The 288,358-nt window shown below is 41.5% G+C and overlaps 1 protein-coding gene across 4 annotated transcripts; it reads left to right on the top strand.

Annotated features, from left to right (window-relative positions):
- Nucleotides 1-99,238: 99,238 nt before the first annotated feature.
- On the top strand, nt 99,239-277,407 carry LOC126108760 (zinc finger protein 99-like). Of its 4 annotated transcripts, none has more exons than XM_049914110.1 (6): nt 99,239-99,367; nt 100,747-100,835; nt 154,358-154,450; nt 155,439-155,528; nt 190,569-190,606; nt 277,276-277,407. In XM_049914110.1, the coding sequence occupies exons 2-6, from the start codon at nt 100,764-100,766 to the stop codon at nt 277,289-277,291; spliced, it is 309 nt and encodes a 102-aa protein (XP_049770067.1). In that variant the 5' UTR covers nt 99,239-99,367; nt 100,747-100,763; the 3' UTR covers nt 277,292-277,407. The 4 variants fall into 4 exon arrangements, with proteins under 4 accessions (XP_049770067.1, XP_049770064.1, XP_049770065.1 ...); XM_049914107.1 differs by lacking the exon at nt 277,276-277,407 and adding an exon at nt 221,784-224,038; XM_049914108.1 differs by lacking the exons at nt 155,439-155,528; nt 277,276-277,407 and adding an exon at nt 221,784-224,038.
- Nucleotides 277,408-288,358: the final 10,951 nt, after the last annotated feature.

Here is a 288,358-nt window from a genome sequence, read left to right as displayed (position 1 = left end):
TCCACCAGGAAGCGTGCTGCAGTTGCTTCTGCCATGCTGCGTTGAGCCTGCGTCGCTTTGCTGCTCAGTCCCAGGACCGGGTTACCTGTGCTGTGGTTGCCGCTGAATCCGGCCTGTTCTTGTGGGATTATGTTGCTTTATTCCTTGAATTTTTTTAGTCTGTCTCGAAAGTTTTCCCTAAGAGCACGGGAATCTATGAGTTGAGGTTGTTTTTTGGTCTATCAGATTTGGAATCACCTTCATTTTGCGTTGCTTCTATTTTAGAGATACTGTTTTCAATTTCTTGGCTGGGATGAAGAAACTTTTTAATGTGTTTGAGGCAAGTGTCTTGTGAAAGGTGCGATTTACGTAGTTATCTTCCAGTGCCTCTAGTTCCTCAGCTGCTTTTCTTCCACTTTAGATTCCTTAATCTTACGAAGTAGCGGATGTTAAGCGGCTGCTCTCGGTTTTTGAGTGTCGTTTCTTCGTGAGTTTTGTCGAATTTTGAATACTATGGATGATTGTGACTCTTTTTCTCTAGCTCTTTGAGGAACTTTCTTGTGGTGGTCGGTAATGGTACGCTATAGCTCGTTTGAATTTTTTCCCAAAAACGACTGGCATTATGGGGCCTAAGTCTTGTGATTTCCTCGCCCATAAATTGGTGGGTTTCTCTTCTTATTAGGTCATTGAGATTATTCAAGCCGGTCTTAGGACCTCTGTTTGGTTAGCGCTGTATTGTCCGCAAAATTTTCATTTTATTTAATTTCGTTTATTATGCATGTAAGGTGTGTTTCTCTGTGTTATGTTTTTCCTTCTTAGGGCCGTTTTCAGCTATACCATGTTATATTGCTTCCACTATTTGTTGTTGTAATTGTTACAATAAGTGGTTTCAATAGTTGATACGTTAGGTTTTGTGTGCCTGACCCTCTCAATCTGAATTTTTCGATGATCCGATTTCATGAGTCTATGATTCTTTAATTTTTTCCTCTTTTTTGTGGTTAATAGCTGAAGTTCATATGACAAATGGCAGGTACTCATTAGCTAGGCTGTCACCAAATTCAGTCTAGCTTCAGCATCTTGGTGCTTATGGTGTACATATTATGTGATCTAAGATGGAAGTGCCATAGTGATTGATAGTAGCTGGGGGCGAGCCATTTCTGAGTTTGGTGAGATTCAAACTGGCTACAAGAAGTTTACCATTTTTATTGTTCGATTCTGTCAGCAAATATCATGGATTTAGCACTGAGTCTCCCGTGACTTTAGCTGGGGCGAGAGAGGGTATATAAATAATGAGGTCAATTGGCAGTTCCTCGATACGAGGTACATATATACTGCGCTCTAATTTTTTTAACTCGATCGCGTGGTGAATGTTTAGATTTTACTGTAGGTTGAATTGTATTGCAGCTAGGTGTTTAATATGAAACACTGCAACGCATCTATTTGAACTTCTATCATGGCATGGTTTGGTTTCGTCAAGTCGGTGACAGAAGTAGCTATGCAGATTGATTTCTTTGCCTGGGCATCAGGTATGTGCTACGACTACAATGCTATCTTCATTTTCTCTTACTAAGTGTTCAAGCGGTTTGTTTTCCGCACAGAAACCAAATGCATTCACAAAGCAGACAATGGCAATATCTTTCCTAGGCTTGAATTTGAGAGTTGAATCGTGTTTCCTGGTGTCTAATGTAAGGATAGGTCCGTCGGCTTGGCGATATAGATGTGGATCCGTGTTCGCCAAAGAACGTCGTAGGAACTTTTCTGAAACTGTTGTTATTCTTTGCCTCCTTTCAGATATAACGTTGAGGAGGGCTCTAGTGAAAGCTCAGAGAAAGTTTTCCGTTTGATTGCTTCCTCATGCTCTGGGTCAAAGATTATAGTGGTTTCAAATGACTCTGAGCACTATGGGACTTAACTGCTGAGGTCATCAGTCCCCTAGAGCTTAGAACTACTTAAACCTAACTAACCTAAGGGCATCACACACATCCAAGCCCGAGGCAGGATTCGCACCTGCGACCGTAGCGATTGCGCGGTTCCAGACTGTAGCGCCTAGAACCGCTCGGCTGCACAGGCCGGCATAGTGGTTTCGTCAATCCACTTAACATTCTTTGTTTCGTTATTGAGAAAGGCTTTTTTGGTCCTTCTTTGCAACTCTCATCGTTATTAAAGTTATCAGTGTAGCTGCTGCTGCATTTTGGTGCTTCTTTTTTCGGGTATAACTTGCAATTAAAAATTCGATGCGGTCGACTTCATTTTCCACATTTCGGTTTATTACGGCTGTTTTTTGTGACGTATTGGAAAGTCTTGCAACTTCGACCTCGCTGCTATTGAGGAGGTAGTGTTTTGGATGGTTTAACCTTGTGAGGTGTACAGTGCATTCTGAAATGGTCAGCAAGTTGGCTGTTCTGACTACGTGACTCGAATTTCTTAATAGATCTTGGACTGATGTCTGAAATTATAGCACGGTGTTTGGTTTTAGTCTCCCGGTACTTCTAGGTTCTATTCAGTTTTTTTCGTTTGTTATATCACAGTAAACCTCGGTTATCACAATGGTGAGCGTGACTCCATGTGGTTTCTCTTTTTCTTCCTGTTTGGCGTGCTGTGCGATTTTTGTTATGGTTGCCTGTGATTAGTAAGTAAGTCAGACTGTTTTCTGGGGTTTCGAAATGGGTGTGCTGTGATGGTGGAAAAGTTTTTTCGGAATTTTTGGTGAACGACTTGGTGGACGGCAACTGTTTTAGTGTAGGTTACAGCGATTTTGCGGTTCCTTTGCTTATTTTAACGTTTGTTAAATTGGCATAAGGTGTGTTAGATGTGCTGGAATTCCAGCTGCATCTAACCGGTTGTAAACCCTGTTCTTTGTGAGAGTAGGAGGTTGATGTAGTGGAACGTCGTTTGTTTAAAAGTTGTTGACGGGTTGTAGATGAATGAGTGTGAACTTTTTGTAATTCGAGTGTCATGTTTGTGGCTGCTTTGGCTGTTTACTTCGGATTTCTTGTCGGAGTTCTCGGCTAGTTGCATTTTTGCAGATCTGGTGCAAATGGAGTTCTTTGTTTCTGTTTGGTTTGTGGAAAGTTGTTGCATATCGGAAACAGGACGAGCCATACTCCCCACGGCCTACTTGCAAACCAAACCCTCGCACTCACCCTTGAGTTCTGCTTAGTCAGCCTCGCCAGATGCGGGTTGGTCGCCCCTCCCTGCCTGTCGCCGAGTGTGGCGGCTGTGCAGACTGCTGACCCCAAATCTGAAGGGCTCTGGCAATGCACGAGGCGGAGCCGCATTTCACGGCAATGGAACGAGTTACGCACGATGTAGTTGGCAGCAGTTCTGTCTGAGTGACACGCGCGATGTCGAACAACTACGTACATGTAACAACAGTTCAAGCATTTTCGGCTGCGAGAATGCTTGTCTCCAGATATATCAGAGGAAAGGCCTTAATAGGTATATTGGTTCCAGAAGTTAATGTTTGATACGCCACGAGTGAATGCGTTGTAACAGGTGATTTCCTGAGCACCCGTGTCTGCTAGCTGGTTCGCCTTTTTGAAGATCAGAACGTGACAGAAGCGGCTGTAAGCAGCAGCTGGGAGTGGCCAGGGGTGGGGCTTCCAGTTCTCTCCTGGTCTAGACTCGCTGAGAGGCCCACGTGTAGAATGATTTCGTGGAGAGGCTCGGAGCTCGGGAAGTCGACAAGTTGGCCGTCGGCGCCCGTGTGGCTGACGTGGCGGGTCGCGGCTTCTCTGGAGCGGAGTTTTGTGTCGTGACGCGGTTACCACACCAGAGTTCTGGACTTTCAGAACGCGTTCTCGTTTGCGCGCAGCGATTACCGCTCAAGGACTTTCCTGTCGTTCTCTGCGAACATTGCAGAGCAATGAGTGCGGGTGTTTTCGGCGAGTTGTAACTTGATGATATTAGCTAAGTGACAGTGGTGGTTCGGTTCAAAGTAATTGACTTGCCTGGGGTAATCGTCTCAGAAACGCAATAACTCTAATCTCATATAACTCTGTCATTCGACACTTTGCGTTCACTTCAAGCCACATTTCACAAAAGAAGTTATTTATTACTTTTTTACCATACCTGTTTGAGCCACTCTATGGAATCGAACCACTAATAAGCTCAACAAACCCATTTACACGTTCATCCACATACTGCTTCCATTGGATTCTCTTTTGATTTTGTGAGGATCTGACTGTCTCTCCTCATGGTACTTAAATTTCAAATCACATAAAAGTACAATTTTCTTGCACATATAGAAAATTTCCTTGTTTGAGAAAACATATGTTACATACATGTATTATACATTGTACATTAATAAAACCGACAAACTGCAAAGACAGAGCCCGGGCTGAAAACGGAGAAAAAAAACATCCTCTGAACATGTGCCACAGTAAACTTTCGAGTAGGGGAGGAAACGCCCAGGACAATGCCGAGGTGTGTGGCAGTGGGAAGGGGAGCCAGGCTCATCAACCGCTGTTGGCAGGGAGGAAGGGATGCCCGAGGTATCCATGACAGCCGATCCAGAGTCCAGGGTGGGGGAGGGAGCCACCGATCCACCCGGAGGCCCTCAGGGAGATGGCAACCGGGGCAGGGATGGTGACTCGAGGACCACTACCTGAAGGAGGTAGGGAAAGAGGCGGCAGCGCGAGTCCCGTGGGGGCACACAGGCACAGCTGATTTTGATGGCGGCGCTGCAACTCTTTTGACGTTTGCACCGACGTCACCCGCCACCCATGGGCTGAGACGACCGTGGCGCGAGTCCAACCCACCTTGCACCTGTACTCGTGGGCCCACATTGCCATGCCAGGGGCCTACCGCTGCGAGGGTTGGGAGTGGGGACGGGAGGAGGAGGGCATCAGCAAATGGAGCAGGGTCCACGGCTGTCGCCCATTAACGAGCTCTGCCGGTGTCCATCAATTGTCGTAGTTCAATAGATGCTCAAAAACAGGGTGAGGGCCGACGTGGTCGGAGATGTGTCGACTGCCTTAGTCAACAGTTGTTTAAAAGTGTGGACAAGCCTCTCCGCTGCGCCACTGGACGAAGGATGGAATGGGGGGCTACAGATATGTTTGATACTGTTGGCCCAACAGAAGTCGTGGGGGAGGGCGCCGTGAACTGGGGACCATTATCGGAGACCAATGTGCATGGCAGACACTCGATGGCGAAAACTTGGGCCAGGGCCGTGAGTGTAGCCTCTGTGGTGTTGGATGCCATTCGGACAACATATGGGTATTTGGAGTAGGCGTCAATAATGAGTAACCGCATGGACCCCAAAAACGGGCCTGCAAAATCGATATGGATGCGATCCCAGGGCTGGCGAGGCACAGGCCAGGGTGCAAATGACTGAGGAGGACTCGCCTGGTGATGTGCACAGACTGTGCACCCATTGACCATGCGCTCAATATCGCCATTGATACACATGCCGGCGACCCAAGACTTTCATACAAGACCCCAGTGCCCGCCGTGTAACAAACCAAGCACCCGAAGCCATAATTCTGGAGGGATGACCGCCCGATGGGCATCCGACTCTGTGGTCAATAGAAGGACATCATCGACCACGGAGAGCCTGTGGGACAGGTGGCGCCAGGGGCTGAAATCAGACTGCATCCAATGAGTAATGGAGGATAGCCACCGGTCGACTACGTAGTTGAGAACCTGTCACAAAACAGGGTCGCCAGCGGGTAGCAGCAGCAATGTGAGCAGCCCTAAGAGGCAGTCCGTCCAGCGCATCCTGGCAGGCGGAATCAATGCAACAGCAGAGGACCTGCTGTTGGTCAAAGGCAGGATTGGGGCCCACTGGGAGACGTGACAAAGCGTCAGCGTTAGCATGGTGGGTGGTGGGCTTATACCAGGTGGTGTAAGCGTAATTATATAAAAAAATGCCCAGCACTGGAGATGTTGAGCCGTCTGGTCTGGAAGGTGAGAGTGGGGTCCGAAAAGTCTAACCAAGGGTTTATGGTCCATCAGGAGGGTGAACTTTGCCCCCAAAGAGATAGATGTGAAATTCTTGGACAGCGAACACTATCGCCAGAGCCTCCTTTTCAATCTGGGAGTAGTTCCGTTGTGCTGGGGTCAATGTCTTAGAGGCATAAGCTATGGGCTGTGCGGAGCCATCAGCATCCCAGTGTGCAAGGATGGCCCTTGACATATGCTGCCACATCAGCTGCCACAACCTAGTGGCAGTCTGGAGAAAAGGGAGTAAGACAAGGGGCGGACTTTTGCATTATCTTTAAATGGAGGAAAGCCTGGTCACAGGCAGGAGTCCAATCAAAAGGTACATGCAGGTGATTGAGGGGCTGAGCAACGGAGGCAACGTGGGGCAAGAACTTCAAGTAATAAGTAACCTTGCCCAAAAACACCTGGATTTCAGGTAAGTTTTTGGGATGAGGAAGGGCCTCAATGGCCACGACATTACGACCTGAAGGGTGAATGCCATCTTAGCTAAGCCAGTGGCCTATGTATTCCACCTCTGGTTGAAAAAAAACAACACTTGTCCAGCTCGCAGCATAAACCAGGAGACTGCAGAGCGTGAAGGAAGGTGCTGAGGTTTTGCAAATGTTATAGAGAGAATAATTCTTGATTTTTGAGACTTTATCTCAATAGATAATGAATTTTCAGTATATGATATGCGGGAACGCACGGTGACCAAGATGTGATCCAGATAATTCACACAGGCAGGGATAGGCTGTGTAAGCTGTTCCAGGTATCGCTGGAAAACGGCCGGCGCCAAAGAGACACCAAAGGGAAGGCGCTTGTACTTATACAATCACAAAGGCGTGTTGATAACCATGATGTTCTGAGATTCGGCATCCCAGGGCAACTGGTGGTATGCCTCAGCCAGGTCGATCTTGGAAAAATACTCTCCCCTGGCAAGCTTGGCAAGAAGGTCTTCCTGTCAGGGAATGGGGTAAGTGTCAATGAGCATTGACTGTAGCGCCGAAGTCCCCACACAGCCAATGGGACACATTGGGTTTCCATATGACCACCAGTGGTGTCGCCCATGCACTGTAAGTTCCAGGCTCCAGTACGCCTGTGGCCTGGAGCCGATCAAGTTCCTGCTTGACTGCAGGCCGGAAGGGGCTGGGCCTGGACAAAGCGAGGTTGTGCATCCAGCCGTAGTGTGGTGTGCGCCTGAAAGCTGGAAGCACATCCAAGATCCGGTGCAAACAACGACGCAAAAGCGGAGCACAGATCATCCAAGTCCTGAAAGGGAACAGCTGTGGAAACGACCTTAACTTCATCGGAAATTGAAAAGCCAAACAGTTGAAACGCATCCAGGCCAAACATATTCGTAGCCGACGGATGGTCGATGACAAAGAGGGTAAGGAGCTGGGGAACACGCTTGTATGTCGCCTGGACGACGAACCGCCCACGACGGGGAATGGAACCATCTCTGTAGGCGACCAAACGGCGAGGGCGACAGGGAGGCAATAATGCAGGATATCCCAACTGGGTATATGGTCGCCACAGTAATCAGGGAGATGGTGGTCCCAGTGTCGAGCTGAAAACTGGCATCCTCTGCGAAAATGCGGAGCGTGAGGTAAAGCTTCCACACTGATGGGTCATCTTGTGGGACGACTCATTGCAGAGCATGGACTGTATCTTGAGGCCCTGGAAGGGCAGTATTGGAGCTAGTCGAGTGACTACGACAAACCGATCAGATGTGGCCTTCCTTGTTACACAGCGCGCACGTTTTCCAGTGGTGGGGACAATCAGCCCCCGAATGGGCAGTAAAGCACTGTGGGCAAGATGGAAGTGGGCCGCGCGACCGGCGACGAGGGGCGACCGAAGGCGCCGACCCCATAGAGACGTCGGAACACGAGGAGTCCCGACGGCGCCAGACTCTGTCGGCCAGGCCACGTCGACGTCGCGAGGGCGGAACCCGCCGTGACGCCACGATCGCCGTCACCTGCGGTCGCGCCATAAGTTGCTCGTTAGCTGCTTGAGCATTTTCAAAGGAGTGGGCAATGCGGAGAATCACTTCCAAGGAGGGGTTGTTCAGTTTCAACGCCGCAGTACGGACCTCAGGATCGAGAGCCAGCTGAACCAAAACATCCCAGATCAGGGAATCTGCATACAAAGCCTTACACTGATGATTGGTGCTCATAAAATCGCATCGACGGCTGAGACCCTGCAAGTCCATGACCCAGGAACGATAAGATTGACCAGGCTGTTTATGGTACTGGTTGAACTCCAGCCGAGAGGCGACCACATGGTAGCACTGTGAATAATAGTTTGTCAGCAAAAGGCAGCTCTCCTGGAAAGAGAGAGCCACAGGATCGGACAACGGTGCCAACTTGCGGAGAAGAAAGATCTGGGGAGTCCCAAGACAAAAACAACGACCGCTGCAAGGAGTCTTCCATGACTGGAAAAGCAGTGACATGTTGTTTCAGCCGACGTAAGTAGGTTTCCCAGTCCTCGTTAGCGTCATTAAAGGGTGGAAACGACGGCGGACGTGGGAAAGCATCGGACACCCAAAGACTCTGAAGCTGTTGTGGTAATGCATCCCGGGCATCGACTTTGTCCGTTAGTAACTGCAGCGACTTTTGTAAGATGTCTAACTGGAGCTGCTGCTGCTGCTGCATGAGCTGCTGCTGTTGCTCCAGCAGACAGACCAACTTCGCCTCCATACCAACAACGACCACCTTTTACGTCGTCGTCCAAACGTTGTAACGGCGACCGGAACAGTCGCGGGGTTGAAGTGACGGAAAATGCGGCGGGACCCGTGGAGCGGCCCGCGAAGACAACACAAAGGGAGAGGACGAACACGATCGACGAAGGACCTTACGACAACAGGAAGAACAAGACGACAGAGTCAAGAAAACCTAACTAAACAACCACGTCCACTCGTAAACAAAACACGAAACTAAATACGCTGTCTAAGGCGAGGCGATATGTCCAGAGATGTTAGACTGGCTGGCTGAGCGAGAGGCAGGCGCTTAAATACTCTATCGAGGACGCCGCTATTGGCCGGTGCAGCCACGTGTTCCACTGTGGCGCCCTCACGCTAAATGCGGGCCACGGGGCGAGCGCCGCCACAGCTTATGGCGCGATGGTGCAGAGACCTCTAGGGGTCTTCGACGTCCATGACGTCTGGCGGGGATTCAAATTCCGCGGTGCACGGTACCAGATATTTTTGGGTACACAAAGCGTTTCCCAACAATTTTAGTAAGTAATCTCAGTGCGTTAGAATGTGTAGACAGAGGTTACCACTTGCAAACAAGCGTGCAGTTATAAAGGAAGAAGACATAAGGAAAGAGAAGTACTGGCTGTACTATATCACATTTAATGAGTTTAATATTGTCATATCAGGTAGATTCAATTTTTATTGCTGGCTTTAATGCAGACTACTGTCAAGACAGTTACTTGAGAAAAATACTGAAGGAGGCTACAGAGAGGATTCTGCAACCAGAGACTGTTCATTGTTTCTCCTGGCTAGATTCCTCTCAGCTGCTGAACACAGCTCTTGCCCAGCAGGGATGCTATTTGGGTTCCACCATGCCAGTACCCTGTTCTTCAGTATGGGGAGCGTCGTTCCATTACAAACGAAACAGACGAAGAGCACTGGTCCTTGCACCATTATAGCTAGATGTACATAATACACAAACTGCGCTATCCCTTGAGCCTGGTGGAATCCAATTCTAATAATAATTCCTATTCCACTTAAAATAACGGTCTTAACTGACATAAAAACACATTCCTTCTTTGAGGCAAATTTAGTGTTATCAACAATTTTGAGCTGCCGCAATGAATACCGAGTACGTAGGTACATGTATCCAACCAGGCCGAGAAAAACCAAATTGAAAGCCACTGATAGTGAAGTCCCCGCAAGGACTAACACACGACTGTGGATCAGGTAATATTTACTCGTCTTTTCCAAAGCAACAGCTGCCACACATACTATACTCCACGGTATTAACGCATACAGCAGTTGACGACAGAGTAACTTGCTTACTTCAGCAGCTAGCAGGTCGTTAGGAAGCCTGAGATGACGAACACAGGCATACATGTGGTAGCAGAATGAGTTTAGCCAGATACAGCTGAGAAGAGTGAGGGCGCTATCTATCAGCACTGCTGTAGGTAAGTCAGGGACGCCTGCCAAACGATACACGACCTCAGAACACAGGATCTGGATAATGCACGTGATCTGAAAGGACAAGAGTATCTTTCCAGGCAAGTTACGTAACTGGGGAAGGTACATGTATACTCCGGCAGTCGAAAAACGGAAAATAATGTTTACCATTATAAATGAGATTTCTAAAGGCTTCAAGCTGTCGATTTTGAAATCCTTGTATTTTAAGGTAGCGTTATTTAAACTGCTTTTGTAGTTCAGTGTTTCTTCTGTTACCTTTTGATGCAGTATGTTGCTAGTGCGATTGCTCGATAGAAATTGGAAATAAATGAGCGTACAATTATGGAAATGCTTAAAGGAGGAAAAATCGCGACACTTCAGCAACAGAATAGCTCTGGAAACAGAGCAGATGGCATCTGTAATGTTCGATTGCAGACACGATTGATCGTCAGGTCTATCGAAATAGCAACGAGCATCATGCACGGACTGCATCATACTAAATGGGACGCCCTGACAAATGCTGTACGAGTTGACTGCCATCCAGGCCAGGAGACAGAGGTTGACGTTCACCCTCTGCGTGTAGGCCAGGTAGCTGGTCACGGGTATGTGGGGCCACGTCTGCACCACGTCGTCCCACAGCTGCACACGGCACTGCTCGCGCTGCTTAAGGGCTTCCAGCGGCAGGTCTTCCAGCGGACACGTGGGGTGGTCCAGGGCGTTCGCCAACAGCTGCACGCAGTCAGTGTCCAATGAGACCATAGTGTGGCTTCTGTCCTCCAACTGCCACTCCTCGTCTGCAAAAAACAAAACAAAAAAAAAAAGAAAAAAGAAAGGCAGCAACTAAGTGGAGCCCATACGCTGCAGGTAGATGAATCCAAGGCCTTCTCTGGATGAGAAAAAATTGGACGTTGTTTTCCTACATTATCCTGGAGCATTTACCCAGAATTATGTAAGGCGACAAGCCAACACAAGTTAAGAGTATTGACAAAGACAGACATCATTGTTAAGTATGCAAGTCTATTTCATCTACAGGGTGTCCAAAAAGTCCTTGTAACGCTCTTAATAAATATGAGGAAGTAAATAGGTTTCATTGATATTCCTGCTTTGAAGATGGTCAAAAAACCAATGTTATGAGAATTATACTTTTGTTTCAGCGCTGCAGGCTATGAGTTCCGAATCCATGGAGCAGCAGTTATATTGTAAAGGAGAGATTAGTGGCGGAGTTGTGGGTGCATGAACACCTGCATTAGTAAAAGCTATGAAAGACGTGATGAGACCGTTTGCCACGGTCCACCTCGTAAAGCAGCCCCTCCTGATTGAGATAAATGTCCTGTATTTTCAAGCTGTCTCAAAGACAGACCACGTATTTGAAGCAATAAAAGGTGAGAGGAATCATGTGTCACGTCTCTTAATCAGATGAGCAGTCTCCAATGAAATACATTTGCGAAAGAGTAGTTCGACTTCAGGCATCTTGCTGAACAATGCACAACCACACTGAAAAAATTTGAATACGAAAGGATTTAGGGCGGTGTTTGTTACGGAATTAGCTGACAAAGATATGGAGTAACAATTTGTAGCCTACAGTTCTTCGTTGTGACAACTTCTGCCATGCCTCGCTCAAGAGTGTTGCTTACTGATAAATGTGCCATATATAACAGTTTGCTCAGGAAAAATATTGTTTTCTTGTCTAAGGGAAATACTCATTATCAGCAAGAGTTGCTAAGGAACCCACCTCACCTTGTGTAGGCCATGATGTGATTACAATACCTGTTAGGACCACATTATTTTGAAGCTTACATGAATGGGAACTTTCATTTCTCTGTACAACAGAAAAGCATGGTACCTCAGCTCCATGACAATGCAGTCACGGATCGTGTGTGGTTGTAGCAGGAAGGAGCTTGAGTCATGTTTTGCTATTGAGGCGTGTGGGTTCCTTAATCAACAATTTGGCCTCGGATTGTGTGCTGTTCTGCAACATTTGAAGCACATTAAACAAGTGTCCACGATATCCCAATATTACCACCTCAACAACCCTTGGAAATGGGCATGACAGATTTCAGATCTTACCACGCCAGTAACTCAATATGATGATTAATTAAGTCCCATGTGGCTCAACGTTAAAAGATCAATGGAAAATTCATGCAAGTGTTGAGGAAGTCTTTCTAAGCAGAAATACAAGGACGGTCCACAATAAAGCAGAGGGGACAGCGATACACATAGATCTCTGTGTAAGGTGTGCCCGTCCATATACCGATCCGCTGCATACGTATTTTTTATATCTAAGTATGTCAATATAGAACATACTCTTTTGACATAACTCTATGGGCATGCTGTACAAAGAAAGAGGGCGCAGGCTGATTTCTCGTCTTTCTGATATTTCGCTTTCCTCCGTGAACTTAGTGACCCCATCACGCAGCGTAAAGAAAAGTGATGGAGCAGATTTGTCACCAGTTTGTTTCGCTAACGCGAGAATGTCGAGGAAAAGCCCTACAATATAAAGTAGCTGACGATTTAGGGAGTACCTTTACCACAATGAACGGTTACTCTTGGGTATTCTGTTAGCATAAATTCAAAGACACCCAGAAAAATGTAATTACGTCGTCTCACCTGTCTCTTGTGTGACGATAATAATGCAGCAATAAACGCAATTGGGACATATATGCCTCGGCTGCTGAGTGGATGAATGTGGGATAACAACTCCAGAGACTTGGGATTCAGGCATTGCTTCCGAGATTCCTTTTGTCACTTATCACTTCTTTCAGCTCTGACACTGCTTTATCGAAATTGAAAGTGTTGGAACTGCAGAATTGTTCGGAGACCCAATAATCAACTGTGTCCCACAATTATTAACTGGGATAGTTAGTTCAAAAGTAGGAAGACGGCGAGAGACCACAGCCTGCAGTAGAACAATGGCTCGCAACGCACTGTGGTGACCAAACCAGGCCTCAGCTTGAGGACAGCTTTATCGACTGCCATCTGGGAAGTCCCGATAGTTGTTTTCCTCGAGCACTATTCATGTTCAGAGTACAAATCAAAGAAGAATGATACAGATACGGTATACATCATCCCATGTATATACACTCCTGGAAATTGAAATAAGAACACCGTGAATTCATTGTCCCAGGAAGGGGAAACTTTATTGACACATTCCTGGGGTCAGATACATCACATGATCACACTGACAGAACCACAGGCACATAGACACAGGCAACAGAGCATGCACAATGTCGGCGCTAGTACAGTGTATATCCACCTTTCGCAGCAATGCAGGCTACTATTCTCCCATGGAGACGATCGTAGAGATGCTGGATGTAGTCCTGTGGAACGGCTTGCCATGCCATTTCCACCTGGCGCCTCAGTTGGACCTGCGTTCGTGCTGGACGTGCAGACCGCGTGAGACGACGCTTCATCCAGTCCCAAACATGCTCAATGGGGGACAGATCCGGAGATCTTGCTGGCCAGAATAGTTGACTTACACCTTCTAGAGCACGTTGGGTGGCACGGGATACATGCGGACGTGCATTGTCCTGTTGGAACAGCAAGTTCCCTTGCCGGTCTAGGAATGGTAGAACGATGGGTTCGATGACGGTTTGGATGTACCGTGTACTATTCAGTGTCCCCTCGACAATGGAGAGAAGTCTTCCGAAGTAAGAGTAATTTCAGGTGTGCCGCAGGGGAGTGTCATAGGACCGTTGCTATTCACAATATACATAAATGACCTGGTGGATGACATCGGAAGTTCACTGAGGCTTTTTGCAGATGATGCTGTGGTGTATCGAGAGGTTGTAACAATGGAAAATTGTACTGAAATGCAGGAGGATCTGCAGCGAATTGACGCATGGTGCAGGGAATGGCAACTGAATCTCAATGTAGACAAGTGTAATGTGCTGCGAATACACAGAAAGATAGATCTTATATCATTTAGCTACAAAATAGCAGGTCAGCAACTGGAAGCAGTTAATACCATAAATTATCTGGGAGTACGCATTAGGAGTGATTTAAAATGGAATGATCATATAATGTTGCTTGTCGGTAAAGCAGATGCCAGACTGAGATTCATTGGAAGAATCCTAAGGAAATGCAATCCGAAAACAAAGGAAGTAGGTTACAGTACGCTTGTTCGCCCACTGCTTGAATACTGCTCAGCAGTGTGGGATCCGTACCAGATAGGGTTGATACAAGACATAGAGAAGATCCAACGGAGAGCAGCGCGCTTCGTTACAGGATCATTTAGTAATCGTGAAAGCGTTACGGAGATGATAGATAAACTCCAGTGGAAGACTCTACAGGAGAGACGCTCAGTAGCTCGGTACGGGCTTTTGTCAAAGTTTCGAGAACATACCTTCACCGAAGAGTCAAGCAGTATATTGCTCCCTCCTACGTATATCTCGCGAAGAGACCATGAGGATAAAATCAGAGAGATTAGAGCCCACACAGAGGCATACCGACAATCCTTCTTTCCAAGAACAATACGAGACTGGAATAGAAGGGAGAACCGATAGAGGTACTGAAGGTACCCTCCGCCACACACCGTCAGGTGGCTTGCGGAGTATGGATGTAGATGTAGATGTAGACGATCACCAGTGGTGTACGGCCAGTGTAGGAGATCGCTCCCCACACCATGATGCCGGGTGTTGGCCCTGTGTGCCTCGGTCGTATGCAGTCCTGATTGTGGCGCTCACCTGCACGGCGCCAAACAGGCATACGACCATCATTGGCACCAAGGCAGAAGCGACTCTCATCGCTGAAGACGACACGTCTCCATTCGTCCCTCCATTCACGCCTGTCGCGACACCACTGGAGGCGGGCTGCACGATGTTGGGGCGTGAACGGAAGTCGGCCTAACGGTGTGCGGGACCGTAGCCCAGCTTCATGGAGACGGTTGCGAATGGTCCTCGCCGATACTCCAGGAGCAACAGTGTCCCTTATTTGCTGGGAAGTGGCGGTGCGGTCCCCTACGGCACTGCGTAGGATCCTACGGTCTTGGCGTGCATCCGTGCGTCGCTGCGGTCCGGTCCCAGGTCGACGGGCACGTGCACCTTCCGCCGACCACTGGCGACAACATCGATGTACTGTGGAGACCTCACGCCCCACGTGTTGAGCAATTCGGCGGTACGTCCACCCGGCCTCCCGCATGCCCACTATACGCCCTCGCTCAAAGTCCGTCAACTGCACATACGGTTCACGTCCACGCTGTCGCGGCATGCTACCAGTGTTAAAGACTGCGATGGAGCTCCGTATGCCACGGCAAACTGGCTGACACTGACGGCGGCGGTGCACAAATGCTGCGCAGCTAGCGCCATTCGACGGCCAACACCGCGGTTCCTGGTGTGTCCGCTGTGCCGTGCGTGTGATCATTGCTTGTACAGCCCTCTCGCAGTGTCCGGAGCAAGTATGGTGGGTCTGACACACCGGTGTCAATGTGTTCTTTTTTCCATTTCCAGGAGTGTAGTTCATTGGAATGTTGAGCGCAAATGTAGACCCAGTAAGACGAATATGTTCCGAAAGATTCTTATACACAGGCCGATTCTGTGAAAGGCCGAATATACGACTTTGATGTAGACACTTAACTTTTTTTTTTACTTACTTCACTCCCACCACATGGTTGGGAGGTGGGCGAGCTGCAGACACGTTGCTGCTCTTCAGCCTATCCAGGTTAGAAATGCCTGTATAGTTTTTACGGTTAGAATGAATAAAATGATAGGTTTAAAAAAAAGGCATAGCGTCTCTAAAAAAACACGTACATTGAAGTTGATGATGGTGCTGTGGTGAGGATAAAGCTAGTGCGTCTGGTAAGTCATTGGGTGTCAGTTCCCAATAACTACTATGAGGGCAATACAGTATGAAGCTGGTGCAGGTAGGAAAGGGTGTATATATTTCAATGTGTTTGAGTGGGCCGGGAAGTATGATTGACAAGTTGATGTGGGTAGAGTGAGGTGTGAGGCAGAGATTACGGTGGTCAGGAGGCTGTAAGCGGGAAAATCTACATACTGAAGAGACATAGACGCTAGGATTATAGCTGGTTGGATGAGTAATTGTCTACATACTGTTCTGGTACAGGAAGGAACAGCCAGCTGACGTTTCACTGGAATAGGATACAGAAGGGGGGCAAATGGAGGGTAGGTATGACACGTCGGTATAGGCGCAGCAGAAGCCTAGGTATGCAGAGGATAGGCGAGAACAATCTGCTTTTGATCCCCAAGTTTATGGAACGTATACAATTTGTGACAAAGGTTGAGGAACTTCAGAAGAGAGGGCAATCTAATCAGCTGGTAGAGGTTGTGTGTGAGACGCAAAAGACGATACAGAATGCAAAGGTGTTCTAAGACTCTAAGGAATGGTAAAATTTTGAGAGTGCTGAGATCGAAGCTCTATTGGTGGAAGTAACACTGGGGCAGTTAAGGCTTTTGGAAAGACGAAGCAAGAAACAAGATAAGGGGTTAACATCCTGTTGATGAAACAGGTATTAGAGACAGAGCATAACCCAGAATTGGGAAGAATGGGGAAGGAGGACAGCTGTGTTCATCCAAAGGAACCGTCGTGTCATTCACCTTAAGCTGTGAAGGGACATCACAGAGAAACTAATCTTGGTCGAAAATCAAGTTTGGAGACACCAGCTTACCATAGCATTGCCTCAACCAGTGGGTTTTTCCAAGTACAGAGGATGGTTGAATGATGGAATCCCCACATTGTCGAGTTTGCTGTTTTCTTGATTTGAGTTTGTTGTAGGCTGGGGATGCATGATTATTCCAAGATACGAGAAAGAAAGTGAGAGTCCTCTGCCCATGTCAGCAAAGAGAACTGGAGCAGCAGGTCCGCCGCCTTACTGTAAACGCTTATCTTCCTCCACGTAATTGGGCACTGTTCTTGTATTGTGAGAGGACTGTGACTCTAATTTATCCTTTTAGTATAGGTGTGGATGCGTTAATAGCTTAATATCCACATCTGACACGCATGTTGTTGTGTATGCTTTTAATAAATTTACAAGTAGATAAATGAAACAGTCAATGAACAGAACGCCTTATTGTTTGGAAAGCAATACACTTATCTTTATCCCATTTTGGCTGTGGCTGTATGAGCATGTGTGGTATTAATTGGGGTTGAAATACTCAGGAGCTGCAAAAACACTGAGCGGCATTACAGCGCGAGTCTGCAGATGATGAACACTGAACGTTTACTGCAGCTGGGACAAGTATGTGTCTATTGTTGGCCCTCGACTCTCTGTACATGCATGCCTGGTCTAGGCTTGACTGAGTGACGTTACACCATCACTGCACTCTGAAGGCAGAAGTTGAACTTTGTCACTTCTCTGCTGTCATCATGGAACTGTTGATACTCTCATAGACAGAACTCAGGCTGGTCTCTGACAGAACTCGTACCAGGCGCTGGCAGGGCTGCAAATACTTGTCGTGTGTGATGCCTCAAAAGTACAGGAGGACTGGCTTACTGTTTCTTTCTCACTGGTGCCTGGTGATGCTGCTTAGGCGTACAGCAACTCTGTGATGATCGATTGACGATTAGCTGCAGGCGATTATCGTGGATACCACAGGTGTCACCTTCAACAGTGTCTCAGGCACACATGCCATGATACACTGAGGAGAGGTAATTTAATGTAGAACACTGAAGCAAGGCCCGGTGATGAGAAACTTTATGCTTGCAACCCCCCTCCCATTACTGGTGTTAGACCGTCAGCGAGAGAGTACCCTGAGTTCCTGCTACTAATAAGGGAAGTGCACCATCGGCTTGTTACATATTTTTACGAGCTTCAAACAGGAGCGACTTATTTTCAGTTATCTGTGTAGTTACTAGTTTACTTTTGTAATTTCTTGTGTGTTCGAGTGCTTACAAGGTGCAGCCTTTTATTTCAATAACAGTGTAGTGTACAGTACCGCCGTTGCTATCGACCCTTGTATCGTACATGCTTTTGTTTGTTTGGTTAGAACAGCTGAGTGTCAGTTACACCGCAAGTGAGAGAGCACTTCGATTTCCCGCTGCTAATAAGGCGAGTACACCGTTCGTCTGTTGCATATTTTTACGAGCTTCAAACAGGAGTGACTGCAGTAATGGACAGGAACTGTGATTGTTCTGTACAGATGCGAGCTGAGTTGGCGACCCTTTGCTCACAGCTCCAGGCTGTGTTGGCTTCCATCACACAGCTTGATGCTGCTGCCAAGGGGCGCCACTGTGGGGGACCAAACACGGGGATGCGAGGGATGTTGAGCACGTCTCACGTGTCCTCCGATCGGTCCACTGCAGTGACCACCCTGGGTACTGCCTGTACTGAGGTTGATCCCTCACCCATGGACGAGTGGAAGATCATTCCAAAGTCTGGCAGGCAGCGAAAAACATTCCGAGGGGCCGATCGTAGGGCTCCCCGGTTCGTTTGACAAGCAGGTTTCGGGTGTTATCTGTGGCTGACGATGTCTGGGCATTCACAGAGGGTGGGTTTGCTGGTAGTTGGGGGCTCCAACGTTAGGCGCGTAATGAGGCCCCTTAGGAACATGGCTGCCAAGGAGGGGAAGGAAGCTAGTGTGCACTTCGTGTGCATTCCGGGGGGATTCATTTCGGATGTGGAAAGGGTGCTTCCGAATGCCATGAAGAGTACAGGGTGCTGCCAACTGCAGGTGATGGCTCATGTCGGTCCCAGTGATGTGTGTCGCTTTGGATCGGAGCAGATTCTGTCTCGTTTTGGGCAGCTAGCTGAAATGGTAAAGACTGGCAGTCTTGCTTCCCAGATTAAGGCGGAGCTCAGCATCTGCAGCATCGTCGATAGAACCGACTGTGGTCCTTTGGTACAGAGCCGAGTGGAGGGTCTGAATCAGAGGCTCAGGCCGTTCTGTGACTGTGTAGGCTGCAGATTCCTTGACTTGCGCCATCGGGTGGTGGGTTTCTGGGTTCCATTTAATAGGTCAGGAGTTCACTACACACAGGAGGTGGCTACACGGGTAGCGGGAGCTGTGTGGAAGAGACTGGTCGGTTTTTTAGATTAGAATGTCTCAGGGAACCACAGAATGGGCGTCCATCTAAAAGTGAGCAGGTAAAACACAGTAAGGTAGGTGTAGAAACGATTGGTATTGTAGTTGTAAATTGTCATAGCTGTGTTGGGGAAAGAACCACAGATCCAAGCCCTAATAGAAGCACTGAACCTCAAACAGTTGTAGGGACAGAGAGCTGGTTAAAGCCGGAAATAAGTTCAGCCGATTTTTTTTTCAAATGATCTAACAGTGTTCAGCAAAGACAGATTAAATACAGTTGGTGGTCGAGTATTTATTGCTGTCAGAGGTAGTTGGCCTCGTAGCGCAATTGAAGTAGATAGCTCATGTGAAATAGTGTGGGTAGAGGTTATACTTGACAATCAGATTAAACTATTAATTGGATTGTCTTACCGACCCCCCGACTCAGAAGATATAGTTGCTGAACAGTTCAAAGAAAACGTGAGTCTCATTTCAAATAAGTACCCCGCTCATACAGTTATAGTCTGTGGTGACTTTAATCTACCCTCGATATGCTGGAAAAATTATACGATTAAAGCCGGCGGAAGGCATAAAACGTCATCCGAAATTGTACTGAATGCAGTATCAGAAAATTATTTTGAACAATTAGTTCATGAGCCCACTCGAAGCGTAAATGGTTGCGACAGCATACTTGACCTTTTAGCAACACCTACGACCATCAAAAAGAAACGCAAAGTATATCTATTCGAAAAAGCTGATAAAAATGCTCTTAACGCATTTTTAAGAGACAGTCTTCACTCCTTCAGATCTGATCATGTAAGTGTAGAAAAGTTATGAAATGTTTTCAAAGAGATAGTATCGACAGGAATTGAGAGATATAAACCACATATTTAATAAGTGATGGTACTGATCCCCCATGGTACACAATACGGGTTTGATCGTTGTTGCAGAAGCAACGAAAAAAGCATGCCAAATTTAAAAGAACGCAAAATATTCTAGATTTGCAAAGTTTAACCGAAGTTAGAAATATAGCGCGTACTTCAGTGCGAGATGCATTTAATAATTTCCACAACGAAATTCTGTCTTGAAATCTGGCAGAAAACCCATAGAGATTCTGGTCATACATAAAGCACACCACTGGCAAGACGCAATCAGTACCTTCACTGCGCGATAACAACGGTGAAGTCACTGATGACAGTGCCACTAAAGCAGAGTTATTAAACACGGTTTTCCGAAACTCTTTCACCAAAGAAGACGAAGTAAATATTCCTGAACTCCAATCAAGAACAACTGCCAAGACGAGAAACATAGAAGTAGATATCCTCGGTATAACAAAGCAGCTTAAATCACTTAATAGAGGCAAGACCTCCGGTCCAGATTGTATACCAGTCAGGTTCCTCTCAGACCATGCTGATAAAATAGCTCCATATTTAGCAATTATATACAACCACTTACTCACAGAAAGATCCGTACCTAAAGACTGGAAAATTACTCAAGTCACACCAATATCCAAAAAGGGAAGTTGGAGTAATCCGCTGAATTACAGGCCTATATCACTAACGTTGATTTGCAGTAAGGTTTTGGAACATATACTGTATTCGAACATTATGAAGTACCTCGAAGAAAACGATTTACTGACACATAGCATGGACACAGGAAATGTCGTTCTCGTGAAACACAACTAGCTCTTTATACTCATGAAATAATGAGTGATATCGACAGGGGATGTCAAATTAATTCCACATTTTTAGATTTCCAGAAGGCTTTCGACACCGTTCCTCACAAGCGTCTTCTAACCAAACTGCGTGCCTACGGAGTATCGCCTCAGTTGTGCGACTGGATTCGTGCTTTCCTGTCAAAAAGGTCACAGTTCGTAGTAAAAGACGGAAAGTCATCGAGTAAAACAGAAGTAATATCCGGCGTTCCCCAAGGAAGGGTTATAGGCCCTCTATTGTTCCTAATCTATATTAACGACATAGGAGACAATCTGAGTAGCCGTCTTAGATTGTTTGCAGATGATGCTGTCATTTACCGTATTGTAAAGTTATCAGATGATCAAAACGACTTGCAAAATTATTTAGGTAAGATTCTGTATAGTGCGAAAAGTGGGAATTGCCCCTGAATAAAGAAAAGTGTGAAGTTATTCACACGAGTACTAAAAGAAATTAGCTAAATTTCGATTGCGCAATAACTCACGCAGATCTGAAGACTGTAAATTCAGCTAAATACTTAGAGATTACAATTACAAATAACCTAAATTGGAACGATCACATAGATAATATTGTGGGTAGAGCCAACCAAAGACAGCGATTCATTGGCAGAACACTTAGAAGGTGCTACAGGTCTACTGCTTACACCATGCTTGTCCGCCCTATTCCTGAGTATTGCTGTGTGGTGTGGGATCCGCATCAGGTGGGACTGACGGATGACATGGAAAAAGTTCAAAGAAGGGCAGCTCGTTTTGTACTATCACGAAATAGGGGAAATAGTGTCACAGACATGATACGTGAATTGGAGTGGCAATCACGAAAACAAAGGCGTTTTCCGTTGCGACGGGATCTTCTCATGAAATTTCAATCATCAGTTTTCTCCTCCGATTGCGAAAACACTCTGTTGGCACCCACCTATATAGGGAGAAATGATCACCACGATAAAATTTGAGAACTCAGGGCTCGCACAGAAATATTTAAGTGCTCATTTTTCCCGCGTGCCGTTCGAGAGTGGAACGGTAGAGAGACAGCTTGAAGGTGGTTCACTGAACCCTCTGCCCGCCACTTTATTGTGAATAGCAGAGTAATCACGTAGATGTAGATGTAGAAAAAATACTAGGGACGGAAATTTCTTCCATCATCTGGATTGGAACCATCTTACCTCCGATGCGAGTGCCACCCCACAACCGTGTTTATGTGTGCCATGGTTGAAGTTAAGGAGATAGAAATGATTGGTGGTATTTATTGTAATAATTCCTTGGGTTTTTAACATAATTGATTTTGATGTAGCAGGGGGTACACCATGAGCTGAAGTTATTGAAGCAGATGAAGATATGCTGTTGAGTAAGATTTACAGTGACAAAAGAAGCGTGATGTGTAGGACAAGGAGATATACAGCAAACATAATTCAGTGGGATCCCTCCATTTCGCCAATGGAGGGGTCATCACAACACTTTTCAATTACAGGCCACATGTCCTGTGGATACATATCAGTGGTTCCCATTACCTTCTGCCTTTGAACACTGCTGACTCTTCAGGCTTTTAGGAGCAGTTACCCATGCCAAGGGAAAAAGAGCGTCCTGGAGCTCTGTCCGCTCCTGCACCACAACTGACTTACTGATGATTCTCTTCTAAATTTAAGCAGTAGCAATGTTCGAATCTTTGTCCAGGAGGTTTTGATTAGTATCCAGAGACGCTACCGCTACGGTCGTGCCGGCCGAAGTGGCCGTGCGGTTAACGGCGCTGCAGTCTGGAACCGCAAGACCGCTACGGTCGCAGGTTCGAATCCTGCCTCGGGCATGGATGTTTGTGATGTCCTTAGGTTAGTTAGGTTTAACTAGTTCTAAGTTCTAGGGGACTAATGACCTCAGCAGTTGAGTCCCATAGTGCTCAGAGCCATTTGAACCTACGGTCGCAGGTTCGAATCCTGCCTCGGGCATGGATGTGTGTCATGTCCTTAGGTTGGTTAGGTTTAAGTAGCTCTAAGTTCTAGGGGACTGATGACCTCAGATGTTAAGTCCCATAGTGGTCAGGGCCAGAGCCACTAGCAAGTGGCGACAAGATATTAATGAGTGAGCAGCGACAAGAGCTTACAGACTTGTGGACAACTAGCCGTTTGCCTGGAAGCTAAGTTTAAGCCCGATATTGAAGATATCGTCAGGGGAAAGTTGTCGTGATAATCCAGAGACGCTACCCTTAAGTCATAGGGATAGAAAATTGCATACAGAATGACATCACACAACTTTACTAGAGCTAGTAAGAAATTAGAGTTTTTTAAAGATGGTTGAAAGTAATGGAGTCATGAGCAGCGTCTCATCAGCATTTTTTGGAATGTGTCGTTTTAGTCTTTTGTTGTAAATGATATACTTAATTCGCTTTGTGGCGTTATCGACAGGTACTTTAAACTGCGAGCAAAAGATGTGGTAGTCGTATTTGTGCGACACTGTATGTACCGAATTGTCGTGCAGTCATTAGGAACAATGAGGATCAATGAAGATATCTTTAAGATACGAGGAACTGGGTCTGGCTTGTTGAGGTTGTTTCGCAACATGTGGTTGTTATGGACGAGAGGATAATGAACAGAATGAATCCTTTTCAATGCATTGCTCAGATTTTGCAAAATGTGGTAGTGGTTTTCTTCATGTGTGCCACCAATCCCATGGATTTTTTGGTCTGTAGAATGAAGTGCTGGTATCAAGATATCTCACAAGCACCCATTGGCAACATCATCTGATGGTATGTTGTAGCAATTACCTGTGCTTTGTAGAGTGTAGAGTGACAATGGGATTGTGTTATGTGATTGTAACAATTTTCATTAAGGTATAGTTGTAGCATTGAGATAACATGCGAGTGATGATGGTCTCGCTGGAGCTGATGGAACAGACATATGAATGGAATGCTACGCTACTGCTTTGTCTTGATGTGTTATGTGGTGAAATAAGGTTAGGTATAGGTTTTAAGCTAATGTTTTGGGGTGGCTGAAGATAAAGTAGGATTCGTTTTTAGAGTAGGTGACTTAGATGTTAAAATGAAAGGTGAATGGGGATGTTATCATTATCTGTTAGACTATATGTGGATGTTCAAAGAGACTGAATGTTGTGGAGAACAGAGGTTCTAAACTGAATGTCTTTCATGTTAGGGATGCGACACAAGAAACTGTTTGGATGATGACAGTGAGTTCGACTGATGGTGTGGAAAATTGTGGTTCTGAACTCGATATATTTAATGGTGGGGATGCAATGCATGGAGTTGTTGGGACCAAGATGGTAAGTTTAGTGTAGTGAATAATGCCTTTACTTTGCATTTATTAGAACATGCGAGTTAAGGCTGTGTAGATGATGCAGTTGTGCAAGGATTGTACATTTGGGCACAGTTAACATGGGTGGTTTTACTAACTTCCAGCATACTGCAGTAGTTGGGTGAGCAATTTCTGTTAATCAGTGAACGAAAAACAGGTCCAATTTTTTGTTCATTCGATGAGTTATCTGTATGTGCTGTAAATGTTCATTGCAAGTTTTTGACATCTTCGCAAATGCCATTTTCGACTATGTTATGACGATTTGAAAATGGGTCTCGGTCCGAAACAAGCCATCAAATGAATAAAAAATAAAAATTTGCAACTTTGACTGGTTTTTCGTTCTACTGATGGGTGGTCCTGTTTGTAATTGGGATAGGTCAGGTGGTTCTGCCATTCTGGGATAGATATTCGTCACACTGGAAGTATTTTTGACATCTGTAGGCTTGCATGGGCGATTTAGTTGATTCTACACAATGGCAGCGACAGCAAATAACGGATCTGTTCTTGATATGTTGGTCTGTTGTGGGCGAGGTTCTAGTTCTGCTGGACACCACATGCTTAAAGAAGCCGACTTTAAAGCGTCACGGTTTTAATGGTGGCGAGGGCAACTCTTTCAGACAGGGGCGTTGTAGCAGCCTGCTGGACGGTGCAAGGCATCTCCAACATCGCCACGTGCTCGGAAGAGATTCGCACCCGTTCCTTCTTACCCCACCCCCCTCGTTTGCTATCTCGACGGAACTGCCACAATCTGTCTGGATTATCACGACAACTTTCCCCTGACGATATCTTCAATATCGGGCTTAAACTTAGCTTCCAGGCAAACGGCTAGTTGTCCAAAAGTCTGTAAGCTCTTCTCGCTGCTCACTCATTAATATCTTGTCGCCACTCGCTAGTGGCTCTGGCCCTGAGCACTGTGGGACTTAACATCTGAGGTCATCAGTCCCCTAGAACTTAGAACTACTTAAACCTAACCAACCGAAGGACATCACACGCATCCATGCCCGAGGCAGGATTCGAACCTGCGACCGTAGCGGTAGCGCGGTTCCAGACTGAAGCGCCTAGAACCGCTCGGCCACACCGGCCGGCCACTCGCTAGTATTTTAAGGAATTGAAACATTAACTTCAGCTAACACGTTTGTCTCCGCGTCCATTACAGTTTCAGTCATAATTATAGACACGCTGCAGAGAGCAGCACAGTCTAGCAACAGATGGCATAAGGGTCTCTCATTCGCCAAACGTCTACTCGTTTACTAACTCGCTAACAATGCCTATTTCCGTTTATGTGCCAGTATTATGCTTATAAGTGTCTGCAGAGAATTATTGGCAACATCCGAAATTTTGTAAAGGCCCTTCTTTGCAGTATTAGAGTTCTGGGTTCTAATATACGCATATTATTATGATAACTTACTTCTTTATCTGTTGTAACCCATTTCGACCACCTTAGTTTCTTAATTAGTCGCTTTACTACCAATTAAAACCCTGCAAGTTCGATAGTCTGAAGCGGTCAAGAGGGACATTCTCACTCACTCACTCACTGGTCATACTGGACTCGGGAGTCCATTACCGCAGCAACGTATTTTCGCCAGCTGTCCCTGTCTTGGGCTATTGCCTTCCATTCACCTTCAATACCTAGGTTTCTCAAATCAGCCTTCACATTGTCCTCCCATCTACGCCTCAGTCTCCCCACAGGACGTTTTCCCTGTAAGTGCCCTACCAGTACTCTGCTCGCTGCCCTGCCCTCATCCATTCGAGCTACGTGACCCGCCCATAGCAGCCTACGTGATTTCATTATACTGATTACGTCAGGTCTTGAATAGAGTTCGTGAACCTCTTCGTTGTGCGAATTTCGTCACTCTCCGCTAATGTCATCCCTTTTTGATCCGAAAATTTTCCTCAAAATTTTGTTTTCAAATACTCGAAACGGCTTTTCATTTTGCACAGTGAGAGACCAAGTCTCACATCCATACAGCATAACTGGTAGAATAATAGTTTTGTATATTCTAATCTTTAAATTCCTAGACAATATCCGTGATGAAAGTAATCTATTCAGTGAGAAGTAGCACGCATTTCCACCCGTAATCTCTTCTTCAGTTCGGATTCAATCTCATTTCTCGAAGTGATGTCTACGCCTAGATACTTAAATGTGTTCACTTTTTCAAACTGCATGTCTCCAACTCTTAACATATCCTGATCTACTGCTGTTGGTATTCTAGTAGTAACCAGGTATTTAGTTTTGGCTTCACTTATGCTTAGACCTATATTTTTACTAGCCTTGATTAACGCATTCGCATTTGATGTTACAGATTCTTTCCTATAGCTAATGATGTTTAGATCATCTGCATACCCTAATATCTTAATATTTCGATTTAACTCCGCACCCTCTCAATTATCTGCTGCCATTCGTACAATATATTCTACGGCTAAATTAAAAAGTAGCGGAGACAGGGCATCTCCTTGCTTAAGCCCATTCTTTATTACAAATTATTCTGCCTCCAATTTCCCGAAACGTTCTCTACCTTTTGTGTTTTTCAAACTCACTTCTATAAGTCTAACATACTTCTTTGGTATTCCAAGTTCCAACAGAATTCTGTACAATTTTGATCGCAATACTGAATCATATGCTTTTGTAAAATCTATGAAAATATTATGAACTGGTTTATTGTATTCCCATTTCTTTTCCAAAATTTGACGCAGGGTGAATATTTGGTCTATAGTTGAGCTGTTCCTCCGAAAGCCAGCTTGGTAATCCCCCACAATTTCATCTGCATATGGTGTAAGCCTGCTCAGCAGAATATTCGGGAAAATTTTGGAACAATCTGGTAATAGCGATATCCCTCTATAATTACTACAATCCATTCTGTCGCCCTTCTTAAACATTGGGATCACAATCGACTCCTGCCACTCTTCAGGTATCATCTTTGAGTTCCATACTTTAGTTATCATTTTGTGAACTACTTCCACCAATTTCTGTCCCCCATTTTTAACTAATTCTGCAGTTATGCAGTGGAGCTTTATAGTTTTTCAATTTGTATCTCTTACTTCCTTTAACGTAGGCTTAGGTATCTGGGGTTCTGCTCATTCCCTGCTTCCTGGTGTACATTTAATAGATCCTCAAATTAAGCCCTCCATTTACTTAATGTAGCACTGGGGTCTGTCAGTATTCCCCCGGCATCCACTTGAAGTGCATTTATCCTAGCCTTGAACCCCTTCCTGTACCCATTTATGTCTAGGTAAAGTTCCCTAATGTTTTTTGTTTTACTGTTTGTTTCAATTTTTTTAATTTGGTTGTTCAAATAATCCCTCTTCTTTGCCCGTAGCCTACGACCAACTTCCCCTCTCATGTTTTCTGCCTCCAATTCTATCCCAATCTAATCGTGCTTTTCTCCTTTCCTCTACCAATTTCTTGCATTCCTAATCAAACCACGGTTTCCTCCTGTTCTTCTTAATTGTACCTATTGTGACCTTCGCTGCCTCTTTGGTATTATTCCTCACAGTGATCCACTGTTTAGTTACATCCTCGTCTTGATCTTCGTGTGTCCTGAGAGCATCAAACCTATTTGAAATTTCTATCATGTACCTTCTTCTAAAGTTTTCATCATTTAGCTTGTCAGTGTCGAACCTAACAAGTTCTGCATTGTGACACCTTGATGTTGCTGTAGATAGCCGTTGGTGAACTTTGGCAACTACAACAAAATTATCAGAATCGCAGTCTGCTCCCCTGAAAGTCCTAACATTTTCTATACTAGTGTGCCATTTCCGATCTACAAGAACATAATCAATTTGGTTTCGGGTGTGTCCATCCGGAGAGACCCAAGTTGCTTTATGAATGTCCTTCCTTTTGAAATATGTGCGCTCAACAATCATTTCTTTTGAAACAGCAAAATTAACCACCCTTGTGCCATTATCATTCGAAATGTTATGCAAACTTTCTCTCCCAATTGTAGGCCGGAATACTTCCTCCTTCCCTATCTTCACATTAAAATCACCTGTGATTAATTTTTTATCGTATGAGGAGAACTCATCCCACAGTTGGTCTACTTCTTCATTAAAGCTGTCTTTAACAACATCTTCCGTGTCATCAGTTGGTGCGTGTACATTAATTACTACTAGTCTATTCCACCTGCCGGACAACACTATAACTGATAGTCGGCCACTAATGAACCTTATATCTCTGATTGCGTGAAGCACTTTTCTCTGTACTGCGAAACCCCTTCTGAAACTGTGAGCTTCCGCACCTCCATAGGAAAATGTATAGTTACCCCCCGCTATGCTACCCTCCCCCTGCCACCGTGTTTGTCGAATAGCTGTAATGTCTACATCGTATCTATCTAATTCGTCTAATAATGTCTGGAACGTTCCTGGCCTGTTCAAAGTTTTAACGTTCCATGTTCCCAACCTGAAAGTTCCTTTTGGCCTGAATCTCTGCGAAGTAGGTTCCGCCCGGAGATCCGAATGGGAACCTAGTTTGCCTCCGGAATATTTTACTTCAAAGGGACCCATGCCCATTTGTGTTTCTGATTCTTGATGAATAGATTTGATAGTAAGAGAAGAAGAAACAGGGATGGTTCATCACGCCATCGCCTGCTCCCCACCGGCTGTCCGCGACTGCTTATTTCTTGTATTCGCAGCTACCCTTCATATCTGAAGGCCGTAACCCCTATCCGCAACCTGGGAATGCGCTGTGCCGTGGTGGTAGGGGCCCACAAGACAGCAAGAGCGACACTGGCAGGCACAATTAATTTTCCCGCGGAGAGAGCACAAGCTCTCTGTCCTCCCCTTTTCTCATTTAAATGGAGTTACTCCCTACCGAGCAGGAAGCTATCAGGCAGTTACAAAGTGAGAAATGAACGATTAAAATTACTTTCAAATCTGGTGCACGACAGACAGATGGAATGATCGAGTAAGAGATAAAGTCCAGCAACGAGAATAAAATAATTAATTAAAATTGTAAGTAGGCTGTTTAGGTTCTTATATTGGTAACGCCGCCGCCACGTAGCGCTCTGTATGAAAATCACTGGCTGTGCTGTGTGCTGTCTGTGGCTAGTTTGCATTGTTGTCTGCCATTGTAGTGTTGGGCAGCTGGATGTGAACAGCGCGTAGCGTTGCGCAGTTAGAGGTGAGCCGCCAGCAGTGGTGGATGTGGGGAGAGAAATGGCGGAGTTTTGAAATTTGTGAAAATGGATGTCATGAGCTGCTGTATATATTATGACTTTTGATGACTATTAAGGTAAATACATTCTTTGTTCTCTATTAAAATCTTTCATTTGCTAACTATGCCTACTAGTAGTTAGTGCCTTCCGTAGTTTGAATCTGTTATTTAGCTGGCAGTAGTGGCGCTCGCTGTATTGCTGTAGCTTGAGTAACGAAGATTTTTGTGAGGTAAGTGATTTGTGAAAGGTATAGGTTAATGTTAGTCAGGGCAATTCTTTTGTAGGGATTTTTGAAAGTCAGATTGCGTTGCGCTAAAAATATTGTGTGTCAGTTTAAGGACAGTCAGGTATAATTGTTCTAAGAGGACGTTTCATAAAATGTATAGTGATTTGAACAAATAGAATTGTTTAACAGACAGGTGCCACTGCTGAAATTGCCGGCCGCGGTGGTCTAGCGGTTCTGGCGCTGCAGTCCGGAACCGCGGGACTGCTGCGGTCGCAGGTTCGAATCCTGCCTCGGGCATGGGTGTGTGTGATGTCCTTAGGTTAGTTAGGTTTAAGTAGTTCTAAGTTCAAGGGGACTTATGACCTAAGATGTTGAGTCCCATAGTGCTCAGAGCCATTTGCACTGCTGAAATTAGTACTTACGAACTGATGGAAAAAATAAATCACAGACGCAACTTCCCGAAATCGATTCACAAAATTTGCGTCGTGCTTCAGGCATATTTTATGAGTGTTTTGTGGAGCGGACACTGTCTCCTGAGGCTTCTGTTGCTCAGTGATCGTCTCAGTAAACTAGAAAGTTGTCTACAAATGCTTCAAGCTTTGTCTCGACAGAACACACGTAAATTATAGCTTTTGAATCTCGTAGATGTTACGAATTTTCTTGTTCCCTAACATCACCGATTTAGGGAAAAATGGAGGAAGACAGTGTGAGTGGATAGGTCACATAGTGCACCACAACGGGACCCTTGTGAAATTCTAGAAGTAACTGTACAAGCAAGCAAAGGGCGAAGAAGACTTGGAACAGAACGGCAACTAGATAATGTAATACAAGTAATATCAACTACATCAGTGTTCTGTACTGAAATCGTCGTTCGGAATTTTTTTAACTTTTACTTATGCATGTTATATGGTTTTCTAGTAGCTCTTAAAATGTGATGATTGATCAGGACAGAGTAATTATGTGTTGTAATTGGTTAGTCTGTACTCTCAAAGTAGAACTGGTTTTATATTTGTATACACATCAAAAAGAGTTTTGCATCACCTCGGTTCCGAGAGTTCCGGAACCTGTACAGAAAATTGGAATAGAGACCAACATAAACATTATTTCGGCCCTTGTTATTGCTCATGAAAGTCACACATTGCACCTTGTACCACCATACACCAGGCCCTTCAGAGGTGGTGGTCCAGATTGCTGTACACACCGGTACCTCTAATACCCAATAGCACGTCCTCTCGCATTGATGCATACCTATAGTCGTCATGGAATATTATCCACAAGTTCATCGAGTCACTCTTGGTCCAGATTGACCCACCCCTTAACGGCGATTCGGCGTAGATCCCTTAGAGTGCTTGATGGGTCACGTGTCCATAAACAGCCCTTTTCAATGTATCCCAGGCCTGTTCGATAGGGTTCATGTCTGGAGAGCATGCTGGCCACTCTATTCGAGCGATGTCGTTATCCTGAAGGAAGTTATTCAGAAGATGTGGGCGCGAGCTGTCGTCCATGAAGACGAATGCCTTGCCAATATTATTGCACTATCGGTAGGAGGATGGCATTCACGTATCGACAACCGTTACGGCGCCTGCAGTGAATACCAGCGTAGTACGTCGGCCCCACATAATGCCACACCAAAACATCAGGGAACCTCCACCTTCAAGCACTCACTGGAGAGTGTCTCTATGGCGTTCAGCCTGACCAGGTTGCCTCCAAACACGTCTCCGAAGATTCTCTGGCTGAAGGCATATGCGACACTCATTAGTGAAGAGAATGTGATGCCAATCCTGAGCAATACATTCGGCATGTTGCTGGGTCCATCTGTACCATGCTCCATGGTGTCGTGGTTGCAGATGTCGAGTGGTACTTAAGTAAATAAATTAGTGAAATCAAAGTGAAGTAGAAATTAGAATATAAATGAAAAACTCGGTTTAGTTTAGAGAGTTATATATTGGCATTCAGCGGGCCGAACAGCAGAACAGAAGAGACAATGACCGTGAAGTCAGCAACTTCCACATAAGCGGGCGCTGTCGATTCAGCCGTCAGGGCATCGCCCGACCGGCTCACGTGTTTCTCAGTTGCCGCATGTGAGCAAAGGCCCTCGCCTACATCCCAAGAGCCAATGACCGACGTTAAGAAGATTCTTCGAGAATATTTTCAACGTGACAGAAAAGGCAATGGCCGTGGAGTCGTTCACCTCCAGTGAACTGAAGTGAATAAATACGCGAGACGCGGTGGGCCCGGAGATGAAGACGAAGACGGAAGACGAAGACGGAGACGGAGACGAAGAAGACGAAGAAGTGAAGAAGCGTAGCAGTTGTTTTAAGTCAGTTTCGGTGCTGAAGACCGTCTTCCAAGAAGAGACTACATCATGCACAGACGCACCAAGTCCGCCGCTGTAATGGAATAGCAAGCAGCAGCCTCAGCGCCAGAAGACAGAAGTTAAAAGGTATTTGAAGTCTGATTTTACGCACCCGGGTGACTCGTGAGGACGGGAATGAGACGGCCTCACATTAGCGGTCACCTGTGAGCTGGGATGAAGACCTGACAGCCGAAGACTGGCAAGCGGGAGTCCGTGGTTCGAGTCCGGGACACTGGCCTTCCCCCGCCGCGCCGCCCCGCTGGTCGACGCACAACACACGCGGCCGCTTAGAGAAGAGAAACACTGGGACGCCACATTCAAGGTATCACCATCCGATGCACGACGTCGCTCGCAATAATTAAACGGGCCACCTCGCGCTGCGCGTCTCCGGTCAGCTGGGCGAGACGGCGACACGAGATACACACCGCTACGCGTAATCAGACGCCGCCGCCGCCGCCGCCGCTGCCGCAGCAGAAGGCTACGCAAACGACACAGCTGCCGCTCTCCGAACCAGAAATCCCGTAAGATACAGTTATACAAATCTTCAATAAAAGTTATCTTATGTAAAAATGATGTTTCATTCGACCTCATACCCGAGCCAAGGAAGAACCCACCCTGCCCACATGTTGTTAAGAGAGAAAAGTTAATTTATTTAATATTTTCACCCTGACAGAATGCTTTAGAATGCTCATCCTGACAATTGACAGCATCAAAAGAGAAAACCCAGTTACATTGAGTGACAGAAGTGTCTCATTTAGTAACACAACTGTTACACAGAGACGGACCTCACCATGGACGTCGGGAGTGAAGTTGCGCAGCATGCAGCCTATTGCGCACAGTTTGAGTCGTAAGACGATGTCCTGTGGCTGCACGAAAAGCATTATTCAACATGGTGGCGTCGCTGTCAGGGTTCCCCCGAGCCATAATCTGTAGGTAGCGTCATCCGCTGCAGTAGTAACCCTTGTGCGGCCTGAGTGAGACGTGTCATCGACAGTTTCTGACTCTCTGTATATCCTCTATGTCTGAACAACATCGCTTTGGTTCACTCCAAGACGCCTGGACACTTCCCTTGTTGAGAGACCTTCCTGGCGCAAAGTAACAATGCAGAAGTGATGGAACCGCGGTATTGACTGTCTAGGCAGGGTTGAACTACAGGCAACACGAGCTGTGTACCTCCTTCCAGGTACTGATCGGCTGTCGAACCCCCTCCGTCTAATAGGTACTGCTCATGCATGGTAGTTTACATCTTTGGGTGGGTTTAGTGACATCTGTGAACAGCTAAATATCCACAGTCAACGTCTTTCTTCAGGAGTTCTGGGAACTGGCATAATGCAAAACTTTTTTTGATGTGTGTATATTACCTTATATACAGTGTGGTCCATTCAGAGTGACTGGGCCAAATACCTCACGAAATAAGCATCAAACGAAAAAACTACAAAGAACGAAACTCGTCTAGCTTGAAGGAGGAAACCAGATGCCGCAACGTTTGGCACGCTAGATGGCGCTGCCATAGGTCAAACGGATATCAACTGCGATTTTTAAAGTAGGAACCCCCATTTTTTATTACATATTCGTGTAGTACGTCAAGAAATATGAATGTTTTAGTTGTACCACTTTTTTCGCTTTGTGATAGACGGGCTGTAATAGTCACAGACGTATAAGTACGTGGTATCACGCAATATTCCGCCAGTGAGGACGGTATTTGCTTCGTGATACATTACCCGTGTTAAAATGGACCATTTACCAATTGCGGAAAAGATCGATATCGTGGTGATGTATGGCTATTGTGATGAAAATGACCAACATGCGTGTGCTATGTATGGTGCTCGGTATCTTGGACGACATCATCCAAGTGTCCGGACCGTTCGCCGGATAGTTACGTTATTTAAGGAAACAGGAAGTGTTCAGCCACATGTGAAACGTCAACCACAACCTGCAACAAATGATGATGCCCAAGTAGGTGTTTTAGCTCCTGTCGCTGCTAATCCGCACATCAGTAGCAGACAAATTGCGCGAGAATCGGGAATCTCAAAAACGTCGGTGTTGAGAATGCTACACCAACATCGATTGCACCCATACCATATTTCTATGCACCAGTAATTGCATGGTTACGACTTTGAACGTCGTATACAGTTCTGCCACTAAGCACAAGAGAAATTACGGGACGATGACAGATTTTTTGCACGCGTTCTATTTAGCGACGAAGCGTCTTTCACCAGCAGCGGTAACTTAAACCGGCATAATATGCACTACTGGGCTACGGAAAATCCACGATGGCTGCGACAAGTGGAGCATCACCGACCTTGGTGAGTTAATGTATGGTGCGGCATTATGGGAGGAAGGATAACTGGCCCCCATTTTATCGATGGCAATCTAAATGGTGCCATGTATGCTGATTTCCTACGTAATGTTTTACCGATGTTACTACAAGATGTTTCAGTGCATGACAGAATGGCGATGTACTTCCAACATGATGGATGTCCGGCACATAGCTTGCGTGCGGTTGAAGCGGTATGGAATAGCATATTTCATGACAGGTGGATTGGTCGTTGAAGCACTATACCACGGCCCGCACGTCCACCGGATCTGACGTCCCCAGATTTCTTTCTGTGGGGCAAGTTGAAGGATATTTGCTATAGCGATCCACCGAATATGCCTGACAACATGCGTCAGCGCGTTGTCAATGCAGGAAGGTGAACTATTCGTTGTTGAGAGGAATGTCGTTACACGTAGTGCCAAATGCATTGAGGTTGGCGGACATCATTTTGAGCATTTATTGCATTAATGTGGTATTTACAGGTAATCACGCTGTAACAGCATGCGTTCTTGGAAATGATAAGTTCACATGTATGAGATTGGAAAAACTGAAATGAAATGTTCAAACGTACCTACGTTCTGTATTTTAATTTACAAAACCTACCTGTTATAACCGTTCGTCTAAAATTGTGAGCCATATGTTTGTGACTATTACAGCGGCATCTATCACAAAGCGAAAAAAGTGCTCCAACTAAAATATTCATATTTCTTGACGTACTACACGAATATGTTATAGAAAATAGGGGTTTACGAATGTCGCCATCTGGTTTCCCCCTTCAAGCTAGACAAGTTTCGTTTTTTGTAGTTTTTTCATTTGACGCTAATTTCGTGAGATATTGGGCCCGGTCACGATCAATGGACCAGCCTGTATATATGTTTCAGCCTTTGTGAACAAGATGAGTGACCAAGTTTACAATTCAAATCTTATCATTGTAGTGGAACCAGTTTGGGGAGGGCACATCAGCGGAATGTTGGATTGAGGAAACCATACAGTCAGATTTGTTGAATGTGTGCCAACCTCTGCCTCCTCACACCCCCACCACCATCTGACTGATTTCGCCCATGCCGGCCCCCTCCCCCCCTCTCTCCCCCCAGGCAGGCGAGCAGCCAAGTCAGCAGCATGCCCCCCCCCCCCCCCCCCCCAGAGCCACCGCTGCGAGCGCGACCACAGCGCCGACCCCCCCTCCCCCCTCCCTCACCTTTCCACCCATGAGTGCTCACTGTAGCGACTCGCGCCCGACTATCTCATTGGACCGGCCGGTGTGGCCGAGCAGTTCTAGGCGCTTCAATCTGGAACCACGCGACAGCTACGGTAGCAGGTTCGAATCCTGCCTTGGGCCTGGATGTTTGTGATGTCCTTAGGTTAGTTAGGTTTAAGTAGTTCTAAGTTCTAGGGGACTGATGACCTCAGATGTTAAGTCCCATAGTGCTCAGAGCCATATCTCGCTGGTGTGCAGCGCTTTAAGAGGAACTTTTTACAACGATTCTCCATCACGATTACAGATTCGTACAGAGTTTTCTCAGACCTACTATACATCCTAGTGTAGCAAGAGTAATATTAACACTATATCTTGTCCAATTAACTGTTCAATTACAAATCTAAATATTATTCGTCAAAGAAAATTAGTAAATACGAACAGTACAATACCATTATCGTACATAAGAAATTTAGAACACTACAACAGTTACAGTATTGACAAAAAGTTTGTTTGTTGCAGTATCCAGTCGTCATTTTTAAAACAAGCCTTATACTGGGTCTGAAAAAAACTAGAGGTACAGAATTTTAGAGTGTTTATAGAAGATAAAGAGGAACAGTTTTTATATGAAGCAAGTGTCGCAGATGTATGAAGGTCTTGCCTCCACTGATGTTCAGAGACGGTGTTCAAAGTGCTGTGGGATGGACACTCTTTTAGAGATGTTGCGGGCCTCCTACGAGAGGGAGAAAGTTGTTTGGTGTACCAGACACTCGCAGACACCCCATTTGCGCTGGTTGCCTGTTAGGCTGAGGCTACAACCATTATTTGTGGAACATCCACTTGTTTCGAGTGTGTTAGACAATCAGTAGCGCCCAGCTCGTACTTGAGTAACTTCCCTAAAACATCACACACTCTCTGTACATCACTGACGTCAGAACCTTCACGGACCACTACCAGGTATAGGGTGCACCTGTGAAATGTGTGTTACATATAAATTGGTTCTTTTTTAATCTTCCCTAAACACTCGAAAATTTTGTTTACGTAGTCTTCTTTACTCCCTGTATAATTAAAGAGTCAATAATACATCTAAATGAAGTAGTTTGGTTGTAAGAGGTCCAGATGCAGAGTTGCGAAGCAGTCGAAAAACTGACTTTGGAAAGAGCACCAGTGATTATCTTGCGTAGCAAGCAGAATCATGTAAGATCTAAAAGTAGATATTCAGAACGGTATTTGAACCTCTTTCCTCAAATAATTAGACAGTCGTCAGCGCATAACCGTAAAGTGGACGGGTCCCGGTACTAAACTTACCTACAGTCTTGAATTCATCTTCGTAGAACATATCGATGTACACAGCTACAGTGTACCAGTTGAAACGATAGGCGGCGTACAGTGAGGCAGCGAGGCTGAACACCTGCGACGCCTCTGGCTGCCGCTCCTCGCACAGCGCACTGAAGTCGTCGTGAGAGGAAAGGTTCCACGGCTGGTAGGGCAGTAGGCGTTCACTCAACAGCGGCCGCCTGTAACACACAATTTGCGAGGATAAAAGTTAAAAACCAACTACTTACAGCGTATGCAAGAATGTAAAAGTATCCAGACTGGATTTCCACTCAGCAGTGGACTAGAAACTTCCTGCCAGACTGGCACTCAAATCGCTCAAATGGCTCTGAGCACTGTGGGACTTAACTTCTGAGGTCATCAGTCCCCTAGAACTTAGAACTACTTAAACCTAACTAACCTAAGGACATCACAAACATCCATGCCCGAGGCAGGATTCGAAACTGCGACCATAGCGGTCGCGCGGTTCCAGACTGAAGCGCCTAGAACCGCTCGGTCACATCGGCCGGCACTGGAATTCAAACCTGTAACTTTTGCATTCTTTAAAAGAAAGCATAGAAACACAGCAAACAATCGCTAACCCATTGGTTTTTTTTGGTATTCCAGCATATCGACATTTCAGCTTTAGATTCCAGAGCATTTGAGTGAGATACTGATTTTAACTATTTCTTGCACAACATTCGCTCCGTTCTGTGCTTTTATATCGTGTGAACTGGTTTTAGATGTAAATTAGACACATTAAATAGCAGACCCGAACCGCTGCTGCAGCATACGTCTTTCCTTTAAAGAAAAATTTTCGACTTCTCCATTCCCTTTTAGCTAATCCAAGGCTTAAGGACAGCATGATATGAGGATTTAAGGTATTTCAAATCCATATTTGCAACTACCAAAAGCGTGTGTTTATTTTACAATACGTTTTTTGTTTTACTCATTGAAAACAGTATCAGTCGTGGCACTTTTATAATGTTTCTGCGTACATCCGAAAATGCGCAGTCGAGCGTCTCACACTGCTACGTCTGATCTACGCGCAGCTTGACGTGTAGAAGTTCATGTTTTCTGACGTGACTCGACAAAAGTTTGTTCACTTGGATCTGCACTATTCGCTGGGTCCCACTTCGTGGGTGGTTGGTGTCTCTTTTGACAGAGCGAGTTATCATACAGCAACCGTTGGCCGTAAAAGGTGGTCCTAGAGTTCTGTACATTGTTTCGAAGCATCTGTATTAGGTACAGAATCGATCTTGGCGTATGAGAGTTTTTTTCCTAAATAAGCTGCGACTTCATTCCTTATAGCCCCATTAAGGATGGAACGTTTACATACAAAGCAAAACAACCTGCACTCCTTGTAGCATGGTCCTTGGTTATCACTGTTACTTGAGAACAACACTGTCAATTAAAGCACGAAGCTGCATGGTGATGAGTTCCGTGTGACGTCTGGGTCCCCAGTTTCACCGTAAAGCAGTCCCTCCCAAGACATGTGGTGCCATGCTGCTAAGGCTCGCAAATCATTTCCGTGCGAAGTATCTCAGCACGTTGTTCTGCTTGGATGTACTGTAGCACACCGACTCCAGTAACAAGTTGAGACTCAGAATCCGTGGAGTAATGAAGTTCATCATCTGCACACCACAAATGGAAGAAGTAGTGCGTACTGACAATGGTCTGAATAATTATTATTCCATAAGGCAACGAAAGAACGGATTTAAGTGCAGGAAGGAGGTGAACGTACAATCTCCACTAAAACAAAGTGAAATGAAAGCCTGGAAACTTCTGAAGAATTTTCCAGTGTACCACACAGCAGCAACGATAAAATACTGACTACCATATTCAGTTTATGGTCGCGTGCATTGGCACACCAAGTGGCAAATCAACATATGACGCAATAAATACTTGCCACATGGAGCTTGAGTGTCGACCAGCGAGGCAAACTACTATCATGGAAGACATCGTCGTCAATTTGCGGACAGATGTAGGGGTCAATGTGCGATCCACGATTTGGCTTGTAGTGCTGGAATCATTACTGAAGATGTCATGCGACTCCTGTAATTAAGTGGACTGGCGGAATTTAGAGATGACCCACTGTAAATAGTGATATGTGAACTATAGAAGATACACGAAATGGTACACTACCTAAACTAGAAGCGCGGTATCAAATCTCCACCACGGCCATTGGAGCTCTGTGCCCCCTGAAGCATCTCTGGTTTTCGACTTTGTACTGCTGACACCCAACAGACAATAAACACACTGGGTCGTATGAATATACAAGAGGTCTTTCTCTTGAGAGGATTCTCAGAAGAAAAGAACATTCTCCGAGCAAGTTCGTATGAGTAAAAAATTCGAAACCATATACTCTGATGAGGTTGTTCCTTCTCACTGCGCCGCGTCAGGTAGCCACGCGGTCTCAGGCGCCTCGCCACGGTTCGCGCGGCTCCCCCCATCGGAGGTTCGAGTCCTCCCCCCAGGCAAGGGTGTGTGGGTTTTGTCCTTAGCCTAAGTTAGTTTAAGTTGGATTAAGTAGTGTGTAAGCCTTGGGACTTTTGATCTCAGCAGTTTGGTCCCATAAGAGTTTACCACCACCCCTTCTCTCTGCGTCCCTCCCCCCCGCCCCCCACTCCTTATTGAGTCCTCGGTGTGTGTCGTCTGTCGTGTCCGGCACAGAAAGCACGCGTAATGTTACATTTCATTCGGCTCGCTCAAACAGGCAAGCTATTCGGTGTACATATATGGAACTGGCATCAGTTTGTTCCCGAAGATTTGCACTCAATTTTACACATTTTATGTACGACAGCAAATTGATATTACCGAATTTTCATCATGCGGAAATCTTTTCTACTACTGAAATTAGGTGAACACATTATGCGAACGAAATGTTGAGATTACATGACATTTTATCTACTCCAAACCGGAACTCTGTCAGCGTTTTCTAACACGCGATAATTTTGGTTAATTACCGTGCGCAATGGTCTGCTTGCGTGCTAAGTACATAAGCGGTCGCCCATGCAGTGCGTTACGAGAAACAGATCCCTGTGTTTGTAATGAACCAGTTACTGATTTTTCTGATCCTCCTATTTATTTCTAACAGAACAAAATATAAGACTTATGCTGTGAGAAGGCATTACAATGAACATCTGGAAAAATCAGTGATACGGTTGTCTGCTGTAGGCCTACACCTAAATCTTCTCGTACATCAGTCTGAAAACATGGGTCTACTAAATAGCAACACATATGTTTTGATTTTCACTTCGTATGAAAGGTCGCCCCCTCTTCTTTTGTGATTTTCTAGAAGGAAGGCCGCCTAGCAAATAATGTTCCTGTTGCCAAACCTGTATAAACTTCTACACTTTCTCTCTTCAGCATTTCGTTGAGCTACATATATATTTTTTTGCCTTCCAAGCAACATGAATTCTGCTGTTACGGCCAAAAAGTCAGTAAAACTTAACCTCAACAGAACTTACTCAGCTCGAGAATGCTACTCCAACGTTTCCCGGTTGTGAGAAGCTCCTCTAGTTTTTTCCGTACGAAATCGGGGAAAGTTCTTTGTTTTGAGCAACATCCGTCACCATGTTACTGACGTTGAGAACATTTTGTTTGAAGTATATTCCCCTACTCGCTTTACTCATGCGAACCTGAACATGTTCTCCCAATATTTCCAGTATAAAATACAGGATAGTCAAAATAATGTGGAGACGTGTACTTACTTAGGGATGGTTGATTAATAAAGTGTGGGCTGCTCATTCGCCTGTAGTACAGCTATGATTCTTCTTGGAATACTGACATATAACGATTGTATGGTCTCCAGTGGAGTGTTATGCCACTTTTCAACCAGAACCCACAAGGGTTCGACAGTGTTTAAGTCTGGAGTCTGTGCTAGCCAGGGAACGCGCTGCAGTTCAGCTGCACGTTCCTCACACGACGACTGTACTGTCCTGGCTTGTGAATGGATGCATAATGGTCCTAAAATATGGCATCACTGAATCATGGAGCGCACCTGATCACCTAAAATGTTCACATAAAAGTTGGCTGTAACACGGTATTCGAGAGTAACGATGGGACCAGCAGATTATCATGATATGGGTGCCCACAACATCACACTTCCGCCTCCATGCTTAGCCACTGGAATCAAGCAATCAGGATTGTAGGCTTCTTTTGGCGTTCTCCAGACATAAACGTGGCCCATTGCAGGAAATAACGAAAACGTTGACTCGTCGGACCATATGACACGTTTCCAGTGATCAGTCGTCCGGGATTTATGCTCCTGACACCGTGTTTTGCGCTTCTTTGCGTTGGTTGTCGTCACTGATCTTTTCGGTAGAGCAGCTCGTCCACGAAAATTCGCTTTATGGAGTTCTCGTCAGACAGTGTCGATAGATACAGGGTCTCGAAGATGGCTATTGAGTCCTGCAGTTACTTTAGCCACCGTGTAAGAGGTCCATGACTAAGCAATTTATTGCTAGTGCACTCGAGCAGATGTAATTTCGATGGATTGTTCACGCGCTGCCTGCGATATGTAAGCTATAAGAGAATCTCAGACCAGAGAGCAGTGTTGTATGCAGTAGGAACTGTGTAGCAGTAGGAGTAAGTAGTTGCTAGCAGTCTGGTGTATCGAGTTGGCTGGGCTGGTCGTGGGGAGCGATGGCGGTGCCTGAGCGTTGTAGTATAAGGTAAAAGCAGCCTCGCGCATATGTAGTATTGTTATATCAAGTCCCATGTAAATGTTTTTAAAAAGAAATCACTTAATAATAATCTTTCTTATAAAAATTAACCTTTGACAGTTATTCATCTCAATTTAAAGAATTTACTAATTCCTCCAATCCATGATCATCCCGATTATTGTAAAGAAAAATCTGTTGTTTCTTTTTATACATGACAAATCTATCGGCCAGCATCGCACTGTGCCAGAAAAATTTCTTATAGGGGCAGATATATACGCGTTATCCAGCGACATAATTGAGGTAAGATTTTTCAATTTATTCAGAATGAATTTTCAGGGCCATGACGCAGCACTGCTGTCGTCCAAATTTACCAGTTTAGATTCACAGTCACTTATTGAAAGGTTATAAGCGAGCCACAATTTTATTGAGAGATTAGTCACATTTTTATTATTGGTAGTTTACGGAATTTATCTGTTGGTAGGTTACGCTGAATGTGAATGCTATAATTATATTTTTTATTGGGAGGCTACGCTGAATCTTATATACTTATATTTTTACTGTTGGCAGGTTACAACCGTAGTTTTGTGTTGTTTTGACACAATTCGTGTAACCGACGATCTCTGTCATTTAGTTTTGATTTGTGCCCAGTATTACGTTTACACGATGATGATCTTCCATGTTTTGTGTTGGCTGTCATGACTGTTGAAACAGTTGCTTCGAAACATAAAATATGTTGGTTGCCTTGGTTACTGATGCTCCATGTAATCGGGCCACTCTTTGCAACTCTGTTAGGGTTTTCGTTGTACGTCGATCTCGGGCTCTCAATGCAAAACTGCCTTGCTGTCACCGGTTCCTCTACTTAGGTATCAGCTGCGGGATTCGAACACACAGTCGCTTTCGGCCTATGAGTGTATTCTTTTCCGATGGATGCCACTTAATTATGTCTATGTTAGGGAGCTTGCTGCGTGCTACACGTCGTTAGCGCATAGCAACGCTACACAGTCACAGACACGGGCAGAGCTCGGCCAGACTACACTGCAAGTCGTTTTCCCAACCCTTCTTGTCCCCCAGATGCGTCCACATATTCCAATCCACATGAGAACTCTCGTGGGCCCCTACTTCCCGACGTTCTGGCCACAGATGGCTTCTTTCCCACGCGAGCACATCCTCTAGGCCGCACTGCTGCCACACTGCTGTGGGTGGCAGTCCCACCCGAGCCACCACTGCCGTCCTCACATCTTACACCTACATATGAGAGTTCCAGAGAACACCGTGGATCGATGCACATTTCTAAGAGTCCTGGTCATCGTCCATGCGGTCGACGTGCCGTTATTGTCGTCGATGCCGCCGCAGTCAACGTCGCCACCGGCGTACACTTCCCTGTCGAAAAATTAAAGTAAGTCCTACTAGCTACATGTGCTTATACTCTGTCGCTGCTTCTCTGCGAGAATACTTTGACACATTTTTTGTAAAGTTATGCGGTTTTTAAGTAACTGTTTCTTCCTGTTTTATAACCAACCCATATACACATTCTGGAGCGATTCGAGTGAAGAGTGACGGAAGTAGCCGCTGCTGGGAATGCCAGATGAACAAGTTAATATACTTACCTTTAAGTTATAATTACAGGAACAGTGTGGAGAATAGGCGCGAAGGCAAGAAACTGAGCATAAAGCCTGTAGGAGTGCGGCAAGCTTCTTAATAGGAAACCCTACAGCTAGTTCTGCAGCATTTGTAGCAAGCAGTTTCCCTGCAGCCTCCTATATACCTACTTTTCGGGAAAGCCAAATGGAAATGTTACAACTTTCTTACAGTATGCTTGTGATGTGCGGCATGTTTGGAGTTGGCCAGATGGAATTCTGCTAAGTAGGGAGGTTTAAAGTTGTCAGGTGTCAGATGTCAGATGTAAGTATGTCAAATACACTCCTGGAAATTGAAATAAGAACACCGTGAATTCATTGTCCCAGGAAGGGGAAACTTTATTGACACATTCCTGGGGTCAGATACATCACATGATCACACTGACAGAACCACAGGCACATAGACACAGGCAACAGAGCATGCACAATGTCGGCACTAGTACAGTGTATATCCACCTTTCGCAGCAATGCAGGCTGCTATTCTCCCATGGAGACGATCGTAGAGATGCTGGATGTAGTCCTGTGGAACGGCTTGCCATGCCATTTCCACCTGGCGCCTCAGTTGGACCAGCGTTCGTGCTGGACGTGCAGACCGCGTGAGACGACGCTTCATCCAGTCCCAAACATGCTCAATGGGGGACAGATCTGGAGATCTTGCTGGCCAGGGTAGTTGACTTACACCTTCTAGAGCACGTTGGGTGGCACGGGATACATGCGGACGTGCATTGTCCTGTTGGAACAGCAAGTTCCCTTGCCGGTCTAGGAATGGCAGAACGATGGGTTCGATGACGGTTTGGATGTACCGTGCACTATTCAGTGTCCCCTCGACGATCACCAGTGGTGTATGGCCAGTGTAGGAGATCGCTCCCCACACCATGATGCCGGGTGTTGGCCCTGTGTGCCTCGGTCGTATGCAGTCCTGATTGTGGCGCTCACCTGCACGGCGCCAAACACGCATACGACCATCATTGGCACCAAGGCAGAAGCGACTCTCATCGCTGAAGACGACACGTGTCCATTCGTCCCTCCATTCACGCCTGTCGCGACACCACTGGAGGCGGGCTGCACGATGTTGGGGCGTGAGCGGAAGACGGCCTAATGGTGTGCGGGACTGTAGCCCAGCTTCATGGAGACGGTTGCGAATGGTCCTCGCCGATATCCCAGGAGCAACAGTGTCCCTAATTTGCTGGGAAGTGGTGGTGCGGTCCCCTATGGCACTGCGTAGGATCCTACGGTCTTGGCGTGCATCCGTGCGTCGCTGCGGTCCGGTCCCAGGTCGACGGGCACGTCCACCTTCCGCCGACCACTGGCGACAACATCGATGTACTGTGGAGACCTCACGCCCCACATGTTGAGCAATTCGGCGGTACGTCCACCCGGCCTCCCGCATGCCCACTATACGCCCTCGTTCAAAGTCCGTCAACTGCACATACGGTTCACGTCCACACTGTCGCGGCATGCTACCAGTGTTAAAGACTGCGATGGAGCTCTGTATGCCACGGAAAACTGGCTGACACTGACGGCGGCGGTGCACAAATGCTGCGCAGCTAGCGCCATTCGACGGCCAACACCGCGGTTCCTGGTGTGTCCGCTGTGCCGTGCGTGTGATCATTGTTTGTACAGCCCTCTCGCAGTGTCCGGAGCAAGTATGGTGGGTCTGACACACCGGTGTCAATGTGTTCTTTTTTCCATTTCCAGGAGTGTATGTCGATGCATGAAAAGATGGAGTACATTTTAAGCAATCCAATTTAAATTTATTGCAACGAATTTTAGATGTGTTATCTGGAAACTCTAAACAGGTTATACATATTCGTTAACCATACTGACATACAAAGTTTCATATCATGCATGTAGTAGTAAATCATGTTAACAGCAACCATTGGTAATATTAATGCAGAAATAAAAGAGAACATTTGAAAACTAAAAATGAATTTAAAAAATAACAAAATAAGTCGAATTAATTCCAGTTCCAAGTGAGTAACTTCCATCTTACATTACTAGATATGTTACTTGCAGCCTTGGAAGAACTCGATACTTGCGATCTAATGCCAACTACACCTACTTCTAACTTATTGTTGCTACACCATTCTACATCACCCACTCTGGAATGTGCACACCTTGACAATCACACACATATCAACACATATCAGTGTGGGTGATCATAGAAGTCTTTCCTTTTACTTCTTTCCTATATATGTTTGACGTTTCTCTTAATTAAAAGTATATTTGCCTATCATTATCTATAATTGGGGAAACGATTCTTGTGACCTGTTGATATTATTTTGATACTCAGAGCGTCTACTTGATCTTACAAACTGAAACTTCAAAGGTTTCCTTTTAGATATCTGCTGTGCTATCATATGGACTTTAGTTCACAGGTTTTGGTCACTTACAATTGTTTACACATCGCAGTCTAATTGACTGCAGTCTCTCTCAACCAGAAAAAGGGGCATCTGACACATAAAACCCCCCACCTTTGGTACCGGTTTGCCAGAAACCCATGTATTTTCTGAAGGTTTATGTCACAAGTACAAAAACTATGAAATCTTAGGTGCAGAGGGACAAGCGTTTAGGAACTATACGACCCACAAAGTATCAGTAAAGCGTTGGAAACATGACACCAAAAGTCGCTATAATGCTTATTTCCCGTATTTACATAAACCATACATGGTAAGAAGTTGGATATCTCAATATAAAGGAAGAAACAACTCACTGAAAAGAAACAATATACAATGGGATGTTAAACATGTGTGTGACTTGGTACTTACTTCAAACAAAATGTATTACAAGAGATAATCAATGTGCAATTCATCAAACAAACAGTGAGATGAGCAGAAAGACTGTTTACAATGGGCACAGTATCTCACCTTCCACTGAAATAACAGGCATAATCATGAAACTGTGCTGTGTTTGCAGAGACTGGTCCAACAACAGTGCAAACAACTGTCATTGCTGTAGTTCACATGACCAATCTGGTCATAGCACTCACTTCTGATTCATCTTCGTACTATGGTCTTTCTACCATCTTTCATCTTGCTGTTATACAAAAACATACATGCCTCACTTGCAGATGGAGAACTACAGTGCCTCAATAAGGGTTGTAGTGTATTTTGACTCATTCTGTTTTACCCACCACTGACACTGCCTTGAACACTATGTGTATACAGCCAATAATGTTCCACATTGTTTAAACTGTGAACACTGATCTGCCTGTGAGTATCTGTCTGTTCAGGATGTTTTTATAATAATACTGGAGCCTCCTTGTCCTACATTACTCATTGCCTGTCATTTGTTGTGCAAAACAGGACCTCAGACATTATCTACACTGAATCGAATGTGGCACTCAGCAGTACAGTATCACTTTTATGAAACAGTTTCCAGCTGATGCACCTGCACTGCATCAATTGCAACATCGCCTTCTTATTCAGGAAAAATATGAATAATGATATATTTTTCCAATTTGTCCACCACCAATGTTACCAGTTGTGTTCATACACTCACCAGCCCATAATTTTGTGCACTTTTCCCTCCAGTAACGTGTTTTACCCGCCAGTCAGGTACTGTTATTTTGAGTATGTTAATGCAAACTCGTCTGATGTTGACCATTCTGTTCATGGGAAAATTTACCATGCTTTATGTAATCTGTTCAATTTCTGCGTGCTTCCCCATCTGTCAATATGCAGACACTACTGATACAGGTTACTTCTCAGTCCCTTTTATTTCCACTGATACGTACAGCATTTTGCACTCACACGTAGTACACTATAAACAGTTATACAGCTGGACACAATGTGTTTTATACACATACAAAATTAATGTGCTGCTTGCTAGAACTGCATCACTGAGCAAAACTGTAAATTTTTGACTCTTTTAAGACATTTTCTAAACTCACTTATTTATGGGAATTTCTGCTCAGTTTCTCATTGCTTTAGCTGTTACGTACTCTTATAGCAGCAGAATAAATATATATATAACTTCAAAGCACAAATCATGTATAGCAGTAGCACACTCACTTCAATTCGTACCACTCATAGAATTCTTACAACTTGACATGCTGATGAAATGACGAAAAACGTTGGATTCATCTAGCAACAAACCCCTGTCGTTCCTTTTACATCCATTTATGATTATATGTAAGCTGCAGTAACGATAGTGCATGGTGTCATCTCTTTTCCTATTTCTGTATTTCTATTTGTCACTTGATTTTGTCATGTTCTGCCAACTGTTCTTTTCGTTTAATTTAATTAGTGATGGCATGGACCAGTTAGGTCCCTGAGTAGCTACAATACCACAGTCCATTTCAAAAAGTGACTAATGTGAACGCCTGTCTTTAGCTCGTCACATAGCTGGCTACCCCATGTAGTGTACCACATGCCAGTTTGCTTGTGAGGTTAAGTGCTTGGACAGTTGATCACATCTGCCTTCCTAGCTCACCTCCTTCCTTATTGCACCTTCCTATATATTTTAACACATTATATACATTTAACCAATACCCTCAACTTTACCTTCGTTACAGACAATTTGAAATTGGTTTTGCCATTTATTGTGACAACTATGGTCTCTATTGTTTCCCATAGTACACTCAGCCGGCTATCAGTACCGGGTGAGCCTACTGGCTCCTGTTGTGCTATCCTTCTCCTAAGCCCAACATCTCCATATTAATGCTATATTATATGATGGATACTTCCAAAATATGGTTCCATTTTCATTAGATTTTCCTAAGAGTGGGAATAGAATCTCACTGTGGGTTTCCCATAAAGTACAGAATCAGCACAACCATGGTAAATCATTCACAATTGTTGACTGTCGAGTTAATTCTGCCATATGTCTGGCCACTAGTTCTTCTATTCTTTCAAAAATATGCAAAATGACTATCACTACCACCTCCACCAGTTTCACCATTAGCTCAGAATGTAGTAGTCTGAGTATTCAGCCCCATTTAATATAAATATTCACTTTCGAAAGTACGGTTCAAAAAAACTAGCATCTGCCAACACACTAGAAACACTGATGATCAATCATCTTGATTGCAAAGCAATCTAACCTTGGTAACATGTTGCAACTACCTCCACTTTAGTGCTGACACTTGCAACCTGCAAGCAGAAACGACCACATCATGTTTCCTACCTCCTCTACCCTTTAACACTGACTTAGTTCTCCTTCACTGCATTCATCCTGTGAACATCCTGTCCCAATACCTCTCTGCTGTTGTATGTGAGTTTGGTTAATATGGAAGCGGCCGTGTTCAAGACAAATTTTGTACTCCTGATCAGGTTGATGCAGATTACTGGGATAAAACTCTCCACAAGGCGACATTCTTTGTTACCAACAACCATGAAATCCTAGTATGCCAACATGTGCAGTTCACTCACACTGATGAAAACTTTTTGGTTACCAATTGACAAATCCATGGTATGGCCACTGAGAACGTCTGCAATATTAGGAACTTACAAACCCAATCCTGTGTGACTTAATAACTGTACACAGGGATTTGTGAAAACTGACCACTACTTTGGAATTAACCAAAGCCATACAGCTCTTTTTGTATAGCACCCACGCAACACAGCAGCATGCTATCATTTAGATAGGATGACATTTCATGTATCATCACTCAAGTAAATAATTTACACCACACGGGATTCAACCGTGCTGTATTATTACACTACTGCTAGGGACGACTGTCATGATCTGTAGATATATTAAATGTACAGATATCTCTGTTCATAACTTGAAGCAGTTGGAAGTACCTTCCCTTTACCAGTTGCCAGGGCAGCTGCTTATGAATGTGTCTGGCAAACAAAGGATATTCTGATTGTTAGCAAGGATCATCAAACAGGATCTGTCATGTAGCTCAAGTTTCAACTGCGCATTCCACTAATTATTTCATTGTCCTACCTTATTACTCTGCAGTAGTGTTGCGAATTGTGAAACTAAAGCATTCCCTTGCTTTCAGGCAGCCAATTGCAGAAGCTGTTCTTTGTTATGATCATGCATTTATGTCACAAACTAATTGGGTTTCTCTGATGGTGGACTTCAATTAAACAGTTCTCATTATGATGTATCATACCCACCATTACGCTATCGGCTCTCTTAGCTTACAACATAATAGCTTTTAACCTTTTCTGCTATATTTGCCTCAGACACCTTTTGTTGACAATTGACAGCATGCCCACACAACCAAATAAATTGGACACTCGTCTTCTGCAATCCATTGATGAATTATTAGCTTGGGAATATGGCAAGTTGTTGTTGTTGTTGTGATCTTCAGTCCTGAGACTTGTTTGATGCAGCTCTCCATGCTACTCTATCCTGTGCAAGCTTCTTCATCTCCCAGTACCTACTGCAACCTACATCCTTCTGAATCTGCTTAGTGTAGTCATTTCTTGGTCTCCCCCTACGATTTTTACCCTCAACGCTGCCCTCCAATACTAAATTGGTGATCCCTTGATGCCTCAGAACATGTCCTACCAACCGATCCCTTCTTCTGGTCAAGTTGTGCCACAGGCTCCTCTTCTCCCCAATCCTATTCAATACTTCCTCATTAGTTATGTGATCTACCCATCTAATCTTCAGCATTCTTCTGTAGCACCACATTTCGAAAGCTTCTATTCTCTTCTTGTCCAAACTATTTACCGTCCATGTTTCACTTCCATACAAGGCTACACTCCATACAAATACTTTCATAAATGACTTCCTGACACTTAAATCTATAATCGATGTTAACAAATTTCTCTTCTTCAGAAACGCTTTCCTTGCCATTGCCAGTCTACATTTTATATCCTCTCTACTTCGACCATCATCAGTTATTTTGCTCCCCAAATAGTAAAACTCCTTTACTACTTTAAGTGTCTCATTTCCTAATCTAATACCCTCAACATCACCCGACTTAATTCGGCTACATTCCATTATTCTCGTTTTGTTTTTGTTGATGTTCATCTTATATCCTCCCTTCAAGACACCGTCCATTCAGTTCAACTGCTCTTCCATGTCCTTTGCTGTCTCTGACAGAATTACAATGTCATCGGCGAACCTCAAAGTTTTTATTTCTTCTCCATGGATTTTAATACCTACCCCGAATTTTTCTTTTGTTTCCTTTACTGCTTGCTCAATATACAGATTGAATAACATCGGGGAGAGGCTACAACCCTGTCTTACTCCCTTCCCAACCACTGCTTCCCTTTCATGCCCCTCGACTCTTATAACTGCCATCTGGTTTCTGTACAAATTGTAAATAGCCTTTCGCTCCCTGTATTTTACCCCTGCCACCTTCAGAATTTGAGAGAGAGTATTCCAGTCAACATTGTCAAAAGCTTTCTCTAAGTCTACAAATGCTAGAAACGTAGGTTTGCCTTTCCTTAATCTTTCTTCTAAGATAAGTCGTAAGGTCACTATTGCCTCACGTGTTCCAGTATATCTACGGAATCCAAACTGATCTTCCCCGAGTTCGGCTTCTACTAGTTTTTCCATTCGTCTGTAAAGGATTCGTGTTAGTATTTTGCAGCTGTGGCTTATTAAACTGATTGTTCGGTAATTTTCACATCTGTCAACACCTGCTTTCTTTGGTATTGGAATTATTATATTCTTCTTGAAGTCTGAGGGTATTTCGCCTGTTTCATCCATCTTGCTCACCATATGGTAGAGTTTTGTCAGGACTGGCTCTCCCAAGGCCGTCAGTAGTTCCAATGGAATGTTGTCTACTCCGGGGGCCTTGTTTCGACTCAGGTCTTTCAGTGCTCTGTCAAACTCTTCACGCAGTATCGTATCTCCCATTTCATCTTCATCTACATCCTCTTCCATTTCCATAATATTGTCCTCAAGTGCATCGCCCTTGTATAGACCTTCTATATACTCCTTCCACCTTTCTGCTTTCCCTTCTTTGCTTAGAACTGGGTTTCCATCTGAGCTCTTGATGTTCATACAAGTGGTTCTCTTACCTCCAAAAGTCTCTTTAATTTTCCTGTAGGCAGTATCTATCTTACCCCTAGTGAGATACGCCTCTACATCCTTACATTTGTCCTCTAGCCATCCATGCTTAGCCATTTTGCACTTCCTGTCGATCTCATTTTTGAGACGTTTGTATTCCTTTTTGCCTACTTCATTTACTGCATTTTTATATTTTCTCCTTTCATCAATTAAATTCAATATTTCTTCTGTTACCCAAGGATTTCTACTAGCCCTCGTCTTTTTACCTACTTGATCCTCTGCTGCCTTCACTACTTCCTCCCTCAAAGCTAACCATTCTTCTTCTACTGTATTTCTTTCCCCCATTCCTGTCAATTTTTCCCTTATGCTCTCCCTGAAACTCTGTACAACCTCTGGTTCTTTCAGTTTATCCAGGTCCCATCTCCTTAAGTTCCCACCTTTTTGCAGTTTCTTCAGTTTTAATCTACAGGTCATAACCAATAGATTGTGGTCAGAGTCCACATCTGCCCCTGGAAATGTCTTACAATTTAAAACCTGGTTCCTAAATCTCTGTCTTACCATTATATAATCTATCTGATACCTTTTAGTGTCTCCAGGGTTCTTCCATGTATACAACCTTCTATCATGTTTCTTAAACCAAGTGTTAGCTATGATTAAGTTGTGCTCTGTGCAAAATTCTACCAGGCAGCTTCCTCTTTCATTTCTTAGCTCCAATCCATATTCACCTACTACGTTTCCTTCTCTCCCTTTTCCTACGCTCGAATTCCAGTCACCAATGACTATTAAATTTTCGTCTCCCTTCACTATCTGAATAATTTCTTTTATTTCATCATATATTTCTTCAATTTCTTCGTCATCTGCAGAGCTAGTTGGCATATAAACTTGTACTACTGTAGTAGTTGTGGGCTTCGTATCTATCTTGGTCACAATAATGCGTTCACTATGCTGTTTGTAGTAGCTCACCCGCATTCCTATTTTCCTATTCATTATTAAACCTACTCCTGCATTACCCCTATTTGACTTTGTGTTTATAACCCTGTAGTCACCTGACCAGAAGTCTTGTTCCTCCTGCCACCGAACTTCACTAATTCCCACTATATCTAACTTTAACCTATCCATTTGCCTTTTTAAATTTTCTAACCTACCTGCCCGATTAAGGGATCTGACATTCCACGCTCCGATCCGTAGAACGCCAGTTTTCATTCTGCTGATAACGACATCCTCTTGAGTAGTCCCCGCCCGGAGATCCGAATGGGGTACTATTTTACCTCCGGAATATTTTACCCAAGAGGACGCCATCAGCATTTAATCATACAGTAAAGCTGCATGCCCTCGGGAAAAATTACGGCCGTAGTTTCGCCTTGCTTTCAGCCGTTCGCAGTACCAGCACAGCAAGGCCGTTTTGGTTATTGTTACAAGGCCAGATCAGTCAATCATCCAGACTGTTGCCCTTGCAACTACTGAAAAGGCTGCTGCCCCTCTTCAGGAACCACACGTTTGTCTGGTCTCACAACAGATACTCCTCCGTTGTGGTTGTACCTACGGTACGGCTATCTGTATTGCTGAGGCACGCAAGCCTCCCCACCAACGGCAAGGTCCATGGTTCATGGGGGGGAAGTTACCCTTTTGAAAACTCCACTCCACACATCACTGAATGGAATAAGCTGGAATACCTGCATGGAGTGGTTGTCCCCAGTGTCGTCTCTCGTCCAGTAACTGTAGCTGTCCTCAGAATCGTTAAATGAACCATGTGCAATCAAGGAAACTATGAATTATTCAAATCACCAAACGCAGCTATGCTTGAACAGCAGCTGTTGTGATTATCATATTTACTGGCAGTTTGGAACCTGGTGCAATTCAGTCATGACTCTTCCTTATGACTAAGCATTAGGAGATGAGATGCTGGCATACATCAGTTTGTTTTTGCTGTATAATTTTGTCTTTCTGCGTATTTTGTAATATTAAAGAGCATTATATTCTACTTCGTTAAGGATCAAACCAATGACTTACGATTTAACAATCAATATTACTAGGTCTACAACTTTGCTTCTGCCGTTTTTGGCCAAAGTTCGAGGCTTTACTGTGAAAAACGTACAAAAAATGTACGATTCAAAGTATTGGCCATCGTTGGCCTAGCTTTCGGGCAGCATACGAATCCCACAGTGTATAAACTGGGCATCTTTTGAGGGGAGCCATGAATCGATCCAATTTTGCACTTGTTCATATGACCGCAAGTGCTAGTCAGTTAGGTCGTGTGTCATAGATCGAGAAATGTGGCAGTCAGAGGAAGGAATATCTGGAGAATACAGCAGGTGGGGTATAGCTTCCCATTTAAACGCTTCCAAGTATGTTTTGACGGGATTTTCGACATGCGGTCGTCCACTGTCATGCAGCAAAATCATTTTTTCATGTCTATCGCTGTAGCGTGGCCGTTTGTTTTTCAGTGCTCGTCTCAAACAAATCAATTGCTTTCGATAACGATCTCCTGTGATTTTTCCCGATGGTTGCATTAGCATCTAAACCGTTCTCTCGTTCACAACCATGCCGGTCTTCAATGTCAAAATAACCATTCTTGAAGCATAGAAACTATTTTCTGCGAAGTTCTGTCACTAATAGGCGTCTCATCATAGGTCTTACCCAGCATTTTATGAGACTCAGCCGCAGATATCTTCAAATCAAAGCAGAAAATTAAAAGCTCCCGCAGATGACGAGAATTGGGCTTATAAGTTGATGTTTTCAGTCGAGAATAACTTTATGATGCAATCAAAAATCGACTGATATTTTGATGGCGTTATGTTCTCAAATGCCTAAGTTTACTGTATGACACTTATGGCGAACGATTTGCACCACTTCTTTCCACTGCCGTCTATTGCAAAACGGCGGAAGGAAAGTTGTAGACCTAATAGTTTTACTGAGACGCATATGAATCAAAATTTAATAAAACAGTTATATAGTGTTACTGCAGACAGCTGTAAATAGTCACATGGGTCCCCACAGCAAAACTGGAACCAATCTGACTTGCTCTTGGTTACCAGGTTTCAAACTGATGTGACATGCCTTCCATCCCACTCTCGGGCAGTATGCCTCTCAGTGTGTTAGTGGCCTCTTAGGCAGGTCGACTACAAAAGTAAACACCAGTCAGTTGTCTTGAATAACAATCCTTCGTTCTCTTTTAAAGAATATGCTCCATTTTGATGCATTTCTGGATCCCACATCCTAAATTCCCTTGTCCGTGACAGTTATTATACAATGGATTGTTCGTTTATGATTTCATTAGATGCAGATACGCTCATGAATTTATGAGTAACTATTTGGTTTCCGCAGGTCAAATTCTTTGAATGGTTTTCGACACAACCACAAAATATGATGTACATTTTCTGTTTACACTTCACATACCAGATAAACACTATATCACCAATCTTTAACTAACACAGATGGATATTCAGTACTTACTGTGGTGCCCTTTTTATGTCACTACAAATTTCATTGTTTTTCTTGCACATTCATAATGTATAGTCGGCACATTTAGTAGGACATTTTCAGTTGCAACTGAAGAAGGGCCTGTTATCCTTAAACCTTGTTGTGCTTTCCTTTTATCGAAAAATAAAATTGAATAAAAATGTATGTGGTGTTACCAATTACGAATAATCTACACAGCAGTTGTGGATGTCCTAGCAAGAGAAAGACGGGATAAAACACAATCACTTCACTACCAAGTGTCACAGATGAAGTGTAGCAAATCTTATCAATACCAATCACTTAATGATAACTGTCTCAAGTTGTTACAGGTGTGATGAAATACACCAAACCATTTTCACTAATAACAAATACATAGGATATGAAAAACAAAAATAATCATTCTGAATTTAAAAACAAAGCTCAACACTTTCGCTGCAACATCGGTGCAGGCGCGCAGCTCTGGATTGTTGAGCATATGCCATATTTATTACGTTTGCTTTTTATGTATTGTGTAAATGACAATCTTCCCCTCCAAAGAATCATTGATTCATCTATTAATAAATCTCTTCCCGGGTAATACACTTTAGACATTCTCGTGTTAAAATAATCCAATGTAGGTCATATCCTATATAAACGATAGTCTGGTTTCGGGCTTCCTGTAAGTGGATTTTTTGCAAAATGCAGAGATCGTAACATGATCAGATACCAGTCTCTACTTATATTTATCACTATTACTCTATTCTCAAACAGCGGTTATTCCTTCCAGTAGTCTTGCAATCGCCGACATTTAACGTTGGTAACGAAAGACCCTGGAAAACTAGTAATTTGCCTATACTTAGAGTTTTCCATTTATCCTAGTTCCCTCTTTTGTATTTTCGCTCAGCAATATGTTGACTGCGTTATCGTTCATTTCGTCAACTGCAAGTTGCAGCTATTCGTCTGTTACCAATAATCTGAAGAAATCCACAGGAGAATTGCCAGCAGGACGAATTTGCAAAACTTCTTCCTTTGTAAATAGGCGATATTGCATATTATGTGGTTCTATATGCCAGGACTCATCTGGATTATCTCTGTGTGACTCTTTTTTGTTGTCGATTTCCACACAATCGTCGTGATCCGTATCGTCCGATTCGGAACTGTCGCGAAACAGATTCGAAAGCTGTGCTTCCACGCTATCATCACCCTGCAATTCTTCTGCAGCCTCTAAATGACAATCTCCATGGTATGCCTCGTCCTCACTATACAGAAAATCACTGTTGTCTAGTACACTAAGTAACTGTTCCTCTGTCAATGTAACACTTTTCCTACTCCTTTTCACATTGGAAGGTCCAGGTGTCGGTTCATTATCCGCCATTACGAACAATATACGTTCGATAACTGACCACACAAAACAAAAGTTTACACGCTTTGATGCTAGCTTAGATGCTACAACTAGACTGAGTAATACGACAGTGAGCGCAGACTCTTATAAGCGTCAGCCGCAGCGAAAGTGTTAAGTACAGAACTCCAAAAACATCATGTTTACGTGTTTATTTACAGAAAGTATAAAAATAACCACAATGAAGAATTTTTAAACAACACAAGAAAAAACAAAAAAGAATGCTCATTTGAAGCATTTATTTACTAGCATAAATATTATTCACTTGGATTAAATTAATGTAATTAATAATCACATTCTGAGCTGTCTGAAGTGTTGTTCTTATGTATACCAATACCTTGAACCAAACTATATCATTAAACATTTACCTGTTTAATTTTGTATAGTGCTTACACAGTATTAAATGCTGAATATGTAATTAAGAGCTTTGGTGCATAACACATGTCTACATTATATCTTAATCATGTACAAAGCCTTGTGAAACCCAAAAAGTATTTCACAGAAAGTGTAGCTGCTCTGCATTGGTGTGAAGGGCAACCAAAGATGACGAATTTGTTAGACCACACACTTTACCAACTGCCTCATTTATTTGATTATGCATGAATAAACAAAACGTTTATGAACACTGTCCACCAGGAGACTGAACGCCACATGTTGAAAGCACAAGACACGGTAAGGAGAGTGTGAGTATATAAGCAGACCACAGGTCAACAAGGAATTATTCTAGCAATGATATGGGTTACCAACATGTAACACTAATGATATAAGTGACTTTAACAAGGAGCAAATTGTTCCAGCTTGGCAGCTGGGAACTAGTGTCAAAGTGAAGCTGGTCTGATGGTAGTATGCTACCACTGCAAACGTCTGTGGAAAGTAGCTGAAGGCTGATAAATACACAACCTGATGAAAAGGTGAAGAACACAACACCTCATAACAAAACATAGAGGTCAGGCGCTTTACTGCTCTATGAAGATGGACAGGTGGCAATATGTGGCATATATAATGACAAAAAGCAATGATGGTGCAGGCACACACATTTTGCAACACAACATTCAGAGCACATTGTTCAACATGGGGCTCCACAACATATGGCCACTGTGTGTTCAATACTGATAAAACAAAATTTTCAATCACAATTGCAGTTGGCAAGGGATCATTGTGACCGGAATGTAAGTCAATGTAAATGTCACCCACCAGGATGAGTGACATTTCCTGTTACACCAGGTCAGCAGTCACATTTAGTTATGCCATCATCTAGGTGAATGGCACCACTTGCAGGCATTCACTTGGGCCCCCATGGGACACCTGTTAGCAAACGAATGCATCATTGTAGCTGCAGAGTAGATGACAGTTATTGCAACTGATTATATTCTTTCATTCATGAAGTGCTCTCAGATGGTGAAGGCATCTTACAGCAGAGTAACTGCCTATGTCAAGTGACTATGATCGCTCCACAGTGATGTCTCGCCCACGTAATTTATCCGAACTGAAGCTGATAGAATACATCTACAATACTGTCAGGCCATAGGGCTGCACTCACAAACCACCTGATGGAAATTTACAAGAAGTAAGAAAACTATGTACAGCCATCTCGTGCAACATACTTCCAGTAACCTGTCAACAACTGGTCAAGTTCATGCCATGCAGAATTGTTGTTGTATTGTATTCCAAAAGTGGACCAACGTGCTATTAAGGAAGTGCTCATAATATTTTGGCTTATAAGCATATATATGTCATTATAATATTACTATTGATGGAGAATTAGTATTAAAACAACACAGATTGCACATACTATTAATTACATAAAACATACATCTCTTGACAAAGCATACATGAATAAAATAATTGCCACAATCATCTTTGGTTGGCTGGTTTAAGGAGTAAAGAGAGCAAACTACAGTCATCAGTCCCAATTATCTACCTCCACAGTTTAGTTTACTAGCCTGAATTTAGGATGTGCCATAAATATATTTTGGCTGTCACTGTATCTATAATGCAGTACTGCATGTATTATATGATGACTATCTTTCGACTAATAAGAAGGAAACCATCACACTTTCTTACCCATACACTGAATACTGCATGGTGCTTCCGATTACTGACATAGGTGAAGGATTAATCCAATACAAAAAATAGCAGCGTAAATGACAAAAACACATTTGATTCACTTTTCAGTAAAATTTAGTACTACAATTTCATGACGTTTCACAATATATATTTTTATATTGTCACACTATCTATGAATCCTCTATAATACACATTTTTGCCTCTTTTTTCAAAATTCTGGCATATTTTAATGTTATTTCACAAGCAGCACCAATTTAATATGTCTCTGCAATATCCATTATTCTATAGAACTTGTGGGTACCAACTGGACAAACCTAATAGCTTAAAGAAACACTTTTTTGTGGCTTCTTCCTGATGTGAAGTAATGAATGTGTCTTAAGAGTACACAACACAGCAAAGGATTTGCCACAAATATCTCATCTGTATGATTCTGTTCTAGCGTGAATTAATGTGTGTCTTTTGAGAGTAGCCATCACACTAAAAGATTTGCCATGAATATCACATCTGTGAGATTTCTTTCCAGTGTGACTTAATGCTGTCTCTAGAGATTACCCACCGCAGTAAAACATTTGCCACAAGTATCACACCTGTGAGATTTCGTTCCTGTGTGAATTAAAACATGTTTCTTGAGATTACCCAGCACAGCAAAAGATTTGCCACAAATATCACACCTGTGAGATTTCTTTCCAGTGTGAAATAATAGAGGTGTCTTGAGATAATGTGACCAAGCAAAAGATTTGCCACAAATATTACATTTGTGTGGTCTCTCTGTGGTGTGCATTAACAAATGATTCTTCAGATAACCTGCACTACGAAACGATTTGCCACATATCTCACATTTGTGAGTTTTCTTTGCAGTATGAATTAATGTCTGTTGCTTGAGATATTCTGGCCTAGCAATAGACTTGTCACAAGTATCACGTTTGTGAGATTTCTGTGCAGTGTGAATTACTGAAGGTCTCTTGATTTCTGTACCTTCTCCATCTCCTCTACAAAGTTGAAATGCACCAGTCAGCTAATCTGTCTCCTCCATATATGCCGGCAACATTCCCTTTTATGCCCCCAACTCCAAGCTTCCTAACATTTCCTCTGCATCTACCTCAATAACTTATAAATGCTACCAATCGTTTTTCTCTTCCTCATATAAACGTGCCTGCGTGGTGGCAGTCGATTTGGAGGTAATCTGGTTCGAATCCAGGCAGGTGGAAGAAATTACCACCCTAGTGTTTTCTCAGTAACGGTAGAGGGGATGGAACATGAAGTTCCTCATCATTAGACCTTGCGTCAGTGTCCTACATTAAATGAACTCTGTTCAGTATCTCTCGGAACCAGGGCCTGTGACACTGTTGAAGCTGACAAGTGCTGTGTCGTTGATAACCGCCTGGGGTAAATCGTCAGTCGGCCTCCCCAGAGACGCCGTGTGTCGAAGCAGCACCGCCAGGCGCCAGTGAGGAAGAAGCTGTAAGCCACACCTCCCATAGTTACGAGGCACCACACGGGACAAGTGTTTCCAGTTCTGTCAGTATTTGCCAGCAGGTCTGTCGGAGTCCAGCCTGAGTTCTGTTCTGTCTATGAGGGTATCAACAGTTCCATCACGAGTGCAGACAGGCGACGGAGTTCCGCATGTGCCTCAGAGGGCAGTGTCGGAACACCGTCACTCGGTGAAGCCTAGTTCGGGCTGACATGTACAGTTTCGAGGGCCTCCAGCGGACACGTATTTGTCGTAGCTGCAATAAGCGTTCGTGTTCACTATCTGCAGACAAGTGCGCTAATGGAGCTCACTGTCTTCAGCCGCTCTACCGCATCTGAACCTCAATTAACGTGACATGCACTCACATAGCTGCAGCAGCACAGAGCAAAAGATAAGTGTATTGCTTTTGCATCAGTAAGGCGTTCTGTTCGTTGACTGTTTCATTTATCTGCTTTTAAATGTGTGCAAAGCAGGACACAGCTTGTCTGTCAGATGTCTTCGTCCATCTATTATCGCATGCATTACAGTCACCTACACTCAAGAAGTGCATTCAAGTCGCAGTGCTCTCACAATTCAAGGATAGTGGCCTCTGTACATGGAGGAAGATAAATATTTGCATTTAGGTGGAGAACATCCCCCTCCAGTTCTCTCAGCTGACATGGACAGACGACTCTCACTTTCCTTCTCCTATCTTGGACTAACCATGCACCCCCACCCATCAACAGACTCAAATTAAGAAAACAGCAAACTGGCCATATCTGGAGGTTCCATCATTCACTCATCCTCTGTACTTGGAAAAACTCACCAAATGAGGCGATGCTGTTGTAAGACGGTGGTTGAAAACCTAATTTCTCTGTGATGCACCTGAACACCTTAAGTTGAATGATAGGATGATTCCTTTGGAGGGACACAGCTGTCCCACTTCCCCATACACACCAGATCTAACTCACACTCTGTCTCTAATGGCTGTGTCATCAACAGGACGTTAAACCGTAATCTTGTTCTCTCCTTTGTTTTTCAAAACGCCTTAACTTCTCCAGCCCGATTAGATTGCTCCTCTTCTGAAGCTCCGCCAAATACCTCAGCTTTTGCTATGCCTGTAGCGACATGTCATACCATCTGCCCTCCTTCCTGTTCCACGGAAACTTCAGATGGCTGATTCTTCCTACCCCAGAACAGTGCTGTCTGCTGCTTGTGGTCTCGCGGTCTAGTTCTCGCTTCCCGAGCACGGGGTCACGGGTTCGATTCCCAGCGGGAACAGGAATTCTCACCTTTCTCGAGATCACTGGATGTTTGTGTTGTCCTCATCATTTCATTATCAATCATGAAAGTGGTGAGATCAGACTGAGCAATTGTTATGGATTTGTATGGGTGCTGATAACCGCGCAGTTGAGTGCTCCACAAAACCGAACATTATCATCACCATCATAACAGTGCTGCCACTTACCTGACCAACCACTTGTTATCCTAGCGCGTATATCTCCTTCCCATGTCAAGGTTCCCACCTCCAGACTCCTGACCACTATAATCCGTCCCTCCACCTACCCCTTCCTGCACCAACTCGTCAGTCACACATCTCAGCTCAATCCCACACCTTATAACACAAACACCGTTTTTGGTGCTCAGGTCCATCATACTAGATTACCCTTATAGCAGTTACTGGGATCTTACCCCGAACCATGTGCCAGAATTAGTAGCTTTATTTTCACCAAAGTCGCGTCATCAAATGGTTCAAATGGCTCTGAGCACTATAGGACTTAACTGCTGCGGTCATCAGTCCCCTAGAACTTAGAACTACTTAAACCTAACTAACCTAAGGACAGCACACACATCCATGCCCGAGGCAGAATTCGAACCTGCAACCGTAGGGGTCGCGCTGTTCCAGACTGTAGCGCCTAGAACCGCTAGGCCACTCTGGCCGGCTGGCATCATCAGCATCAAAGATCTGTGTTTTTTTAGTTTATTTGAATTCTGTTATGTTATTCATTCTATATGTAAAAGCCAACAAGTATTTCTAACGTCAGTGCGATGAAGAGCAGTAACACGTCTGCAGCTTGTCCACCACCACATCAAGTGGTGAGTGTGGAAAAGAAGTCGTAATCCCCCCCTCCTTCCCAATTCCAATTATTGTCCACCATAAGCAAAGTCTTTTACGAAAAATTTTGGAGGATCGAACATTACGGTAAACTTTATAGTTTACTTAGCTTTTGATGTACAGTTGGCTCCAGCTCTTCTTGTCTATGTGTCTCATTCTTGAAGTTGAAGTTCTCACAATTTAGATCCTCATGGTGGAACTGACCTAAATAAATTTGAAGATTCTTGTTACAGAAGTTTTTGTTACTTTAATATGTTTTGTCACATTTAGTATATCATACAGTCTTTTGAATTTTCACATTAACGGAGCCGAAATTACATTGTTCGCCCAAAATCCAAAAATACGTCGGATCACATCAGAGGCATGCTTACTACTACCTCACTCTACGGTAAAGACCATATTGCAAAGGGTTTAAAATTTTTCGTGAAAAGTGAATTTCTATTAATTTCGATTATTATTTCATAAATGAATCCAGAAATAAACACAATAAGCAGTAGTAGATTGCGTAATTAATAGTAGAACTTTTAAGAGTGCCAGATAATTCGTAATTTCAAATGTTAATAGAAAAATTATTTTAACTGTACATTCGGAACTAGTATTTATTGATTATAACATCCAAAATAAAGTAATTCCTTTTTACAAATTTTAGCTTCTAATGTAACATATGGTATATAAAATTATATGAAAGTTTTCAGAAAAGCTGTTGAGATATGGTTGACTTGTCCAAAATTTTAAAAATGATACTGGTATCGACAGCTACTGTTGAGGAAGAGTAATGCTAGAGGAGGGTGCCCCGTCATAAAGTGGCAACGTCAAAGTTCGGCCTTTCACAGAATCTGCCCATGTATAAGAATCTTTTGAAAGATATTCTTACTGGGTGTACACTTGCGCTCAACACACCAATGAACTATCTACGTTGATGTATAGCATATCTGTATAATTTTCCTTTAATTCGTATTTAGAACGTGAATGGTGTTTGAGGAAAACGCTGTCAGCACTTCTCAGTATATATGCTTTTACGGTTTGTGCATCCAAACATTAGATGCATGATAGAAATATATTAAACTTTTTTTTTAAAAAAAAAAGCTATTAGTATCTTCTAAAAGATATTTTGGTTGCCGCATTAGCTGTAAGTAGTTGCTTTATTACCGGTTCAAACACATCTGATTTCGCGATGATCCAACCGTATCCTCAGGTGTACACACCTGTGAAAAAATCTAATATAAATAACTATAATAATGTTCAATTGGGGCAGTTAATCAGAAGACACGGGAACAAATACTCATGTAGATAAATTAACGTTGATTCACTACAAGTACACGGTCTCCCAGCATTCAAAAGATGTTGGTATAGCCAGAACTGTCTACGTTGGATGCTTACAAGACGAAATATCAAAAATTCCAGTGGATAGGAGGCGCAGGCAGAGTACATGAGCACTGCGTATTTTGATTGCCTATACCCAACCCTGTCACCATGATCCGCACCATAAGTTGTCCCACCAGGTACCGTTTCCCTTTCTCTTTGTGCATATTGGTTCTTGCAGTTTATGATCCATTTGTCAGTCCATTTCTGTATATATAGCACTATGTACGTCTGGTATTAAGTTACTTGTCTACACTTAAATGTTCTCCTAAAGGAATTTGTTACAATTTTAAGCACTTATACTGATCACTCTGTAACTCCACACTGTTCATGTTTTACTACAGTAAGTTTATGTTCCATTTGACAGTGAACTTATCTATGTATTTGTACTACCTAGGCTTAGTATTAATTTGTGACTATGGGACGATTACATGTCTCTATTTAACCGTCCTCCTAATGGGTTTTGTTACAGTTTTAAACATTTTACATATCACTTACCAATTTCATGTTATAATACAGGAAGTTTTAGTCCCCCTCCACAGCCTACCCACATATGAATTTGTACCACATATGTCTAGTATTATTTTATGACTATGGAAAGGATACTTGTCTCCATTTAATGTGCTCCAATCATTGATTTTCCTTCAACTTAAATCATTTTTATGGATCATCTGTAATATTTATATTACTAACGTTTTGTCACATGAAGTTTTTGTGTAGTACTTTTAGTTTTAATTTTATCTTAGAGGCTCTTACCGTGCGTCCTGTAATTGCTCTCTATCTGTTTGTTGAATTACTCACTGCAGTTTCAGTCCTTAATTGATTTTGTAACGGTGCCCAGCCTTCGGCTGTTACATATTCCTGGTTCTTCCATGTCTATCTTTGCACACTCTAGTGGTGTATTCTCATATTTCTTGTTGGCTTGTTCTCTTGGGCACGCTGCTTGCCAGTAGTTTTAATAGCATTACATCAACTGGGCCGTTAGTTGGGCTGGCCTTTCGATTTCAGGTATTGTCACGGCCTCCACCATGTGGCTTCTCCAGGCATCTGTTAATTTTTCATCACCAACGGCCTTGCCACAGTGGTAACAACAGTTCCCGTCAGATCGCCTAAGATAAGCGCTGTTGGGCTGGGCTAGCACATGGATGGATGACCATCCGGTCTGTCGAGCGCAGCTGGCAAGCGGGGTGCACTCAGCCCTCGTGAGGCAAACTGAGGAGCTACCTGGCTGAGAAGTAGCGTCTCCGGTAACGAAAACTGACATACGGCAGGGAGAGCGGTGTGCTGACCACATGGCCCTCCATATCCGCATCCAGTGACGCCTATGGGCTGAGGATGACACGGCGGCCGGTCAGTACCTTGGGTCTTCTTGGCCTGTTCGGGAGGAGCTTTTTTAATCAGTCTTTATATTTTTCTACACATAGACACGTAAATTCCGTGTAGTTTTCCTGTGCGTTGTTGTTTCAACTCCTTTTTTAGCTCCATAACCGTGACCACCAGCGCTCACGTACAATGCCTGCGGCTGCTACACATTAAAATTTTTAGTTTTTTTTTCTTTTAACCATCAAATTTAGGAGATTCTGGTGTTTCGAACGCCTTCTGGGCTTTGACAGACCGCGTATTAAATTAGTTAAGCGAGTATATGTTCCCTTGTCTTCTGGTTAATTGCCTTATTTTTTTACCATTGTTGTAGCTTCTAATTTATATACAGATATATAAACCAGACGATGCGATTAAATCATCGGGGCCGGCGCTGGTGGCCAAGCGGTTCTAGGCGCTACAGTCTGGAACCACGCGACCGCTATGGTTGCAAGTTCGAATCCTGCCTCGGGCATGGAAGTGTGTGATGTCCTTAGGTTAGTTAGGTTTAAGTAGTTCTAAGTTTTAGGGGACTGATGACCTCAGCAGTTAAGTCCCATAGTGCTCAGAGCCATTTGAACCATTTTTTTAAATCATTGGGAAACTGGCTGTGCTTGATCCTGTAATGAAGAAACCACTAACATCTAATGTGGCAACCTAAAAGATTTTTACAACCATTTGAACAGATTTTTTAAAATTTAAATACAAGGTGTTTCAAGAAGAATATACGTACTACATATTATTATACTATACGTACTATACGTACTATACTATACGTACTACAAACTATCGATCGCTGCACCTCAGCTTGGCTATTGTAAAAACGAATACATAGTCTAGTTCATATAAATAGCCGCTAGATCTCAGTTGGCTCCTGTTTTGCTTGGCAATCGTCATATGTTTAAAATGGTTACTCCGCAGCAGAAATCATTTTGTGTTCTCGAGTTTGTGAAGTGCAATTCCGTGATTACAGTGCAAAGACGTTTCTGATTGAGGTACCAAATTGATCTTCCGAATGGATGGAACATTCGTTGGTGGTATCGACAGTTTCTAGATACAGGATGTGTATGTAAAGGAAAGAGTCCTGAGGGAAATATTGCACGAATTCAAACTGCTTTCCTAGTCCTTCAAAATCAACTTGTCGAGCCAGTCGGGAGTTGCAGCTGCCTACAACAACAATTTGCCGTGTTTTGAGACGTCGGTTGGTTACGAAGCCGTACATGTTACAGCTGTTACAAGCTCTGCGTCCTGATGACAAAGGCAAACGTGTGGCATTTTGTAACGAGATTCTTGATGCTACTGATAGGGATAACACTTTCGCACAACGCATCGAGTTCACTGATCAAGCGACTTTCCATGCTAGTGGTCAGGTAAACAGACACAATGTTCGAATTTGGGGCCTATAAATCCCACATGCAGCCATTGAAAATGTACGAGATTCGCCCAAAATCAATGTGTTTTGTGCGATATCCCGATCATCTGTTTACGGTCCATGCTTCTTTCACGGAAACACGGTTAACGGCAGCAGTATCTCGCTATGTTACAAAGCTGGTTGTTTCCGACGCTGCAGGAAGACCATTTTTCAACGATACGGGGCACCCCGTCACTGGAGTCTTCAAGTGCGTGAATATCTGAATGAAACTCTACCGAACCGTTGGATTGGTCCTCAAGCAGATGGCGACATGGTATTTCTCAGCTGGGCTCCACGGTCACCGGATTTGAGGCCCTCTGACTTCTTCCAGTGGGGTTTCCTTAAAGACAACGTTTATGTGGAACCACTCCCACAGAACCTTGGAGAGTTGAAGAACCGGATCCGTAATGCCATAACATCAGTGACGAAGGACATGCTTGCCCGAGTATGTGAGGAATTTGAGTATCGATGTGATATTGTTCGAGTCACTGATGGAGGACATACTGAACACCTGTAATCTGAACTTGAGAGGTTCGTAAACAAGTGCGTAGAGTTTCATATTCGTATGTCTTAAGGTTTAATAAATATATGCATTCGAAATACATATAAATACATATATTCTTTTTGAAACACCCTGTATTTGTCTCAGTTCTCAGAATGAGGTGAGTAAAGCTCTCCGCAAGTTGAAGGTCGGTTTTAAGACTTGGAAGAAGAACGAAAAACCTAAAAGCTGCCGTATCGAATACAACTATTCAGGTTCTGGGGAAGAAAAGGAAATACAGGAAATGTAGAGGAGTAAGGATTTCGATGCCAGAAATGCAAAAAGCAATTACAGAAGAATGAGTAGCTTTCAAGACCAACATAAATAATCCCACTAATGAAAGTATAATGAATATAAAAAAAGAGGAAGAATGCGAAATTCATAGCTCGGGAGATGCACGCAGTATCATAGGACCGCTTTATTACCAAAGTAGACAGACGGTCACTTGTAAAGTGATGAAATCAGTCAACAGAGAAGAAAATGGTCGTATGCGCGTTAATATTATAGGATAGTATGAATGGAATTATAGAAGATTTTGATACGATCATACTTTAATTCAGAAATTACCTGCACTAAATGACACGAAAAAGCCTGGACGAAAATGATGTGAGAGAACTGACGGAAGCTATAAAAGCTAGGAAATATAGGAAAGCTACAGGAAATACAGGAAAGCCACTGTTTAGATGGCGTTAATACGGAACTGTGGCAGTGTGGAAGACTAGTCCAGCCTCTAAGACTTCTCCACGTATTTAATCAACGTTGGAGAAATATGAATGCCCAAAAAGACTGCCTGAGAGCCAAAGTAATATCTATCTTTTGAAAAAGGGCGATAAAAATAAATGTAGTAACTATCGAGGTAAAAGCTTCCTGGATTCACACTGTATATTATGTGCTAAAATCCTAAATGCAAGACAAAAATATCGTGGAGAAGTTAACGTCTGAAGAACAATCACGTTTTAGAAAACGACGATCAACTATTGACAAAGGTTGTAGAAAAGAGACGAGGGTCCAATACGGTTCCATCCTCCTTTTGTTGAGTCTGTTAAAGGTTTCGCTAATACATAAAGGTTTCGATAATACATAAATGCTATGGAATATCACGGCTGAACGAGGTTATCCATCACATATCATAAGTGCTATGCTATTAAGAGTCTACACACAAACACCAAAAAGTTACACTTATGGGAAGTGTAGCAACAAAACCAATGAACACAAACAAAGGAGTAAAACAAGGGTACTGTATTTCTCCAAAGTTCTCATCAGCAAATGAAAAAGGTTGAATATAAATGGAGCTCTTTTAGACCGTGACACTAGAAAAAATGTAATTTTATGTGCAGGTGACCTACCTCTGATTACAGAGAATGAAGATGATCTTCAAATGGGTGTCTATAAGTTGCAGCAGATAGCCTCAAATTACAACCTAACATAGTCAGTAGATAAAACGAAAGTGATGGCATTTCGGGGCAGACAAGCAGCCATGTCTAAAATAGTCTTCAATAACAAAATCTTGGCACAAGTAAAATTTCTTAAATATCTAGGATGAGCCATCACGAATATAACCATGATGTGGTCAAAAAATTAAATAAACTAGCTTCCATGTGTGGAACCATCGTAAAAAGTTTGCAGAATAAAGCAAGGAAAGAAACCCAACTGAAGTTCTATGGGACAATAGCAGTACCAATCCTTACTTGTGGAAGTGAAGCATGGACAACAACAAGACATCAGCAAAGTTGAACAGGGGCTCAAGGAATGAAATTTCTAAAAAAAAAAATGGCTCTATGGGACTTAACATCTGCGGTCATCAGTCCCCTAGAACTACTCAAACCTAACTATCCTAAGGAAATAACAGACATCCATGCTCGAGGCAAGATTCGAACCTGCGACCGTAGCAGTCGCGCGGTTACCGACTGAAGCACCTAGAACCGCTCGGTCACACCCGCCCGCCTGAAATTTCTAAGAAGAGTGGAAGAATGTACAGGTAAGATGTAAAAAGAAATGAAGATATAAGGAAACATTTAGGAATGTATAACATAAATGAGAGAATAAAGGAAAATAGAAGAAAGTGGAAGTAATGTGTAGACCACATTGGTACAGAAAGGTTCCAAATTACGAACGTTGTGGAAAAGAAATCAGGGAAGTCCATGGAAGAGGTCTGTACCGTAACAGGCAATGTGCCTCATTTGTGAAGTGAAGGAGAAGAGGAAGAAGACATAGTTAATTACTGGGTCTCTGAACCATGCTGAAGTTCCAGCGTTTTCGACTTCGACAAATCATTGTCAGAGGTAAATGAAGACATAAGTGACAGAGGAAATTCCAGGAGTAATTCCTGGATCCCAGAGGTCTGGAGTTGTAATCCCACATTCATCCACTCAGCAACCGACATTATATGTCCCAGTAGCACTTGCTGTTGTATTATTCTCATGAAGTAGTATGATTTTTACATTTCTGTGTATGTTTTCTAAGTTATGGTAAACCGTTCATTGTAGCCAATGATATTTCCTAATTTTTCCGCTACTGGAGTTTGTTGTGCCCTCCCTGGAATCCCTCCTGCTAACGAGACAGACTGGTGACAAATCTGCTCCATCACTTCTGTTACCACTGCTTGATGAGGTCACTAGATTGAGGGACAAAACTGTGGTATCAGGAAGACGAAAATTCAAATTGCATTCTCTTCCTTTGCACAGCACGTCTGAAAATTCCAGTGCTCTTAGGTCGAAACATTATGTTCTATGTTGGGGGACTTATATATAAAAAAATACGTAACCAGAAAACAGTATACGGATGATCACGCCTTACACAGAGATCTATGTGTCTCCATGTCCCCCTTGCGGTCTTGCGACTCGTCCCAGTAATTATGCTTGGAAAGGCTATTTCAGAACTTAACGTTCAATTTTCCGTTATTCATGTGACGTTGAGTTACGTGGGACTCAATTATACCTCATACTGAGTTGGGGGCGTGGTAAGATCGGGAATTTGTCGTGGCCATTTCCAAGGGCTGCTGGAGTGGTGACGTTTGGAATTCGTGATGGCCACTTTCAGTGTGACTGGAGACGTGCCGACATTGCTCATTCAGGAACTCACACACATGAATAGCAAAGAGTGCTCAAGCTCCGTCCTACTGTAACCACACTCGATCCATGTCTGCCTCGCCAGCGAGCTGAGATATTAAACACTTCCGTTGTACGGCCAAATGATAGATTCTATTCATGTACGCTTCCAAAAATTGTGGTCCAAACAGGTATCGTGAGCACACGCTGGGTAGTGTAACATGAGGTGGATTCTTTTCCACCGCTCGCAGATAATGGGAATTTTCCCTACACCGTGAAACAACATTTCTCCTATGTAAACTGCAATACACCGCACATTCGCTAGAAAACAACATTCTTGATCTAGGCATGGCAGAAATTGTGACAACAAAGTAAGATTGGGTGGAAGTCATCGTTCCATGTCATTGTCAGATAAATCAGTAGCAAACATCAGCCTAAACCTTTTCGTTTTCTAATGTTTTTCAATGTGGTCGCGCATTCTTGACCACGATGCTTGAAGTTCAACTTTTTTTTTTTTTTTGAAAACCTGAAAATGGATTTCATTGGCCACTGCTCAGTTGATTGAGGGATAGGTAAACACGTTTTATTGATTCCAATACGCGGCCTGGCTTTGAGACAGCCTGAGAGAACAGTAGTTTTCTCTCGATCTCGCATGGCTACTTCACGAGGTGGACCATGGCAAATGATCTCATCCGCTCTCTCATAGTTTATCCTCGTGCACCCACACAGGCGCCATTAATAGTTCCTTTGAAGTGTAACTATCACATGGATTCGCAACCCATGGACCACAGTAGTTGTATGTGCCGAAATAAACAACAACCAGTTGCTTTGAAGAAATTTAATTTCTTTAACCGATTTCAAGCACTTAGTGCCCTTCTTCAAAAGGCTGTACAGAAAAATACACCATAAACAAGTAGAACTTAGATAAAAGTATTAAAATTAAGCATGAAAAGTGAGAATTTCAAATAATTTAAACATAAAAATGGTGCTTATTTATAACTATTACATTATTTGGAAGTGTCAACAATAACATACATGCAGCATATTGCTATGGTCCTAAAAATATACAAGTGCAATAATTAATACAATAATGAATCTTTTAATGCAAAAAGAGCTCGTAAAGGGTTATGTGTGGTTCGTAGCGCCTGTACAGAAATAGTATAAAGAAACCAAACACGAAGCTCAAACATAATGCTGGAAGTAGAGCTAACCAGCTAATGACATCTATATGTTGAGGTTGGTCTCGGGGTGGGGATAGAAGTACGACGAAATAATAAAAGGAAATCTTACACAGCTACAGTTGCCATAAGGCATAAACGAAAAATATAATTACGCATAAGCAGAGTAATGAGTAATATATAAAAAGCTAGTAATAAATAAAATAAATTAATAACAATGACAATTATTGCTGGGGACGTGACATTTGGGAACTAACCTCTTAACAGTTGTAGTGGGGTCAGTAGCATGCCAGCAGGGAACCAATCAGCAAAAAAAGAAAGGAAAGCGTATCGTGTGGTTGGAAACTCTACTTACAGCAAGTGAGTAAACAATTCTCAATCATTGGCTAATATTAAGTGACTATAGGCGAAAATAAGCGTGGTCATAATTATAATATAGCTAAACAATTAGTACTGGAGTATATGCAGTTCAAAGCACGTTATGAAGAAAAATTGTATCTTGCGGCATTCATACCAATTGCATTGCAGTGCAAGTTTTAGAACACATGCATGAACTAGTGTAGAGATTTCAGTAGCGTGGTAGCAGAAAATATGGCCGCTCAAACATGGCGGGAGATGCACTAAAGGGGCGATAAGCTACAGCTGGAGTAAATGGAGAAATAATTCATAGTTAGTAACTAAAACTAAGTGTTAAACATAACTATAGGAGAAAGCAAAGGTGAACATCGTTGTACGGTGGAATAACTAGTCGAGAAATTATAAAGTCCTAAAGACGCCTCATGAAGTAAATATAACCAGCCATATTGACATAAGCTGCATAAAATAAGTACAACAGGTTTGACTTCCTGACTGTGAATGACTAAGGTGCTTATTAACCGTAAATATTAAATGTACTATAAAGTGGAGCATCTTTAGCTAGAAATAGAATGCCATTAGATCATTGTTCACATATAGCTGACCAACTGTAGCAAAAGTAAATCACCACCTGTAGGTTGTACATGGTTTAGCATGTGCAATAATAAATGGTCAACTACCTTGCAATGTAAGTGGCTAAGCACTTAGAACTGAAAGCGCTTCCCTACTTAGAACTATAGATGACTAACAGCCTGTAATTATATATGACCAGCTTACTAAAATATGTGTAGTTAAAAAACTAACTACATGTAACAAATGCAGCCACAGTAAAAGGCTGATTAACTGTAGTTGTGCACTGTGTGTAGGTAACTAACAATAACTAAATGCAACAGAGTATGGGGAACTTATAGAGTGTAAAATAGTATCAAAGAATTATTGGTTATAAATAAGAAATTAGTGACCCTCTGAGCATAGCCAATTACTACAAATTATTGAAAATAGCCTACTGATTACAACCTGCTGACTGCAACTTACTGAATATAACTGCAAACAAGTAGTTTCAGTAACGAGTGTAACAGATAAAATAGCAATATTCTGCCCACGAAAATTAACAGCTTCTTATAATTAACTATCTACATCTACAAAATCCAATTACATACCAGAGTCTGGTTGTACACCTACGCAATCGTAATAGATCAGCCCTAACAGAAATGTCAGGGAGAGGGGTGTTGGGGATATTGGGAGGATGCGTAGGAGCAGTTTTAAATACACAGGGTTGAGTGAGTGAGAGAGAAGTTAAACTATACACACAAAACGGTGTGTGAAAAACTTACAGTGTGTGTGTGTGTGTGTGTGTGTGTGTGTGTGTGTGAGAGTTTGTGTGTAGGTGTGGTTGGGTGAGTGGGTGGGTGCAGGTGGGTGTGTATGTGTGTGGGGGGGGGGGGGGGGTTGTGGTGGAGGGTTGGGGAAGGGAGAGATGTGATAAGGTGGTGACCCAGGTGGGAAGGAATTGGTGGAATAGGATGGTGGGTGTGGGAGGGACAGATAGGACAGATGTGATAAATAGGAACAAAACAGGCTTACAAGAGCAACAATCTTGCAACTGATAAGGCGAAGCAATTATGATAATTAGTTGCTATTTGATTATGCCAACATTCTGCAAACTATTGAAAATAATAAACTAATTAAACCTTGTGGACTGTACTGATTATGACTGTAATGAAATGATTTTGGCACTAATTGGGGTTTACTTAGTAATCACATTCTAGCTGTCAAGGCTGAGAAGCTCCTTTAACTAGGTATATGTAAGAGAGGAACTAATTTATATCAGGAACTGATAATAAATCACTGCAATTACAGTAAACTAATTATGAAAGAAAAATAATGAGAGAGAAAAATAGGGGGATTGGTGGGTGATGATGTGAAAAGGGTTTAAAGAAACAGAAGGAAATGGACACAAAACTAATAAACTAATAAGTGAAATTGTGTGAGAAAAACATGGCACAGAGGGCAGTGTGGATTGACAGTGGCGGGTTGAGGGGAATGGAGGAGAGAGGACGAAGTGTGGTGATGTGGTAAACTGAGTGGGGAGGGAGGGGAAGTGTTTGGGATGGCTGGGGCAGAAGGAATAGAAGGGAGAGCAGTGATAAGCAGGAACAAGTGAAGAAAATTGGTTTATAAGCAGCTAGTTTATTATGACTGATAAGGTGTAGCTATCACAGTAATTAGTTGTACCCGATTATACCAACGTTCAGCCAACTATTGAAGCTAATATAGTAATTGCAAAATACTGAGTATGACCTTTTAATTATAACTGTACCCCAATGGCTATAGTATTAATTGTGACCTACTGAATGATAATGTTGTACCCATGAAAATTAATAGATACTTATAAATAGTTATCTGTATCTTAGAAAAAAAGTCGGGTATACATCAGAGTCAGACTATGAAGCACTGTAATCATAGCAGGCCTACTGAGAGACATTGAAATGGGGGGGGGGGGGCAGTTGGAAGGGGAAAAGTAGGCAAATGTCTTAAATAAACAGGAATGTTTGGAGGGGTAAGGGGAAGGACAATGGTAAACGCTCAACTACATGAGCAAACCTGCATGAGTAGACCATACCACATCGTGGGGGGAGGTGGAGAAGAGATAGGAGGCATTTCGGTGGGGTAGGTGAAATTATGTAAATAACTAGGGGAAATACATCGCCAGAAAAAAATTAAAACACCTGGAAAGATTACGTCAATTTTGATCCGAAGACAACCTGTTAATGGTTTCAACGTCATCCTCCAACAGATAGCGCAATGTCATGGCAGAAATTGTTACAACAAAGTACATAGGGGGCAAGTCGTAGCTTCATGTCGTTGGCAGATAACTCAGTAACAAACATCATCATCCTAAATCCTTTCCATACTCTTTGTATGTGGTCGCGTATTGTTGACTGTAGTGCTTAAAGTTCAGCTGCTCTTTTGCAAATGGATTGCATTGGAGACTTCTCATTTGATTCAGGTACAGGGGCACACGTTTCCTCTCGGGTTTTATTACTTCCAATACGTGACCAGTGTGTGACACACTCTGGGAAAAAAACAGCACATTTCTGTAAATCAGGAAGGACTGTTTTACGAGGTGAACCATGGCAAATGATGTGATTCTCTCTCTCATAGTTTTTCCCATCTGTGGACGCTTGTGCACGCACACACGCACCCATGATCGCTCCTTTAAAGTGTAAATGTGTCGCCTTGGAATCACAGCTCAAAGACTGCAGTACCGAAACAAAGCACTACGACACTGACCACAATGTTTTTTGTCAGCTTCAGAGCTGGGATATCGCTACAACCTGTTTATTTTGTCAGTTGTTCTAAGTGAAGAGCGATACAGGGATATACTGGACACTCTACAGATGAAGTAGACTTGCATAGTACTCACTGAATGAAACTGTGATATCTGGCTTTCTGAATACTTTTCTTTGTGTTGACATTCCGCCTTATCTCATTCTGGGTAATTACGACTAGGTATTCGTTGGTTGTGGGCAGTTCTAAAGACTGATCCCCTATGATTTTTGTAAACAAGGTCAAACCTTATCATCCACAGCAGACTTGGTGCTCAACTAGCTGGAGTGTGTGAGCACCACCTACTTACTGCCATTGTTTTCCAGACGAGGAGTGGCAGCTGGAGGACAGAAGCAACGCTACGCTTTCCATAGACACTGACTGCATACAGCTGTTGGTGGACGCCCTGGACCACCCCACGTGTCCGCTGGAAGACCTGCCACAGGAGACCACCGAGCAGCGAGAGCAGTGCCGTGTGCAGCTGTGGGACGACCTGGTTCAGGGGTCGCCGCCCCACATACCCGTCACCAGCTACCTGGCCTACACGCAGAGGGCCAACGTCAACCTCTGCCTCTTGGCGTGGATGGCAGTCAACTCGCACAGCATTTGTCAGGACGTCCCCTTCAGTGTGATACAGTCTGTGCATGATGCTGCCTGCTATTTCAATAGACCTGATGACCAGTCGTGTCTGGAACCGAACGCAACACATGCCATTTGCTCTGTTTCCAGAGCTATTCTGTTGATGAAGTGTCGAGATTTTTCATCCCATAAGCCTCAGAAGATGTATAGCGTCACACTTTACCCAAATGGATCGTACTCAACAGTGTCGGAAGATATATTGCTAACAGGTTTCTACAGACAGTATGAAAAGGATTTACAAAGTGCTCTGATCGACAAAGACAGTTTAAACAGTGCCACATTGAAATACAAAGATCTAAAAATCGACAGCTTAAAACCTTTAGAAATTTCTTTTATAGCAGTAAATATTTTTTTCCGCTCTTTGACTGCAGCAGTATATATGTACCTTCCCCAGCTACGCAATTTGCCTGGAAAGATATTCTTGTCCTTTCAGATCACAGGTATATTCCAGATCCTGTGTTCTGAGGTCGTGTATCGTATGGCTGGTGTCCCCGACCTGTCCAATGCAGTGCTGGTAGATAGCGCCCTCACACTCCTCGGCTGTATCTGGCTGAACTCCTTCTGCTACCAGATGTACGCCTGTGTCCGCCATCTCAGGCTTCCTAACGACCTGCTACCTGCCGAAGCAAGAAAGCTATTCCGTCGCCAGGCGCTGTATGCACTAATACCCTGGGGTATAGTATGTACATCAACTGTTGTTTTGGAAAAGACTAGCAAATATTATTTGTTCCACAGTCGGATAATATTCCTCATCGCGATTTTACTGTCAGTAACTTTCAATTTGGTATGTCTTGGATTGGTGGGCTACATGTTCCTGCTCACTAAGAAATCTATGACTCATCTCAAAATTTACAGCAAAGATACATTTGCATCAAAGAAAGAAATCCTTTTTTCGTCAGTGAAGACTGTCTTCTTAAGCGGGCTAGGAGTGATTATTAGAATTGGGTTTCAGCAGGCACAAGGTGTGGCACAGTTTGTTTACTACTTACATATATCTACGATGATGCAGGGACCACTGTTGTTCGTTTTTTTCATTTGCAACGGAACAACGTTCCCTACACTCAAGAACAGGATACTAGCGTGTCTCAACCCAGACATAATCATTCCAGGGGAAGAGCTGTGTTCAGCAGCCGAGAGAAATCTAGCGAGGAGAAACAATGAACAACCCGTGGTAGCAGAATCCTCGTTGTAATCTCCGTGAGTTTTCTTCTCAGACGATCGTATCGACTGTGGACCATTCTAAAGCGTGTGTTCAGTTACAGAGTCTAGCAGATGAGACAAAATTAACTATGACCGATTTCACAAAACAATTGCACCAGTTTCATAATTTATTCCTTATTTACGATCACACACTTATTGTACTTGGTAGCATAAAATATTCTAGTAATTAATGATAGGTATGGAAAGTAATGTGAAGTGAACGAAAACATGTTAACGGACAGTATTACACTGGACTGGACTAACGTGATATTGTTAGCAGCAGTGTTGACTTGTTGAGCTAGAGATATGTGAAAGTACTATAGAGGGCGTTAAAAAGTTATATGCAGCCTGTGTGATAATCTTCACTAAGGATAATCATTATTTAAGAAGTGATGTATACAGACACTATTGTGGTTCGAAAGACATGTGTCAGAAGATAAACTGAAAGGACACAGGTTTTTCCAAAAGTACAGCACCACAGTATTTACTGTTTAGTGTGACAGTTAGTTAGTTAGTTAGTTATGTCTTCCATAGATCAATCTCACATTACCCGTTACGATGTGGAACATGTAAAGTGGATAAGAAATGTACACATGACTCTATGTTTTCTTTTAAGCTTAAAATTTTTATTACCTACCCCGTTGCCTTAAATGGCACAAAATGCATATCTTATACCTATACATTTATTTATTCCTATTCAAGTATTCATCTATGGTATAGAAGGAGTTGTTTAGGAGATATGATTCCAATTTATTTCTGAAACCATTACTGCTGTTTGTGAGACATTTTATTTCATCTGGTAATTTACCAAAAATTTCTACAGCAGCATATATTACCCTTTTCCGTGCCAAAGATATGTTAAGTGCAGTGTAAGTCTTTCTTTCTTGTGGTATTATAATCATGAATGTCATTGTTGTTTCTAACTGGTCCATATTGTTCAGAACAAATTTCATTACTGAGTAAATGTACTGTGAGGCTGTTGTAAGAATCCCTAACCTTTTAAACAGACGACTACAAGACCTTTGAAACAGATGACCACAAAATGTGCGACTATGGGCCCCACACATTATTCTAACCACATTCCTTTGAGCAATGAATACTTTTTGCATAAGTGTGTGTTAGCTTACTAACTATCCTGAAAATTGGCCATTATTCTGATTGCAAAAGTTGCTGAATCTAGTCGCTTTAGGGGATACAAAATATGAGTTTTTCAATTAAGATTTAAGATTCTCATATATATAAATATACGCCCAAAAATTAGTATGCTCTACCTTGGATACTGACTTCTGTTGATGTATTATATTTATTGAAGGAACTGTACTCCTTGCAGCGGAAAAGTGGATGTACCGTGGTTTTTAAAAGTCCTGAGCAAGCCCATTCGCAGAAAACCAATTCGTTAATAACTTTTTCAAAAACATCATTTGTATTATTTTCTATTGGAGTTTCTTTTACTGGATTAATAATGATGCTTGTATCATCAGCAAACAGTGTCAGCTTAGCTTCTTGTTTCAGATAAGAAGGGAGGTCATTCACATGTATCAAGAACACAAGGGGGCCCATGATCGAACCCTGTGTAACACCTAATGTGATTCCCCACCAGTTAGATGAAGTGGCAAACTGCCTTATCACTTAAACTACACAAAGAAACTTTTTGCTTCCTGATCTGCACGTATGACTTAAACTACTGATATGCTGTTCCATTTATACCATTGAATTGTAATTTCTGTAACCAAATGTCATGGTTCACACAATCAAATCCTTGGATAAGGCACAGAAAATTCCTGTTGATGACGTTTAACTATATTAACTTTCTATTACGTGGGCAGCGAAATTGTATTTTGCTGTCCCAGTGGGACAGCATTTTTGAAATGTGAAGTATGGTTTACTGAGTATTCCATTACTGTTGAGATGGCTAACTGCTCTTGAGTACATTACATTCTCGACAATTTTTGAAAATGCTGTAAGCAAGGATACTGGCCGATAATTATTAACATCTTCTGTGTCCCCTGTTTTGTACAGGGGCTTGACAATGGCATATTTTAACCTATCTGGGAAAATACCTTGACTTAGTGATGCATTATATATGTGACTCACAACGTCAGCTGTAGCTGGTCCAAATTGTTGTAATATCTTGTTAAAGATGTCATGTACTGCAAGAGTGAATTTATTTTTCACAGATATGATATCAATAAAAGTCTGGCCATTTGTTGAAATAAAAACTAAGTGAATGATCAATGGAAATGAAACTGCTATCTGTGTGAATTTAATATGAACACCTTGCCGTAAGCGATAAAATGTTGATGTGATTTTTAGAATCTGTCAAGTTACAGCGATCACCACTCATTTAGCGATCATCCGTAATCCTAAGAGCGAATATCGAGAAGGAAGGGTTGTCAGATTGGATACAGCAGAACTGGAGATTGCAGCGTGATTCACCATCTTGGTATGTTACGAGGTAGGTACCAAGTGCGGCTTCCACGCCCACACCTCAATTGTCAGAGAGGCGCTGACAGCAGGGGTAATCTGCACTGCCGAGGGTGCCACCACCTCCCTTCTCCCCCCACCCTTCCACCCCCTCCCCTCCCCCCACCACCGTCCAGTCACGGGAGCACCCAGACTCCGCACCACTGGTGTGTGTGCGCAAAACGCCAGACACGTTACGTGGTAACGTTTATTGACGGAACAGCATAAATTTCCAATACTGCTATGCATGTTAGATCAGTCTCACATAAGGATCGCCAACCCCGCTTCGACCCGTGGGACGGGGTTAAACTTCACCAACGGTAAGTAATACCCCTTTTTCTACATAGCTTCCGTCTAGTAAGAATCTGTGATTCGTTCACAGTGATTCTGCCTAAACTCAATAAATCATCTTAAGCTGGCTCTACGCAAAACACAGTTGAAACTGAATAGAGAAACAGTCACTGACTCATGATCAGCCTCAAATTTCCACGATAAAACAGTTTAAGATTAGTGGTATAAAGTAAGCATAGCCTAGTCAGTCATGTTATACCTAACCACCATTTCCACGTTACCTCTGAGCTCTCAATGTTTGTAAACCAATTCCGTAAAGTATTCACTGACTGGCTGCAACACTGCACATTCCTTCCCTCTTCCAGAGGAGTGGTGACCCACATTATTTACGTAAGAGCGTTATCTACTCCCTGGCATAACCATTTGCCCTGGTGTGGGCCATAATGCAATGGGAGGGGGTCTGTTACAACATTTCATTTGGTCGAAGTGGGAGGGTACTTCCAAGTAGTCAAGTTCATCTACTTTCACGAGGTAATAAATAGAAAAGTATTAAACTCTAAAATTTTGTGCAAGGTTGTAATAATCATCGTAATCATCATACTCAAAATTATAAAAGAATGGTTATAGTACAATAATGGAATGAATTTTGATAAACCGAAAAATTTCCTTTAACTGTTTACGGTGTGCAGTGCTAAATTCGGTGTAGTGAAGGAATAGATATTTACCAAACTTAATCGGCACTGATCTTTTAAAGGTTTACAGGTGCTCCTAGAAATGTGTAGACCCTTGCGTTGTCTGCCATCAGTGCTACATACTGAACCAATACTGATATATAGAATGTATCATCAGCATGACAGAATACTTAGCTATCTAAAGTCAATGCCTTTAGGCGACAAACATAATAACCAAACCTACTGCAAAAGTTAACGTGGGACTTGGATTAGAACTGGATTAAGCACATTTGCAAAGGAGAAATAACAAATGTAAAATCTTACTACATCCTCCGTATATTAGTTACTAGTAATAGTTGCACAAAGTTCGACAGGCAATAATATAAAAAGGCAGTTTCACTAAAATGTAGAATTCAGCTGGTAAATGCAAGAGGTGGTGTACCATAAAACACTTTGAAACCTCATCTATGTTAACACATGTTAGAACCCAGCACTAAAAAATATTTTCTTGTATCGACAAGGGAATAAAATCATGGGGTAACAAAGGCTTTTCAACAAAACCTACGAATTTGTAATACTAAAATTCCAACGACTGACTTTAAGACACCAGTTTCTTCACAGAGCAACAGTCCTTCAAAACGTGGCACACTGTGGCATACTTAGTACTCAGTAAGAAAGACACATTAAACATTACCTAGATAAAAATGTACCTCTACATCCACATACACATCTACAAAATATGGATACTCTGCAAATCGCACTTAAGTGCCTGGGAGAGGATTCATCGAACCACCTTCACAATAATTCTCTTTCATTCCAATCTCGAACAGCTCGCCGAAAAAGCGAACACCTATATCTTTGAGTGCGACCTATGATTTCCCTTATTTTCTAATGATGATCGTTTATCCCTACGTAGGTCGCTGTCAGCAAAATATTTTCTCCTTCGGAGGAGAAAGTTGGTGATTGAAATTTCGTGTGAAGATTCCGCCGCAACGGAAAACGCCTTTGTTTTAACGATGTCCACCTCAAATCCTGTGCCAATTTCGTGACACTCTCTCCCCTATTTCGCTATAATACAAAGTTTTTTGAACTTTCTCGATGTACTCAATTAATAAGGATTCCAGATCGCGCAGCAGTAGTCCAAAAAAGGACGGACAAGCGTGATGTAGCCAGTCTATTTAGTAGATTTGCTGCATTTTCTGAGTGTTTTGCCAATAAAACACAGTCTTTGGTTTGCCTTCCCCACAACATTTTCTCTGTGTTCTTTCCAATTTAAGTTGATTGTGATTGTAATTCCTAGGTATTTAGTTCAGATTACACTGATTTATTGTGTAACCGAAGCTTAACGGATTCCATTCAGTACTCATGTGGAAGACCTCACACTTTTCATTATTTAGGGTCAATTGCCAATTTTAGCACCATTCAGATATCTTTTGTAAATCATTTTGCAATTTGTTTTGATCTTCTGATGAATTTACTTTATTAGTCGATAAGCGACAGCATCATCTGTAAACAACCTAAGACGGCTGCTCAGATTGTCTCCTAAATCATTTATATAAATAAGGAACATCAGAGGGCCTATAACACTACCTTGGGGAACGCCAGAAACCCATTATGATTTACTAGGCGACTTTTCGTCAGTTACTACGAACTGTGACATCTCTGACAGGAAATCACGAATCAAGCCACATAACTGAGACGATATTCCATAACCACGCAATTTCACTAGAAGCCACTTGTGTGGTACAGTATGAAAAGCCTTTTGGAAATCTATAAATAAGGAATTAATCTGGAATCCCTTGCCTATAGCACTCAACAATACATGCATGTAAAGAGGTCGTTATGTTTCACAAGAGCGATGTTTTCTAAATCCGTGTTGACTCTGTGTCAATAGACCATACTCTTCGAGATAATTCATAATGTTCGAACACAATATATGTTCCGAAGGCCTGCTGAGTATCAACATTAATGATACGGGACTCTAATTTAGTGGATTACTCCTATTAACTTTCTTGAATATCAGTGTGACATGTGCACCTTTCCGGTCTTTGGGCATGGATCTCTCGTCCAGCGAGCTGTTTTATGTGATTTTTAAGTTTCAACTGAAAAAATGGTAGCATAAACTAGCTAGAGCATGTGATAAACCCTCCTCGTCTGTACTCGAGTACACAACTGGGGATGGGCAATACAGCCAAATAATAATGAAGATTTCAGAAAAGCAAAAGAAAGATATAGCCATTCACTTAAAACACCTTAAAGTACCTCATGTGGTAATAGTCATAATATAGATCACTTTGTTAAAACGATACATTTAGATTTACATATAGAGTACTGGGAGATGAAGAAGCTTGCACAGAATAGAGTAGCATGGAGAGCTGCATCAAACCAGTCTCAGGACTGAAGACCACAACAACAACAACATAGAGTAAATAGACATAATTGAAGCAAGTGAAAATTAACAAGGTTGAAATTGTGGTCAGAATGGTTATTGGTTTGCACAACAAGGAATACAGTTTTCCCAAGTAGTGTAAGTAGGCTGTTTAGGTTTTCTTATTGGTAACGCCACGTAGCGCTCTGTATGAAAATCACTGGCTGTGCTGAGTGCAGTCTGTGGCTAGTTTGCATTGTTGTCTGCCATTGTACTGTTGGGCAGTTGGCTGTTAACAGCGCATAGCGTTGCGCAGTTGGAGGTGAGCCGCCAGCAATGGTGGATGTGGGGAGAGAAATGGCGGAGTTTTGAAATTTGTAAGACTGGATGTCATGAACTGCTATGTATATTATGATTTTTCAACACTTTTAAGGTAAATACATTGTTTTTTCTCTATTAAAATCTTTCATTTGCTAACTATGCCTATCAGTAGTTAGTGCCTTCCGTAGTTTGACTCTTTTATTTAGCTGGCAGTAGTGACGCTCGCTGTATTGCAGTAGTTCGAGTAACGAAGATTTTTGTGAGGTAAGTGATTTGTGAAAGGTATAGGTTAATGTTAGTCAGGGCCATTCTTTTGTAGGGATTTTTTGAAAGTCAGATTGCGTTGCGCTAAAAATATTGTGTGTCAGTTTAAACACAGTCATGTATAAATTGTACTAAGGGGACATTTTATATGTCGACCCTTAGCCGAGGATACCTCACTGGAATCTTCTGATTTTTTCTTGTAGTTTGTGTAATTAGTGTAGATTTTGTTTATTGCTAGCGCGTAATTGTAGAGAGAATCTCCTTTGTAGTTGCAGTCTTTCATTGTTGTACAGTAAAACAGATGTGGCACGCATGTAAATTTGCACCAAGTATTTCGCAGCTGCGCTTGCAATTAACTATATATTATTTTCAACGCTATGTTAATGTGTTTTCTTATTTTTGCTCTTCAAACTGCACTTTTCTGTGTTATCGTGTGAAATATTGTGACAATAATGGCGTGTGAAAAACGTAACACTAGTCTCCAAAGTAAACTGAGAAATGATAGTGACGACGACCGTAGCTTACCACCACCACTGTGTAATAAATTAACAGACATTCAAAGTAGTAATTTGGTAACTGTGCATAGGGAAATGGAGCGGGCGTCAAATAATGGTGTAGACAGTGAAACAGGTAGTGAACAGGGAAGCATTATCGATCGATCGGTCGGCAACAGCGCGCCTAAGGAATCGGGAATGACAGAACACAATATTGCAAATACTGTAGACTCAGGTTTTTGGTTCTCACCGTTTTCTCAAATGAGTCAAGACACATTTTCCGCTTGTCAAAATGTGAATGTTGCCGGTGCAAATTCACTGCCGAAAAGCATAGAGGAACAGATTCCAGACACAAAGACATCATTATTGCAATTAATGCAACAAATGAAACAAAATCAGAGACAAACACAGCAACAGTTAGACACAGTGGAACAAAATCTTAAAAAGTTAGACACAATGGAACAAAATCTTCAAAAGTTAGACACCACGCTTGAACAAACACGTGAAGATTTAACTACTGAGTTACACAACATTGAATCGAAATGTCAAAAAGTCTGTAATGACGTAAAAACACAAATTTGTGAGCATTTCAAACCTATTTTTTCGCGTCATGAAACTGCATTACAGAATCACGAAGCAGCCATAAAAGAACTGAAAACTATTGTTCATGAAATTCACGACACCTTACAAGCTAAAATTGGCTCAGTTGCATCTACCAATACGGTTACGCAACTTGGAAAAACTCAGGAAAACTTAAAGGACACAGTAGATACGATTTCAACACAAATGGACACTCTGAAACTTGGTTCAGAAAAACACACAGAGGAAATAATTTCACTATCGGATAAAGTAGCCGAACATTCAGATCAGTTCACTAACTTATCTACAAAAGTAGCTGATGATCTGAATGACACAAGACCTGTAGCCTTCACGGACACTGAAGAGTATGAACAAATTAGAAAATTCAAACAAAATCAAAATCAAATCAATACACAGTACAAAAGAGAAATCCGGGAAGTACAAGATCAGTTGGCACAAGTAATACAAGAATTACATATTTCAGAGGAGACTTGCTCTCCAGTACGGGAAGAGGGACATAGAAATACGGAACAACCACAAAATAATAACACAGGACATTTCGGAAATTGTGAAAGAAATTGGCAAGGTGCACCGAATTTTGAAATGGAACCGCTGAAACGACATAATAATGACCGACATGCGACTCGCCGACATGATGAATTTGACCATAAGCTGTTTACTACTACACGTAAATTCAAAACATTTAAGAATTCCGGCAACAACATTCATCCACAAGCATGGCTTCATCAATTCTCTCATTGTTTTCCTCCCAACTGGTCATTGCAGCACAGGTTAGAATTTATGTGTGGCTACTTGGAGAATGAACCAGCTGTAAGAATGCGATCGGTCATTCACAATCGCCACAGTGAAGGAGAATTTTATCATGCCTTCCTCTCAGCATATTGGTCTCAAGCTACACAAGACCGAGTAAAACATAGCATCATGATGATGAAACACTTTGAACAATCTGAATTTTCCCGTCTTGTCAACTATTTTGAAGACATGTTGCACAAGAATCAATATCTTTCAAACCCATACAGCCCCTCAGAACTCATCCGCATTTGCTTAATCAAACTACCTGAACATTTACAACTTTCAGGGACTGTTACAAGAACTGGAAATCGACACTGACAATCGCGGAATGTGGAAACAGGAACACAACAATTACAGGTCACATCTGTCGCAATTCCGCGATGAAAGAAATAATAACTGGACACGACAAGGCTATTCTCATAACACAAATCGTGACCAAAACAGACACCACCCGTATGAGTATGGCAGAGTAATAATAGTTACATAGAAAGATCGCATTTCCGTAGTAAGGAATATGACAGAGATAACCATAGAAACAGACAATATGGCAACCAGAACTATTATTATCACGGGAGACAGAATAACTTCAGACACAACGGTCCACCGTGCAGTGATAATTCAGGGAGAAATTCTCCACCACTTAACCGACAAGAAAGAAACTACCGGAACTACCGACATGACGACAGACGATATAATCATAATGCCAGACGTGAATTTCATCAGAACTGACGGGATTATAACAAGGCTGGGCCCTCTCGGCAAGGCGAATTTGTAGAAGTTAGGTCTCCTAATCCCAGTAACGACGCGCGCCAACAAAGAAACAGACAATGACTCACACCGCAGGCAGCCACGTGCGCCCGCTGGCTCAAGGAAAAATAACATAGACGCTAACCTTGAGAAAAATTCCAGTATTCTTTACCGATGTATACCACATGATAATTGCGTCGAAGTTGAAACACTGCGTACTAGGAAGACTAAAGGTTTACACCACATTTCACATGTAAAACCGTTTATTGAAAGATAATCTGCTTTTTAACTTTGCTTTTGACATAAAACTTTTCACTTCACGTTACTAGTATGCTTTGTCAGACTTAGAAACTGTTAACATGCAACAATGTTTTGTAGTTCACTATCCAGTCTAGAACCTAGGGAACGTATTTAGACAGTATTTACAAGTGCATTGTTATAGTGAACAGACGACACAGTGTTATTGTGTGTGTAAATTCTTGCTTGTTAGTTGCACGATTACGTAACGACTATAAGGCTCACATACTTAGAACATATACTGGTACTTCTAATGAGATTTTAATGCAACATTTTGGTTTACTTGAAAATACATTCAGGATTTAAAGTACTTTCTGTGAGATACCAGATGACACAGTAGTTAGTTTATGTGACAGCTACACGATTTTATCACGACACTACTAAGGAGTGACAATTTACAATGTTGCTTTTGCGGTGTATCTGTTTTATATCTGCACAGTTTTTCTGAATTCTTCTGTAAAGTAAAACATGTTTTAGTAGTAACTTTTGTGGTATAGCTACAAGGAGACAGCCTTTTCCGTAGGACAACAATACGTTACAGCACAGTACTTTCTTCATCATGGCAATAAGCGTAATAACTAAGATATCTATACGCAAAGCATTTCACTTTTGTTTATCATGAGATAAGTACATTGGCTTCTGCAGAGCTTAGCTTTCGGAGGACAATAACTACGACACTTCCACTGAGATTATCTTACAGCAAGCCGCACATTTAGCGCTGCGGGACACGTATTTGAGTGATTAAGTTTGCACTTAAATCATTTGTTTTTAAAGATATTTGAAGTACAACGATACAAAAGTTTTCCGTGATACATTTCATTCCATTGTTGTAATCTGTAACACCTGAGGGTATAATTACATTAATCCTCAGGGTGGTACACACTTACTTTGTGTACCATGTGTCTGGCAAGCACAAGGAGCCCTAGCTAATATAGTATTTGCTTATACAACTTTACACATCGGTACCATATTTCTGTAACACATAAATTACACAGCTATCTGATCATTTAACTAAGAGATAAACATTTTTTTTACTACATCAGTGACACATGTTTACACAATTACACAGTTGGATAACTTCACACTTATGAAACCGTATTTTGTCTGTAATGTGTGAATTGTTCATATTTTTTCGGAACCATTGTGATACTATGAGAGCTTTGAATGATGTATTTGGTATGAGATCATGATTTTTAAAGTACGTTTGAGGTAGATGACACTATTGAAATGAGCAGAGAATTTTTTTTAGGTTTTTAAATTATTGCAGAAAGCTATGACGATTTTTAGATTTGACTGAGCTGTTATGTTGTTATTATTACAATGAAAATGTGTATTATGCTGTTGAGGTATGTTTATGATCAATAAGCTGATGCTATATGAGGAATTTGATTATGCTACGTATCTGTTATGATGAAATATTGAAGGAGTGTCGACGAATATGTATATGTGTAATAAGGTAAGCAATAATGAATAGTGGTTAGGGACTCTGACTTGTGAAAAAGGATGTTGGAAACCGAGAATCGTACTTTAAGAGTTATGAAATGTGTGTATATGCGTGAATGTATCACTATGCTGGCGAAAATTTTTTTAACACTGTTATATTTACAGGATTTTGTTTCTACAGATTTGTAACGCAAATTCTTGACCTGTGAAATATTTTTATATGAGACTGTCACTGTAGCGGAAACTGCTGTCGTAAATATTTCGGTAAGAAAGTTAAGTAACCACCTTCACATAATGCGTCATGGGCACCCAGCTGCGCGACAGATGCCTGGAAAAAAGCCATTAGTGTGTGCCTTTCAGAGGCACAGGTGGAGAAAAAAGGAGGCCATTATCCTCGCTATTGACATTCCTTTGTAGAAAGCATCGTAAATACGACACCCTCAAACTTGAAAACATGATTACACTGTAGAGTTCTTAATTTATGATATTTACTGAAATTAAATGATAAGAAACATTTCGTGTCTATTGCCTTGCTAGTTGAAGGATTGTTTACTGCATTATGAAATGCCATATGGTTAGTGAATGACGTTCCACGCCTTGCTTTGCCTATTTTGTTTAATATCTAGTTTCTAGCTGCACTGCAGCATTGGTTAAAATAAAATTTAATAGATGTACTAATATAGATATTTTATGCCTACAGATCCAGTCAATAACTATTTTATAATCTACTTCAAAAAAACGAGGGAGCACAAAAAGACATTTCCCTTCACAGGAATTGCATACATAATTTTTGTCAATGACTGGGTAACTTATTTAGTAGTGTAAGATAAGGTATGCATCACCCTAGTGTTAAGATGTGACATAGGTATTAAACATGGCCATTTTTACTGTAATATTTTTTCTGCTTGAGCATTTGCTGCTGATGTTTGCCAGGCATAGTGCTGTTAAATTTCACTTTACATTACTCTGTTAAGCCAGTTTTACTGCTGATTTATTTTTCTTGTTGCTGCACATTGGCTCATATTAGTTGTAATTTTGCATTTTATCTGTTAATGTAGATTTACTGCTGCTTGCTTTGCCAATCCCTTAGTTTAGTATCTGAGCTCAGTAGATTTAGGTTAGCTTAAGATGGGGTAGGCCATATAAGAGAACAAGTTGTGATGAATTGGAAGAAATGCATTGAGAAGCTATAAGAAAATGGTTTGGCCAAAAAGTATTTAGAAACAGGATATGAACAAAACAGTAGGGTTTAGGGACAACAGGTATAGATAGGACTTTTTGGGAATAATGATGAATGAAGGGCGATCTCCAAGAACTAAAGAAAGTTTTGTTTGCAAAATACTGCAGTAAAACAAACCCTGTCCTGTCCTTTTGTATTATTCCGCTATGTGTCTGTGTACCTTGTGTATTTATGTTCTTCCTGTCTTTATATGTTTATCTGATAAGACTTATGATGTAGAATTTTTCTAATACTCAGCTACATTAACTATGATGAGGAATACTGTTATCCTCAAATATAATTTGCATTTATAATATGTTATTTACTTTGTAAAGATCTTAGACATTATTACTTCTGTTGTGTTTTAATGCTCATGTGTGAAGTTGATGCTTCAAAAGTTATTCAGATCTTTTAGGTATTTACTTATGTCATAATTCCTGTAACACTGATGTATATGTTAGTTCGATTCTTTTGTAAAGCCCATATTACTACAAATGTTATCTGTATTGTTATGTTCTTTAATGATGTATTTTGTACCTTTGTTAATGTATTCTTATGTTATAAAATTGTATAGACACCAGTTCTTCAAATTAAGTATCATTTCACTGCACACGTTTCTGTTGGTCATAATATATGCACAGTATGTAAAAAAAAAGAAAAGAGGACTGTTAGTGCTCCCACGTGTGTTGATAATTCAGCAAGGGACTGGTTAACAGCATTGCTGGTTCTAAGGACAATTCCAAAAACTTTGTTAGTGCACAAGTGGTGGCTTATGGACTTGCTATATTGTCCACAAGACTCTTCGATGATGATTGTGCACCTGCACAGTCGCAACAGATGGCTGCTGGCCATCTCTACAAGGACTGCAGTGGGTCTGCATCTTTGATGACACACCAATACCATTCTTTCTACAAGGACTACAGTGGGTCTACACCTTTCCTGACTAACCAGTACCATTATTTCTACAAGGACTGCAGTGGGTCTGCACCTTTCCTGACTCACCAGTACCATTATTTCTACAAGGACTGCAGTGGGTCTGCACCTCTGGTGACCCACCAATACCACAATCTCTACCAGGACTACAGTGGGTCTGCGCCTCTGGTGGCCCACCAATACCGAAATCTCTACCAGGACTACAGTGGGTCTACTCTGTGACGACCTACCTACCAATATTCTTGAAAACTTCGACTGACTCTGCTGTGGGTTTGCTCTGTTGTGGCCCATTACCTGTCTGCATGTCAAGAGTCAGCACTGTCTTTCCGTTGGAAGGGCAACACTACTCCTTCAAGACTGCATGGAAATCTACTACTTCCGTGTGCATTTTCTTTACTGCTCAGACTTTGAAAAAAATAAAAAAACACTGCAATTTTACTGTGATGGATGATCAGGACTGTCTTTATGGACTGTGAGAAAATTTTAGCTTTTGACCAACATTGCATCAATAAGTGTGTGCATTTGACATCTTTGTTATTGTCATTATGAAAAATTTTATCAAATCATTATCGGCCACTGCCCAAAACAATTTGTAAAGTTTTTTGTGGGGAACATGGGGGCTATGTAAGTAGGCTGTTTAGGTTTTCTTATTGGTAACGCCACATAGCGCTCTGTATGAAAATCACTGGCTGTGCTGTGTGCAGTCTGTGGCTAGTTTGCATTATTGTCTGCCATTGTACTGTTGGGCAGTTGGCTGTTAACAGCGCATAGCGTTGCGCAGTTGGAGGTGAGCCGCCAGCAGTGGTGGATGTGGGGAGAGAAATGGCGGAGTTTTGAAATTTGTAAGACTGGATGTCATGAACTGCTATGTATATTATGATTTTTCAACACTATTAAGGTAAATACATTGTTTGTTCTCTATTAAAATCTTTCATTTGCTAACTATGCCTATCAGTAGTTAGTGCCTTCCGTAGTTTGTATCTTTTATTTAGCTGGCAGTAGTGGCGCTCGCTGTATTGCAGTAGTTCGAGTAACGAAGATTTTTGTGAGGTAAGTGATTTGTGAAAGGTATAGGTTAATGTTAGTCAGGGCCATTCTTTTGTAGGGATTTTTTGAAAGTCAGATTGCGTTGCGCTAAAAGTATTGTGTGTCAGTTTAAACACAGTCATGTATAAATTGTACTAAGGGGACGTTTCAGTAGGTAACAAGTTACTGCTCAAGAATCAACATACCACAATTTTGTCCAACTGCAAAATGAGGAGCGGGTATGGCCTTAATTATCTGTAGAGGGGATTCACATAGTGCAGGGACTTCCTAGACATTAGACAGTTTCAACTTAAACTCATTAAATTACTCATTAACTTTAAAAAACACTCAGTTCTCTGAATGCTTATCAAATTCCCAAAACTACAAAACAGAATCATTAACACGTATTACCTCATTACATCGGAGTTATAAAAGGAACATAAGGCGAAAGTGTATCTGAGGAATCAGATCTGCAGTAAATCGTTACTGTTCATCCCATCAAACACTGCTACTTTCATTCCACATCAACTACATTATGTAAGAACGCTGTTCACCACATCATCATCAGTCATCACTACGGTAAACTACAATCCACTGGTTCAGTAGGATTCTAAGTCACTTTGGCAGGAAAACACACGAAAAATTATTTATTCCCTTTAAACTGAAAACTTACAATGTGAAAATACTACAAGAAAGTGCAAGATCTAGCGCTTAGTGTAAAAGGCAGACTTACTATTTTTCTCAATAGCGTCACTTAACCAAATTTATCTCGATAGCGTCACTTAACCACAATATTCTACAAACCTCTTATAAAAATTACTAAGAAACTGCTCACTGTAACTAAAATTATAACTAGAAAACCTGAAGGGCAAGATTAGAAACTGCGCTTGTTGGATTATCAATTGAAAATTAAGATCGGTTACTTCCTTGTTTTTTTTTTTTTTTTTTTTTTTTTTTTTTTTTTTTTTTTTTTTTTTTTTTTTTTTTTGGTCTGTGACGACGGGGTTCAAGAAAAGTATCCACCTTGGCAGCTACTCCTAGAGTCTACAACTTTCAGATTACCAGAATACCTTGATATGGCTTAAAACAGGCTGGTCACTGGAAACCTAAATTGGCACAGTACCTGTTACAGAACCAGCCCGAAACATCAGGAAAGTACAAAATTGCAAGTTATTGGCATGCAGAAACAAAACTCTAGAAAAGATAAATACAAGGATCCACAACTCCAAAACAACTGAATATACTCTCTATAAAAAGTCAAATCAAAACCCCATCTAGCCTTATAAATTTCCAATTGTTTCTTTTATTTTAGCAGTCAGTTTCGGCGCTATACTACGCCATCTTCAGGACCCCTGGCGGACTTGATGGTATTTGTAGAGGTTTGACACAGCGATCCCTTCGATCATCTCTTGCCGACTTGGCCCCTGATTTAACATTACCTGAGATGGGATTCTTCCTACATGTCGGCCAGGGGCCCTGAAGACGGCGTAGTATAGCGCAGAAACTGATTGTTCAAATAAAAAAAAACTGGAAATTTAGATGGCTGGATCGTATCTTGATTCGAGTTTTTATATTGAACAGTCGAGGTCCCGCTGCCATCTGAGTAAAAGTGGACTTACACAGGAAAATATTCTCGTCCTGTTCATACAGAATGGGAGAAGAATGCAGTGAGTTTATAACCAGTTAATTAAGTACAAAATGATTCACAGCTAGAGTGTGGTTTGGCGCATCGGAAGCGCACGTTTGTAAACAAACTCCCAAGTGACAGGAGAAGAGCACATGACTTGCATGGTGGAGAAGGAGAGATATGCATGTGTGACGTCGGCGAACTTTAATGGGGGCTCAAACGCGTGAGGGGCAGGAGGGATAGCACAAAGGGAGGAAAAGGCGGTAGCGCTTGGAAGAGGCGTGTAGGCGGGAAGAGGAGGAGGAACGGTGTGAAGAGAGACAGAGGACTGGTTAATACCGCACAGCCACGTGCTAAACATGTGCTTCAGCTGACCGAAACGGCCTCAGAGAAGATTTGTGTTTTAACGCGCAGCTGTCGGCTCGGACCGGCTTCGTGTCCTCAATATTGCTACCAACAACATGTAAAACAGAGTATGGCTATGCTATCTGGCATAGAGTTAAATGTAGATAACAATTAATACAGAGCGGCAAAAAAAAAAAAAAAATGCTCTTATCAAGGTACAAAGATTTAAGGCACCAAGTCCTTATCTAGGACTAATTACACATTCAACATACCTCACAGTAACCATACAAAAATTTAAAACTTCAGATCGTACTTCTATGTAAAGGCGTCTCCTAGCGAAAGACAATAACTGCATTAGATGCAAAATTTAATTCTGTACATTGCACTTCCATGTAGTCTGTCACAAGATATGTTGTGACCTTCTACGAAAATACCGGTTGCTTGTAATTAAACTTCCCTGTTTAACACGTTATAATGGGGAAACAACTTACTGTATCAGTACCAAACTTGGTAGAATTAATGTCAATGACATGGGGAAGAAAAATAATGAAGAATCAATTCAACTGAAACAATTTTAATGTGCTGCTACGGTACATCATACCATCACATACCGGTACCATTACTGCTACAAAAGAGGCTCCATATAGCACCCATCAGTGTCCACAAGAGTCTGCATAGCAGAACGAACCATGTCCGTGGGTATGCTGGATACCTCTCTTGATATGCTGCCCTTCAGATCAGCACATGTGTGAATATTCCCCTGGTAACTCTGTCCTTCAGGTAGCCCTACAACCAGAAATCACAGGGATTGAGATCCGGTGATCGTCCCAGCCAAGCATGTGAGAACGATCGGCTGATAACTCGATCGATGTACTCAATCCCCCCTGTCACATCTTGGGTGTAAAATCTAGACTTCAGCGTCATAACTAAGTCGGCGATAGGTGCTTGCAAGGCAGTGCATTCCCCATACACACATTTACCTGGCAGGTGTGCTGTTTACAGAGTTAGTGACGGAATGACTGCTAATTTTCAATGTCGGACGCTACTGCTATGCGTTTATCTGTTTCCTTGTAAGAGGTATTCGCCATTCCTAACGATCATTTTATAGAGGGCTGATGCGGGCATAGTATAATTTCCGAACCGTGGTCGGATGTGAACAGTGGGCGCTATACATCTCCGGAAAGCTATATTGTACCCGTATCACACAGAGCCAATGTTTTAAGGAAGTAGTTTTTTGATTTTACGATTCGATAACATAGTTTATCATAGAGAAATTGGGAAGAAGGCTGTGTGTCCTGCGCTTGAATATATTTTTTACATTGGAATATTAACAGCGCTACATTCCACACGACTGATAGGATAGAAACGCAGGCGGTCTAACATTATAGCCCGTTTTAAGTGCTGAACGTTGTAGCCCTAGGAGTAGGTGTGTTTATGTTCTCTATTACCAGTACCTTCTGGGTACCAACCCTATACTCTAGTACAATACTTAACAGTATGCTCTGTGACTCTCTTAGGAAGAGAGATAGATCATAAATTAAGCACTCTGGTCCAGGTGTTAGAAATATGTAGAGCGCTGTCTGGTATACTTTGATGATTTATGTGTTCGAGAATTAACACTGAATGGACGTACTGCGCAGTCATCTGTCTACATTCGAAATTATACTCACGAAGTAGAGAAGGGGCAGTTTAGCTATGATACTGAAGTTGGGGGGAAACATGCTGTCACATCAAGGGCCGGCGTTGAAATTACTGTAAAATTGCTAAAATTGTTCTCGCAATCAACTCTGATGCTTATTATTACAGTATATCGGCGGAGTATTTTCCATCCCATCGATGCATTGGCATGCTGTTGGTTACCACATAATGATTGACTGACAGCGCTTGATTGAGTTGGGGGAATGAGTTTTGTGGGTGGGTGACACCTTCCAGGGATTGCTAGCACCGAAACAGTGGTCAAATACATGAGTACAATATGAGGAAGCAGTCTTAAGAGAATGCAGAGCCATCATCTATTCCATCACTGTTGCAAATTAGTTTCAATGTAGATGTCGTCAGTCATTTTCGTACATCATTTTGGAAACTCTCCACAACACAGCCAAACTCTTCTAGTTTCCTTATGTTGTAACTATCTTTTATTTAAAATCTCCCACCGTGTGTGTCGCGTATTATGGTAGCTGCAGTAACAAAATTATTTACGCCGTGCAATGTCTAGTTTTCAGCGAGAGGCAGTGGATTAGAGCATCTTACTGTCTGTTTAGGACCTGACACAGACCTCGAAGTAGTGTCAGAAAAATAAAATGTATGGCAGCGTACAAAGCGTGTTGGAAAACAATGTTTCAAACAACGACACAGGGTCACAAGGAGCGTCTCTTGCTCCTTAGTCTGTGGGATATGGTCATCATCCTACAGTACAGGTGATGTAACCTTAAACTGGTCTGTGCAGTTGATCAATACCAGTATATTTAATTGGATCGTCACATGTGCTCGATGCCTGCATGCATGTGGTATTTAGTTTCGATATATGGAAGGAGAGATATGCGTTAAAAATCTTATCTTGTTCTCTATCAGATGAAGTTAGTTGAGTTTTTATAGTTCATAATTTTTCTCTGGATGATGGAATAGAATAACGAAGACAGAATGTTGGGGTGATGGACGTGAATGGACCCTGAGGACATGGATCTGTAGGTCGTGCTTGTAGTCTGGAGAAGCACCACAATCCAGCAGCAAAATCCACATCCTTCCGCGAGCTCCCGTATTGTCTTTTATGCTACCTCGTGTTGCAGGATCAGGCTTCGTTTCCGTCGAATGACCCAAACACAGTTCTGTCACAGTAACTCTGCTTCGCCAAAGGTGGTAGATGTAGCTTTCTCCGACTTCTATTCAGTTCCGACTTACATTGGAACAATCACATGCGCAAAGCTGTAAGGGTGGTAGCGCAGAGTCTGAAGGGTAGTTGCAAGATGCATAGGGGCTACCTGAAACCACGTTGGAATTTTACTGTGGCAGATAGGTGCGAGAAAGGTGGCTCGTTTTCGACATATGTGAATGCCAGAAGTATGATATGACATCGAGGCAGAATGCATTACAAATAATGGGGAAATATCTAGTGGTGGTGGGGTGAAAAGGTTGTACATATCTGTTTCATACTACGCTCCTTAGCCGAATCACTTTCAAAATTCAGCAATTTTATCACGAGGTTGATCGTGGGCTAAGTGTAAGTGCACTGCTGGTGTGATAATATACACTCCGGCGATCAACGTCTCGGTATTTGCCAGGATAGAAAAACCATGTTATTTGTATCACATGCCATTTATAAAGACGGTATACCTTTTTACATGGATACTTGTGTACATCTGTAGAACCAAGACCGCTTGTGACAGTAACATACCGAAGTTGTGATCGGTTCTTTAAATGTATGAAGTGATTACGGCCTACTTTCTAAGACACAGTAGTATCAATCACAGGAAAAACTTATGAGACATGTCCACCCATTGCTTATTTTCTCTCAGTATTATTCTGTATCGTAGGTAATCTGTTATTGACCAAGTATTACACTTAGTAGTAGGGGGTGCATGACAGGTTCGCCTTGAGCATCAGGCTTATAAAGTATATGGTTTTGGTGTGACATATGGAGTGGAAATGACTATGTCCATTCATAAGGAAGACATGGATTTGACGTCTAGTAGTGTGATAGCAAAGGGAAGAGTATGTCAAAACATAAGAATGGTACTGATATTGCTATTTCTAGAGCCATAGCTGTCAACAGGATGTATTCCAATACTTCGATCATTGTCGAACTGAGACCGCTATCGTAACATTTAGTTGTAAGTACAGGGATAAAATAAATATGTGACCGATTTCTTGGGATGATTGGTTCTGCCTGTGTGTGCTAAGTCTGCAGCGCCGGTGATCTGTGCGGGGGTGATTCACGTTTCCCTTTAATGGTAGAAGCTGTCCGAATAGAGAGGCCTATTGGAGTGTAGGAATGTAAATGAATTAACGTATTGTCTTCTAGACTATCAAATAGCGAGCTAATACTTAGTATGTGTTGCATAGCTTTCGTGATCGCGTCTAAATTTGAGATTGAATATGAAGGTGTGTTTGCGCTGGACGGTTATTCCCTGCCATGTAAATTGTTCAGTTGACTGCTTTTGCACATTTCCCATTTTTATTTATCTGAGGGAAAATCGATTGTCGTGTGTGGATCTAGCATGTGAAAGACACGTTTACCGGATCTCTAGACATGAGAAACACCTTGATTGACTAGTATTCGTGAGTGGAAGTATCAGTTTTCTCTATTTTTCTCGAGTTTCCACGTAAATGTGAAACATCCCCTTAGAAAAATTATACATGACTGTGCTTAAACTGACACACAATATTTTTAGCGCAACGCAATCTGACTTTCAGAAATCCCTACAAAAGAATGGCCTTGACTAACATTAACCTATGCCTTCCACAAATCACTTACCTCACAAAAATCTTCGTTACTCGAACTACTGCAATACAGCGAGCGCCACTACTGCCAGCTAAATAAAAGATTCAAACTACTGAAGGCACTAACTACTGATAGGCATAGTTAGCAAATGAAAGATTTTGATAGAGAACAAACAATGTATTTACATCAATAGTGTTCAAAAGTCATAATGTATATAGCAGTTCATGATATCCAATATTACAAATTTCAAAACTCCGCCATCTCTCTCCCCGCAACCGCCACTGCTGGCGGCTCACCTCCAACTGCGCAACGCTACGCGCTGTTAACATCCAGCTGCCTTGAACAGGACTTAGCCGCTGCACGAGGCGCCACGCAGGATTGCGCTAAGTTTTAACTAAGCGCGATCCACTGGAAAAAGAACTTCCGGTGACGCCATTGCGCTACTGAGCGGGCTTACTTCCTGTCACGCCCTGATAAGCTTATCGCTATGACGTCAGGGGACTGTATATCTCGCTCGTGAGGCAACAGCATGCTCATTCGACTCGAGGCAGCCACACGCAACACACAGCCATGCCGTACAGGAGGAGAAGATGTATTCGTTGTTCAAGAATCCCTGTGTACAAGACTGTCAGCAGCTTCGACATGACACCCAACCAAATTTCTTAACAAGAACTACTAACTGTTCCTCTTACTTTTGTAGGTTGTAAGATTAATTTTTCTTGCACTACAAATGAGGTTGTGACTGGTAACTCTTGGATGACCTTGGCTATAGTAAAGGGTAATGAGAAACCTCTTGCTGGTCTTGAGTCTTATTACAACAGAGACATTATTGCTTTTCGCACATTTGCTATTGGAATCTCGCCCCGCCCCGCTCCGTGTTTTAAGTTGTGTGTTTTTCAGTGGCTCAGTCTTACTACCTTCACTCTGAAAAAAGAAAATAAAATTCCTAAGACTTAACATCACACTCATGTGATCCCTGTACAAATCTGTGCATACAGACCATATTTACAGGAAGACAGTTTCAGAGGATTATAGTCTCTGTTTTCATCATCACAAAAAAGATAAGTGATGTATATACATGCCCTAGAGAACCACTGGTGTCAATAAAGGAGCACCGACACCTAATTATAATGCTCATCTTTTAGAAACAGACAGGAGATGAAACAAGAGAGGGAGTGAGCCCAAAACTTATATAGGACTTTTGTAAACTGCAACTTCTGTTTCCAGCAGTTTTTTTTGAGAACAACTGATCCCATCAATAGTACTTTGTTTTATAAGCAGCGACTGATTTTTGTTTTTAATTTTACAGACAATAACAAAGTCAAAACAAAAAGACTGTTTCCTGTGCTCAGAAATACAAGAAAAACGAGGAAGATGTGAGATAGCGAGATTTGTATGGATGTTGAAGGCTCTATCTGCAACGGGAAAGCTCATTTTAGCGATTGTTGTGCAGGACAGAATCTAAACAGATTTGTTGCAGCAATGAGCTCGTCCGCTCTTCAGGAAATATCTAACCTAGAATTAATCAAACACTGGAAAATCTAACCTATAATTCCTTGATTTGAAAGTCATGTTTATTCATCACAGTGAAATGAAATGTAGCTCATTGCATTTGGCAGTCACTACAGAATTTTAAAAAAGTTGGTAAAAGTGGACTGGCCTGCTGACTGGAATACTATTGATGAATATGGGAGAAGGGGGTGAGAAACCTTATATTGTTCGTGGAACAACCCGTGAGAAGATTAGCAATTGACAGTATCATATGATTCGCTATGTTGCTGTTTCGAAAGAATATGTGAACAAGAAACTAGTCAGGTGGCTAAGACCGAGGGAGATGGTGCAGTGGTTAGCACACTGGACTCGCAATTGGGAGAAAGATGGTGCAGACCAGTATCTGACAACAGAGATTAAGATTTTCCGTGACTTCCCTAAATCGCTCCAAGCAAAAGCTGGGGTGTTCCATTTCAAACGGCATGGCCGATTTCCTTCCCCATCCTTAACACAGTCCGAGCTTGTGCACTGTCTCTAATGACCTTGATGTCGATGGAACGTTAAATCTAATCTTCCTTTCTTCTTCGGATGGGAATATCATAAAACAGCGTCCATTTGTTACGCGATTTAAAGAAAACTTCGAAGAAGAGTTTAGAACTCATAACTCTAACAAGAAAAATCAACAAGTTCTCACTATCAAGCACTTTGTGCATGCCCGTCCTGCCTGTAACAAAGGAAAGTTACGACGATGTGATGTCCCTGTTCAGAATAGTAATCAGTAGGCTATTTTCAATAATTTGTAGTAATTGGCTATGCTCAGAGGATCACTAATTTCCTATTTATAATCAGTAATTCTTTGATACTGTTTTACACTCTATAAGTTGCCCATACTCTGTTGCATTTAGTTATGGTTAGTTACCTATACACTGGCTACATCACGCTTGTCCGTCCTTTTTTGGACTTAAACAGTGCTTTGGCGAAGTTCCGCGTACTTTCTGTCGCAGCTGCGAAGATAATATTTCTAATAGCGACCGATAACCTACAAACATATAATATGAAACACTAATAATCGTTCTAACATCAACTAAAATGTATCATGGGGTAACAAAGGCTTTTCAACAAAACCTACGAATTTGTAATACTAAAATTCCAACGACTGACTTTAAGACACCAGTTTCTTCACAGAGCAACAGTCCTTCAAAACGTGGCACACTGTGGCATACTTAGTACTCAGTAAGAAAGACACATTAAACATTACCTAGATAAAAATGTACCTCTATATCCACATACACATCTACAAAATATGGATACTCTGCAAATCGCACTTAAGTGCCTGGGAGAGGGTTCATCGAACCACCTTCACAATAATTAATTAACACGTAAGGCGATGGCTTAAGGGAACGACCGTACTTGTTAATGCCTGTACTGCAGCTCCTATCAGCCACGGCTCGGACATTAACTTTATTTAATTGTTTATGCTAAAAGTAACGAAGGCCCACGAAATAGTACACAGTTCTTATCAACAGATGGCGCGCAGTCTCACAGTTATTCCCATGGTCTATAGAACGCCTTCCAAATGCGCAGTACGATCTTCGGTCAACAGATGGCGCGAGGCACTGTTGACACTTAACAGTTATTGAAATAACTGCCAGAATCAGAGGAACGGTTATCGCAGTAACCGTTACTTCTCAGTAACCGGTTATTTCTATCAGTTACGTTATTTTTTGCCACCTCTAGTCAGCTGCAACCTCGCGACTTTGCGGAAATTTGTGTGTGACATTCTCGTGGTAATTTATAAGCGTTTATAAACTGCAAACAAGATTGAGTGAAAAAATTGTTCCGGGAGTAAATTAACACGGTATTTCATTTATATTACAATAACAGCTGACTTGATGACGGTGTGTGAATGTTGTAATTTTTCAGGTTATGTTCATAACAGCCAAATACCTGATTTATTAGTGGTTGCTATTTTTGGCCTGTCCGGTAAAGTCGCTACGTGTATCTTCATAAAAGAAACGGTTGAGATTATGATGTGTTGTCAGGAGCAGTTTGCCATATGCCGTGATTTCCGTCATGTATTTCGTGACTGACGGGAAAAGGCGGACAGTGAAGTTCAAACATTCGCTATGTTAGTGCGGTTATGTTGACTTAAGTGTCATAATGCTCGTGATGATAATTTGCTGTGATCTGATGTAGACATAGAGCTGCGCCAGATTGTAGTGCTAACGTAAGCATTTTTTCAACTCATGGTTTGAGCAAGTTCACATGAAAGGAAATGCTGTAATTATGTTGAATTTTGTTAGTTTTCGCTGTGCTTTGATTATTCGTGTCGTTATATTCGTCTAATCATGTGTAAATACCATTTTGTTGTATTGTGTGGGTTTTAATGGACTACTGTATAAGAATACTGTAATTTAGGAACTGGCGAAATACGAGGTACAAATTAACTGTAATTCGTCAAACATAAAGCATTACATATCATCAGAACTCAATAGATCACTCATCATAGTTACAGTTAGTAGGAAGTAGTTTCAGTAGATGAGTTTCGTAAGAAAAAACTCACCAGTGTTTAATCTTGATGGTAATTAAGAATGAGAGCTTCCGCATTGCAGTGTGCAATCTACGTTACATGTTTATGGTTTTCTTTAATAGCAGGTTAAGATTCCAAAGTGATGCTTATGGTAAATTGAGTATACAATGGTGAATGAATACAGGTGGAGAAGTTTCAGTAATACCTATGTTGAATATGCATAGTCATTGATAAACAATCTGTATGTCCAGATTTTCATCATGTCCCTATTGGACTGAAAATAACACAACGAACAAAGTGTAGAATGAAATATTTGGTGTTATCCAGTAATTTCTCTTCGATCTATTGACTGTTTTGATTGTTTGTAATACTGAAGTTAGTGCATGCACAAGAAAATACACATCTTCCAAAATTGTCACATAGGACAGTATCTACAAGCCAGTGTTACAAAGAACCAGTAGCAACTGCAAATACTCCATTTCCAGTGCATGTTGTTTTGATTGTTCTCACTCTTCATGACATAAAAAATGTAAATGAGCTTACATCACTGAACACACTTTTCCTCAGCCACTTTGAATCTGTTTCCTGTGTAATCGCTCATCTACTGCACCCAGTAGATGAGTGAAAATACTGCCTTTGAGCGATACCTCATGGTAACAATGGAAACAGAGTGCACCTATTCTTATCTGATTGCTTTTCTTTTTCAGACTGTAGAACTGAAGCCATGGACCAGGACCCAACTATGTGGATAAAAAAAGAGGAAACAGATGAAGTAAAAATTGAGTTACACTCCATGGTGAGTAGCTTACTCATATTTCTTAACTGTGTTTCATTAATTTATGTGTATTGTGTGTGAATACATACAATTCATGTCATACTGCTGGAAACATCAGTAATTGTGTTTACTAAACTGATGAACATTCAGTCTTAAATATGACATGTTGCACAGTTTGAAATAAGCCTTGTATTAAACCTCACATAGAACTGAGCAAGAGTTTCAATTTAATGTTCAGTAAACATGGAAAACCTTAATGCACAATCCAGTTACACAGATAAGGTGGTTGCCATAAAGTGGGTATATTCTGCTCTGATAAAATTCTTTTAAATGACAACCTTAATGTGCAGCTTAAGAATAACTGACTATAGTGAATGTTAAGTGCCATTACATTTATAAATGGTATGGCTGCAGTTAATGCATTATTGCAGTGTATTGTGGTGTGGAATCAGAATTGTCATTTATTTATTGATGAAGTCACATTCGCATGGTCACCAACCTGAGAAGTACATTTTGTAGTACTATTAACATTAGGCATTGACTTTTGAATATGTGAACCAAGTGTAAGTAGAACTGTCAGCACTAAAGTTAAATTTCAGACAAATATCACCTGGAAGCATAAATTGGTACACAGCTGGTAGGTGCAGAATGAATTTGTATGTCGGTAGCAGTTTCGATGAAGCCGTGGGGTTACCTATTAAATATTGATAAGTTTGTTCATAATCACTTTCTGCATTTGCTGCACATTGTTACACACATTGTTTGTGAAACTGGCAGAATGTTACAGTTACTGCTGTCAATAATCTTACATATACATGTCACTTAAAATCTGATGTAGTGCAACTGTTTGTAGGGTATTTGGCTATCAGCAGGCAAACAAATTCACTTGGTCCCATTAATATTTTTATTCTGCCAACCAGAACTGAGGGTCCTGAGACAATCACACAAACTACTTTTCAACTATCTGTGCTGAACAAGTCTGTTTCAACATCCATCTTGGGTGCAACTGCAGAAGTACTGTGATAGCATTAATGCAGCATTTGCATTTGAATATATGTGAGTGTTTTATTATATTTTGTACGAACTATGTGTGGCAATTCATTTGATGAGAAGTATCAGTACAGTAGACCTAAACCATCACTGTGAGGAAATGATAAGAAAGTAAATATACTAAATTTTATTATATACAGTAAAAGATTGGTTAGACCCAGCATAGTTCAGGCTTTGGCTTTTACCCCTGGCATAATGATTGTTTGACATATAGAATGATATGTATGCACAACACACAGCATGTGAATGAAAATCAATTTGAAGAATCATTCACCTTGGACCTGAACCACAGAACTATTCAAACGCTACAAGGTTAAAACGGGGTGCTAGCCGCCCTTGAAATATTGGTTGTGGTGAGTGACTGACCCATAGTGCAGCTCAAGGCCTAACCTAGGTTGAAAGGTGGCAATGTGAGTGCGAGCTGACAAAGCCTAGAAATGTGAAAGCCAAATAAAGGATGTAGAAAATTGACCAGTAGCACAGCGTAATGTTTACTAAAAAATCCAAATGGTGCCTAGATTGTAACTTTTACCCACAATAAGTCTTCTCTTACAATGTGTGCTGAGTTAGTTGATGGACTGAACTTCCTTAAGACCTTAAGAGATGCATGTAGATGTTATATCAATTGAAAGACACCTTTGCCAAGTTAATTAAAACTTAATTTTTGATTGGTGTATAGTTTGGGCATGAGGACATGCTGGGAAGTAAAGGCTCAAAATTTTTATTTGATAATTATTGAAGCATTTTAATTAAAACAAACTTTATTAATATTTTACACCTTTATTCTTAATGTTTGTGTATTTATTTCAAACATAGTCACCCTGGCACTGAACACCTTTCTCCCAAAGAGACACCAGGTTGTTGGTGTCATTACTGTAGAATGTTTGATTTTGTTGATAGCTCCACAGCCTCACCTCTGCTCACACCAATTCATCACTATTATCCTTGAAGGTGTTCTTTAGGCTTTGGAAACAGTTGAAAATTCATTGAATCAAGACAGGACACTATGGCGGATGATCAATAATAATGAATCAGTGTCAGACTGTTGCAGGTTGTGTATGGTCTGGCGTTGTCATGCTGAAGGAAAGGGTGCCCCATGTGTGTGTGAATTATTTGAATTAGTGCTCTGTTTCTGAGGATTTTTTCACATGTCAACATGGTTAAATGACACACCCCTCTTACACACTGTAATTCAAAGCTCTCCAGCAGGAGGGTCCTGCATATTTTCAGAAAAGTGGAAACATCAACAGAGTAATATGCATGACAAGTAATACTTTAACTGATATAAAGAACAGAATAAAAAATTTGGAGGCATTATTTTCTGATAGATCCTTGTAATAAATTGATGCATTTGACAATTGCCTCGAATGTTGCAGAATGGTTCCCTTGTTATTGCCCAGCCTCCATTTGGAAGTCATAATACTACATCCGTATACACATCAGCCAAAACATTATGACTATGGATTTGCTATCAATATAAACTCATCCAGGCAATAGCACCTAACCTTGTCTTCTAGTCAGACACGCACGGTGTATGGAGTATCAATGAGCATGCTGACCAGATGTAAAATAGGGACTGCACACAATCTATCTTAGTCTGACCGAGAGCAGATTTTGATGGCTGGAAGGCTTGGCAGGAACATTTTGGAAGCTGCACAGCCTGTTGGGTGTTTGAGGAGTGTTGTGGCAGTTGTCTTCAACATAGGGTGAAACAAAGGTTAAACCATGTCCAGGCATTAGGGGGTTGGGCAAGCACCTGTCATGACAGTTGGTAGACATCATAGGTTGGGCAGACTGTTAAAACAAGACACGCAGCAAACTATGGTGTAACTAACGTCAGACTTTATTGCTGGGCAAAGTAAAAGTGTGTCTGAATGCACAAGCTCAAAACACTCATAATGATGAGTCTGGTTAGCTGATGACCCACGAATGTGCCAGTGTTAATGCCATGACATCAACAACTTCAACTGAAATAGACATGTAACGATTGGTGCTGGATTTGGCACAATGGCAGACCACTGCATGGTCCTGCCTTTGGGAGGGTACATTTCCATCACCCATAAAGGGAGCAGTTCCTTTACTCCTGTACTGGCAGGACCTCCATTATACTCTGGGAAAAGACCATGTGGGCACGCATGGGTTCACTGGAGCTTGCACAAGGCACTATGTTAGAAAAGGAGTATTGTAAACTGGTTGCAAACCATACCCACCTCTTACGTCATCGTTTTGATCTTCAGTCCTGAGACTGGTTTAAGGGGAGCCGGAGGTGCCTATGCTGCCCATGTTAAAATCACTAAGTTTGAGGAACATTCATGAATAAACTACCAAATAGAAAAATTTGAATTTTTTTTATTTTACATATAGAGTGGTTTAGTATTGCAGTTATGACAGAGGGAATTTGGAGTATCTTTTCTAGTTTCCTTCCAACTATTTTTTATTAATGACCCAATTTTTTTTACAAATAATTGCTTTATAATTAAATTGAAATGAAATTACTGAACACATTGCCAAATGGTTGTGTTACAATGTTTGACCACTAGGAGTGCTGTATAAAAATTTCATCTCTCTAGCTTGAGTGGATTTTGAGAATGTTCCCTATATTCGAAAAATTCTAATTTATGGGAAATGGCCTATCAAAGTTTCTCAATACATTCCTGCACTATAGGATGGATTAACAGGGTCTTATTCTTGATCCTCCAGAAGCTTCCTCTTCTGTCTTCTTTTCTGGCGTGTTGTTCCATCATACTTCATATGCTTTTCTCTTCTTTCTGCTCCTCTTATCCTTTCTCTGTCAATATTTCTTAGTGCTCGTACAGTGTTCACCCCAGCTGTAAATCCTAATGCCTTCAGAACTTCACACTTCACACTGTTCCCTTGGTTGTAGGTTGCTATTGCATCATAAATGCCAAAGTGCAGTGTTTTTATGCTTACAAACACCCTTTTAGGAATCACTTTCCAAATCAAATTGTTTACGCTCTCATTAGGATTCTGTGTCTTTCCGTGTAGACCTTTGTGTAACAATTCTGGCTGTGCTAAGTCATGAAAAATTGGTTTTATTGCATTTATCACAGCTGCTGGCAAACCATGTTTGTGATCATAGTCCTTTTTTGCATTATATTTGCACCAGAAATCTTTTGGGCACAGGCTGTGTTGAGGGTATTCATTGGAAGAGGCAGTATGAAGGAACAATGCCCACAGTGCTTTTTGCATGTCACTAACATTACTAGCATTTTGCCTTATAGCATACCCATAGTATCTCTGTAGACGTTCAATCACCTAATCAGTAAGCCTGCCTCTCCCTCCTATTGTCTTTCCATCACTGAGCTTACTTGAACCCAAAGTTTGTTTGAGCCTTCGAAGCCGTGCACCCATACGCTTTTGCACATGCCCAATGCATTCCAACTTTTCAACTACAAATTCATTTCCATATGGTTTCAGTTCCTCTATAGTCTTGAAACCTTTGGAGTCACCATCCCCAAGGTAGTATTTGTACCTAACGTTGTATCTGGGAACTGAACGTTCAAAAATTTGTTTCACTCCATCCACTTCCATTGCTCCGCTTGATCCACTAAAATTTGCCTCACAGGTTCCACTGTGCTCTCCTTTGATTTTATTTTTGCACCTACAATGTTTTGATAATATTGCAACATCTGTCACTTTTGCACTATCACCACAAGTAGCAGTTACAACCCCATTCAGGGATTTATGACCCCTCTTTTGCCAGGAACCATCTAATGCCACTACGAAATCCGTAGAACCACTGTTCATTTCTACAGATTCCTCCACTGCTTCCTTCATGGTTTTCAAAGCCACTTCTTCAACAGAGGATCCTACCAGTTCACAGTAGTACCCAAATTTGCTTGGAGGCGATGGCAAGTTCATAATTCCAGAAAACAGTTTACCAGCAGCAGACCCTTTTCCAATGGATTGAAGACCATACACAAGTCGAACATTCACATCAAACACTCTAGATCATCTCTTTGTTACCAAAGAGACTGGCATGTGAATTGTAGAAAGTCACTTGATACTTGCAACATGCACAGATTATCTTCATCTCACAAGCTAAACCAAAGTGCTTTGTTATCTCTAGTTCCACTCCTACACTTGAACACATTTTGCACAGAACACTTTCTTTCAGCACAGAAGATAATAATCCAATATTCAGTACTTCGTTAATATCATCACTGTCACTAACATATTCACGAAATCTGTCACTTCCACCAGTCAGCTTCTTGCTAGAAGATGTCACATGGCTATGGCCGGCCATGTGCTGCTTAGCAGAAGAACGCACTGTTTCAGTAATTGTAGTATCACAACTTGGTATTAGTGTTAATTTTCTTTTCCCTATGTTCTTCCTCTTCTTATATACATGGTTACTAAAATGTGGCATCGTAACCAGAACAACACTTTACACAAGAAGTATAATACTACCAACAACAGGCGCAACACTGAACGCTCTTAGCGCTTCATTTGTAACAGAAAACAATGTAGCCAACCCTTGCACACTCGCTGTATGCGTCACATAAGGTGCTGTGTGCGTAACAGGTCGAGAAAATCCCAAGCAGTTCGCCAGGAAGTCACGAAAGGGTGTTAGATGCATTCAGCGGCCGCCCATTTCCTGTGCGGGCGTGGGGGAAAATGGTAATAACTCCACTTCTAGGGCGAGTACAACAATAATTCAAAGTTTACATTAAAGAGGAATGTTCCAATTTTCGGCAGAAAAAAAATCATAGTTTTTTGGATTTGGCTCCCATTAATGCAGCTCTCCATGCTACTCTATCCTGTGCAAGTTTCATCATCTCCGAGTAACTAATGCAACCCACATCCTCCTGATGAATCTGTTTAGTGTATTCATGCCTTGGTCTCCCACTATGATTTTTACCCTCTGAACTTACCTTCAATTCTAAATTGGTGATCCCTTGACACCTCAGAACATTTCCTCGCAACTGATCCCTTCTTCTAGTCAAGTTGTGCCACAAATTGCTCTCCTCCCCAATTCTATTCAGCACCTCCTCATTAATCACATGATCTACCCATCTGATCTTCAGCATTCTTCTATAGCACCATGTTTCGAAAGCTTCTCTTCTCGTCTAAACACTTTATTATCCATGTTTCAATTCCATACATGGATACACTCCATACAAATACTTTCGGAAAAGACTTCCTGACACATACATTTACACTCCATGTTAATAAATATCTTTCGGACAGAAAGGCTTTTCTTGGCGTTGCTAATCTACATTTTATATCCTCTCTACTATGACCATCATCAGTTATTTTGCCCCCCCAGATAGTAAAACTCATCTACTACTTTAAGTGTCTCATTTCCTAATCTAATTCCGTAAGCATCATCTGATTTAATTAGACTACCTTCCATCATCCTCACTTTGCTTTAGTAGTTCTCGCTTCCCGAGCACGGGGTCCCGGGTTCGATTCCCGGCGGGGTCAGGGATTTTCACCTGCCTCGAGATGACTGGGTGTTTGTGTTGTCCTCATCATTTCATCATCATCCCGGAAAGTGGCGAAATTGGACTGAGCAAACATTGGGTAATTGTACGGGCGCTGATAACCACGCAGTTGAGCGCCCCACAAACCAAACATCATCATCACTTTGCTTTAGTTGATGTTCATCTTATATCCTCCTTCCAAGACACTGTCCATTACGTTCAAGTGCTCTTGCAGGTCCTTTGCTGTCTCTGACAGAATTACGTCCTCTGCAAACTTCAAAGTTTTTATTTCTTCTCCTTGGATTGTAGTTCCTACTCAAATTTTTCTTTTGTTTCCTTTACTGATTGCACAATATACAGATTAAACAACATTGGGGTAGGCTACAACCCTGTCTCACTCCCTTCCCAACCACTGCTACCCTTACTTGCCCCTCGACTCTGCCATCTGGTTTCTGTACAAATTATAAATAGCCTTCTGCTCCCTGCACTCAAAGAGTGCCACCTTTGGAATTTGGAATACAGTATTCCATTCAATATTGTCAAAAGCTTTTTCTAAGTCTACAAATGCTAGAAATGTAGGTCAATATTGCCTCACGTTTTCCTAAATTTCTATGGAATCCAAACTTATCTTCCCCGAGGTCTGCATCTACTGGTTTTTTCATTTGTCTGCAAAGAATTCGTGTTATTATTTTGCACCTGTGACTTATTAAACTGATAGTTTGGTAATTTTCGGACCTGTCAACACCTGTGTTCTTTGGGATTGGAATTGTTATATTCTTCTTGAAGTATGATGGTATTTTGCTTGTCTCGTACATCTTGCTCACCAGGTGGTAGAGTTTTGTCAAGGCTGGCTCTCCCAAAGCTGTCAGTAGTTCTAATGAATGCTGTCTACTCCCATGGCGTCGTGCGGTAGCGTTCTCGCTTCCCACGCCCGGGTTCCTGGGTTCGATTCCCGGCGGGGTCAGGGATTTTCTCTGCCTCGTGATGGCTGGGTGTTGTGTGCTGTCCTTAGGTTAGTTAGGTTTAAGTAGTTCTAAGTTCTAGGGGACTGATGACCATAGAAGTTAAGTCCCATAGTGCTCAGAGCCATTTGAACCATACTCCCATGGCCTTCTTTCAATTAAGGTTTTTCAGTGCTCTGTCAAACTCATCATGCAATATCATATTTCCCATTTCATCCTCATCTGCGTCCTCTTCCATTTCCATAATATTGCTTGCAAGTACATTGCCCTTGTAGAGAGAGCTTCTATATATTCCTTTCACCTTTTTGCCTTCCTTTCTTTGGTTGGAACTGGTTTTCCACCTGAGCTCTTGATACTCTTACGTGGTTCTCTTTTCTCCAAAGGTCTCTTCAATTTTCCTGTAGGCAGTATCTATTTTGCCCCTAGTCGTATATGCCTCCACATCCTTAAATTTGCTCTGTACCCATCCCTGTTTTGCCATTTTGCATTTCCTGTCGATGTCATTTTTGAGATGTTCGTATTCCTTTTTGGCTGCTTCATTTACTGCATTTTTATATTTTCTCCTTCCATCAATTAAATTCAATCTCTCTTCTGTTACCCAAGGATTTCTACTAGCCCTCGTCTTTTTACCTACGTGATCCTCTGCTGCCTTCACTGTTTCATCTCTCAAAGCTACCCTTTCCTCTTCTACTGTATCTCTTTCCCATATTCTTGTCAGTGGTGTCCCAATGCTCTCTGAAACACTGCACAGCCTCTGATTCTTTTAGTTTATCCAGATCTCATCTCCTAAAATTCCTACCATTTTGCAGTTCCTTCAGTTTCAATATACAGTTCACAACCAATGAATTGCGGTCAGAGTCCACATCTGCCCCTGGAAATGTCTTACAGCTTAAAACCTGATTCCTAAATCTCTGTCTTACCATTGCATAATCTATCTAAAACCTTCCAGTGTCTCAAGACCTCTTCCATGTGTACAACCTTCTGTCGTAATTCTTTAACGAAGTGTTAGGTACACTATGTGATCAAAAGTATCTGGACCCCAGGCTGAAAATGACTTAAAATTTCGTGGTACCCTCCATCGGTAATGCTGGAATTCAGTATGATGTTTGTCCACCCTTCGCATTGATGACAGCTTCTGCTTTTGTGGGCATATATTCAATCAGGTGCTGGAATGTTTCTTGGGTAACGACAGCCCATTTTTCAGAGAGTGCTGCACTGAGAAGAGGTATCAGTCGGTCAGTGGGGCCTGGCACAAAGTCGGCATTCCAAAACTTTCCAAGGATGTCGTATAGGATTCAGGTCAGGACTCCATGAAGGCCACTTCATTACAGGAATGTTATTGTCATGTAACAACTCCACCACAGGCCGTGCATCGTGAATAAGTGATCGATTGTGTTGAAAGGTGCAATTACTGTCCCAAAATTGCTCTTCAACAGTGGGGAGCAAGAAGGTGCTTAAAACATCAATGTAAGGCTGTGCTGTGATAGAGCAGCACAAAACAATAAGCGGTGCAAGCCCCTCCATGAAAAACATGATGCCAAGTTAGGCTAAGTTTCCTTTAATTTATGTCTATGGCCACAAACTTTTGACCATCATCAGATCTGCAGCAAAAATGGGATAAACATAAATACTCGCAGATTGTCTACAGCTTAAAAAAACAATAAAAAGACCATAATGAAAAGTACTACTGACATATTTCTGCACTTTAAATATGAAGAGGCATACCTGTTTCATAAAAACAAAGTCCTAATGTACTGCAGCCATAGTAGCATCGTTAAATGTTAAATGTGGAATCAGCACCAGCATCGTCAAATACATTATCAATATACCGTAACATATAAATAACATCACATGCACGAGTCATGTTGTCAGTAGTGCTACTGTTGAAAACAAGCTGCTGTACAGTAGCCACAAGATGTTTGTGTTGTAAGGTCACCAGATGTCGCTAATGTTGGCATACACTAGTTTTCAATAATTAATTGAAACAGCAGAAATAAAGGGGGATACAATAGTTGAAGTCTGTAATAAGCTTATAATTTATAAAAGGCATTACAGTAATAAAAAGCAGTAAAAAAATGACATAAGTAATATTGTTATAAAGAGGAAGAGTTAAGAAACAGTGGTTGACATGTGCTCAAGTGCCAATATTCTAGATAATGATGTTAATATTGAACACCAGTGACAGTGCACCTGGTAAAATTAAACAACCATAAAACAAATTGCTAAAGGAGCCACAAATGAAAGAAAACATAGTGCTGCACATAATTAGTGTCCTCTGTTACCACTAACGCCAGTATTCCGCACAGGCGGGAAGTGGTTGGAGGAATGTGACCGGCAAAGGGCCCTTCGTACCCTGCGGCACTCCATTGCAAGAAAATAATGATAAAATTCTGTAACAGTGGATGATCCACATTATCTGATAAATGCAGTCTATGAAATGAATAGAGAAGGAACAAGAACATACTAGAGTCATGCGTAAAACGTGTGAAAACTAAATAAATTAGTGATGCACTCAATACTAGGTGAACTTATCAACACACCATATATAACAGTGGCGTGCAGTGGTTAGAGTAAAACATTGTCAAATAAAGCAAAGTAGGCATTGGGCACAGTCATTTTGCCAGTTAAGCAGTTTAGTTGGTTCTCTGTTTTTTGCTTTATAAATTTAAAGCTCCTCTAACAAATTGAGTAGCTGCTCGACCATGAAATTAAAGTTTTCTCACCACTTGCCTAACTGTCATAGTACTTGCAGTTGATCCTGATGCAGTGTGCAATTCCTGTCCGTTGCTCTGGATAGATGTCTGCCTATTACACATTACGACCCTCTTTAAGTGTTGGCAGTATCAGTCAGTCGACAGAAAAGATCGGTCTATCCGCTTTTGTGCTGTACGTGTCCCTCCATGTTTCAGTGTCACTATCGCATTGGAAACAGTGGACCAAGGGATGTTTAGGAGTGTGGAAATCTCACATACAGATGTATTACACAAGTGACACCCTATCACATGACCACATTCGAAGTCCATGTGTTACGCGGAGCACCCCATTCTGCTCTTTCATGACTACATAGGTCGCTGATGTGGAGTACCTTGCAGTAAGTGGCAGCACAATGCACCTATATGAGAAACTAATGTTTTTGGGGTGTGTGGATACTTTTGAGCACAGTGTATGATGAAGTTATGCTCTGTGCAAAATTCTATCAGATGGCTTCGTCTTTCATTCCTTACTCACATTCCATATTCACCTACTACTTTTCCTTCTCTTTTCCAACTATCGAATTCCATTCCCCCATGACTATTAAATTTTTGTCACCCTTCACTATCTAAATAATTTTATCTCATCATGCATTCCTTCAATTGTTTCATTATCCATGGAGCTAGTTGGCATATAAATTTCTACTACTGTGGTAGGCATGGGCTTCATGTTCATCTTGACTATAATAATGCATTCACTATGCTGTTTGTAGTAACTTACCCACACTCCTTTACTTTGATCCTTTATTAAACCCACACCTCCATCACCCCTATTTTATTTTTATTTATAATTCTGTATTCATTTGACAAGAAGTCTTGTGCCTCATGCCATTGAACTTCACTAATTCCCACTGTATCTAGCTTTAACCTATCCATTTCCCTTTTTAAATTTTCTAACCTACCTGCTGAATTAATAGATCTGACATTCCATGCACCAATCTGTAGAACGCCAGTTTTCTTTCTCCTGATAACAACTTGGTCCCGAGTTATCACCACTTGGAGATTTGAATGGGGTGCTATTTTACCTCTGGAATATTTTACCCATGAGGATGCCTTCATCATTTAATCACAAAGTAAAGCTGCATCCCCTCAGGAAAATTTATAGCTGTGGTTTCCCCTTGCTTTCACCTGTTTGCACTATCAGCACTGCAACACCATTCTGGTTAATGTTAAAAGGCCAAATTAATCATTCATCCTGAAAGTTGCCCCTGCAACTACTGAAAAGGCTGCTGCCCCTCTTTCAGCAACCACATGTTTGTCTGGCCTCTCAGCAGATACCCCTCCATTGCAGTTTCACCTTTGGTACGGCTGTCTGTATTGCTGAGCCACACAAGGCTCCCAACCAGTGACAAGATCCATGGTTCATGTTAGGTCCACCCCTTCATGATGATCATATTTCGCAATGGCAGTGGCATTTTTCATCAAAATTATGCACCATTTCACAAGTCCATGAGTGTGGTGGAATGGTTTGAGGAATACAGTGGTGAGTTCCAATTGATGTGATGGCCACCCAATTTGCCAGCTCTGACCCTGATCGAACACATCTGGGATGTGATTTAACATAATGTGTGCCAACTACCTCAAATGATTTACCAAGGTCTAGTTGCTTCCATGCCACAATGTCTCCCTGCTGTTATCTGTGCCAAAGGTGGACATACCAGCTTTTAGAGTGCTGATCATAACGTTGGGACTGATCAGACTATGGCACTTACCATACTTGAAAGAAGATTGTTTTATTGTAGTTATGGTGATAATGATAGTGGCACATCAAGTTCGGCCAAACAGCACATGCCGCCCATGAGCCCTGCATGGATCACCCTCCAGTCCAGCTTCAAGACACCGACTGGCTGTGAAATGCACTGCTTTTCCTCGCCACCCAGTGTGGCTCCACAACACCACTGGTGCCACGAGATCCAAGCTGTGAGAAGTGACATCTGCCAGGCACATGAGGCTGGAATTCAGAGACGGACCCCACCATATCTTAACATCCCCCACCAAACCAAATTCCCCCTGCCCTGCCATTAAAGAGCCCTTTACATCAGACTCTCCTTCACCCGGGTAATAAGCACACGTGAGTTTTACTTGTGCAGAAATTCAGAACCAGGTGGTTTGCCAGGCTCACCACCCTGGCAGTCTCATAGGGTACAGAGAACTGAGGAGCCAGCTTGCTAGCGAACCTTAACTCCCCTTTTTGAGCAATATTAGGATTTTGGACTAACACTGTCCCCAACCTTTGCACTGAACCATTTAGTCCATGATTGTTGCAGATGGCTAGCCTGTGATGTGAAATTTTGGAATTATGCCTAGCCTGGTGCCAGTTGTGCTGTGTTAATGCTAGGGTGACTTGTTCTGGAAGCAAATCATTGATTGACCACAGGTTGACAAGAGGAGAATTGACTGGATGTGCTAGCATAAGGAATACTGGAGGAGCCTCCAGGGACTTGGGTTGTGCAGTGTTGAAGACAAAATTGACCCATGGTACTGACATGTCCCACTTCATCTGAGCCTTGTTGCGAAAGATAAGCACAGCCTTCAACTTTCAGTTCACCTGGTCAGCAAAGTATGCAGGTAATAAGGATTTGTGATCACATCCTTAATTCCATTGACAAAGGAGAACTTCATGAATAGCTGGGAAGCAAAAGCAGCAGCATTATTGCTGACAAGCACCCTGGGTGGCCCATAAAGAGAAAAAATTCATAACAAATGCTGGATAATTACCAGAATAGTCTCTCTTCTGCTCGGAATGAGAGAGAGAAAAAGAGAAGTTGTTCATAATAACTATTAGGTGCCGAACACCCATACGTGTGGAAGTGGTCCTATATAAAAAATTTATGCATCAGGTGTCTCTCTAAAAGCCCCATGGGAGAATTCGTGTTGGGCTCAGCTCCCTTACAGCTCACACTCCCCCCACCAAATTCTGGATGTCCTTATACAGGGAAAACCAGGTGACATGTTGAACGATCTTGACCCCCACCAACCTTCAGTCTTTGTTATACAGGGAGGACCAGGCGATGTGTTGTCTAATCTTAACAGTTGTGTAAATGCCCAAATGACTGCCTAAGAGGGTGTTACGGAAGTAATGAGCCAAAACCTAACTAAGAGGCTGAGTGTCAGTCTCTAAACAAAAGTCTCGGTGTTCAAAATAAAATCTGAATTTGTCAAGGGAAAACAGAACTGCGAAGGCTTCCTATTCATACATAAAATATTACATCTCCACAGGTGAAAGTTTTAAGGTGCATAGGCTATAGAGCATCAGCCTGCCACAGACCCATCTTATTCTGTTCCTGCAGGAGGCCAGCTGCCACTTTCTGCTCCAGAAAAATTACAGGTGTCCATCTGCAAGAACAACAGGAGCTCAAAATTGGGTATGGCTAATACTAGTGGGTTAGTAAGTGCCACCTTAATGCCTTCAAAAGATTCCTGATGACTTTCATCCCATTTGAAATTTCTTAAATCGTTAAGGCATTTGCCATGTCTATGAACGGTGCCACACCTTTCTTATTTCTAGGAACTGGGAATTTTCACAAATCACCAGTATACTCCTGGTCAATTCTAATGCAATCAGTGGAACTAAGATGTCCCAAGAATGAAACCTATGTACCAGTGTGATTTTAGATGGTTTCACATCAAATCCCACCTCCCTCTGGTAAACCAGGTCTGCAAAATGTTGCAGGTGTCCAGACAGACTAGCACTAAAAATAACAATGCCATATGGGTAATTATACACACACTTGAAATCACCCAAAACACAATCTAGAAGGCAAGACAGAATGGCAGCTGTCACTGACAAACCAAAGGCCATCCTGTTAAAATCGTAGAGGTTCCAGTCTGTACAGAAGGCAGTACTATGCTTGGAATCCTCTGTTAACATGATCTGATAATATGCCTGATTGAGATCCAGGACAGTAAAATACTGAGCCCCACTGAATGAAGAAAAACAATTTAGGTACATTTGGAAGTGACAGATTCAAAAGTATCTTCTCATTAACTGCTCGATAATCCACAACTGGATGAAACACTGCTCTGCTGCCCATAGATATTGAGAATATGGGAGAAGCATAGGCTGAGGCTGAGGGCCCGATGACCCCATCGAACAACATATTATTAATCAAAGCACATATACATTTCATCTTTTATAGAGAAAGTTGTAAAGAACGTACCTCTCTGGAATGTCATTTGTAAGGCGAATCTTGTACTGGATTTTATTGGTGATGTCCAGTCTGTTAGTTAACATCTGCACTAAACAATCAAGAACTTCCAGTACCTCCTTCACCTCTACTAGACCAAGGTGACTGAGCCCAAATGGCGAACATTGCGGTAACACTATGAATTCCAGTGGCAACCTGACAGGAGCACAACATGAGTTTTTCAGCTGGGTTAAATTTCAAATAAACAACCCTGCCTTGACAATCTAATGCCAACCCACTACCACTTACAAAAACACACCCCAAAATTAAATTCACTGAAAGATTTTTAATTACTTTCCACTTCACAGGCCAACAAAATTTTCCAATACTCAGTTTTGACAGCCAGAGGCAACATCTGCCCAGTGAGAGCTCGACATTTGGAGGATGGATGCAAACAATGTAATTCACAGGTATGGCAGAACTCCAAATACCACAGATAATCTAGACGACAAACTGAACTACGATAGTTAAGGAAGGTGCACACTGGTTCCTAGTTAAATTGTTCCCAAAGATAAGGCAGTGGTTTCTGTACCTCGGACTTGACAGACACAGCACTCCGGTAATAGAAAACACTACCATGCCTCTTCCATTCCTTGTGACATCAGTTGTTTGACTCTTCTTCCATGGAACTGGAAATTGCCATACAAGATGCCCCTCTTTGTTACACTGGAAACACATCCTATGCTCCTTCTGGGTGGTCCCCTTTTAAATTGCCTGGAATCTCGATCCCCATCTTGGTAATGATGCTGAAACCCCCATCAGTACTGGTGCGCGAAACTCGGGCATCAGTAGCGGACACCAAAGCCTCTAATCCAGTAAAAGCTGTGCATTTATTATCGAAGGTAATCCATGAACGGTCCTGTGGCTGCATTTTCTGTAATATATTATTGAGTATTTGTATCTCTGTGACTTGCCATTCCAAGGCTGGAATAGCCATACATATTCATCTCTGCACATAGGAAAAGGTTCATTAGGAAACTGCACTTATCAAAATGTTTATGCTTGAACAGCCTCTTAATATGAGATAATTTTGACCCAATAATTGATTTCCATGATTCCCTCAATCCTGCACTTTTGTGTAAAATTAGGCTGAAAACACAGCTTAACACAGGGGGTGCAACGAATGAACAACATTATTGGAGACAGCAAAAGCATCAGCATGAAACATAAATTAGGCCATGATCCTCAAAATGGATTTCACCTGTCTTAAATTCTAATTTTAAATTTCTATTATAGTTTGAAGCAGTAACATTATTTGGTAAGGTAATTTTCCAAATTGATTCCCCTCTGGTCCTTGGAGGTGTTTCTAGCATTGCTACTACTTCCAGCAGTTATCTGTTGTTGGGAGAATCTTGTTCACTACCTATTGCGCCTAATTTCTCTAAATCGAGGTGGCTGACACCACTTTGCAAGTCATCACCTGCCGTTGTAATTGCAGAGCTAATCTAACCTGCTCAGAATAGATTACATTGTGAAATACCCCACAAGTGATTATCCCAATTCAATTCTGTCTGAATTGCGTATATTTGCTTATGGTGTGGCTGACTACTTTCTAAACACTCTACCTCCTGACACAAGGTTGTCATGGCCAGAGCTCAGTCAGCATGAGCAACACCTACCTCCCTGAATCAGTTTGTACTAATCACCAAGGGGTATTCTACACCGGCATGCCGATGAGCCACAAGTTGGGCAACACTGCCCTTACATAGCAGCTGACACACTTTTAATTCGTAGATCAACTGTTGCTTCTTCAATAAGGACAAACTGGGACAGTCATTGGACCCCATGTTTAGCAGTGGACACCTACAAACACACACCTCATGGTGAATGACAGTATGAGGATACCTTGCCCCCTCCCCCCTTTCCTTCCAGGAAAATAACCATCCTCTTGTTACCAACCAAACATCCAGCAGGAACAGGGAAATTAAGTGGATGGAGGACTGGAGAGACTGGGGTTCACATGAGTCACCATTGTTCATTAAAACAAATTTATTTAAGAAAAATAACTAAAATCAGATACATTAGCAGGGTTACAAACAATACTCTGAACTTTTCAAGTTTAAGACATTACACACCTTAGTTAAGTGACAATTTAAATAAGGCAATAGTGAAAGACAAAAGCTGTGGCTGGCTTCAGTTCTTAGACTTTTGATTCAAAATTTCCGCCTTCACAAACTGCAATTCAGAAAATGCTTCAACAAATGAACAAATAATTATTTGGAAACAGATGGCTCTTTAAGGCAACAGAGAAGCATAATTCATCTCAAAGGTTAAAACTGAATAGTTATACTGGAAGACAGGGCAGTTTATAGCTGCCTCAGGACCACTAGAATAAGGAAATTCTTAAAATACCTAGATAATTTGAAAAAGTAAACAAGTGCACTGATTTCTAGAGCTGCCTTCAGGCAGACAGAACAATTGTCCTTAAATCTTGCCCCAATAAGCAGTTAAGTAATTAATAAGAGAATGAGTGTCACAGATTGATATAAATGGCTTCAGGCACAGTGAAAATTCTATTAAGGTATACCACAGAAAATGTGTAAGTGACACAGTAAGCATAGCAGTCCAGAACACCATTTAAAAAGGAGAACCAGTAATTAGTACTCTGAACCAACTTGTAGAAATAGGTAAGTAAAAGGGGGGGAAAGGTCACCCCATGACAACTTTAAAATATCAAACAGTTGAACAATTAAATCTAGTAAGCAGTAACTAGCTGTGAGACGGAATAAATTTCTTTCACTCTCCATTTCACAAATGGCTAGTGAACGAACACACAAAAAATCCTTCAGAGCTCAGTAACACTGGATAGTTTTACACACTTTTGCTTTTTGCAGCCTGTGAACCTCAAACTTTCACAAGGCTGGACATCTGAATATGACGTGATCGACATAGTGCCAATCAGCATGTGGCCATCCTAATAAGGCTAGACACAATGTACAAGAAGGGGACTCGACCCAACAAACCCCCAAACACCAAAATTTACAAAATGCTAGTACAAATTTCAAACAATAATTTACATAACATAGTGAAAGCAGTCCAAGGGTAGCTGGCAGTGATGCATTCCATGAAGTTGATGTACTGAGTCAATTTAAAGGCCCACAATATGATGAGCACACACACTGAGTGAAGGTCCAAGACAAAGTGTGCCAAACTGTACAAAATTGGACCATACTAAGGGAGCACCTAAATTCCACTGTCATTCACACTTAATACAGCCACATGACCACAGTAGTTGTGTAGATCAGTGGACTCTTCAGATGATTCTCATCAAAAACTTGGTCTAAGGCTAAGCATGGTCACCCTTAAAATAGTGTTCAGGATTACCAAATCATCGAATCCACTGCTGAACGAGGGGAATTAATAACACCCCTTGTGGGTCTGGGGGTTAGAATAGGCCTAGGGTATTCCTGCCTGTTGTAAGAGGCGACTAAAAGGAGCCTCACACATTTTGGCATTTATGTAATCATCCCCTGTAAGGTTTGCCCACTATTTAAAAAAATTTTTTTAAGAGTGAGCCAATTGGGGAAGGGCATCTTACATGTTGCATCATGTGCTGAGACCTATCGCATCCTTCGTCGACATGGATCTGCTCTTCTGCTCATTCTCCAACTGTTGGGTGATGTCACCCTCCTGAGTGCATATTTTTTCATCAACTGTGCAGAATCGTTCTCTACACTGATGATGATAAGGGACTTGTTTGCTTGGTTGCACCTGATACCCAGCACAGCAGCCAGTCCATTGTGGTGGGGCCATGATGTACCTTGTTGGTTGTAGTCCCCTGACCACACCGGGATTGCTCTACTGATGCCTGCGCTGCTAACTCCCCATGTATGCCGAGGAGTAAATGCCCATCACCCTGGGGCATCGGGACTCCTGGCAATGGCCATCCTGCCAGGTGGCCTTTGCTGTGGCTGGGTGGCACCTGTGGGGAGGGCCCCTGGTAGGAGTGGGTGGCATCAGGGCGCAATGAAGCATAGTACATTATCTCTTGTTGGTGGTCAAACACCAGCAGTCTCTAAGCATTCATGGGCTCAATTCATCACAAGGGAGTACAACCCCAAATAATTCCCCTCCATGGCCACACCATGGGAGGATCGTCAGGCTAAGGATGGCAGTGACTCTTATTCACCCTGGTACCTTGTGTGCTCAAGAGCTGATGGGGAATCCTACATGATGATAAAGCCTCAGTTTCTTGTTGAGCATTTAGAAGACAAGTTTGGGGAGGTGGAGGGCTTGTCCAGAATGAGATCTGGGTCAGTCTCGATCAAAACAGCATCCTCTGCCTAGTCATGGGTGTTACTGGTGTATGACAATCTGGGGATGTTTCTGTAACTATCACGCCTCATAAGAGCTTAAATATGGTCCAGGGTATCATATTTCAGAGACCTTCTTTTGTAGTCTGACAATGAGCTGCATGCCAATTTAGAGTGGCGAGGTGTACATTTCATTCGACGTATCCACCGGGTTCCGAGGGATAATCAGGTAGCCATTGGTGCCTTAATCTTGGCCTTTGAGGGTGATACATTACCCGAGAAGGGCAAAGTGATGGTATACTGCTGTGATATAAAGCCCTATATCCATCCCCCCATGCAGTGCTTTAAATGTTTGGAAGTTTGGCTTCCTGCTGTACTTCCAGCCTCACATGTTGGGATTGCAGACACCTGTCACATCCCAATACTCCATGTGCCCCGCCTCCCATCTGTGTCAACTGCAGACAGCACCATTCACCTTGCTCACCTGACTGCAGGATTCACCAGGAAGAAAGGAAAATCGGAGTAAAAGACCCTGGGCTGACTGACTTACACTGAGACCAAGAGGAAATTTAAATGCCTACATCCTGTTCAGACATCATCTTATGCTGCCGCTACAACCGTTCTAGCCTCATCAGCTCTGCCAACTCTAGTCCCTGTCAGTCTGAAGACTACACCTGCCCCTTTGATGGTGGGGTGCACTACCCTCCCTGTTGCTTCTTCACCACCTACTTCAGGAGCAATTCCCCCCAACCATCAGGGTATCAATCCCCACTTCTGCACTGGAGAAGCATAAGTCTTCTTTGGCTCCTCTTGCTAGGAAGGGGTCCCTTGGCTCACTCCCTTCTCAGGTTTCTGCTAGTCGGAAAGATGACACCCGCCAGTGGCTGAAGAGACCAAAAGCAGCTGGCCATAGTGCTTCACGCTCGTCCTCAGTCTTGGAGACTGAATCAGCGAAATCCTCCCAGCCAGGGAAACCCAAAGAGCAGCGAGAGGAATCCGAAAAGAAGATTCCAAGGGAACTGTGGTGGCACCCACACCACCACTACGTACAAGCTGTGCATCTGCGGATCAGGTGGGGATTGTGGCGTCTGCTGAGCACCCAGATCTCACCAGACCTTCAGACACAATGGACATAGACTGCTTAGGCAATGAGTTGGTGGCAGCAGGTGACCCTCAGGCGTAAACTGCCTCGTTGAATGTTCCATGCCTCCCCACCCTCACTATGTCATCCTCCAGTGGAATTGCAGCAATTTCTTCCACCACCTAGTGCAGCTACAGTCTGTTAAGCTTAACACCTGGTTTCTGCATTGTCCTCCAGAAAACCTGGTTCCCGGCAATGTGGATCCCTGCCCTCTGTGGCTGTAAGGGACATTACAGGAACTGTAGTGACTATAATGGAGTGTCAGGTGGAGTTTGCATTTATGTATGTAACTTGGTCTGTAGTGAACATGTGCCCCTTCAAACCCCTCTAGAGGCTGTGGCTGTCAGAATAAGGGCGCCACAGGAAATAACTGTCTGCAATGTATATCTTCCTCCAGACTGTGCAGTACCCCTGAATGTATTAACGCACTGATTGACCAACTCCCTAAACCTTTCCTATGTCTGGGAGATTTTAATGCCCATAACTCCTTGTGGGGTGGTACCATGCTTACTGGCTGTGGCATAGATGTCGAAACTTTACTGTCCCAATTCGACCTCTGCCTCTTAAATACTGGGGCCGCCACACATATCAGTGTGCCTCATGGTAGTCACTCGGCCATTGATTTATCAATTTGGAGCCCAGGACTTCTCCCATCTATCCACTGGAGAGCACATGATGAACTGTGTGGTAGTGACCAATTGCCCATCTCCCTGTCATTGCCCCAGCGTCAGGCTCTGGTGTGATAGTGTCTTTCAATCACAATAGCGGGAGAGCACCATCATTCCGGTCTTCGAACCCAGTAAAAACCCACTTGATGTGGATAGCTATCGGCCCATCAGCCTCACCAACGTTCTTTATAAGCTGCTGGAACGTATGGTATGGCGGAGGTTGGATTGGGTCCTGGAGTCACGTGGCTTGTTGGCTCCATGTCAAGACGGCTTCCGCCAGGTTCACTCTACCACTGATAATCTTGTGTCCATAGAGTCTGCCATCCGAACAGCCTTTTCCAGACGACAACACTTGATTGCTGTCTTTTTTGGCAACACTTGATTGCTGTCTTTTTTGGCAACACTTGATTGCTGTCTTTTTTGGCAACACTTGATTGCTGTCTTTTTTGGCAACACTTGATTGCTGTCTTTTTTGGCAACACTTGATTGCTGTCTTTTTTGGCAACACTTGATTGCTGTCTTTTTTGGCAACACTTGATTGCTGTCTTTTTTGGCAACACTTGATTGCTGTCTTTTTTGGCAACACTTGATTGCTGTCTTTTTTGGCAACACTTGATTGCTGTCTTTTTTGGCAACACTTGATTGCTGTCTTTTTTGGCAACACTTGATTGCTGTCTTTTTTGGCAACACTTGATTGCTGTCTTTTTTGGCAACACTTGATTGCTGTCTTTTTTGGCAACACTTGATTGCTGTCTTTTTTGGCAACACTTGATTGCTGTCTTTTTTGGCAACACTTGATTGCTGTCTTTTTTGGCAACACTTGATTGCTGTCTTTTTTGGCAACACTTGATTGCTGTCTTTTTTGGCAACACTTGATTGCTGTCTTTTTTGGCAACACTTGATTGCTGTCTTTTTTGGCAACACTTGATTGCTGTCTTTTTTGGCAACACTTGATTGCTGTCTTTTTTGGCAACACTTGATTGCTGTCTTTTTTGGCAACACTTGATTGCTGTCTTTTTTGGCAACACTTGATTGCTGTCTTTTTTGGCAACACTTGATTGCTGTCTTTTTTGGCAACACTTGATTGCTGTCTTTTTTGGCAACACTTGATTGCTGTCTTTTTTGGCAACACTTGATTGCTGTCTTTTTTGGCAACACTTGATTGCTGTCTTTTTTGGCAACACTTGATTGCTGTCTTTTTTGGCAACACTTGATTGCTGTCTTTTTTGGCAACACTTGATTGCTGTCTTTTTTGGCAACACTTGATTGCTGTCTTTTTTGGCAACACTTGATTGCTGTCTTTTTTGGCAACACTTGATTGCTGTCTTTTTTGGCAACACTTGATTGCTGTCTTTTTTTTGACTTACGTAAAGCATATGACACGACTTGGCGACACCATATCCTTGCCACATTGTATGAGTGGGGTCTCCGGACACCACTCCAGATTTCTATCCAAAACTTTCTGTCGCTCCATACTTTCCATGTCCAAGTTGGTGATTCCCATAGTTCCATTCATATCCAGGAGAAGGGAGCCCCGCAGGGCTTTGTATTGAGTGTATCTCTATTTTTAGTGGTCGTTAAGTCTAGCAGCAGCTGTTGGGCCCCTTGGTCTCACTTTCTCTGTATGCAAACGAATTCTGCATTACGTACTGCTGCTCCAGTAGTGTTGTTGCTGAGCGGCGCCTCCAGGGAGCCATCAACAAGGTGCAGTCATGGGCTCTAGCCCCCAGCTTCCAATTTTCGGGCGCAAAGTCGTGTGTTAAGCACTTCTGTCAGTGTCATACCGTTCATCCGGAACCCACACTTTACCTTAATGATGATCCACTCACTGTAGTGGAAACATGTCAATTCCTAGGACTGGTTTTCGATGCTCGATTGACTTGGCTCCCTCATCTGCCTCAGCTTAAGCAGAAGTGCTGGCAGCACCTCAATGCCCTCCATTGCCTGAGCAACACCAATTGGGGAGCAGATCGCAATCGTCAATTGACTATGAGAGTGTGGTTTATGGTTTGGCAGGGCCTTCAGCTTTGCATTTATTTTAACCTGTGCACCACTGTGGGGTTCAAATAACAACAGGAGCTTTTAGGACGAGTCCGGTGACCAGCATACTGGTGGAAGCTGATGTCCCTCCATTGCAGATCAGACGTGCACAACTGCTCGCCAGTTATGCAGCACACATTCATAGTTTCCTGAGTATCTGAATTACCATCTCCTTTCCCTGTCCCCGGCAGTCTATCTCCCGCATCAGCAGCGCAGATCGGGGCTAATGAATGCGGTTCATGTGCGGTCCCTTCTCTCTGAACTGGAGTCCTTCCCTTTACCACGTCTACTTGTTGTCCTTTCCCATACGCCTCCATGGTGTACGTCTCGGCCGCAGCTTCGTCTGGACCTTTTGCATTTCCCTAAGGACTCTGTTAACCCCTCCACTCTGCGCTGTCACTTCCTCTCGATTCTGAAGTGGTTTACACCGATGGCTCAATGGCTGATGGTCATGTAGGCTTCGCATATGTTCATGGAGGACATATTGAGCAGCACTCCTTGCCACTTGACTGCAAGGTTTTCACTGTAGAGCTAGTGGCCATATCTCATGCTCTTGAGTACATCCGCTCATGCCTTGGTGAGTCATATCTCCTGTGTACTGACTCATTGAGCAGCCTACAAGCTGTCGGCCAGTGCTACCCTCACCAACCTCTGGAAGCATCCATTCAGGAGTCATCTATGCCCTGGAACAGTCTTGCCCTTCCGTGTTGTTTTTGTGGACCCCAGGTCACGTCAGAATGCCCAGAAATGAACTTGTGAACAGGCTGCCAAACAGGCGATGTGGAAACAGCTTCTGGAGATAGGCATATCCGAAGCTGACCTGCGTTCTGTCTTACACCGCAGGGTTTTCCGATTTTGGGAGATAGAATGGCATAACAGCACGCACAACAAACTGTGTGTCGTTAAGGAGACTATGAATGTGTGGAAGCTTTCCATGCAGGCCTCCCGCAGGGAATCAGTTGTCCTCTGCCAGCTCTGCATTGGCCATATGTGGCTAATGCAAGGTTATCTACTCCGTTGCAAGGATCCACGTCAGTGTCGCTGTGGCTCCCAAATGACAGTCATCCACCTCTTACTGGACTGCCAACTTTCAGCCACTCTGTGGCAAACTTTTAACTTTCCCAGCACCCTGCCTTCAGTGTTGGGCAACAATGCCTCCACAGCAGCTTTAGTCTTACGTTTTATCCGTGGGAGTGGGTTTTATACTTCTATGTAGATTTTAGCGCATGTCCTTTGTCCCTCTGTGTCCTCCACCCTAATGCTTTTAGGACGAAGGTTTTAATGTGTTGCAGAGTGGCTGCCTTTCTCTTTGTATTCTTGTGGTTGGCTAGCCACTTTAATCTACTGTCATACTTTACTCTCTTCTGTTTCTAGTGTCTCTGTTTTCTTGTCCTTTTTTGTTCATTTTAGTGTTCGTTGCCTTCCTTTCGTTCTTGTGGATTTTCTTTTCTTTCCGTTTTGTGTTACATATTCCGTCCGTTTTATTTTCACACTTCTGGCATTGTTTTATTAGGAACAAGGGACCGATGACCTTGTGGTTTGGTCCCTTTCGCCCTCTTTTAAACCAACCAACCATTTATGAATTTGCAGCCCAGGGCTTCTTCCATCTATCCAATGGAGAGCACATGACAAACTGTGTGTTAGGCCCACGGACGCCTGCCCAGATGGGCTTTAAACAAGGCGGACTGGGAAACTTTCACCTCCGCTGTCACCGTTGAATCTCCCCCACAAGGGAACACTGATGTGATGGTTGAGCAGGTGACTACAACAATCCTTTCTGTGGCAGGAAACATGATCCCTCTCTCTTTAGGGTGTCGCCAGCGAAAGGCAGTCCCTTGGTGGTCGCCGGAAGTCACTGAAGCAATTGAGGAGCATTGGCAAGATCTACAGCAGCATAAGCAGCACCCTTCCCTGGAGCACCTCGTATCCTTTAAATGGCTCCGTGCCCACATTCGCCAACCTATCAAATGACAGAAGCAGGAGTGTTGGGAGAGATATGTCTCGACCATTGGGTGCCATACTCCACCTTCCCAAGTCTGGGCAAGGATGAAACGTGTTTTCAGGTACCAGAACCCAACAGGTGTTCCCAGTGTTAATATCAATGGCGTGCTATCTACAGACACAGTCATGATTGCTGAGCACTTTGCTGAGAACTATGCTTGAACCCCTGTGTCTGAGAAGTACCTCCCATCCCTTTGCACTCTCAAACAGCAGCTGAAAGGGAAAATAGTCTCGTTCACTACATGCTACAGTGAATCCTATAACGTCCCATTTACAGAGTGGGAACTCCTCAGTGCCCTTGCACATTTCCCCAACACTGTTCCTGGGCCAGATCGGCTCCACAGTCAGATGATTAAACATCGCTCATCTGACTACAAGTGACATCTCCTCATCAACTTCAACCGGATCTGGTGTGATGGCATCTTTCCATCGCGTTGGCGGGACAGCACCATCTTTCTGGTGCTCAAACCCAGTAAAAACCCATGTTGATAGCTATCAGCCCATCAGCCTCATCAACTCCTTTTGTAAGCTGCTGAAACATTTGGTGAGTCGGCAGTTGGGTCCTGGAGTCAGGCAGCCTACTGGCTCCATGTCAGGGGGTGGCTTCCACCAGCGATGCTCTAGCACTGATAATCTTGTGTCCCTCAAGCCGATGGCTTGATGGCTGATGATCACATCTGTTTCGCATATGTCCATGGAGGACATACTGAACAGCATTTTGTGCTTGATGGCTGCAGTGTTTTCACTGCCAAGCTGGTGGCTATATCTAGTGCTCTCGAGCACATCTGTTCTTGCCCTGGGGAGTCATTTCTTCTGTGTCCTGACTCCTTCAGCAGCCTACAAGCTATCGACCAGTGTTATCCTTGTCATCCTTCGCTAGCAACCATCCTGGAGTCCATCTATGCCCTGGAACGGTCCAGTGTTAAGTGGTATTTGTCTGGACCCCAGGTCATGTCAGAATCCCAGGCAACAAACTTGCTGACAGGCTGGCCATACAGGTTACTTAGAAACTGCTTATGGAGATCCGCTTTTCTGCAACTGACCTGCGTTCAGTACTATGCCGCAAGGTTTTGCAGCTTTGGGAGGCGTATTGGCATGACATAAGTATGCACAACAAACTGCGTGCCATTAAGGAGAAGACGAATGTGTGGAAGACCTCCACGCGGGCTTCTCACAGGGACTCTGGTTCTGTCGTCTCCGCATTGGCCACACTTGAATGGTACATGGCTACCTCCTGTGATGACCCTCCTCAGTGTCGGTGTGGCACCTGCCTAACAGGGGCCCACATGTTGGTCAGCTGTCCTCCTTTGGCTGCCCTGCGACAGACTCCTCAGTTACCAGACTGTTTGCCATTAATTTTAGCTGACAAATCCTCATCTCCTGGTATTGTGCAGTACGTCTCCTTTCTTTTCTTCTTTCCCGTGTGTAATTATTTTACTGGGAATTAGGGACTGATGACCTCGCAGTTTGGTCCCTTTCCCCCTCCTTTAAACCAACCAACCAACAAACAAGCTTCTCTGGTTGCTAGACATTACTCTAACCCCTTCCAAGGCAACACCACAAGCTATTAAGTTGTGCAGAACAACCCAAATCAGTCAGTTTTTCAGATGAGAAATCTCCTTGTGTAATGTGGCTTCCACTGAGAACAAGCGGCAAATGCAGATAGCAAAGACCACACCAATGTTCCGTCTTTTGTTAACACCTGTGCTTGCAATTATTAACTCTGCAGAACTTTTAAATGGCTACCAGTCACTCCATTGTAGCGATCATAAAGCGGTTACGGCATCGATGATTTGAGCCGTAAATAGGAATATTAAAAAGGATAGGAAGATTTTTCTGTTTAGAAAAAGTGACAAAAAGCAGATTTCAGAGTACCTGTTGGCTCAACACAAAAGTTTTGTCTCAAGTACAGATAGTGTTGAGGATCAGTGGACAAAGTTCAAAACCGTCGTACATTATGCGTTAGATGAGTATGTGCCAAGCAAGATCGTAAGAGATGGAAAAGAGCCACCGTGGTACAACAACCAAGTTAGAAAACTGCTGCGGAAGCAAAGGGAACTTCACAGCAAACATAAACATAGCCAAAGCCTTGCAGACAAACAAAAATTACGCGAAGCGAAATATAGTGTGAGGAGGGCTATGCGAGAGGCGTTCAATGAATTCGAAAGTAAAGTTCTATGTACTGACTTGGCAGAAAATCCTAAGAAATTTTGGTCTTATGTCAAAGCGGTAGGTGGATCAAAACAAAATGTCCAGACACTCTGTGACCAAAATGGTACTGAAACAGAGGATGACAGACTAAAGGCCGAAATTCTAAATGTCTTTTTCCAAAGTTGTTTCACAGAGGAAGATTGCACTGTAGTTGCTTCTCTAGATTGTCGCACAGATGACAAAATGGTAGATATCGAAATAGACGACAGAGGGATAGAGAAACAATTAAAATCGCTCAAAAGAGGAAAGGCCCCTGGACCTGATGGGATACCAGTTCAATTTTACACAGAGTACGCGAAGGAACTTGCCCCCCTTCTTGCAGCGGTGTACCGTAGGTCTCTAGAAGAGCGTAGCATTCCAAAGGATTGGAAAAGGGCACAGGTCATCCCCGTTTTCAAGAAGATGTGCAGAACTATAGACCTATATCTCTAACGTCGATCAGTTGTAGAATTTTGGAACACGTATTGTGTTAGAGTATAATGACTTTTCTGGAGACTAGAAATGTACTCTGTAGGAATCAGCATGGGTTTCGAAAAAGACGGTCATGTGAAACCCAGCTCGCGCTATTCGTCCACGAGACTCAGAGGGCCATAGACACGGGTTCACAGGTAGATGCCGTGTTTCTTGGCTTCCGCAAGGCGTTCGATACAGTTCCCCACAGTCATTTAATGAACAAAGTAAGAGCATATGGACTATCAGACCAATTGTGTGATTGGATTGAGGAGTTCGTAGATAACAGGACGCAGCTTGTCATTCTCAATGGAGAGAAGTCTTCCGAAGTAAGAGTGATTTCAGGTGTGCCGCAGGGGAGTGTCATAGGACCGTTGCTGTTCACAATATACATAAATGACCTGGTGGATGACATCGGAAGTTCACTGAGGCTTTTTGCAGATGATGCTGTGGTGTATCGAGAGGTTGTAACAATGGAAAATTGTACTGAAATACAGGAGGATCTGCAGCGAATTGACGCATGGTGCAGGGAATGGCAATTGAATCTCAATGTAGACAAGTGTAATGTGCTGCGAATACACAGAATGATAGATCCTTTATCATTTAGCTACAAAATAACAGGTCAGCAACTGGAAGCAGTTAATACCATAAATTATCTGGGAGTACACATTAGGAGTGATTTAAAATGGAATGATCATATAATGTCGATCGTCGGTAAAGCAGATGCCAGACTGAGATTCATCGGAACAATCCTAAGGAAATGCAATCCGAAAACAAAGGAAGTAGGTTACAGTACGCTTGTTCACCCACTGCTTGCATACTGCTCAGCAGTGTTGGGTCCGTACCAGATAGGGTTGATAGAAGAGATAGAGAAGATCCAACGGACAGCAGCGCACTTCGTTACAGGATCATTTAGTAATCGTTAAAGCGTTACGGAGATGATAGATAAACTCCAGTGGAAGACTCTGCAGGAGAGACGCTCAGTAGCTCGGTACGGGCTTTTGTTGAAGTTTCGAGAACATACCTTCACCGAAGAGTGAAGCAGTATATTGCTCCCTCCTACGTATATCTCGCGAAGAGCCCATGAGGATAAAATCAGAGAGATTAGAGCCCACACAGAGGCATACCGACAATCCTTCTTTCCACGAACAATACGAGACTGGAATAGAAGGGAGAACCGATAGAGGTACTCAAGGTACCCTCCGCCACACACCGTCAGGTGGCTTGCGGAGTATGGATGTAGATGTAGATGTAGATGGTGTCAAGCTTGGCTGAATGGCAAATACTGTCTACGTACCTTGCGTGACTGCCATGCTCCATGGCACCACAAGCTCCAAGCAAAAGAAGTGACATACACCAGGTATGGGTCAGGAATTCAAAGAGGGAGCCTGCCATGGCTCAGATAGTAATAATAATAAAATAATTGTTATCATTATTGGTACTAGTATATTAGTGTTGTTGTAGGCAGTTAATTAATACAAAGATCAGTTCACAACATGATGTTGCTGTGTTTTTACTATCTGCTGCCAGCATCTCTCCAAGGCATCCTCTTTGTCTACACCATGTTGCTTCATTATTTTGTTGATATTCTTTCCTGAAGTTAAGTGATCTATTGTGTTTCTATCAGTAAGGTGGTTTCTAACCAAAAACTGTTCTTTGGCTGCTAATTATCGAACATTCTCGACAGATGCCCATATCAGGTTAATGATTTTCTTTCTATGCTATCACTGTTTCATTTGTTCTCGTTCCAGCACTTCAACATTACGGGTTTTTCAGTCTTAATATGCTGGTACTGCTCCATAAATAATGTTTCCAGAACTTTGTCTCCTTTTGGGTTCAACAAGTAAAACCCATAGTTCAGATCCATAAAATAAGACTGGTTTAGCCTGTAGCTTTCGCTCTTTTTCTTTTTTTTCTGTTACAAATTTGCTTGATCCATCAAAAAGAATTAATGTAGTTAGAACAGTAATAAGTAGTGTGCTGAGGTAGGGTGTGTGCTTTTTTTAATAATTTTATTGTAAATAAGCATTCAGTGAAAGAAAAGGTTTTTATGTAACTGTTGTAGACATTTTATGATTCTGATTGTAAAAGTAGTATGAGTGATGTGGCTGCTGACAGTCCAGTTTCTGCTCCCCCACACAATTGGTGCAAACTGTATTGTCATTTGATACAAACAATATTGATTTTGTGAATAACATTGATTTCATTGTTTCAGGTAGTAGATGTGTTATTTTATTTGATTAGACTACCTTTATATGCATATGAAGATAACGAACCTAGAAAATGTGATTGAAAAAAAAAGCATACGGAGAAGGCTGAATTTTAAGATCATAATGAATTTTCAGAGGCTTTGTCATCAGTCTTACAATTTTTTGCTGCCTCCCTTTGAAATATACCATAGTGAACTCGTCACCCAGAATTTCGAACTCAAAAGAGAACACTTAACACAGGACTACTATTTAATTATTAACCCTCCTAGTACCTGGGGGTCTATAATCACCCCAGGCCATAATTTTCTGTAAAATATACCTTACTTCCTATTCCTAAAAATTATGAAAAATTAGGACTTTTCCTGAATTATGTGTTGGGTTCATAATATATTAAGATAACTTTTTGAAAATATTTAGTTTTGCAGAAAATCAAGAGAGAACCACTGAATACCATTGGGGTTAAATGCGACCCATTTCTCTCTTTCTGTATTATTACCCAATAATGCTGCATTGAATCCGTAACTGTTGCTGTATTTCCTGTGTTTTATTCTTGTAAATATTGTTGTAACGTGTGATTGTTGTCAATACTTTACAAGCCGACAGTCATTTGTTCCATACAAGTGGAGACTACTATTGTGTGTGTTGCATTTAGTGGAAATGTCTCGGCACCTTTCCGAAGACAAAGTGCTTGAAATATTCCTGCAGGATAATCCTCTATCTGGAGAATCAAATAGTGATATCAGCGATATATAGTTTCCGATGTCTCATGCAGCGATGGAGAAATTGTCGTCTTAGAAGAGAAAATTCCTCAATCAGATGGAAGTTCAGAAGAAGATTTGGGCAGTGCAGATGTCCAGCCTGAACAGGAAGTAACATATTTCTGACTGTTATATGTAAGTACACATTGTATTCTTGTAAATGTGTGTTAGGGTCAAGCGCCAAGATATACCCTTTGTATTTTTCATTTTTTTTTATTTTGTGTAGGTCTAAAAACAAAGAAGAATTGTGGCACTAACACGAGTTGAGAAGAGCTTGTGGAAGAGAAGAGAGGTGGAACACAACGTGAGTAAAGCCAGGTCCAACAGAATTCGCAGTGAAAAATGTAGACTCCATAAAATCAGCTTTTAAGTTGTTTCTTAGGAGAAACGTTGATGTAATTCTAAAGTTGACCAATAAAGAGGGTAGTCTTGTTTACAGTAGTAAATGGAAACCAGTAGATGCCATTGAACTGAAGTGCTTTGTCGGTGTCTTGATCTTAGCAGGTGCTTAGAAGGCCCATAATGAAGCAGTTACACATCTATGGAACAAAGAGGATGGTAGACCCATTTTTAGTGAAGCAATGGCTAGAAATTGCTTTACGCAAATTTAAAGGTGGATCCAATTTGATGACACAGACGTCACGACTGCTCCTGACAAGCTGGCTCCAATTAGAGAAATATTTGAAATGTGGGTATACACATTTCAAGAAGCATATGTTTCTCACAGCAACATAACAACTGATGAACAACTTGTGCCATTTCGTGATAGATGTCCATTTCGGCAATATATTCCTTCAAAACCAGGAAAATATGGGTTGAAATTATGGGCTGTATGTGATAGTGCAATGTCTTACGTTCTCAATCTCCAAGTTTACACTGCTCGACAAGAAAATGAATCTCGTGAAGTTGGTCAAGGCAAGAGAGTTGCTTTAGATATGGTGAAAGGCTTAGAAAACAGTGGCAGAAATGTAACAACTGACAATTTTTTCACTAGCCTTAGTTTGGCAAGAGAACTTCTGAAAATCAACCTCGCACTCTTAGGAACAACTAGAAAAAATAAAGGAGAACTACCATAAGCTTTCACTCAGACCAAAGGTAGAGTCAAATATTCATCTATTTTTGGATTCCAAGAGCATGCTTAAATTGTTTCAAATTGTTCGAAAAAAGGCAAAAGTTGTAAACTTGCTCAGTACAATGCATTCAAGGAAGGAAGTGGAAGATTGTGAAGAATGCAAGCCAGTAATTACTCTGGATTATAATAAAACAAAATCAAGAGTAGATACCATGGACAAGCTGGTTAGAACGTACACTACAAAGAGGATGAGCAGAAGGTGGCCAATGGTATTATTTTACAACATTGTTGATATCAGTGCACTGAATGCATTTATCATATGGCTACATCTTAAACTGGACTGGGCAGAAAGGACCAACTACAAGAGACGGGCATTTCTCATAGAAATAGAAAAGCAGCTCATCGGAAGAAAGCCAGACAACATTACTTCCCCAGTACAGACAAAAAAAAAAGAGGAAGGTGTCCGTTTTGTAAAAGGTCTGAGGATAGGAATTTCACCGAGAAATGTTCAAAATGTCAATGTTCTGTGTGTAAAAACCACTCTGCAATTTCTTGCTGTTAGTGTAATGTGTCATAAATGTCAATTTGGAATTTAATCAAAAATGTCTGTAGTTTCATAATAATAGTTTGTAAATTTTACGGAAATAAATAATTTAAAAAATACATATTTTAATTTAATGTAATATCACTGACATCATGCTTTACATTGTGGAAAAAATAAGGATTTTATTCTACCATTATTAAAACTATCCTTAATAAAAAATAAATTCCATTGGGGTCACTAAAGACCTCAATGGTACTCAGTGTAACAAAAAATACTCGGTATTAGAAGGGTTAAGAAGTATTATGGTTGGGCTTTATGTATGTGATAAATTTTATACAATATGGGAGGACTGTGACTGCTTAAATGCACTTATTACAGTTTATTTGTACCACAGGCTCAGATTTACCCATCCAGCATGAGGAGGGTGTGAATAAAGAGGTAATATTAGAATTTATATGACTGCATGGAATTAATCATAGCTGAGTTGTGAAAAAATGAAATGGTTGGCAATTGTGTGTGTGTTCACTTCAGCAGTTCTGTTTTTACTTGATGGTGAAGATAAGACTTAGTGTTACAGTATTCCCCAGGTTGGAAATGAGGAAGCAGGTAAAATAGAATATTTTGTTACACTTTACCCATATGGATTTAAACATTGTCTTTGAGCAGGTGAAGTAGTTTAGTTCGTGAGTTTGTAGAATTGCTCCTTTACTTAATAAGCACAAATAAGAATTGCATGAGATTGCATTGATGAAGTTTTATGAAAATTGGTATTAAGTCCCAAGACTCAAGCCATGATTTCCTGTTTAATGAGCAGTTCCCTTAATGGTTCCATGTATGTGAAGTCCATCATTGGATGTTTTTATTCGCCACGTGATACTGTTTTGACAGTTACAGAATCATTCAAGGAAAATGTACACAAAGTAGGGCAAAAAAAGCAGGTGACCCTAATGTACTGAGTAGAGACTAAGATGACTGTGCATACATTGTGGGTGGTATGTACAGGCAGTATTGTGAAGTACTTTTGAACAGTTTTCTGAAAGCTATAGTAAGCTGCTAGTTTAACAGCCCACAAAAAATTGTGATACCTTATAACTAGTAACTATGAACAGGTGTGTCCTTATAGATGGTATTAGTGCAGAGAGGGCTTACTGAACATGCCATCACAGCAACTGAAGTGTTGGCAGAAGTGCCAACACCTTGTAGTTAGAGGAGGCCGAAATGCACTCTAAGCTCACGCAGGCTGGTGTGAGGTCTGAAACAGGATACGTAATGAATGCTATAAAGAAAAGTACGTAGCTTCTGGAATACTTAATTTTAATCCACATTTGTAGAACATCGCTCTTGAGGATACATTAATAGAATCTCAATATCTATACTGGTAATGGCGCCTTGCTAGGTCGCAGCAAATGTAGCTGAGGGCTATGCTAAATATCGTCTCGGCAAATGAGAACATAATTCTCAGTGAACCATGGCTAGCAACGTCGGCTGTACAACTGGGCTGAGTGCTAGGATCTGTCTCTAGACCTGCCGTGTGGCGGCGCTCAGTCTGCAATTACTGACAGTGGCGACACGCGGGTCCGTCGTATACTAGCGGACCGCAGCCAATTTAAAAGCTACCACCTAGCAAGTGTGGTGTCTGGTGGTGACACCACAGCAACAATGGTAAATGAGTTTAATGAATCCTTCAAGAAGGCTAGGAGAATAGATTTGCTAGAAAGAGAAGATAAGTACTTGTTAGCATCCCATTTAAACAGTGAGTGAATGTCATTTACTTCCATTATGATGCACTTAGAGGAGTGTGGGCAAATGTAAAATGGACTGTAAATCACACGCTGAATAAGTAGGTGGTGAGTAACTGGATTACAGGCAGAAAAGACCCACTGTAGTTTATATAACAAAAATTGAAAATGCTGAAGAAGCAGACTGTTATACACTCAGTTCAAAAAAGTGTGCACAGTGGCAACAGGGAAGAGTTATTGGAAGTTCATGTGTATGTAAAAAGATAGAGGCATGAAGCATACGACTACCTTCATCATACTTGAGGAACATATTTTACTGAGAACATTACATTTCTGGTTCTACATAAAATCACTGAGTCAAAGACTTCTATCCAGGCAGTCATTGACCAGTCTGGTGTGGCTTTGGAGGAAAGCAGATGATGATCACTAACCCTTCTCTGTATTGAGTTTTCAAGTTTGTGCTAGAGGATCATACAAACTTATTCTTGTTTCACTGTCACACAGACTTGTGTATTGGGGACATAGCAATAGACTCCCTGGAGTAAAGTAGCAACTGGAAGAGTTGAAAACAAAATAGTTGCCATGTCCAAAAGGAATCACAAATCATTTGTCCAGAGAGTACTCTACAGCATTGGCCTCTTACTTACCTTGCATTTATTGCAGATCTCTTGCCTAGTGCAAAGACCCAGGCAGCTGGCCAAAAGTTCACCTGACTTCTGTATATAAGAATGGTAAAAGAACATATCTGCAAAATTGTAGACCAATATCATATAATTATTTGCTCCAGAATTCCTGAATATATTCCCAGTTCAAATATAATTAATTTCTTTGAGACATAAAAGTTTCTGTCCACAAATCAGCATGGATCTTGTGCAATACTCACCTTGTTCTTTTGTGACATTACATACTGCGAACCATGGATGATGGGAACAGGCTAGATTCCACATTCGTACATCTCCGGAAAGCATTTGACACAATGCCCCACTGTGTACTTTAATGGAGGAATGAGCATGTGGAATAGGTTCCCTGATATGTGAATGGCACAAAGACCTCTGAAGTAAGAGAGACCAGTACTTTTACCTCAACAGAGACTGTGTCTCAGAGACTGTGTCTCAGAGACTGTGTCTCAGAGACTGTGTCTCAGAGACTGTGTCTCAGAGACTGTGTCTCATAGACTGTGTCTCAGAGACTGTGTCTCAGAGACTGTGTCTCAGAGACTGTGTCTCAGAGACTGTGTCTCAGAGACTGTGTCTCAGAGACTGTGTCTCAGAGACTGTGTCTCAGAGACTGTGTCTCAGAGACTGTGTCTCAGAGACTGTGTCTCAGAGACTGTGTCTCAGAGACTGTGTCTCAGAGACTGTGTCTCAGAGACTGTGTCTCAGAGACTGTTTCTCAGAGACTGTGTCTCAGAGACTGTGTCTCAGAGACTGTGTCTCAGAGACAAGAGTGTAATCAAAAGTGCCACAGAGATGTTTTATAAGACTGTTCTTATTGTCTATGTGTGAAATGATCTGATGGGCAGCATTCTGTGCCTCTTTGCTGATGGCCTTGTGTGTGGGAAAGGGTCATCACTGAGTGACTACGAGGATACAAGATAACTTGGACAAACTTTTTATTTGGTGTGATGAATGGCAGTTGTAGAAATATTCAAGTGAATGCAGATGATTAGTAAAAACAGTCCCATAATGTTAGAATACAACGTTGATACTGTACAGATTAACACAGTGTGGTCAATAAAATGTCTAGGCGTAACAGTGGAAACTGATATGAAGTGGAACAAGCACATAAGGATGGTAGTAGGATGGAGAATGATCAACTTTTTTTGTACTGGGAAACCTGTGGTTCATCTTTAAAGGACATTACATATACAACACCTTAGAAACGTATAGTAGTAGTGGTAGCAGCAGCTAATCAAGTTGCAGATTTAATGAGGAATGCATTATTGTGCTGTTTAAGTTTGGAAAGACCCTTTGTAAGACTAATAAGTTGTTAACTGGAGTATGTGACAGAGCCAAGGATCAGTCATCTCCTTTTGTCATGAGGGGAATACATGATAGAAAAGTAAACATAAAATTAAACAGCTGTCATCAGCCTGGATGTTTTTAACACTGCAGTTCTCTACTACACACAGTCCTACTGACCACCATATGCTGTTGCCCTCTTTCCCCCTCTGAACTGATTCACCCAACTACACTCATGCTCATAAATTAAAGATAATTGCAGAATGTGGTGCCACACAACATGGCACTACACAAAACTGGCACAGATGGCCTAGGAACATAGATAACACACACGACACAGATCTGTAAGTCCATGGTATGGGTGATAAGTTGTGAAAACCATCCCGAAACACATGTGCTACAAAACGCTACTGTTTTGTGTGCATGTACCCCGACATCCATTGGGATATGATCACCATGCATATGTACACAGGCCACGCAACATGTTAGCGTACTCTGGATCAGGTGGTTGAGCAGCTGCTGGGGTATTGCTTCCCATTCTTGCACCAGTGCCTGTCGGAGCTCCTGAATTGGCCTAGGGGTTTTAAGATGTGCAGCGATACATTGACTGAGAGCATCCCAGATGTGCTCAATGGGGTTTAGGTCTGGAGAACAGGCAGACCATTCCATTCGCCTGATATCTTCCGTTTCAAGGTACTCTTCCACGATGGCAGTTCAATGGGGCCATGTGTTACCGTCCCTCAGGAGGAAGGTGGGACCCACTGCACCCATGGAAAGGTGGACATACTGGTGCAAAATGGCGTCCCGAAACACCTGACCTGTTACAGTTCCTCTGTCAAAGACATGCAGGGGTGTAGGTGCACCAATCATAATCCCACCCCACACCATCAAACCACGACCTCCAACAGGTCCCTTTCAAGGACATTAAGGGGTTGGTATCTGGTTCCTGGTTCATGCCAGATGAAAACCCGGCGAGAATCACGGTTCAGATTATACCTGGACTCATTTGTGAACATAACCTGGGACCACTGTTCCAATGACCATGTACTGACACCAGGCTTTATGGGCCCTCCTGTGACCAGGGGTCAGTGGAATGCACCTTGCAGGTCTCCACACGAATAAACCATGCCTGTTCAGTTGTCTGTAGACTGTTTGTCTGGAGAAAAATGTTCCAGTGGCTGCAGTAAGGTCCTGAGCAAGGCTACCTGCAGTACTTTGTGGCCGTCTTTGGGCACTGATAGTAAGATATCGGTCTTCTTGTGGTGTTGAACACTGTGGACGTCCTTTACTGTAGTGCCTGGACATATTTCCTGTCTGTCGGATTCGTTGCCATAATCTTGAGATAACACTTTGTGGCACACAGAGGGCTTGTGCTACGACCTGTTTGACCAGCCTCCAGTCGCCCTAGTATTCTACCCCTCATAACGTCATCAATATGTGTTATGTGAGCCATTTTCAACACACAGTCAAAGTTAGCACATCTGAAAACATCTGCACGCTTACTCGCTGCACCGTACTCTGACATGCACCAACACACCTCTGCATATGTGGACTGCTGCCAGTGCCACCTTGCAGTGACTGCAGGTCAAAAGCACCGCATGGTCATATCCTGAGGTGATTTCAACCAGCAAACCGCCCACCAGAGCATTGTCACCATGTAGCAGCATTATCCTTAATTTATAAGCATGAGTGTAGTTACAAAGTACCTGCAGCTCAGTGATCAAGGACCTTTGAATCTGTAGTGTCAGAATTACCCGTTGGGCCACCTAATACTAGAAAAGGGCAGAAGCATTTAGCAATTAAGCCCAGAGTTATTCTTGTTAGGTAATAATAGCATTAGGGACATAATATGAAAAAAAAAAACAAGGATAAATAGCTACATAATCTTAGATTCCATATGAAATGCACACCAAAAGATGATACAGAACTGTGGGGAGGCCACACTACCATAAAGTGTAGTTACCAAATTGTTACACAAAAAATGGTGCTGAACTGACCCCTTTCTGGCATCAGAATTGTTAATTTATGGAACAGTGGATTGTCACATTTATAGACAAAGACAAAGGCTATTCCAGTTTGTAAGAAAAGTCACAGAAAATATGTGCCGAACTACAGATGTATCTAGATGGTGTGAAAATCTTGTTAATTGATCTTGTAATTCTGTATGATTGCTCTTGAAAAAAATCAATTCATCTGCAAGAACGGAAATGGATCCCAGAATTACTGGTCATGTGAAACTGTTTAGTCTGCTTATTAACAGTGTTTCCACAATGTAGTCAGCATGTAAAATGAGGCAATAGTTCTGAAGTAGTATTTGTTGGAAAGCTAGCTAAGTTGATGTGCCTTTCAATGGCTCAGCGCTTCTGCTATGTAGTTAGTCATTATCTTATGCCTTAAATTACATGCAAGCACTAAGCTACATTAGAAATGAATGGTACAAATGCACAGGTGCGAAGTACCTGCCATTACCACATGTAAACTATACAAATAACTTCTCTTGTGATGAAGTGTCCAACAGTCATAGCTAATACACAAAACATATAGCATGAAAATTAATGTTTCCATAACTGCCTAGTTATTTGTGGCAAAAAGTATTGTAAGTATAGTTATATGTTGGCATTATAAAAATTTTATTGAGTCTGAGAATCCTACTTTCACTAGCATTTGAGGGGTTACCACCAATAGCATATGCTTTCATTTATTGCACAAATTTTATCCATATCCATTCTATTCCTTCCTCTCCCCTGTACTCTTCTGACATTCCCATCCCAGTGGTGTGTCATCCGTCTCTTCAGTGTACATTCCATGCCTTGCTAAATAGTTCGAGGGTTTCTACTTCAGGTTTCAGCCAGTTTTCGGTTTCAAGAGTATTGTGAACATGACAGCTTTCCTGGAGGGCATTAAATTCAGGAACTATAGACATCAAGAATTTACTGTTAAAATTTTGATGGTAGTATGGTATTTACTTTGTATGTTGTCCGATTTCTGACTCTCTGCACTGACTAGTGTGCAATTATCAGAGGACCTCAAACTACTGCCTAGCCTGAAAAAAGCTTGCTTTGTGTAGTGCACCCCTGACCCATCAAGTATTCCTACAGTTCTCCACCTCATAACACATTTCCAGTAGTCTATAGTTTGGACAGTCAAAGAATCTATGAAGCCTTTTATTGAGACCGTCCACTCACTCCAAACCAAAGGACTCAAATCAGTTCTGGGAATGCTGATACAAACTGTGTGTGCTGCATGCAATCAATGTGTGGGTCAAGGGCTCTTAGCCATTTGTGCTATCTGTCCATATAAACTGAGGATGGCCTCAGAACCCAAACAATGGGCATCATTGGTGCCAACATCAGCCAAAACTTGCAGACAGCTGCACCCTGCATGTTTGATAGCCACAGGCAGGACGTTCTCCACATCTCGGATGAGGCTCCCTGGCAGACATATTCAGTACAGATTGGATTCATTTCCAGTCCTGGACACCATTTCCCTAAGGAGGTCCATAATGCATTTAACATTGGAGCTCCTGATTAACTACCAAACCACTCTCCATAGTGGCTGTTTCGACCCTAAGAATGAACACCTGTCACTCAACTCACTGGGTCAATGGGTGAGACCATCCTCCGTATTCACTCTCTGCTTCAAACAGCGCTAACAGTTACCACTAATCCCTCACCATTGGTGAGGACAGCCCAGCCACATTGGGTACACAACAATGTGTCTTGACAGCAGAGCCATTGGGCAAAATACACTCCTGGAAATGGAAAAAAGAACACATTGACACCGGTGTGTCAGACCCACCATACTTGCTCCGGACACTGCGAGAGGGCTGTACAAGCAATGATCACACGCGCGGCACAGCGGACACACCAGGAACCGCGGTGTTGGCCGTGGAATGGCGCTAGCTGCGCAGCATTTGTGCACCGCCGCCGTCAGTGTCAGCCAGTTTGCCGTGGCATACGGAGCTCCATCGCAGTCTTTATCACTGGTAGCAATCCACGACAGCGTGGACGAGAACCGTATGTGCAGTTGACGGACTTTGAGCGAGGGCGTATAGTGGGCATGCGGGAGGCCAGGTGGACGTACCGCCGAATTGCTCAACACGTGGGGCGTGAGGTCTCCACAGTACATCGATGTTGTCGCCAGTGGTCGGCGCAAGGTGCACGTGCCTGTCGACCTGGGACCGGACCGCAGCGACGCACTGATGCACGCCAAGACCGTAGGATCCTACGCAGTGCCGTAGGGGACCGCACCGCCACTTCCCAGCAAATTAGGGACACTGTTGCTCCTGGGGTATCGGCGAGGACCATTCGCAACCGTCTCCATGAAGCTGGGCTACGGTCCCGCACACCATTAGGCCGTCTTCCGCTCACGCCCCAACATCGTGCAGCCCGCCTCCAGTGGTCTCGCGACAGGTGTGAATGGAGGGACGAATGGAGATGTGTCGTCTTCAGCGATGAGAGTCGCTTCTGCCTTGGTGTCAATGATAGTCGTATGCGTGTTTGGCGCCATGCAGGTGAGCACCACAATCAGGACTGCATACGACCGAGGCACACAGGGCCAACACCCGGCATCATGGTGTGGGGAGCGATCTCCTACACTGGCCGTACATCACTGGTGATCGTCGAGGGGACACTGAATAGTGCACGGTACATCCAAACCGTCATCGAACCCATCGTTCTACCATTCCTAGACCGGCAAGGGAACTTGCTGTTCCAACAGGACAATGCACGTCCGCATGTATCCCGTGCCACCCAACGTGCTCTAGAAGGTGTAAGTCAACTACCCTGGCCAGCAAGATCTCCGGATCTGTCCCCCATTGAGCTTGTTTGGGACTGGATGAAGCGTCGTCTCACGCGGTCTGCACGTCCAGCACGAACGCTGGTCCAACTGAGGCGCCAGGTGGAAATGGCATGGCAAGGCGTTCCACAGGACTACATCCAGCATCTCTACGATCGTCTCCATGGGAGAATAGCAGCCTGCATTGCTGCGAAAGGTGGATATACACTGTACTAGTGCCGACATTGTGCATGCTCTGTTGCCTGTGTCTCTGTGCCTGTGGTTCTGTCAGTGTGATCATGTGATGTATCTGACACCAGGAATGTGTCAATAAAGTTTCCCCTTCCTGAGACAATGAATTCACGGTGTTCTTATTTCAATTTCCAGGAGTGTAGATAGCACCTTAGGCATCCCATGTGATGAGCCAGGTTCTCTGCCACTGCTACGACAATTGGCAGCTGCGTGAACACTGCTGAACATGGCAAACAGCATCTTCAGCTGTTTGTGAATTGAGTCCAGCTCTTCCATCTGCACACAGTGTGCACACATTATATCCGAGTACTACTGCTCAAGGTTTAACTAGAAAACACACAGAGAAAGCAGTATATCTAACTTGCTATTGTTCTGATGTTTCACCAGTGAAGGCTAATGCGTTACTGTGCTGTGTAGCTGTTCATTCAAAGGAATTGAGATCTGTGCAACAGACCTTGAATACACTTTAAAGTTACTAAAATATGGGATTGTACCTCTTGTCTACAAAAACATGGGAGGAATGTAATCATAAAGAGAGAGAGAGTGAGTGAGTGAGTGAGTGAGTGAGTGAGTGAGGGGGGGGGGAGAGGTTCCGGCTTAATCTTTGTTTTAAATAAATGAATCCTAATGCATACACGTTACTCTGTTTTGATCGCTATGGGTGTTGTTTCAGTCAGAATTTGTCTGCTCAATAATGCTACAGTCAAGGAGTAGAGATTTCAGATTAAATGTCATGAAAGTTAGCCCAAAGTAAAGTTACAAATTTTTGCTGAACATAAATGGAAGGCATCAATATCACTGCAAAATAAATTTTAATCTATATCTAATCTCGACACAGATCAAATATGCTTTTGTTGCCTATTGTTTTGGACATGTCGGAGGGCACAGACAGTATTTGGATCCTGCAGCCACAATGACTAAGGGCACAAAGGAAGTAGAGGCATTAGTTTCCTGACATCAATGGGGAGGGTTCAAATTTTGTGCTGGACTAGGATTTGAATCAGAGTTCCATACAGACGACTATGCCATCTGGTCGCAGTGGTCATCACATATGCATGGACTACTCTAGCATGCTTCCTGTCAGACCCAAATTCTCAACCTATTCACACGCTACTGATGCTGTGCTCATGCTAATGATCCTCATTACACATGGTGTCTCATTGGTTCCTGTAAGAGTTAGAGCATGGTTTGCATCTACACTGAAACAATCATTGTCTGACATCACCTTAATTATATATGTGGTGTCCTTTCTTTCGGACTTGTCTATGCATCAGCACATCTGAGACAGCAAGTTGCTGGTCATTCAAAACTAACAAAAGATGACTGTGCAGTAGACTGCACGAATTTACACATAACAGTTTTGTAAACATGAGCTTACATTTCCAAAACATACTCATCACTACTACATAGGAACCCTACCATTTTCCACAGAATATGTAGTGGAGATCACAAAACTAATAGAAGGTCTGATCTGAATCCTAAACTCTGCTCCAAATTAGGTGTTAGTAGCTCATCCACAGCTTGACTCTAGAAATTAAAAGATGTTCTTTTGTCTTATTAACAGATGTTCATTGCCACTTCAGCCAACAGCCAAAATGGAGCCCAGGATGCCCTCTGAGCCCAACTAACAGCTTTTGTTAATGCATATGGGCCACAGTACGGAGCTGGCCAATAGAACTTACACCAGATTTCATATGCGACAGAGGCAGGTACATGAAAATCTCAAGGATGGGGCACTAAAGATATCTTTAGCTACCTTTACTTTTACTGTAATAAAAAAGAATCAAGTCACATGGAAAGTTTAAGAAAGTTTTATTTAAACTGAGTATACACATGTACAAGACAGTACCATCCTACGATATAAAAAGTTAAAATTGTGGTTCTGTTCCTTAAATGATGAATTCTATGCACCTATTCTTCCTGGAAAATTGCTTAAGACATCGTCAATAGGACAATGAATGTCAGGGTGAGTGTTCAACAGAGCTAAGCCATTAAGTCAATCCTCCTTCATCGTCAATCTCAGCCATGTCTTTGTATGCCAGAATGTTGAAAAACTTCTTTCTACTGTAGCAATAGGTGTAGGTAGACAAGCAAAATTTTTTACAGCTTGTGCAAAGTAGGATAGTCAGATTTAGGACAGACAGACAGCACTTACATGACAGAATCACAATCATTAAAGGTGTTTATGCTCATTTGCTTGTATTGAAGAATCTGTCCCATTAGTCTGTTTTTAATCACAAGATGTGATTCTTCTTCAAATAACAGTAGTCCAATTTAGCACAATTTCGGTTTGTGTGCCAGATCATTACCATCATGGTTCAGTAGTTGTGGGGGCAAAAGGATGTTGAATTTTAAATGATAATTATTTTCTTCAGAAAATGTTCTCACATGTCATTGTTGGAATAAAAACAGTTCTTTTCCAGTATGTCATAGCATCATATTTATGATCAGTTTTCCCTATAAGTTTCCCTGTAAGATGAGGAACACTCATTTCCATGTCTGACTCTCCCACAACTGCCTTTGCCTCTTTAACAGTACAAGAAAAATGGCTATCAGCTTTAGCTCTCATGCTGTCATAGACCTTGTACGTTGAATCTAATTTGCTTTCGCTATTGCGACATCCAAGATAGGGACTTGTAAGATTTTGCTGACTGGATATGTTATGCACATAATGCCACTAGTGTAAACAGAGTGATGATAAACTCGCAATTAGAGAGAGCTCGAAAGAAAATATTGGTTTTGGCAGCCGTTGTTCTATCCCTTCAACTCTGTATTTCTTAAAGAACTTTGCAAACTGTTCAGAGATGAGCTGTGAATTCAATAGCAACATCATTCATTTGACAATGTGAGTGCAGTGAGTGTTGTAGGTGAATCCTCAAGGTTGCAAACCGCTTGCTAGACACTGTAAAGAACAATACTACTACTTCAGTAGTACCAAGTGAGTTTCTCACATTTGTAACTTTGCAACTGTGAGAGAGAGACCAAGGGTCAGCTGATTACTTTGACACCGTGCTGCTTGCATGTTGATAGCTTTGTTTTTTATTGTAGCCACAGCTCCTTTCAATTCTGACATATTCGTATTAATTGAGCAACCATCACAGCCTATACCCGCACAGTTCTCCTGGGGCAGAGAAAGGCTTTCCATTCTCCTAAGTATCGTAGTACCTAATAGTTCACAAGTAATGCTACGCTCTTCATCTTAACTCTCTAGAGGTTCATTGTCAATGTTTCCACTATAATCATTGTCTTTATTGATGTCAATGAAACCCAAAAATCTTTCCTGTAATTTGCTATCACGATCAACATACTTTGCAGCTAAACTCAGTGGGACAATGTGCACTGTGTCTGTATTCTCATCGAAGATTATGCTGAAATAACAAGAATCTTTGGTTTCCTCCAGTAGTCTCAATAATATCACTATTTCACAGCATGAAATAAGTTTGTTTCCCATTGTTTTACATATGTAAGTGGCATTCGCTTTAGTGGTCTCAAGGTGATGTTTTAGTTGCAAGTCTCCATCGTCAATTCTAAATCTTAGAAGAGCTCTTAAGTTTCCAGTGTTACTATATCTTCACAATCATTATCGTTTTCTGATAGACTCCCATCATCTCTATCCCCCGTAGGGGAGTACTTTGCTTTCCATGAAATATGATTGTTTTATTATAGGTAAAAGATGGTCTCTGTTTTCCATAATGCTTTCCATTCTCTGTCTTGACAATTTATTTATGACATAAAGTTTGAATTCCTCATGTTGCCAAAAATAATTTTGCATCTGTTGACGCTTCAACATTGTACTAGAGCTGAGAGTGAGTCTCAAGATTACTATCTATACCAGTAAGTTTGGCAAACTTTGTTAGTGGTTCAGTTACAAGTGTCTTGGCGATAATCAATTTCTTTCCTCCAACCATTTTATTATTCACAAAAATTGATCAGTTAATGCAAAGAAGTCCCCATTTAACTTGTGAGAACACCAGCCGTGGATACTGTTCAAAATAATGATAGTGCTTTGTCTACGTTCCACCCACCCTCTACTGTTGTGCTCAGAAGTAGGAATGACATAACGTTTTCCATTTTTCCTTGGAGCTGTGAGGAGCTTGTATTTTATATCATCACTAATATTTCCTGATTCTAATACACTACTGGCCATTAAAATTGCTAGACCAAGTAGAAATACAGATGATGAACAGGTATTAATTGGACAAATATATTATACTAGAACTGACATGTGATTACATTTACATGCAATTTGGGTGCATAGATCCTGAGAAATCAGTACCCAAAACAACCACCTCTGTCCGTGATATGCCTGGGCATTGAGTCAAACTGAGCTTGGATGGCATGCTCCGGCACAGCTGCCCCTGCAGCTTCAACACGATACTGCAATTCATCAAGAGTAGTGACTGGCGTATTGTGACGAGCCAGTTGCTCGCCCACCATTGACCAGACATTTTCAATTGGTGAGAGATCTGGAGAATGTGCTGGCCACGGTAGCAGTTGAACGTTTTCTGTATCCAGAGAGTCCCAAACAGGACCTGCAACACGCGGTCGTGCATTATCCTGCTGAAATGTAGAGTTTCGCAGGGATCAAATGAAGGGTACAGCCATAGGTCGTAACACATCTGAAATGTAGACACAAGGCGGAAATACTGAAAGGGCACGCGTCATCTCACGCCGACTGGCGTGAATTCTGGAACAGGATACGTAATTAATGCTATAAATAAAAGTACGTATCATCTGTTTACTTAACTTTAATTCATCCTTGTGGTACATCGCTCTTGACTATACAAATGAGACTCTCTCCAGATATGGTTAATGGCGCCTTGCTAGGTCGTAGCCATGGACTTAGCTGAAGGCTATTCTAACTGTCTCTCGGCAAATGAGAGAAAGGCTTCGTCAGTGTAGTCACTAGCAAAGTCGTTGTACAACTGGGGCGAGTGCTAGTACGTCTTTCTAGACCTGCCATGTGGTGGCGCTAGGTCTGCAATTACTGACAGTGGCGACACGCGGGTCCGACATGTACTAATGGACCGCGGCCGATTTAAAGCTACCACCTAGCAAGTGTGGTGTCTGGCGGTGACACCACAGTAACATCCCTGTTCAAAGTGCCGTCAATGTGAACAAGAGGTGACAGAGAAGTGTAACCAGTCTCACCCCATACCATCACACCAGGCGACACACCAGTATGGTGATGACGGATACATGCTTCCAATGTGCGTTCACTGCAATGTCGCCAAACACAGATGCGACCATCATGATGCTGTAAACAGAACGTGGGTTCATCCGAAAAAAATTACGTTTTGCCATTCGTGCACCCAGGTTCGTCGTTGAGTACACCATCGCAGGTGCTCCTATTTGTGATGCAGCATCATGGGTAACTGCAGCCATGGTCTCCGAGCTGACAGACCATGCTGCTGCAAACGTTGTTGAATTGTTCGTGCAGATGGTTGTTGTCTTGCAAACGTCCCAATCTGTTGACTCGGGGATCGAGATGTGGCTGCACGATCCATTACAGCCATGCAGATAAGATGCCTGTTATCTTGACTGCTAGTGATACAGGGCCGTTAGGATCCAGTACGATATTCTGTATTACCCTCGTGAACCCACTGATTTCATATTCTGCTAAGTCATTGGATCTTGACCAACGCGAGCAGCAATGTCGCGATACGATAAACCACAATCGTGATAGGCTACAATCCGACCTTTGTCAAAGTCAGAAATGTGATGGTACCCATTTCTCTTTTTTACACGAGGCATCACAACAATGTTTCACCAGGTAACTCCGGTCGACACTGTTTGTGTATGAGAAATCGATTGGAAACTTTCCTCATGTCAGCACATTGTAGGTGTCGCCACTGGCGCCAACCTTGTGTGAATGCTCTGAAAAACTAATCATTTTCATATGACAGCATCTTCTTCCTGTTGGTTAAATTTCGCATCTGTAGCACATCATCTTCATGGTGTAGCAATTTTAATGGCCAGTAGTGTATATTCAAATAATTGCCAATAATCTTGGGATTAAACGAATCTGTTGATGCACTTTGTTGTGGAAGTTTCGACGAAGTGCTGGGCTCTGCCTTTCCATCTGGTGGCAATCTTGCAGCTGAATGGTGACCGGAATCGTCAGATGTTTCTACTTTTTTCCTTATTACATGACGCTCCATTTTATTATATTGTTATGATGTAGGTAAATCAGATGCCAATTATTCTTGAATAAACACTTTATTCACACTGAAAAATACAATACTGGTACACTTAGCAGTAAAACACACTGAGCCATGCTCCCCATATTTCTAATATCACTAAGCACAGTACTGACTAATGTCTGTGGTAATATCCAATAATGCAGTTGTTAAATTTTTATCACTTCCAAGTTATTGCGGAGATTGTAGCTTTCAAACTGATTACCTGTCAGCGAGTCTGCTTCCGTTATGTATGTGGCTCAGTTGTCGTCAGAACATTCGCTCCAGAATATCAAATGTACTCTGCCATTTGTAAGTCACACAGGTGATGTTTCCCCCCGAAGTAGGTTTTAAACAGATGATGGCAGTGGCAGCTACAGCAGGATTAAGGTGAACGACAAAATTAATAAATTGAGGGCAAGGGTCTCGCATTCCCACAAAAAAGCAAAAGCTAAATAGAGATGCAGAAAAGCTTACAATATTGTTTTCCACACAGAAAGACACAGTAAAAGAAAATTAATAACCCAAATATATTTATGCACCTGCTAATACTGCTACTGCAGAAGTGCTGTATTTGTTCTGCACACATTGTAACACTCAATTAGCTTTTTACAGCAAATGCCACGAGAATCTTTGAGTTCAGTGGCCCAAAAAATAAATTTGTTATGCCACTGCTTTTGTAGGGGTAAACTTGTGACACTGGATATTGTGGACGCAGGTAGTAGGTTTCAGAAAAATCATGAAAGAACAAATGTGGATGTAACAAGAGGGAAATGGCTGTAAAATTAACGTTGGTGGCGTGCACTGATGTTCAGTGACAGCTGTAATTGTACCAAGAGTTTGACTGCATCATTACACCATTTGACTAGGAAAACTGGTGGAGAGTAAACCAGCTGTGAATTTGTAGTCTAGTGCACATAAACAAGTAGTCGTAGCCTTTTACATCAAGTCATTCCTTATTCCTGTTCATTATAGTGAAAAATTTGTTTTTAGTTTTGGGTTACTAGGACAGCGGCCATGGGTGTCCAGATGGCATATACATGAGTTGTTTCTTGTGACTTCTGAAGGATTGCTAGTGGTGCAAGCAAAACGATTATATTTATTTTTATTTGTGTAGATGTAGGACAAATTCACAATTACATTCAAATGTAAAATAATTAAATTTGTAGCTTACATAGCATCCATAATTCATTACATAATGACTGTGACAGTGACACTGGAGAGAAGCAGAAAGTCCTCATGATATCTTACATGTTTTATATTTTGTATAATAATGCTAGGGCATTGTTTTTCAGAATGAAGGAACTTTTATTATAAGGAAAACTAGTAGACTTCTTGGCTTCACCTGGGTATGCATTTACACCAGGTCTGACCTCCTTGACCTCCATTATATTTCACTCCATTCTCTGTACATGTCCCTCTCCTCTCCACAGGGGCCTTTTAGAGTGATTCATTAGCTGAGAAGGTCAATGTGATGGTATACTGATGCTATGTGAAATTGTAGGTCCCCCTGGTGCATAGTGTCTGGAATTTGGGCACGTCTTTGCATTGCAGTACTAACCCCATCTCTAGAGATTGTGGATGAGTATTGCTAGCAAATGCTCTGTTTGCATCTCTCTCCTTCTTTGTCCACTGAGGAAAACACCACACTCCTTACCCACCAGATTACACTGTTTTCTAGAGAGTGAAGAAGATACAAGAATACAAGACTCAGGACAAACATACTGGCAAAGAGGCCAAACAGAACTGGAAGCCTTGTTCCTCCCTCATCATCACTACCCTGGATGTGTGCGCAGATCGGCTGACATCATTGCTGACTGTAGTGCTTTTGCCTTTCATGTCAGCCCTGACACCCCGCCACATGGAGACATCAACAAGGCAGTCCAGAATATAAATACAGCCATTCATTTGGCAGCTGATTTAGCAATCCTGTGTTTCTTGGACCTGCTCTGACAGAAGGGAGTACATTGGTGGTCATCAGAAATTGTAGAGGCCATTAGCGATAATAGGTGGGCTCTCCAGCACTATAAGTGGCACCAATCAATGGAGTATGTTATTTACTTCAAGCGGCTTCATGCCTGGGTCTGCCACCTGATGAAATGATGTAAACAAGAATGCTGGGAGCAGCCTGTTTCAACCATCAGACAATAAACCTCTCCTTTGCATGTTTGACCTAAGATGAGACATTTCTATATATACCAGACACTAGTAGGTGTATCTGCTATTGCCTTGAAATTGCACTGTCTTCACTGACCCAGACACCATTGCCAACATTTTGCTCTGCATATGCTAGAGTCTCAGCATCGGAGATTTATCAACATGTTTTTCATGTTCTTAAGCAATGGGTGGAGTGCCACCTGGAGCTGTATAAAGCTCAATTCATTGAGTGGGAATTCATCAATGTCCTTGCCCTCTACCCTGATACAGCCCCAGGGCCCGGTCACATCGACAACCAAATGATCAAGCACCTATCAGTGGATAGTCAGCGTTATACCCTTGACATCTGTAACTGGATCTGGACCAAGGGCTAGTTCCAGTCGCAACAATTAGAAAGCATCATTGTCACAGTGCTGAAACTGGGTAAGCACATTTTGAGATGAGCAGTTATCGCCCATTAAGTTTCACCAATGTTCTCTGTATATTGCTTGAATGCACAGTGAGCTGACAGCTGTGTTGCTCCTTCAGTCTTGTGGTCTTCTGGCTGCATCACAGTGTGGTTTTTAGCAAAGCTGTTTCACTACTAATAATGTGGTTTGCCTGCAGTTTGCCAGCCAGTCTGCTTTTTCCCAGTGTCAATGCATTGTAGCAGTCTTCAACGACCTGCAAAAGCTGTATGACACCAGCAGGTGACACCATATCCTTGATAACTCATGCGAATAGGGTCTCTGGGATCCACTCCAAGTTTTTATGTAGAATTTCGTGTCACAGTGTATATTCTGGGTTTTTCGCGTCGTTGTTCGTTCACTCTTTTCTATTATTATTACTATTGCTTGCGTAACAACGCATATATGAAAAGAGCTGCGAAATATCTTTTAGTAATGCTGTGCTATGAATTTCTTTATCATCATTACTTTTTAACAAAACAGAATATATTGGGTTCTTATTGTTCTGTATCTGACCTTCTATTAAAGGAACATTTTTCGTGACTGTAACGCATTCTAAAAATCAACATATCTTCCCTACCTTATAGTTATTGAAAATGAAAATTACTTTGTTATGAATACTGATGTTACAGTTCGTATGATTGTTCAACAACAAGATTTTGCAGTGGATTTTGTTTCTCGGTAAAACACCATCCAATACCACGACTAGCACAAGAACATGAGACTCTTATTGAAAAAATTCGTTTTCACTATAAAGTTTGCCAGATCAGAACCGAGCACAGCAAGATTCCTATTAGATTTTGAAGGTACATTATCTTTTTTTGTACTGTTAGCTATATATTATCAGCAGCCTGCATCAACCTGCAACACATCATAAAATCTGCTGCTCTGCACTGCAAGTCCGGAAGCTAAAAGAAATAATATTATTTCACTGTTACCTTCCCGCTTCCTTGCGGTATGATAGATTCTATTTGAGGTAGTTTGAATGCGCCGCGGCAGCAGCTCTTTCATTCGCCGCACAGCTCGGAACCACAGATAATATTTTAAATAACTGAAAAATGTCTCAACGGGATGGGATAATATGCAATCAAGCTATAACAATTAATAATGCAAGTTTCATTTAAATAACTCTATTCAAACATTTAAATACACACCCTTAAAATGCGCACGTAATGGTGTACATCTTTCAGTCTTGACAAAAGAATGCTACGCTAGCGTCCAATACAACGTCACAGGATATCCTACTCGCTTAACTCCAAGAAGAAGAAGACAGAGAAATTAATGTTCATCAAGTATTATATACTAGTTACCTATTCTAATCTTTGTTTGATATTTATCATCTGTGGCGGTTTCATTACTCGCCGACGCAGATATTCTCTAAAATAAATAATAAAAAAAATACATAAATTTATACAATAACACAATATGATACATATAATTTTCTCGTTACTACATAATGTTTTTTTTTTTTCTACTAGACGTTACAGGTTCTAGTTGGTGCTTCCACAACACTCCCCATATCCAAGAGAATGGAGACCTGCAGGGTTCTGTACTGCATGTCCTTGTGCTTCTACAAGCCATCAATAGCCACCTCCAGCTGTGAGGTCATCAGTATCACCCTCCCTGTATGCTGACTACTTCTGCCTCTTACTATTGCTCGTCTAGTGTGGGTGTCACTGACTGTAGACTACAAGGCACCATTCAAAAGAAACGATCATGGGCACTCATCCATGGCTTTTGGTTTTCAGCTGCCAAAACTCATGTCATGGTTTTCTGTCAACATCGTATGGTTCATCTACAACCAGAACTGTATCTTGATTACAAACTACTCAGTGTGGCAGGAACTTACTGTTTTTAGGACTGGTCTTTGTTTCTTAGTTGACATGAATTCGCAGTCTTTTGCAGTGTGAGTGAAAGTGCTTGCTGCACCTCAGTACACTTGGTCGCCTGAGTAACACCAACAGAGGTGCAGAGTGCACTACCCTTCTGCAGCTTTTCAAAGCCTTGATCAAACTGTGTCTTGGTTATGGGAGTCTGGCATATGGTTCGGCTTCGCCCTCAGCATTGCGGATACTGGATCAGATACACCACTGTGGGGTTTGATTTGCAACAGGAGCCTTTTGAGCTAGTCCTATGGACAGATTACTCATGGAGGGTGGGGTCCAATCATTGTGTACCAGGTGCCAACAACAGCTTCTCAGTTGTGCTACCTATGTTTCCAACTCTCCTAAGCATCCAAACAATTGTCCCCCCCTTTCCAAACATGGAAACCTATCTCCCACAATGGTGGCCCAGATCAGGGATTATGATTCCAGTCCACACCCTGTCCCTCCCCTCTGAATTCCAGTTATTTCTTCCTCCATCTCTCCTCTGGGCCCACTCATGTACACCTCTGTGGGGAATCCCTTGGCCACAGCTTTGTCTTGACTCATAATGAGGTCCGAGAGACACGGTCCCTCCTGAGGCCCTCTGCCACCAATTTTTCTCCATTTATGGTACATCCCAGGCTTCAGCAGTAGTGTATACAGATTGCTTGATGGTTGCTGATCACATGGGCTTTACTTACACTGTCATGGGTCATACTGAACTGCCTTCCTTGCCAGAAGCTTTAGTGTTGTTAGCCATCTCTCATGCTCTTGAGAATATCCTTCCCTACAGTGGTGCGTCCTTCATCTGCCGCAACCTCTTGACCAGTTTAGAAGCTGTCACCCAGTATTACCCTCAGCATCCCATAGTTATTGCTAATCAGTATTCCCAGTATGCTCTTGAGGAAGGTGGATGCTCAATGACGATTGTTTGGTCTCTGAGTCATGTTGGGATCCCTGGGAATGAACATTGCTGGTAGCTAGGCCAAACTGGCTACCAGTAAACCAGCTCTGGTGATGAGTATTCTGGAAACAGACCTCTGACTGGTATTACACCATCAAGTTTTAGGAACCTGAAATATGGAATGGATCACTCTAACTTCAAACTACCAGTGATAAAGAAGACTACGAATCCTTGTAGGTCCTTCCATGCAGGCCTCTCAGAAGTATTCTACTGTCCTTTGCCAGCTCCACATCAGCCGTACCTGACTGACTTGTGGTCATCTCTTCCAGTGGGAGGACACACCCCACTGTCATCATTCCCATTCAACAGTAGTCTACATTTTGCTGTACTCTCCATCCTTGTTATTGAGACCCATCGATGGGTTGGCAGAACACTCTGTTGCCTCCTCTGCACAGACCAGGCTGTGGCTGTCTGGGATTGGTGGTCCAGCCCAGTTCTCACCCTACCTGCTCTTTTACACTTCTTCCCTCCTGTCACATAGTGTTAGACAAATTAATCTTTCGTCTCTGTACTTCTCTTGCCCTGTCTGTATTGCTAGTCTTTTGTAGGCAGTTCATGAGTAGAGTACCTCTGGTAAGTGGCAGGCACTGGGGGATGTATGTCCTCTCATTGCATTCTGCTCCCTGCTGCTTCTGGCTGCTCCCTAAATGAGGCACCTTGCCTGTCTTCCATCCCCTGTGTTCATTTTTTCCTTTTGTCCCTTATATCAGTTTCACTGACCTCTCATAGACATTGGGGTTTTCTTCCCCTGGATTGTGTGTGGTAGGGTCTCTCTTACCTACAGTTGTGTAGACCTGCCTGCCTGTTTGAGGAAGGACAGATGACCTAGTAGTTTGGTGCCTTTAATCATTCAATCAGCCAACCACCTCTGTCCATCTGCTACCCCTCTCTGTCCATATGTTTCTGCCACCTCTCTCTCTGTCTGTTGTTCTTCCATTCCTCTCTCCACATCATCCTGCCCACCTCCATAGGAGGTTGCTGGTTCTTACCTTCTCAGTATTTTAGTCTAGATAGTAAGTAATATGTGTATTTGGCTTGGTTGTAGTCGAACCAGTGGTTTAGGAGGTGATATAAAACACATCCACTTTTGTAGTATGTATGGTTACTGTGTATGCTGGTAGCTGCTTGGTCTGTAAGAAATAATTTTGATCGATATTTCGGGGTCAATCGCTTACTGTTGTGCCTGTCTTCAAGCATAAACAAAGCTTCGGCTCCAAATATTTGAATTGTGGCTCCACATTTTCTTGCTGCCTATTTCTAATTGTTGAATATATGTGATTATTAGTTTTATGGCCATGACAGTTTCTACACAAGATCTGTTCGAATGTTTCTCTCTCTTTCTTTTTCTCTTCCTCTTCGTCTCTCTCTTCCTCTCTCTCTTCTGTTTTCCTGCTCTAAGAGAGAGTCATTTGGAACAAGACACAGAAGCCTTGATCACTTAACTTTTTTGCTTTTTTCAGTTTCTTGAAGACCCATTAAAGACTGAAGGATGTAGTGTTTTGGTAAAGCAAGATCCCGAAGTGAAACAACATGCTGATGGATCAGAGCATAATGTAAGTTTTCACACAAGCACTTTATTGTGTAGGAAGTGTAGTAAGAATGCCATGACAGAAATATGGGCATTCAAGCTAAATTATCATGGATGGTGTGCTATTGTAACCTATGATACCAGCTATTTTCAAGAATTTTTGTGGTCTTCCAGTTGAGTCTAGTTAGATGTGTTATTTCATGTTTATCACCAATAGTATTTTAACAGAACTTGGTAACAAGCATATTTTTATGAACCATTACCCTTGTATTAATTTTTTATTATGATGGTATGTAATGAATGCATTAAGTACATGTTTGGTATCAACGGAGCAAGGAAGACTTCCTCTTGGAAGAAACTTAACCTCATTATATGTCTTTTAGAGTTCCCAGTCACTATTTACTGTAATATTTACATTACTGAAATCCTGCAGTGGCTGTATGTAATTCCTTCTGATTTCCCTCCAGTACACACGACATAAATGTGAATGGTTTCCCAAAGAGCAGGCACTGAAAATATATGGTGAAGAGCAAGAAGCTGTGTAAATAGCATTAAATTTGGTTAATTTTGATGATAATGAAGAGAATGCAATAATCATTTGATTAAAGGCTGAAAAGCCCTCTTATTTATTGGTTTACAGCTGGAAGATTATTGGGGTTTCTCTATTATCTGAGTTTAATTTTGAAATGTTGCCACACACCCATATATCAAGTTTGCATATGGGAGTATGACCTCCCGATAGAGCAGGCCATAGTGCCACTGAAATCAGAATGGATTATGTGATAGGAATAGAAAGTGAAAGTATGCCAAATAAATACTACACAATGGCTGATAGCAAAATCAGAGACATTAGAACTGATTTGGATGAATTGTGACACTCAATCTTCCCAGTTGATTAAAATCTCTGCAGAGTTGGATGATATTCATAAGAAAGGAATATTGAGAACTGTGTCAGAAGTTAGCAAGCAGCTATAATTCAGCATTTTTATTTTATTTTTTTTTTTTTCATGCAGTCTGTTAAAGATCCATTTGGAATATCTTGGTCCACTGATTATATCAAGGAGGATCCTGAATTGAATTTGGAAATTGTCACTGAGGATATTGTAAGTATTCACATCTCTAATGTATTGCATGTAGTCAGGTAATGAGTCTTTTGCTAATTGTGTAGAGTAAAGGATGTATTACAGTGTAATTAGCACAGATTGTCAGTTTTCTGAAACTTTTTGCTGTTCGTTATTGTAGAGTATTCTTTTACTCCTGAACTTGACTTCCATATCATCTATTATGTGCTGACTGTTGTAAACAGAAGTGGAAGGGACTGGTTGCTGGTATAATCCGGTTTTCTGTAGCCCTTGTTGATATCAACTATATTGTATAATGGCTATGTGTGATGAATACACGTAATTCACATTTATATTAAGTGTAAGTTCTAGTAGTGTAGGTCATTTGAGAAATATTCCTCCTTTCAATAACTTCTGATAAATACAATTCAAAAGAACATTGCTGTTCTTATCTTCTGTGTGAATAATACTTATTCTTGAGTTTGTCATAAAAGTTTTTTTTTGTTTTGAAAAAAAGAGATAAAATTTGTATGTTGTAGATCAGCCCTGATACTTAGGCCACAACCTGTACGTATTGTGGCAGCTTTTGTGGTGCCTGTTGTATTAGTTACAAATTTTTCAGTTGTAGAAAAACCCTGTGTATGGCTTTTGGTGAATGATCGTTCACAGGTGAAGCCAACCTCAACATCTGAGTCTTGGCAGATCTAAAGAAGAAAGATTATTTGTTTAGATACGCTTTATGGCCTTGCTAAGGAAAAGAGATGCTCACATTGATAAACATGTCACAGAAATAAAATTAGGGAAAGACTATACAAGCTTACAGGTCAAGGAACCAAACTATCATGCTAGTGACAGCTCACAGCATGTAAAGGAGTGTAGCTGATTTGCAGCTACCAGACCAAGACTTCAGGTCACAGAGACTCATATTATGCCATTTTGAACAAATTAAAGGGATGCATTGGCATCAAAAGTAGACAGTACAGTAAGTGGAACACCAATAGTGTTGTTCCACAAGAAGGGTTTTACAGAAATAACACCACGCATAGTAGTCAGGGATCTGCAAATCAGAAGATTGGCCAAAACAATGGATTGTAGGGTGTCCTAAGGCATAGCTGTAGTTGTCAAAGTGGCTGGCTTGTAGTTGGTGACCAGTTACCATGAAAATACAAAATGAAGTACTGGCCTTCATATGCAACCCAAGAGATCATAGGTCATATAGGATGCCTCCATAGCACCTGGGCAGAGGTGCAGAGATAATGCCCTCTGCATGGAGTGCTGCTCTCAATGCAAGTGTGGAGAACAGTGTGTTGCTGGTTGTGTGGCCTGGAAAACCATGTCATGTGGTTGGCACTGAAATCACTTATGTGTACCCCACTTGTTACTTTGAAAATACGTATGAAATAGTGGTAGTCACCTGAGCAAATCTATGAATAGGATGCGTTAACATACCAGTGACCATGTGTAGCACACGCAGTTGTGCAGTGAACATCTTAGCTCTGTCATCTGGAGTGACATGCAGTCTAGGGCTTAATCATGATGCAGAAAAATAGGGCTGATCATTTTGATACTGGCACATGGCCAGCAAGACAATGTATAAATTGCAGAATTGGGAATTTTATTAGGTAATTGCATGAGAAGCTAGATTAAGCTTTGTTACTGTACTCCTAAGTATCTGATTTACAATGCCCACTGTGAAACTTTTCTGAAAACCTGTATGTACTGGTTTCTACATCAGATATTTGTTTGTCAGGCTTAATTCTGATGTTCATACATTGCATATTATCATTTCCCTGTGTTTAATGATTTTTGTGATTGTAATTGCTGTCAAATGTGAAGATAGCATTAGCCTGAAAAATAATAGTAAGAGACACATCACCTAGTGAATGAAATCATGAGATTGGATGTTGGGATCAAGAAGTTGCATTAATTTTTATCACTTGCTTGGTGTTGAATGGTAATTATCAGTTGTTTTTTTTAAATTCATATGTTGCAGACCAATGTATGACTGCTACTAATTGAAAGCCCATATCCTGCATTAATGTTCCAACAGCTAAATGTCATGATGAGCTAATGTGGCAGTACTTAAAAAATTGAATGTGAAGGTTGTCTTGTAATGACACATTGTTTTAGAAATTTAAGACATAGCCTCAGAACTATTGTATTTTTTGAAATGTTGGTTGTGTCTGTGCCATCCACTTGTTGCATGATACAGTTGAGGAACTAGACTGCTGATGGCTTATTTTTCTCATGTAGAGTAATTTGTCCAGCTATAGTGAAGTTGAAGAAAATTGAGATTCGGAGATGTGATTATTGAGATGGGGAGAATCATCTATTTCAACCATCAAGTATTGTAAGGGAAAGTGGGTGGCCGAAATGTGGGTTGGGAGCAAGTGTCCTGGGAAATAACCCAGAAAGACTATGCAGTGATTAATTGGAGAACACATTGAGTATCAAATTGTTGTATGTTCGGGATACCTAGGAGAATTAACCAGTTCCATTAGAACAAAGGTAATTTCTGAATAAGGTAGTATACAATGGAATGATATTGCAAAGAAATAGTGAGCTATGGAGTGAAATGAGAGTGCACACAATGTTCTGCAGAGTCATTTGTATGAGTGTATATGGAATGAATATGTAATGAAGCATAAGTATATTTTTCATTATTTCATTCAGTGAGTTGAGATGGGTCGCTTAATAGTCTGTGTGTAGATTATTAGGGCGTATTATTTTTTTTTTTCTGTTTTCATCGGTTGTAGAGTGGATGAACAGGTATACTTAGTTTCCAGAAGATATCGTGTATCTAAAACAAAGTTCAGTACTATGTTATTAGCCACTCTTGTGCTCATCAGAATATTTTGACTCAGAGATGCAAGTTCCACTTAACTTCGGTCTTTGTGTTGAATGGGTTTAGACTTCAGCTATAAGTAGACAGCTGATACAATTTCTGTGTAAAGTTGTATTAATTGTTTGTTCGAGAAGCAATCTAGAGACAAGCTGCTAGATTTGTTAGTGGTAGATTCAAACAAAACACAAGTGTTGTGGAGATTTTTCAGGAACTCAAATGGGAATCCCTGGTGGGGAGGTGATGTTCTTTTGAGGAATGCTATTGAGAAAATTTAGAGAACTGCCATTTGAAGCTGACTGACAAACTATTCTGTTGTTTCCAACATACATTGCACATAAGGACTATGGAGATAAAATTTGAGAAATCGGGGCTGATATGGAAGCACATATACAGTCTTTTTCCCTCGTTGTATTTGCGAGTGGAATGGGAAAGAAAATGACCAGCAGGGTTATGGGGTACCTTTTGCCATGCACCATTAGGTGCATAGCAGAGTATTAATGTATGTGGAGATACTAGATAAAATAAGTATCTGACTAATGTAGTAGGAGGAACAGTGATATTTTTCATAGTAGTAAATGTACAGCTACATACATACAAACTAATCTATTAGTAATTCCCATAATTAGCAGTGTTAGATTAGCATTAGTTACACTTCAGAGGTAAATTCCTGTGGGAGAAGGCTACATCAGATTTGGTGGGTAGCCACCTAGGTGTCAATGAGTCGGAGCATTGGCAAACACCCATTCTTATGCCAGTTCATAAGAACAGGATCAAACAAGATCAGATCAATGACATTGCAACTCATAATATTAATTCTCTACTTAAAATAGGAAAACTAAAGATTTGATGGATGTTTTAGAGAAGCAGAAAATTTTAGAAACAGGACTCCAGGAAATAAGAAATACTACAGAAGAACCATTCAAATCACAAGGCTACAGAATTTACAATAGTAAACCTGGAATGAGGGTTATGAAAGAATGTCCCCAGTTTGGAACTGGGTTTATAGTCAATCGAAAACAATAGATTTGATTATGGATTTTCAAGCCACCTTCCCTAGAATTGCAACTTTGGGTTTAAAAATATATAACAAAATTTATATCATCGTTAATGCCCATACCCCTACTAATGAAAAGAATTTTCTAACAAAGACGAGGAACAAAGTGGAAAAGTTTTGGGATCTCCTTGACCAAGCAATAAACCATGTAAATATTAACATTGTTAAGATCCTGTTAGGGGACTTCAATGCTCAACTCAGAAGAGAAAAGAAATACTGGCATATTATTGGGAAATAGGCTCCACATCAACAAATAAAAATGGTCAAAGACTTCCTGAAATCTGTAGGTAACACAAATTGATCTCAAAGTACACATACTTCAAAAGGAGGCCAAACAAATGTAAAACTTGGAAACATCCTGATTGGAGAAAAGGAGAATGGCAGCTGGATCATGTATTTATGGACAAATTCTTCCATAGGGAAATCTATAATGTTAAAATTCTCAGGCAACAAGCAGAAAATTTAGTTCCATTGAATGCACCTAATAGACATGTCTGGTGGAACTCAGAATATGACAAAATTCATAATGGAAGAGATTGTGCATGGTTAAAATTTCAAACACACAAAACAGAAGAAGACACAACCAACCTCAAAAATATGAAGCAAAAGTGCTCACAAATTATCAGGCAAACCAAGAGACAATCACAGAAAGATCTAATCAACTCAATAGAAGAAATTACCATAAAACCAATTTCAGAGACTTTTACAAAATGTTTGAAAGAAAATTACGAAAATTTGCCCCTGCCACATTAATGCTGAAAAGGGAAGATGGAAAAAAGCCACATAATGACAAGGTAAATGCAGAAATCATGGCAAAAGCATTTAGTAAATTTTTAAATTGTGAAAACCCCAGGAACTTGCAGAATTAATACAAGACTCCACCTGATCTCATAAATCCTCCAACAATTCAAGAGGTGGAAACAGCACTCAGAGATGAAAAATTATAAGGCGTGCAGAGAAGACCATGTTTTTTGCAGATATGTGGACATATGCCAGTGCTATAATTCAAACATCCTTACACATAGCCCTAAAAAAATTCTGGATAACAGAAAAGTTTCCCACACATTGGACCACAGTCATAATCCACCCATTCCACAAAAAAGGAGACAAAAGCAACCCAGGTAATTAAAGAGGTATCTCTCTTAGACTGCACATAGATTTTCTCCACAATCCTATACAAGAGGATCAAACAGCAAATAGAGGAAGAATTAGGTGAATACCAAGGAGGCTTCAGACATTGTAGAAACTGTGCAGAACAGATCATCACTTTAAAATTAGCCATATCATATTACAAGAAACAAAATGAACCTCTTGTTATAACCTCTGTGGACTTTAAAAAAAGCACATGACTGTATCCATAGACTTTCAATGTTAAAAATCTTAAGAAATTTTGGGCTCCATACAAAATTAATGAAATTGAGAGAACTCACCTTAACCAACACTGTTTCATAAGTCAAGTTCAGGGAGGAACTCTCTGAGCCATTCATCATAAAAACAGGTTGAAGACAAGGAGATTGTTGGGCACTCTTGCTGTTGATCTGTGCTTTAGAATACATGATGATGAAATGGTACGAGATTAACCCAAAGAACATCCAAATTGGAAGATCCAAAAACAACACAACTTTAAATTGTCAAGGATTTGCTGATGACCTTGCTCTCTTGTCCAACAGTATTGAGGAAACCAAACAAGTTATCTCACTACAGGAAATAGCACAGAAAATTGGTCTTGAAACATCCTTCGAAAAACAAGTCATCATGTTAACTGACCCGACACTCATAAACAAAATTGGCGTAGGAAACCAAGAAATCAAAATTGTAGATGAATTTGAATTACTGGGAGAAATCAGAACATATAAACTCAATGAAAAGCCAACATGGCATAACAGAATAAACAAATTGACTACAGCACAATATATCACCAAGAACACCTACAACAAAAAGATCCTGTCAATAGCAACAAAATTAAAACACTACAAAACAGTCACTCGACCAGAAAAAAACATACACAAGTGAAACCATCTTCAAAACAACAAACACTGCAGAAATAGACAAAATACTCAAAATAGGGAGAAGAATCATGAGAACATGCATCAAAACTGGTAACAGAAAGATAGACACTGGAGAGTAGCTACAAATGAAACAGTCTTCAAGGAAATAGAACTGGTAATGAGTACAATCAGGAAGAAAGGATTTCATTTTTTGGACATGTAATCAGAACACCAGAGAACAGGATCATCAGGAGACTAACAGAAAAATTGTGGAATAGTAAGTGCAACATTAAGTGGATTATAAAAATAAAGGAAGATATGAATGAGCTACAGATTACATTTCGAGACCTAAGAAACAAAACTGACAAAATCAGGAAACTCACAGACAAACAAACCAGACTGCAAATGAGAATCAACAGACAATAGGAAGGGTGATTCCTGATGAAGACAGAAGAATGAGACCTGAGAGAATGAACAAGTACTGGGCTGACAGGAAACTGAAAAATTCTTTGTAGAAAGTTTGCTGGAGTGGTCCAATGAAGGCCATAAAATGGAAATAATAATTTATTATTATTTCTTTCCTTTCTCAGACGTTATGTCTGGTTAAAAATGGAAAGTGACGTGGACCTAGATAAAGTGTGACTTCCTTTTAACTGTATGGTATATGTTACATTGCATTTAGGAACTTCCAGGTTATTATTATTATTATTATTATTATTATTATTATTATTATTATTATTATTATTATTATTATTGCAACTCAAGACAAATTAAGGTTATCATATCTTACTGAAAGAAATTCTACCTGTATAAGCAATTCCTCAGGGTGTTTAAAATCATCAGATTTCACAAGGCTATAACTTTGTCATAAATAAAGATACAGAATTGGGGTCAGTTTTGTACTTCTATAGATACCTGAGACGCCTTTATTTACAAAGAAATGAAGATTTTCCCATTGTGAACAATTTATGTGTGCACATACAACATCAAGGTGCTTTTCACATCTGTCTTTAGGATCAGATTCGTCATTTATTGATGACAAATATCAAAACTCTTTTGACACATTTAAGCATCCAGGCAATAGACTTCATCCATGCAATTGTAATCATGTCAGTTTAGGAAACTCACTGCTGTTGCCATGTAGCATCATAGTTCAAAGTTGTTGGAAGAGGATGCACTTAAGTGGAGCCTTTCACAAACTCCCACCAATAAAAAAGGTAGCATACTGAGAGACGAAGCAAATTTCAAGGTCAGATCTGCAGCCCCTGATAGTTAATCAATCCCTCTGGCACCTTCTTGTTAAGAAGTGCTCTTTCGTGCAGGTTTCAATGCAATGGTACACCACCCATATGAAAAATTATGTTTCTGATCATATTTTCATCTTTTCTGTTTTTGGCCCTTTTGTGTATTTCCTAATATTTTCGACTCCCGTCGGTTTGTTACAGAATTCGCTAATCTTCAGATTCAGTTCAGTGTTAATCTCACTAAACTGTTCATCACATTACATATGTTTAATAATGAATCATGATTACTTACATATGTTTAATAATAAATCATGATTACTACCAACAAACTTCATGTCCTGTATTGCACAGCACATTACCCTTATTATTGTTACAGCTACCAGTTAGTCTTATCCCTTGAGGACTCATTTTATACATTTTAAAGCAATCAGAAATGACTTGCTGCTGGAGGAAGTAGACAGTTGGTCATACACTAAATGAAACACACTGCATAAAATTCCTTTGTGTCTGCTTGGATTTCAAATTGAAATGGGGTCAACAAATCAGTAAACTTGTCAAATAGTGTTCTGTAGTGACATGTAGGTGCAAGATTCCCTAGGTCAATGAAGAGGTTTGTGCAAGGTGTTCACATCACATTCCTACTACAAGGTTGTATAGGATAAATCCTAATGCCCTATAAGATTATCCTATAGGATAGGACTGAGTGAAAGCATGCTAGAAAGCATTCCTGCAAGTTGACACTCAGGAGGAACACTTACAATTGCAAGGCAGAGAGATATGAGCTTTTCAGTTAACTTGTTCTCATGCTGGTGCCTCGTTAATTTATTATCAATCCAAATGCTTAAGAACTTCACTCATGGATTTTCATCCAGTGTGTCATTGATATGTCCTATCTATAAGTCATTTGGATTTGCTTGGAATTGCATGATGTTTGTTTTTGTAAGTATAAAGGTTGAATTTTTGTGCTGTCACCTGTAAACCAGTTGCAAGCATGTTCCATTATTCTCCTGGCTGTTTCTATTATGAATGTTTTGTTATTTGTTGCTAAGCTAAGCTTTAGTTCTTGTAAGTGTAATTCTTTTAACATCATAACACCCTAGTTTCCTCAAGTAAAGGGAGATCAAGGTTGTAATGTGATGCCAGTAAGTTTTCTCCGCTTCTACTGCATATTTCAGTCATGCTGTAAAGTCAGCACAATATTTTACTAATTACATGATTATGACCTTTACAAGAAGAGTTCATGCTTCTGTGATTGATTTGACCACTCTTCTGATAAAATTGATGGCTGGTCAAGTATACACTTCCTGACTAAATGCCATGGATCTAATTTCAATGGTCACTTTTTCTCCCCAATGTTTTCAGCTACTGTCTTCATGGCATGTTCACTGTTGGTCTTGGAGTTTATATGTTGTCATTTGGAGATACTGAGTGGAACTATAGTCACTAGAAAGTGGAGTGCCAAGTTGAGAAATAGGAACACTGTTGACATACTCATCTGCTTGGGTTCTATAGAGGGGTTACAGCAGTGGAGGCAGCCAGAAACAGTTGTGCCCTGTTTGTGTTTAATGCCATTGGACAGAGCTTTGCAAGAAAATGTTTTTTTATTGTAATGAGACTTCTTTTGCTATTAGTGACTTACATTTGGGATTTGATTGAAATCATTGAAATGCATTAATTCACAGTGATCCATGTCATTGTACTTGAGAACTGGCAAATTTGATGAACTTTGATCATGTCATGAACTTCTGACATTTGCGTGCAATGGGGAAGACTCAAAAATAGGGTGTATAGGTACCACATGCATTACACCAAAATCACAAAAATGGATGTCCATCTGTGCTTGATTGTCATCAGTTGGCTAGTGAACAACACTAACCATTCCTGCCCTGTATCATTAAGCTGATCAGACATGGTGGCTTTGTGCTAAAATAAGGAAAAAAGAGAATGGTTGAGCCCAAAGAAAGCAGCAACAAAAAGCATCCATGAAAGATAATGTTGTTCATCCAGAGTGGTATACTGTGAATTGCTTCCTCAAGGTGTAACCACTGATTACTGCTGAAATTTGTCAACAACTGAGATGTGCTGCAGATGCAGTACATGAATGAAGACTAGGAAGACACTACTCCAGGATAAAGCCCGCCCGCAATATGCTACTCTGACAAAAACAGTACACATGAGTTGGATTTTAAAATCATTGCACCCTCACCTTATTCACCTGATCTAACATTCTCAGATTTTCTCCTTCTCTGCACTCTATTGAACAACCTTCAAGAAACTTCCATTTCAGATGAAAATGCACACTGAACCTAGCTCAAGGAGTTCTTCGCTTTAAAAACCATGTGACTTCTACAGTTACAGATACAAAAAGTCACCCCAGCATTGGGAGACTGCTGTAAATAGTGAAGGAGAACATTTCATTGTTCATTAAAGTCTCTCTTATTTGTATCTGTAGTGTCTATTAACTATTAAACTTACTGTAAAATATTATGAACTATACAACAATTGAATACTTGTTGCAAATGGATGCATATGCATAACGGTTTTTTTACTGGTAAACTGTTTCCTTTCATCTGTGTCTAACAGTATGTATAATGTTCAAAATAATACTTGGTCTGTTGAGCCCAGTGTCTGGGTACAGATATTGCAAACACAGATAGGTATTGTACATATCTTTCCGAATGCAGTTAACTCAGTGCATGTGTGCTAGGTGTTCGATGATGAATATTATTGTCCTGAGTTCTCAAGTTTATAAAGAATTTAATATTTTCTCAAAATAATTCTGATCCCCAAGTGAGGTTGTGGCTGAGTAAATGTCAGAAAATTGTTAATTTCTTGTCATAAAAGGATGTGACTCTGTTGAGAGATGACTGTAATCTCTGCACCATTGATTCTTAGAACATTTTGAGTAGTATTGTGTGGGTCAGCTGTGTTGTGACAGTCATCCAGCATAAAAGCTTATTATTCTTGTTTTGATGTATTGGTGTGTACAATTTTAATGAACAACACAGAGTGTACATTGATGTATTTTGTAGGTTATCAAATTATGAGCATGCTTCTAAAAGTAATTTTGTATGAAGAAAATAAAATGAAGAATTGATAGAACCTGTAAAGTAGTTGATAAATTTGTTTACATCATTGTAAAAATGACTGAACTACTAAATATCCACCAATTGATGTTGGAAATAATTTGAATTTTTTGTATGATCAGTAGGCCTGGTAGTTGCAGCAGATAGAGATACAATTATTTCTTAATGGAAAACAACAGTATACTTGCTCATTAAAGATCAGTTGAATCAAAAGTACAATTCAGCTGAGGATAGAGTGATTACAAGTTTCCTCTTGGGCAATCGCATATATGCAAAGTGAGTTTCTAAATTGTTATACTAACATTTCCTTTTCTAAATGATTGACAATGTGTTCACACAATTGGCTGTGTGGAATTAAAGATAGCTCCTGAAAGAATTTTTTAAAATTACTTTTAAATCAGAAATTAAATAACACCATTCCTTTAAAATACAAATACATAAGGAATGTGTTAAATTAGGCATGCAATTAATGTACGTAAAACTTGAAATCTGAAAGATAAAAGTAAAAAACTAATTGCATTTGGGACACAATAGATTCTGTACAGGACTCATGCAAATAGCATCATTCTTAATGCAGTTTTTTATACTCTAAAAAACTAAAACTATACATGAATTGTACAATTTTAAAACACGAGTTTTTCAATCATCATCATCATCATTTAAGACTGATTATACCTTTCAGCATTCAGTCTGGAGCATAGCCCCCTTATAAAATTCCTCCATGATCCCCTATTCAGTGCTAACATTGGTGCTTCTTCTGATGTTAAACCTATTACTTCAAAATCATTCTTAACCGAATCCAGGTACCTTCTCTTTGGTCTGCCCCACCTCCTCCAACCCTCTACTGCTGAACCCATGAGTCTCTTGGGTAACCTTGCTTCTCCCATGCATGTAACATGACCCCACCATCTAAGCCTGTTTTCTATTTTTCATTATATTTCATTTTCTTATTAAATAGACTATTTATCATGCAACACAGTCATAGGTCCCAATTCTAAATATGTAAGCAATATCTGTTGCTTTTTTGAATAATCATTGGTTAGTTTATTAATGTTCAAATTTGTTCAGTTCTAACAAAAAGTGCTGTCACTTTTGTACTTTGTGAATAAATTGTAGGCTTTGGAATGGGTTTGAAAATGATTACCAAAGCTTCTGCATTTTCAGAAATGTCATAGAAATTGTTTTATACCTTTCTCATTTAAAGTTTCTACAGTGACAAACAATCCAGGATTTATCAGATTAACATGCACATCCTTGCCAGCATCTGTTGCAATTGTGTCTTTAATTGCTTGTTTCGATTCCCTGAAAGAATGATTTTACTCTTCTGAATACCCAGAACATCTTTGATAGGTTGCATTCACAATTATGAGAAGTTGTTTGATATTTTTTTTTCAAAATTAAGGGTTGTTTTGCCAAAATATTATGATACCTTAAGATAGAAAATAATAATAGTTTTGAAAATGAGCAAAAGGTTTGACCTGAATGTAAGTAATGCTCACTCAGTTGTCTAGAAACCATCTTTCAGTACCATAAAACATGGTTTTTGCTTGAATCTGAGTTTGTGCACATTTATAAAAATCTGTAGCTCAGCCAGCATATCATTTTCTGTGTTTCATCTGGTCTCACACTCCTCTCCTCATTGCACCACCAATAGCATCCATCAGAAGTTCACCATGACATGCAGCAAAGAATAACAGTCCATTTCCACTTTAAATACTTTCGAACACAAAGTGGATAATGTGTACTCGTTTTCAAATAGGGAAGTACAGCCATCTCAACAGATAGTCAACTTTTTTGAGACATGAGGTGGTCTTCTTTACATCAGCTCTGATTTGTATGAGCACACAGCAACATGTGTTAGATCTCATTAGTGATGATGGCATGATAAAATGTTTTCGCAGCATCCAGGCAAAACCTGTGAAGCCTGAACCTGTTCATGTGATGAATTAGCACTTTAACTTGTCTTCATTAATCAGAGAAACATTATCTACAAAGCCTGTCTGTAGATCTCCAGATTTGAGAGATCAATTTTGCACATGTCCCCAGTTCAGCAGATTGTGAATTTTTAATGAAGGAGTGAAATATAACATTTGCTTATCGATTTCTGACACGGCATCACCAGTGGTACCATTACCCGCTGTATATTTTTGTTGCCTGTCAACATCAGTCCATTTGTTTCATTTTATTTTTTTGTCAGTCAACTTCATCATTTAATTTGGAGTGAAATTTAGTAGTTAGTTTTTATGCTTTATACATGAATTCATGGTACACATGAATTGACATTAGTCTACATGTTCCAGTAACTCCTTACCTCATGAAAAAAAATGCTCTTTTCTGTGTCATTTTTCAGTGCATTCACCAGATAATCAGAGTTGGCATGATGCATGATACCTTCACACATACATTGAGGTGTATTCGAAACCAACAAAATGTGTAATGCATGAAAGTATTTTTTATTTGTACCAATTGAATGTCTGCCTAAAATTGTGTATAAGCTCCCTGAGCTGAAGATACTATGTAGTGTTTTTGCAAAACTCTCTGCATCTTACTCTTGGGATCTTTAAATAATTTAGTATCCCATCTGTCAGGTGCTTGACCAATTGTCATCTCCGTCGTAAAATAAAAAATCAACAGTTTGCTTCTCTTCTTGTGAAACTGTGTTATTCAATTTGTGTTGTTAATGTTTGGTTACTAGTTATGGAAGTTATTGCACTGGAACAATTAATTTGTTTGTTACTGCATATTTCCATGTTGGGCTGTGTGAATGTAGCTATCTTTTCACTGATTTTCCTAAAGTTTATGGGGATTAGTATTAGGGTTCTGATGACACTCCAGTGACATGAGTGGTTGTGCATTTACTTTCTTTGTACAAACTCTTCACAACTCTTTCTTCCTCTTTTCCTTTATTTTAAATTGAAACATTTGCTAAGTTGCTGTCTTTCCTTTATTCTGAAGTCTTGTGATATTTTCTTGTCTTTTTCTCTACATTGAACCAATTGTAATTGGTTTGCTTAGTTTTGCAAAATCTCTCTCTCTCTCTCTCTCTCTCTCTCTCTCTCCAATTTACTATCCATTATATTTAGCAGAAAGCTAGTATTAATAATGTGTAACAATGCACCAGCCTTCATATACAGATGTATTACTATGTAAAGTATTCAGCAAATGAAACTTTCATTGTTTCATCCACAAAATAATTCCCCCATAAAAATCTTTGCTTTACAGCACCATTTTTAAAAAAAAATGTTTAGGTTAAAGTTAACTAACAAAAAATGTAAACTTTGTTCCTGACCTACCTTCTGTGTAGTAAGAATCCTTGATGTTAAATTCTTCTTTGGATTTCACAACTTAATCACCTTTTTTAGTTCCATATCTGGCATCAAACATGATGAATATTAATTCCTTTAACACTGTAGCAAAACAAAATGTATTTTGTAACATAATCTATGTAGTTCAAGGCAGCACACAGGAAGTGTCATACTGATCAGTATGATAGGTATGTATTTCCTATCACTGTAACTCTACTTCTAGCTTTCAAAAAATAGATGTGGGAAATTGCCTTTTTCCTCCTCAGACAGGAAAATAGATATCATAGATGAAGCCTGAGGCAAAAACAAAAAAAAAGCTTAGAAAATTATATTTTATTCTCGAGCTTACATTCCGGAATGGCTCAAAACTACAAATTTGTCAGACAAAATGGCTGGCCTTCACTTCACTTCAAGAGTTAGTAATAGATACAGGAAGGTTAGGACAGAAGGGTAGATCACAGAGACCCAGAGAGTGTCACTCACAAGGAAACATCATGTTTGCTCTTACATTTTAGAGAGAACAAAAGCATACCATATTTTATGGAGTAAGACATTTTTTTCCTTCAAAAAATTGCCTAAAAATTTCTGGTGTATCTTATACTCAAAACTAATATAAAAATAGCCAATGAAATTTTAAAATTTGAATATGATATTGTAGGGCTACAGGAAATAAGATGGCAGGGGAATGGGCAGATAGATAAACCTAAGTACTCATTGGTATATAGTGGACAACAAGAAAGAACAGGCCAACTTGGTACAGGTTTTATAATAACAAGAGAAGTTAGGAAAAGCCTTCTAGGATTTGAACCCATAAATGAAAGGATGTGCAGACTCAGACTAAAAGGTAAATTTAGGAATATCTCAATAGTTAATTCACATCCACCAAAAGAGAAAAGAGGGTATAATTAAAGAACAGTTCTACGAAGACTTGGAAAAAGTATGCTGTGCAGTACCTAAATATGACCTGATGCTAGTAATAGAAGATTTTAATGCAAAAATAGGGAGGAATGAACATCCATATGGAGTTTCTGGAAAATATTCACTACATGAAGAAAACAATGATAACGGAGACTTACTATGCCAATTTGCAGCAAGGAATAATATGATTATTAAAAGTAACCGCTTTCCACACAAAAGGATCCATCTGGGTACTTGCAAGTCTGCAGCCAATGGAGTAGTCAATCAGATTGACCATATTTTAGTGATTGCACGCCACTCCACGTCAGTTACGGATGTACGGAGCTGCAGAGGACCAAACTGTGATTCAGACCACTTTGTGATAAAATTAGTCTTGAGAGAGAAACTGTCACTAACAAATGGCAATAGAATGGGAAAGATGATGAAATGGAATACAAACTGAACATCCCTGATGAAGTACTAAGCAGAAAGTTGAGCGATGAAGAGACCACAGTAGGAGTAGATGGAAGGAGGAACAGGTTAGAAAAAGCCATTAAGGATGCTGCAAAGGAAATAATAGGCATAAGAAGGATCAGAATAACCCAGGAATGGTTTCATGAAGATTGAAGATTGCAGGTCAGCAATAGAGGAAAAGAACAGGGCAAGAACAAAAGTGCTACAGAGAGAAACCAGAAATAATGTGGAACAATATAGAGAATTAAGGAGAAGAGCTAACACTGTGCAAGAGAAAGAAAAGAAAGTGGAATCAGAAGAAATTTCAAGAACTAGAAGAACTAAAGGAACAGAGTGGAATAAGAAAGTTCTTTCATGCCATAGGCAAAATGAAGAATAGATTCCAACCAAAAACAGTGGCCTGTTCCAGTAAAGATGGGAAAATAAGGGAGGAAGAACAGATAGTGGGAAGATGGGCAGGTTATTTCAAAGATACACTAAGCACCAGCCTAGAAGATGAAGAGACAGCCACACAGGAGAGAAGAGTGGAGCTGGAAGTTGACAATGAAACCAAAGAGGCAAGAAAGCCAACACTACAAGATGTCTCCCAGGCTGTGCACAAGTCAAAAAGCAATTGAGCCCATGGGGAAGACAGCATAATTGCTGAATTAATAAAAACTGGTTGTGAGGCTGTAATAAAGGAACTGCACACATTAATATCAGATATATGGGAAACAGAAAATTGGAGTAATAGTCCCCATTCATAAGAAAGGGGACTGAACATCATGTGAAAACTATAGAGGCGTAACACTCCTAAGTACGGCTTATAAGATCTTCACAAGTGTATTAAATGAAAGGATACAGAAGTGTGCAGAAGGCATACTAGGGGAATATCAGTGTAGCTTTTGACCAGGCAGAGGAACAACTGATCAAATATTTGTGATAAGACAAATGATGAAAAAGTTCTATGAATACGATATAGATCTGCATTTCCTATTCATCGATTTCAGACAAGCCTTTGACAGCATAAATCGGCAAGAACTATACAGAGTACTGAAAGAAGTTGGTATATGTGCTAAATTAATAACACTTATCAGACTGACAATGACAGAAACAAGAGCAAAAGTAAAGGTTCGTAGCAGAACGAATGAAAGCTTTGACTTTAATGAAGGTGTGAAACAAGGGGATAGTCTCTCCACTGTCCTATTCAATATAGCCCTGCATGTGTAGTAAATGAACTCAACAAAAGAGGCACCATACTTATGAAAACTAGCCAGATATGTGCATACGCTGATGACATTACTATAGTAGGAAGAAATACCAATACACTCCTAGAAACATACTGGGCAATGGAAACAGAAGCCTTAAAAATTGGCCTCAGAGTAAATGAAAACAAAACGAAAAATATGGTTATGTCCCAATCTGACGCCAGAAGAATCCCTAAAAATCTAAACATCACTGGGAAATGCTTCAATGGAGTGTCTGTCCTCTTTTAACTACTTGGGAGCCCTAATAACAAATGACAACAGTATTGGAAAGGCTATAAGGGAAAGAATACAAGCAGGAAACAGAGCTTACTTTACAAATATGCAGCTTTACAAAAATAGCCTTGTTACAAGAAAAACTAAACTGCTAATATATAATTCCCTAGTCTGCCCAGTTATCACATGCAGCTCAGAGGTATGGACGTTGACAGAACACGATAAAAATGCACTAAGAAGCATTGAGTGGAAAATACTATGCATAATCTATGGGCCAATAAGTGAGGAAGAAGGCTGGAGAATATGCTACAATGCTGAATTACAAGAGTTAATACAAGGCAGGGGGGACATAGTAAAATTTGTGAAACCACAGCGAACACGATGGCTAGGACACTTGGAGAGAATCGCAGAGAATAGAGTTCTGAGGAAAATAATGAAAGGTATGATCCATTCAGTCAGGCGAAAAGGGAGACCTAGAAGAAGATGGATCGACGAGGTAAACATGGATATCACCAAATGGGAGTCTGGGGGTGGAAAAGAGCAGCAAATAACCAAGAAGTGTGGAGGAAGATTGTTGAAGGAACCAAGGCTCGCCATGGGCTGTAGCGCTACTACATAACAAGAATATAAATACGTCCAGTGTTTGATTTAAAATTCCCAAACAGGCTTAAAAACGGCCATATATTCAATGCTGTGGGAAACCTCTCTCTATCTGGCAACACTGGATTCAACTGGCAGCAGCAGTGCACTGATGCGATGAACACGAGTTGTGGAGCTTCACGAGCTTACTAACACTCTCCCCCTCCTGCCCTGCCATCACAGATCCAGAACACTGTCTAGCTTATGATGTGTCACTGCAGTCTACAGTGCCAGTGAACTTGAACTGAAAGTGATTTGTTTTATCAGAAGCAGAAGAGTATTTTTTTAGTACTTTCCTAGCGGAAAAAAATAGAGGTTTCATATGATGTGGGCTATAAATTGAAGGTAATATCATAAGCAGAACAATATGGAAACAGAGCAGCTGAGTGGCATTTTGGTCCTCCTCCAACAGATAGAGCCATTCGTCATTGGCTTGCTAGTAAGGAAGGACTGAAAAAAGACTACATGTGCAAATTGAGGACTGAGTGCAAAATGCTCAAAACTACACTGGGGTCAAAAATTAAAGCAACAAATCACAACTTCCTTGTCCTGTGTTTAATTCACAATACAATCCTACAAATTGTCAACCAGGTGACCGTACAGTCGCGTTCTGCATGGAAGATGACATTCCTGCCATATGACAACTATACCAATTTTGTCAGGGCCCCTATGAAACGAGATAGTGTTTGTTGAGTAGCCCACATCCACAAATGCCATGTACACAGCCACATACAGTGCAATATGACATGGAGAATATGCGTACCAGACTCAGCAATGAAGTGCCATAGAAAGAAAGGAAGCAGGACAGTCAAAAATTTATATGGCCTGATAGCTTAGTGTGAATCGTTCAGTTGTTTCTTGGATGTGGTGACAGTTCATAGTGACAGAAACTGTATCCCAAAGTCCAGGGCAGGGCTGACCATGTGTGACTTCAGATGAGTGGACTGTTATTTGGCTGTAAGCTCACAACAGACCGCCTTGTTACTGCACGGCAAATGGCATGTGAGCTCCTGCATCTGCTGGGTGTGTTGTATGAAGGCAAACTGTGTGCAGATGGCTTTGACAGAGTGACCTTTGTCAGAGACCTGCTGTATGTGTACCTTTGACACATCTTTGCAGAAGGCAATGTGTAGAATGAGCAGGCACCTTGCTGTCTTGTGTTCGAATGGTGGACCTCGTGCTGCATTCTGCGATATCACTGGGTGTCACAGGCGTGTGGCATAGGCTGTGATAGTGGGACAAGAATCACGTAGTATACGAACCGCTGAGTACTTCTCCACTCCAGACTGTTTGTTAAGGGTTTAAGGCATGTATTATAAATACTTCTGTGGTGGGAAGTGGGGAAAAGCTTCCGTCTAGCAAGTTGCAGGATTGGCTGTTGCTATACTATGCCCAGCTGGCTCTGCTTTGAAAAACAAGTAGGCCATGTTTTGCTTTGTAATTCATAACACTCTCACCCATCTGCAGGTGGCTCTGTTTCAACTCACTTCTGCTCTGGCATAATTTTTGACCATTCATGGTCGATATGCTGCATTGGCCTTCTTCTTATCAAGACTCTGTCCCTCGGGTTGACCAAACCATACTACCCATTACACCAGAGCTACTGGCGACCAGTATTTCCAGCCTTATTTTGCCTCTTAAATATCATTCTACAAATTAGTTACCTTAACTCTTTCACAGAATTTTATACATTTCCTTAGGTCCCCTTGTCCTACACCTGAACTCAACCACCATGGAACTTACTTCATTACTATGCTTCTTGCACAGTTTTTTCTAACTGTATACTCCCCACTTAAAAGCGAAAATAAATCTATTATTCTTCATACTATATCACTGTGCATTCTGCTTCATTCTGCTTCTTTTATGCTTGTGTTATCCAACCCAGTGTAATCTGAACTATGGCTGGGCCCGAACTCAGTCGTGTTCTTTGTCTTTTATGTTCCAAAAGAACACCAGGCTCAGCAGAACAAGTGCCACTGCAGTAGTTGGTATGACAATAGTCGGTGTTGTCTCTTTCTGGTGCTGATTTTCACAATATGAATGTATATGCTACAATAAGGTTTCCGGGGAGACTGGTCCCTCGTGTTGGTTCTGCAGTGTGTTTATAGACTACATTAATTCTGGACCTACAGTTTGATTCAAGCTGATTAGATTTGTGGTAGGTGGTATTTCCATGGGCTCCTCTGCCCAGTACAAATGCAGCTGGGAAATACTCAAGGGAGTTATCTGTGAAATCATGGCAGACAGGCAGGATTAGGCCCCATTATGTTGCACGTTGTTCCACTTAATAAGAAAGCATTTACTTTCCATTCTAGTCTCTTTGCTGATGTACCCCTCTGCTTCTTGAAACAACTAGCTGTTACTACCATCTTGACAAAGCTAGAGTACAACCATTGTGCCTTGACCTGCTGAAAGTACAATTCTGGCTTGACCATTTCTTTATTGCATTCCTTTTCCTCATTTGTCCCATTAACAGTTTCACTGTACAGTAATCCTGCCCCACTCATATTACCATACCCAGACGGATGGTGATTTTTTCCCAGTGGCATTTTTGTAATGTTGCTTTCTCCATTTCTACGTATCTTCCTTTGTCTTTTGCAGTTAATAACAGTTGCTGAGATTTTACTCTTACAAATTTCCCCACTACTTCCCTCTTAAAGGGTTATGCAAAAATTATGTAGCACTCATGATGCCCTTGTTTCCCTGCTACTGTTACAGAAATGTAAATGTAAACTTTTCGTCCATAAGTTCTCTCACTGATGGTGCGTCTAGTCCAAATTAATGGGCAAGTCTTTGTGCTCAGGTTCCAAAACCAGCATCAACTTTGGTGTTAGTTTCTTCTATACTTTCCTTGGACCCTTATATACTGACCTTCTTGTAACAAATTTACTCCTGGCTGAAACGCTGCCTTCTATGGACTGCAATCATTTTATCATTACTACTTTCCTGTCTAGGACTTCTACTTGGGTTTGTAGTTCCCTGATATTCTGAGTAATATGTAATACTGCTACTCTTCTGCTTCAGCTATCTGCATTGCCATGCTTTTACTCAGTTTCATGCATGAGTTCAAAGTCAAATTCGCTTAGTCTTGCTGCCCATCATGTCAACCATTTTAATGCCACATTATCTGTTATTACTCTAAAGGTATTATGATAACAGATAAAATTTGAAATATGTGAGTCTATAAATAAGGTTAACATCTCATTCTCTATTGTGGGATAATTTCATTGTTCAGAATTAAACTGCCTTGACCGTAAGCTACTGGATGTTCTACACATCCCACCTCTTCTGATAACACACAGCCTGGTGTGTGGTTTTATGCATCACATAATAAAACAAATTCTCTATTAAAATCTGGAAATGCCACAATTGGACTGTTTTAGTTAAGCACCAAAGTCATGAATCATGTGGGATGGACCTGGTGCAAGGTGTGGTTCAGCCAAAATAGTTTCCTGTCCAATGAAATTTGTGATGCTTGAAGGTGTGGAATGCAAACTAGTTATATGGTCTGATCACCATGTTGTGCAGAACAATAACTGAAGAGTTTTAGCATTTCCTTTCTGTCTGGTCAACTGCAAGTACTACGGAGAACTACATAAAAAGTTTCTGTGTTTGAGTCGTAGTTTCCTACCTTGTGACAGGAACTTTGCAATGATTGAGCAAATAAAAGTGTCAAAATTTACGGCTCCTTTAGAATGGAAGCATGTCAGTGCTTAGGCCTGTGTAGAACATTCAGAACTGACTTCAGGAGGTGACGGAAGACTTCAAGAGCATAGGATCCATTGAGCTGGTTCACAAAACGCCACCAGCTTTGAAAATTACTGGTGTGCTCTGGTTGAAGTTCTGCAGTGATGATCCTTGAGGCATAAGCATACTCCATCCATGTGAAAGACATTTTACTTTGAAACATGATTGTGAATGTGAAGTAAAGAAATTCTGATGCCTTGCGGTTTTTGGTTGCTTTACAATGGGCTACTGAAACTTGTAAGGAGAAGAAAAGGGATCTATTGGACGTGACGAAATACATGGAATCAAAATACAGGCATTTTATGAAAACATGCAGTGTGCCATGTGAGTGTAATGTGCCAGATTTGGGTCTCAACTTGATAACAAACTCATGTTCTATAGCTTTTTTAAGATCAAAGTAATGAGTTTACAATAAATATCAGTTTGTATCTTGTTATAAATTTCTTATTTAAAACTTTCAGATTCTAGGCAACCTTATCATTAGAGTAGAGAGAGTGATCTGCTGTAATGCTGTATATCAGTTGCTATACACTGTCTTTCCATTTTAATAGTTATTTATTTTCTAAAACCTATCCTGAGCGCTATTTCAAAAAGCACAACCAACTATTTTCAACAGTCTGCATCTGCAAACAGTACATATCTGCTATAATATTATTAATGATTTTTGTCGATTTCCTAAAAACTCCAAAATGTGCCATACAGCATTATTCATGCACATGCTTCATTTTGCTATGATTATGTGCCTCTATCAGGTGACATTAATTGAGAATATGATTGATTGGTGCCTTATTTAGTAGAAAACTTTCATGGCCTCTGAGACATTCGATAAGCTGCCGTTAGAGAAGGAACAAGTTCAGTGTAATATGAGCAGTATTGTACAGCCATCTCATATGATCCAGTTGCCCTTTTTTTCTATTAAGTGGCTACACAGTAGAAAATCAACAGAAATTGATAATCTCAAAACCTGTCATTTTGATGTTGGTGTTGGTACTGAAAGGGCAAACTCCATTACAAAATTCCATGATGAAATTGTTTTGGAAGGGCTAATTGAATATTTTGGCCTTGTCTGTTATCTTCAGTTTGTGTGCCAATAGCATTACTGACTCTGTGAGCTGACCCCTTACTTGAGAAAGTTCACTCAAGATGTATAATATTAATGTTCTGAAATTGGTCCTATGATGTGTTTTCAGGCTGGCGAACAAAGCTGATGGTGGAATGTACCTCTACAGTCCCATGCATAGGTCAGGCCCATGCAGCACTGAGTATATACCCTGATAACACCACCAGCTGTCTACTGTAGATTTTGTCAGTCAAGCAACATCTAAAAGTATAAAGTTAGGCATATATTTCAATAGTTAATGCATAAATAAACAAGTTACTTAAACAGATGTTAAATGCAGTGGAAAGGAAATAATAAGGAAATGTAAACACAGTGGCAAAGTTAAGCTGAATGCTGTATGCTGTCAGTGTAAGACACTAAAATAGAAATGGCCATACTTATAATCAATGAATTATATAGGTTTACATAGGAAGCTTAAATACTAAATGCAGTTAAATTGTGTGACTAAGAATACTTGGCGGATTCCTCAGCTACACAAGCTACTGTGACATCAGAACTAAAATCTAAGTTTCAACTATGTGTTAATATAAATTGATCAGTGATGCTGTGTCACTGTCCATCAAAGTACAGAAAAAAAAGAACTATCAGTTGTGCAAAGTGAAAGTTCTTCAGTTTCAAAAACATAAGTGAATTGAATGTAATGAGAAAATGTCAAGATCCTATCATCCATGCAATTTTAGAGTGTTCAAATGGCACAACTGGTTGGCTGCACAGAGACTTCAGTTCAACTACTGTCAAAACCTACCCAGACTTAGCAGTAACTGTTCATTAGCCCAGACTATGTGAGAAACAAATATATTACCAAAGACTATGAGGCACAGCAGCATGGCATATTTATAACTTCAAGAAACCATACCATGCTAGTCATTTTCAAAACATCATGCAAAAGTAAATTAAAATAACAGTGATTGAAAGTACATTGTTTTTATTGAAACTAAACAACTTGAAATAAGTACCTTCCTATGCTGGTCACTTTGAAGCTTACCAAACACCATCTTGGATAAATATTACATTAAATATCAGTGAAAACATGATAAACTGCCATCATATTCAACTGTTAAAATAAGTAAATACAAGGAAATATTTCTATACAAACAAGTTTGTCATATCAGATGAGATCATAATTTCTTGCTCATATACATTTTGCTTGAGGTTACTATGTAGCACATACCAATTGAAGTGGACCTCTCTTGATCACACAGCATAATAGTTAATTTGTCAAAACATGCCTAAACACAAATTCACTTAGGATGATTGATTTGATTTTGGCAGGGAAGCTAAAATAGCTGTGGTCTAACGGGCCACTGCCTGCACCGAAACAGTTTATTGTGCGGTATTGCTCCCTGTATATCTAGTAAAGGTGACCAGTGACCTTACATAGTGCAAGGAGTCCCTTTACCACATCTTTGTTAGACACAATTTCTTCAGATGTAGTTGTGCTGAAAATTCTGTCTCATTGTCTCCAATGCCATGCATTTGAAGATTAGGTGTGATGCAGTTTCTTCACTCTCATCACAGATGGTACATTTAGGGTCTTCTTCCATTATACCCAATGTATGTAGGTGTTTTTTGAAATTCCTGTGGCTGGTCATTGGTCCAACCTTGAGTTTAATCTCTTTCCTGTTTAAGCCCAGGATTAGAGCTTCTTTTAAAACACTGCTTTGGCATCATTATCTTCCCATGTTTTTGCTTATAGACCTTGCTCCAGTATTATGTGTGCTGTCTTCTAAGCCAATTCTGTAGTTCTAGTTTGATCATAGTCTTGGTGATTGTCAGGACAGGATCCGGTCCAACAAATGGAGTCTTTGCCCCCATCCTTGCCAATCTGTCAGCTTCTTCATTGCCAACGATTCCCAAGTGGCTAGGGACCCACATTAGGTTTACCCTATTGCTTCCCCGTAGCTCCACCAGAATGCTGTGATATTTTTCAACGACCTTAGATCTTGGTGCAGGAGCTGCCAATGATTTCAGGGCTGCCTGGCTGTCTGAATAGATGTAGATACTACGGTCCTTGTAGCACCTACATACATTCTCCTCCACACACGCCATGATTGCAGTAATTGTAGCTTGGAATAACGAGGCCAGTTTTCCTAGAGAGATGATGTCCTCCAGTTTTGGGTGAACCCTGTACACCCCAGCCCCAGTGCCTTGGTCTGATTTTGACCCACCAGTGAACCAGACAGTGTCCCCTGTATGTTGTCAAAATGTTTTTTCCCACTGTTCCCTGCTTCCAATTATTATATTATAAGGCTTGTTGAAGGTGTTGGGAGTTATTATATAGTCTACTGGCATTTCCCCAGCCATTCCTATATTTGCCTCACTCACTGTTTTAGTGTGTGTGTGTGTGTGTGTGTGTGTGTGTGTGTGTGTGTGTGTGTGTGTGTGTGTCTGGATATCCCAGTGAGATTCAGTTTTTACCAGTTTTGAGTATGCTGCCTTCGTCTTAACCCAAATGTGTAGTGGAGGCATGTCCAGCATGCCTTCCATCCCAGTGGTTAGTGTGCTGCTAATTCTGCCGGTTATGGTTAAGCAGGCCAGTCTTTCCACCTTAGGAAGCTCCTTAGCTGCAGCCTGCTGTTCTACATTCTTCAAGCACACTATGGCCCCGTAGGAGATCCTAGCTCTAATCACCATGGTGTATAGCCAGTGCATACCCTCGGGGCTTAATCCCCAGTTTTTGCCACAAGCCCTTCTGGTACTCACTACAGAACCTTTTCCTTTGGAGCAGATGCTCCTAATTTGAGGGGTCCATGTTAGTTTCTCATCTAAGATTATCCTAGATATTTCACTATCCGCTTCACAGGTAGAGTTTCAATGGAAAGCTTTAGATTCCAACTTGAGTGTTGGATACACTTCTTCATGAATGCTACCACAACACGCTTCTTAGGATTAACCCTTAGATTCTGTTTAATGCACCAGTCTTGTACAATGTCAACCACACCTTGTGCCATATTCGTAACTGTGTCAGTAAATTTACCAAGTATTAACCTGTAATATTTGTATCTGTGTATCCTTGGCAAAAGCATTGTCTGGAATTTAGTTCCTCAATGATTTAATTCACCATTAGATTCCACAATAAGGGGTACAAAAATCCTCCTTGTGGACAAACTCTAGTGCTGTTAGTTACCATCTTTTCATTCATTACAGTGGCCTCTATCCTCCTCCCACTAAGCATGGCACTAGTCGACCTACATGTAGTGGTCACTAGGTCATGCACCTCGGCTGCTCATATATGGAATCAAAGGTTATGTTAATAAAAGCCCCCGTGATGTTCAGGAAGATGCAGAGGGATGTTTTTTGAAAGCGAAGTGCTTTCTTCACCCTACCAGCAAGTTGACAGAGCTGTCGCACATGATTTACCTGGTTCATATGTGTGTTTGTTTGGATGTAGAGGAGCCCTAGTTAGCCTCTTCTCTCCAACATGTACATTAACCAGTTTTTCCAATGTTTTAAGAATGAAGGACAGACTGATTGGCCTCATATCCTTGGCCTTGTTATGATCAATTCTCCCTGGCTTTGGAATAAAGACAACCTTCACAGCCCTCCAGGCATTGGGAATGACTCCTGCTGCTAGGCTAACCCTGAATAACCTGCACAAGGCTCTTACAAGATTCTCACCTGCTTGTTTCAAAAGAGCTGGAAAGATTCAGTCAGGGCCAGGTGACTTGAATGGTAAGAATGTTTCCATCGCCCATTGAATTTTCCTGAAATTGATGCACTCCTTGATCGATTCTCAGTCCTCTCTTCGAGTGCCTGAGAACCATTGTCTTTCTGGGGTCATGTTCTGGTATACGTTATCGGCCAGAGCATACTGAGGAAAGTAAGTTTTGCGGAGCAGTTCCAGTGTCGCATGTTCTGTCTTTGTATATTCCCCACCCTCCTTCCTCAATGTACCTCCTGGATTAGTTGGTATTCTAGTGAGGATTCTGTGAAGCCTGGCTTGAGATAAGCACCTCCCCATGGTGGTCACTTTAGAACCTTATGAAATAATCTAAGATAAATATTACATTAAATATCAGTGAAAACATGATAAACTACCTTCATATGAAACTGTTATAATAAGGAAATACAAGGAAATATTTCTATACAAACAATTGTCATATGAGGTGAGATCGTAATTTCATGCTAATTTACATGGTGCTTTAGGGTACTATGTAGCAGATATGAAGTTCCAATTACAACGAATTGAACTAGACATATCTTGATCACACTGCATAATAGTTAATTTGTCCAAAAAGCACCTAACACACAGTCACTAAGGATAAAGGTAAGGGTGTAGTGTAAAATATGCTGTCTTTTGGTGTATGGAATTGTGGAGTATATTTAGCTCTGGTCAAATTAACTGAGTAGTTTTAGTCAAATTTTAGATACCCTGGATCAAGTAGAGTTCCAGACAAACTATACATTCACTGTACAGTTTGATTTGTTGTTTATGCTTGTGGCAGTTTTGGCTTGCCAGTAGTACAATTTAGCATTATTGTAATTAGTGTTTATAAAAATTAATTAATGAAAAACTGTACAGTGCTATATTTAACTGCTGAAGTTGAGATGCACAGTTTGATATAGTACTGTTGAGTTCAATTTTAATGTTTCTCTATGCAATATTTGTGAATAATATTTTATAGCTGGAAAGTGACAAATTAGCAGTTGGCTATGCATCTGATTTCTTGAGACATCAGTCAGCAAAGTTAGAATATTTGATTTGTTGAACCTTTGTTTATTGCTGTCCCTCACTTATTTTGGCCGCATTCATCTTTTGTTTGTGAATGAGTTAATGATTATGTTTAAATGTGTGACAAAAATTCTACTTGCCATCATAGCACTGACCTTGGAAAAGTCCTAAAATTCTTCAAAGATACTAGTGCAAAAGTTGTATGATTGTGAATTTAAATTCTCCCTTACAGTTAGTTGTCGGCATTTTCTCACAGGAAAGTATTCCCAATAGATAGCAGGTAATTGGCATTTCTCTTGGCTTGGGAGGAACATAGTTCACCAGAACAAAATTTAAATGTATAGGTGTTCATGTTTCAATGTTAAGTGGAAAATGTTTGGTGTCAATCTTGTGCATTTGATGTTAGATTCACATTTCTATCTTACTTGTAGTATTTGAAAGTTTGAATGCATGACAAATTTTCAGTTACTTTATTTGTTCAAATTAATTTCCAGCACTGCTTACAAAGACTTGATACCATATATTAGGGATTATAAAATTCATTTGAGTCAAAATTCGTGGTTGCCCAAAAATGGCCATATATTCAATGCCGTAGGAAATCTATGTATGGTAGTGAAACATGGACTGTGGGAAAACAGGAACAGAAGATAATCGAAGCATTTGAGATGTGGTGCTATAGACGAATGTTGAAAATTAGGTGGACTGATAAGGTAAGGAATGAGGAGGTTCTACGCAGAATCGGAGAGGAAAGGAATATGTGGAAAACACTGATAAGGAGAAGGGACAGGATGATAAAAACATCTGCTAAGACATCAAGGAATGACTTCCATGGTACTAGAGGGAGCTGTAGAGGGCAAAAACTGTAGAGGAAGACAGAGATTGGAATACGCCAAGCAAATAATTGAGGACGTAGGTTGCAAGTGCTACTGAGATGAAGAGGTTAGCACAGGAAAGGAATTCGTGGCAGGCCGCATCAAACCAGTCAGTAGACTGATGACCAAAAAAAAAGGAAATCTATTGTATTCAATTGGCAGCAGCAGTGCACCGATGCAAGAAACATGAGTTACAGGGATTTACAAACTTGACAAACTTGCTGACAGTGTCTCCCTCCTGCCCTGCAATCACAAACCCAGAATGCTGTCTAGCCTGTGATGCATAATTGAAGTCTACAGTGCCAGCGAACTTGAACTGAAAGTGATTTGTGTTACTGGTAACAGAAGAATATTTTCTTTAGTAGCTAGTTCCACAATGGAAAAAATAAAATGTATTCATATGATATGGTCTATAAATAGAAAGTATTAGCATATGCAGAAGAATGTGGAAACACAGCAGTTGAGGAGCATTTCATTCCTCCACCAACAGAAAAAAACAATTTACTATTGGTGTGCTAGTAAAGAAGAACTGCAAAACACGATGAAGGCCAAATGTGAGAAAAGAGGACTGAATACAAAATTGTCAAAACTAGATGATTATATATTGAAATGGATTCAAGCACACCATCTAAGTAGTACTGGATTTGCTACAAAAATGACTCAAATATATGCTTGTAAGCTAGTGCTACAGTGGAGCTTAACCGTTATTAAGGGTGAAAATGTTTGGTGCTACATATTTATGAAGTGTCATGGACTTTGCATGTGAACCAAGACCAAAACGTCATATAAAATGCCATAAAAGTGTGAAGAGAGAGTATTATCATTCCATCACGGGTTCGATTCCTGGCTGAGTCGGAAATTTTCTCCGCTCAAGGACTGGGTGTTGTGTTGTCCTAATCATCATTATTTCATCCTCATCGACGCGCAAGTCGCCAAATTGGTGTCAAATTGAAAGACTTGCACCATCTACATCTACTTCCATACTCCGCAAGCCACCTGACGGGAGGCCCTCGTCACACGACATTTCATTTTTTATCACACTATTATACAACATTGAAAGAAAATCATTGTGGAACTAAGCTAAATAGTGAATATGATGGACTTGATGTGCCAAGTAACAAAATTGTTGCCATGAAAAGTGCTAAAACAGTAACCATAAAAACAAGTGAACATTAAAAATGCAGTACACTATTGTTCTTTCATGTTGTGTTGAAAGTACTGAACTAAATCCAGTGATCATTTTCAAGTTTTAAACAATGTCAGAACCTTCTGAAGTACTCCCAGGTGTTTACATGCATGACAAGGGTTGGATGAATGAGGCCAGTACAAAATTATGGATTAACAGTGTGTTGGAAAGGCACTTCATTGAAGAAGAGTTCTCTTCTTGTGCTAGATCACTTGAGTAGTCATTTGTAAAATTCTGTGAAAGAGAAATTGAGACAGTTAAATACATATCTTGCTGTTATTGCTGGAGGACTTACTTCACAATTGCAACTTCTTGATGTCAACACTACACTGAAGAGCCAAAGAAGCTGGTATACCTGTGTAATATCATGTAGGACGCCAGTAAGCATGCAGAAGTGCCACAACATGACATGGCATGGACTCAACTAATGTCTGAAGTAGTGCTGGAGGGGGAGGGAGGGAGGGAGGGGGAATTGACACCATGAATCTTGCATGGCTGACCATAAATCCAAGAGAGTAGAAGGGAGTGGAGATCTTTTCTGAACAGCACATTGCACGACATCCCAGATACGCTGAATATTGTTAATGTTGGGGGAATTAGGAGGCTAGCAGAAGTGATTCTCAGAAGAGTGTTCGTGGAGCCACTCTGTAGCAGTTGTGGATGTGTGGGTTGTCGCATTGTCCTGCTGGAATTGCCCAAGTCTGTTGGAATGCACAATGGACATGAATGGATGCAGCTGATCAGACAGGACGCTTATGTACATGTCACTTGTCAGTCGTATCTAGATGTATCAGGGGTCCCATACAACTACAGCACACACCCCACAACACCATTACAGAACCAACACCAGCTTGAACAGTACCCTGCTGACAAGCAGGGTCCATGGATTCATGAGGCTGTCCCCATACCTATACACTTCCATCCACTCAATACAATTTCAAATTAGATTTGTCTGACCAGTCAACATGTTTCCAGTCATCAACAGTTCATTGTGGGTATTGACAGTTGCAGGTGAGGTGTAATACTTTGTGTTGTGCAGTCATCAAAGGTGCACAAGTGGACCTTTGGCTCCAAAAGCCCATATCAGTGATGTTTTGTTGAATGGTTTGCATGCTAATACTTTTTGATGGCCCAGCATTGAAACCTACAGAAATTTGCAGGATTGCACGTCTGTGACATTGAATGATCCTCTTCAGTTGTTGTTGGCCCCATTCTTGCAGTATCTTTTTCCGACCACAGTGATGTAAGAAATTTTTTGTTTTACTGGATTACTGATATTCACTGTACACTTTTGAAATGGTCACATGCTTCATTGCTACCTCAGAAATTCTATGCCCCATCACTCTTGCTCTAGCTCTAACAACACATCCAGACTTAATTAAATCTTAATTACCTGCCGTTGTCGCAGCAGAAACAGGTGGTTCAGACACTTGTTGTATATAGGTATTGCGGACTGCAGTGTCATATTCTCTTTGTTTACATGTCTCTGTCTTTGAATACAATTGCTTAGACCAGTTTCAGTGCCACTTCAGTGTATTTAAGGTATATATGGAAGAGGATTGGAACAAATGGATGATGGATTGAGCTCAACATGAAATCATGACAAAGGGGGTCCTATAATGATCTGCAAACAAATAAGTTTTTCAGTCAATAAAGCTGTTGTGATCTAGGGTGAGAGAAAATATCACAGTTAAATCTTTCATGAAGGATGGCATAAGTAATGCTCTCAGTAGTAGTGAAGACCATCTTAAATATAAAGAGGACAATGATGTGGAGAAAAGAGGGAAGTCCAGATATTGAATTTCAGTGATTTTAAAGGTCGTTTTGGTTTTATAAACTGAGAAATTTGTAAGCTGACTTTGCAATTTATTGATAAAATTGGTAAAAATTTACTTTTCTTAAAAATTGCTTGAAAATTAAGGTGCACTTTAGTCTGTAAAATATGATAGTTATTTTATTTGAATGCATTTTGATTTGATCTGATGAGCTCACATAAAACTATGTACATAAGGATTGTTGCTGCTGTCCAGTGGGTCATCAGATTGTGTATAGTGATCTACAGAACAAAACAGTATTTGTACTCTGCCATTGTTGTTTACTATTTGCTCATTTCATCTCACCATAGGTCTAAATACAGTTCTACTACAGTAACACTCAAAAATGTTTTATAGAAAGCATTAGTTTCACTTACATAAACATAAGTGTATAATAGAAAAAACTGCCATGGGTAATTGAAAAATATGAAATTTTAATCTATTTAGTACAAGTCTACATATAGTTTAAATAAGATTGTGTTACACCAAGACAGAAGTAATTCTTTTGACTGAAAAGTAATTTCTAGGTCTCACTAGATAAGAATAAAACTATTTTGGGATCTGAAGAACAAATCACTATTTGGTGCATACCCATGGTCTTTGATCACAGCTGCACATCAATTTGGCATTGAATCCACAAGCTTTTGTAATTTGTCAATTGGGAGTTCTGACCATAGGTTCAATAAGATACCGGCAAACTGATTCTTGTTCTTCTGTCACGAACATATCAATTCAGTGCATATCAGAGGCATTCAGCTGGATTTAGATCCAGGCTTTGGCTTACGCACCCAAAAAGTTTGTTTTTGGTCTGAAAAGAATTGTTTTTAAAATAGACAGAGGTGTGTTTAGAATCATTGACCTACTGAAGTATCCAATTATTTGACATATTCTTTCTTCTACATGGAATCATATTACTTTCTAAAATGTGGCTGTACTGGAAACATCCCCACCTTAGACCTGTCTTTGGCATTCTAAGTTCGAGTTTTCCTTCCAAACTCTATCCTGTCCCTAATTTTTGAATTTATGAGTGGGTTTATGTCATTTATCATGTAGATCACTTGTTACTATGTGACTTTTTACAGTAGACTTGTCAGCATAGTCCATGATGTTGCTTGAGATCATCCCTAATATGGTGAGATGTTTCTCGTGGAGCAGCAGCTGATTGCATACAAATATTTCTGTCCTTCTCCCTCGCTCTTCTTCAAGCATGACCTGACCTTGGTTCATTGATAATTGTTATTTCCTGTTCTTGCCATTGACTGTGCACACTTGTTAATGGTTGTGATATGCCATATTGTATAGCAGTACTAGACTGCTACCTCCCAATCTTGAACACATGCAAAACAGCTTGTCTCACATCAAGCAAGTGTTGTGTTTTGGTATGCTTCTAATTCTCTACAAGTAAACAATCACTTAGTGAATGTGTGAGAAATAGTAGTTAATGAATACCATACCATCAAGGCAAGTTTTGTAATTTTCAGCTAAAGGAATATATACTTACATTGTTGTTGTATCATCTTGTTCATTCACTAGATACGAAACCACAGCAGCATGAAGCTCTTGATGGAGTGACACTTCCATGTGTTTTTCTTTTGTAACTGCATGCAAGCAGTACTGACAGCATAACAATGCAACTGAAAAATATTTATGAGCACTGCTGTAGCTTAACAAAATACTCCGAATACTGTTGTCAGCATATTTGCAGAGACTCTTTGACCTCCTTGCTATAATTTGTTTGCAATACATACACCATCACTATGCTTTCCTGATAAGGTATTGCAAGAGTGGAACAAAAAAAAATTTTTTTTGTCCTGCTCCAATACAGACCAGCTAAGGTTTTACATTTCTTTATGCTACTACTTCATCTGTACACTTCTTTCTTTCTTTCTTTCTTTCTTTCTTTCTTTCTTTCTTTCCACTCACTTGATGTCCAGTTACTATCTTGTCTTCTTGGAACTATTTTGTTACGGAGAATTTATCAACTCAATTCTGTTCCTGTATTTGGTTTGATTCAATTTCTTGCTTATTTATACAAGTTCCTTATAGGTCTTTGTGCACTCTGTAAGCCAATGAGTTATTTTTTTTAAGTTTTTAGTACTGCTGCACAGTTTTTCTTTTCAGTATGCTAAGACTCATTAGCCTTCTTTGCCAAATTTTGTCTCCAGTTATTTTCCTACATATTTATCTATACTTCTGTATTGCTTATGAATTTAAATGTTTTTGCTGGTGTTTTGTTTCCAAATATCTTTTCTTTTATGGTAATTTTCACTATCTTTTGTTGATTCTAAAATTAGTATTTGTGAAACAGATGTGTATTCTGGCCAAATGACTGCCTTGCAAGTGGGAGTTTTGGCTACATGACTTCTCCTAGATACGTAAATTTGTCTTCCCCTGTTACTCCCATACTTCGTATTTGATTGGGATGTTGCAGTCCTGTTAGCAATTACTGCTTCACTGCTTCTTATCATAGGAGATGAGTAGTAATGCTTTTCCTACTGTTTCTCTTCCTATCTGTTTTGTGCTTTCTCTACACTGTCAGTATTGCTAAGTTATCTACAAAATTTGAACAGACAATTTTGACATTATCCATTTTCTAAGTAGTATTCAACTTCTGGTATTAGATTCTGACAACTGCTCCATCTGTTCAGTGTTCACTTGTTCAGGTATGATCTGAAAGAAGAATGGTGTTAGTCCATTGCCTTAGCTAAAGTCTGTTCATATCTCAAATGAGACTGAAGTTCTTTTATTAGGACTTGTCTTGTCATCTGTATTTCAGATTCTTTAAGAATATTGAATAAAAGCGGTCTTGCTTCTGAAATTTTACAAATGTATTCCAATAGGGCCCGCATCTCGTGGTCGTGCGGTAGCGTTCTCGCTTCCCACGCCCGGGTTCCCGGGTTCGATTCCCGGCGGGGTCAGGGATTTTCTCTGCCTCGTGATGGCTGGGTGTTGTGTGCTGTCCTTAGGTTAGTTAGGTTTAAGTAGTTCTAAGTTCTAGGGGACTTATGACCACAGCAGTTGAGTCCCATAGTGCTCAGAGCCATTTGAACCATTTTTGTATTCCAATAGTATTTTGCTCCTTTAGTCTTATTTTGCCCTTCATAGGACCTTTCTGTCCTAAGCTATCTGTGATATATCTTGCATTTTAGAATTTCTGCTTTTGCTTCCTACTTGAATTTTCATGGAATTTCTTTGAATCTTCTGTGAACATAGTTATCAGTTATTCTAGGCCAGGAATCTTACTTTTATTATTCAGTGGTAATGGTCAGTGTCAACAGGTATCTATGTCTGACTCTGAAATTAATCATCTTTTTGGAATTGTGCTTTGCTATTGGCACATAAGCTATCTGATATTCCCAAATCATGCTATTGTTGACCTCATATCTTTTTGGTGGTGTATGTGGGGGTGGGAGGTGTTCGCTGCTAACAATTTTGCTAAATGTCTTTTTTTATCATTTTTCCTTTTTTCTTACATCCACAGTGAGGCAGACGTTTATAAATGAAAAAAAATTTCTCCCTGGACTGTTACAGAATGTATTTATTCAAAATTGTTAATTTGGCAGTTGTACGATTCTCAAGTAATAGCTGAGTGTGACATATGAATGCTTTGTAATTCCGTTTGAGACAACACTTTCTTTGTGTCCACCATGTTTACAAATTCCATATTCATTATAAGACAAGTGTCTTTGTCATCTGTATGCCTATACAATAGTAGTACTTAATGTAATAATTTCCATCCAAGTCATGTCATACTGCACATCTTAATTTCCACTCCCCATGCACCAGATGTTACGTTTAATGGCTTTGAATTAGTTCATAGTAAGCTCTCACTTGAGAATGGCATAAGTCGAAATTCCAGTTGTGAATAAATACGTTTAATAGCAGTTTAGGCAGAAAATGTTCTCATCTCCATTCTGTACCAGTTTGAGGACAAAAATTTAATAAAATTGATGATTGTGTACCTCTCATTTAGATATTGAATTATTGCGGGGAGAGAGTCTTTCTGGAGGTAATGGAAAACTTTGGTACCAATTCCAACATAGATTTGCCATTTATGAATACAGTCCTGGAGTAGTTTCATGAATGTACTACTTTGTTGTGCCAACTTTAACTTGTCCATTTACAATGCCTGAAAGTATTTAGAGTTTGCCAATAGTTATTAATGTTTCTATATTTAATGGTCAAAGCCTGTATGTAGTTTTGGATGTGAACTTAAGGTTGGGTTTAGAAGTCACTCCTCACCTCTACAAGTTGGTCTGGGCTGCCCAGAGCACAAAGGATCGAATGTGTCACTTCTGATGATAGATTCAACTGTCAGTGAATGGCAGTTTTCATAATAAGAAAAAGTAAACGAAAATTTCACCCAAGGTGTAAGTGCATGGCAAATTAAAGATTTTTTGGTCACTTTTCTTTGTGAAATGTTGGAGGAAGTATGATTACAAGTCAATTACTGGCTTGTATCGCTATTTACAGTACTGAAGACAAAGGGAGAAAATGAATTCTTACTACCATTCTGTTTCAGTAACTGCAACACTTTATCATGTCTCCTCTAATGATATTTTCAAGCCTCACTTACAGCATTTTGTGCACCAATCACATGTTGGTGGGTGTTAATATAATGGTATTTATTTACTGTCTCATCATTTGTAAATCACTTTTAATTTCTTGAAATGTTTCAGGTGGAAACCTCAACAAGATACACATATGATAGTGCAAGGTAAGTTTTCATGATTCCCTGCAGAACTTTTTGAGTAATATAAATTTTTATTTATTAATTGTGATAGTATTTCAGATATAAAATGCACTACTGTAATTATTCAGTATTACTGATAAGCAACAACATTACAAGGCAGTATGGTCAGTAATGCTATTCTCTGCAACAACTATTATGTCACTGTTCCTAAATATGTAGAGCAAATGTCTAATATCCATACAGGAAAACAAAAGTTCAGGTGGAATGTCAGCACCTGTATTGGGCAGAATGTGGAATGTCACATAAAAATCACTGAAATTCAATAGATTCATCTTGATGAGCACAAGCCAATATACTGCAATAGAAAACTAAGAAGGAAGGGTGAGTGGGTATATATCCAAAAATTGGAGCTGATTCCTGGCCATCCCGATTAATGAATATAGTGTTGAACAGCTCTTTCAATGCTGTGCCACATTGGTGCTCAGGAAGCACACAAGCTTGTAGTGGTGACAGTGTACAGGCCACCATCAAGAAGAATTTTATGTGTCTGGTGCCACTGTCAGTAAGGCTGTGAAGACTTAACTGGTGAATCCTCATTCTCTTTGTTTCTCCTTCATCCCGGTGTGTTCCTGAAGGCTGGCCCATTCATGAGACACATTACAGGTGACAAGGTAATGCATAATTCCCAGCTCCGGGTCATCAGGTAGGGTTCGCACATACCCTCTGATACAGTCCATGCCTAGAGAGGGGTAACTGCCTAAGCTGTTACCTTCCCAAATCCCAATTGGTCCCTCTGTCAGGAGTTTGGGAGGTGTGACCAGAGGTGTGAACAGTCATTTACGGTGGGTGAATCCCCCCACTGAGTGTGCCCCCAGTTGGAAGGAGCATGCCATTCTAGATGTTGGCAATCATGGAGATTTTTTTTTACTTTGCAGTGGCTCACCATCTTAGTGCGTGTCTACTAAACGTTAACAGAAAGAGGCTAAAGATTTGAAGACCCTCCCAACTGCACCTCGGTTCCTCATGGTATCATGTACTGCAGGTGGTCCGTCCTTTGCTACAGTTAATGTGTGCATTATTGTGAAAGATGGTGTTGCAGTTGCAGGCCCTGTGAAATCCTATTCTCATGTATGTAATGCAACTTTGCTTCTGGAGATGTATTGTGATTCTCAAGCTCAACTGCTTACAGCATCACATATCCAGAGCTATCCTGTTCGTGTGGAGAACCATCTTACACTGAACTCTTCACATGGTGTTCTTTACATTCTGATGCTTGATGGCCTCACTGAGGGAGAAGTCCACAGTCATCTCTCTCATCATGGCATCACGGCAGCCCATTGAGTAATGAAAAAGATGGATACATACTTAATGCCCACATGCATTCTTTTTCTACCTTTTGCTCGAGTATTGTTTGCCTCAAAGATTAAGACAGGCTATGAAGTCATCACGGTCCAACCTTACATTCCAAACCAGATGAGTTCCTACAAGTGTCAACATTATAATAAAACACATATCCTTTCAAAACATGGCCAAATGTGTTACTCTTGGCAAAGATGCTCACGAGGGCAGCAGTTTCCTCCTCCTCTCTGTTGTATTAATTGTAATCCCATGAATTTCCCATGTGTCTTAACGAGCGAGCCATATAAGAGATCTGAGTGAATGACATCAAACTCCACTTTGTCACTCACAGTTAGCTAGTCAAAATCTGTGAATTTTACGATTCGCATTTACAGTACCGTTTTTGCTATGCTATGCATAATGGAGGATATGCCCACCCAGACTTGCGACCACAAGTTCAGTATTGCAGTAGTGAAGTCACCCAGGTCACAGTAGCATCCCCATCTCCTCCTACAGCTGCACAACAAGCCATCTGATCTTTGCCCTGGTGGTGAAATAACCTGTTACACAACTGTCAATCTGAAAGGACAAAAGCAATACTCCTGCAAAGACTTGGTACAGCTAAAAAACATATTTATCTCACAACTAGAAAGTTCTAAGAAATCATACAAAAACAAACGATCTTCACCTTCCTTGACTATGAGATCCTCTTCAGTGGTGTTGGCACATATATCCTCACCTGGCTGACCTCCATTTTGCTGGTGCCCACTGCCTACCGGTTTTCTGCCATGGAATTCACAGGATGGCTCAGGGAGAATGCCAATATGTTTGTAGATCTCATGGAACAGGATTCTCCAGCCTCTGCCCCTGTAGCAGTGAATTTTTGAAGACGGGCACTCAGCAGATACCAAGGTGACTAACCTTCATTTGTTCCCTCCTCACCAATCTCCATTATGACTTCTCCAATGGAACATTTGTGGCATTAGATTAAGCCAACAGGAATTACAGCTGTTCTTGGAATTGCAGTGTCAGTTTTTTTCTGCTTCCAAGAATAAAAATTGTCCTCACAACCCCTTTGACCTCTCATGTTTCTTCTGGTCCACTTTCACCTTTCCCCCAACAGACAGCATTTCACCTCATGGGGGAGCCATGTTGGTCATCAATATCATCGAACAATTGACTGATAGCTATGGCAGTCTGCACTTTTGTTCCTCATTTCACCTTTTCTCTTTTGTAACACTCCTCCGTGATTTGCTGTTACCAAGTTGGACTTGCTCCAGCTCATTGGTCAGCTTCCTCACTCCTTTTTGCTGCTTGGTTAGTTTAATGCCCACCATTTGCTTTGGGGCTCTAGGACAACCTGTCAAAGATGTTTCGTCTTAGCTGACATTCTGAATCCTCTCTCATACCAGTGAAACAGCCATGTTCCTTTCAGATTCCATGCACATTTATTACCATCTAGACCTCTTGTTCTGCACTGTCCAGCTTGCCCATCATCTCGAATGGTCCATTCCCTCTGACACATACTCAAATGATCACTTTCTGTGTGCTGTCTATTCAGACTCTTACCCCACCTGAGTGCAAAGCCAATTAGCAGCTTTCTAAGGCCAACTGGAGGCTTTACTCGTCCCTCGCGACCTTTACACAGCTGTGATGACCAGGTAAAGTATCTTCCAAAACTTATCCTTACTGCTGCAGAATGTTCCATGCCATGTACTTCAAGTTGACTGTAGCATGTCCTGGTCCCTGGTAGACTGAGGCATGCAGCGACGTGTTTCACTGGAGCACATCCTACGATGGTGAGGTATATTCATTATGAAGAGAGGTGTGTGCAGTGTTGTCACATTTTTTGGGATACTAAAAAACCTACCTGGATGTTGTTTATTAGGTGTTTTAAGTTTCACTCCCTCTTCTGTTGTGTGGAGCAACATTCATCGGCTCTCTGGGACCAAACTTGATTCCCCAATTCCTGGTATGACAATGATGTCAACTCCCATGATACCTCCAACACCTCGGACAGCTATTTTACAGAGATTTCAAGCCCCACCAACTATAACGGTGCCTTCCTCCCATGTGTAGAGGACAAGGGAGTTATTTTTAGGAAATACAGTGTGAAATTTTGATTTAGTGTGTTTCAGTGCGCGATGTGCCAGCCTCACGGCAAACAATGGATGAAGGCTGGCCAATGCGTTATTCAGGTGACGCAGTTTTGAAATGAGCGTTGGTATGTGTGTACGTTCGCGGCAGCCATCAGAACGCAGCATTAACAGAATTACGCAGGTGTGGGCTGCGTGTGGCACGGTTGCATTAGCCAACTCATCGAGAACCTTCTAATAAATATGCCGCTGCATAACCGGCGAATTCAGTGGCGGCCTGCACTATTTAAGGGCATCAGAGGTGGGCGCCGGCATTCGGTTCGACCGATTGGGCATTTGGTCACCGTCACTGTCATGTCGTCGTCATCAGTGACACTGTCCCTGAGGACTGGCTAGCAGAGGGCGTTGCCCACTGCTGCACTGGCGACTCCCGGCGTCGTCACGAGCCACCGCGTCTGCAGGGGGGTGAGCTGCGCCGGGCCTCATGCCGCTGACCTCCTACCACCTGCACAGCTGCTGACAGTGCGGCATCGCGTTCCTCGGACTGCGTGCATCAGCACGTCTCTACCACGACATGAGCGGTGGGGCTGAGCTACCAGAAAATGTATTGGAAGAACCAACAATAAAAAAAGGAAGATTGCTAAAAACAGCCACCTTCTTCTACCCAGCCATGCCCTACAACCCTGACCATGTCACCCGCTCCGGTCATCCTGTTATGTAGGGAAACAAGTGGAGGCAGCTCAGCTGATATCCTCTCAGAATCATGAATGCTACAATGTTGTTATTACTATGAGGGATGTAGACCGTGCTCTCACTTCATCCAGATCATTTGCCCTAGAGCCAGACAGTGTTCACATTGAGATGTTGCATCATTCTCTTGTAGGTCAGCACCTTCTCCTTTGTAGGTACAATTATATTTGGGCAGATTGCATGTTTGCTAGATGCCGATGTGAAGTCAATGTTATACCCAACCCAAGCCTTCCTTCTCTCACCAGCTGTGTTTCCAGGGTGATGGATGATATGATTCGTGGGCAGATGGTTTTGTGGCTTGAGTCTGCCCAACTGCTAAGCACTGCACAGTGTGGATTTCGAGCATGCTGTTCTGCGTTTGACCATGTTTTCACTTCGTCATCTGATATCATGAGTGGTTTCCTGTGGAAATAAGACTATGGCCATATTATTTGATTCAGAAGTCTGATACATCTGCTGGAGGACTGGTATCATCTGTAGTCTATACATGTGGGGCTTCAGAGGCCATCTGCCCGATTTACTAGAGGAAGTTTTGAAAGATGTTTTCCCAAGGTTTATATTGTTTGGCCTTGTCCCACACATTTATCCAGGAAAACGGGATGCCTGAATGCTCGTCCTGGGTATCATTGTCTTTGCTATCCCCTTTCACCATATTATGGGCTGCCTCCCACCAAGTATCTATTGCAGTTCTACGTCAACATGTCTCCTTGAGCAGCGTCTTCAGCGTCATTCCTATCGTCTTTTCTCATGGAGCATGGGCAGTGGCTTTCACTTTTCCACTGCCACAACCTTTTGTATAAGTATTTGGTGGTGGAATGAGTTACTTACACCATCTTTACATCTTGCGCCTTGTGCCCTTTCATTCACTGAAACAGGAAATTCCTGGCGCTCATGTTTGATAGGAAACTTCCTTCATCCTCCCATGTATCGTACTTGGCTGTACATAGTACTCAATCCCTCAGTGTCCTACATCTCCTAAGTGGTATTTCCAGAGGAGCGGATCAGACAGCCCTCCTCCATATCTTGTGATCCCTTGTCCATTCATAACTAGACTGTGGGTGTTTAGTTCATTCCTCTGCACCTCTGTTCATCATATGCTGTCTGAACACACTCCATTATGGAATACGTTTCTCCAGTGGCTGCTTTTTCACCAGCCCGGTTGAGAGTCTGCAGAAGACGCTGGACTGCTAGTCATACTGGTATGATGTCCTCCTCAGTGGATCGGCATGCCATTTCTCTTTCACACCTGGTGACTCATCCTATTCCATCTTATTTGATGACTCCCTTGCCTGCCAGTATGGGGATCGCCATTCTTCCGTGTTACCTACTGGAGTTCGCTTTTGGCTTCAGGTTACCTCCCACGTTTCTGGTGCTTGTTAACCCTTCGCCATGTTTGCTTCATGTAGCTGCCCATGTTCATCGCGGACTTCATTTTGTTCACTTTTATAAGCAGGGAAAAAATGCATAAATAGTATGGACTAATCTATTGTCAGGGTACAAAATTCTTCAGGTGGCCTTAAATCACCAAGAGCTCCATACCCCCAGCAACATCTAAATTGACAGTTCCACGTTTCTTGTATTTCCACACTGTCTCAAGCAATGTGTCCTACCCTGATTTTAAATTTTCTGACGAGACTAGGCTGATCTACGAGTATGTTTGTAATCCTTCTCTCCAGTACCATTGCTGTGGGCCTTTTTAAAATATCCAACCCAAGCCATTTCCTGTATTTGAAATATAGGCCTTAACTGATAGCGATGGCCTCCATAGTCATTATGCTTTTTAGCTGCTTGTATTTGCATTTCGCTTTTTCGGGCGTTCTTTACTACTTGGAATATGATAGCAGCTCTCCTAGCTTATGTAACCAGAGCTGACAGCCCAGCAAATGGAGGTATTAGGAACAAAATTATTCCACAAGACGTCTTTGGTATTGGTAGGAATCTGGGCGTTTTAACACATCGTTTCCTTCCTACTTTTTGCCGCTATCACTATTGATTTGATGCAATTTCTTAAACACCCCATAGGTTCTTCTTCTTTAGTGTGCAGTGAGCTGCATTCATTATTGCTTGAAGTTTAGTCCAGTACCCAATTTAAGTTCGAGAAAACATTGCCTTATCAACCACATAGGCAGAAATAGGTTGTCCTACATCAATATCCATCCCTTGACATACCTGTGCAGCCTTATCAATGAATATTTAGTCTGCAATATGATTATATTTATTTGTAGTGCAGGCAATGTTGTGCTTTTTGCATACATTGTCCAGAACCTTAAAGCCCTTATCACCATAAGCCAGGCGCTATTTCAATTTTGTTCCAGCTCCACAGAAATTGTATCGAGAGATACAAAGTTCAAATGGCAGATACTTGAGAATACCACCTTCAACTCTGTTGATGTGTTTCCTAGCACTCGTGTCACACTACTGCATGGTTTGAGGTTTGCTTTTCATATTACATAGCAAATTTCGAGTGTTCACCCAGCTGTTGAGCTTTGATGAGAAACTAAGACATTTCATCAATGCCCTGTTCACTCGACATTTTATGACCTGCTCTATGAGGAACATATTGGGTTCAAAGATTTTCTGTAATTCGTTTCTGACACCAATAGGTTTGTTCTTAATTGTATGGTTAATAATGTGATTATACTTGCAATGATTTCTGGATGTATGTTCAGCCATTTGCACTTATGTTGAAGATTAAATTGCTTCCACATTAGTTTTTTGATTGTCCAGTTCAACCATTTGGCAGTACTAGTTTCCAAATGGGAGAATGTTGAATTGTGATTTATCCCACATCATTCCAATTCTGCTCTGAAATGCCTCTCGTAAAATTCACTTCTGTGGTATGCCTCAAGGTTATTGGGCAGTCAATATACTCCTGCCTGCAACAATTGTTCAGAAACCTCTGAAACCACCTTCCGAGTCTTCACCTTCAAAGGTAAGCCCATGCGAAATTGGAATGTGTGTCTGTGACCATTAGAATGTACTTGAAACCATAATTGGTTTGTAAGTAGTCTTGCATATGTAAGAGGTCAGCCTGCCATACATAATCCATTCCTCGTATTATCAGAAATATTCCACAATTACTCGACGATGCATATTTTTTGAAGCTCAGATAAGCTCGATTCTCTGCATCGGCTGAAACTGTAAGCAGTCGTAATTGATTTACGATTTCATTTAGTTATCATAATATATATTTTCTGGAGATAGATTGTTCAGTCTTCTATACTGAACTTCGACTATTTTACCCGCACTATGTGGAGTCGCTACAGCTGGATTAGTTGGTTATGGTGGTAACTAGTTTATTTACATTGAAATGGAGGGGTTTTATAAACTTACTTATAGCTGGGTGTATAAACTAACTTGAATATGATCATAATTCAGTGCTCATATCTGTTAATGTTGAATCATACATTTCCACTTCCATCAATGCAGAGAATGCATCATGGAGTTGAGCTATGGTAGTTTCCAATGGGTGGAGAGTTTGACAAACTGTCGACAGCAGATCACTGCACAGTGTGTCATAGAATTGGAGGCTATGTGATTGACTTCTTTGCCAACACATTAGCTCATCCTGTACTGCATTTCATTAAAATGTTAAAAATCTGCTCATTCGTAGCCATCTGTGCTCCCTCCGTTATTAAATATTTTAACTGTACCAACTGAATGCCATACAGAAATAGTAACATCGGGGGGAACAAACTTTCCTGTGGAACAAGGTTGAACTCTGCTCAGACACATTGCATGGTCAATGTCATTCATCTAAGGAGAAGTATACTTTGTCATCACTAAATTGGTAGTTTTCAAGCACTACCACCCTATTTGATATTACACTGACACTGGCGTGCTTACATTCACTGATATTCAAACAGTTGGTTTGATTGAACAACATTATGTTGACACCAGACGTCTGCTGCTGTAAAGACTTCACCTTTCCTACAAGGAAAGCACATAGTGGTAGTTAGCTTATTTGCTCATTTTCTCTGTTCATCAGCATGAGCATTAATATTTGAACTGGCTCAGAACAGGGACTTTTGATGCATAACTTGACATCATTATCCTTTGATGTTTGTTACAAGTGAGCGATATATTTATCAGTTGCTGTTAGTATATTTTCGCGTCATCTACTATTATTGTAGTTATAATTGTGATGATGATCTTCAAATCCCGTATTTTGTGCACATTTGTGTACTTATAAGGCATATTTATGCACTTTATTAACTGTGTAGTGCATAGAGCCACTGTCTGCATTGCATCACTCACTTGTTTTGTGTCACTTGCAGTACTTAGATCGCAAAATCCAGTGATAGCTCTCATAGTAGCAGCAGTAGCACATCAGAGTACTGTGAGCTGGTGCATGTTTTTGGAAGAAGCGAGTTACTTTAAATTTTGTCAGTGTTCCTTACCTTTATATATATATATATAATTATAATTATAATGTGTGTGTGTGTGTGTGTGTGTGTGTGTGTGTGTGTGTGTGTGTATTTACCATGCCAACTCTGGTATGGGCAGATATAGTAATTGCTGTGAACCAAGTTCGTGATACTTCGCTCACAGCTCCAGGCAGTGTTTTCCACCGATTGGTCCATTGCTGCGGTCACCTTCGGTACTGCCCACACTGAGATTGACCTCTCACTTGTTTGTGAGTGGGAAGTCATTCCAGTGTGTGGGTGGCAGTGAAAGAATTTCCATGTTGCCAATCAGAGAGCCTGCTCAGTTCATCTGATGAAAAGATTTGGGTGCTGCCTATGGCTGATGAAATCTACAAGCCAGATGAAGTCACTTGCCATGTTCCAGAGGAAGCCTCTCAGCATGCTAGACTGGGCATTTGCAGTAGTATTACTGTTAATTGGAAACTCTGATGTTAGGTGTGTAGTGGAGCCATTTAGAGATATGGCTGCATAGGACCGGAAGGAATCCATTGTGCTTTCTGTATGCATAGTGAGAGGGGGGAGGAATGGGTGCTTCTGGATGCCATGAGAAGTGTGGCATAGTCAGCTGTAGGTGGTGGCTCACGTTGGTGCTGACAATATGTACCACGTTGGATTGGAAGAGATTATATCTAGTTTCAGGCGACTACCTGAAGTAGTACTGCTCACAGTCTCGTTTGCGAGATGAAGGTGGAGCCCACCATTTGTAGCATCATGGGCACAACTGAAAGTGGTTCTTTGGTACAGAGCGGAGTGAAGGTCTGAATCAGAGTCCCAGACAGTTCTGCAACTGTGTAGGTTGCAGATTCCTCGACTAGCGCTGAAAGGTGGTAGTTCACGATTTCTGCTAAATTGGTCAGGAATCCATTACACAAAGGAAGTAGTTCCACACGAGTGTGGGGGATGTTTAGGGGAGACTGGGCTTTTTTTAGGTGAGATGGTCTCGGATGAGTGCAGAAAGGGTGTCAGCTTCAAAGATTGCAAGTAGACAACCGAAAAAGGGTAGATAAAACCACAATAAGTACTGTAGTTGTAAATTGTCGTAGCTGCATTAGAAAAGAACCAGGGCTCAGTGCTAAAAGAAGGCACTGAACCTCAAATAAGCTGGCTCACAGATCTTCCTAGGTCTGCCTACCAATGTTTTAATGACACTGCTCTTCTGCTTGGGATGAAGGTTCGAATCCTTATGGAGGTAATGGTCGGTGTGTGTATCTGTTCTACACACTTCATGCCCTAGACTCCCATCTCCCCATTTGATTACTGATAAATCCAAAAAAATTTAGTTGTCCCTTTCTCTTATTCTCCATAGTAAATTGTATCTTTGGATTAATACTATTCAGATACACCAATAACCCATACAGTTCCTCTTCACCGTGATTCCATACCACAAAATCTCATCCACATACCGATACCAGTCATACACATACCGATACCACTTTAAAGCGCTTTTAGTGGCAGACTGCAGCACCTGCTGTTCAAAAAATTCAATGAAAAGATTAGCAACAGCTGGACTCGGAGGGCTGTTCATAAAACTCATCATCATATTGGAAATAAGTTATGGATGGGCAATGTCAGGATCTCCACGCCCTGGCAGCCAGTCGTTGAGTTACCTCGGAAGATGTTGTCTGCAGTTGGCAACGAAATGTCAGTAGTTTAACAGATTGACCATGACCTCTCAGCCTAGAAGTTCTAACTAATGAAGACGCCAGCTGTAAAAGCCTACACGTTACGATTAGTGCAGGTGGAGGTTATACCTGCCAACTGGCATAAATTAATAATTTCGTTTTACCAATGCTCTGTGTGTGAAGTGTACCATTGACAAGGTGCTTTAAAATGTTCATGGCGCGAGAGCAATGGTAATGTTATTGATGGCAGTGCTACTAAAGCAGAGTTACTGATACTGGTTTTTCTAAATTCTTTCACAAGAATAGTAAAGCGAGTATTCCCGAATTTTAATCAAGAACAACTTGCTGCATGAGTAACTTAAGTGGTTATCCTAAATGTAGCGGAGCAGCTTAACCCTTTGAACGGAACATCGGTCTGAGATACCGCCATAGTTGACATTAACAATGCTAACGGCGCTGCATTGTTCGTGAGGGTGGGGAGAAGCCCAGTAATCTTCAGTCGGGTCCCGAACCGCAGCTGGCCAACAACGTATTGTCGGCGCATGCATTGTTTTCAAGTAAGTAGAATTTTTGTTACGTATTGTCGGTCTGTGAGACCGTGTTCCGAAAAAATGCATTCCCCTCCCGGTCTGACAGACCGGGTGTTCCTAAAAGTGTCAAATTTTTGCCGGTCTCCCAGACCGGTGTTCCTAAAGTATCACGCATTTGTCGGTCTGTATGACCGATGTTCCACTCTTTGAACTCTTCTGTTTTCTGTGTAGCAACATTTCATCTATTTGATTGAAATTTTTGCCACCACACGATGCTTAATACTTTTGTGTTCATAGAAGAACGAGAAAAAAGTGTAACAACTCGTATTTAACGTTTTAATTTTTCCTCTTTCCGTTTTTCACACACATTCTCCAATTTACCGCGCAAACTTATTACAGCGATAGAATTATCCCCATTAAATTTCGTTAAAACTCATTTTTCCCTTTTTCCTTGCAGGTTTACAATGGAAGGTCCGAAATATGTTTCAAATCGGTCGAAAAGAATTGTAGCCCTTGCACGCTCTCAAAATTACCTTGAAGAATCAGACTCGGAAGTGGATTCAGATGAATCATGCATTCCAGATGAGGACCTTACTATCCAAGATCTTCGCAATGAAACAGATAATGACGATGACTCTCCCAATGATGATGATCGCGATGATGAAACTATTCGAGAAATATTTGAAGTCGAAAATACCGCAGTTCGCGAAGAAACTGGAGAGCAACCACAGTCTGACATAACTTCTGGTGGAAGCAGACTAATCACTCCACAGAAGCCTGCTGATGTTGCTAGCTCATCTACGCGTTCTGATGACACTCTAGATGAGAGTCGTCTTCCAGTTTCTTACTACGGAAGAAACAAGTGTTTCACATGGTCATCAACTCCTGTTCGCTCTAAGACGCGAACAGCAGCATCCAATATAATAAAGGTACGGCTATCAAAGATACAAGGGCCTGCTCTTACCGTGGGGAAAAACCCACTCCCAGGTGAAGTGTGGCGCCTTTTGTTTACTGACGACATGATTGAGACGATTGTAAAGCATACTAATGAAAAGTTGGCCAAAATTCGTTCTGTTATTGAACTAAAAGAAAGTGTAGCTTACAGAGACACTACTGTGCAGGAAGTGAACGCTGTGATTGGAGTCACAGTTCTTTGCAGCATATTCAAATCTGCGAGGGAGCCTATGACCTCGCTGTTTTCCACTTCGGTCTTGGGGAGGCCAATTTTTCGATCAATAATAACAGAAAAGCGATTAGGAATATTGCTTAGGGCATTTAGATTCGATGACTCGAGCACGAGGGAACAGAGGGAAAAATATGACCCAGCTGCTGCCATTACAGACATATTTAATAAGTTTATTTGGAACTGCCAACAAATTTATAGCCCTGGAGCGCATTTGACAGTTGATGAAACTTTGGTGCCTTTCAGAGGGAGGGTTAAATTTCGTATATATATGCCGAATAAACCGGCTAAATATGGCATTAAGGTCATGGGTCTGGCAGATGCACACAATGCATATATTTACAATGCCTACATCTACTCCGGCAAAGGCTGTGATGGAGCCACACTTTCTACAGCAGAAAAGAAAAAGAGCATTCCCACGCAGTCTGTAATCCGCCTATCTAAAGGGCTGTATGGCACAAACAGAAATATTAGTTGCGACAATTGGTTTTGTTCTGTGGAACTTGCCCAGGAGCTACTAGCTCACAATTTGACATTAGTTGGGACACTAAAAAGAAACAGACCCCAGATACCAGCAGAATTTCAAGCAAGAAGCGATCGTGAAATTGGGTCCAGCCTTTATGGCTTTACGAAAGAAATGACTCTGCTTTCTTATGTCCCAAAAAGGAATAAGGCAGTCCTACTTCTTTCGTCAATGCATCATTCCAATTACACTGACGTTTCAAATGATAAACCTGAAATCATATCTTTTTATAACGCCACAAAAAGTGGAATAGACACGCTAGATATGAAGTGCAGTGTTTATTCTACTAATCGCAAAACAAGAAGGTGGCCGTTGGCTATTTTTTACCACATGGTGGCCATGGCTGGATCAAACGCAAGTATACTTTATGGACTTTTTGGAGAGAAGAAAACCGTATCACGTTTTGATTTCCTGAAAAGAGTTTCTCTATATTTGGTCTACGATTTCGTAAAATCCCGACTGGCAATCTCCAATCTGCCTCAAGAGCTACAAAGTATTATTTCATCTTTAGAAGAAGAGGCAGCAAAAGAAAAGCAAATCGTTAGCCAACGGAATAAATTTGTTGTTCGAGTTGATGAGTGTCCGACGGACACACTTGGTAAAAGAAAAACCTGTCGATTTTGTCCATATCAAAAAAAGAGGAAAACTGCCTACAAGTGTATTTCTTGCGAAGAACCAACGTGCTTGGAGTGTTCACGAAAAGTGTGCAAGACTTGTGCAATTAAAAATAAAAGTTAAATTTTTTCTTTGCATTACATTTTAGTATTCATTTTCTTTGTGTTGTAACTATAATAATGTAAAAAAAAGTATTTCTAAAGGAGTAATGTGTAAACAACAAAACACTGCAAATTAAAGTTTTTCCTAGTAATAAACTTGAATTTACTGGTATTTTAACAAATATTATGGTTCAAAAACCTATTATTATGTTTAATTACACCTTAAAGAGAGAGAGAAGCAACGTAGAAGTGCGGAAAAGTCATAAAAATAGAGAAAAATACACTTTAAATGTCCTAGCGGTCTAGCAGACCGATGTTCCATCTTACCGCCGAGTAAACGATGTTCCGGTTAGAGGGTTAACACTTGAAAAAGGCAATGCCTCTGATCCAGATTGTACACGATTCAGTTTCCTTTCAGATTATGCTGATACAATAGCTCCATACTTGGCAGTCGTATACAGCTCTTCAACAGCAGAAAGGTCGGTACCCAAAGACAGGAAAGTTGCACAAATCACACCAGAACCCAAGAAAGGAGATTGGGGTAATCCGATGAAATGCAGACCCATTCCACTAATGTCGCTTTGCAGTAGGATTTTGGAAAATATAACCTGTTTGAACATTATGAATTGCCTTCAAGACATCTTTTTTTGACAAATAGCCAACACATATTCGGGAAATATAATTCATGTGAAACACAGCAAGCTCTTTATTCCGCAAAGTAATGACTGATATGGACATATGACTTTACATTAATTCCATATTTTTTTAATTTTCAGAATACTTTTGACTCAGTTCCTCACAAAAGACTTCCAATTAAATTGCGTGCCCCTGAAGTACCATCCTAGTTGTGTCTATTGATCCGTGATTTTGTACCAGAAAGGTCACAGTTTGTAATAAGTGACAGAAAGTCATCGAAGTAATATCTGACGCTTCCCAAGGAAGTGTTAGAGGCCCCCCTCTTGTTCCTAATCTACATACATGATTTTGGAGACAATCTGAGCAGCTCTTAGATTATTGGCAGACGATACGGACATTTACCTTATTGTAAAGTCATCAGATAATTAAACCAATGGTGAAGTGATAGACAAGATATCTGTATAGTGTGAGAAATGGCAACTGACGGTAAATAATGAAAAGTATGAAGTCAACCACATCAGTACTCAAAGGAATGTGCTAAATAGCGTTTGCACGATAAATCATACAAACTTAAAAGCTGTGAACTCAACTAGATTCATAGGGCTTACAATTATGAATACATTAAATCATTATATTCATATAGATAATGCTCTGGAGAAAGCAAACCAAAGACTGATTCTTGGCAGACCACTTAGAAAACGTAACAGTTCTACTAAAGAAAAGGTATACACTATGCTTGTCTGTCCTCTTGTGGAGTATTGCAGTGTGGTGTGGAACATCAAAGAAGGGCAGCTCGTTTTGTATTCTCATGAAATAAGGGAGACCGTTCTATGGATACATGAACTGGGGTGGTAATAATTAAAACAAAGGCATTTTTCGCTTTGGCAAGACTTTGTCATAACATTTCAATCACGAATATTGTCATCAGAGTATGATAGTTTTTTGGTGCCCATCTATGTAGGGAGAAATTATCATCATTGTAAAGTACGAGAAATCAGAGCTCATTTGGAAAGATGTGGGTGTGGAATGGTAGAGAAGTAGATTAAATATGATCGTTTGATGACCCTCTGCCAGGACCTTAATTGTGAAAGTACAGAGTAATCATGTAGATAATCATCATCATCTTACATATGTCTGTGTTTGTTACCTTAAGACAGTTAGGTAGTGTGGCTGAAAATGATCTCAGAGCCAGAGGAGGCTTGCCAGTTGCACTTCACATATTTGGCAACAGTATTCTAATTACATTTTCCGGAATACCACAGCAATAACAGCAAGTTGCTTCAGTATCTTCATCATCAGCACTCCCATTACACTGTGTCATGGACAAAAAGTAAATTGAATATAGAAAATCGAATGCTTAGCAGTGATATTTCTTTTTTATTTCAAATACTTACAGTCGATGTCTTCATCAGTCAGTGTCACGATGCAAATGCCGTAAGAGTGCTGTGATAGATATTTTAAAAAGAAGTCCGACCTGCTGCTGATATAATAGTAACAAAACATAATGAGAATTACAGGTGATGAGTTCTTAAACGTTTCATGTACGGACAGGCACTTTAAACAATTCCAGCATATGCAAAACTTCATACATGGTAGTTGTAGTAATGTGATATGGCATGGGTTCAGAGATGTGCGGTGCACGGGGAAAAGAGAGTGCTTCATGAAAGTTGCTGGAGCACTGGCCATCGGAGTGGAGGTGCTCATGGTTAGATGTTTATGCTCATGCCAGTGAAATATAACCTGCACCTGACCTGCATTGGAATCTTTGTCCTGTGAAAGCAGAGCACAGGGGCACTTGAAATTGGAGGTGATACATGTACAATTAGCAGAAGCACAGGGAGGAGGCAGGTGGGTGTACTCATCCCTTTCCTTCTCGCCTCCCCTCCCAGATCGACTTGGACTCCTATGCACCTCAGGTTCTATCCCCTTTCCTGTCCTCTCTCCCACTCCCTCCCCCTCCTACTCCCTCCCTCCCCCTCCAACTGTCTCCCTCCCCCTCCAACTGTCTCCCTCCCCCTCCAACTGTCTCCCTCCCCCTCCAACTGTCTCCCTCGCCCTCCAACTGTCTCCCTCGCCCTCCTGCTCTCTCCCTCTCCCTCTCCCTCGCCCTCGCCCTCCTGCTCTCGCCCTCGCCCTCCTGCTCTCGCCCTCGCCCTCCTGCTCTCGCCCTCGCCCTCCTGCTCTCTCCCTCGCCCTCTCCCTCGCCCTCCTGCTCTCTCCCTCGCCCTCTCCCTCGCCCTCCTGCTCTCTCCCTCGCCCTCGCCCTCGCCCTCCTGCTCTCTCCCTCGCCCTCGCCCTCGCCCTCACCCTCCTGCTCTCTCCCTCGCCCTCGCCCTCGCCCTCCTGCTCTCTCTCTCTCTCTCTCTCTCTCTCCATCGCCCTCGCCCTCGCCCTCCTGCTCTCTCTCTCTCTCTCTCTCCCTCGCCCTCGCCCTCGCCCTCGCGCTCTCTCTCTCTCTCTCTCTCCCTCGCCCTCGCCCTCCTGCTCTCTCTCTCTCTCTCTCTCTCTCTCTCTCTCTCTCTCTCTCCCTCGCCCTCGCCCTCCTGCTCTCTCTCTCTCCCTCGCCCTCGCCCTCCTGCTCTCTCTCTCTCTCCCTCGCCCTCGCCCTCCTGCTCTCTCTCTCTCCCTCGCCCTCGCCCTCGCCCTCCTGCTCTCTCTCTCTCCCTCGCACTCGCCCTCCTGCTCTCTCTCTCTCCCTCGCCATCGCCCTCCTGCTCTCTCTCTCTCCCTCGCCCTCGCCCTCCGGCTCTCTCTCTCTCTCTCCCTCGCCCTCGCCCTCCTGCTCTCTCTCTCTCCCTCGCCCTCGCCCTCCTGCTCTCTCTCTCTCTCTCCCTCGCCCTCGCCCTCCTGCTCTCTCTCTCTCCCTCGCCCTCGCCCTCCTGCCCTCTCCCTCGCCCTCTCCCTCGCCCTCGCCCTCTCCCTCTCCCTCGCCCTCGCCCTCTCTCCCTCGCCCTCGCCCTCTCTCCCTCGCCCTCGCCCTCTCTCCCTCGCCCTCGCCCTCTCTCCCTCGCCCTCGCCCTCTCTCCCTCGCCCTCCTGCTCTCTCCCTCGCCCTCGCCCTCCTGCTCTCTCCCTCGCCCTGCTGCTCTCTCCCTCGCCCTCGCCCTCCTGCTCTCTCCCTCGCCCTCGCCCTCCTGCTCTCTCCCTCGCCCTCGCACTCCAGCTCTCTCCCTCGCCCTCCAGCTCTCTCCCTCTCCCTCGCCCTCCAGCTCTCTCCCTCGCCCTCCAGCTCTCTCCCTCGCCCTCGCGCTCTCTCCCTCGCCCTCGCCCTCGCGCTCTCTCCGACGCCCTCGCGCTCTCTCCGACGCCCTCGCGCTCTCTCCCACGCCCTCGCGCTCTCTCCCACGCCCTCGCGCTCTCTCCCTCGCCTTCGCCCTCCTGCTCTCTCTCTCTCCCTCGCCCTCGCCCTCCTGCTCTCTCTCTCTCCCTCGCCCTCGCCCTCCTGCTCTCTCTCTCTCTCCCTCGCCCTCGCCCTCCTGCTCTCTCTCTCTCTCCCTCGCCCTCGCCCTCCTGCTCTCTCTCTCTCCCTCGCACTCGCCCTCCTGCTCTCTCTCTCTCCCTCGCCCTCACCCTCCTGCTCTCTCTCTCTCCCTCGCCCTCGCCCTCCTGCTCTCTCTCTCTCTCTCCCTCGCCCTCGCCCTCCTGCTCTCTCTCTCTCCCTCGCCCTCGCCCTCGCCCTCCTGCTCTCTCTCTCTCCCTCGCCCTCGTGCTCTCTCTCTCTCCCTCGCCCTCGCCCTCCTGCTCTCTCCCTCGCCCTCTCCCTCGCCCTCACCCTCTCCCTCTCCCTCGCCCTCGCCCTCTCTCCCTCGCCCTCGCCCTCTCTCCCTCGCCCTCGCCCTCTCTCCCTCGCCCTCGCCCTCTCTCCCTCGCCCTCGCCCTCTCTCCCTCGCCCTCGCCCTCTCTCCCTCGCCCTCCTGCTCTCTCCCTCGCCCTCGCCCTCCTGCTCTCTCCCTCGCCCTCGCCCTCCTGCTCTCTCCCTCGCCCTCCTGCTCTCTCCCTCGCCCTCGCCCTCCTGCTCTCTCCCTCGCCCTCCTGCTCTCTCCCTCGCCCTCCTGCTCTCTCCCTCGCCCTCGCCCTCCTGCTCTCTCCCTCGCCCTCCTGCTCTCTCCCTCGCCCTCGCCCTCCTGCTCTCGCCCTCGCCCTCCTGCTCTCTCCCTCGCCCTCCTGCTCTCTCCCTCGCCCTCCTGCTCTCTCCCTCACCCTCCTGCTCTCTCCCTCGCCCTCCTGCTCTCTCCCTCGCCCTCCTGCTCTCTCTCTCTCCCTCTCGCCCTCCTGCTCTCTCTCTCTCCCTCGCCCTCCTGCTCTCTCTCTCTCTCCCTCGCCCTCCTGCTCTCTCTCTCTCTCCCTCGCCCTCGTCCTCCTGCTCTCTCCCTCGCCCTCGCCCTCCTGCTCTCTCTCTCTCTCCCTCGCCCTCAACCTTTTGCTCTCCCTCTCTCCCTCGCCCTCGCCCTCCTGCTCTCTCTCTCTCCCTCGCCCTCGCCCTCCTGCTCTCTCTCTCTCTCTCTCTCTCTCTCTCTCCCTCGCCCTCGCCCTCCTGCTCTCTCTCTCTCTCCCTCGCCCTCGCCCTCCTGCTCTCTCTCTCTCCCTCGCCCTCGCCCTCCTGCTCTCTCCCTCACCCTCGCCCTCCTGCTCTCTCCCTCGCCCTCGCCCTCCTGCTCTCTCCCTCGCCCTCGCCCTCCTGCTCTCTCCCTCGCCCTCGCCCTCCTGCTCTCTCCCTCGCCCTCGCCCTCCTGCTCTCTCCCTCGCCCTCGCCCTCCTGCTCTCTCCCTCGCCCTCGCCCTCCTGCTCTCTCCCTCGCCCTCGCCCTCCTGCTCTCTCCATCGCCCTCGCCCTCCTGCTCTCTCCCTCGCCCTCGCCCTCGCCCTCCTGCTCTCTCCCTCGCCCTCGCTCTCGCCCTCCTGCTCTCACCCTTGCCCTCGCCCTCCTGCTCTCACCCTCGCCCTCGCCCTCCTGCTCTCACCCTCGCCCTCGCCCTCCTGCTCTCACCCTCGCCCTCGCCCTCCTGCTCTCACCCTCGCCCTCGCCCTCCTGCTCTCTCCCTCGCCCTCTCCCTCGCCCTCGCCCTCTCCCTCTCCCTCGCCCTCCTACTCTCTCCCTCGCCCTCGCCCTCCTACTCTCTCCCTCGCCCTCGCCCTCCTACTCTCGCCCTCGCCCTCCTGCTCTCTCCCTCGCCCTCGCCCTCCTGCTCTCTCCCTCGCCCTCCTGCTCTCTCCCTCGCCCTCCTGCTCTCTCCCTCGCCCTCCTGCTCTCTCCCTCGCCCTCCTGCTCTCTCCCTCGCCCTCCTGCTCTCTCCCTCGCCCTCCTGCTCTCTCCCTCGCCCTCGCCCTCCTGCTCTCTCCCTCGCCCTCGCCCTTCTGCTCTCTCCCTCGCCCTCGCCCTCCTGCTCTCTCCCTCGCCCTCGCCCTCCTGCTCTCTCCCTCGCCCTCGCCCTCCTGCTCTCCCCCTCGCCCTCCTGCTCTCTCCCTCGCCCTCGCCCTCCTGCTCTCTCCCTCGCCCTCGCCCTCCTGCTCTCTCCCTCGCCCTCGCCCTCCTGCTCTCTCCCTCGCCCTCGCCCTCCTGCTCTCTCCCTCGCCCTCGCCCTCCTGCTCTCTCCCTCGCCCTCGGCCTCCTGCTCTCTCCCTCGCCCTCGGCCTCCTGCTCTCTCCCTCGCCCTCGGCCTCCTGCTCTCTCCCTCGCCCTCGGCCTCCTGCTCTCTCCCTCGCCCTCGGCCTCCTGCTCTCTCCCTCGCCCTCGGCCTCCTGCTCTCTCCCTCGCCCTCGGCCTCCTGCTCTCTCCCTCGGCCTCGGCCTCCTGCTCTCTCCCTCGCCCTCGGCCTCCTGCTCTCTCCCTCGCCCTCGGCCTCCTGCTCTCTCCCTCGCCCTCGGCCTCCTGCTCTCTCCCTCGCCCTCGGCCTCCTGCTCTCTCCCTCGCCCTCGGCCTCCTGCTCTCTCCCTCGCCCTCGGCCTCCTGCTCTCTCCCTCGCCCTCGGCCTCCTGCTCTCTCCCTCGCCCTCGGCCTCCTGCTCTCTCCCTCGCCCTCGGCCTCCTGCTCTCTCCCTCTCCCTCGCCCTTCTGCCCTCTCCCTCCCCCTCGTGCCCTCTCCCTCCCCCTCGTGCCCTCTCCCTCCCCCTCGTGCCCTCTCCCTCCCCCTCGTGCCCTCTCCCTCCCCCTCGTGCCCTCTCCCTCCCCCTCGTGCCCTCTCCCTCCCCCTCGTGCCCTCTCCCTCCCCCTCGTGCCCTCTCCCTCCCCCTCGTGCCCTCTCCCTCCCCCTCGTGCCCTCTCCCTCCCCCTCGTGCCCTCTCCCTCCCCCTCCTACTCTCTCCCTCTTACCCCCTCTCCCTCTTACCCTGTCCCTCTCCCTCTTACCCTGTCCCTCTCCCTCTTACCCTCTCCCTCTCCCTCTTACCCTGTCCCACTCCCTCTTACCCGTCCCTCTCCCTCTTACCCTGTCCCTCTTACCCTGTCCCTCTTACCCTGTCCCTCTTACCCTGTCCCTCTTACCCTGTCCCTCTACCTCTGTCCCTCTCCCTCTGTCCCTCTCCCTCCTACCCTGTCCCTCTCTCCCTCTCCCTCTGTCCCTCTCCCTCCTACACTCTCCCTCCTACCCTCTCGCTCCGCTCCCACCCTCTCGCTCCACTCCCACCCTCTCGCTCCACTCCCACCCTCTCGCTCCACTCCCACCCTCTCGCTCCACTCCCACCCTCTCGCTCCACTCCCACCCTCTCGCACCACTCCCACCCTCTCGCACCACTCCCACCCTCTCGCACCACTCCCACCCTATCGCACCACTCCCACCCTATCGCACCACTCCCACCCTATCGCTCCACTCCCACCCTATCGCTCCACTCCCACCCTATCGCTCCACTCCCATCCTATCGCTCCACTCCCATCCTCTCCCTCCCACCCTCTCCCTCCCACCCTCTCCCTTCTACTCTCTCCCTCACTCTCTCCCCAGTCTCTTCCCTCGCTTTCCATTTCTTATGCAGTATCCACACACCAACAGGGATGAGTGTGCGGTTGTGTGATAGTGATTCAAGAGCCATGAATTATTTCGTCTCATTTCAGGCCATTTCATTCTCACATTTTCTTGCAAGTGTTGTGATACATGTAGCACAATCAAGTTTGTCTCTGTGGCACAGATTCGTGTTGAACTAATCACCTGAAGTAATCGAAAACTATAAGCCTGCCCTTATATTTAACCTAACCTGACAAGCTATTTTTGGTATTCGAGGATTGTTCCTGGCCCATTTTAAAGATAGAACCTTGGTTTCAACATCATAATGAGAGACCTACTCCTCATCACCATTTATGATCCTCTTAAGCATCATCTCATTCTCGTTTGTGAGATTCAAAAGCTCTTCACAGATTATGAGATGAACTGTGTGATGAAGTTGGCTGCAACACGATGCATTCCAAGGTGCTGTGTCAGGATTTCATGAAATGATCCAACAGAAATGTTAGTCTTCTGCAGTCTCTCTGACAGTTATTCTTCTATTGGGATGCGCAATTTCTTTCACGCCCCTAACATCAGCATCACTGGTACATGTTGTGAAGGGTATCCTGAATGAGGGTCATTTGTAAAATGTGTCTGGCCACATTTAAACTATGTTAACTATTCGTAAAACTGAGTATGGCTTAAGCACTGACCACTGTAGGGTTCGTGCATCAGTTGTGTCTCTAAAGGTTTTCTTGATTTTCATGCAAAATTTAATGCAGGATCATAGATTTTCTGACTCTGCCATCTCGAAATTCGCAAACTGTGTTGACATATTCTACTCAATACAGCACTGAACAATAACAGACATAAAACAATGAAAATTCTGGCACACCCACATTAAACACAAGCATGTGCAGGGATGCCAGCTGCATTTCGCTCCAAGACGCAATTGGCGCGAAATTACGAATGTTATGGAATTTTTTGAACAGCCCTTGTATATGGCAACTCCACCTCTTTCCATAATGTGTCTACTTACATACGCTGAAACCTTACACCCACCTAAATTATCTTCTCCACATCTTTGATGATATCGTGTTTGCACAGGCATATTACATCTATTTCACTCTGTTTCTAAATATTCTAAACGAAAAAAAAGCTCATCTGATTCAATGTTTTAATCCTGACATTCTGATGCGATGGACTAACATTATTTTTCACTGTACTTTCATGAGAATGTGTAGTACCCACCTGTCTGATATTCTCATTAAGCTTAATTTCTTTCAGTGTCGAATCATTGGTCACTGATCTTAGCCTAAAAAAAGAGGTACTTCCCTGAGTTTCAGAACTCCGCTTAAAAATTTTGCTATCATCACGACCAATTTACCCTTTTCTTTCCTACTGAGATGCAGGCCACACCTTGTGAAGTCCCACCTGCTAATAGTATCAATAGGAACTAAAGGCATGCCTGACAAAGTAGCTGCCCACAGCAGCACCTTCCTGACAAAACTGTTCAGTTGGGGCAAGCCTAACACCATGAAAGCAGGAGCCAAGCCCACGTTTGTAAGATTGGGTGCAGATGATATTTTAGCAAGTTGTACTCAATATTGTAGACCTGACGCATGTCAATACTGGTTCCAGTTCCACCCATTATCACATCGTCTTGCTTTGTGAAACCCTTGCACAGTGATCCTACATTCTGTCACTAGGCTAAGACATGCACTGGGCTTGCAGATACTTGTCGCCTGTAACTTCTGAAAGAAAAAACGATTGCTTCCTTGCATAAAGTTCGTGTTTCTCTACATCAGGGAGCAACAATGGTGGTTCAGAGGGTTATGCCAGTTTTCACAGCCTTCATCTTCCCTCTAGTTTTTGAATGTCCACGAGCACCCTTTGGCCAATTTTTCGGCTTTGTCCATGTCTCTAAGCTCATACTTTTGCCACAGTGTCATTTCCACCATAGGTGCCTTCCGAATAGCATAATAAGCAATGGGTACCTGACAGACAAGGTCATATGGTAATGCTGTGCTTAATCCATGCTGCTGTTGGCATGGCTTTGCAAATTTGTTTTTACACTCACTATCCAACATTCACTTGTGCACCCTGAAAGAAGCAATGTTTGCTAAGAGAGCAGTCATTTTCATTGATCAGTATGGCAATTTTTATTTCTGAGTTAAGATGACTTCGTTCCAAAACACACAGAGCTAGCACATAGTGTTATACTAGGTAAACGGATTTCTTTATGACCTTAAAGACAAAGCGAAAAGAGAGGAAATCTTACAGCTCTGAACTTTACTGAGAATATTTGCAGAAGTGCAGTCGATGGAAACCTGTGTCAAGGAAAAGGATTTCGAAGATGTGTAGAAAGATGTTCGTCATTGTACTATATTGAAATTTCTTGACCATGGCGAGTATCCTACAAGGAAAAATGTAGATGTTTTAAATTGTAAGATACCTTTGACAGGGGGTCACCAATCAAGAGGAAGAATCCTGAAACCTTTGGGATACACATACAACAAATGGTATGACGAAAGATGCACCCCAATAAAGGTTCTGATAGTGTAGTAAATATTACTACTTCCCTGAGATAAATTCACAGCATCAGGAAAGGAAATAATCGTTACCATATTATTTATTTTGGTCAGACGTGGCTCAATCAAAATAATGCACTAAACATATGACAGAGTTCAAAAAGCTATAATAGGGTGAAAGTACTGTATGGCAAATGAAACACGCTTACAGTCATGCAGGATGATCTGGACATGGCTTTACCAAAAGCTATTATTTACCTGCCCCAAAACCAATGATTATCATGAAGAACTTAGCAGTGGCGTATTTGAGCCCTTGTGTTTATCTTTATTGACTGTATTCAATGAGGACTGTCCAATTGTCATCGACAATGCCAGTTACAATTCCAGAATAAAGTAGAAACTTCCTAGTTAAAGAACAAAGGAGGAGGAAATTACACATAAGCTTGAAGAGAAAAGTAAATTTAATGCTGCTATACTAAGGTGGAGATACTGGAGGTTGTCAGGTGTCATTGCCATCTTTATAATCGATATGAACTTCGCAGCTTGGCAACAGAAATGGAACACACGATTGTGAGACTGCCCTATTTGTGCAAAAAAGGTGGACATGGTATCATTGAGCGGAAGGGAGGGGGAATGAAGAGGCAAGGGGAGTGGAGTGGGAAGAAAAGCAGAGGAGAAAGGGAGTGGAATGGAGAGGCAAGAGGGAGGGTACTGCGTGAGTAGAGGGGAGTGGGCAAGTAGAGGTCATAGAGGGGACTCCATACGTTAAAATTAAAGACAGTATGAGAAATTTTGAAACAAAAAAAATATTGTGTAGAGCGACATACAGAAACGTGCCTGTGTGCTTTAAACTAAATGATTGTAGCTGTGTATAGGTCCCCATTGGGAAATTTCCAGCGATTTCTGAAGTACTTGGATTCTTTATTATGCAATCTGGCAGTCAGAGAGAAACAAATTATTGTTTGTGGGGTTTTCAATGTAGATATTCTGAAAGAATCTGATAGACTTTAAAGTCTGACTTCTGTCAACATGACATTGGTTATTGATTTTGCTGCGTAGGTAGTACAGGAGTATTTAAGTGGAAGAATGCAGAATGTTGAAATTAACAGTACATAGTGTGCAACTGTAACTGGGGGAAGTATCAAGAAGGGTGTTCAGTTTTGTTCCCCATGTTTTCTTAATATATATTAACGAATGCACACTCTATATTCATGAAGATGCAAAGCTAGTTATTTTTCTGATGATACTGTAATCACACCCAAGAAACAAGAATTAACTGAGGAAATTGTGAATTATTTCTTTCAGGAAATTATGAAGTTGTTGTCTGCAGATAGTCTCACAATAAATTTTGAGAAAACACAGTATATACTGTTCTGTGCAGTAAATAGCATAATACCACTTCTTAAATATAGATTTTGATCACAAATCTGTTGCTAAGCAGAATATTCGAAATTTCTGGGTGAGTGCATTGATGAGAAATTAATTTGGAAGAGCACAGTGATGAGCTGATGAAACATTTCAGTTCAGCAAGTTAAGCGATTAGGGTTATTGCAAATTTTGGTGACAAACATATCAGTATACTGTCTTTAATTTTAACATATGGAGTCCCCTCTATGACCTCTACTTGCCCACTCCCCTCTACTCACGCAGTCCCCTCCCTCTTGCCTCTCCATTCCACTCCCTTTCTCCTCTGCTTTTCTTCCCCCTCCACTCCCCTTGCTTCTTCATTCCCCCTCCCTTCCGCTCAATGGTACCATGTCCACCTTTTCTGCACAAATAGGGCAGTCTCACAATTGTGTGTTCCATTTCTGTTGCCAAGCTGTGAAGTTCATATCGATTATAAAGATAGCAATGACACCTGACAACCTCCAGTATCTCCACCTTAGTATAGCAGCGTTAAATTTACTTTTCTCTTCAAGCTCATGTGTAATTTCCTCCTCCTTTGTTCTTTAACTAGGAAATTTCTCCTTTATTCTGGAGTTGTAACTGGCATTGTCGCTATGCCTATTTTCATTCACTGCTCTCATATAGCATCAAGTTTTGGGGAAACTCATCATTAAGAGGAAAAGTACTCATTGCACAAAAGCAGATTAGTTGTTGGAGAGCACCCAAGATAACCTTGTAGACACCTATTTAAGGAACTTGGGATATTCGCAGTACTTTCACAATATGTACATTCACTTACTAAATTTGTTATTAATGACGAATCACAGTTCAAAGATAACTGCAAAGTGCAGTGGGCTAAATCTGACTTTGGCACAGGAAGAGGTGAATTATGCTGCCACAAAAATCTTTGATCGTCTACCAGATAGCCAACCAGCATCTAAGAACAAATCAAAAGAATTTATGAATGATGACGTTGTCTCCTCAGTAGATGAGTCTTTAAATATGAAATACTTATTGTAAAAAAATTGCATTGTGTTAAGAAACCTAATGTTAAACTGACAAATTCCACATCACAAAATGTCATATTCATGATCTGTGGATCAGGTGTTAATGTAATGCAATGTAGTGTAATATCATGAAACTAGGCAAGGACTGTACATTACTCTATAGTTACTATAATTTGTATCTTACCAGCTGCAAGCAAAATCATGTTGAAAAGTGGGTTAGCATATGGTTTATCTAGGTGACAGACTGCAAGAAACTGAGTGACTTCCTGCCTGGATTCAAAAGGTTCCGCCCTGCTCTGTACACTATGATCGTTGCAATGCATTAACTACCTGTACGCCACTGCAACATTTGAGCAGTGCATATTTTATTTTCTAGGTCATTGCCGCTCCCATCACTTAAGAAATATATATATATATATATATATATATATATATATATATATATATATATTTAGCCGGCCGCGGTGGCCGTGCGGTTCTGGCGCTGCAGTCCGGAACCGCGGGGCTGCTACGGTTGCAGGTTCGAATCCTGCCTCGGGCATGGGTGTGTGTGATGTCCTTAGGTTAGTTAGGGTTAAGTAGTTCTAAGTTCTATGGGACTTATGACCTAAGATGTTGAGTCCCATAGTGCTCAGAGCCATTTTAAAAATATTTTCAAGTTTTAACTACTGCTTTCACCAGATGACAGTATATTGGATGTGAGTGGTGGGCAGTGGCTACAGGGCAATGTTCAACGTTACTATGTTATAAATAGCGTATGTGAGTACTTTGTTGTTTCATTCAAAAAACTGGCTATTTAAAAGTTTAATGGACACTTCAGAATTGGGGGATAAAATAGTTTATATGAGCTCATAATATATTATTTTTTGTACAGATTGCCTGAGGATGCACCAATAACTGGTGCGAAACCAGTCACAAATTTAATAAAAATTATTCATACAGCCAGTGCGGAATTTTCTTTGAAAAATTGTCGAAGTTTGGCTGTGGTTGCCTGCTCTACAAACCAGTGTGATAAATTAAGTCTGGAATGGTCTTATTAGTTGTGTTTAGAGGACTCTAAAGTTGATAGTCAGCACTTGCCATCTGTAGATCGCGAAAGCTTCAGTCATCTTAGTAATATCTAAAAGGGTTCACTAGACCTCTGTGCTGTGTAAGTTGTCCTATCTGACAGCAGGTGTATAAGAAATGTACCTACATAGGTACCAGACATGCAAATATTTTTTGAAGACTGAGTTCAGAAATCAGTGGGATAGAATATTATGCATTAACCTGCCGACTTGGAAATTTGGATGTAAGACCATTTCATTGTTTCCTTCTTAAACTACAATTTGCAGTTCATCATTGACACAATGTGTAACACCATAAGCAGTTATTACTACTAACCAGTAAAATGAGTACCCACAAACATTTTGATCAATCATAAAGTAAATATATTTTATTAGACATTCAGACTAAATGGTTCTAAAGTCTATGTACATTAATGATGTACATTGTCCAGTAAACAAAGATCAGGAAAAGGTGAAAGCTTCAGAGGTCCCTTAAATTTTCTCTTGACCACAAATTGTTTCCATAAAAGAATCAGAGAGGCAAGGATGGAGTGATACTGTGAGGAAGGATGTTGAACATTAACAGTGATTTCACCTTCCTATGCATTATAACAAAAGAAATAATAACCTCACTTTCAACTTGGGCAGAAAGTCACACCAACATACGTAATTGAATTACTCCATCAAAACACAGGTAACAGCAAGGGATATGTAGCCCATAGCCCAGTGCCCAGTCTGTAACTTAGCAAACATACAAGGTGACAGTTATTGAACTATATGAAAAAAAAATCGTAAATTAGTTGCAAACTACAGCGTTCACAGACATTTATTCAAAATGTAAACTTCTCTACAGATGTCTGGATTTATGTTATGACATGTTCGATATGGCTGCCATAATTGGCGATGATGTGGCACAGCCAAATAGCAAAATTCTGCAAGACCCACTGAAGTATTGGAACACCAGTATCGTCGATGACTACCTGAACATATGTTTCCAGCTCAGAAATGGTTTTGGGGTTACTGCTGTACACCTTGTGTTTAATATATCCATACAAAAAGGACTCAAGTCTGTTCAGATCTGGACGAGGGATTTTTTAGATATCCAGCAATTTTTATTATTTTATTTTTCAGTAAAATTTTTGTAATTTTGATTCCTAAGAACTGATATACTAATTAAAAATTTTGCTGTAGCCCACCACTGCAGAATAATACTGCAGCAATAAAACAAAATCGGGGGAATATCACCAAAATAAATCTCTTGTTGCAAAGAAAATGCGCTATTCACAACAACAACCTGTGCACACACACAAGCACCTGCTGACAACAGTGTTAAGGATTCTGCAATACTTCGTAACAACGAACTGCTTTCAATGAGTCTCATTCCTGGGTTCATTTTGATTAGTGATGTCATAATTGCTTACATTTACAACTGGACAGGGGAAATATTGCGAATGTTGGTTTCAGAAACGTTAATTTGAAAGTAAATTTCATTTTATGCAAGATGTGATGTGTGACAACGTGTGATGAATTTCTTAAATCAATAGATTCTCATTCAAAACTTAACGCTCCTGTCCAGCCATATGGAAAAATTCTGGGCCCAGAAGACCATGACATAATTCTAAATTTTGACTGCACATTTGCATTTCACGTATCTTGAAAAGGTAATACACAAACGAAAACAAGGATTCGAGTTTAGTCTTTCATATTTATTTTAGTTCTTTCACTGATTACAGATTAGGCAATAATGCTGGCAAAAAGTATAATTGCCTTTCAAAACCAAGTGTGAAGTAAGTTCTTCAGCGATCTATGTAAAAAAAATCAAAGTGCTCTACAGAACACGTAAGGAATGAAGTGTCCGGTGCACATAAGTGAAATTTATTATCGTGCTCGTCAGAAATATTAAGCTGCTGCAATTGAAGCTGATGATCTTGTAACCATACTCTCGGAAAATCAGCAAAAATTTTTCGAAAGTCAAAATTATGTATGAAAACTTTGCTTTTATTGTGGGTGTACTGATGTATATTAATTTAAACCATTAACTTTTCCTATTTGTGTGTTTGCACAGCGTAACATTCTTGTTGTTACTGGCTGACTACATAACGTTTCCTATGCTCTGAATATCTGCTGTCATTGGCTGGCGAGATCATGTGACACGAGCTATGCTTGGTCGACAAAAGCACGTAACAATCTTTATTTCAGTGCTTTGGAAGCTACCATGATGTAATTGGTGGAATTCGTGTTCATACGTTTGTGATACGAAATTATCTAGTGCATATGTTTCCACACATCAAAGAATTTTCAAAAATGCTTCGATTTTTGCTAGTCCATTATAATTATCCGGGTTGTTGTGCCGTGGTCGGTTGATGAATTCCGTGGTGATTCCCAACGTTTCGTCTCCGACTGCGGGAGACATCTTCAAGGGGATACGTAGCTCGATGGAAGGTCCAGCACACCCACTGGCTCGCTACTGACTGCCTCTAAATTCCGTGTCTGCGCGCTCCCGCGCCGCAGCGTGACGTCACGTGTTTTGAAAACGTTAGTGCAATTGGCCGCTGTCCGTCGCCGTCGATCGCCGTTGCCATCACCCAGTAGTGGACGGGTGGTACACGTCTTCTTTAACACCGGCATCCATATACCGTTTAATTTGACGCCCTCCTCCTTTCGGTTGAAATTATTTGGGTGTTTAGCGATTTCGATCGCCTCCCTGTAGAGCCTTTCGTAATATCTGCTCGTGACCGCTAGTACTTGCGTCTCCTCGAAACGAATATTGTGGTTCCCTGGCTGGAAAGCATGCTCCGCAACAGCTGATCGTTCCGTTTCTCCTCTTCTACAATTTCCCTTGTGCTCTTCCAAACGTTTAGGAACAGTTCTTTTAGTGGTACCCACATAAACATCACCACAGCTGCATGGGATGCTATACACTCCAGCTTTTTCCAATGGTTTGCGAGCGTCCTTGGCAGGCTTAAGGTATTCCTATATCTTCCTGGTGGGCTTGTAAATTACTGTAATATTCCGCTTCGTCAAGATCCTCCCTATTCTTTCCGTTTCATTTTTAACAAACGGCAGGAAAACCTTAGATTTTGCAGTAGCCTGTACGTCAGTATGATTTCTGCGTGGCTGCCTCAACGCACGTTTTATTTCGGCGGACGAATATCCGTTCTTCATTAGTGCATTGTGGAGATGTTCCATCTCAGCGTCGAGCAACTCAGGTTCACAAATATTTCTAGCTCTGTCCGCTAACGTCTTGATAACACCCCGCTTCTTTTGTGGGTCGTGGTTCGAATCCCGGTGCAAATAACGGTCCGTGTGCGTGGGTTTGCGGTACACTGAGTGGCCCAAACTACCATTTTAGTTTCTAAAAACAAGCACATCGAGGAAATGTAATTTGCCGTCTATCTCCTCCTCCATTGTAAACTGAATTCTCGATTTTATACTGTTGAGATGTTCGTGGAACCAGCTTAGTTCCTCCCTACCATGTCTCCACAGCACAAACGTGTCATCCACGTATCGGAACCATACATTTGGTTTCTTGCTGGCAGTACCTAAGGCCTGTTCTTCGAATTTCTCCATAAAGAAGTTTGCAATTACGGGACTTAGGGGGCTTTCCATAGCCACGCCATCCGTTTGCTCATAAAACTGTTCATTCCACTTGAAGTATGTGGTCGTCAAACAACACTCAAACAGTTCTAAAATATCGGCAAGAAAAATTCGATCCAGCTGTTCCAATACATCATTAAGTGGAACCATAGTAAACAGCGATACCACATCGAAGCTGACCAATATGTCCTCTGGCTGGACCACTATGCCATTCAATCTGCTGATGAAATGTGTCGAATTCTTTATATAAAGAGTCCGAACGGCCCACGTGTGGTTTTAACAGCGTAGTCAAAAACTTGGCTAACGAGTATTTGGGCGAACCAATGGCACTTAGTATCGGTCTTAACGCCACATTTTCTTTATGAATTTTGGGCAATCCATAAAGCCTCGGTGGTAGCGCAGTCGAATTGTAGAGACCTTTCTGTACACTCTCTTCAATGGAGCACTTTATATTAACCGCGACACAGTTCCGAGAACGTTGTTAGTGGGGTCCTTATTCAGCTTCCTATATGCTTGCGGATCCAGTAGATCAGTAATTTTTCTCTGATAGTTCGCCACATCTATAACCACCGTTGCGCTTCCTTTGTCAGCTGGGAGAACCAAAATACTCTCGTCGTCATTCAGGAGTTTTAAAGCTCTTCTCTCACCCACAGTTATATTACTTTAAAACTCCTGAATAACGAGAATTTCGTCTGGTTATTTTCGTTTTAAACCACGTTTACATGATCATTTCTTTCCTTCTGGTGAATAGTGTAATTTTAAATTACTAACAGTTACTGAATATGTAATTTCTTATACACTTTTATGAATTGCGGCCTATAGTACTTGATTTATGGACACTCAAATATTGTTTCTTTCCTGTTTGTATATCAGTATTTAACATTCTTCTCCTTACTCTTCAGATTGACTCAGATTACTGGTGGGAGCTGTGGCATATTATGTGAGGAAACTTATCACCATGAGCTAGTCCAGGATAAGTTGGTGATAGACATGAAGACGTCAACAGACGAGTGGGGTCCCAATACAGAAGATGTGATTATTGATAAGGAGTGCTCAGATGCTACCCGATATGACTGTAGTACAAGGGAAAAGGAATTTCATGTATATAGCTGTAATTTCTGCCTACAAAGCTTTCCTTCCAAATACAGACTCATAATGCATGTGTTTATGCACATTGATGGTACGCAACCACCTTTGTATGTTTGTAAGTGGTGTGGTGAGGTATTTCACAGTAATGTTAGTTTGAAAAAACATTTGAGAATGAGTGAGAATTCTGTCTTACCTGCTAGCAACCATGAAAAATATGGCGATAGTGATCATCATCAAAGCAGTATCTTCTTGGATAGTGAGCCAGAAGTTTCTGTTACAGAACACAATGAGCAGTCTTCGTGTAAGGAAACTTCGAAAGCTTCAAAGAAGTCCTCTAATGACAGGCGTTACACACATATGAGAAATGATACGGAGAAATCAAATGATTATGGAGCTTCATCTACAGTTGTTAATGTCACTCCCCAGGCTGATCCACTTACTGCAAACAGAACCCACAAATGTGATATTTGTGGCAAATTGTTTGCTAGGTCATGTGATCTCAAGAGACATGCACTGATACACACTGGGAAAAGACCTCACAAATGTGATATTTGTGACAAATCGTTTGTCCAGTCATGTCATCTGAAGACTCACATACTAATTCACACTGGAAAGAAACCTCACAAATGTGAAATGTGTGGGAAATGTTTTACTATGTTAGGTGATCTCAAGAAACACACATTAATTCACACTGGAAATAAACCTCACAAATGCGAGATTTGTGGGAAATGTTTTACTATGTTAGGCGATCTTAAGAAACATACATTCTTCCACACTGGAAAGAAACCTCACAAATGTGAGGTTTGTGGGAAATCTTTTGCTATGTCAGGTGATCTCAAGAAACACACATTAATTCACACTGGAAAGAAAGTGCACAAATGTGACATCTGTGGGAAATCTTTTGCTACATCAGGCAGTCTCAAGGCACACGCTTTCATTCACACTGGACAGAAACCTAACAAATGTGTTACCTGTGGGAAACCTTTTGCTACGTCAGGCAATCTCAAGAAACACACATTAATTCACACTGGAAAGAAACCTCACAAATGTGAGATTTGTGGAAAATCTTTTGCTATGTCAGGCACTCTCAATAGGCATGTATTAATTCACACTGGAAGAAAGCCTCATAAATGCGTAATCTGTGACAGAAGTTTCACTCAATTGAGTACTCTCAAGACACATGCATTACTCCACTTGAGAAAGAAACAAGTAGGTGTTAGTTTAAGCAAATAGGTATCCCTGGATGGTGCTCTCAAGGCCTGTAAAATAATGGATGTAGCAGGGAGACAATAAATGGTAATGGCTGTGAAATAACAGTAGAGTGTGGTAGAACTGTGAAAAAAATGTGTAATTATGTGTACTTTAGAGTGGTAGCAGATACAATGGCAGTATAAAAATCCCTATCTGCAGCTTGAAATGTCAAGAAATTGTATTGCTAAATATGCCTCAAACGTGAATCAAATATGTTTCTGTCATTAACACTGCTATTTTTTCCTATCGATCTTGAGACAAGAGGATTCTGAATTGTGATAAATCCTTACTTTCGTCAGTAATCGTAAGTAGCATGCAATATTCAGTATAAGGCCAAGGAAATGTGATGACTTTCTGATTATTATCCCTAACATAGTCATCATGTATTACTTGTAACTCTGCATTTTACAAACAATGTCAGCAATTGGGTACCCATATATTATGGCAGTTCCTTCACTCAGGCTAGTAAACTCAACACTGGAGAAACATGATTATGGCAATTATTTTACTCAGGTATGTTTTCTCAAGAGATTTGCTCTGTGTGTCATTAATAGTGTATACATTTGTTCTGTTAGTACTAATCCTGCATTAGTAAATGTAACAACAAATATAACAACCTGCTTAATAGCATGATTGTCCACGTTTGGAACACAATGCGTAGACAGTTCTACATGATAGGGACTTGACAAGTTGTTTACATGTTTCTGGAAGTATGTTGCACCAGATGTTTCATTAAATCTTATTTCATGTACTTAATTGGTACTGATTGTTAAATCCTACCTCATTGGTTTTGTCCTTATCTAAGTGGAAAGTAATGCTCTCCAATTTTGAAAAATAAGAAAAATGACAAAATTGTACAATGTAAACAAACTAATACCTATTAGCATCCAATCTCCTAATGCTTAGTCGTAAACGAGAGTCGTGACTGAATTGTGCCAGGATCCAAAATCCACTTAAGTATAAAATTACCCAACAGCTGCTGCTCATGCACCACTGGTTTTGGTGATCTCAATAATTCACAATATCCTTGATTACATATGATCATATAACCGATCTGAGGACAACTACAGTGACTGGGAGAGTGATGACACCAAGGCAACCACTCAATGTAGGTATTCCAGCTTACTCCACTCAGTGATGTGTGCAGTGTCGTGGTCAATGGTAACTTGCAATTTTCCCAAGCTAGTATTCATCAATGGTTTGCAGAAGGCGAGTCTTTGATTTTTTTGGTAGTGTAAGCAGTCTGTCGGTTGGGTGCCAGCATAAAAGGTGTTTCAGGGAAATTAACAGAAAAGTTCAAAGCTATTGTGTGTGTAAGTTAAATGAACAGATAACCTAATGGTGGGTGTGATACATTATAATAAGAAAGTTGAATAAAAGTCTGCTGTTAGAGAAAATCAATAAGTCAGATGCGTAATTGTATGGCCAGAGCAGAGAACTGCTACAATAGTTGGCTGTACTACCAAATACTGTAATTTGTTCGCAGCGGGCATAAATAAAGGTTTGTGCATTGCAACAACAGTGCAAGAGCAAGGGAATTCTTTGGTTTCCTCTAAAATTAATGCAATTTCGCAATTTGCGACAGTAGTGAGGGTAATAAAGTAGGATGCTTGTAATAATTAGTGTGAAAGCACAGTTGAAATTCGAACTACATGACAGTGTGATGTACAACCCTTGTAAACAATCAGGATATCCGTTGCCAAATATTACATTCATAAGCAGCTACACAGGCGACAGGGAAAGAGAAGACGATAACACTAAGATTTGCAACTGGTGCAGATTATTGACAGGGATAGCTGCACTGTTAACACATCTATCGATCTTGACAGTTTTACAATAGCAGCAGTGCAATAATACAGCAAGGTTGATTCCTACATGGAGTTGGTCATTTTCTTGTGTACTGATGCATGAAATGAATTACTAGTTATGGTTTTCAGGAAGGTTTCCGCTGGCACTAAGTTAGGGCTGAGTCTCTGTTGCAGTTTTGGCTGAATGGTAGGAGCAAGGTGTTAACATGCAACTGTTGCATGGCTGCTGTACAAAAAAATCTGTGAAGCTTTGGTTATTTCCAAAGTAGCAGTCAGTTTGCACAGTTCCCTGTGTATAGTTATTAAGTCACGCTGGATCGCGTTTTTAAGTCCCAAATGTTGCCGTATTGGCACAGTGACTATATTATGGATTTGTCAGTTGGTAGCCAAAAGGTTATCATCAGTGTGAGTGAGCCGCACATGCCAGGATACTAGGATTTCATGACACTGCGTAACAATGAATCAAGCTTGCTGGGGAGCTATCAGCATCAGTATGATCAGGGGTACCACATTTGTTTTCAGAACAGCTGCACTTCCATTAAACCAAAGTTGCATAGCATGGTGGAATGGTACTTTGACTAGTTGTCCACAGGATGAACAGTGTCTGTAATGTAGTGAAGGAAAATTAAATCTGTGAAGAGACAATGATGGTAGTACATATTGTCTGGTCGTTTCTGCTTGAATGCTGCAAAAGTTAGCACTCATGTGGAGGCAATTGCAACAGGGACCAAGGTTCGATGCTTCTGCAGTCAAGATGATTGATCAGCAGTATTTATAGTATGTTCACAGGTGCTAGTTGTCTTGAAACTTTGCACAAGTTTAAAAGTTTATTATTCTTTCTAAAAAATAGTGATAATTTATGTCGAGTAAAGCTGAACGTTGAGAGGACTGAATTCACAGCCAGTTGTGTTTGGGATGCTTTTTGAAAGAACAGAAGACGTCATAGCCTGGTATTTTGCAGAATTAGGTCAATGGTTGGCTGATGTGTATGATTTACTGTAGTTATGCTAATTCTGAACTTCGTTGGTAAACCAAATGCGAGTTTCTATCCCCACTTCTCTGAAAATCTAATGAGAATGAAACCACATTTTGGAAGTGTCCATTATGTAAACTGGCATGAATATGGAGATGTTAGATTTAGGACAAGGTTGTCAAAATAGGAGACCTACCCAGTAGTGATAACTTTCTTTGTGAGCTATGGGAATGAATAGAGAGCTTCGCTGTTAGGAAAATGGCCAAACCAGCTTCAATTGCCTGTATCGAAATTAAAGTTGAGAGATTCGTTACATTTATATAATGCATTAAAATATAATGGAAGGTGCAATAAGGATCAGAGGTGAACTACGAAAGGAATCGTAACCAACTGTCCAAGCTCGTGATGGCTCAAGCAAACTGGCGTGTCGTGCACCACACAGGATACCCTATACAGGGTGTTACAAAAAGGTATGGCCAAACTTTCAGGAAACATCCCTCACACTCAAAGAAAGAAAATATGTTATGTGGACATGTGTCCGGAAATGCTTACTTTCCATGTTAGAACTCATTTTATTACTTCTCTTCAAATCACATTAATCAGGGAATGGAAACACACAGCAACAGAACGTACCAGCGTGACTTCAAACACTTTGTTACAGGAAATGTTCAAAATGTCCTCCATTAGCGAGGATACATGCATCCACCCTCCATCGCATGGAATCCCTGATGCGCTGATGCAGCCCTGGAGAATAGCGTATTGTATCACAGCCGTCCACAATACGAGCACGAAGAGTCTCTACATTTGGTACTGGGGTTTTGTAGACAAGAGCTTTCAAATGCCCCCATAAATGAAAGTCAAGAGGGTTGAGGTCAGGAGAGCGTGGAGGCCATGGAATTGGTCCGCATCTACCAATCCATTGGTCACCGAATCTGTTGTTGAGAAGTGTACGAACACTTCGACTGAAATGTGCAGGAGCTCCATCGTGCATGAACCACATGTTGTGTCATACTTGTAAAGGCACATGTTCTAGCGGCACAGGTAGAGTATCCGGTATGAAATCGTGATAACGTGCTCCATTGAGCGTAGGTGGAAGAACATGGGGCCCAATCAAGACATCACCAACAATGTCTGCCCAAAAGTTCACAGAAAATATGTGTTGATGACGTGATTGCACAATTGCGTGCGGATTATCGACAGCCCACACTTGTTGATTGTGAACATTTACAATTTGATCACGTTGGAATGAAGCCTCCTCCTTAAGGAAGACATTTGCATTGAAATGAGGATTGACACATTGTTGGATGAACCATTCACAGAAGTGTACGCGTGGAGGCCAATCAGCTGCTGATAGTGCCTGCACACACTGTACATGGTACGGAAACAACTGGTTCTCCCGTAGTACTCTCCATACAGTGACGTGGTCAACGTAACCTTGTACAGCAGCAACTTCTCTTACGCTGACATTAGGGTTATCGTCAACTGCATGAAGAATTGCCTCGTCCATTGCAGGTGTCCTCGTCGTTCTAGGTCTTCCCCAGTCGCGAGTCATAGGCTGGAATGTTCAGTGCTCCCTAAGACGCCGATCAATTGCTTCAAACGTCTTCCTGCTGGGACACCTTCGTTCTGGGAATCTGTCTCGATACAAACGTACCGTGGCATGGCTATTGCCCCATGCTAATCCATACATCAAATGGGCATCTGCCAAATCCGAATTTGTAAACATTGCACTGAGTGCAAAACGACGTCGTGATGAACACTAACCTGAACACTAACCTGTTGATGCTACGTACCGATGTGCTTGATGCTAGTACTGTAGAGCAATGAGTCGCATGTCAACACAAGCACCGAAGTCAACATTACCTTCCTTCAATTGGGCCAACTGGCGGTGAATCAAGGAAGTACAGTACATACTGACGAAACTAAAATGAACTATAACATGGAAATTTAGCGTTTCTGGACACATGTCCACATAACATCTTTTCTTTATTTGTGTGTGAGGAATGTTTCCTGAAAGTTTGACCATACCTTTTTGTAACACCCAATGAACTGAAAAAAGGTGTTCACAATAGTAAATTTTGTAAAAGGATTATCGTCTTTTGACTGTTGAGGGACTTAACTGGTCCATGCCAGTCCTAATTAAATTAGGTGATAAAAACAGATGGCAGAACATGATAGTATAAAGTGAAAAACAGAAATACATTAACAGGAAAAGAGGTGACATCATGCACTACAACTATGGCAACTTAGATTTAATCATAAAGGGATGCAAAAGGAAGGGCAGGAGCTTGTTGCTTGATGAATCAGACGTTTTTCGTCATCGCATCAGCCTATCAAGGTGTAATGAACATACGAGTGGTAGGAATAGAAGTGAGTGTGCTGTTGCCATACAACATTTGTGTCATGAAGCCATAGAATTTAATTCTGCTGCTATAAAAGAATGCCAAAGCAAAGGTGGTAAAGGAATATGAAATGTGCAGAAACGCCTATAGATAAATCAGGTAAGTAAATGAATTTAAAGAGGCAAAACATTTAAAGTTTTTCTCAGTGATGCAGTGCTGGCAAGTATTACATTAGCTTTGTTGGTGTGTAAGGCACTGGGGTGTGTCCAACTGTACAGCTATTTATAGTGTACTACATTTGAATGCATAATGTGGTATGTATTAGTGCAAATAAAAGGGACACAAAAGTAACATGTATCAGTAATGTATGCCTATCCAGATACACGGCTCTTTTGGTTAGTGACAGATGGGGAAGCACAGAGCAGCTGAACAGATTACATGAAGCATTCTAAATCGTTCCATAAACGGAATGGAGGTCATTAGATGAGTTGGCATTCACATCATCAAAATAGCAGAGCCTAAGTGGCAGGTAAAACACATTACTGGAGGACAAATGCACAAAATTGTGGGTTAGTGAGTGTTAAATTAGAGTATGAATGTAATTGATAACATTGGTGGTGGCCTTATTGGGAAAAAGACTTCATTATTCATATTTTTCTTGAAGGAGTCAACAGACCTGAAATTTGGTGTAGTGCCAGGTGCATCAGCCAGGAACTGCTTGGGAAATGTGGTTCTGTACTGCTGAATGTCTCATTTTATTCGATGGAGGATGTAGATAATGTCTGAGATCCCCTCTTGCACAATGGCGACGAGTAATGTAGGACAAGGGTTCATAAAGATCAAATGGAGGCTCCAGTATTATTATAAAAATGTACTAAGCAGATATATCCCCAATGGCAGATCAGTGTTCAGACTGGAAACAGTGTGGAACATTATTACCTGTGTACGCATAATACCCAAAGCATTGTCAGTGGTAAGTGAAACATTATGAGGCAAAATAATATGATAGTGTAGGAATTAGATATAGTTACTCACTCAGGGAACTGTCTTTAAGTGTCTAAGAGGCAATGTTGTGTTTCATAGGTGATTGTGTTGTGTGTGAGTGGAGGCACTACTGCCATAATTGAGGTGTTGTAGTTCTCAGTGTGCAAGTGGGACACATATGTTTTTACTTGACAGCAAGATGACAGATGGTAAAATGGACCATAGTACAAAGATGAATCAGAAGTAAGTGCTATGACCAGACCAGTGTCTCTGTGATCACTAATTGGACTGTGTTAGGATGACGCCTCTGGAGGAACCAGAAGGCCAAGCAACATCTTCCTGACTCATTTGCGTGGCATAGATTTTGAAAGACACTAACTGCCTATCTAGCGATTCCCATTGGTTCCTTTCACTTGCAAATTGTTGAGCAGTTAATAACATGGAATAAACAGGAGCCTGTACATCGAACAAGGCATATCACATTTCTCGCAGTGTATCATTGTTTAATGGTCTTACACCCTCATGTTAAATGGAAGTGGTTGGAAAAAAATATGGTGTAGAGGATAGCAGTACTATTATCTTTCAGATTAGGATGCACACTGGAAGCAGTTTGAAACTTGCTGGAATCACCTTTGTAGGTGTTGCAATTGAAACATACCATATTAGTATCTTAAAAGAATGATCAAAGTTTCAGATACGTTGCTTATGGAATGGTAAGTCCATAATTAACAGTAAAATGCATGAATGGAGTGGTGATATTCCCATTTCCAAGACATATGAGCCAAGATGATGCGAATAAATCATAGGTAGGGTTAGTGAGGGCCAAGATGAAGTGCTTAACGATATTTCTGTCATTGCTCAAACACTTACTCTTTGACAACTGATGTGCCAAATCATAGCAATAACATAATAGATCTTCTTGTGACAAACAGAGCCAAACTATTTGAAACAGTTAACGCAGAACAGGCAATCAGAGATCATAAAGCAGTTACAGCATCAGTGATTTCAGCCATAAATAGTAATACTAAAAAAGGTAGGAAGATTTTTCTGTTTAACAAAAGTGACAAAAAGCAGATTTCAGAGTAGCTGACGGCTCAACACAAAAGTTTTATCTCAAGTACAGATAGTGTTGAGGATCAGTGGTCAAAGCTCAAAACCATTGTAGAATATGCATTAGATGAGTATGTGCCAAGCTAGATCGTAAGAGATCGAAAAGAGCCACCGTGCTACAACAATCGAGTTAGAAAATTGCTACAAAAGCAAAGGGAACTTCACAGCAAACATAATCATAGACAAATTCTTGCAGACAAACAAAGATTACATGAAGCGAATTGTAGTGTGAGGAGGGCTGTGCGAGAGGCGTTCAACGATTTCGAAAGTAAAGTTGTATGTACTGACTTGGTAGAAAGTCCTAAGAAATTTTGGTCTTATGTCAAAGTGGTAGGTGGATCAAAACAAAATGTCCAGACACTCTGTGACCAAAATGGTACTGAAACAGGGGAGGACAGACTAAAGGCCGATATACTAAATGTATTTTTCCAAATCTGTTTCGCAGAGGAAGACTGCACTATTGTTCCCTCTCTTGATTGTCGCACAGATGACAAAATGGTGGATATCGAAATAGACGACAGAGGGATAGAGAAACAATTAAAATCGCTCAAAAGAGGAAAGGCCGCTGGACCTGATGGGATAGCAGTTCGATTTTACACAGAGTACGCGAAGGAACTTGCCCCCCTTCTTGCAGCGGTGTACTGTAGGTCTCTAGAAAAGCGCAGCATTCCAAAGGATTGGAAAAGGGCACAGGTCATCCCCGTTTTCAAGAAGGGACGTCGAACAGATGTGCAGAACTATAGACATACACTCCTGGAAATGGAAAAAAGAACACATTGACACCGGTGTGTCAGACCCACCATACTTGCTCTGGACACTGCGAGAGGGCTGTACAAGCAATGATCACACGCACGGCACAGCAGACACACCAGGAACCGCGGTGTTGACCGTCGAATGGCGCTAGCTGCGCAGCATTTGTGCACCGCCGCCGTCAGTGTCAGCCAGTTTGCCGTGGCATACGGAGCTCCATCGCAGTCTTTAACACTGGTAGCATGCCGCGACAGCGTGGACGTGAACCGTATGTGCAGTTGACGGACTTTGAGCGAGGGCATATAGTGGGCATGCGGGAGGCCGGGTGGACGTACCGCCGAATTGCTCAACACGTGGAGCGTGAGGTCTCCACAGTACATCGATGTTGTCGCCAGTGGTCGGCGGAAGGTGCACGTGCCCGTCGACCTGGGACCGGACCGCAGCGACGCACGGATGCACGCCAAGACCGTAGGATCCTACGCAGTGCCGTAGCGGACTGCACCGCCACTTCCCAGTAAATTAGGGACACTGTTGCTCCTGGGGTATCGGCGAGGACCATTCGCAACCGTCTCCATGAAGCTGGGCTACGGTCCCGCACACTGTTAGGCCGTCTTCCGCACACGCCCCAACATCGTGCAGCCCGCCTCCAGTGGTGTCGCGACAGGCGTGAATGGAGGGACGAATGGAGACGTGTCGTCTTCAGCGATGAGAGTCGCTTCTGCCTTGGTGCCAATGATGGTCGTATGCGTGTTTGGCGCCGTGCAGGTGAGCGCCACAATCAGGACTGCATACGACCGAGGCACACAGGGCCAACACCCAGCATCATGGTGTGGGGAGCGATCTCCTACACTGGCCGTACACCACTGGTGATCGTCGAGGGGACACTGAATAGTGCACGGTACATCCAAACCGTCATCGAACCCATCGTTCTACCATTCCTAGACCGGTAAGGGAACTTGCTGTTTCAACAGGACAATGCACGTCCGCATGTATCCCGTGCCACCCAACGTGCTCTAGAAGGTGTAAGTCAACTACCCTGGCCAGCAAGATCTCCGGATCTGTCCCCCATTGAGCATGTTTGGGACTGGATTAAGCGTCGTCTCACGCGGTCTGCACGTCCAGCACGAACGCTGGTCCAACTGAGGCGCCAGGTGGAAATGGCATGGCAAGCCGTTCCACAGGCTTACATCCAGCATCTCTACGATCGTCTCCATGGGAGAATAGCAGCCTGCATTGCTGCGAAAGGTGGATATACACTGTACTGGTGCCGACATTGTGCATGCTCTGTTGCCTGTGTCTATGTGCCTGTGGTTCTCTCAGTGTGATCATGTGATGTATCTGACCCCAGGAATGTGTCAATAAAGTTTTCCCTTCCTGGGACAATGAATTCACGGTGTTCTTATTTCAATTTCCAGGAGTGTATATTTCTATCGTCGATCAGTTGTAGAATTTTGGGAAACGTATTATGTTCAAGTATAGTGACTTTTCTGGAGAATAGAAATCTATTCTGTAGGAATCACCATGGGTTTCGAAAAAGACGATCGTGTGAAACGCAGCTCGCGCTATTCGTCCACGCCTCGTGATGACTGGGTGTTGTGTGATGTCCTTAGGTTAGTTAGGTTTAAGTAGTTCTAAGTTCTAGGGGACTGATGACCATAGCTGTTAAGTCCCATAGTGCTCAGAGCTATTCGTCCACGAGACACAGAGGGCGATAGACAAGGGTTCCCAGGTAGATGCAGTGATTCATGACTTCTGCAAGGCGTTTGATACAGTTCCCCACAGTCGTTTAATTAACAAAGTAAGAGCATATGGACTATCAGATCAGTTGTGAGATTGGATTGAAGAGTTCCTAGATAACAGAACGCAGTATGACGTTCTCAATGGAGAGAAGTCTTCCATAGTAAGAGTGATTTCAGATCTGCCACAGGGGAATGTCGTAGGACCGTTGCTATTCACAATATATATCAATGACCTTGTGCATAACATCAGAAGTTCACTGAGGCGTTTTGCAGATGATGCTGTAGAATATCTACAGGTTGTAACAATGGAAAATTGTACTGAAATGCAGGAGGATCTGCAACAATTTGGCGCATGGTGCAGGGAATGGCAATTTAATCTCAATGTAGACAAGTGTAATGTGCTGCAAATACATAGAAAGAAAGATCCTTTATCATTTAGCTGAATCATAGCAGGTCAGCAACTGGAGGCAGTTAATTCCATAAACTGTCTGGGAGTAGGCATTAAGAGTGATTTACAATGGGAATACCATATAAAATTAATTGTCGGTAAAGTAGATGTCAGACTGAGATTCATTGGAAGAATCTTAAGAAAATGCAGTCCGAAAACGAAGTAGGTTACTGTAAAGTTGTTCGCCCCTGCTTGAATACTGTTCACCGGTGTGGGATCTGTACCAGATAGGGTTGATAGAAGAGACAGAGAAGATCCAATGGAGAGAAGCACACTTTGTTACACGATCATTCAGTCATCGCAAAAGCGTTACAGAGATGATAGATAAACTCCAGTGGAAAACTCTGCAAGAGAGACGCTCAGTAACTCGGTAAGGGCTTTTGTTGAAGTTTCAAGAACATACCTTCACCAAGAAGTCAGGCAGTATATTGCTCCCTCCTACGTACATCTCGCAAAGAGACCATAAGGATAAAATCAGAGAGATTAGAGCCCACACAGATGCATACAGGCAATCTTTCTTTCCACAAACAATGCGAGACTGGAATAGAAGGGAGAACTGATAGAGGTACTCAAGGTACCCTCCTCCACACACTGTCAGGTGGTTTGCGGAGTATGGATGTAGATGTAGACGTAGAGTGACATGGTCCATATGAGCTCAGACTAGCCCCTTCTTAACAGAAGAACCAAACAGATTCAGGAACATGGTAGTAGGGACGGGAATAACATGGAAGGGTTAAGAAACTAACTTCAATGATATGTGACTACAGAATTTCTCCAGCAGTACAGAATGACTGTTCATCGTGCCTTAGCAGTAGTTAAGAAAACATGTCATTGAGAAGTTGTCCCTATTCCTCCTTGTTTACTGAGGATGAGAACCAATGTCTCTACATACATTTTTTTAGCAGATAGCCAAATTAAAAGAGGATAGCATAATGTTCAGTATCATGTGCCAGCACCATTGGATTGTCTAACAGCAAAATGGTACAACCATGGATCCATGCATACATTTATTCATATTTGTGGGGTTGTGTCAAAATTATGTCCACATGGACGTTAACCATTTGTAATACTGGTAAATACCACCAGGTCTTGTGGGAGCAACTCGTTTTAATTATGGCTACTCATCTGAATAGTGAGAGATGCAGTGGAAGTGCATCTATTATATTACTTGGTCAGAGTACACGCAGCGTAGTTCATAATTCCAAAAGTAGATGAAAGAGATAAAATGCGTTCTGTAGTGCACATAGTAAGTAGGTTTTCATAGGAGGATATTAAATCACAATCACTGGTTTACCCATAAACGAAAGAAATAAAATCATTATTGTTTAAGAATGATGCACACTGTCTGATCAGAGTATTTCAAATGAAATACTATGTTGAAGCTAAATGGAAGGTAATCTACCACATACTAGTACAACAAACTAGTTCACTGGTTTTGGCTAGTGTCAGGGGAGAGTGACTGTCATGACATCATTTCTATCACACATGAAATAATACAGAAAAGTAACACAAAACATAAAAACAGGTACTCACGGAAATATTTAAAGTGAAATACTTTCAGAGTAACTGTTGCAGTGATAAGAGCTGTTAGCCCATCACTGTGTAATTAGAACAATCAATGCATCTACCCTTCTTTGCAGAACCATAAGTAATTCTAATTCATCCATATGACACTGAAGGTGCTACTGTTGTTTAAAAATTGTTTGTCTCCGAACTTCATATAGAACTGGGCATAATAAAACATTAGCTTTCACAAACCATTGCAGGGAAACTACATTTGAAGCCTTCTATATCTTTAGTGGCTTTCCAGTATCATTGTTTGGTAATGAAGTTAAGTCATTCATGATACAGAAGTAGTATATAATTCAACTTATCTATGCTCTCTTTCTCCTGACCTACCATTGATATCCTATATTTTTGTCATGCTGAATCTGTGGTCTCGACATGTAGCAGTGTCTTCTGACAATGGACTTATCTGTGATGTTCAGGATTTCACATCTGAAGTCTATTGTAAATTAGGTGCAGAATCGAGAAAAGTGTAGTTGCTAAAGGCATAATAAATTTCCTAGAATGGCATATGGGAAAATTCGTAACCATAACTAATTTGTTTCACCAGACCAATCCACATAAGGTACAATTCATTCCAACACAAATTACAAAGACCAGGACTTACTTTTGGTGTGTTATCCTTTACATACAAAGAATATATAGATCATTTGACGTGCAAAGGTGCTGACAAACTGTATGCATGCGTTGGCCTGACTAATAGTAAAATGTTGCAGTGTGAGTTATTCTTTGTTTACAAAAGGCTAACACAACCTCCAGATAATATTGTTTTATACATTATAACTTCCCACTTGTGTGTACTACTAGAGTCTACATCTACATCTACATTTATACTCCGCAAGCCACCCAACGGTGTGTGGCGGAGGGCACTTTACGTGCCACTGTCATTACCTCCCTTTCCTGTTCCACTCGCGTATGGTTCGCGGGAAGAACGACTATCTGAAAGCCTCTGTGCGCGCTCTAATCTCTCTAATTTTACATTCGTGATCTCCTCGGGAGGTATAAGTAGGGGGAAGCAATATATTGGATACCTCATCCAGAAACGCACCCTCTCGAAACCTGGCGAGCAAGCTACACCGCGATGCAAAGCGCCTCTCTTGCAGAGTCTGCCACTTGCGTTTGTTAAACATCTCCGTAACGCTATCACGGTTACCAAATAACCCTGTGACGAAACGCGCCGCTCTTCTTTGGATCTTCTCTATCTCCTCCGTCAACCCGACCTGGTACGGATCCCACACTGATGAGCAATACTCAAGTATAGGTCGAACGAGTGTTTTGTAAGCCACCTCCTTTGTTGGTGGCCTACATTTTCTAAGGACTCTCCCAATGAATCTCAACCTGGTACCCGCCTTACCAACAATTAATTTTATATGATCATTCCACTTCAAATCGTTCCGCACGCATACTCCCAGATATTTTACAGAAGTAACTGCTACCAGTGTTTGTTCCTCTATCATATAATCATACAATAAAGGATCCTTCTTTCTATGTATTCGCAATACATTACATTTGTCTATGTTAAGGGTCAGTTGCCACTCCCTGCACCAAGTGCCTATCCGCTGCAGATCTTCCTGCATTTCGCTACAATTTTCTACTGCTGCAACTTCTCTGTATACTACAGCATCATCCGCGAAAAGCCGCATGGAACTTCCGACACTATCTACTAGGTCATTTATATATATTGTGAAAAGCAATGGTCCCATAACACTCCCCTGTGGCACGCCAGAGGTTACTTTAATGTCTGTAGACGTCTCTCCGTTGATAACAACATGCTGTGTTCCGTCTGCTAAAAACTCTTCAATCCAGCCACACATCTGGTCTGATATTCCGTAGGCTCTTACTTTGTTTATCAGGCGACCGTGCGGAACTGTATCGAACGCCTTCCGGAAGTCAAGAAAAATAGCATCTACCTGGGAGCCTGTATCTAATATTTTCTGGGTCTCATGAACAAATAAAGCGAGTTGGGTCTCACACGATCGCTGTTTCCCGAATCCATGTTGATTCCTACATAGTAGATTCTGAGTTTCCAAAAACGACATGACACTCGAGCAAAACACATGTTCTAAAATTCTAGAACAGATCGACGTCAGAGATATAGGTCTATAGTTTTGCGCATCTGCTCGACGACCCTTCTTGAAGACTGGGACTACCTGTGCTCTTTTCCAATCATTTGGAACCTTCTGTTCCTCTAGAGACTTGCGGTACACGGCTGTTAGAAGGGGGGCAAGTTCTTTCGCGTATTCTGTGTAGAATCGAATTGGTATCCCGTCAGGTCCAGTGGACTTTCCTCTGTTGAGTGATTCCAGTTGCTTTTCTATTCCTTGGACACTTATTTCGATGTCAGCCATTTTTTCGTTTGTGCGAGGATTTAGAGAAGGAACTGCATTGCGGTCTTCCTCTGTGAAACAGCTTTGGAAAAAGGTGTTTAGTATTTCAGCTTTACGCTTGTCATCCTCTGTTTCAATGCCATCATCATCCCGGAGTGTCTGGACATGATGTTTCGAGCCACTTACTGATTTAACGTAAGACCAGAACTTCCTATGATTTTCTGTCAAGTCGGTACCTAGTATTTTACTTTCGAATTGACTGAACGCTTCACGCATAGCCCTCCTTACGCTAACTTTGACATCGTTTAGCTTCTGTTTGTCTGAGAGGTTTTGGCTGCGTTTAAACTTGGAGTGAAGCTCTCTTTGCTTTCGCAGTAGTTTCCTAACTTTGTTGTTGTACCACGGTGGGTTTTTCCCGTCCCTCACAGTTTTACTCGGCACGTACCTGTCTAAAACGCATTTTACGATTGCCTTGAACTTTTTCCATAAACACTCAACATTGTCAGTGTCAGAACAGAAATTTTCGTTTTGATCTGTTAGGTGGTCTGAAATCTGCCTTCTATTACTCTTGCTAAACGGATAAACCTTCCTCTCTTTTTTTATATTCCTATTAACTTCCATATTCAGGGATGCTGCAACGGCCTTATGATCACTGATTCCCTGTTCTGCACTTATAGAGTCGAAAAGTTCGGGTCTGTTTGTTATCAGTAGGTCCAAGATGTTATCTCCACGAGTCGGTTCTCTGTTTAATTGCTCGAGGTAATTTTCGGATAGTGCACTCAGTATAATGTCACTCGATGCTCTGTCCCTACCACCCGTCCTAAACATCTGAGTGTCCCAGTCTATATCTGGTAAATTGAAATCTCCACCTAAGACTATAATATGCTGAGAAAATTTATGTGAAATGTATTCCAAATTTTCTCTCAGTTGTTCTGCCACTTACGCTGCTGAGTCGGGGGGTCGGTAAAAGGAGCCAATTATTAACCTAGCTCGGTTGTTGAGTGTAACCTCCACCCATAATAATTCACAGGAACTATCCACTTCTACTTCACTACAGGATAAACTACTACTAACAGCGACGAACACTCCACCACCGGTTGCATGCAATCTATCCTTTCTAAACACCGTCTGTACCTTTGTAAAAATTTCGGCAGAATTTATCTCTGGCTTTAGCCAGCTTTCTGTACCTATAACGATTTCAGTTTCGGTGTTTTCTATCAGCGCTTGAAGTTCCGGTACTTTACCGACGCAGCTTCGACAGTTTACAATTACAATACCAATTGCTGCTTGGTCCCCGCATGTCCTGACTTTGCCCCGCACCCGTTGAGGCTGTTGCCCTTTCTGTACTTGCCCGAGGCCATCTAACCTAAAAAACCGCCCAGCCCACGCCACACAACCCCTGCTACCCGTGTAGCCGCTTGTTGCGTGTAGTGGACTCCTGACCTATCCAGCGGAACCCGAAACCCCACCACCCTATGGCGCAAGTCGAGGAATCTGCAGCCCACACGGTCGCAGAACTGTCTCAGCCTCTGATTCAGACTCTCCACTCGGCTCTGTACCAAAGGTCCGCAGTCAGTCCTGTCGACAATGCTGCAGATGGTGAGCTCTGCTTTCATCCCGCTAGCGAGACTGGCAGTCTTCACCAAATCAGATAGCCGCCGGAAGCCAGAGATGATTTCCTCCGACCCATAGCGACACACATCATTGGTGCCGACATGAGCGACCATCTGCAGATGGGTGCACCCTGTACCCTTCATGGCATCCGGAAGGACCCTTTCCACATCTGGAATGACTCCCCCCGGTATGCACACGGAGTGCACCCTGGTTTTCTTCCCCTCCCTTGCTGCCATATCCCTAAGGGGCCCCATTGCGCGCCTGACGTTGGAGCTCCCAACTACCAGTAAGCCCACCCTCTGCGACTGCCCGGATCTTGCAGACTGAGGGGCAACCTCTGGAACAGGTCAAGCAGCCATGTCAGGCCGAAGATCAGTATCGGCCTGAGACAGAGCCTGAAACCGGTTCGTCAGACAAACTGGAGAGGCCTTCCGTTCAGCCCTCCAGAATGTCTTTCGCCCCCTGCCACACCTTGAGACGACCTCCCACTCTACCACAGGTGAGGGATCAGCCTCAATGCGGGCAGTATCCCAGGCAACCACAGTCTTAGTCCAATCGGGGGATGCGTGGGACGAGCTGGCCGTCCCCAACAAACCCCCATCCGGACCCCCACAGTGATGCCCATTGGCAACAGCCTCAAGCTGCGTGACCGAAGCCAACACTGCCTGAAGCTGGGAGCGAAGGGATGCCAACTCAGCCTGCATCCGAACACAGCAGTTGCAGTCTCTATCCATGCTAAAAGCTGTTGTGCAAAGAACGTCTGAACTAATCTACAGAGAGCGCAAACAAAACGACACAAAATTTAAACGGTTATTAAAATACAAGATTGCCTAGTAAATGCAGTAATGCTGCCACTTGTGCGCTGCTGACACACTGCTCGGCGGCGGAAGGAGACTACGCGATTTTACACTATTCAGGTACTAAAACGCGATGCTACAACTCTCAAATACTATAATACGCCCGAAATTTATGAATTAAACAATGGAAGTACCAAAAACACGCAAAGAAATTAAGAATTAAACTATGTAACAAATGAGTGAGCTAGGAGTAAGCGACTTGCTGCTGCAGCTGCTTATCCAACGGCGGCAGGGAGTCTTGGATAATTTCAAGTAGCTGTGGTTTGCATACATTAGATGAGTATAGCAAGTACATGATCTCTGTAGGTTATTCATGGCAGGAGTTAGCCTTTAGTGTTAACTCCAAACACTTGATATAGAGGTCATCTGGTTGTTGCAAATTTGGTACTTAACTATTATATAAATGAATGGATTTACCTCTTTTCTCTTCATGTATTTAATTAAGTAGTTTACTTGCGTATTGTGGACAAGAGAACTATGAATTCTAAAGTATAAATGGCTCCGAGCAGTATGGGACTTAACAGCTGAGGTCATCAGTCCCCTAGAACTTAGAACTACTTAAACCTAACTAACCTAAGGAGGAGGAGGAAGTTAGTGTTTAACGTCCCGTCGACAACGTGGGCATTAGAGACGTAGCGCAAGCTCGGGTTAGGGAAGGATGGGGAAGGAAATCGGCCGTGCCCTTTCAAAGGAACCATCGCAGCATTTGCCTGAAACGAATTAGGGAAATCAAGGAAAACCTATATCAGGATGGCTGGAGACGGGATTGAACCATCGTCCTCCCGAATGCGAGTCCAGTGCGCTAACCTAAGAATATCACACACATCCAGGCCCGAGACAGGATTCGAACCTGTGACCATAGCGGTCGCGTAGTTCCAGACTGAAGCGCCTAGAACGGCTCGGCCACTCTGGCCGGCTTCTAAAGTATATTTTGACAGTAAAGTGGAAATAGCATGACATCTGATAATAAGTGAAAATATAACTATTTGGTGTGTGTGTTGTTCGTAAAAAACTCGGCGAAAGAAAAATATTTATTGTTGTAAAGAAACCATTCGATTAATAGGAGCTACTGGAAAGACACTTTGTTACTTAATGTCTCCAATTATCTATTTCACTTCAACTTTTCTAATGATCTGGTTAATTAAAACATTCTTCTACCTCAAAACTGTAATTCTCATCTCATAACAATTAATACTGATTAAACCTCGTTTGCAATTGTGTAAATGCGTTCGTAAAAAGTCTATTTCACATTATGTAAAGCCTTTAGTGCACATAGCACAAAACTAACAGTTATTTCATGTATCACCACAGTGCGTTTATCACTTGAAGGAACGTCTAAAGCTTTACTGAGTAACATTGTAACCTCCTGATGATGTTGAATAGTAGCCCCTCACATTCTCTTTTACTGGCACATCATTATTATAAAACACTGGATCTCTCTAAGCTATTTTCCACTGAATAAGCAATTAGTTCTGGTCACACTTTAATCATTTACATTATCACTGCTCTCGTTACTTTGCTGTTGATATATAGTAAGTTATAATACAGCAAGGCACATTTCTGTTTTAGAAAGCAATTCTTGCAGCTTCTTGCATAAAAAAAAACTGCAAAAGGACAATGGAGACTGGCTCTACAGTATAACACAATTCGTTTGTACTAGTCAGTCAAAATGACTGGCTGAACAACATAAATATTATTCATAACCACATCAATAAAAAACAACCCCCCCCCTCCTCCCCAAAGCGAAACCACTCCATGACAGAATAAAATATCACATGAAATTCGTTCAAACAAACAATACCTTAATCCCATAATCTCAAGCATAAAGGTGCTTATTTCCCAAGACATACTGAGGATAATCTGACAGCAACTTGTTCTTTTTTCCTGATTTGCTGCCTGATAGTACATGTCCCTTGTCATAAATTATTTTGAACTGGACTAAGTGACACTGCTGAGGGTGGCGGAGCTTGAGCATGATAGCTGTAAACAGTCAGAATGTACTGCCACTGTATGGTCAGCCAATGAATATCTGCATTAATAGAAGTCACTTGTATGATGGAATAAAGGGTTTCGTATTGAGGCATGAATTTCTTAGTCTTCCCTTTCCTAATTATGGGGTTACGAATCAAAAGTAGTTCCATAGGTTCGTACTGAGAAAGCACAGCTCCTTGGTAACTTCGTTCATCTTGTTTCTGGGTAGCTTTACATTTATTTTACTTTATCTGCTTATAGATAGGCTTGATGTGACAACTTCTGCCAGACCCAGGACAGATGGGACTTTATTATGTTCAAATGAAGAGCTATATGCCGTCCATATACTTCCTCGTAGGATGTATACCTAGTTGATTAATGTATATGACTATTTTACGCAGAACTTACATAGGCGACCAACCTGTCCCAGTCATTGAGTGGTTGATGTAGTAAGACAACAGCTAAAGCAATGTCTGATGAACACATTAGAGGTGGCTATTAGCTTTTGGATGAAAAGAATTGTTTCTCTCTTTTTTGGTTCATAGTAATTTGTGCACTTGTAGAAAGAGGGTGTACATGAAATTAGTCCTCTGATCAGTGAAACTGTCATCAGGACTTCCGAATGATAAAACTAAACTATTGACAAAGGCACTTGTTACTGTTCCTGTAGTCATATCTGCAACTTGTACTAGAATTAGATATCTCGAAAAAGATCAGTGATATATAAGGTATATTTATTGTTTTTTGTACTCTGTGGGAAATGTCTGACCGTGTCTAAGGCAACACCCTGAAATGGGTTTGTAGTGTCTGTAAGAGTCTTCAAGGTAATTGAAGTTCTTGGTGGGACTGACCACTAACCACAAGGCAAATAGTTTTGTATGTACTTCTGAACACCAGCCTGTCTAACTTCCCATAAATACCATGCGTCTATTTTGGCATTCATGGCTTTTTGTCCATTAAGACCTGCCTGCAGACTGTCATGATACTGAGCTGTTATACATGCTTGCAACTCTTATGCAATTGGGACTCTAAAACTTTTATCTATTCTGGATTTGGAACACTGCGACTGTCTTGTTAAAGGTTTCAGGAATTACTGCAACCAATCGCCATTTATTCCTTCAATTTTTATTTATCATGACTGGTTCCGAATCACCTGGCGACTCATCATCGAATGATACAATTTAGTTTGGAGTATTACGGGGGACCTGCATCTGTGGCAAATACAGAGACGCAAAAGTGAGAACTGTAGGTGGGAAGAATATTAAGATTCTAAGATTAATTTGATGGTATTACTCACTGTTATTGTGGCATGCACTGCTGTGGAAAACATAATGTATGCTTTCCACTATCGTTAAATATCAAGTGAAACAGGCACTTCTCCACAGTTAGTGACTCCCACATCCCTTACAAAGTATAAACAAACCAAAGAGTCTGGCCATTGTTGTCTCCAAAGAGTTTTAGGGAGGCAGAGATTTTCTTTGCTCGGTTTTCGTTTTGTGTGCCATTCGTAATAAAATATATATTTATTAAAGAAATTCTTCCAATCCATATGTGGCATACAGCAAGCTAGTGCTTAACAATATTGGTTAAAAACAGTCTTGGTAGCAATTTTAGTTTTTTTATTTTTCAACGACACATTTCGCCTTATTTAGGCATCTTCAGGTTATCTTTTCTAGATGGACGCGAGAGACACGAAGATCTGCATAACACATTCGCATTCACAGGAGCGAGACAGATAACCTGAAGATGCCTAAATAAGGCAAAACGCATCACTGCAAAATAAAAAACCAAAATAGCAACCAAGACTGTTTTTAACCAATAATATATATTTATTACATTACTTTCTTTATAAAAATTAGTACTATGTTTTTACATTACAAAATTTTCTTATGCTATCTACAAAATCTATAACAAAGTGTGTAGGACAACATTTCTGGTAGTGAAGTTATGTTTGGCATGTTACTCATTGCTCAATAAACAGGATGGTATACATATGGGGAGGGGAGTGGGGGGGAGGAGGAGGGAGAGAGGCATTGGAGGGGAGAGAGATAGAGAGAGAGGGAGAGAGAGAAAGAGGGGGGGTAGATTGTGTGTGTGTGTGTGTGTGTACAAAGAGAGGTAGAGTGGACAGTGTTTAGGTGTGGTATGAGCAAGGTGGGGAATGGGTATGGGAGTGGATGAGTACAGTATTTACTAGTTTTTCAAATTTAATAACTCTTTAAAATTTTGGAAGAATGGGTTATTTGCTAAATCAATTTGTTCATTTAAGATGGTGTGGGGTGTTTTGTTGTCATGCATGAAAATTTCTAATTGTTCCAAGAGGTACATTTTTATTCCTTTGTCTGCAATGTGTAGAATGTGGAGGTTGGTTATTATATCTGTGATTGAATGACTGTTTTGGGCTAGATGGGCTGTAAGAGTGGATTTATTTAAATTTTTTAAACAGAGTGTGCCAGTATGCTCTTTGTATAGGATTTCAAAATTTATTCCTGTCTGTCCTATGTAGTAGCAAGAACAGCTGTCATAAGTTAATTCGTATATACCAGATTTGTGATATAGTGGGCTGGTTGTTTTACTGTTGTGAATTACTTTGTTTTGTATTTTGTTGTTTGTGTGGTAACTGATTTTGACTTTGTGTGGTTTAAATAGTTTTGCAAGTTGATATGATACATTACCAAGGAAAGGAATACATACATATTTAGTTTCTTCTGGTGCTGATGAAAGGTCTGTTGATGGTTTTTGCTTAGTTTTCATTTTTGCATCTAGTTTGTCAACTATGGTTGGGTCATAAGCATTGTTGTGGGCTACTGTTTTCAAAATGTATAGTTCCTTGGTTTTTACAGCAGATTCACCATGAATTTTGTTTACATGGTTGAGTGCTGATCCGAAAAATGCTAGTTTATGCTGATTTGGGTGGCTTGATGAATTATTTATAAGAACATTGGTTGTGGCGGGTTTCCTGTAAATTTTGAATTTCTGTTTGGTGTTGTGACATGTTTCACTTAAGTCAAGAAATTAATTCCCTGTTGTGTTTGGTGTTTAACTGTAAACCGTATTTCTGGAGTTATACCATTTTTTGATGCAGTAAGTTGTCTTTGATTATTTGGAGTGTTTCTGTTATAGGTATGTTGGTGTAAAGGTTTAGTATGTCGAGGGATGTAAATTTTGCTATTGTGAGAATAGCGATGTCTTTTATGCTGTGAATTAGTTGATAGCTGTTCTTTATGGAGTAGTTGTTTGTAGATGTGCTGATGATGAATCACCAGGAGATTCGAAACTGCTCGTGAATAAATAAAAATTGAAAGAACAAATGGCAATAGGTTGCAGTAATTCCTGAAACCTTTAACAAGACTGTCGCAGTGTTCGAAATACAGAATGGGTAAAAGTTTTATTTCGCTACACAGGAACAATGAATTCATACATAAGTGTAAACTGAAGTTAATGAAAAATGTTCTTGCTGTTAAATTCAGTAAGCAGTGCATATTAGAAAACGTTGCTCCTAAATATGTCAAAGTTCTAATCAATGACCAAAGTAAATCAGCTCGGGCAGCCAAAAGCAAAAGTTAAGTCGCATTGATCAAAAACGAAATTAGGTCTCATTATAAATAAAATGCCTTACTCAACAAAGACATCTACAGGCTGCACTTAGTGTTAAGCAGTCACCTCATGCTGTCCCAAATGGTAACATTCATTGAGTTAGCTCAACAATCTGTGGATAAAGAAATGCTGAAAAGTTCATTTAACCAAAAGAAACAGCTCTCAAACCTCATTGCCAAAAAATCCATCAACTCCTACTCCCACTTACCTGATGGAAAACGTAATTTTTCTGTGAGGGAGGTAAACACAATAAACATTAATTTCAACAACACAGAACTAAATTTGGTAAATAAGGGGCTTAAACACAATATTTCCACCAAACTTGATGAAAACACTGTCAAAGACCCAATAACTAACACTAAAGTAGCCTGCCTATCAGCAAAACTAAATTAAAATGACCAAAATGCTCTAGCACTTGAATCAAATAAAATTATAAAGAAAAACGAGAAAACTCCACAACATTATTCATAATGAGTCTACAATATTAAAACAAATTAATAAAAATTTAGTTGATAATAATACTCTTGTTATGCATGACAAAAGCAATATAGGTGTAATAATATATGGTTCAGAGTACATTAACAAAACATAAGAGTCTTAAAAATAACAACATAAATGAACTAGAATCTGATCCTACCCCAAAATACTGAAACAAAATAAGAAACCTGCTAAATAACTGCAACCAAACACTGCATAACAATAAACCCCACAGCCCCAAAGCGCAAATCACAAACCAAGGTTTATAAACAAGGCCACTCACTACACCCAATAGTCAACTTAATAAACAGTCGTGGATACAAAATAACCACATAGCTTCATGAAATTCTCAGTAAATCCTACACATTTACAAACAAGTACTCCATAAAGAATAGCTATGAATTAATTGATAGCATAAAAGGAATTACTATTCCTACAACAGCAAAATTTACATCCATCGACATAGTAAACCTGTACACCAACATACCTATAACAGAAACACTTCAAATAATCAAAGACAACTTATTGCATCATAAAAAGCTAAGTAACATGAACTGATGGATTTGTTTGCATTAGTGTTGTCTCACAATTATTTTCTTTTAATAAGAAAATCTATATTCAGAAGGACAGTTTAGCAATGGGCAGAAGTTTAGCTGGCCTACTAGCTGACATTTATATTAATGATCTGGAAAACAAATTCTTTGAAGATAAACCGATAGAAAAAGGCAAAGTCATTTATTAGAAATACCATGTTGGTGATCCATTGATGCAATACAATGGAAGAACAACTGAAATAGGAAACTTAGCCACTAAACTAAATAATATACATCCCAAAATACAGTTTACAGTTGAACACCAAACACAACAGGGAATTAATTTCTTGACTTAAATAAAACATGTCATAACACCAAACAGAAATTCAAAATTTACAGGTAACACACCACAACAGCTGTTCTTATAAACAATACATCATGCCACCCAAAATAGTATAAACTAGCATTTTTCAGATCAGCACTCACCTGTGTAAACAAAATTCAAGGTGAACTTGCTGTAATAACCAAGGAACTAAACATTTTAAAAACAGTAGCCCACAACAATGCTTATGACCCAACCATAGTTGACAAACTAGACGCAAAAATGAAAACTAAGTAAAAACCATCAGCAGACCTTTCTTCAGCACCAGAAGAAACTAAATATGTGTGTATTCCTTTCCTTTGTAATGTATCATATCAACTTGCAAAACGATTTAAACCACACAAATTCAAAATCAGTTACCACACAAACAACAAAATACAAAACAAAGTAATTCACAACATTAAAACAACCAGCCCACTATATCACAAATCTGGTATATATGAATTTACTTATGACAGCTGTTCTTGCTACTACATTGGACATACGGGAAGAAATTTTGAAATCCTATACAAAGAGCATACTGGCAATCCCTGTTTAAAAAATTTGAATAAATCCACTCTTACAGCCCATCTAGCCCAAAACAGTCATTCAATCACAGATATAAAAACCAACCTCCACATTATACACACTGTAGACAAAGGAATTAAAAATTGACCTCTTGGAACAATTAGAAATTTTCATGCATGACAAAAAAACACCCCACACCATCTTAAATGAACAAATTGATTTAGCAAATAACCCATTCTTCCCCCCCCCCCCATGAACCATGGACCTTGCCGTTGGTGGGGAGGCTTGCGTGCCTCAGCGATACAGATGGCCGTACCGTAGGTGCAACCACAACGGAGGGGTATCTGTTGAGAGGCCAGACAAACATGTGGTTCCTGAAGAGGGGCAGCAGCCTTTTCAGTAGTTGCAGACGCAACAGTCTGGATGATTGACTGATCTGGCCTTGTAACATTAACCAAAACGGCCTTGCTGTGCTGGTACTGCGAACGGCTGAAAGCAAGGGGAAACTACAGCCGTAATTTTTCCCAAGGACATGCAGCTCTACTGTATGATTAAATGATGATGGCGTCCTCTTGGGTAAAATATTCCGGGGGCGGGGACTACTCAGGAGGACGTCATTATCAGGGGAAAGAAAACTGGCGTTCTATGGATCGGAGCGTGGAATGTCAGATCCCTTAATCGGGCAGGTAGGTTAGAAAATTTAAAAAGGGAGATGGATAGGTTAAAGTTAGATATAGTGGGAATTAGTGAAGTTCGGTGGCAGGAGGAACAAGACTTTTGGTCAGGTGATTACAGGGTTATAAATACAAAATCAAATAGGGGTAATGCAGGAGTAGGTTTAATAATGAATAAAAAAATAGGAGTGCGGGTTAGCTACTACAAACAGCATAGTGAACGCATTATTGTGGCCAAGATAGACACAAAGCCCATGCCTACTACAGTAGTACAAGTTTATATGCCAACTACCTCTGCAGATGATGAAGAAATAGATGAAATGTATGACGAGATAAAAGAAATTATTCAGGTAGTGAAGGGAGACGAAAATTTAATAGTCATGGGTGACTGGAATTCGTCAGTAGGAAAAGGGAGAGAAGGAAACATAGTAGGTGAATATGGATTGGGGGGAAGGAATGAAAGAGGAAGCCGCCTTGTAGAATTTTGCACAGAGCATAACTTAATCATAGCCAACACTTGGTTCAAGAATCATAAAAGAAGGTTGTATACCTGGAAAAATCCTGGAGATACTAAAAGGTATCAGATAGATTACATAATGGTAAGACAGAGATTTAGGAACCAGGTTTTAAATTGTAAGACATTTCCTGGGGCAGATGTGGATTCTGACCACAATCTATTGGTTATGAACTGCAGATTGAAACTGAAGAAACTGCAAAAAGGTGGGAATTTAAGGAGATTGGACCTGGATAAACTGAAAGAACCAGAGGTTGTAGAGAGTTTCAGGGAGAGCGTAAGGGAACAATTGACAGGAATGGGGGAAAGAAATACAGTAGAAGAAGAATGGGTAGCTCTGAGGGATGTAGTAGTGAAGGCAGCAGAGGATCAAGTAGGTAAAAAGACGAGGGCTAATAGAAATCCTTGGGTAACAAGAAATATTGAATTTAATTGATGAAAGGAGAAAATATAAAACTGCAGTAAATGAAGCAGGCAAAAAGGAATACAAACGTCTCAAAAATGATATCGACAGGGAGTGCAAAATGGCTAAGCAGGGATGGCTAGAGGACAAATGTAAGGATGTAGAGGCTTGTCTCACTAGGGGTGAGATAGATACTGCCTACAGGAAAATTAAAGAGACCTTTGGAGAGAAGAGAACCACTTGTATGAATATCAAGAGCTCAGATGGAAACCCAGTTCTAAGCAAAGAAGGGAAGGCAGAAAGGTGGAAGGAGTATATAGAGGGTTTATACAAGGGCGATGTACTTGAGGACAATATTATGGAAATGGAAGAGGATGTAGATGAAGACGAAATGGGAGATAAGATACTGCGTGAAGAGTTTGACAGAGCACTGAAAGACCTGAGTCGAAACACGGCCCCGGGAGTAGACAACATTCCATTTGAACTACTGATGGCCTCAGGAGAGCCAGTCATGACAAACCTCTACCATCTGGTGAGCACGATGTATGAGACAGGCGAAATACCTTCAGACTTCAAGAAGAATATAATCATTCCAATCCCAAAGAAAGCAGGTGTTGACAGATGTGAAAATTACCAAACTATCAGTTTAATAAGTCACAGCTGCAAAATACTAACGCGTATTCTTTACAGACGAATGGAAAAACTGGTAGAAGCCGACCTCGGGGAAGATCAGTTTGGATTCCGTAGAAATGTTGGAACACGTGAGGCAATACTGACCTTACGACTTATCTTAGAAGAAAGATTAAGAAAAGGCAAACCTACGTTTCTAGCATTTGTAGACTTAGAGAAAGCTTTTGACAATGTTAACTGTAATACTCTCTTTCAAATTCTGAAGGTGGCAGGGGTAAAATACAGGGAGTGAAAGGCTATTTACAGTTTGTACAGAAACCAGATGGCAGTTATCAGAGTCGAGGGGCATGAAACGGAAGCAGTGGTTGGGAAAGGAGTAAGACATGGTTGTAGCCTCTCCCCAATGTTATTCAATCTGTATATTGAGCAAGCAGTAAAGGAAACAAAAGAAAAATTCGGAGTAGGTATTAAAATCCATGGAGAAGAAATAAAAACTTTGAGGTTCGCCGATGACATTGTAATTCTGTCAGAGACAGCAAAGGACTTGGAAGAGCAGTTGAACGGAATAGACAGTGCCTTGAAAGGAGGATATAAGATGAACATCAACAAAAGCAAATCGAGGATAATGGAATGTAGTCAAATTAAGTCGGGTGATGCTGAGGGAATTAGATTAGGGAATGAGACACTTAAAGTAGTAAAGGAGTTTTGCTATTTAGGGAGTAAAATAACCGATGATGGTAGAAGTAGAGAGGATATAAAATGTAGACTGGCAATGGCAAGGAAAGCGTTTCTCAAGAAGAGGAATTTGTTAACATCGAGTATAGATTTAAGTGTCAGGAAGTCGTTTCTGAAAGTATTTGTATGGAGTGTAGCCATGTATGGAAGTGAAACATGGACGATAACTAGTTTGGACAATAAGAGAATAGAAGCTTTCGAAATGTGGTGCTACAGAAGAATGCTGAAGATAAGGTGGGTAGATCACGTAACTAATGAGGAGGTATTGAATAGGATTGGGGAGAAGAGAAGTTTGTGGCACAACTTGACTAGAAGAAGGGATCGGTTGGTAGGACATGTTTTGAGGCATCAAGGGATCACAAATTTAGCATTGGAGGGCAGTGTGGAGGGTAAAAATCGTAGAGGGAGACCAAGAGATGACTACACTAAGCAGATTCAGAGGGATGCAGGTTGCAGTAGATACTGGGAGATGAAGAAGCTTGCACAGGATAGAGTAGCATGGAGAGCTGCATCAAACCAGTCTCAGGACTGAAGACCACAACAACCATTCTTCCAAAATTTTAAAGAGTTATTAAATTTGAAAAACTAGTAAATACTGTACTCATCCACTCCCATACCCATTCCCCACCATGATCATACCACACCTAAACACTGTCCTCCCTACCTCTCTTTTTACACACACACACACACACACACACACACACACACACACAATCTACCGCCCTCTCTCTCTCTCTCTCTCTCTCTCTCTCTCTCTCTCCCCTCCAATGCCTGTCTCCCTCCTCCTCTGCCCCACTCTCCTCCCCATATGTATACTATCCTGTTTATTGAGCAATGAGAAACATGCCAAACATAACTTCACTACCAGAAATGTTGTCCTAGACACTTTGTAATAGATTTTGTAGATAGCATAAGAAAATTTTGTAATGTAAAAACATAATACTAATTTTTATTAAGAAAGTTATGTAATAAATATATATTTTATTACAAATGGCACACAAAACGAAAAATTATCAAAGAAAATCTCTGCCTCCACAAATCTCTTTGGAGACGACGGCCACTCTCTTTGGTATGTTTATATTTTTTGAAGTATATGGGAGTCGCCATTTGTGGAGAAGTGCCTGTTTCGCTTGATATTTAGCGATACTGGAAAGCATACATTATGTTTTCCAGAGCAGTGCCTGCCACAAAAACAGTGAGTAATACCATCAAATTAATCTTACAATCTTAATATTCTTCCCACATACATCACTCACATTTTCCTATCTGTATTTGCCACAGATGCACGACCCCCACAATAGTCCAAACTAAATTGTGTCATATGATGATGAATCGCCAGGCGATTCGAAACCAGTCATGAATAAACAAAATTTGAAGAAAAAAAACGGCGTTGCAGTAATTCCTGAAACCTTTCCTTATGACTCTTTTGCTCATGGGGATTTATGTAGCATAGAATACAATCAACTGTCACAAAATGTGAAAGAAAATTGCACCAGTGACATTATACATCTCTCAGTTCTTCTATTAAAGCGTTGTCAGTTTGGATTATTTTGAGCCTATGGCTCAGTTCATCAGCATTCAGGTGTGAACAGCTTGGTTTGTGACATACGTCATAATCCTATTTTGAAAGTGTTAATGCCCAACGAGATAAATGACTACTGGGGTCCTTTAAACTGAGCCTCTACAAAAGAGCAGTATAATCAGGGACCACAGTGAATTTTCGTCTGTGCAAATAACATCTGAAATAGTTGACCCCGAATATAATTGCTAGCAATTCCTTCTCACTGGTATTATAACTAGCCCTGCTTGGTTCTTCTGTGTAGAAGCATAACCTGTGACCAAAGAACGGCACTGATAGCGTATTTGAGTTGTCTGTTCAAGGGATAAAAGGCTTTTCAGAATCAGTATATAAATAATGTGAACCTCTCAAGTCATATTTAAGTTTCCTCGTGGCCAATTCAAATCCTTCTTTCCGCTCAAACATCGCACCTTTCTGTGACAACTTGGTTAATCGTTTGGCTGTCATAGCATAATCCTTTACCAAAGACGATAATAATTAGTGAGGCCAAGAAAAGTTGCATCTCCTTAGTGTTAGTGGGCCTGGAAGAGTCTCAACTGGTTTGGTAAACTGTGGATCTGTCTTAATCCCATCTGAACTGATAATATATCCCATGTACTTAGCCTGTGACTGTGCAGAAAAACACTTTAAGTTCAAATGTGTATGTTGTAACCTTGATAAAACGTATGTATAAGTACATGATGAAAGGCTCCCTGGATTTTTTAAGATAAAGTAATGCGAATAGACATAAGTGATTGTTTTGATTTGTACACGTAGGCATAAAAATTAACAGCAACGAGAAGTGACACATCACTTCATGCCAAGCATAAGTATAAACAAAATTAGCTTATGGCTCAGCTGTCACGCGCTCAACAGGATGACGTAAAATTAAGATTTAGTAAGCAGGGGGTTGGCAGAGACGTTAATTATGAATGTGCGGTAAGGTGCAGACGAACGAAAACATTTTCTCATTCATTTTGTTGTACAGTTTTTTTTTTGTTTTGTTTTAGACAGACACAGACAGAGTCTTTCGTATGTAGAAAGACGATGAGGTGTGCGATTTTAGAGATGAATTATTGAGATCTCAATGTGTTCTATGTGTGGGTGAACAATATAATGTTACAGAACCGTATCAAGTATTTTATTTATTGAAGTAAGTCAAGAGGAAAATTACAGGAAGAGGATTTTCGTGATTACGACAAGCGCCAGTGTTCCTGGAATCCTCCGCTCCCTGCAGCTTCAACAAAAATGTGAGGAAGTCCGATGCCCAACAGATTACCAGGCACGGAATATTTTAACAACCATATTCATTATCATATATTGTTTTGTAAAAAAAAATTATATAGAAATATTACACGTACCTCATTCTCGCCAAATGTTCCGCAGTACTCCTTAAAAATGTGGTACCATCCAAACACACTAAAGACGTTGTAGGCTTCAATCATCTTAGTAACAAGTTGGTGAATCTCTGGAAAGTGACAGGCGCATTTCTAAGGCTAAAAGGCATGTGTGAAAACTCACACAAACCTCATGGAACCACAAATGTTGTTTTTTAGGTATTCTGGTGCAATCGGAATTTAGTGGTAATCTGTCCAGTGTTTCGTCGATGTGGGGTACAGGGTAAATATCAGTGGTAGTCACCTTGTTTATTGCTCGTACGTTAATGCATAGGCGATAGGCTTCCTCTCTACTGATTGCCTTTTTGTGTACAACAACGATAGGGACCAAGCAGGGGTTCGCAGAGGATTGATCTATCCTTACAGCCAACTTTTGTTGTGTGACATCCTGAACAACAAAAAAAAATGGTTCAAATGGCTCTGAGCACTATGGGACTTAACATCTGTGGTCATCAGTCCCCTAGAACTTAGAACTACTTAAACCTAACTAACCTAAGGACATCACACACATCCATGCCCGAGGCAGGATTCGAACCTGCGACCGTAGCACTCGCGCGGTTCCGGACTGAGCGCCTAGAACCGCTAGACCACCGCGGCCGGCCCTGAACAACATATTGGAGATAAAATAGAGATCTGTCCAGTTTCGAGCCTGTCCAGTTTCTAAGCAATTGGCCTAATGTCTTAATTTGGAGTTTCGTGTTGTACAGCGTCAGTGACTGACATATACCGGTGTCCATCGAACAACCAAGCATATTCCTTTAATACCGAGTACAAAAGATTTTACTGACACGAGGACGTGTGCTAACTTCTCATAGGTCTGATTTTTAAGTAAGGTCGTGACTGTGCAAATTCTCCTTCTGTCAGCTGCTTCTTGCTCTTGTTACACTTTAACTTATTTTGACACTGAAATTCTTCCTCGACAACTTCCTGACCGCTAGCAAGTATTGTTTACGTGTAATCTCTATATCTCCTTACCGAAAATCATTAATAAATACTGGAGCAAAAACTTCTTTCCCAGTGCCTCTGTTTAATTTTCACTTCTTCTCACATGAATCAACGACCTGTCGAGAATGTTGTTTAGGCCGAGTGTATCAAGCAGAAAGTCAAATGTACTCAGCATTTCGATTGTGAAGTCTTTCCTGTGGCACCGTGGTTATTACCAGTTGTGTAAGTTGCAAATGCCCATGTGTGTGGTTCCGTTTGAGGTTCTGGAGGAGACCTCATTCCACAAATTCCTAGTGACTGAGGCTTGCGAGTTCCACCGAAATAGTTAGTTGCCTCACTGAATCGAACAATATGCGTCCGATAATACGCCACCACCCAGTATCGGTCTAGGATATACTTTTCTAGAATGACACTGAAATCCCTTCTGTGTCTTCTCACAACTTACCTATCAAAACCATAATTCTTACCATCCATCTACCGATTTACAAACCATATTCCTACGGGCAGTATTACTTCTCCTCCTAATCCACTAATGTTACAGCGCAACGATTAAGTGCACTCTTGTAGCTAAGAGAAACAAATAATGCATTAATTTGAGCCCCTGTAACTGCTGATACTTTGGCAGCTCTTCCTCTGATATTGGCTTATAAAATTATATTAACCACCTCATTTACCCTTCTATCTTGGGCTTGATACATTACCCATGCTACGTGGAGAATGGGTGGTGGGGCCTGATCCCTGACAATATCCCCACCATGTACTCACATTTTATCTAGTATCACGTGGTGAATTCCGTTATTGAAGAGTCTGTTTCTGATCTTTTGGGCAGGCAGTACTTGCATATCAGCGTTTGGAATTTGTGTTATTTACAGAAACGTGGCGCAGCTTATTGCTTTGCGACAGAGTAGAGACGAACCTTGCAGCCTCATTCCAAAAACATGTCTGTCTTACTGCCTAATGTAGTGAAGTAGGTGAGGCTACCTTTACTTCAGTACATATTTGCAGATTTATTCCATGTATGAAGATGTCAATTGTTCCGGCTCCAGCTGCCTCAATTAACACGTCATTACATGTGGCATCCCAAAACAAACATGTGCTACCCTACACAGCTCGTATTTGACCAGCAAAATCTTCCTTCAGCTTGTGCCTTAAAGTGGATAAATGGTCTCTGTAGTAGCTGACTTCTCATTTGTCAGAATAGTGCTCTGCTAAACCGTATGCCAGGGCTTTAGAGAAAGATAACTGAAAAGGTTACCAATGGCTGCCTTAAAGGTTCTGTAAGTGGTCCACTGGTTTGGGATATTAATATTGAACTCTGTTACATTAGGGGCAGATGCTATTGCAGGTGTTGTCGCATACACAGGTGACATACCAGTAGGTGTGTCTGCAGACTCCAGGGCGAGACTAAGGCAAAAGAGAGGGACGTGCTTGCTCAGATACAGTGTCGGTCCTAGAGCAACAGACTGACTATAGCTGTTCATAAAGCCTCATACATACTTCCGAAGGGAAGGCTTTCTCTTAGTAGGAATCCTTCCCTGAGGATTGACGGAATACCTACAAAATGCAGCACTGCTATTAGATATTTAGGCTTCCTTCTAGTCGAGAAGAGATACTATCTAAAAAAACTAAAAATCTGTTACTCTGAAAGCGGCCAAAATTATGCATAATATTGCCTGTGCTGGGACTGATGACTATAAATTACCATTTCATCTGGTGTGGTCATATCATGAAGCTAACTCCGACACCATTATGGACTTCACTGCCAGCGTCTTGACACATCATCTTAGACTAAGGAGCAACAAAACAATACTGCCACGAATTTAGTGGAGCATACTTCTGTAGCTCACTGTGCCTTTCGCACTACATCTGTAGAAGGTTTATTGGTGACAATTGGGATATGTCTGATGGGTATCTTGGTTTGTTATAGGGCAGTGCTGTTTTGGTTAAGGTGTGAGCAATATGATCATGTGTATGAGATCACAGGGATGGATATTACTGATAAAAGACATTTATGAGCCAGGAATTTAGATGAAAAGCACTCTGATTGGGATGCTAGGAGCACTACAATGAGTGTTTAACGCATATTGGCAAGTGTGACAAGGTATGGTGCACGAGGTCGAGGTTGAGGTCGAGGGCACGGTCCATATCCCATCTGCACCATGTGGGATGTAGTAAACACACAAATCTGTGAATGTGGAGAGGAAGATTATGGTGATCATGTCGGTCTCAGATGTCCTCTTTTCAGGTAGAGAGAGATTGCAGATAATTAGACTGCAATCTGCAAACAATTGCAAGTGACCAAAATTTTAAGGCTAAAGTCAGTATGATAGCACATCATATATCCAAAAAGCAACTACTTACCTTTCAGTTTACAGATCTTGTAGACTCTGTGAGTATCAAAATAATGTCAACAGTTCACAAAAAGTATTTTCTCAGTTATAGATAACAATAGGTGCATACACATGTAATGCATTGGCTTGAGGATTGTTGAAGCATGCACATACCAATATGGGTGATGTAGAATTGGGTATCAACAAAAGGTTTAGCAGTGGGGGTAGCTGTAATTAGTTGGCAAACTTGAGGTTCTTGAGATTTTGAGTTATTCCTCTTATTTTAACATTTTTAAAATTAACCCTTATTTTTTAAATGTTCTGTTTCAGTTCTACGTTAATATTGCCAGTGGTTGATGTTAACATGATTTACTACTACATATATAGTATGAAACATTGTATGTAACCATTATTAACGAATATGTACGACCTGTTTACAGTTCCTAGGAAATTGATCTAAAATTCGTAGTAATAAACTGAATTGAATTGCTTCAGATTTTATTGCATCTTATAATGCATCAACATATTCAACGTACTTACGTCTGTCATCTGACAACTTTAACCTAACTATGTTTAGTAAATTTCCATTCGGCCAAGTCCAGAGATGCCCCAGATCGCGGACATTCTTTAAGGTGGTGGTAACACCTCCATTCGGCTTTCACCAAAAATGTAGTTATGAAAGAGACTGCAGGGAATCTGCTTGGAATGATAAGTACAGATGCTGCGGAACTAGCTGTAGGGGTTCCTGAAATCCTTGCAGCTGGCCAAACGACTTTGTGCTCAATTTCATCCCTTTGCGCAAGTTCTTCACTCTATTCCTGTAACACTAACTTCTGACAGGTAAGTACATTGATATGTTCAGCTGGCGCATGGAAAGGGTCCGTGTTGGCATTCCCAGCAGCAGCTACTTCGGTCGCTCTTGAACTAGAATCCCTCCAGAAGGAAAAACAGTTACTTGACACCCACGTAACTTTGACAAGAATGGTGTCACAACATTCGAATGAAAATTAGGTCCTAACTACAACGATTTACAACGGCAGCAGCTCACAGAGAAACGGCGACAGAGTGTAAGTGAACATGGCTAGCGGGACTTACTTTAAATTTTCGGCAGGGAAAGGTGCGCCAACGACGGCATCCACGTCAATAACGGCACGTCGATGGCAGGGACGACGACCAGGACCCTCGAAAATGTGGCACCGACCCGCGGTGGTCACTGGAACTCTCCCTGAATGAAGGCACAGCGACGGAGGCGGTGTCTCGGGAGGGGCTGCCACCCACAACGATGTGGTGGTAGTGCGGCCTATAGGATGTGCCTCTGTGACCAGAACGTTGGGGAGTAGCGGCCCACAGGAGTTTTTACGGAGCGCGGCATATGTGGACAAATCTGAATGACAAGAAAAGTAGGGAAAACGGTTTACAGCGTAGTCTTGTCGAGCTCATCACGTGTATAGGACAGTGTAGTGTTACTATGCGTTAACGACCTGCAGCAAGCTGTCTAACAGAGACGTGGCATTCATCTGCAAAACAAAATATTCGTATGTTGAAATAGACAGTGTATTCGAATCTTGCAGATGTTGTTATATTATTGTGCACAGTTATTTATTCACACATTTTTGCTTGAGTCCTTGTTAATACTTCACTGGCAGTGGGTAGTGTACTTCAGTAATAAGACAAATGTAAGTTGTTTTCTCAGTAATGTATTCTGAAACAATAAATACATCCATAGTTTCTCAAGTAAAAAAAAAAAAAAACAACCACAACCCCTAATTCACGCACTTCTAATGCCATATCTCACTATGAATGTAAAATTTTGCCTCATAACTCTCCAATTTTAACGATCTCTAAACTGCAAATATCAGTTTGAAGTTCCTCAGCGGAAATTAAATAAAGTAACCCTCCATGCAGTACAAAAATAGATACTTAAAATGACAAAATGGATTGGAGTTGTTGACTGTATTAATTTTCATAGTAAAATTACCATTAATACTGTACATTTTAAAGTGGTATTTAGAGAATAAGACTAATCCGAATCTCATTATGAGTAAATGTTCAGTAGTAGCATCATCATCATGTGATGTTCTTGCCCTTTTTTGGATGCTTTCCTTTCGAAATATATATAGCAGGCGCCATAATTGGAGAAATATCGTTCATATTTTCAAAAATCCTTATCTTGAACTTCATGGCATAATCCATCTTTGGAATGTTAAATGAACCTTAAGAGTGTGGAGAGTGAAACGAGTCATCAGGATGGCAGTAGTACATCAGGAAAAGCTTGGTGGAGGCGTCCAGTTGCTTCCATGCAAAAGAATTGACGCCTTCCTTCTTATGACAGCTGTGAACTTCCTCCAGTGACTCCGACTGGGCTGCCCTGTCTTGTGGTTGAAAAGTGGAGTCCATACTGCACTGTGGGATGTCGCTCTGTGTGTCGCAGGCTCATGGTTTAGGCTGTGATTCTACGACAAGAATCATTTACTACACGAATGGCTACGTACTTATATGCTGTAGACCATGTTCATTAAAAACTTATGCCATGTACTCTAAACATTTTCGTGGTGGCAAGTGAGGAAAGGCTTCCATCCTTCTGGTGGAGTACGGCAGTGTCGCATGTTAGTATACTGTGGACAATGCCACTTGGACGCGTTTTGCTTTGCAACGCCTCCCTGCGGGTTTCTCTGTTGCAAATCACTTCCGCTCCAGAGTACTTTGGCACCAAATACGGTCGATACGCTAGACTGCCGTCCTCTTTATCAAATCCCGTCCCTCAGGTCAACAAACTAGATAATCCTTTACATAAGAGTTCCCGATGACTTACTCTGTCAGCCCTGTTTCGTCTCTTAAGAATTTTTCTAACAATTGTTTCTTTTAACCCAATCACTTAATCTTACACATTGCCACAGAGCCCCTTGTCCTGCCCCTTAACTCAAAAACCTTGGAACTTGTTTCATTACAGGCTGCTGGTATTTTATTGAATGGACCTAAAACATCAATCCCTAGAAATCCGAATAGTGCTAATGCTTCAGGTAACACCTGCAATGGCACTCTCAATGGACACAAATCCGCTCTCAGTGTGCACTGTATGCAATTCCGCGCAAACTGGTTTATGTCTGTTTGCCTGTTCCTCCATCAATAACTTTCCACTACTCTTATGTTGGTAGATCTGCAACCTCCACGACGCGCTAATATGTGATTGTGAGCTTCTTGTAGCACTCTATTCCTTAGCTACTCCTGCGGCTCCAGCTTGGTAGCTTGGTTTCTCTGCATAGAAACCCATCCTCCGTACAAAACTATGACTACTTAAAATACTGCTTAATTCTTCATCCGCTTTCTGTGCAGCTTTCCATCCTTATGCTTACTGCCCCCAATATGTAATACTGGTATTTCTCTACTTAAGCTGCCCACATTTCTGTGGTGCCTCCCACATTTATGCGTAAATTCAAAATCAAATTCACTTAGTCTTACTGCCCAATGTGACAACCTGCTGGAAGTATCCTTTAATCCCAACAAGCATTTTAATGCCACATAATCTGGTTCTACTCCAAACTTTTTACTGCACAGATGACATTTGAAATATGTTGTTCCTTAAATAAGATTTAACACCTCTTTCTACGTTGTGGAATAATTTCTTTCCACAGAATTTAGTTGCCTTGATGCGTAGGCTAACAGATGCTCTACGCCTTCTACCTCTTATGACAACACACAGTCTAGTGCATGATTTCATGCATCACATGATATCGGACTCGATGTTAAAGCTTCTTTGAACTCGTACAAAGCACGCTGGCACTCTTCTGACCACAAAAATTAAGTACCCGTTTTTAACAATTGAACTGTGTCAATGGCATGGTAGTATCCACAAATCCATTTGTGAACCACTGGTAATAGTTCGCTAGTCCCAAGAACGAATACGGCTCCTTTACACATTCTAGTACAGGAAATTCACACACAGCTCTCATTAATGTTGGGTATGTCTTAAACTCATTTTTATTTATGATGTGACCTAAGTTCTATCACAAAATTTCACTTTGCTGTACTCAGTGTTAAGTACGCTGCATTTAACCTTAGGAAGACTTCCCTTAATTGCTGCATATGCTGTTCTGTACTACTCCCGTAGACGATTGTGTCATCGAGATACTCTAAGCACTGCCATGGTTTGGAACCTCTGACTACTCAGTCCAACAGTCTCTGAAAAGATGCACGTGCATTTTTTTAATCCGTATGGAATTTTTCTGAATTGGTATTGTCCACACTACGCCAAATACGCTGATTCGTGTCGATCCTGGGGTGAAGTCTATACCTGGTGACAATGACTGTCCACATACATTGTTGAAAAAACTTGCATTATGCTAAATGATCCAAGACTTCTGTAATGTTTGTTAAAGGATAGACGTCAATTATGGTTTCTGAGTTTAGGTGTCTGTAATCAAAGGAAAACCTGTACTTCTGTGACCCATTCAATGATTTTTTTGACATGACGACTGTTCCTGACCCCCATGGACTATTACTTTCAATTATTCCTCCTTTCAGCTGTTGATCGATAAATTCCTTCAGAATTGGCTGCAAGTACCTAAGTATTCTGAATGATTTGCGCCAGAATGGTGATTTATTTCCTATTGGTATGCAGTGCTGTGTAATATGCGTAAGTGCTAATGACTGTTTTGGAAAAAATAAATCCTTAAATTCCCAAAGAAAGTTTTCCATTCATTCTGCATCACTGCTCTTTAGCTGCTTCACTTTTTTCTCCTAATGCAGTTTCAGTGGTGTACGGCGTGGAAGACACCCCTCGTGTCCCATTCTTCCTGCTCCAGGACATCCATATTAGCGATTACCAAACCCCTTTGTTAATCAAATGTCCTCTATCTACATAAACAGGTACTTCTCTTCACGCTTTATTTCTTGAATGCATACAATATCTCTTTTAACCAAGCAACACACCTGACCTAATACTTCATTCTCTTCTAACGGTTCCACCACACACAAAAGTCCTACTGGCAAGCTAGATTCAGTACTCACCCAAAGCAGTTTCACAGTACCCTTAGGTAAACAATCGTCTGAATCAAGCTTCAGTGTGGTCTTTTGTGGTTTAGTCGGTTTGTCTTTCATGGCGGAATTCCGTTGCGACATCGCTACGCTGACAATGGCTTCATGTAACTGAAAAATTTTTCTATCAAGTTCCACCCTATGTAGCTGGAGATCGATTATGGTACAATACTGATATAAGAAATCCAATATCAGATACCTGTCGTAGCCCTAGCTCATGTGTGACAATCTCTACACATTGCTTAAACCATACCGTATCCAGGCAAATGTCTGCTTAAAGTCCACTGATTCTAATAGTGTCACTTCTTTTCCCCGCAATTCCACTCAGTCTATACTGTGGTGGGTCCCATTGCTTACATTTCACCAGAGCATTACTGGCGGCCAACACATGCGTGTCTGTGTCCAACAATATCCTGCGACCTGTCTTTCCTACTATTACCCCTCTGCATACGATTTCGTAGCATCCAATCTTACTGGGATGGATCGTAGGTAGGCCTGGGGCTATTCCTGCCTGGTCGTCTACTTCTGAAACTGTTACTTTCTCTTACTTTATCCACATCATCTGGAGGCTGGCGACATTTCCTCCTTACATACCCCATTTGTCCACACCTGAAACATTTTATATTAGCAGCAAACACTATCAGTTTACCGAGCATTCCAATCAACAAATCGGTCTCTTCACATTCTATAGCGAACTGAACTGCTGTATGCAAATCCGTCTGACCCCTGTCCACACATGTCTTGATATTTCTGCATGCAACTTTCTTAAAATTCCTCGAGCTCCCTCCGCTCAGTTTTTTTTTAAATAATTTCATTGAGTGCGGCATCCTGTCACAATTAATAGGTACATCCATAAAGTTTCCTTATCCCATTTGCAAATTGTTCCGCAGTTTCCATATTCTTCTTAGTTGTCAGCCCTAATTGTTCTCTATAATGTTTGGCACTATTTCTTTTCGTTTATCTTTTAACTGAATTTTCTTTGAATAATTAGAATGTTGTGGGGTGCTTCCGTATAGCCTACATAAGTTTTTTCTTCCTCTGTCTCACTTTTGCAACACTCAATAATTTCTGACCAGACCAAACTTCCATCTGAGCCAGATTTCTAAAGTCTCCCACAAAGGCCTGCACATCCTCGGTGTCTTACGGGAAAAAGCAGCAATTAAACTCTAGTTGCAATACTATCTACTTCACAAAATGCGTGACCATCAAACTGCTTCTTCATGACCAAAATAAAATAATTTTTTGAATCACTGTACCAAATGTTGCAGGTTCATACATTGCTCTCAGGAGGTGACATTAATGTTCTGACATCAGTCTTTAATGACCCTGTTGAGAGTGAAATGAGACATGACAGTAGATTTGTTCAATTAATTTCTTTCTTGTAGCCCTCGGCCGCAGTACATCAGGAACAGCTTGGTGGAGGCCTCCAGTTGCCTCTCATGTAAAAAAATAGACGTCCATCATTGCTGAATGCGCAGGGAGTGCGGCCGAGTATGGCGTCACTCAAATGACGCTCTCAGTCACATATCTGGCAGCGACAGTGATGACGGTGTGACGGTGCAGCTGACGATGGCTGTGGACTTCCTCACCCCTGTGACTCATGGCAGTGTTCTCTGCCTCGTGGTCGGACAGCGCACCCCATACTGCACTCTGGGATGTCGCTCTGGGTGTCACAGGGTCGTGGTTTAGGCTGTGACACTGAGACGAGAGTCATTTAGTATGTGAATGGGAATAGCTGAGAACTTAAATGCTTAAGACAATTACTCTACACTCTTCCGTACTTGCAAGTGAGGAAAGGCTTCCATCCTCCACTAGCGTACTGCAAAGTCGACATCTACATCTACATCTACATGGATACTCTGCAAATCACATTTAAGTGCCTGGCAAGGGTTCATCGAACCACCTTCACAATTTTCTATTATTCCAGTCTCGTATAGCATGCATAAATAACGAACACCCATATCCTTCCGTACGAGCTCTGATCTCCCTTATTTTATCGTGGTGATCGTTTCTCCCTGTGTATGTCGGTGTCAACAAAATATTTTCGCATTCGGACGAGGAAGTTGGTGATTAGAATTTCGTGAGAAGATTCCTTCGCTAAGAAAAACGCCTTTCTTTTAATGGTGTCCAGGCCAAATCCTGTATCATTTCAGTCACACTCTCTCCAATATTTCGCGATAATACAAAGTGTGCTGGCCTTCTTTAAAATTGTCCGATGTAATCTGTCAGTCCTACCTGGTAAGTATCCCACACCATGCAGCAATATGCTAAAAGAGGGCAGACAAGCGTAGGAAAGGCAGTCCACTCAGTAGATCTGTTACATTTTCTAGTGTGTTGCCAATAAAGTACAGTCTTTGTTTATCCTTCCCCACAACATTTTCTATGTGTTCCTTCCAATTTAAGTTGTTCATAATTTTAATTCCTAGGTATTTAGTTGAATTTACGGCCTTTAGATTTGACTGATTTATCGTGTAACCGAAGTTTAACGGAATCCTTTTAGCTCTCATGTGGACAACTTCACACTTTTCGTTATTTGGGGTCAACTGCCACTTTTCGCACCATTCAGATTCTAAATCGTTTTACAATTTGTTTTGATCTTCCGATTACTTTATTAGTCCATAAACGACAACGTCATCGGTAAACAACCTAAGACGGCTGCTCAGATTGTGTCCCAACTCGTTTATATAGGTAAGGAACAGCTATGGGCCCATAACACTACCTTGGCGAACGCCAGGAATCACTTCTGTTTTACTCGATGACTTTGCGTCAATTACTACTTCCTTTCTGACAGGAAGTCACAAATCGAGTCACATAACTGAGACGATATTCCATAAGCACGCAATTTCACTACAATCCGCTTGTGTGGTACAGTGTCAAAAGCCTTCCGGTAATCCAGAAATACCGAATCGATCTGAAATCCCTTGTCAGTAGCACCCAAAACTTCATGCGAATAAAGAGCTAGTTTCGTCTCACAAGAAATTTGTTTTCTAAACCAATGTTGATTGTGTGTCAATGGACCGTTTTCTTCGAGGTAATCCATAATGCTTGAACACAATATATGTTCCAGAATCCTACTGCGTATCTATGTTAACGATATGGGCCTGTAATTAAGTGGGTTACTCTTACTACTTTTCTTGGATATTGGTGTGACCTGTGCAACTTTCCAGTCTTTGGGTACGGATCTTTCGTCGAGCGAATGGTTGTATATGATTGTTAAGTATGGAACTAATGCATCAGAATAATCTGAAACGAACTTAATTGGTATACAGTCTGGACCGGAAGACTTGCTTTTATTATGTGATTCGAGTTGCTTCACTGCTCCGAGGATATTTACTTCTACATTACTCGTTTTGGCAGCTGTTCTTGGTTCGAATTCGGGAATATTTACTTCGTCTTCTTTTGTGAAGGCATTTCGGAAGGCTGTGTTTAGTAACGCTGTTTTTGCAACACTGTCTTCGATAGTATCTCCATTGCTATCCTGCAGAGAAGGCATTTATTGTTTCTTGCCGCTACCATACTTCGCCTACGACCAGAATCTCTTTGGCCTTTCTGCCAGATTTCGAGACAAAGTTTCGTTGTGGAAACTGTTAAAAGCATCTCGCATTGAAGTCCGCGCAAAATTTCGAGCTTCTGTAAAAGAGCGCAAATCTTGTGGATTTAGCGTCCGTTTAAATATGGCACGTTTGTCTCGTTGTTTCTGCAACAGTGTTTTGACCCGTTTTGTGTACCAAGGAGGATCAACTCCGCCGTTTGTTAATTTATTTGGTATAAATCTCTTAATTTCTGCCGATATTATTTCTTTGAATTCAAGTCACATCTGGTCTACACTTATATTATTAATTTGGAAGGAGTGGATATTGTCTCTCAGGAAGGCTTCAAGTGAAGTTTTATCAGCTTTTTTGAATAGGTATATTTTTCATTTATTTTTGGAGGATTTGGGGTTCAACCTCGCTACGACAACCCTGTGTTCATTGATCCCTGTATCCGTTTTTATGCTCGTTATTAACTCAGGATTATTTGTTGTTAAGAGGTCAAGTGTATTTTGCATGGGGGCTTAATAAAAATAAATATGAATGCAAATATTTTTTTAGTAGCTGTCTGTCCGATTACGCAAGTCTCGTAAACGGCTGGCCCTGACTAGTTTTAGTACGCAATCTAACTGCATAGAATAACAACTAACAATGAAAGAAACTCTTCGTTAACACAGTTAATTAATTAAGTCCCCAGCAACTATAAAACCTACGAAACAACAAACTCAAGTGTAGCTGTTCTGTGTGTGGTAGTATGACTCAACGTACACATCTGGCACGGTTCTTTTTCAACAAGACAAGAAATTTTAAATAGCAATTATACTGACGTGATAAAAGGAAATTAGAAATACTATAATTGCGTAAGGAAAGCAGAATTACACTCTAATACAAGAACACAAGCCAGATGCTTTGTTGACTGAACCTGTAATGAAGCATTATTCAGGACACACAAATAATAAGAAAATAAAGAACAGTAGTTAGTTACCTTAATTTATATTGACGAAAAGCACTCAGATCATTAGAATATCTCCATTGGATCAACATCTGCTATCTCTCCCATCAAACCACTGCATAAAACATGGAACAACACTCTGCACTACCACATCTCATCTCAACTTCCGCTACAAGCAGTGTCCACCACAACTGCTCGGCAAGAACTGCCTGCCGCTACCTCTCAATGAGCACTGCCAGTGGAGGCGGCGAAACAATACTCTCTCTGGCGCGATTTTTGGCGCTGTGGCTCAGTGTAGCCACCTATCATACAGTGTAGCCACCTTTCAATTTTCACAACCGAAGGTTGCTACTCCGCGCCCAGATGGCTCTGCTTCACAACGCCACTTGGCCGAGTTTTGCTTTGCAATGCATAACGCTCTCGCCCACCTGCGGCTGTCTCTGTTGCAGCTCTGACGTATTTTTTACCGAATACAGTCGATACGCTACAGGAAGTACATAGTTTACTGTGTGGGAATTACACAGTAACTGAATGTCAAGCTATTAATTAAAAAAACCATTAATTTTATAGTTGTTAATTTCATAAAAACAACACACACACACACACACACACACCATTGTAGTAAAGCTAAAATTTCTGACATGTAACCAACCTACCAACCTATAAACATTAACAAAAATTTTCCAGCACACGATAATAGCTGACATGTCTGTTCCAGAAATGAGTTCAGAACGACTGGCAGGTCCTGTTTGATTTTCAAGCATAAGTCAATACGTGGTTAGACCAACATCGTTTCTCACTGGGGTCCAGATTGAAACATAAATGACAAGGGTACAGTTTTATGAGGGTAAGTCAAAAATTATTCGGACTTTTGATGAGACACTCCATTTACTTAGGAAATACAGTTTGCTTTACACATTATTTTTCAATATAGTCTTATTTCTTTGAAATTCACTTGGTCCAGCCGTCAACAAGCTTGAGTATGTCTGCCCAAAAGGTTTACAGTGGTTGTGAAGTCATTGGTTTGCAATTGGTTGCCAATGATGCACCACTTCTGGCACCTCTGTGTCTCAGGAAAATCGATGACCTCGCAAAGCGTTTTTCAGCGATCCAAACGAATAAAAGTCTGATGGAGAATGATCTTGATTGAAGGTGGATGTTCCATAATTTCTGGATTGTGTCAAGTGTGAGACGAGCCATGTGAGAATGGGCGTTACTGTGTAACAGCAAAACTTACCGTGACAAAAGATCTTTTCCATTGCTGGTTTATGTTTGCTAGTCAACAACGCATAGTAATAAACTTTGTTGATGGTTTTCCCCTTCTCCATGTAATATTCCTTTTGCATCCCAAAACACAGTTTGCATAACTGTTCCTGCTGATGTTGCAGGCTATAATTTTTTCTTCACTGGTCATTATGGGTGCTTCCACTCCATACTCTGGCATTTTGATTGTGTCTAATAATGATGAGCACACGTTTCATCACGTGTCACTATTATTTCCAAAAATGGCTCGCCTTCTCTGTTCTAATGGTCGAGTAAGTATTGGCTGACCTCAAGACACCTAAGTTTGTGTTCTTCAGTGAGCTGTCAGGCGTCACAAGTTCATCACAGATGATGGTATCGGCAGAACCATGACTGACATTCAATGTAAACATTATGCCATCGATAGTAATCTGACTTTTCGTCAAAACCGTCAATTGAGCTTGCTCCATTTTTTCGGCATTTTTGGGCGTTGACAGGCGCCGTGCTTCCTGTTTGTGAGTCGGTTTTGTCTAGCCACATTTGAATTATCGACCCACCTGAAAGAACTTCATCACAGCAATTTACTGTCCCTGTACTGTGCTAATAGTCTACCATGAATTTCAGGCCCTTTCACTCCTTATGACCAAATAACCGTATCACTGCTCCTTGTTGTTCGTTTGTGCATATTGCTAATGGAGGGGATATTTTTGTGCTGCCACTGCCAGCTCACTTCTGTTGCAATAAAGATCAAGTGAGTTGCATGTTACCACAGTAGTACCAACTGTAAGTATGCTTTCAAGGAATGCATATGACTCCTGCAAAAGTTAATTTTGTGGAAGATTTGGATAATTTGACTTAACCTCGTACATGGTGTCCTTTGCATAACTGCAGTTCGCTTCGTTTGGAATTACTTGATTGAACTAAGAAACTGGATTGAACTAAGTATGCTGGAATATGATACAAGTGCCATTTAAATATTAAAAAACGGCTCCTCGTTAAAATATAAAAGTAGAAAAATAATTTCTGATGCATGTTACTCATTTACGTTTTGTGTATAAATGTTGTTCCTTTTATTAAAATTCTCTTGTGATTAATGTTTATGAGTGAGTTGCCCATTTAACGAGGTTAAATTATTTATTTAATTAACTGATCGTGTTTCATGTGTAAGGGGTAAGATAATACTGTGCACCACATAGGCTACTTACATAGGTCACTCATTTATAATTCGTATAAATTTCTGCAAGTTATAGCAGTGAAATTGCACATCTATGTAGTTTTAAGTCTTTGGCTACGGTTCATGGAATATGAGAGAGCTTTCGGATGTAGTCGTTTCATGTAAAAATATGTGATCAGGGTACATGAATATCCCACTGCATCGATTCTTTAAGTTAAGCTTCTTTTTGTAGCGTCTGATCAACTGATTTTCAACAGATATTGCTATAATTCAAATTGTTAAACACTCATTACCTTTTTACATTTCTGCCAGTAACCGTTTTCTCTTCAGACACAATTGAAGCTCCGTCTAAAGTAATAACTTCTAGAGAACAAATAAGTATCAATTGTGGAAGAGGCACCACAGTAGGAGGCTTTCAGGAATGTGATACCAACAATGAAACATTATATCCTTAAGAAAAACTCATAAAACCTCAGCATAAAATACTGTCACCTGTGTTCGCAGGACTACTATTTTCTGCAATGTAAACCATGCGAAATGCCTTGAGGTTAGAATAGAACTAATGTTTGTGTCGAGGTCCACTGAGACATAATTACAGTCAAAGAGTTCTGTCTCATAGGCAGTTGAGAGTTATCACTAAAGTGTGGGATTATAGCCCTAATATAGGTTACATTGGCACACTCCATAAGGTGGAGTTTCCCATCTCAAGAACATCAAGGTTGTGTTTTCTGCTCCGTAACAGAGACAAAACACGAAAGCGGCTGTTGCAGATGGCCTAAACCAGTGATGGACAAACCGCAGCTCGCGCAGTTGATATGATGGCGGCACACCACTCACTGTTCACTATAGTAAACTTTTTCACCTACCTTTCACTCTTGCCTGGAAAGGAGTGTCTCTGCCCTTAAACAACTATTGAGTCACGCCAATCTATATGGAACTGCGACACAGGGATCCATATTCGAAATAATAACTTATTTTACTGAAAATTATTTCTGAAGTGGCACACTTCCACAGCAGAGCAGTTCCAGTAACAAGAGCCGCACGTGGGCCTGTGGGGAACAGCATTGTTTAGTCGTCAGTGGGTTGGGTATTTTACAGTACATGCTTTGCGTCAGTGAAATTCTTTACTTTAAGTCATTAGCCCCACCAAACATGTTTTAAAATAAGAAGAGCATAAAACATAAATAAAATGAATCTTTGCGAAACAAATGACATCGAATTTTCTTCCATTGATGCGATGCTTACATAGTCACAGTGAGGAGTTTCTGGCCTGTAGTACTAGCTAATCTGAAAACACCTGGCGTAAGACGTCTTCCCTTTAGCTGAATCAAATTACAAAAGCATAACTCACATGTATGTCCAGATAGGTATGGGAACCGTTGTCCCTACCCATTCTGTGTAGTTATTGAATAAATACTGGCCTATGCTGTAACTTTGCAAGGTCTCAGAGCTGCCCTTGAGTTTTGATACACCAAAACAGCACTCATGTAGTGGCATATACCTCAATACAAAAACTAGGCACAGAAGGTGAAACTTAATGAGAAACGAAAAGATAAAAATTATTAACATAAAGGGACCACTGATTCGAGTGACATCTAGAGTTGTTCATCATTCACAGTTTCGACAAGACATGAGAGACATAGGTGAATGGATCCTTTAAATAAATTATATTTAAAGTGTAACTGAGTTTGGTCAGACTCAGTTCACTTCACTTTGCAACAACAGAAATATAAAAACATACGTGCATAACAAAATGCTTTGCTGGCCTTTACAGTTTCTGGCTTAGGTGATATGATATTCTAAATTGATTACTAAAGTGAGCTGCTGAAAATGTACAATATCTCAAACACTCACATGAACATAATCAGATTCGTAATAATAAGACAATACCAATGAATAAGCGTATTAAGCAATTTCTATTTTAAGAGTGGGAATTAACATTAATCAAAACTAATTAGGGACCCACACAACAGACATAAAACTGTCGGGGCAAATAGCGTGAAGAGAATACTTTACGCTGTCCAGAAGGTATAATAATTTTAAAAATTGATGGAATTTTAAGATTTTTTTTATCCGGTGTTTACTCCATGACACGTTAACATGAAAATAGAAATTCTCACTGAGAGTTCACAGAAAATGAGAAACAAGTATATACATGTATGTCCCGCCAAACTTCTTGACCTTAATAGCTGCAACTACATAACCATTATATAATTAAATCCCAGGAAACAAAAAAAGAGAATTATTCTAGTACAGTGGTTGTGGTGTCACCGCCAGACACCACACTTGCTAGGTGGTAGCCTTTAAATCGGCCGCGGTCCGTTAGTATACGTCGGACCCACGTGTCGCCACTATCAGTGATTGCAGACCGAGCGCCGCCACATGGCAGGTCTAGAGAGACTTCCTAGCACCCGCCCCAGTTATACAGCCGACTTTGCTAGCGATCGTTCACTGACAAAATACGCTCTCATTTGCCGAGACGATAGTTAGCATAGCCTTCAACTACGTCATTTGCTACGACCTAGCAAGGCGGCATTACCAGTTACTATTGATGCTGTAAAACATGTATCGTCAAGAGCGATGTTCACCATTTACGGATTAAAGTTAAGTATTCCAACAGCTACGTCCTTATTTGCTAAAGTCTAACTTCCTTGTCCTGTTCCAGACCTCACGCCAGCCTGCGTGAGCTGAAACGCGTGCCTTTCGGCTTCCTCTCATAGCCGGTTGGCTCCCTAGCCAATCCACAACAGTGGTAGCACAAAGAAAATCTGAACCTGATTGTGAACAGTTTATCAAACCCTCTTACGGCAAAACCTAATACTCAAATGAAACTATAGCAAGCACAACTTAACAAAGCATTTATGACAAAGACAATCTGATGATAAATGTAAACAAGTGTGAAAAACCAGTAAATATCTTTATCAAACATCGTGACCATCATATATCACATAGTCACATTTAGGTACATAAGTAAAAAATAATGTAACCCAATAAAATATACAACAAATACTCAGTCTACAACTTTGCATCTGCCATTTTTTCTCGAAGTTCGAGACTTTATTGTGAAAAACTTACAAAAAATTTACTAGTCGAAGTATTGGCCATCGCTGGCCACTGCTTTCTTCCAGTTTTAGGGTAGCATACGAATCCCACAGTGGGCAAACTGGGGATTCTTTGAGGGGAGCCGTGAATCGATCCAAGTTTGCACATGTTCACATGACTGTAAGTGCTACTCAGCTAGGTCGTGTCTCATAGATCGAGAAAGTTGGCAGTCGGAGGGAGGAATATCTGGAGAATACAGCGGGTGGGGTAGAACCTCCCATTTCAACGTTTGCAGGAATGTTTTGACGGGATTTTCGACATGGGGTCGCGCACTGTCATGCTGTAAACTCATTTTTTCATGCCTATCGCTCTAGTGTGACCGTTTGTCTTCCGGTTCTCGGCTCAGACACATCTATTGCTTTCGATAACTATCTCCTGTGATTGTTCCCGCCGGTTGCAGTAGCATCGAAAGCTTTCTCTCTTTCACAACCATGCCGGTCTTCGACGTCAAAATCACCAATCGTGAAGCATGGAAACCATTTTCTGTGAAGTTCTGCCACTAACAGGCGTCTCATCATAGGTCTTACCCAGCTTTTTATGAACCTCAGCCGCAAATTTCTTCATATCAAAGGAGAAAATTAAAACCTCCCGCAGGTGACGATTATTGGGCTCGTTAGCTGATACATTGAGTCGAGAGTAACTGCAATCAAAATTCGACTAATATTTTGATGGCCTTATGTACTCCAGTGCCTAAGCTTGCTGTATGACACTTAACGACGTACGACTTGCACCACTACTTTCCACTACTGCCGTCTATTGCAAAAGGGCGGAAGCAAAGTTGTAGACCTAATAGACGACTACAGTAGTAGTCATAGAATAAACCATTATCATTCGCTTGTCATGTATTATAAAAAAAGAAGAAAAGAAAACGAAATTGTTACGTTATTCTGTATCCATAACTGACCTTACAGAATTGCATAAGTGTTTCATGTTTTGTTTCATATTTACACACTTCTTGACATCGAAGGCCTACGGAATATTAATCCCGAAATTCTTTGAAATAAAAATGAACTTGAAATTCCAATAACGAAATCAGGTTTCCTACAGCACAGAAATAAGTTACATGAGTGCAAAATTCCAATTACAGTAGAGATTTGTGCCAAACGATGATGCAGCGGAATGTGACGGAAACGATATTGTAGTTGTAAACGGTCTGACCATGACTCGTGCTTGCATAGCCTAATTGTTAGGCGACTGCTTGCGATAAGCAGGAAATCCTGGTTCGAGCTGTGGTCTGGTAAAGATCTTTCCTGTTGTCATTCGGGTATACAGCTGACGGTTTGTAACTGTGAATGGATTTCATGTATTTCATAACGGCTTTAGTCGCTTAAGTGCCTGTTCCTACGGACTTGTCCAGAGAATCTTTATATCGTATTTCTGAACAACACAGGCATTGTAACATCATATTTTCGATATTTGTTACATAAACTAAAACACAGTGGAGACACATCGGAAAGACGAATGTTATGATACAGTGAAGTGCAAAGAGGTGCTAGAGAAAAGATCAATTTGGTTGTCAGGTAAAATTGAACCACTTACGCAAAGCCACCAGTGCAAGAACCCACGTGATTTCGCTGACCACAGGAACAGAGATGACACTGGCGTTTGAAATGGCTCTGGGCACTATGGCACTTAACATCTGAGGTCATCAGTCCCCTAGACTTAGAACTACTTAAAGCTAACTAACCAAAGGACATCACACGCATCCATGCCCGAGGCAAGATTCGAACCTACGACCATAGCAGTAGCGTGGTTCCGGACTGAAGCGCCTAGAACCGCTCCGCCACAACGGCCGGCATGACACTGGCGTCAATGTTACAAAGAATCACTGGAGGTACCAGTAAATAGTCTTCTATTCGGGAGAATTAAAAAAAAATGGAGCTATGTGCTACACGCTTAATAATAAGAACAGGAAGCAGATTGGATTTAACTTCAGAGCAATGCAGAATTGCGTTCACAAAGGGTTGCTTGTTTAAGTTTATCTTGAGGTACTGGTAGTCTATGAATTAATCAAATAAAGTAATTGTTCGGAAATGTGAACTCCACCTCCGATACTCGGCAAAAAAGTGAAACAACGAATGGAAAATGGAATGGTAGCCCTGCAGATAAACGTCGAAATTCTTGTGACCGGCAAAATTATGAAAACTAATTCCCATCCCTCTAAAATTATCCCTCATAAATAGCAGACATCAAAAAGGAATAATTTGTAAGATGAACTTGATACATCTTACATCTTTCACACTCCCAAAGAATTCTTCATACATAAAGTATTACAAATCTGACAGTTTTTGTGATAACTACAAGTCTGACAACACAGAGATCCAGAAAACAGTATACAAGAATTATAGAGGTTGACATAAATATATTTTGCTTCTAGCACAAGAAGAAGGAGACGGATAGAAAGAAGAAAAAGAAGACTACCACTGGTATCTGCCACCTTGCAATTTACACAAAGGTAAAATACTTACTAACAAACAACCAACCCCAGCACAAGAGTTGTATTCGATATGTGATGCTTTAGACAAACTGAATCTGAATATCGGTTAACTTCTTAAAAAATCTTGAAACAGAATAACCTGATGGTTTATTTTCCACGAGAAATGGAATATCGAGGCAACTAAATAAACAAAGTAGTATTTGCGCTTTAAAGTTCAAAGGCTGCATGTGTAAAACACTTCTGCAAGAGTAACCAAAAAAAAAAAATAATGATTTCCAAGTGCATGCACAAGTATTTCAGTTGTTACTTAAATAACCTGAAACTTTTAAATGAAATAGAGAACGGGGAAAGAGAGGTAAGTGGTTGGTGGGAATTACTGACTTTCAGATGCACAGGGTATTGTGGTAATGCAACGTGAAATGTTGGAAATTTGTGCTGGACTAGGACTCGAACCCAGATTTACTCCTTTATATGAGTGGAGCCATCCGGACACAGTCGCTGACTGACTGAGATTTATGACTTATCGCACGCTGCAACGCAGTGTCACTCTTCCATTTACCATCTACTCATTAATTACCGATTTCCATAGGAATGCGGACGATATTACTGCATCTACACCGACACAAAAATCAAGGAGCCGTTGTGATTTTGCAGAAAAGTATACATCTGAGTGCTGTCTATCCTGCTGACCGTGTATGACAGAGCAGACACCACACAAACACCGGGTGATCAAAAAGTCAGTATAAATTTGAAAACTTAATAAACCACGGAATAATGTAGATAGAGAGGTAAAAATTGACACACATGCTTGGAATGACGTCGGGTTTTATTAGAAAAAAAACAAAGTTGACAAAATGTCCGACAGACGGCGCTGGGCAGCAAAACGTCAGTGACTGCGCATGACAATAGTGTATAAAAGGAGCTGTAATGAGAGGGAGAATCATATGCGCCAGCAGTCGCAGCATGTTGACGTTACCTGAAAAGGCGCTTTTAGTGAAGCTGTATTATCACAATGGGGAATGTGCTAGTTCAGCGTTACGATCCTATCGCCATAGGAAGGGGATTCGAATGGGTAAAGGTGCGTTGACAAATGCAGCTGTGGGGAGAATGATTTAGAAGTTCGAAGCCACGGGTAGTTTACTCGATAGACCCGTAGTGGCCGACCGAGCACAAGGCGTAATTCAGCTGAGGCAGTTCAGGAAAAAATGAAGACTGTAGCGGGTTCGTCTATGCACGGGGAAGTCAGCGGTCGTCCAGTCGCAAGTCGCACTGGCATTCCGTACACTACTGTTTGGTTGGCACTTAGCCGTACCCTCCGATGCTAACCGTACAAAATCCATCGGCATCATGAACTGTTGCCTGGCGATTTAATGAAGCGGAGGGCATTTGCGGTGTGGGCGTTTCAAAAGATGGCGGAAGATGACGATTGGTTGAGTAACGTGTTGTGGACCGACGAAGCTCATTTCATGCTTCGAGGGTCTGTCAACGCCCACAACTGCAGAATTTGGGCTACCGAAAATCCTAGAACTGTCGTGGAAACTCCATTGCACGACGAGAAAGTCATGGTATGGGTTGGAGTTACCACATCTACCTTTATCGGGCCTTTTTTCTTCGAGGAAATGTGTGATTCTGGTTTTGTAACTGCTACTGTGACATGTGAGAGGTACGCCAATATGTTACATAATCGCATCATCCTCAGCCTGGCTGATAAACACCTGCTGGAATGTACGATGTTTATGCAGGATGGTGCTCCATCCCATATCGCTAGAAGCGTGAAAGATCTCTTGCGCGCGTCGTTTGGTGATGATCGTGTGCTCAGCCGCCACTTTCGTCATGCTTGGCCTCCCAGGTCCCCAGACCTCAGTCCATGCAATTATTAGCTTTGGGGTTACCTGAAGCCGCAAGTGTATCGGGATGCTGAAAGACAACATCCGACGCCAATGCATCACCATAACTCTGGACATGCTTTAAACTGCTGTTCACAACATTATTCCTCGACTACAGCTATTGTTGAGGAATGATGGTGGACATATTAAGCACTTCCTGTAAAGAACATCACCTTTGCTTTGTCTTACTTTATTATCCTAATTACTGCTATTCTGATCATATGATCTGTCAGACATTTTTTGAACTTTTGTATTTTCTTGGTTCTAGTAAAACCCCATGTCATTCCAAGCATGTGTGTCAGTTTGTACCTCTCTATCTACATTACTCCGTGATTTATTCAGTTTTCAAATTTATACTGACTTTTTGATCACCTGGTATATTTATAACTTGAAACTGTAGCAGCTGGGCTGCATGACCGCCATGGTGGATATGTGGCTAGTCGTGACAAGTCACGATGTTTGCAATTCACCACCCTGGGCCTGGTTTCAGTGGGATGGTGGAGGTTGTCATGATTGTTCATCATGGAAACCGTACTGGATGAATAGTCCCTATATATCCTATCAAGCTACTGCAGTGGAGGTGATGCAGGGGAGATGGCAACCATCCTTTGTGATGTATGCTTACTTCAGTCTGCAGAGGTCTTCTGGTGTCATCAGTGACGCATACAACAGACAGTGCATTGCATGTTCCCTCAGACAATGATGACATCCAGTGGAATAGTGCGGTCAGCACAATAGCAGAAGTGCTAGCGCCAGCTGGTGTGCAGCAGACAGTGGTGGACAGAAAATTCAGTCACAGCAGCTGGTCTGTTTATGCTGCTCAGTTTGAAGCATACTGGGGCAGGTGGAGTCAAACCACAGCACCCAGCATGGATGACAGCAGTGCTGTGTCCCTGCTCAGGATGATGAACAGTGACATTGTTTTCCTTTAGAGGCTGTGACGACTGGACAGCTAGAAGACCCAGTCTCAAATCCCCATGCCGCTAGGAAGACGACTAACGTCTGTTGGCAAATACCAAGTGGGTGTCACACCAGTGGAGAAGTACCATGTGGACACCATCCAGACTTAGCAGGAGCAGAGACATGTGGCTATTGTAGACAGAGTCCAGTGATGGTAGCTTACTGATTCATCCCTATTCAAAGAGTGGTATGGACCTTCCCTCATAGCTAGCAGGTAGTGATGACCGCATAATGTCTGTTTGAGTTACACTTGTATAATAGCAAGCCTGACCAAGCAGAGTATTTGAAACCACAATGCTCCTGGCCACTACAATATAATAGGCTGGAGGTGCCAGGAAAATCTGTTGGACAGGCATGACATCATTTGTCCCAGCTTTCCCATCATCTCGGCACCTACAGAAGCCCTGCTTGTGCCATAACATTTAGCGATTCCTTTTTTCAGAGGCTCTGGGAGGTGTCTTCTACAGCGTCAGCTTACTGAATAATTATTCTTGCCTCAGTATGCTTTGTGTTTGAGAGATCCTGAGACACCTGCCTACGACGTCATTTGACTGCTTTGGTTGCAGGAGCTGTTTGCTGTGAAAGATGGAGCTTTGGCGCAACAAAACACAGTATACGCATGTATTCTTCTCCATGACAGATGGAATAACAACATAAATAGATGAACAAAATAATCTTTGTAATAACAAAGACACAAGGTACACCCACAAAATACTTCTTTAAAGCAAAGTAAAAAGTAAATTGTTTGTAACCAAGTATATTAGTTTTATTTAGTGCTGTAGTACACGAACTCGCTTTTTTTTTTTTTAAGAAATGATCCTAATTCATTCAAATTTTCACTGTAATGTCCTGTTTAAGATTTGCTTCTTCTTCTTCCGTGTCCGGATGCACCAATTATATCTTCTAAGATTTGCTTTCACCCCAGGATCATAACAACTTCGCAATGTACTCATCTTAATATCATTACCATAACGATAGTTACGGCGGCGGCGTCACTCTGGCACCTCCTAGGTGATGACCTGCATTACGATGATGACTATTACGATGATTGCGGAGGCAGTGATGACTCCGAACTGGTGTCTGCAGTAAGTGGCACACACTCCACGTTCCAACGCTTCACGATGGTCGATGTTGACGAGTTGACAGCCGGTCCTTAATTGCATTCTGCCACTGACGTCTGCAGTTATTCTTCCCCAGTAGGTCGGTGTAATATTTTGGTGTTGCTTGGATGGAGTAATTGACCCAATTACTGTCCTCGATATTGACACCTGGGCGTGCAGCGAGTTGGCTGGCTACACAGCATTCTCTTTCGTGTTTATGAACTCGGCGCTCCTCCAACCCAATTGTAAGTAGGCTGTTTAGGTTTTCTTATTGGTAACGCCACGTAACGCTCTGTATGAAAAATCACTGGCTGTGCTGTGTGCAGTCTGTGGCTAGTTTGCATTGTTGTATGCCATTGTAGTGTTGGTCAGATGGATGTCAGCAGCGTGTAGCATTGAGCAGTTGGAGGTGAGCCGCCAGCAGTGGTGGATGTGGGGAGAGAAATGGCGGAGTTTTGAAATTTGTAAGACTGGATGTCATGAACTGCTATATACATTATGACTTTTGAACACTATTGAGGTAAATACATTGTTTGTTCTCTATCAAAATCTTTCATTTGCTAACTATGCCTATTAATAGTTAGTGCCTTCAGTAGTTTGAATCTTTTATTTACCTGGCAGTAGTGGCGCTCGCTGTACTGCAGTAGTTCGAGTAACGAAGATTTTTGGTGAGGTAAGTGATTTGTAAAAGTTAGGTCTCCTAATCCCAATAACGACGCACGCCAACAAAGAGACAGACAATGACTCGCACCGCAGGCAGCCACGTGCGCCGGCTGGCTCAGAGAAAAATAACATAGAGGCTAACCTTGAGAAAAATTCCAGTATTATTTACCGACGTATACCGCATGATAATTGCATTCAAGTTCAAACTCTCAGTACTATGAAGAGTAAAGGATTGCACCACATTTCACATGTAAAACCGTTTATTGAGAGATAATCTGTTTTTTTAACTTAGTCTTTGTTATAAAATGTTTCACTTTACATTACTAGTATGCTTTGTCAGACTTAGAATCTGTTAACATGCAACAATGTTTTGAAGTTCTCTATCCAGTCTAAAACCTAGGGAACATATTTAAACAGAAATTATGAATGCATTGTTATAATGAACAGAGGACACGGTGTTACTGTGTGTATACATTCTTGCTTGTTAATTGCACGATTACGTAACGACTATAAGGCTTACATATACTGCTAATGAGATTTTAATGCAACATTTTGGTTTAGTTGAAAAGACATTCTTTATTTGAAGTACTTTCTGTGAGATTAAAGATGACTTAGTATTTGGTTTCTTTGACAGCTACACGATTATATCATGATGCTACTAATGAGTGACACAATTTATATTATTGCTTTTGCACTGTATCTGTTTTACATCTGCACTGTTTTTCTGTATTATTCTGGAAAGTAAAACATGTTCTATTAGTAGCTTTTGTGGTATAGCTACAATGAGACAGCCTTTTCCGTAGCACAACAATACGTTACAGCACAGTACTTTCTTCATCACGGCAATAAGCGTAATAACTAAGATATCTATACGCAAAGCATTTCACTTTTGTTTATCATGAGGTAAGTACATTGACTTCTGCAGAACTTAGCTTTCGGAGGACGATAACTACGACACTTCCACAGAGATTATCTTACAACAAGACGCACAGTTTAGCGCTACAGTACACATTTTGAGTGATTAATTTTGTACTTAAAACATTTATTTTTAAGGATATTTGAAGTACAATGATACAAAGGTTTTCCGTGATACATTTCATTCCATTGCTGTAATCTGTAACACCTGAGGGTATAATTACATTAATCCTCAGGGGGGTACACGCTTACTTTGTGTACCATGTGTTTGGCAAGCACAAGGAGCTCTAGCTAATATGGTATTTGCTTATACAACTTTACACATGGGTACCATATTTCTCTAACACACAAATTACACAGCTAACTGATTATTTAACAGAGAAACAAACATTTTTTTACTACATCAGTGACACATGTTTACGCAATTACACAGATGGATAACTTCACACTTATGAAATTGTATTTTGTCTGTACTTTTTTCGGAACCACTGTGATAGTATGAGAGCTCTGAATAATGTATTTGGTATGGGATCATGATTTTTAAAGTACGTTGGAGGTAGATGACACTGTTGAAATGAGCAGAGGTTTTTTTTTAGGTTTTGAAATTATTGCAGAAAGCTACGACGATTTTGAGATTTGACTGAGGTGTGGCTCTGAGCACTATGGGACTTAACAGCTATGGTCATCAGTCCCCTAGAACTACTTAAACCTAACTAACCTAAGGACATCACACAACACCCAGTCATCACGAGGCAGAGAAAATCCCTGACCCCGCCGGGAATCGAACCCGGGAACCCGGGCGTGGGAAGCGAGAACGCTACCGCATGACCACGAGCTGCAGACTGACTGAGGTGTTATGATGTTATTATTACGATGACGATGTGTATTATGCTGTTGAGGTATGTTTATGATCAATAAGCTGATGCTATATGAGGAATTTGATTACGCTATGTATTTATTATGATGAAATATTGAAGTGTCGCCACAAGATTGACATGTTGACGAATATATACATGTGTAATAAGGTAAGGAATAAGGAGTAGTGGTTAGGGACTCTGATATATGAAAAGGATGTTGGAAACCAAGAATCGTACTTTAAGAGTTATGAAATGTGTGTATATGCGTGAATGTATCACAATGCCGGCGAAAATTTTTTGGACACTGTTACATTTACAGGATTTTGTTTCTACACATTTGTAACGCAAATTTTCGACCTGTGAAATTTTTATATGAGACTGTCACTGTAGCGCAAACTGCTGTAAATATTTCGGTGAGAAAGTTAAGTGACCTTCACGTAATGCGTTGTGAGCGGCCAGATGTGCCAGCCGCCTTGAGAAAAAGCCATTAGGTGGAGAAGAAAGAGGCCATTAACCTCGCTATTGACATTTCTTTGTAGAAAGCATTACAAATACGACATGCTCAAACTTGAAAATAAATGATTACACTGTGGAGGTCTTAATTTATGATATTTACTAAAATGCCGAATGAAATGATGAGAAACATTTTACATCTATTGTCTTTCTAGTTGAGAGATTGATCATTTTGTTTGATATCAAGTTTCTAGCTGCACTGCAGCATTGGTTAAAATAAAATTTAATAGATGTACTAATATAGATATTTTATGCCTACAGATCCAGTAAATAACCATTTTATAATCTACTTAAAAAAAACGAGGGAGCACAAAAAGACATTTCCTTTCACAGGAGTTTAATACAGAATTTTCTTTTCAAGTACTTGGTAATTTCTTTTGTAGAATAAATTGTGATGCATCACTCTAGTATTAAGATGTGACATAGGTATTAGACATGGCCATCTTTAGTGTAATATTTTTTTTACTTGAGCTTTGTCATGTTTAGATATAAGTTATTACAATTGCTGCTGCTGTTTGCCAGGCATAGTGCTACTTTTTACTTTGTATTACTCTGTTAAGCTAGTTTTACTACTGATTTATTTTTCTTGTTGCTGCACATTGGCTCATATTAGTTGTAATGTTGCATTGCTTGGTAATTTAGATTTACTGCAGCTTCCTTTGACAATTTCCATTATTTTTCATTGCTGTTTGTATTAATTGTTTTGTGCTGCTGCATTGCCTCGTCCCTTAGTTTCTGCATCTGAGCTCAGTAGATTTAAGTTACCTTAAGAGGGGGTAGACTATACAAGTGAATGAGTTGCGATGAATTGGAAGAAATGCATTGAGAAGTTGTACGAAAAAAGTGCAGAAAGCAGGTATAGATAGGACTTTTTGGAAATAATGAAGAATGAAGGGAGTTCTCCGAGAAGTAAATAAAGTTTTGTTTGCAAAATACTGCAGTAAAACAAACCCTGTCCTTTCCTTGTGTTATCCTACTATGTGTTTGTGTACCCTTGGGTATTTGTGTTCTTCCTGTCTTTATGTGTTTATCTGATGAGAGTTACGTTGTAGAATTTTTCTGATAATATGTTATTTACTTTGTAAAGATGCTTAGACATTATTTATTCTGTTTTGTTTTAATGCTCATGTGTGGAGGTGATGTTTCAAAAGTTATTCTGATCTTTTATGCATTTACGTATGTCATAATTCCTGTAACACTGATGTATATATTTATTTCCATCTTTTGTAAAGCCCATATTACTACAAATGTTATCTGTATTGTTATGTTCTTTAGCGATGCATTTTGTACCTTTGTTATTGTATTCTTATGTTATAAAATTGTAATTGATACCAGTTCGTCAAATGAAGTAACTTGTAAATTACATTTCACTGCACACGTTTCTGTTTGTCATAGTATATGGACAATATGTGAGAAGTAGGGACTGATAGTGTTTGCACGTGTGTTAATAATTCAGCAAGCGACGGGATAACAGCATTGCTGGTTCTAAGGACATTTCAAAAAAAGTTTTGTGGGTGCACAAGTAGTGGTTCATGGACTTGCTATATTGTCCACAAGACTCTTCGATGGTAATTGTGGCACCTGCACAGTCGCAACAGATGGCTGCTGGCCGTCTCTACAAGGACTACAGTGGGTCTGCATCTTTGATGGCCTACCAATACCATTATTTCTACAAGGACTGCAGTGGCTCTGCACCTCTGGTGGCCCACCAATACTGTAAGCTCTAACAGGACTACAGTGGTCTGCTCTGAGATTACCCTCCCTACCAATATTCTTCAAAACTTCGACTGACTCTGCTGTGGGTTTGCTCTGTTGTGACCCATTACCTGTCTGCATGTCAAGAGTCATCATTGTCTTTCTGCTGGAAGGACAAGACTACTTCTTCAAGACTGCATGGAAATCCACTACTTCCGTGTGCATTGTCTTTTACTGCTCAGACTTTGAGAAAAGAAACGGCAGTTTTACTGTGATGAATGATCAGAACTGACTTTATGGACTGTGAGAAAATTTTAGCTTTTGACCAACATTGTATTAATAAGTGTGTGCATTTGATATCTTTCTTACTGTAACTATGAAAAATTTTATCAAATCTGTATTGGCCAGTGCCCAAAACAATTTGTAAAATTTTTTGTGGGGAGCATGGGGGCTATGTAAGTAGGCTGATTAGGTTTTCTTGTTGGTAACGCCATGTAGCGCTCTGTATGAAAAATCACTGGCTGTGCTGTGTGCAGTCTGTGGCTAGTTTGCATTGTTGTCTGCCATCGTAGTGTTGGGCAGATGGATGTGAACAGCGCGTAGCGTTGAGCAGTTGGAGGTGAGCTGCCAGCAGTGGTGGATGTGGGGAGAGAAATGGCGGAGTTTTGAAATTTGTAAGACTGGATGTCATGAACTGCTATATACATTATGACTTTTGAACACTATTGAGGTAAATACATTGTATGTTCTCTATCAAAATCTTTCATTTGCTAATTATGCCTATTAGTAGTTAGTGCCTTCAGTAGTTTGAATCTTTTATTTACCTGGCAGTAGTGGCGCTCGCTGTATTGCAGTAGTTCGAGTAACGAAGACTTTTGGTGAGGTAAGTGATTTGTGAAAGGTATAGGTTAATGTTAGTCAGTGCCATTCTTTTGTAGGGATTTTTGAAAGTCAGATTGCGTTGCGCTAAAAATATTGTCAGTTTAAGCACAGTCATGTACAATTTTTTTAAGGGGACGTTTCACAATTCACAATGGTATCATACCACTGATTGGTGCAATAGAATGTTCCTGGTTCCCAGGATTTCTGCACATTGTAAATAACTTCATTACTATAAAAGTCCTTCCTTTATCCATTTCAATCGCTTTAATCATTCTACCCTCTACAGTCCCAATCTCTAAGAAAAGAATGTGTTTCCTCGTTCTGCTTCTACATCTATTTACACAATGACTTCATTTACATAATTTTGAACTGTCTACCAATTGTATCATATTTACATAGTCTACTTCCTCTGAATCCATATAATGTGGCTTGTCACTACCAATTACACTGCAGTTCTCTCTATTATAAACAATTGTTCCTTGTGGTACTTGAGCACACTTAGTCTTTGGCTTCATGAATGTTCACTCCCATGCTGTTGTGATCAGTTTAAAACCGTATTCTGAAGCTTGGGAGGGTTGGAATTTGTGCAACTCTTCTCTTGAAAAAGAAACAAATAACTTTGATAACCACAAGAAATATACAAGTGGCTAGTGTTAATGAAGCAATAACTACCAGTTGCTGCTTCAGCTTACTTCTGTCCCAGATCCATGCTCGAGGTCCTAGCATATACTGATAATTCGCTATGTTATCCTGCTTCCTTCACTTTGCTTTTTCCTTTTTCTTCTCCTCATCCACTGTTCCTCTCCCCCAGTCTACGGAATCTACGATCAGACTAGCCAAATTGCCCATATCCCCCTTAAACAGCATAATTCAGCTTCTGTGACTATCGAAGGGCAGGTGTAGAGCCGCAATTTAACGTTAACCAGCGACATCATCTCTGTTGACTGGTAGGGGCTGTTATGCTGTGACACAAACTTCTCCGTTTTCCCCTTTGGCACATAAGGAATCGTTAACATAGCCCAGTGTCTCACGTACTTAGGTAACACTGATTTTGCATAATGTTCTCTTTCCTGTTTCCTTAAAACCTTTGTATTCATTTTTTGCCCTTGTCTCCAGATAAGTTTCACTCTCCTAGCAAAATCCTTCATTCGCAAGCTGTCTCCTTGTGGTGGAGCTATGCAAAACTCAAAGGGTTGGCATCTTGCGCCGAAAAGTTACTTCTTATGGGGAGAACGCTGTGCTCTGGTGAATCCAGGTAGACAAAGATGCAGCTAGACGTCAACAGATCTTTTAACTTCTGGCTCGCCGCCTCACACTTAGCTGTCCAATGAAACTTCACTTCTTTCTGTAGCAGCTGCATGAGAGGTCTTCCAATTTCTGCCCATTTCGGAAGATACCTATGGTAAAAATTTGTGAGCCTCAGATAAGATTGCAATTCCCTGACCTTGGTGGGTGTTGGAAACCTTTGAACGGTCTCAACTAGCTTTGGGTCGTTACAAATTCTGTCTTGCCCTATAAATACTCTTTGGGTACACAATTATGTCATCTAGGTATACCATTCACTGGTAGTAGTAACTGGGTACGTTTGTTGCACTAGGGGATTGTGTTCTGACCCAACCCAACCCACCCAGACGATAAGATATAAAAAATTAAACCAATAAAAAATTAATCACACAATGAACCCTAGCTCATGAAGTACATAATCATTATTTTAGCTACCTTGAATCCGTTATACTTTAATATTACCATCTTCAAAACACTCAAAGTCCAATTCATTTATTACTTTATTAAACCTGTCTGGCAAAATAATTTTAAACTTAGTATCAAGTTCCATATAAATTTTCCTTCATATCTAGTATTTAAATAGTTATATCCCATAATGTAATACAATTGATTTATTGCTAGCTCACTGATCTTTATAAACCAATCAGAATTGATAGAATTATTTATCTTCTTCAGTAGAGAATCCATCCATGTAGAAAAAAAAAATATTCAAAATTTTCCCTCAAAATTCTAATCTGATCATCATATCTGAAATTTTTCTTACCATACATGAATATGTAGGAAATTGTTTCTTTCTGAATTTTATCATTAAAAGTGGCAACTAATTTCATTGTAGTTTTCTGTGTGGCTAACACATTCATTCTCCTAGTCATATTGAAATCAAAAATAGGATAATTTTCAATAAAACTGAAGGGATTTACATTGACATCGTCATTCAATTGAGTGACTCTCTTAAAATCGAGGAAAGCCTCATATGCTTTCAGATAGTTATTTGGTGGGTCAAGATTCCGAAATTCTTGAGGAAAAATTTAATTTCTTCCATTTTCCATATAGACATTTTGTAATTTAACATAATCGAATAAAGAAGAATGAATTATTTGATTAGTTTTTTCTGATTAGTTTGGAGAACAACAAAAATAAAGTAAGGCATATCAGATTCTGAAGAATTATAATAATTAATAATATCTAGTTCAAAATATCTTTTTCCTTCTAATCTGGCTGTTGCAACTATTTGTGATTGAAAGAAATAAATTGTAAGTTTTTTCATTTTTTTAGTCTTTCTTCTTTTAGTTCTAATGAATATTCTGGTTAATACTTTACAACAGGAAGATGAATTTCCATAGATTGTACTACAATTTTTCCTTTTTTTTTGGAAGTATATCTTTTAATTCAATTCCAGTATGGTTTTTAGCAGCCCATCTAAGGATAGCATCTCAGCACTTGAACTCCAAGTAAAAATTACAGTGCAATCTCCTTACCACATCACTTCTTTATAATCTTTGAAAAATCCACCAAACAAATCTATTGGAAAAGTACTTCATTTTTCTTACTTTTTATTTTACCATTGTTGAGGATGTGACCTTCCATAGTGAACTCATTGCCTATAGTCGAAGCTAATAACATATGGGCAAATGAAGAAATGAACAGATGTTCCATTCCAGATATAATATTGTTTCCTTTCTATATAGTGATTACCTCAAACAACTGTGCCACATAGTAATTTTTTATTGGATATTACATCATATGATGGATAATCTGTAGCATCAGCTCTGATAATACTAAAACTCAGATATAATTGCACATGATATGGATGAACTCATCCACCTTCAATATTTACATTAATCTCAGTTTCTTATTGGAGACATTTAGATTATCTTTAGTCTTCTCATTCAATGGGAATGAGTAAAACAAAAAACTCTCGACTTTGTTTATGATTTAATAAGAATAAAATTTATTAAGAGATTTCTAAAATTAGAGTAACATAAGTGCCATTAAAGTCCATCAAATTATCATTTTCATCAGTTGTAGTTATTTTTTAATTTTGCATTGGATAAAAAATAAGAATACTTAAGAGATAATGTGGTTCATGAATTATTAGCCTACCAAATTCTGCATTACGCTTGAATGAGGTAATAATATTAGTTTCTTGATGAAAACGATCAGTGTGCTTTACAAACATTCCATCAACCAAATTAAAATTCGTATTTATTAATTCAAATGGAATAATTTTAGGAACATCATTAGCAACAGTCTTTTCATTAATCTCAACAATTTGTTTAATAAGTCCAAGCACACTACCGATAATATCTTTGCATACCTCAACAATACAGATAGCTGTACCAAAGGTGCAACCACAAAGTAGGCATATCTGTTGAGAGGCCAGACAAACAGGCGGTTCCTGAAGAGGGGCAGCAGCGTTTCCAGTAGTTGCAGGGGCAACAGTCTGGATGATTGACTGATCTGGCCCTGTAACACTAACCAAAATGGCCATGATGATGTGGTACTGCGAACGGCTGAAAGCAAGGGGAAACTGCAGTCGTAATTTTTCCCGAGGGCATGCAGCTTTACTGTATGTTTAAATGATGATGGCATCCTCTTGGGTAAAATATTCTGGAGGTAAAATAGTCCCCCATTTGGATCTCTGGGTGGGGACTACTCAAGAGGACATCGTTATCAGGAGAAAGAAAACTGGCGTTCTACGAATCAGAGCATGGAATGTCAGATCCCTTAATCGGGCGGGCAGATTAGAAAATTTAAAAAGGGAAATGGATAGGTTAAAATTAGATATAGGGGGAATTAGTGAAGTTCAGTGGCAGGAGGAACAAGACTTTTGGTCAGGTGGATACAGGGTTATAAATACAAAATCAAATAGGGGTAATGCAGGAGTAGGTTTAATAATGTATAAAAAAAACAGGAGTGTGGGGAAGCTACTACAAACATCATAGTGAACTCATTATTGTGGCCAAGATAGACATAACCCCACACCTACTACAGTAGTACAAGTTTATATGCCAACTAGCTCTGCAGGCGATGAAGAAATTGATAAAATGTATGATGAGATAAAAGAAATTATTCAGGTAGTGAAGGGAGACTAAAATTTAATAGTCATTGGTGACTGGAATTCGTCAGTAGGAAAGGGAAGAGAAGGAAACGTAGTAGGGGAGTATGGATTGGAGTTAAGAAATGAAAGAGGAAGCTGCCTGGTAGAATTCTGCGCAGAGCATAACTTAATCATAGCTAACACTTGGTTCAAGAATCATGAAAGAAGGTTGTATAAATGGAAGAACCCTGCAGATACTAGAAGGTTTCAGATAGATTATATAATGGTAAGACAGAGATTTAGGAACCAGGTTTTAAATTGTAAGACATTTCCAGGGGCAGATGTGGACTCTGACCACAATCTATTGGTTATGAACTGAAGATTAAAACTGAAGAAACTGCAAAAAGGTGCCAATTTAAGGAGATGGGACCTGGATAAACTGAAAGAACCAGAGGTTGTACAGGGTTTCAGGGAGAGCATAAGGGAACAATTGAGAGGAATGGGGGTAAGAAATACAGTAGAAGATGAATGGGTAGCTTTGAGAAATGAAGTAGTGAAGGCAGCAGAGGATCAAGTAGGTAAAAAGACGAGGGCTAATAGAAATCCTTGGGTAACAGAATAGATACTGAATTTAATTGATGAAAGGAGAAAATGCAAAAATGCAGTAAGGAATACAAACGTCTCAAAAATGAGATCGACA

This window comes from Schistocerca cancellata, chromosome 11 (genome assembly GCF_023864275.1).
Source record: "Schistocerca cancellata isolate TAMUIC-IGC-003103 chromosome 11, iqSchCanc2.1, whole genome shotgun sequence".
Taxonomy (NCBI): Eukaryota; Metazoa; Arthropoda; class Insecta; order Orthoptera; family Acrididae; genus Schistocerca; species Schistocerca cancellata.
This window is presented reverse-complemented; position numbering and strand designations above follow the sequence as displayed.

What these genes read in the sequence shown, in the direction of transcription:
- LOC126108760 (XM_049914107.1), top strand. Translation starts at nt 100,764, where the DNA reads ATGGACCAGGACCCAACTATGTGGATAAAAAAAGAGGAAACAGATGAA. An exon ending in AAATTGAGTTACACTCCATG is followed by an intron (nt 100,836 to 154,357) that starts GTGAGTAGCTTA and finishes TGCTTTTTTCAG; the next exon opens with TTTCTTGAAGACCCATTAAA. An exon ending in TACACATATGATAGTGCAAG is followed by an intron (nt 190,607 to 221,783) that starts GTAAGTTTTCAT and finishes CTTACTCTTCAG; the next exon opens with ATTGACTCAGATTACTGGTG.